Source organism: Canis lupus, chromosome 15 (assembly GCF_048164855.1).
Source record: "Canis lupus baileyi chromosome 15, mCanLup2.hap1, whole genome shotgun sequence".
Taxonomy (NCBI): Eukaryota; Metazoa; Chordata; class Mammalia; order Carnivora; family Canidae; genus Canis; species Canis lupus.
Genome location: NC_132852.1, coordinates 51,556,476 through 51,802,513, shown reverse-complemented (window position 1 = coordinate 51,802,513; position 246,038 = coordinate 51,556,476). Strand labels below are relative to the sequence as shown.

Sequence of the window (246,038 nt, the reverse complement as noted above, 5' to 3'; positions counted from 1 at the left end):
CCCAGATGTCAGCAGCTTAAAACAATTTACTACTCTCGCACTTCTGTGTTCATCAGTGCCATGCCAAGACCTAATTTGAGGGAGGCTGGATTTGGACATGTGCTTTAAAAGTCACCAAGATAGGGTACAAAGTGGAGGTGAGAGTGAAGCATTAGAAATTACACACCTGGATTCCCACAGGTGTGGAGTGAGGCTTCCATGAGCTACTGTGAATGAGAAGACTTCACTGAAAGGCCCTGTGAAAGTAGATGGTATGACTATTAGACCTCCGCCCATTGGACCTAGAGCAGAGGAAAACAGCTCTTGGGGAAACTAGGATTTTGCCATATCTAAGGAACATGGGGGAAGAGAAACCACATGAGATCCTTAGCGCAGTACAGTTCAAATTGCTTTCAGCTTTTATGTCAATAATTTAGTAAAGATAGAGGCAAAGAATCCATGTTGACTCAGAGCACAGAGGAGTGGGTAGGGGTATAAGTAGATGGGGTAAAGCTGTTCCCACCATGAAGGACCCTGTGTCACTCCAGCAGAAAGCCAGAGCTCAGGGGGCACAGTACAGACATAGGTACTTCTCTTTGTGCTCCCAAGTGTCTGTGTCCCATCATGTCCCAGTGACCACTTGCAAGTGACACACCTTTATCACTTGGGGTCATGCCACTGTGACCTCTCGGTTGGGGGACCTCAAGTCTCAAATAAAAAATGTAATGATATATCTCCGTGGAAGGGAGATTGCAAACAAGCCCTCTGGTGTCTCTTCTTGTAAGGGCGCCAATACCATCATGAGGGCCCCCACCCTTATGACCTCATCAAATCCCAGTCATCTCCTAAAGACCTCCTCTCCAAATACCATCACTTTGGTAGGTAGGGCTTCAATATATGAATTTGAGGAGTGGAGAAAATACAAAATTCAGTACATAACATGTATTCTTTTTGTTTTGCTTCTGTGGTGTAACATGTTTCTTGGATTTATTCATATTGTTACTGGTAGCTATAGGTTGCTTACTTTCATTAGTGAGTAACATGCCACCATATGTTTGTCATCATGACAGAAATTCTTCCTTTGTGAGCAAAGCTGCCATAGATGATCTCATACAGGTGCTCTAGGGCACACGTGCTTGAGTTTTCTACCTGAGCATGGAGTTTTGGGATTCTAGGGTGTGCCGACCCACGAATATAGTATGGAGAAAAGCTGCACTTGCCAGATAAACCCTGTGGTTGAGAATGTTTCTTTTGCTCTTACAGAACTGTCTGAGGTGCTCTGGACCATGGTGATGAACATCGGCCTTCGCCTGCGAGGCTGGGGAGGACTCATTGGGGTCTTTGTCATTTTTACCATATTTGCCGTTCTGACAGTAGCCATCCTTCTGATCATGGAGGGCCTCTCTGCGTTCCTTCATGCCCTGCGACTGCACTGGTGAGCATGGCCACACTACTGTAGTAGAGGCTCCATTTGCTCTAGTGAGAGAGGACCAGCCAGCTGGCTGCAGGTCTTGACCAAGTGTAGTCACCTGTTGTTGTAATATTACATGATGATATATGTGCATTTGTGTGTGTGTGCATACACATGTATATGTGTGCACATGTGTGCTCCTACACAGGTATGCACATGTGTTTGCATGCATGTGCACATGTGTGCTCCTGCACAGGCATGCACACGTGTATGCGTGTGTGTGCACATGCATAGGTGCATGTATATGTATATAATGCCTGCCCTATAATCAATGTTATTTCCCCATGTACTCATTCTCTTTTAAATATTCGTTTGTTGTATTACAACTGGCTTCAAGATGAGGGGCACCTCCAAGTGTTGGTAAGATGACAGATCTGAAATAGGCTCACAGAGGCACACTGAAGGAATCTGGGACATTTGGCCCTTGTTGCTGAGTGCAAGAATTACACCAGTAGTATAGACTACTGATCTCTACAAAGTGGAAACAGAAGGAGGGTACCTGGAAACCTGGAAGGAGGATGGTGCTCACAGGAGGCCCTTGACATTCACACGTGTCCAGAGACCATCAGCCATCACTAAGTTTACAAATATAAAGACATTTGCTGAAGCTTCTGTTTTTTTTTTTTAATTTAAAAAAAAAAATTTTTTTTATTTATGATAGTCACACAGAGAGAGAGAGAGAGAGAGAGAGAGGCAGAGACACAGGCAGAGAGAGAAGCAGGCTCCATGCACCGGGAGCCCGATGTGGGATTCGATCCCGGGTCTCCAGGATCGCGCCCTGGGCCAAAGGCAGGCGCCAAATCGCTGCGCCACCCAGGGATCCCTGAAGCTTCTGTTTTTATTCCAAGTCATATCTTAGCCAAGAATCTTGAGTGTGTGTGTGCGTGCCCACAGACCATCTTCAGCTTTCATTGGTGTTTCTACCTTCCTTGTTGCCCACTGTTCATTAAGATAAGTTTTTAGACTCCATGTATTGAATGGAGAGAATCACAGCACCCCACCTCAGGTTATGACATCACCTCTCCCCTTGTCATTAAGGAAATGAACTCTGGAACATGATCAAGCATAAAAGATCATACGTGGTGTCTGATGGAAGTTAGAAGAATGTTAGGTTAAGGTTCTGGGTATCTTGCAGTAGCATGAGCCCCGTGATTAAGATCAGGATGGAAAAAAAAAAAAAAAAGATCAGGATGGAGAAGACATACCACGTATGACCTCGGGAAGCATTTTCCCCTCTCTTGAGACAAGGCTGCAGGTGGGGGTAGCTTTGTGGTGGGAGCTGTGGGGAGGGTTGTTCTTCACAGTCTCGGAGCGGGGTGGCAGAGGCCTGGACGAAGTAGTGTGGGAGAGGAAGGAAAAGGTGTAAGTGAGGGGCAAGGGAAGTGTTTTTTTTTTTTTTTTTTTTTTTTTTGGAAGTGTTTTAAAAAGCTCCAGATGTCAAAAATAAATAAAATAAAATAAATAAAATAAAATAAAATATAAAATAAAATATAAAATAAAATATAAAATAAAATATAAAATAAAATAAAATAAAATAAAATAAATAAAATAAAAAGCTCCAGATGATCCCTGTGGTGGCCACCAGCCTGGGTGCCTTCTGGTGTGGCTTCCTGACCCCAGCCTCTTGCTTATGTGTTTATTTTTGCTTTTTCTTGCCCCCTCCCCTCCAAGGGTGGAGTTCCAGAACAAGTTCTACGTCGGGGCTGGTTACAAGTTTGCTCCTTTCTCCTTTAAATACATCCTGGATGGGACAGCAGAGGAGTAGTTGCAGGTCCGGTGCTGGCCATCTCCTCTCGGCGGCCAAAGAAGTTCAGCCTTGTCTTCAACGTCAGCCTGTGCAAGGCAGTCGATGGGATGACTGTTCTTGGCTACCTGGAGGCGGGAAGCCATGTATATTTTACTTATAAGCCTTGGGATTTGATACAACCTAACCATGTTATAGGGGAACCGACCTCAAGTTGGGTCATAATTGTCAAACATTAAAATGATTGAGAAACGGGGAGGGCCACACTGATGTTTTCTTGCAATATTATAAATATTATATTCTGGGCCATTCCCTTGTTCTTTAAGTTGTCTTTGTTCAAAATTATTCTATAAAATTTAGTATTGATAAATACAGGCCAAAGCTAAACAGTAGGGTTACACAAACTAATTCCAGAGGATTATGTTTATTTTATTCTTTCATTTCCTGGTTCCTCAGACACCTTTTCTTTTTGCCTGGGGCTAAGCTTCATAGGATTAGGAACTTTCTCATGAATTTTTACTGCAGGTGGGAAAGCAAGGGTAATGTTCTCTGTGTGGACGCGAGGGCGGGCCCAGTGTGGCTGTCTGCATTGTTAAATCCTGTGGAATGAAGTGTGACAACATGACATCATCAGCGTCTGTTTGCTGGATACACATTATGCTGCAGGAACTGGAGAAAAAGATTTTAGGTTTGAGAAAGTTCTGGAAAACAGCTTGCCAGAAAGGAGGCCGCCAGACAGTCTTCCCTGACACTCTCTGGATCTGTTGGCCCTGAACCCATTTCTATCACTCCTGGATTGGCAAAGTCCTAAGAGCCAGGTGTAGAGAAATACATGTGTCATCAACTATTTAGCCTGAGTGACCATTATCCAAGTTAATCACAGTCTTCATGGTAACTATACCAGTAGAATTAAGCATTGTTAACATTGGTACAGCGTTTTACAGTTTACAGGGTACTTTAAAATATATATATATATATTAATTAAAAATTTTTTAAGGTAGACTCTACACTCAACATGGGAATCGTACTCCCGACCACATGATCTAGAGACACATGCTCTTATGACTGCACTAGCCAGACGCCCCACAGGGCACTTTCTACAGAATATCTTGTTCTAAAGATTCCAGAATATCTGACCAAATCCAAACTTACCTTTTGGACAGATCTCTATTTTTTTTAGCCTCCTCCTGCCCCTCCACATGGTGGGATTGACTGGTGCTCACAGAACTGTCATTGCTCACATCCAAGAAAGCTTCCATGCCACCTTCTTTGTCAATGTCATGAATTGTCTAGCACAATTTAAGGCACAATGAATGAGATGCTCAACAAATGTTCAGGGATTAAAGCAAGTGGACCTAAGAATGATCGTTGATAGCTCATGTATCCTCAGGTAGGAAGTGGGGTTAGTGATCTCCACCCCTCTGGGTTGTGGAAGGTGAGTGTCAGACACCGGGCATGGACCAGGTGCTCAGCCAGTGACATGGCCTGAAGGGAAGAACGGTCAGAAACAACATGTAAGTGTTTATGTCTGGAGAAGCCAAGTCACTGGGCAGTTAGTTTCTAGATTCTCAGCTCATCACTGCCCTTCTCACTACCTAAAAATATGCTGTGCTTAGACAGGTCACCAGCTTTTTGCCCTTTAATTCTAAGCAGTGATGGCTTTGAGAAAAGATTTGAAAGGGCAAAGCTTCCTTCTACCCCTTGCTTAGACCCCCTCTCTTCCAGGAGTCTCCATGGCCTTCCTAAGAACTGCTAGTTTTCTCTAAGTTTTGGAATCCTCCTTCCATCTCAATGAGAGATGTAATTTCCCCTTTAAAAAGGGATTGGGTAAAGAGCTACAGGAAAGGGGGTGTTACCTGGATGTCACTCACTTGTGCAGGATGCACGATTGCTCTTTAAGAAATTCTGTTCACAGAACTGAGCCAAAAGGGGAGGAGAAGACCTGGGGGCTGGGCTTCTTGATCTGGTTAGTCCAGAAGCCCCTCCAGGGGCCAACAGGGATCTAACTGCTGTGTGAGCAAAAGAACCTGAAACTGGAAAGCTTTCCAAGGAATATACAGAGGTAAGAAACTCTGATAGGCAACATGGATCTAGATTTACTTCTGCTTTGGAGTTGGTGGGAGGTAGGGGTTTGACCAGTTGTACTTGGCTGAAGTCACATGGAGTATGAAAATTTCACTCTTGCTGATGATATTGCAAAACAAATTGCGTCACACACACGCAAGCATGTTTACTTTTAAAAAGCTCTACTGTGGCTCAATTATTTCTGGCTAAAAAATTTAGTATAGGAAAATGCAATAGAATTAAAAGCCCATCAGTGCCTTACAATCTGTTTTAATGAAGCTTGAATGCCATGTGAGCCTTTTGAATTTCAAAGTAGATCCTCAGTTTGTCAGTTCTTACAGATTCTTTGAAGCTTGGTCCCGGGTTACATTCTCATTGTAATTTTTAAGGAACTGATGATGAGAGGTGGGAAACATTCTTCCCCCATGCTATTCCTTCTTTTCTTGAGTTGGTCTTACTGATTATTCATCCACCATCTATCCATCCTCTTCCTAAGAAGAGATTTAGAATGGTTTAGGGAGACAACAGAAGATGCTAACCCAGCTTTTCCAGCATTCCATCTGCAATGTTTCTCATCCCTGTGGAACATTTTGTCCTCTTTTTGTTTCTGTTTTGTTTTTGTTTTTGTTTTTTAAGGTAGTCATTTATTTGAGAGAGATAGTAAATGGGAGAGAGAATCTGAAGCAGACTCCATGCTGAGCACAGAGGCTGACATGGGGCTTAATCCCATGACTGTAAGATCATGACCTGAACCAAAACCAAGAGTTCGATGCTTACCTGATTGAGCCTCCCAGCATGCCTGTCCTCTTTTTAATGAAAACTTTTTCTTTATGAAACTTTTGGCTGAAACTCTAGAAAATACTGAGAATATACTCCCTGCACATTAACTTTGAGTTAATGTTTGAATGTCTTCTTAGTGACTTGGAATGTAAACTCATTCATAATGCACAGATGCGAATGCCCAAATCCTGATATATCTCCTATCAACACCTCTGTGGCCCTCCACCCAACACGTTCCACCAAAAATGTGTCCATTTTGTTGTTGAAGACCCTGTAATGACTTGACAGGGCAGGAATGGGAGCTTTCTCTGCTGCAGGTAATGTATGTATTCGTTTCTTCCATCCCGTGCTGGGCTTAGATCAATGTTACAACTGGGACCACGAACACTGTTTCAGTGGCTGGGTGAGGGCCAGGCTTGCTCCTCTGAGTGGAGTTTGAGTGAGTCACACATCATTGATGCCCCTTTCCTGCACACCCACCCTACCCCAATACCTACTAGGCCATTCCAAACTGGAGTTTGGAAGGTTTTTTCCTTTTCTGTCAGACATACTGATTTTACCATTTAAAGCAATGCAGAACAGGGGCACCTGGGTGGCTCAGTTGGTTAAACGTCTGTCCTGCTCAATCTCAGCTCAAGGGTTGTGAGTTTGAGCCCCATGTTGGACTCCCAAGTGTGGAGCCTACGAAAAAAAAAAAAAAGTAATGTCTTTGGTAAAAGTTATTGATTTTGTTGTGCCTTTCCTAAGTAAGATGAAGTGACTGATTTGGATGGTATCGGTGTAGATACATCCGTTTGGAGAAGTTTTGAGATCTTATGTTTCAACAGTCATGTAACACATGTGATGGCTTCCTAACACCGCTTAAGTCTACCCTTGGAATAAAGTCAATCTACTTCAGAAAATAAGTAGCTTTTTTTTTTTTTTTTTTCCACTTTGGAAGTTTTTCATTTGAGCCCAGTATGTTCTAATGTTAGCAGAATATTAGCAGTAAATGCTTTTGGAGAGATACACATTTGATAATCTGAAAATACTTCAAACCTTAACCCTGTGTGTATTTGATTTGTGATTACAGTGAAATTTTAGACATTTATTTGATACCTTTATTCAAAGATGAGAAACAGAACTCCCATGGCTGCTTATTTTGCAATGGGCACTGTGCCATAGTACACAAACATCATCACATTTAATCCTTGTAACAGACTTAAGAAGGAAGCTTATCAGTTAAGAATTACACACAGTTGGCTGGTCTGAGTGAAGTGGTGTGTGCATTGATCACAGCCAACTGCAGATTTCTTTGTTCCTTCTTTCCCACTGCTACTCTTGACTAGCCTAAAAAAAAAAAAAAAAAAAAAAATTGCTCACAACTTCAAGGACCAGAAATCAGAAAGAAATAACAGCATCTTGAACAGAGAGCTTAATTTTTTCCCAAGTAGATATCTGAAGGTAAGTGGTGTACAGCTGTCGGAGAGGTTCCAGGCTTTTCCTTGCTTATGCCCTGCCAGACTTGGCCCAAAGTTTCCATATTTGCATCATGACCCAAGATGTCTGATGAAGCACCAGCCACTGAACAGTAGAGAGGGGTAGGGGCAAAAGGCCTTCTCAGAAGCCCCCCACCCCAGCCTCCACCTGCCTCTGGGTGGCCACTCTCATCAGTAGGGTACAGAGGAAGATGTTACTGGGAAGGCAGCCAGCTACTTCTCCCACAGACAGTTAGGTATTATTTCTATTTTTATAGAAGGAACTGAAATAGGAGAAATGGATTCCATTCAGTCTCAGTCTCACCATAGCTACTGATTTCCTTCTCCCTCCTTTCATCCCTCCTTGCCATCCCTTTTCCCTTCTTCCCTCAGTCCTTTTTTTTTTTTTTTTTTTAAGATTTTATTTATTTATTTGAGAGAGAGCACAAGTGGGGGGCAGGGAGGGGCAGAAAGAGAGAGAGGAGCAGGCTGTCTGCTGAGCAGGGAGCCTGACAGGGGGCTTGATCCCAGGACCCTGGGATCATGACCTGAGCCAAAGGCAGATGACTGAGCCTAAACCACTGAGCCACCCAGGTGCCCCCCTTTCTTCCTTCTTACGCTTGTTAATTTAGTAGGTATAAAATGATACCTAAGGATTTTTTGTGACTCTAATTTTGTCAGTTATTACAGAAGATAAACAGTTCTCCAGTTTTGCTTACAATTTATATATTTTCTTGTGAATGGCTTGTTCATATAACATGCCCATCAATCTATTTGAATCTAATGTTTTTCTTGTAATTTATGGTTAATATGTATTACCGACATTTGCTGAGTGTCTACACACATACACACATATTTGCGAATGGTTTTCCTTGTTATTTTGATTTTTGAAATTGTGGTACAATATGCATAACATAAAACTTACCATTATACCAATTTTAAAGTGAACAATTAAGTGGCTTTTTTATTTTTTATTTTTATTTTTTTTAATTTTTATTTATTTATGATAGTCACAGAGAGAGAGAGAGAGAGGCAGAGACATAGGCAGAGGGAGAAGCAGGCTCCATGCACCGGGAGCCTGATGTGGGATTCCATCCGGCGTCTCCAGGATCGCGCCCTGGGCCAAAGGCAGGCGCCAAACCGCTGCGCCACCCAGGGATCCCTCAGTGGCTTTTTAAAAAGATTTATATATTTATTTTAGAAAGGGAGAGAGAGCAAGTGCAGGGAGGGGCAGAGGGAGAAGGAGAATCTCTAGCAGACTCCCCGCTGACTGCAGAGCCTGGCTCAAGGATGAATCTTAAGATCCTGGGATCATGACCTGAGCTGAAATAAAGAGTCAGATGCTTGACCAACTGACCCACCCAGGATCTCCTAGTGGCATTTAGTTGTATAAGATACAATGTTGTACAACCATCACTACCATCAGGTGCCAGTCAGTGACTTGATTGTGTCTGGGTTAGGTATTTACCCGATAGGTCATGGCCAGTGATGGAGGGCAGTGGGGGGGCATGCATAGGCCTGTTTAGGATTAGCACCGTGAGCAACATGTCAACTCTATGTCGGTTCATTTCCCAAAAAGAATGTTTATGTTAAAAGAAGTAGCCTTTCTAAAAAGTCAAACAATGAGATAAGCATAAGGAAGAAAGAATGAGAAGAAACCCTATATTCTCCTTGCCCTTTTCTCCTTTGTTCTCGTGGCTAGTGCTCGCTCATTCTTCAGGCTTCCACTTAGAACTGCTTGCAGAGGCCTCCCCAGGTCTCAGGACTCCTTGGAGGAGGCGGCCCTCCCTTGTGTGCCAGAGCATCCACAGCTTAACCCTGGGACCACACTATTCCCTCCTGACTCCCCACCTTTGCTCCCCCATTAGACTGAAGGTCCTTCAGGGTAGGGGCCCTTTCATTATATTCTGTTGTGCTCCACAAATATTCCCTAAAACACAGTTTCAGACATTTCTCCTGAAATCTCCATGAAGGTATGTATTTAAATGAAGTTTTATAAAATGGGATCAGTATATACATATCTATATGTTATGGACACGTCTGCATTATGTATACACCTCTTGGAAAATGCCTTTCAGCACTAAATAACCTTTCGCTAAGAGGTTTTAAGTGGTATTGTTTAGCCACCTCTCTACTGGTAGGCATGGAGGTTGTATCCAATTCTTCTGTTGCTACAACAACTGAGTGGTGGCCTTCCTTGTATGTATCTTTGTCCACCTCTTGACTCTTCCATTCTGATGAATCCTAGGAGTGAAATTGCTTGGTCAATATTCTTTCCTCTCTGCCTAATTGCCTTCTGGAAAAGTTGTAACAACGTACACTCCCAGCGCCAGCTATAATGTGAGTCCCTATTTCCCTTTCACGGAGTGTAATCAACATGATAAAGAAAAATAACAACTATTTTTAATTTTAAGGTAGGTTGAACATAATTTTATTTATCAGCCACTGTATTTTTCTGTGTTCATCATGTTTTGACCCCTGCATTATTCCCTTCCTGACCTGCAGGAGCCTTTGTTAAACATGTATGTTGCAGATAATCTGTTTACATTTATTGAATTTTATAATTTTTATATTGAAGTAATAAGTGCCCATGGCAATAAATCAAAGCGTCTGACCAAGTGAGCCACCCAGGCTCTCCTACTGAGTTTATAACAAACAATCTCCTGACTTGATTTCCCATCTCCAGAGAAATTTCTTTTGTTTTTTTGTTTTTGTTTTTGTTTTTTTTAGATTTTATTTATTTATTTATGAGAGACACACAGAGAGAGAGAGAGAAGAGAGAGGCAGAGACACAGGCAGAGGGAGAAGCAGGCTCCACGCAGGGAGCCTGACATGGGACTCGATCCTGGGTTTCCAGGATCAGGCCCTGGGTCTCCAGGATTAGGCCTCAGGTGGCACTAAACCGCAGAGCTACCCGGGCTGCCCGTCTGGTGATTAAAGTTAAAAAAACATAATTGTATTTTATTTTTTAGTTTATCAATTAAGCAGTATCAATCCATTATTCACTGCTTATACAAAAGATGACCCAGGCCTCTTTGCCATTCTCCTAATATTTTATAAGTATCTTAAAAAAAAACCAACAACAATAGCAAGTGTTTCTCATGTCATTAAAATGTCATTAGATATAATCTTGAATGCTAGATGTATAATCAGTTATATAACCATTTCCTCTTTACACTTAGGCTGTTTCCAATTTGTTGTTAAAATAGACTTGAATAAACTTAAAAAAAATTTTTAAGGCTTCTTTGTATAGAGACCATTTTCCATATTTGAGATAAGTCCTTGGGACAAATTGCTAGAATTGGGGATTACCAGTTCATTTGAAACTAGTTTTTAAATCTTTTGATACCTTGCCAAATTAGCACAAACTATTTGAAATGGTTTTCAGGTGGGGGCTGTAGGGCTCCCCGTATCAGGATCACCCAGAAAGAGTTTTCAAGCCACCCTGTCACTCCGTACTGATGTTGAAATGCTGGGGTCCAGGAGCAAATGGTCAAGAAGGAATTCTTGAGACATTTTTAGTGCAAAAAAAAAAAAGTGGTTTTATTAAAGCTTGGGGTCAGGACCTGTGGGCAGAAAGAGCTGCCCTGGGGTTGTGAGAAGTGACTGGTTATATGCTTTCAAGTTGGGAGGGGGTTAGGGAGAGAGTATGTCTCTAAGGATTTTAGAGGCAAGATTCTCCAGGACCTTGTGGAGCTAGCTGCTGTTTGGATAAGGTCACTTACTGCTGTCTAGTAAAACCTTAGTCATGAGACCCTTCAGATATATTATCAGCAGGCCATATGTTTGGAGGATGATTGCTAACATATTTCCTGGGAGGGTAGAGATAAAGGAAATTTCCAAAGGGATTTTTATATATAAAGAAGACTTATAGGATCCTGGAGGTCAGGCTAATGTCAAGCTAGTTTTTGCCTCTAGCAAAGCATCAACATTGAGGTAGTTGAGTTCCTGGAAGAAGGTCAACCTGCCCATCCTAAGTACTTGTCAATGAGCTGTAAATTATAGGGAAATTTATTTTTTTTATTTTTTACCTTTGTTCTCCACATCACAAACCACCTCCTTCTTGAAGTTGGGAGTCACTGGGAAGGAAGAACTGGGGCTTTGTGGTGTGCTGTGTTTAATAACAGAGTGGAGGGGGATGGTACCTGGATTGTAGCGTTTGCTGATTTCCCTAGTGTTATATTCCCACTACGGCTGGTTTTAAATTACCAACGTGATGTTATTGAATACAGAGGTGGAAAGAGATGTGCACAATCTGCCCTCAAAAGCAGGTGGGAGCTGTCTTCAACATAGCACTGATGCACCGCCACACCTGGCACACATACACCGTCCTGTCTCATATGTGTGTATGTATTTTTTCATTCCCGTTCACCCACATCCCAAGCTCTCATTCCTTTTGCCCTGTAGTTAGTCACTGTAATGGTATTTTTATGTATCTATGTAAATTATAAAACGTACAGTCTTGGTGTATATATTTGCATTTTATGTTAATTCTCAAATTGTTCTTATTCTTTTCCTTGCTTTTATTTTTAGTTGCCCTCTTAGTTGTTTTTGTGATTATAGATAGTATATTGATAACTCTGGTTCTCATGCTGATCCTGCAGGTGGGATGCCTGCCCATCCTGCCATCTTTCCTGACTTCCAGCTCTTATTTATCATGGATTATTTTACTCATTGTTGAGGGTATTAACATTTCCAGTCAGTTCTGAAACCACAATCAGGTCTATGTATTTTATTCAAATGTTGACTCTAAACCTGAAAATGAAGTCTTTTTTAAAATTATTTTTATTTTATTTATTTAAAATATTTTATTTATTTATTCATGAGAGAGAGAGAGAGAGAGAGAGAGATATGCAGAGACATAGGCAGAGGGAGAAGCAAGCTCCATGCAGGGAGCCCAACGTGGGACTTGATCCGGGGTCTCCAGGATCACACCCTGGGCCAAAGGTGGTGCTAAACCGCTGAGCCACCTGGGCTGCCCACCCCCCCCCCTTTTTTTTTAACAACCATATAAATAAATATTGCTCACTTCAGGACCAAGCATTATATGTGAAGATTATATTTGTTTTTTGAAGTCCAACATCATGACCAAAAAGGAATTCTCTTTTCTTTATCCCATTGGTTGCCTAAAACCATGTTACATTTTAGTTTCATTCATGTATAGAAACAAAATAATGTGAATCTCCTCTTCAATCAAGAAAAATATGAAATCATATGAGGCGCCTGCCTGGCGAGCTCAGTTGATAGAGCATGTGACTCTTGATCTCAGGGTTGTAAATTAAAGCCCCACGTTGTAGAGATTATTTAAAACTAAAAACGTAAAAAATATATATGAAATCACAAATGTGAATCTCCCTTTCTGGGATCAGCTTTCATTCAAGAAAGCTGTGAAGTAATTATCTTGGACCTAACACCTTTTGCCAGGCCCTCTGTGATGAATTCTTTTTGCTGATAAGAGAAGGGAGGAATGTAGATTATTTATGACCCGTGGAACTACCTGGTCAGGGTAAAGCATACGAATTAAAACTTGCTCTGCTCAATCGTAAATGGCAGATTTCTTGGGTTTCTTTTCTTGCTGCTTACTATAAAAAGGAGAAGGAGGTTGCTGGAGGTTGTTTTATTATTCTAAAAGTAAGCCTTTGTGGTCATTAAAATTGTAAAAAATGTTTTGATTGCTAGGAGAAGTCATAAAACTTGACTGTAGGAGAGATTAAATGTTGATTGAAGATTGAGCTTATTGTTAAGCATTTTATTTGTAACTGAACTTAAAATGAACTTGGATTTTAAAAATTATTTTCCCACCTAACCAAACAGTTTTATTCTCTAAGACTATAAATGGCCAGAATCACTTTCAGTTGGTAAGTCTGCTGCCATGATTTGTATGACTATTTTTTAGGGGGAAAAAAATTGATGTAATTTGTGTGCAATAGAATTTACCTTTTTAAAGTATATAATTTGGTGAATTTTAGTACAAGGTTGTACAGTCATCACCACTATCTAATTCTCACTGAATAGCCTCATTTTCAAATTTTGATTAAGTTAAATCTGTTACTAGTTCATCTTCATATCTAGAAATATGATGGTTATAGCCAATTTTTAAAAAAAATATTTATTTATTTATTTTAGAGAGAGTGAGAGAGAGTGCAGGGGGAGGGGCAGAGGGAGAGAGAGAGAATCTCCAGCAAGCTCCCCGCTGAGCATGCAGTCCAACATAAGACTCGATCTCACCTACCCTGAGATCATGACCTCAGCCAAAATCAAGTTAGATGCTTAACTTACTGAGCCACTCAGGTGCCCCTGTTATAGCCAATGTGTCTAGAAGTCTTTTTTTATAATCAAAAGAAAGGGATATTTTTTTTTCTGATAATTTCATTAAAAAAGGTTACCAGTTAACACCCTCCAAAGGTGTTTGGACAATGTCTGGAAAGGGAGCAGTAGTTCTAGAACAGTCTGTTATGATTTTCAGGCTCACAGATGGGCTAAGAGGCCAATTATTTTTTACTTTTTCCATTCTGGGAAAATAATAGCTTTTTGTACTTTCATGTTTTCCCATGGGAAAGAGGATTTCATGAACTTCTGAGCATTATTGATCTATCCCTCATCTGGGAATATTTATGTATTTGTGACAGTGTTTTAAGAAAACAAATAATATCAACATTACAGTATAGTTGTTTTGATGTGTATCTTTCGTGTCCCCAACTCAAATAAAAACTCCTTAGGGCAGAGAGCATGTCAGACTTTCCTTCAAAGTCTTCACAGGAGCCCACACAATACAAGATACAGAGCTGACCCTTAGCAAACATTGATGACCTTGACATGCTGCTATAGACTGGTTTGTGGCTATTTCTATATTCTGGTTGAAAAAAAAAAAAAGTACCTTTGAGTTCTGATTCTGTCATTTGCTAGTGGCCTGACATTGGAAATGTAATTTTAAAATCTCAGAACTTCACTTTTTGAACTATTTATTTTGAAAAATATTACACCTTTTCAAAAGCTGATAGTAAAATGAATCCCAAATGCACCCATCATCCTCAATAATTTTCAACATATAGCCATTCTTTACTCTTCTTTATGACCATCTACTTATGCACCATATCCCATGCTACCATTATTTCAAAGATTTGAATCTATAAGATTTGAATCATATTTCATGCTGAATTATTTTAAAGATTTGTTTATTTATTGAAAGAGAGGGATTTGGGGGGAGAGGGAGAGAGAGAATCTCGAGCAGACTCCCCATTTAGAGTGGAGCCTAATGAAGGGCTCAATCCGAAGACCCTGAGATCATTACCTCAGCCAAAATCAAGAGTCTGATGCTCAACCAACTGAACCACCCAGGTGCCCTCCCATTAAATTATTTTAAAATGAATCTCAGACATCATATCATTTCATCTCTATTTTATTTATTTTTTTAAAGATTTATTTATTTATGATAGAGAGGCAGAGACACAGGAAGAGGGAGAAGCAGGCTCCATGCCAGAAGCCCGATGCGGGACTTGATCCTGGGACTCAATCCTGGGACTCCAGGATCGCGCCCTGGGCCAAAGGCAGGCACTAAACCGCTGAGCAACCCAGGGATCCCCTTCATTTCATCTCTCTTTTAGTGTGTATCTCTACTATATAAGAATTCTTTTTTTCTGCTGTAGCCATAATATCATCATCATACCTAATGATGGCGTCAAAGATTCCTTAATATCATCAAACTTCTGCACTCACTTCCCTAATCTTACTCTCATCTCTTTTTCATCTCATTCTCTTAGATGTTGTTTTACAGTTGGTCTATTTGAATGAGGATCCAAATAAGAACAAATCATTTATTTGATTTGTTCTTTTCCTTTGTAAGTTTCCCTTTTGTCCTTTCATCATGCCATTTATTCATTGAAGAAGGTGGGTCATTTATCTTATCCAACTCCCTCATTCTGGATATTTTTTCTGATTGCAGCTACATGGTGTAGTATAATGAGTTTCTTTTTCATCTCCTGTATGAATTGGCAGAGATAGAGGCTTGATCAGATTCTGGTTTAACCTCTTCTTAAGAGAATACATCATAAGTAATGCTGTATACTTCACTCTTATTGTGGCTCATTGGGACCACATGATATCTGATTGTCTTTCTTTCAGTGACATTAAGATCTGACAGTGGCTACAGGGTAACCAGTCTTATCCATCTCTTACCCATCTCTTCATCAGCTTTTCACCTATTAGTTCAGCAGCCATTGGTAATCGTTACCTAGATCCATTATTTCACTGAGTTGTAAAATCATAATAATTTAATTCCATCCATCCTTTTTTTTCCTGCAGGTTTTAGCTGAAATTCAAAAAAAGTTTTCTTTCACTGTTTGGTTATCCTGAAGTTCAAAGAATTTGTACAAGAAAGACATTTACTAGTTTTCAGAGTAATGAGTTGGTTTCTTAGTATTCTCCAAAGGTGATCAGTGAGATTTTCATTTCAGTGTTGCTATGAACGATGGATTCTGATATCTTTGATGTGTTTCGATTCTTTGCAGTCATTATTCTTCTTGATGTTTAAATTGTCCCATCTTTGGCTGATGGGAGCCTTTTCAAGTTGAATCTTGTAATCTTTTGTCACAACCCCAGGAGTGTTTGATATCTTCCATGCTATCTGGTATGACAAGATGTTCCAGGCTCAATTTACACATTTCCTGTCCCAGATCCAGAATTAGCCATTTATCTAAGGCGCCAGGGTTTCTTTTAATGGGAAATAGGAAAGAAAACAATCTGGGCTCTAGCAGTGCTCATTAGTCATTTTTTCCAGGCTCTTCCAGTGGATAATATTAGGATATATGTATGTAATACATAGTGAATTCATATGAATATTTCCAATTCAAAGTTACAATTATAAGATTTTTATATAACTTCTTTGATTTTTGTATCTTTTTTCCTTTAAACCAAAAATCTTGGTTCCTAATCATATTAATATAATTACTACTTGCTTTAACCTACAATATGTACTAGTATCAAAATGAGGATACTAATATTAATACTAACAATCTCATCACAGAACAGGTTATGATTTATCCTGTGAGGAATGTGAAGTTAAATGACCATGCCTTCAAATATTTTTTTAAGTTATTTATGTACGTATGTATGTATGTATGTATGTATTTAAGATTGAGAGAGAGAGAGAGAGACAGGCAGAGGGAGAAGCAGGCTCCATGCTGGAAGCCCAACACGGGACTCGATCCCAGGTCTCCAGGATCACACCCTGCGCTGAAGGTGGTGCTAAACCACCGGAGCTGCTCTCCATGTCTTCAAGTCTTTTGGAAAAAACTTGACTAAGTTGATACTCAGCTTTGTTTTTATTTTTCTTTTGATTTCTAGAGTTAAGAATCCTTCCTTGGGCTAAATACATGAAGGGGGATGGAGCCAATAAAAAGAAGTGCTCCTGGGTTTCTGTCAGAATGAAATGAAATGTTACATAGAAAGCACACAATAAACCACAAGAGCTACGGGAATGTAAAGTACAGGTTACTATGATTTTTTCTCTGTAGCAAAGGCCATCTTCACTCCCAGGTAGAGGATGCTATTGGCCAAATTGTCCATAGCTCACCTGGGCCCTGACTCAGGGTCAATTACTAGCCACTGGGGCCCAATCATCTCAATTGGCCATTTGACTTCTCCATGTCTCAGATTCCTTATATGTAAGATGAGGCTGAATTAGAATACCCACCTCATAGATTTTCTGTGAAGATCAAAGGAAAATGTGCACCCTATTATATATTTTTCTTCTTCCCTCTCCCACTTTGATCAGGGAAGCCAAGCTGTGTGGGGAACTGGGACCATTTAGAAGATGGCAACCAAGCAGACAGAGTCGGTCACCATCATTAGCCTCCGGAAGCTGAGCCTAGAGACCCGAGAGCCACCACCAAAAGGTAAGATGATCATGGAAGTCTCAGACCCCCCAAGGTGCTGCTTAATTCCCCCTTGTAGTTACTAGTTTTTATAATTGGTTTCCCAACATCTTCTTCCTCATTATTAGTGGGCAATCATCAGCTTCCCACAGAGATCATTCCTTTCATTCTGCCCTTCCTTGTTAGAGTCAAAGACATTCACTGTGGAAGATGCTGTGGAGACCATTGGATTTGGACGTTTCCACATTGCCCTGTTTCTGATCATGGGCAGCACTGGGGTGAGTGCTCCTTGGAGATCATTTGGCTCTTCTTTTTTATTTATTTATTTATTTATTATTTATTTATTTATTTATTTATTTATTTATTTTTTCATTTGGCTCTTCAAAGCTAATTCATTATTGGACACAAAGAATCTTCCACTGACCTCTAACTCTGGGATGTCCATTCAGGGAGGAGAGTGAAAGAGAGCAGGAACTCCATGAGATGTCTAATTAAAAAATAATTTTCATCTACTTTGGCATGTTTGGTTATGAGCAAATAAATATTTAACTAGTATCACTCTAAGCAAAATTAGACATATGGTCCTCAAATTTTTGTGCATAAGAATCACAAGGGGAGAGGATCCCTGGATGGCTCAACGGTTTAGCACATGCCTTGGCCCAGGGTGTGGCCCTGGAGTCCCGGGATCGAGTCCCACACTGGGCTCCTGCATGGAGCCTGCTTCTTTCTCTGCCTATGTCTCTCTCTCTCTCTCTCTCTCTCTCATGAATAAATAAATAAATAACATTAAAAAAAAAAGAATCACAAGGGGATACCTGTCATCATTACATATTTCCAGAACCTTTAGGAGGCTCTGATAAAGGTGTGCTATTTGCCATCAGCTATTTTGAGAAAAGAAGAGTGACAGCTCAGCTCCATGGCTTTGACCAGTAGTGGGGATGTCCTAAGAAACTACTATTGCTTCCTCCTTTTGTTATAGGTGCGGTGAGAATATGTTAGGAATATGATAGCGATAAGGAGACAGAATGGAAAATCTGACATGACAATGGTTTAAAGGAGAAGTTAAAGATAGCCAAGAGGAGAGTAAATAATAGAGAGCCCTGACCCTCACCCTCAGCAAAATGGTATGAGAAAAAGAGTGATGTGAGCTGGAGGTAGCACTCAGCAAGTTCTGCTGCAGGACTTCAAAGCCTTGTGTTCTCAGGAGGCAGTCCGGTAAAGGAGAGAAAGGCAAGACATGCCCTGGCCCTACTTTTATAATAACCAACAATACAATTTAGAATATTTCTTCATTTATAAAGTAGTATCTCACCCAGACTCCAAAATGGTCAGATTCCATATTTCAAGGGACAAGTGGGTGTGATTGGGGAGGATTTTATCATAACTCTTTTCTACTTCAACCAGAACATCTCTACTTCTGTTTAACATATTTGGTTCCCAATGTGGTTTCATTACATGGTCTCCTTGGTTTAAACACTGTTAAACTTTCTGCATCTTTTGCCTTCAGATATGTTGTGTACCCTGTCTTTTCTTCACCAATAGCCCCCCGGCAAGTGAAAAGAATACATATAATTTTTTTTTACCTTCCTAAATAAACCAAACCGTCTATACAAAGGGAGTACATCTTTATTAGTTATTATCTGTACTAGAAAGATGGGGTTATTGTACCCCCTTCCCAAAGGATAGGTATCACCTCTATATAGGTAACCCCTGATGTCTATATCCCAATCCACATCCATGGAGATTGTATGTCTATTGCATATTTACACTTGATGTGGTTGCAAAATAGCTTCTGGTGTTCTTTAAGTGTTTTATAAGCTGCTTCATTCCATTCTTCCCAACCCATCAGTAGGAAGGGCTGTTTACCAGGCCTCCTCCTCCGTGTCATGAGCGTGTAAACACACACACACACACACACACACACACACACAACTGTTTAATTGGATGTGGTAACCAAATCTCTCTCCTAGTTTTAGTGTGGGCTACTTTGGATGGATCTTCTCATCAGAATAGGTGTGTTGATAGTGATGGGAATGGTTCCTCCTGGCCGTGGTCTGTTAAGGTTCTTGGTCAGAAGCAGTCAGAACAATAGTTGGATTTCAGGGCCTAGTGTGACCAGGGTGTATGTAATAACATCACAGCAGCAGGGCAGCCTCAGTTTGTGACCAAGCATTCTGAATCCTGGTGTTCTCTTAGGTCTACTAAGATCTTATATGGTGCTGCTCTCTGTATCCCTCTCGCCTAAGGCTATTCTATCAGGGTGGGGCAGAGTCGTATCCCTTATTGGTTTATTTTCTCCTAACACCACTTAGAGGAGTAGAGTCCTGATTAATATTGACCCGACTCTCTATATTACTGAGAGAGATAAGTTTAATAAATCAAACATCCTTCTGAGGTTGTCATGCCATCTCTTATTCATTATACTTTTGGGACTAAAACATACCAGCTATCTGAACTCTAAACATAACTAAAGTACTTTCCAAGAAGAAAGAAGCCTTTATGGTACCTTTCTAATTCCCATATAGTGCTAACACCACTATATTTTTTTCATCCCAGACCTTCAAGTTATATGTACGCAAATAGCACCATAATACATATAATCCACACAAATATCAATTCTTTACTAGCATTTACTTCTTCCTTTCCCTAGGAGATAAACTCACCTTATAAATTACAAGATATAGATGAGGATGGTATTCAAATTTCCTATTGAAAGAAATATTTAGTAGCACAGCTTACGATAGATTTGTCAAACAGACATTCTTTCTCTGTGATGAACTTGTTGTGTACTTGCTGCTTTACTTTCTTTTAGTTTTTGTGAAATACACCTTCCAACTCAGCTTCTTGAGATCAGAGACTATTTTACAAATCCATTTGCCAGGGCTATGCCCTGAGACCTTCACAATGCTGAGTATGAAGCAACAGAGCTAGGTTGATGTGGATGCTGGTGGTTAGCTAGGTCATGCAATACCCAAGTGACCCACCCCCTATTCCCCCCCACACAACACCCTCATAGTGTTGCTGTTCAAAAGCATGGATCAGCAACATCACAAATAAATATATGTCATAAATCTGTGGGAACCCTCTCAAATTGTTTGAAACATAAATATTACATCCATGAAAGCCACAGATCTACTATACTTCTTTATCTTGACACTAGCAGTATCAAGTGGATACACTATACATGCTCCCTAAGGAGGGGAAGGAGGAAGTTAGGATGGGAAGGATGAGGAATAGGCACACGTGGGAAGAATTGATGAGAAGCCAGCACTGAAATGTGGTGTTTTCTCTCCTTTCTTAAGGTTGTTGAGGCCATGGAGATCATGTTAATAGCAGTCGTGTCTCCTGTCATCCGCTGTGAATGGCAGTTGGAGAATTGGCAGGTGGCATTAGTGACCACGGTGAGTGCCTGCTTCTGGTGCTTTGAATGAACCAACTGAGAATCCAGGGCTTCTGCTCCCTTCCCTCATGCCATAGGGCTAAGAGACAAAGGCTACCTCAGTGCTGGTTGTGTTGGCTTCCAAAGCTCATAAGTTTGCAGGCCCAAACTACCACTTGGGGTCTTTCTCTCTTTTTTCTCTTTTCCTATAGGGATCACAATTTTGAGCTGCTTATTTTCTAGCTCCTAGCAAGAGGTTAGAAGAGATCAATGCAAATCAGAGAGTAGCTCTTAAGTCATGGATTAATTATGATTTGAGTTAGACTAAAATTAGTTGGACCATAGTGACTTACACAATCACCAAATCATGCTCACAGGCTTGTGTTATGCATTCAACTTTTCTCAAAGATCGTTATGAATAGCCTTATGAATTGTGCATTAAGTTTTGCTGCAGAGTGGAATTAAGCATATTACACATGATCATTTTTTATTAAGTACTAAACTAATGAATTGCCAGCAGGCTGTGCACACATGTGTGTTGGAGGGAGTACAAGCAGTTCCATGTTGCTTGCATAGAAAGTCGGGAACAGGGAGCAATGGGAGACAAGCTTGCAGAGACAGGTGGGGATCAGAAACATCTTGGAGTCTGTGCATAGACTCCATTCTGGAGACCACTGTAAGCCCCTGCACCCCAACTCTGGTTGACAGGTGCAAGCTGTCCAAGCAAAGTATAGTTGGTAGAGATCTATATGACAGTTTTTCAAATTAGTCTTTTATATAACAAAGACCAGTTTCACCTAAACACATCATTGACTTCATAGTCATTACATGTTTCTCATTAAATGGCTATTAAAGTATACTTCCTATCATGCAGAGCTCTGGTAAATCTTTTTTTTAAATCTTAAAAGAGGCTCTTCATGCCTAAAAATGTTGGAGACTACACTGTGGATGATAGGGAGCCATTAAGGGGTTTTAAGGAGGGGCATGGTCAGCTTTCCAAGAACCCTGAGGAGATAAGGTTGGAACGTAGATAGGTTAGCAGTGGTCAAGTGGCAGAGTATGTGGCGGGGAGGAACTGTGTTCTGGAAGTATCTCAGAGGTCACATCGGCCAAGGAGGCAAAAGAAACATAAGGTGAAGAGTGGAGAATTGATTTACTTGGGTATTGGAGTGGTTTTCATGAAGACAGGACTTAATAGAGAGAAATACGATGAGCCAGGTGCCAACATCCTCACCGAGAGGGGAGTGGCAGGCGACAGGAAGGCAGAGATGGGTAGAGGATGCAGAGTCAGTTGGCGGAGGCTTGGAAGAGAGTAAGGCTTTCTAAGAGAGTGAGAGTCATGTTCTGAAAGTGGCTGTGGAGAATGCCAGAAGTTTTCTCCAGCCCCCTAGCTTTCTGGGGGTTATGGGCAGAGGGGAAGGGGTGTCCCCACCTCTCACTCACTGCCTTAACCAAACAAATTGGGAATTCTCATCTGTGTTGGGAACCAGGAGCCTCCTCACATAAGGAAATGACCTGATCTGATTTCTCCTCTCAGAGAACGTATATTACCCACCCAATTGTGTTTCTCCCTGTGTTGTGGGGGCCAGGAAATGTAAAGTCTGATTTTGTACTCAATCCCAGCAGCGAATGTTACAAATCCGATTACTTTTTTACATCCATTTCTCTCTTTAAAATTCCCTTATTAATTTTGTTATATTTGTTCTTTTTTTTTTTTTTTTTGACACTTTTAGAAGAGGGAAAGGGTATGAATAAAAATAGCTGATGATGTTACCTGGGCTTATAATTAAGTGACTCAGCCATTTTTCATTTCTTCTCCCTATAAAATGTAGTTGCAGTTTGGAAAGCATTCCCTGTCAATCCTGTACCTTGCGAGTGACTGCCACAAGGTCCCGTATAATTATAACTGTGCCACACCCCAGCTGGCTTCATTCCTGAGCACGTGGCAACATCCAGATGTGGTGTTTGCATCTGTCACTCCCACAAAACTATATTACATGGTACACTTTCTATATTTGCAGCTGACCTTTCTGTGGTTGCATTTACGTTGTTCGTGGTGGTAAATAAGGAGGTTCCCTATTGTGAGCTGTGACATGACTTCCTTGTTAGGCAGGTCCCTGCTCAGGAGACTTTGCTCTGGGGAATTCAAGTCACTCCAGAAGTGTCCGTTTCTTGCTCTGAGTCCCTGGCTTGGCTGCTGTCCTTTAGTGTCTGTCATCCTGGTTGAGTCCCATCCAGCTTTGGCAGCTGTGCCTTGGGTTCACTGACCACACACACCCTTGCTAACAGGAGGGGCCCAGACTGGTCAGCCAAGAGGTCTTTTTCTGACCATCTCCCAGATTCCCCATTCCCAACCCCAGCGCCACCTGCCACCTTCCGGATAACCTGGCCTGGGCGGTTAGTTGTTGATGGTGTAACCTTGGGAACTGCAGATGAATTATAATCCCTCATGTTTTGTGACTAAGAGCTGGGGCTAAAGAAACAAAACTTCATGTGCTGCATAAAACAGAAATAGAAGAGTAATTTTTGTGCTAAAAATAAGTACCTGCAGAAAAAACAGACCCTCCAAAGGAAGTGGAGAGAGGGGGGAGAGAAAGAGAGAGAGAGAGAGATTGATTGATTATTTCTTCTTGCCTCAGTGCAATTTCCCAAACAGGATTAGCATTGGCAAGCTTTGGGGTTCACATAGCCATCGAGTCAAGGTTTGTGCTGCAGGACAGGCTTAGTAATAAACAACTCAGCCTTAGAAAAGTCATGTCTAAAAAAAAAAAAAAGAAAGAAAGAAAAGTCATGTCTTTGCACTGAATGGAAAGAGAATAAGAAAGAAAAAAATCTGCCACTGATGGGAGAGAACAGAGTAACCTTTAAATTTGATCTTATTTGACTCTTTGCTTCACCTCTATTAATCATTTAATTTAAACTTAATCCAGGTACAATTAAGTCTATTAACCCAACATAGCATCTCAATAAATGAAAGTATTTTAAATCCAAAGAGCCACTTTACTCTCTGCCCTGTAGTCTGTGATTGCTTCCTTTTATTTAAGTCTACTCAAAGAGAAAAAAAATTAGTTTACTTCTTCCTTCTTGGAGGGAGTTTGATAATTCCATAAGAGAAACTGCTTAATTTCAGGGACACCCAAATTTTGAGACTCACCAACTGATATGATTTTTCCAAATTGAGCGGCTGGCTGACATAGGATTGGCATTAAAAAATATATATATAGGGATCCCTGGGTGGCGCAGCGGTTTGGTGCCTGCCTTTGGCCCAGGGCGCGATCCTGGAGACCCAGGATCGAATCCCACGTCAGGCTCCCGGTGCATGGAGCCTGCTTCTCCCTCTGCCTGTGTCTCTGCCTCTCTCTCTCTCTCTCTCTCTCTGTGACTATCATAAATAAAAAATTAAAAAAAAATATATATACATATGATAATTAAGGCCATTAGAAGACGAGAAAGAGGTAAGAAATCTTGCAACCGACTACTATCATCTTTCAAAAAAAGAAAAGAGTACATTTATATCAACAATCAGAAAGAAAATGATTCCAGAATAAAAAGAGCCCTTAATATTTAATGAATTTAGATTTATTCAATATGTATCACATTGACCTTATTTTTACTGTTTTTCTGAGGACTGATCAGATTTCATGATAGGGCAGCAGCTATCCCAAGACTGGCATTTAGAAAGCACTGGCTTCTCCATCCCCCCATCGCTCCCCCCGCCCCCACCGCCCCCTTCTATCCTGGAAAGCACAGTGCACAGAGGAAAAGCATGGCTTTGTTGTTTGAGAATAGATATGATTTTTTTTTTAATAGTTCCCTATGGAAGAAATGTGTTTGAGTCTTCCTTATGAAGAATAAGGAAGGGAAAAAAAGAGAAAGCAAGCAGGCAGCAGAAACAGTTCTCTTCTTGAAAAAGTCTCAGAAATGCAAGCTAACACCCTTCCTTTGATTACCCTAGAGTCACTCATTCAGAGATCTTACTAGAAAGGAAAAAGCAAGTGAAGCTCCAAACCACTTGAAAGAAGAAAAATAAGTAGCCTAAAGGCATAGACATCAGATCACAGCTTAGACTGAGTTAAAATGCTGGTATCATATCCAGGTTCTTGGATTTTATCACAAGCCATCGTGAGAACAAGTATGGAAAAGAAACAGGTTTATATTAGTTCTGAAGAGGGTTTCTGTATGAATGATTGGTTTTGGTGTTTATTTAAAGCTTATGTTTACCTGTAAAAACATAAAGGAGAATTGCTTCTGGAAGTCTCTACTTGTGCGGGGAATAAGGCAGGTCATGAATGAATAGAGTTTTTTTTTTTTTTCTTTTAATTCTAAAAATGGAAATGCCCAATTAAATGAGTAGAATGAGGCCAGTACCATTATCTTGGATCGGAGGGAAAGCAAGTCCTTATTCCTCCGACCCCGGTTTCTACCGGGGGCAGGGTCTTCAGGTGTGGGGTGAGCCAGTGGGAAGCCTCAGCCTCTGAAGCCCTGAACATGTTAACCAGAGACAGAGGAGCTTTGTGAAAACCCATTTTTCAACCCCTACCCTTGCACATTTCCAGTCGACTTTTCATTATGATGAATGAATGGGAGATGCAGTAAATTAGCAGATTATAGAAAGCCTGCCTACAGGTTGATCTTTTTTTTTTTCTCCACTTCCAGATGGTGTTTTTTGGCTACATGGTATTCAGCATCCTCTTTGGCCTCCTGGCTGACAGATACGGACGCTGGAAGGTAGGTTGGCCTTAAAGAATGATTTGGAATATTCTTTTGTGTTTTCTTTTGTGATGATGTCACCATTGCTTCTCTTTCTCCATCAATAACCAAGAGAGAATGTGCGGAAATGTCCCTCTCTGACACCGCGTGTCCGAATTCCAGACTGCTCTCTTTGCTTTCTCATCTTTTTCTTAAACACCTGTCCTTACACCTGGTCCCCGCCATCCAGGAATGGAACTGATGGATGCGCACAGTTAGAAGGTATTAGAATACAGAGATTGACACATAGAAACATAAGCAGCTTCATGTTAGTTAGGTTGGGCATAGCTTTGAAACTAAGCCACCAGCTCAAGGTCATAACCTACTAAGATTAAGCAGTAAGAGAGGAACCTATGTCCTCTGAAAAGAAGCCTAGGTCTGTCTTTTGCTTCCTTGTCTAGTATCTGGTAGGGAAGGCATCTCTGGTCATAAGCACGAGGGGGGAGAAGCCCCAAAGGAAAATAGAGAACTGGCTGTACGTTTTGAGGTACACAGAGTAAATATCATAGGCATTCATAAGTTGATCTGAAAACACAAGTATCTCAAAAAAATGTAAAAAGCACAAGAAGACATTTTACAAAAAAATAGAAATGGTCAACAAATCTTGAAAGATATTCAATCATGGGAGTTATCCAAAGGAAAAATATTAGAAGATATGATTTTTTTGGTATTAAATCCATAAAGAAAGCTGCAAGTGTACAGACACCTTCACATACCATTAGTATAGTTTTCTGACCATCAGTTGGGCAGTGTGAATTACCCAATCTCCTAGTCTAGAAATCTAGCCTGTTTCAGTCATCTGAGAACCACAGAGATTTATGTACATAGTCACAGCTAACTGGGACAGTGAGAAAATCTGTTTTCAACCATAGAGGAATCCACATTATATTATGTGGATTATCCTACATCTTTCCATTGGAATATTTTGCAGACATTAAAAATATGTTTTCCTATGAGAGACTCCTAACTCTGGGAAACGAACTAGGGGTGGTGGAAGGGGAGGTGGGCGGGGGGTGGGGGTGACTGGGTGACGGGCACTGAGGGGGGCACTTGATGGGGTGAGCACTGGGTATTATTCTATATGTTGGCAAATTGAACACCAATAAAAAATAAATTTATAAAAAAATATGTTTTCCCTTTCAAGCAGGGAAAGTAGGATAAAACCACATTAACAAGTATTTTCTTTGGGTTGGGAAGTCAAGCAAGATTTAAACATTTTTGTTTTTCTCTTTTTCTTCCATTTTTCTCTACTGTAAATTTGTGTTATTCTTATAATTAGAGAAAAAGCAAATACTTAAATTTTCTCCTCGTCCCCATTCCAACACAATGTTTCACTGTGCTCCTAACGAGGGCAGGTTTTGGCATCCTGATTTACAAGTTTCGGCTCCTGTCACCTGATAGGGTGGATGCAATTGGGCAGTTTTGAAGAATGGTTTGAATTTGGAATGTCTGGGCTTTCAGGCAATACAGTGACATGCATCATGTTATTTGACAAGTGTGAGAGATTGGTGAGCTCTCTGTAAAATTAGCACCTCGGAGAAGCAAATATCTGGATGGAAAATAAAAATCACCCTCAGAAGTTAAATTTTCTCAGGGCACCTGGGTGGCTCAGCAGTTGAGTGTCTGCCTTTGGCTCAGGGTGTGATCCTGGGGTCCTGGGATCGAGTCCCACATCCAGCTCCCTACAGGGAGCCTGCTTCTCCCTCTGCCTGTGTCTTTGCCTCTCTCTCTCTGTCTCTCATGAATAAATTAAAATCTTAAAGAAAAAAAAAGAAGTTAAATTTTCTCTCATTAATTTCTCTCATTAGTTTCTTCCGTTGAGGCAGATCCCATTAACAGGTCTCTTTTTGTTGCTTCAGATTTTGCTCATCTCATTCCTGTGGGGAGCCTACTTCTCCTTGCTGACCTCTTTCTCTCCCTCCTACATCTGGTTTGTCTTCCTGAGGACAATGGTGGGCTGTGGTGTGTCTGGCCATGCACAAGGGTAAGGACTCTACCTAGAGGATGCTTGAGAGAGTGAGAGAGAGAGAGATGTGTACACCCCCAGATACACTGTCGTTTATGGGCCAACGGCATCAGTAAGTTGTAAATGTATAAGCCTTCACTTGTGCTAATTATTTTTTAGCTTTTTTATTTTTAAAATTTTTTCTTGAAGTGCTGGCTGCTTATTCCATGGGGGGCTATTTGCTCATCAAAATGATGTTTGACGGTGAGGCTAGCAGAGGACACTGATTGATCATGTGCCAGCGTCTCTGTCCCTAAGGCCAATCTTGATTTTGTTTGACTAAATGGTACGCCAAAGGGCCATATGAGGTAGGTGCCGCAATCTATTCATTTCTTGAGAACTTGTTGGGAGAGTTTAGTTTGATCAGAAGCAATCATTTTAAAGTACCATTGCCCCATGACTGAAGATGGTGTCTAAGTGCATTTGCAAATCAGGGGGAGACCCTGGAAAGAGAGGGTGGCTGCTGGCCCCTCTCTGTCCTGGGGTGAGTGTGCAGCGACTCTCCTGCCTGGGGGTGGGGTGGGGTGGGGGGTGCTGGGGGTGGGAGGATGGGGATGGGGGTGGAGTGGGGGTAGGGGGGTGAGGGTGGAGTGGGGGGTGGGAGTGAGGATGGGGGTAGGGGGGTGGGGTGGGGGTAGGGGTGGGGGTAGGGGGTGGTTCTGTTAAACATTCAGCAACCCGAGAGCCTCCCTGAAGTTCGCAGAGTCCTTCAGGCTACTCTCTCCTGGTTGCCTTGGAGCAAGTTATCCTTAGACTGTATTAGGAGATATCAAAGCATCCGATTATTACCCTAATGTGTCGCAGAAAGATTGTTCCTCCCTGAGGCATAAATTAAGCCCCACTTGGAGCAGAAGTTAGCTTGAAATTTACAACATCCCTCGGGAACCAGCCCAATAAATATGTTAAGAAAACCCAAACCCTGGTTAATAATCGCAACAGGGAAGAGCAGTTAGAAAATCGAAGGGAGTGTGATTCTATTTATTTGTCTTGTCCCAAAATTAATTAGAAACCTAGGCTCTGACTCCTCATTCCTCATGGCCAACTATTTCTCTCTCTCTCTCTCTCTGTCTGTCTCTCATGAATAAATAAATAAAATGTTTTTTAAAAAGAGAGAGAGAAAGTGCATGGGAGCAGGAGGTGATGGGAGGGGGTGTAGAACGAGAATCTTAAGCAGGCTCCACGTGGATCCCGATGCGGGGCTCAATAACTCTGAGATCATGACCTGAGCTGAAATTAAGAGCCAGATGCTTAACCAACTGAGTCACCCAGGTGCCCCAACAAATCTTCACTTCTGACCCTAAATATCTGGGTTCTTTATGCATTGGCCAATTCTCCAATGCCAGCTGGGTGTTCTATAGTTCATTCCGACCCTAGCTGGAGTTTGCTCAGACCCCACAGGTTTGGGACTCAGTCCCATGAGGCTATCACCCACCTCAGACACCAAGTACAAGTTCCCAGGTTATCCACAACGTCTGTCTCAGTCGCTACAAATTGGAAGTTGCCACAAATCCTTCTGCGGGTCCAGTAAATTGCTAGAGCAGCTCGCAGGACCCAGGAAAAGAGTTTACTACTATGGCAGATTTATTACAAAGGACATTTTAAAGGAAACAGATGAACAGCCGGATGAAGAGATACACACAGGGCAAGGTCTAGAAGGGTCCCTGGGAGTTTGTGGTACACCTCCCTCCTTCCACCAGCACATAGATGTGTTCACCAGCCTGGAAGCCCTCCGAACTTTGTATGTCAGGGATTTTTATGGAGGCTTCATCCTGTAGGCATGAGGGATTATCAATGCATTTTCCAATTCCTTTCCTCTCTCCAGGGGGTGGGGGAAAGGCCTGGATGTTCCAAGAGTCTAATCGTGGCTTGGCCTTTTAAGACTGGGCCCCATCCAGGCGCTCACCAAGAGCCACCTCATTAGAAAAAACGATGCTCCTTTGGACCAGAGAATTCCAAGGATCCTAGGTGTTTGGTGTCAGAAACTGGACTCAAAGACCAAGTATTAGTGAAACTGGGAGCTGAGGGCAGTATATATATATTTTTCACCGTGATGAAGCCTGTGGTTTTTCGTTCTTTATCTCTGTAACAAGAAAAGTTGTGATTTTAAAAAATTAATTGCTTTTATAAAAACAACATTATTCTGTTCCTCCTCCTTTCCTGTTTAGGCTAATCATAAAGACTGAATTTTTGCCTACAAAATACCGAGGCTACATGCTCCCCTTGTCTCAGGTGAGATAACATAGGAACTCCACCTGCCTTCTCATCCTAGAGGACATGATGCACAGTTTTGCTCCTGGCTCGTTGATTGTTTGATTAGCACACTGTCTGTTTCTTGGTATTAACTAAAGAGCACTAGGAAGGCTTGAAGCCAGAGGTCCCATTTCAAGGTTTTCCTCCGCCAGGACTTTTGTACTTTGGTCACCCAACAGTAGCATTTAGAACACGGTAGCCCCTTCCAGGAAACATCCCAATGGCTGGTTTCAGTGGAATGAGAGAAGCCCAGGAATGCATCTGGGATAGACTTTGGCTTCCCACTGAGTCTTCAGCAGGGGCACACAGCGACCACCCCTTTTTAGGGCATCCCGTCTCTCCTCCAGGGTTACTAGTATCTGCAAGACTATAGTTGGCCCACGCCGGTGGGGACATGCTGTAAGTGCCTTGTCAAGCTGAGCCATTGATCCAAGTGAGGAGACTGGGGTGCCTGCCTGCCCCCCCCCGGGCCCCACTGGCCACTGAGGCAGGTTTTGCATCAGAAGCTGTGTCAGTCTTGAACCATCTCTGATGCTGTCATTATCTAAAAGCCCTGACTTTCAGGAGGTCCAGGAAAGAAAAGGCTACCCCTGTCTAGCTGAGCCTTCTATTTATAGACAAGCAACGGAGCCTTGGAGAAGTGAAGTGATGTTCTCTGTTCATCCAGGTCCTGGAGGTGGTGCTAGGTGTAGAACTCAGACTTGGGCTCTTTAAAGACTCTCTTCCATCTTATACTGAAATGCTCCCCGAGAGGCAGGGTTGAGCATACTTGATCGGAGGAATTTTAAAGATTTTATTTTCAAGTTATTTCTATACCCAACATGGGGCTTGAACTTAATCCCTAAGATCAAGAGTTATGTGCTCCACCAACTGAGCCATCCCCAGGTGCCCGCGCCCATAGGAGGAGTTTTACCCTCCCGTTCTCTCCCCAGGTTTTCTGGTTGGCTGGCTCCCTGCTTATAATCGGCCTGGCCTCTGTGGTCATCCCCACCATTGGGTGGCGATGGCTCATCCGCATCGCCTCCATTCCCGGCATCATCCTCATCTTGGCCTTCAAGGTAAGGATGCTCACAGGGCTCCCTCTTGTCCGCCCCTCCCACTGGCCCAGTGGTCCTTTTGCCCCGCAAATAGCAGCCTTACATCTGCCTCTTTCCTTTCCTCAAGACTGTCTCAACCCGCTTCATCCCTCCCCTCAGTTAGCCTGCCTTCTGATCATTTCTTGCTGGAAGTCTTGTCTCTCAGCTGTGCTCTATTTGGGCTGACCCCTCTCTGACTTTTAGTGCTTGTAGTTGGATGCCTGGTACACATTCTCAGGCCACTACAGAGCAGCTGGTTTGCCCCTCTGCTCTCCCTCCAATCTGCAGAATCATCATCTTCCTTGGGTTCTAGTAGAATTATGCTCATTGTTCAAAGACAGGGCTAACAGCTCAGGGGACCTGGGATGTGGGGTGTGTGTGTGTGTGTGTGTGTGACCTAACATTTTGGAATCAAAGAACTTCACAGATTCAGAAGGGTCCTTGGAAGGCATTTGGTTCATACTACAACCAAAACCACACATTCTATCGCTGCCAGAACAGTCCCAGCTTCAGGCACTTGTAGACGTTAGAGTTGAGAGACTACCTCAGTATGTTCCACCTCCAGACAACCCTGGTTCTTGGGAAGTTCTTTCTTATGTTGAGAGGACTCTGCCTCCTTATGAATTTACCTGTGGTCTTAGTACTTCTCTCTGAAAAACCAGAGGTCTACCTTCTGCATGATAGCCCTCCAAGTATTTAAGAATCTGGCCCAATCAAAGCTCTTCTTTGCATTTGACAGTACCATCACCTTCAACTCTCTCTTGACACCGGATCCCAGAACCCCATCTGTTTTTGTCTGGCTGAGCCATTTTTTGGTCAATGTCTTCTCTGTAGTGAACTGTGGCTTGACATCCTACATAGAGCTACAGGTGCCTGGGGCCAGTGGCTGAGTGGGCCTGGGGCCTCCCGTGAGCAGCCCGTCTGCCTTGGTGGGTGCAGTTTAAAACCATGTGCTTCCTAGCCCACTGCCTCCCACAGTAGGGTGCTGCTGGGCTCACGATCAACTACAGCCCAAGCTCCGCTCTGTGTGAGTTGTTTCCAAGTCCAGATGCCTGAAAATTGTGATTCAACAGTTGATATTTTTTAAAAATCTAAATGTAGAACTCTGGTTGCCAACATTTAAATTTCACCTTTCCGTGTCCCATTTCACCTGGGTTTGTCTCTAGGGAGGCATTGGGGTCTACTGGCTCTGAAACCAGACTGCTCTGGCTCCACCATCCTTGGCAAGTCATCCTGCCCTTTGAGGCTAATGAATAGGATGTATCTCCTAGGGCTCTTGGGAGGATGAAACAGGATAATGTGTAAGAGTCTCTATGAGCCTGGAACATGAACAGTATTCAATGTGTGTTAGCTCTGCAACTATGTTATTACCTTTATTTTTTTTTAATTTTTAAAAAGATTTTTATTTATTTATTTGAGAAAGAAAGGGAGAGAGAGAGCATGAGTAGAGGGGAGAGGGGGAGGGAGAAGCAGACTTCCCACTGAGCTGAGAGCCCTAGGTGCCAGGACACCGAGATCATGACCTGAGCCGAAGGCAGACGCTTAACCCACTGAGCCACCCAGGCGCCCCTGTTATTACCTTTTTAAAAATTATTATTTTGAATCTTGATCTTGTCTTTGGACTTATCACACTCACACTGGGTATACACCAGGCTCAGCATTAGGTTTCGAGGCTAAAACTAGGCATAAGATAGAGTTCTTGCCACCAAGGAGCACCAGCCAGTCAGCGAGAGACAGATATGAAGGCAAAAGGTGATCGTACCAGCAAGACGCAGCAAGTGCTGTAACAGCTTTCGTTCTGTGGGTGCTCAGGGGAGAGAGTGATCTATCCAGTGGGGCAGTGCTGTTGAATTTGGCCTTGAGGGATAGGACAGCCTGCACCTGGAGGGCCAGAGAGTGGGGCAAGGGCATTTCGGCAGGGCTGATGTGTCAGTCCAGTCCGGAAGGTGTGAAATGCAAGATGTGTTTGCGGGAGAGCAGGTAAGCTGGAATGGGGGCTGCGAGGACAGGCCTGTGTCTGGATTATGAGGGCCTTTGAGGCAAGGGGTGCTGGTGGTGCGGAAGGGGTTGTGTGCTGGGAACCTGGTTCCCAACTGCGTGGAGCCTGGTGGGAGGACATACAGAAAACATCAGGAGGGGTGCCTGGGGGGCTCAGTCTGTAAGGTCTTCGGCTCAGTCATGATCCTGGGATCCCTGCTCAGTAGGGAGACTGCTTCTCCCTCTCCCTCTGCTCCCACTCATGCTCTCCCTCTCTAGCAAATAAATAAAAGCTTAAGAAAAAAGAAAAGAAAATGCCAGGAAAGTAGTCAGAATAATCCCAGTGGGAAATGAGGAGGATCTGCCCTGCCTGCTGGCCATGGGATGGGGAGTAGCGTGCTGCTAGGGGAGGTGCTTTTTCTGAGGAAGAACCAGCCCACCTTGATTGGTTGTGAGGCATGAAGGTCAGGGAATGGGTCAAGGTCATTCTCGGTCCCAGCCTCCATGGAGCCCTGTAGTATGTATATGTGTTTGAGAGTGTAAGGGCATGGGTTGGGGGGAGGGTCAGAGAGTGAGGGACAAGCAGACCCCACTGGGTGGGGAGCCCAACATGGGGCTCAATTCCAGGACCCCAAGATTTCGACCTGAGCTGAAGTCAGTCACTTAACCGAGTGAGCCATCCAGGTGCCCAGCCCATAGTGTTTTCTGGGTATGGTGTTCAACAATCAGTGGGTTGAGGGTCTGGATTGTCAGGAGTGATTCTTCCTCATGGGCGCTGTAGTCCTGCTGTGGGCTGTCATCTGGGGGAGATGGCAGCATCCCTGGGGAGAGGCTGGGGTGACAGAGCAGTAGAGGGGCCCTGGGGCAGCTCTTTACCACGTGGATGTAGAACTTTCCTTGTGTTGACCACAAGGTCGGGCCGACCTACCAAAACCTCAGTATCGGCCCCCTAGCCTCAAGATGGGACTATCAAAAGGAGCACATGACCCTGTTTGTTCCAGATCAACTTGGAACGCAGGGGATGCCTGCTGTGTTGGGGCTTTCTGCTTGCTGCTCCTCATCTTGGGAGACTGGGCCGTGTGACACATATCACAGTAGTAGTGGAATCCCTGGGGTCACAGCCCTTGAACCCTCATGCTCTTTCCTTCTGTGCCCAGTTTATCCCTGAGTCTGCTCGCTTCAACGTCTCCACTGGGAACACTCAGGCTGCCCTGGCCACACTGCAGCGCATTGCCAAGATGAACCGCTCGGTCATGCCGGAGGGGACGCTGGTGGAGCCCATCCTGGTGAGTTCCCAGCTGAGAGGCCTTCTCCCCCGACCAGAAGTCCCCTCATCCTGGCAGGGCAGAGGGGGGACACCTTTGCCCTCTAGCCCCGCCCTGGAGGGACGAGGAAAGAGAGCAGAATAAACTGAGACTAAATCCAGCACTGCAAGAGCCAGGCGGCCCTAGCCAGCAAGCCACCTACCTTCACCTTCCTCATCCATGAAATGGGGATAATAGCATCTACCTTGCAAAGGTAGTCATGTGACTTGGCACCTTTGTTTATAGGTGAGAGGTTGTTTTATCATTTTGTTTTCTTGTACTGACCTTATAAATGATATAAATGATAAGTGATATCAAACTTAACAGACCTCATTAAATGATTTCTTAAAATTTGGCATTTACATTCTAATGGTTCCAGGTCTCTCTTTTTTTTAAAAAAATTTATTTATTTATTCATGAGAGATAGAGAGAGAGAGACAGAGACACAGGCAGAGGGAGAAACAGGCTTCCTGGGGGGGGCCTGATGCACGACTCCATCTCAGGACCCAGGATCACACCCTGGGCCAAAGGCAGACGCTCGATCACTGAGCCACCCAGGTGCCCCTGGTTCCAGGACTCTTAAGGTCAACCTGAAGTCGTTCCTCACACCAGCCCTGACCATCCACCTGTAGGCAGGTTGATCACAGGCACCAGTGGCACCTTCCTCGTCTGTCCTGCCACCTCAGGAATGCTGTATGTAGGATAGGAATTAGCCTTTGGTTCTGGCTGGAATATGATTATGGAATGCTGGGTGAAAACTGCCTCTAGGGTAGTTCATGCCTAATCTTTATTTCGAGAGGAGCGGTGGGGGATAACGATGGGGTGGTACACGGAGGAGTTTCTCAAGCTATGATTCAATTTATATACTGGTTAGAGTCTCCTTTTGTTTAAGCCTTTTGCTTGAGTCAGTTTTGGTAATGTATATATTTTAGAAAATTGTCCCGCCCATCTAGGTTTTCAAATTTATTGGTACAAAATTGTTCCCAGTGTTCTCTTAGGAGTTTCAAAATTTACTGCATAAATTTGCATGACCCCCTCTCTCATTTTAAAGCTGTTTATTTGTGCCTTCTCTTTTTCTTACTCCTCTTACTAGGGGCTGGTGTATTAACTTCAAAGAACAAGGGTTTTTGTTTTTGTTGTCCTCTTTATTGATTTCTTTTGTGTGTGGTCTCATTAGTTTCTACTCTTTGTTTTCTCCTTTAGTTTTTTATGTTTCTCTAGCTTCTTGAGTTCACTACTTAGCTCATTTATGGTCAGTCTTTTTTATTTTTTAATGAAGTATTTAGCTGCATTTAGGAAGTTTTGTTACAGAATAATTTTATTTGTATTTCTATTTTGTAACTCTTCTGAGTTTCTTTTTAAGCAGTGAGTTATCTGTTAACACTCTTTTTTAAAAAAATTCTTTGTTTCTAATTTAATTGAATTTTGGTCAGAGGATGTTATCAATTATTTGGAATTTTGGAAAATTTTCTGTTCTCTACATAGTGAATTTTCATTGATGTTCAATGTGTGTTTTAAAAGAGCGTGTGTTCTCATTGAATATATATGCATATTGTTAATTGTGCCATATCTGACACTTGTCCCAGATTTTGCCTTGCTGAGCTGACAGTTTTTCGATAAGATGATGGCTTTGTTCCTTTTTCCTTATAGTCCTGACAGTTTACTGCATATATTTTAAGGATATCCTGTTGTTTCCTCACATATGTTTAACTCTGTTTTGTGGATTAATCTTATTATGATGTCATTTTATACTGGTTTGGGCCTTAATTTTATCTTCTCTCATATTAATATGTTGAAACTAGTTCAGTTTAGCATTTTTCCTGATGTATCTTTTATCCAGACCTTCAAAATGATTTAAGCTTTTCTATATGTTGCTTTGCTTAGTAGTATATCTTGTAAATATATAGCTGGTCTCTCTTTTTTTTTTCACTCAATCTGGTATTCTGTGTCTTTTAGTCATGAATTTGATCCGTTTATACTATTGTGATTACTCACATATTTGAGCTTAACTTCTGCCATTTTATTTTATATTTCCTCTTAACCATGTCTTTCCTTTTCTCCTTTCCTACATTTTATTAGAGTGATTCAGTTTGCTTTTTTCCCCTCATACTTCCTTCTACTGGCTAGGAATTTATGCACACTATTTTTTTATTATAGAGGTAGCCCTTTAATATTGAAAATGTGCACCTATAATATCTATGTTATTTTATATCTTTATTTTCTGTCTAACCAACAATACAAGGACCTTGAAGATGTTAATTCTGATCTGCCCCCATCTCATCTTCCAAACTATTTTTGTCTTATGTTTTTGTTTCACGTTGTTCATAAGTTTTCCTAAATTGACATTTTCTAAGCATCATTTTTAGTGGTTTTAAACTTACCTTTTACAACTACATTCTTGTATCCTCCTTTCTATTGGGTTAATTTGGTTTCATAATTACTTTTAAAATGTTGGATCTATCTGGATTTAGTTGAATATAAGAAACATAGTACAGGTCTAGCTTTGTCATATCTAAATGGCTAACCCTTTGCACACATTTTTATTGAATAATCCATCCTTTATATATTTGAATCTATTTTTGAATTCTCTATTGTGTTCTAATGATAGATTTGTAGATTCATGTATATATGGGGATTTATTATAAAATAAAGAGGGCACTTCATGTTGGGAAAAGGATGCAGGTTAAAAGTGGTCCGGTATGACACTTTACAGTAGTTTTCATATCTGGTAGGGTAAGTCCCCCTTATTTAATTCTTTTGCAGAATTTTCCAAGTTTTATTTTCTCAGTACTATTTTTCTAGAACAACTTTGAAGTCACTTTATTGAGATCTTCTAATACACCCTCCCCCCAAAATCTAGGAGAGTTTAATTGGGATGGTGTTGAAATATTAGTTAATACATAAAGAGAATCAATACCTTTATAATATGAAACAATCTTACTTGATAAAAGTATATATTCCCACTATTCAAGTCTTTTTATATTCCTGAGCAACATTTCAAAACCACCCAAAAAACTCTTATCAGAAGACTGAATTTCCTGAGGGGAGAGTTCTTCTTCTATGTTTTTTATTTCTATTTTTGTTCTCTTTTTTTAACGTATTTTTTTATTTGATACTTAGAGAAAATCCCTATGAAGTAGGCCAATATTATTACTTTCATTTGTCAAATTAAGAAACTGATCTCAGAAAAGAAAAGTGAGGAATCCAAGATTCTAAAGTGAATACTCTTGAACAGCTCAGGGATTAGGGATGCTGACCCCTCCATACCGTTGAAAATCCATGAGTAATTCTTGACTCCTCAAAAACTTTACTAATAGCCTCCTGTTGACCAGAGGCCTTATTGATAACATAAACAGTTGGTTAACATATTTTCCTTTATGAAAGGCACCTGGGTGGTTCAGTCACTTAAGCAATTGACTCTTGATTTAAGCTCACATCATGATCCTCAGGATCATGAGATAGAGCTCCATGCTGGGTGTGGAACCAGCTTAAGATTCTCTCTTTCTGGGGATCCCTGGGTGGCACGGTGGTTTGGCACCTGCCTTCGGCCCAGGGTGTGATCCTGGAGTCCCTGGATCGAGTCCCACATCAGGGTCCCTGTGTGGAGTCTGCTTCTCCCTCTGTCTGTGTCTCTGCCTCTCTCTCTCTCTCTCTGTGTATGTGTCTCTCATGAATAAATAAATAAAATCTTTTATATATATAAAAAAAAAGATTCTCTTTCCCTCTCCTTACCCCCACCACTATCTCTCTCTTAAACCCAAAACATATATTTTGTATGTAATATGTATTATATGTATTCTTAAAGTAAGCTAGAGAAAAGAAACTATTAAGAAACTCGTAAAGAAAATACAGTACTGTACTATATTTATAAAAAGAAAGACAAATCCACATTTAAGTGGATCTGCACAGTTTAAATCCATGTTAGTCAAAGGTCAACAGTAATTTTTTTTCACGCAAGGATTTTAAAAAATTTTAATTCTAGTATAATTAGTGTATAGTGTTATATTACTTTCAGGTATGCAATATATTGATTCATCAATTACTGAACAACATTATTCATTTCTCATCATGTACTCTTAATTTCCTTCATCTATTTCACCCATCCTTGCCCCCCCCCCGTAACCATCAGTTTGTTCTCTATAGTTAAGAGTCTGTTTTTTTTTTTTGTCTCTTTTTTTTTCTTTGTTTCTTGGTTTTATTTCTTAAATGCCACATTTGAGTGAGGAATGGTATTCGTCTTTCTCTGACTGACATTTCACTTAGCATTATACCCTCTAGGTCTATCCATGTCATTGCAAATGGCAGGGTTTCACTCTTTTATGGCTGAGTAATATTCTACCATATATTTACACCACCTCTTCTTTATCCATTCATCTATGGGTCGGCACTTTGGTTGCTTCCATAATTTGGGTTTCATAAATAATGCTGCAATAAACACAGGGGTGCATATATCTTTTCAAATTAGTGTTTTCATATTCTTGGTAAATACCTAGTAGTACAAGTGCTGGATTATATGGTAATTCCATTTTTAACTTTTTGAGGGCCTTCCATACTGTTTTCCACAGCGGCTGCATCAGTTTACATTCCCACCACCAATACAGGAAGGTTCCTCTTTCTCCACATCCTTGCCAACACTTGTTTTTTGTGTTTTTGATTTCAGTCATTCTGACAGGTGTGATGATGTAGCTCATTGTGGTTTTGATTTGCATTCCCCCATGATGAATGATGTGGAGCATCTTTTCATGTGTCTGTTGGCCATCTGGATATCATCTTTGTAAAAATGTCTGTCCATGTCTTCTGCCCATTTTTAAATTGGATTATTTGGGTTTTTTGGTATTGAGTTGTATAAGTGCTTTCTGTATTTTGGATACTAACTTCTCATTGAATATGTCATTTGCAAATATCTTCTTTAATTCTTTAATTCAGTCGGTTGTCTTTTTTTTAAGATTTTATTTATTTATTCATAGAGACACAGAGAGATAGAGAGAGAGAGAGAGAGAGGGAGAGGCAGAGACACAGGCAGAGGGAGAAGCAGGCTCCATGCAGGGAGCCCGACGTGGGACTCGATCCAGGGTCTCCAGGATCACGCCCTGGGCTGCAGGCGGCGCTAAACCGCTGTGCCACCGGGGCTGCCCGAGTCGGTTGTCTTAATTTTGTCAATTGTTTCCTCCACTGTGTAGAAGGTTTTTATTTTGATGTAATCCGAATAGTTTATTTTTGCTTTTGTTTCCCTTGCCTTAGAAGACATATCTAGAAAAAAATGTTGCTATGACTGATGTCAGAGAAATATTGCCTGTGGTCTTTTCTAGGATTTCTATGGTTTCCTATCTCACATTTAGGTCTTTAATATATTTTGAACTGATTTTTATATGTGGTGTAAGAAAGTGGTCTAGTGCATGTAGCTGTTCATTTGTTCAACACCATTTGTTGAAGAGACTTTTTCCCATTGCATATTCTTGCTTCCTTTGTCAAAGATTAATTGACTATGTAATTGGGAGTTTATTTCTGGGCTCTTAATTCTGTTCTATTGATCTATGTGTTTATTTTTGTGCCAATATCATACTGTATTGACTACTGCTGCTTTGTAGTATATCTTGAAATCTGGGAATTTGATGCCTCTGGCTTTGTTCTTCTTTTTCAAGATCAATTTGACTATTCAAGGTCTTTTGTGGTTCCATACATATTTTAGGATTATTTGTCTAGCTCCATGAAAAATGCTGTTGATATTTGGTAGGGCTTATATTAAATTTGTAGGTTGCTTTGGGTAATTTAGACGTTGTAACAATATTTGTTCTCCTAATCTGTGAGCATGGAATAGCTTTCCATTCGTTTGTGTCATCATTTTGAAGTGTACAATTCAGTGGCATCAAATACATTCAGAATTTTGCCTTCATCCTGAACAGACCCTCTGTGAGGCAGTAACTCCTCATGCCTACCCACCCCCAATCCCTGGTAACTTCTACTTTCTGTTTCTATGAATTTGCTTATTCTCTATTTCATATAAGGGGAATTACACAGTATTGTGCCTGGCTTCCTTCACACTGCAGCCTGAAACAGGTGTTCACTGATACTCATCTCACTGTGTGGCATTCCTTTTGACTCATTGCAAACCTCTGCACCACCAAGCCTGATTGACTGCCAATCCCATTGGTGCTTTTACAACAGTGGCTTTTATATCCAATCCCTCTCTCTCTCTCTCTTTAAGATTTATTTATTTGAGAGAGAGAGTGCAGGAGAGAGAATCTGAAGTGGACTCCATGCCAAGCCTGGAGCCTGACGCAGGGCTCAATCCTATGACGGGAGTATTAAGACCTGAGCTGAAACCAAGAGTCAGACTCTTAATCAACTGAGCCACCCAGGTGCCCCCTCCAACCTCTTTCACACAGCCACCTCACTGCTCCATGCCCTGTGATTCCATCCAGCACAACACTGTCAGACAAGTATTCTTCCAACACCAATATTACCCCTTCTGTTCAGGAACCTTCAGTGCCTCCCCTGCCCTGTCCTTCTCAGTCCCTGACTATAGGGAAACCTCACCTTGGCCTTTATGGTCTTCCATGATCTTTATTGATTGGCCTTTGCATCCTTAGATCCATGGCTAAGTGCAGATTTTGCTTAGCGGAGGATTGACAGCACACAAGGAGGCTGGACATATAACAGAGCAAAAGACATCACCAGAGAGGGAGGTGGGGAATGACTCAAAGCTGAGGCACCAACAGTGCAGAGAGAAGCTGCAGGTTCTTCCCAGGGCTGCCATGCCTGTGGGAGGGCCTGTTGTTTTGTTTTTTCCTCTTCAGCTTTATTGAGATGTGATGGACATACAACATTGTGTAAGTTTAAGGTGTACAGTGAATCGATTTGACACACTCTTATATATTGCAAAATGATAGCTGCCATAGAGTAGTGAACACCTCCATCATACCACATATTTGCCATTTCTTTTTCTCATGGTGAGAACATTTAAGAGCGATTCTCTTAACAACTGTCAAATATATTATAAATTATTGTTACTATACTCAACTGGGGAGGCTCAATTCCCACAACAACCACACTCCCTCCTCCACCCCCATCTAGTTTCCATCTTCTCTCCACACTCCCCATCCTGCACCCTCCCTCTTACAGCCTTCTCCTTTCCCCCCTCCTTCCTCTTCCTCCTGCTTTCCTCCTCTTGCCTTCAGCTTGCAGCTTCCATCCACGTGCCCATCAGATGGTCTTGTCCTTCTCCACGGTTGTCTTTTATGTGAGGCCTGTGGATACAGAGCTACGAGCCATAGATCCTGCCTTCAAGTCTCTTACAATCTGCTTAGTGAGGTGAGGCTCACACAGCAAAGAATCACTAACCAAACAGCCAGATGTTAGAACCAGGTGAGTGGCATGGACAATAGTATGTAGGATCAGAGCAAAGAGGTAAGCATGAGCCAGGGCCGTTTAGCCCCCTTGAGGGGACAATTGGGGCATATATACTGAACACTGAAAGGAGAGGCAGCCTCAAGGGAGGAAGGAGGAGTGGTGTGAGCCAAGACCAGAAACAGGAATGTGCAGTGGATTTGGTCACACTGGCTACCATCTGAATGCCAGGCTGAGGAGGCTGAACAAGATGGTATGTGTAGAGCTTCACTGCTCAGACACAGAGATGAGAAGCTCTGGGGACTGGCTAAAGAAGGGGCCACACCAGAGAGGAGTGATTGAGTCCACTAATTTGGATTGTAGTCAAATAATTTCTTTGAATATAATTTAATGATTCATTGTGATTCACTGCAGACTCAGTGTTCTGAATCTCCAGTTATACTTGGGGCAGTGAGGGGACCATAGTCACATCCAAACTCAAGGAGGGCATGTCAGAGAGATAGATGGGCAAGACTCAGGACTAGCGTTTGGGAGACCTGACACCGGACTAGCTGGCTGTGCCTGCAAACAGCTGTGTGACCCTGGGTAAGTCATTTACCCTCTCTGGGTCACATATTCTGGATTGGAAAATGGGAGGCCAGGACTAGTTCAGAAATGTTTCCAGTGATGACTAGCTAAAGCCCAATATGTAAAGCCGATGAAAGGGATCTGTCAATTGCTATTCTCTGCCCATAATGACCTCTAGGAGCTGAGCCTAAAAGTCAGCAGAGCACCTGGCTGGCTCATTCGGTGGAGCGTGCGACTCTTGATCTAGAGTTGTAATTCCAAACCCCATGTTGGGTATAGAGTACTTAAAAAAAAAGTCCCGGAGAAAGTTCCTTCGAACTGGCACTTTTTGTGACAACAAAATCCAAGACATCTAGGATTATACTCTGGGTCTATTTAGAGGGGGTCTGTAATGTCAGGTCTGTTTGTGAGAAAAGAATAGTTAGTTTTCACCTAAGCACCCCCCTCAAGGCCTTCCTTGCTTTAAATAAAAATCTGCCTCTGCTTAGTCATATATAACCCATCTTTATTTATTTTTACCCCTAATATGTAATAAGCACTGACAATGGATAAAAGCTTTTGCTAATTATTCTAAGGGCACAAAAAGAAATCGAATATCCTGTCCTCTTTCCAAATGTATGCTATTTTTTTTTTCTTACACAATTCTCAGGCTCTTTTTCAATACTAGGTTTTCTATTTTAACATGAAGTTTAAAAGAATCTCCCACGCTTTTCTTGTATCCTCCTCTTTTCTGTGCTCTACCTCACTGCTCACCAGCACTGGTGAGAAGAGGAACAGAGAAAGAATTGGAATCATCAACTCAATGGGCTGGTCTTTGCCAACAATAATAACAAGCATGCAAAGACTGGCTGGCTGAGATGTATGTGTAGAAGGGATGATCTGTGGGCGGAGTGAGGTGCACTCATGGGAGCTGAGTGGCTCTCTCACCCATTACATTTCCACTCTGTTCTTATTTTCTTTTCTCTAAAATACTAGAGAAACCCCTGCCAATCCATAAGTCATTAAATCTAATGTGTCTGTCTCTTTTCACGACCCCAGGAAAAAAGAGGAAGATTTGCAGACCTGTTGGATGCTAAATATTTACGGACCACGTTACAGATCTGGGTCATATGGTAAGAACAAAATTATTTCAAAATGACTTTTCAATAAACACAAAACTGACTTAAGCAAATCCACTCTGTGCCACTGGGGAGAAAAACGCCAAGGCGACTCCAGCCATGTCTTCTCTTTCTGCTACCACTACCAACCAGCCAATAAATAAAACTTTTATTTATTTTATTTTATTTTAAAGAGAAGGAAATTGTCTCTGACTAGTTTTTTATTTTTCATATAAGCTCACTTTCTAACCTTTTGTAATCTGGCCTTTTTCCTCACCACATGACAAAAAGTGATCCTTTGAAGTCACCAATAATCAAATTCAATAGAATAGACTCTGGTGGTTTTCTTTGTGCTTCACTTCTCTGAAGCCATGATCTTGAGTACACAAAGATTTTCTAAACAAGATACAAAAAGTGCTATTACATTAAATTAGGAACTCTGTGCTGTGAGATATCAGAAAGAATCTGAAAGATAAGGCCACCAACTGAGAGAAGAAATGTCAAAAATATATATCTAATAAATTTTTATCTACATAAGACTATAAATATGTATAAAATTATATATGTAATTTTTTCCAACAAGAAAAAGACATACAAACCAGTAGAGAAATAGGCAAGACACTTGAACTGGCATTTGATCAAAAATTGTATCGAATAAATACATGAAAACATGCTCAACCTTAAAGTCACCAGGGAAATGCAAATTAAAACCAGTAAGACGCCATTACAATTCCTCTGGGATGGCTAAAATTAAACAGATTCACTATACCAGCTGTTAGGAAGAATGTAAAGTAACTGGAACTCTCACACACTGATTAGAGTTCAAATTAAAACCATCTGAGAGGGATCCCTGGGTGGCGCAGTGGTTTGGTGCCTGCCTTTGGCCCAGGGCACGATCCTGGAGACCCGGGATCGAATCCCACGTGGGGCTCCCAGTGCATGGAGCCTGCTCCTCCCTCTGCCTGTGTCTCTGCCTCTCTCCCTCTCTCTGTGTGATTATCATAAAAAAACAAAACAAACAAACAAAAAACCACCTGAGAAAAGTCCTTAGGGGTATTTATCACAGTTGAAAATATGCTTAGCCTATGGCTAGTAATTCCATTCATAGGTTCCATTCAACAGAAATGCATACATAGGTTTACCAGAATACATTTGCATGAATGTCCATAGCATTATTTTATTTGTAACAGCCCCAAGCTCGAAACCACCCACATGTCCATTATACTGTTGTATAGTAGATACATGGTGTTACGTTCATAAAATGGAATATTATACAATAATGAGAAGGAGAAAACTAGTTATCTGCATCCAACATGGCTGAGTCTTATAAACCTCATAGTGAACAAAGGAAGCCAGACACACAGATCTGTATTATGAACATCCGTTTACATAAAGATAGAAAGCAGGCAAAACTAATCTAGTGTTTCAGTTCAGGAAAGTGTTTATCTGCCTTTCTCAGAGATACTCATTAATAGCTGGTATGTCACCTCTTAAGACTTTAATTTTTAAAATGCTCTTAATATTTGGAAATTGAACTAAAGCTATTTTAATAACAAGGGGAGTATTGTAATTATTGGTTTTTTTTCTGATATTTGTTATGAAAATTTTCAAATGCACACAAAAGTAGAGGATATCATGATGACCTCTGATTGACCCATCACCCATATCTGACAGTCACTGATAGTCACTCATGTTTGCTATGGCTGTGTTTTCCTGTACTGACAGACTTTCAGGTAAGCCCAGGCTTTGTGACATTTCATCTCCAGATACTTCATTAAGAGTCTCAACTACTTGTGGACACTATTCTTTCTTTGATTTTATTTTATTCATGAGAGACACAAAGAGAGAGAGAGAGAGAGAGAAAGGCAGAAACGTAGGCAGAGGGAGAAGCAGGCTTCCTACAGGGAGCCCGATGCGGGACTTGATCCCAGGACCCCGGAATCGTGACCTGAGCCAAAGGCAGATGCTCAACCACAGAGCCACCCAGGTGCCATGAGGACATTTTCTTAGATGATCCCAATCCTACAATCAAGGGACAAGTTTAATAATCATCTCACTGAATATCAGCTGATACCCAGAACATGGGCAATTTCCCCTGGTTGTCCCTCTATGTCTTTCACAGCTGGCTTTGCGCTCTCTCTCCACCTCAAATAAAATCTTTAAAAATAAAAAAGTAGGGCAGCCCTGGTGGCTCAGTGGTTTAGCACCGCCTTCAGCCCAGGTCGTGATCCTGGAGACCCGGGATCGAGTCCCACATCGGGCTCCCTGCATGGAGCCTGCTTCTCCCTCTGCCTGTCTCTGCCTCTCTCTCTCTCTCTCTTTCATGATTAAATAAATAAAATCTTAAAAAATAATAAAAAATAATAAAAAAGTAAAATAAAAACTAGTTTATTAAAAAAAAAAAAGGTGAGTCCAAGCTTCAAACTCCTTCACTGGCTGTGGGTTCCTCGGGACCTGGCCCCAGGCTGTGCTTGCAAATTCCTTTCCCATCCAGGTTCCCCTGCACGCCACCCTCAGGCTCCCCAGGGTAGGTGAGCCCAGCCTCTGGCACCCTCCCTCCCTCTTGCCCCCCCCCACCCCCGACCTGTCCCTCTGTGGCCACCGCCCCTTCTCCAGGCTGGCTGAGTGAAGTAATGAGCGACTCTGTCCCTTCAGGCTGGGAATCTCCTTCGCCTACTACGGGGTCATACTGGCCAGCGCCGAGCTGCTGGAGCGGGACCTGGTGTGTGGCTCGCGGTCCGAGGCCGAGGTGGTGGTGACCGTGATGGACACGGAGGAGAGCCAGAGCCCCTGCCACTGCCACATGTTTGCTCCCTCCGACTACAGGACCATGATCATCAGCACCATTGGCGAAATTGCTCGTAAATGTCTCCTCAGTGTTTTGGGTCCCTGCCTGTTTGGGGGTGAGAAGTGGGACCTGTCATAGATGTGGCTCCTGCCTGGTGGAGCTGAACAAGTCTGCACATCTTGCTCATGTGTCACCAATGCAGATGGATGTGGGAAGCCTGGAGGAGTAGAGCTTGGAATTACTATGTTGTATCAGTTCTAAGATGCTCCCCCGCCCCTTTCTGGCGTCTCTGCAATTGGGGTGTGTCCTACCATGGCTTGTTAGGTCTCCTTAAAAATCAGCGGCACTTTGAATTTGATGGAAAACAGCATAGACCATTTCAAAGATAGATCTAGCCCGTTTGCAATTCACAGCAGACCTATGTGCTATAATAAGCATCTTGGGTGTAAAATACCCTTTACCTACACACCAGTGCTTGTCCTTCTCGGACCTACAGGAGAAAGCACACTGAAGGAGTCCTGACGTTGATGACCATGTGACTGGCTTTTGGCTGGAACACACATGAGGATGAACTTGCCTCTTTCTGATGTGACAATGAGGAATCCTTGCCAATGTTGGTAAATGCCATTTGCTTTCAAGGTTTCAGAAATTGTCATTGTCATTTGTTTTCTAGTGAATCCTGTCAATATCCTGGGCATTAATTTCCTGGGAAGACGGCTGAGCCTTTCTATCACCATGGGCTGCACAGCTTTGTTCTTCCTTCTCCTCAACATTTGCACATCGAGGTATTTTCTCTCTGGTTGCTGCAAAACAATCTAGTTTTGTGCAGTGGATTTGAGTTGTGGTTTCCTGACCTGTTAGTGTTCAGTGGGCATTGAGGCAAGTCCTTTTCACCAGGAGAGTAGTGATTGGGCTGCTGGTTTAACTGGAATGGTCATTCCTGGTACACATCACTCCTTCTTCCCTCTTCCACCGACTGGGCCCTGCCTCCCCATCCCAGGGTACAGGTGTGAGTATGTTTGCACCCATGTGCTTATCCCACCCACCAGGATATTTAGGATGTTTATGCAAAGCTTCGTGGAACGTCAGGACACCAGTTATCTACCAAACTAGCTGGACCACCATTAGAATAGTTCAGAGAAATAGGTTACACACCTGTGGTGTCAAAATTCATTTCACTCTTACTCTGCAATCCTAGAATGTCCTCCATGATCATGTGGATCATCCTGCAAACCATACCCCTTTGGAGAGTGGTAGTAGAAGTTGTGCTAATCTAGGGGAGGCAAGCTGGAACGGCACACTTTGGGGGAGTGGGAAGGACAGGCAGGGAGCTGGGTTGAAGGTTGGGGTCCAGCATTTACTTTAGGGAGGAAATCCAGAGAGACGAGAAGCAGCATCTCCTCAGGCTCTGGTTATCTGTGGGCGTCTGTAACACAGAGCTAGGTAGTGGGAGTACGTGTCAAGGCTGTAGAAAGACCTCCATGCTGCCTTTCCTAACTCCTCTGGCATCTTGTTCCCTAGCGCTGGCCTGATTGGCTTCCTCTTCATGCTGAGGGCTTTGGTGGCGGCCAACTTCAATACCATCTACATTTATACTGCTGAGGTCAGTTGTGGGTTGGTTTCTCCAAAGCACACAAGGTGAGCTACTTAGGCTGGCTGTCTATTCACAACGCATCCCTCGCTTCTGCTGACGTTGGATAATTTTCTAAAAATAACCCCAAGAAAATGATACCAGGAGATTTATTCGATAGTTTCCTCTGCTCCGTAGAGTCTAGTGAAAGCCACTGCCTGAGAGGAAATTAAAGCTCTGCCTTTCTCATGATGCAACATGTAGGTGAAAAAACAACTTGTTGTCCTGGCATCATGCTATGTTCCCTCCATCTGTTATTTACCATGTGTAGCTTAAATTTGGATATAATAGCCTAAATTTGAACGATAGTCTTTATGAATTGATTGAGTTAATACATCTGCTGTCTGCAAGTTCCTTCTACCTGAAGGAACTGGAGCATTACCTCCTAAACGTTCATCTTAGAGAGCTAGTGTTCCTAGAAATAAACAATATCTGAACAGAAAATGTAACAGTATTTTAATTGTTTTTGTCCTTCATTGAGCTAGAGAAAATGGCACCTCAGAGACTGCTAAAGCTGCACTCCTCTTTTTTTTTCCCCTAAGCTTTTATTTAAAGTCCACTTAGTTAACATACCATCTAATATTAGTTTTATGTACAATATAGTGATTCAACACTTCCTCATAACACTTGGCATTGGGATCCCTGGGTGGCTCAGCGGTTGAGCGTCTGCCTTTGGCCCAGGGCGTGATCCCGGATTCCTGGGTTTGAGTCCCACGTCAGGCTCCCTGCATGGAGCCTGCTTCTCCCTCTGCCTGTGTCTCTGCATCTCTCTCTCTCTCTCTCTCTCTCTCTCTCTGTGTGTGTCTCTCATGAATAAATGAATAAAATCTTTAAAAAAACAAAAACACTTGGCGTTCATTGTAACAAGCCCCCCGCCTTCTAGTAACCATCATTATGTTCTCTGTGGTTAAGAATCTGTTTCTTCATTAGCCTTTCTTTCCCCCACCCCCATGTTCATTTGTTTTGTTTCCTAAATTCCACAGAGGAGTGAAATCATATGCTATTTGTCTTTCTCTGACTGATTTCACTTAGCATAATATTCTCTATCTCCATCCACGTTGTTGCAAACATCAACATTGCATTCTTCTTGACAGCTGAGTAATATTCCATTATGTGTATATACCACATCAATTTATCAGTCAATGGACATTTGGGCTCTTTTCATAATTTGACTATTGTAGACATTGCTATTATAAACATTGGTGTGCACATATCCCTTCAAATCAGTATTTTTGTGTCCTTTGGGTAAATACCTAGTAGTGCAATTGCTGGATCATAAGGTAGGTTCTATCTTTAACTTTTGTCGGAAACTCCATACTGTTTGTTTGAGAGTGGCTGCACCAGTTTGCATTCCCACTAACAGTGTAAGAGGGTTCCCCTTTCTCTGCATCCTCACCAACATCTGTGGTTTCCGGACTTGTTAATTTTAGCCATTCTGACTGGTATGAGCTGGTATGTCATTGTGGTTTTGATTTGCATTTCCCTGATGAGCATTGTTGAGCATTTTTTCATGTGTCTGTTAATCATCTATATGTCTTCTTTGGAAAAATGTCTATTTTTCTGTGCATATTTATTTATTTATTTATTTGTTTATTTTTCTGTGCACTTTTAAACTGGATTGTTTGGTTTGGATGTTGAGTTTGATAAGTTCTTTATATATCTTAGATACTAACTCTTTATCAGGTATGTCATTTGCAAATATCTTCTCCTATTCCACAGGTTGCTTTTTAGTTTGGTTGTTTCCTTCACTGGGCAGAAGCTTGTTATTTTGATGAAGTCCCAGTAGTTTATCTTTGCTTTTATGTCCCTTGCTTCCGGGGACATACCTAGTAAGAAGTTGCTATGGGTGATGTCAAAGAAGTGACTGCCAGTGTTCTCCAGGATTTTAGTGGTTTACTATCTCACATTTAAAATCAAAATCTATTTTGATTTTATTTTTGTGTGTGGTGTAAGAGTGATCCAGTTTCATTCTTTTGCATGTTGCTGTCCAGTTTTCCCAACACTATTTGTTGAAGAGATGATCTTCTTTTCCATTGGCTATTCTTTCCTGCTTTGTCAAAGATTAATAACTGATCATATACTTGTGGGTTTATTTCTGGGCATTCTATTCTGTTCCAGTGATCTTTTTTTTTTTTTTTTTAATGCCAGCACCATGCTGTCTTGATCACTACAGCTTTGTAATATAGCTTGAAGTCCAGAATTGTGATGCCTCCAGCTTTACTTTTTCAAGATTGCTTTAGCTAATCCGTGTCTTTTGTGGTTCCATATAAATTTTAGGATTGTTTGTTCTAGCTCTGTGAAAAACACCAGTGGTATTTTGATAGGGATTTTATTAAATGTGTAGAAATAAAAGCAATTTTATTAAATTGCTTTGCCTTTTATTGTTAAAATACAGGTATTTTAACAATACTTGTTCTTCCAATCCATGAGCATGGAATATTTTTCTGTTTCTTTGTGTCATCTTCAATTTCTTTGTGTTTTGTAGTTTTCAGAGAACAGGTCTTTTACCTTTTTGGTTAGGTGTATTCCTAGGTATCCAATGATTTTTGGTACAATTGCAAATGGGTTGATTCCTTAATATTTCTGCTGCTTCATTATTGGTGTATAGAAAAACAACAGATTTCTGTGTACTGATTTTGTGTCCTGCCACTTTACTAAATTTGTGTATCAGTTCTAGCAATGTTTTGGGGAAGTCTTTTGGGTTTTCTATAAAGAGTATCCTATCATCTGCAAATAGTATAAGTTTGACTTCTTCCTTGCTGATTTGAATGCCTTTTCTTTCTTTTTGATGTCTGATTGCTGAGGCTAGGATTTCCAGTACTATGTTGAGTAACAGCAGTGAGAGTAGACGTTCCTGTCTTGTTCCTGACTCTAGAGGAAAAACTATCAATTTTCCCCATTGAGAATGATATTAGCGCTAGTTTCTTATTTATTTATTTGTTTATTTTATTTTATTTATTTTATTTATTTATTTAGTAAGTAAGTAAGTATATGGCCTTTTTTATGTTGAGGTATGTTCCCTCTAACCCTACTTGGTTGAGAGTTTTTACCATGAGTGGATGTTGTCAAATGCTTTTTCTGCATCTTTTGAAAGGATCATATGGTTCTTATCCTTTTATTGATGTTGTGTATGTATCCTGTTCATTGATTGGCAAATAGTGCACCCTTGAAGCCCAGGAATAAATCCCACTTGATCATGGTGGATGATTCTTTTTTTTTTTCTAATATTTTATTTATTCATTCATGATAGGCAGACAGAAAGAGAGAGGTAAAGACACAGGCAGAGGGAGGAACAGGCTCCATGCAGGGAGCCTGACGTGGGACTCGATCCCGGGTCTCTAGGATCATACCCTGGGCCGAAGGCGGCACTAAACCGCTGAGCCACCCAGGCTGCCCAGGATGATTCTTTTAATATACTATTGGATTTCATTTGCTAGTATTTTATTGAGAATTTTTACATCTATGTTCATGGATATTGGCCTATATTTGTGTTTTTGGTGAAGTCTTTATCTGATTTTGCTATCAGGATAATGTTGGTCTCATGGAATGCATGTGGAAGTTTTCCTTCTGTTTCTTTTTTTTTTTTAATTTTTTTATTTATTTATGATAGTCACACAGAGAGAGAGAGAGAGAGAGAGAGAGAGAGGCAGAGACACAGGCAGAGGGAGAAGCAGGCTCCATGCACCGGGAGCCCGACGTGGGACTCGATCCCAGGTCTCCAGGATCGCGCCCTGGGCCAAAGGCAGGCGCCAAACTGCTGCGCCACCCAGGGATCCCTATTTTTTTTTTTTAATAGTTTGAGAAGAATGGGTATTAACTCTTCTTTAAATGTTGGTAGAATTCACCTGTAAAACCATCTGGCCCTGGATTTTGGTTTGTTGGGAGATTTTTTATTACTGATTCAATTTCTTTGCTGATTATGGGTCTGTTCAAGTTTTCTATTTTTTCCTGTTTTCATTTTGGTAGTTTTTGTTTTGAGGAATTTATCCATTTCTTTCAGGTTGTCCAATTTGTTGGTGTATAGTTTTTCACACTATTCTCTTGGACTTGTTTGTACTTCTGTGTATTCATTGTTATTTCTCATCTCTCATTTGTGATTTTATTTATTTGGGTCCTTTCTCTTTTCTTTCTGATAAGTCTGGCTAGAGGTATATTAATTTTATTTTTGATTGAAACCAGCTGTTGGTTTCATCAATCTGTTCTATTTTTTTAGTTTATCATTTCTCTCTGCTCTAATCCTTATTATTTCCCTCCTTCTGCTTGCTTTTAGGCTTCATTTTTCTTTTTCTAGCTCCTTTAGGTATGAAGTTGTTTGAGATTTTTCTTGCTTCTTGAGGTAGACCCGTATTGCTATAAATTTCCCTCTAATGACTGCTCTTGCCACATCCCAAAGGTTTTGGACCATTGTGTTTTCATTTTCCTTTGTCTCCATGTTTTAAAATTTTTTCAATTTCCTGGTGGACCCATTCATATTTTACTAGCATGTTGTTTAACCTCCATATACTTGTGGTCTTTTTTTTTTTTTAAAGATTTTATTTATTTATTCATGAGAGACACACACAGAGAGAGAGGCAGAAACATAGGCAGAGAGAGAAGCAGGCTCCATGCAGGGAGCCCAATGTGGGACTCGATCCCAGGACTTTAGGATCATTCTCTGGGCCGAAGGGAGGCACTAAACCACTGAGCCACTCAGGCGTCCCTACTTGTGGTCTTTATAGATGTTTTCTGTGGTTGACTTTAAGTTGCTTAGCACTGTGACCAGAAAATATGCATGGTATGATGTCAATCTTGTTGCGACCTGATTTGTGACCTAGTAGGTGATCTATTCTTGGGGAATGTCCCATGTGCACTTGAAAAGAATGTGTATTCTGCTGCTTAAGAATGGAATGTTCTCAATATATCTAAGTCCATCTGGTCCAGTGTGTCATTCAAAGCCATTGTCTCCTTACTGATTGTCTGATTAGATTATCTGTCCATTGATATAAGTGGGGTGTTAAACTCTCCTGCTATGACTGTATTATCATCAATGAGTTCCTTAGTTTGTTATTGTTTTATATATTTGGGTGCTCTGACTTTGGGGGCATCAATATTTATAAATGTTAGATCTTTTCGTTGGATAGACCCTTTATTATGATAGAATGTCCTTCATCTCTTGTTACAGTTTTTGGTTTAAAATCCTAGTTTAGGGATCCCTGGGTGGCGCAGTGGTTTGGCGCCTGCCTTTGGCCCAGGGCACGATCCTGGAGACCCGGGATTGAATCCCACGTCGGGCTCCCGGTGCATGGAGCCTGCTTCTCCCTCTGTCTGTGTCTCTGCCTCTCTCTCTGTGTGACTATCATAAATAAATAAAAATTAAAATAAATAAATAAATAAAATCCTAGTTTGGCTCTTCCCCCAAGCGGCCTGAGGTGACCTCCGAAAATGGTTCGCTACTCACTGGACCCAGAAAACCCTACAAAATTATACAAATCGAGAGGTTCAAATCTTCGTGTTCACTTTAAGAACACACGTGAAACTGCCCAGGCCATCAAGGGTATGCATATCCGAAAAGCCACCAAGTATCTGAAAGATGTCACTTTGCAGAAGCAGTGTGTGCATCACTACAATGGTGGAGTTGGTAGGTGCACAGGCCAAACAGTGGGGCTGGACACAGGGTCGGTGTCCCAAGAAGAGTGCTGAATTTTTACTGCACATGCTTAAAAATGCAGAGAGTAATGCTGAACTTAAGGGTTTAGATGTAGATTCTCTGGTCATTGAGCACATCCAGGTGAGCAAAGCCCCCAAGATGCGACATAGAACTTACAGGGCTCATAGCCGGATTAACCCATACATGAGCCACATCGAGATGATTCTTACTGAAGAAGAGCAGATTGTTCCTAAACCAGAAGAGGAGGTTGCACAGAAGAAAAAGATATCCCAGAAGAAACTGAAGAAACAAAAACTTACGGCCCAGGAGTAAATTCTGCATAGAATAAATGCAAATAAAAAAAAATAAAATAAAATCCTAGTTTGTCCAATATAAGTATTGCTGCTCTAGCCTTCTTTTGACATCCATGTCCATAATAAATGTTTCTCCTTCCCCTCAGTGTCAATCTGCAAGTGTCTTTAGGTTTAAAATGAGTCTCTTGTGAGCAGCATATAGGTGAGTCTTATTTTTTATCCATTCTGACACCTTGTCTTTTAGAACATTTAGTCCATTTATATTTTGAGTAATTTTTGATATGTATTTAGTGCCATTTTGTTACTTGTTTTGTAGTTGTTTCTGGAGTTTTTCTCTGTTCTTTTCTTCATTACTTTTGGTCTCTCCACTCAGAGTCCCCTTTTAATAATTCTTGCAAGGCTGGCTTAGTGGTCACAAACTCCTTTAGTTTTTGTTTGCCTGGGAAATGCTTTATCTTTTCTTCTATTTTGAATGACAGCCTTGCTGGATAGAGTATTCTTGGCTGCAGATTTTTCCCATTCAGCACTTTGAATATATCATGGCAGTCTCTTCCGGCTTGCCAAGTTTCTGTGGAGAGATGGGCAGCTAGCTTTATGGGCCTTCTCTTGTAAGTTAGGGACTTCTTTTGTGTTGCTGTTTTTAGGATTTTTTCTTTACCACTGTAGTTTTGCAAATTTAACTACAATACGTCTTGGTGCTGGCCTTGGTGTTGATTTTGATGGGAGTTCTCTATGCCTCCTGCATCTGGATGCCGGTTTCCTTCACCAAATTAGGGAAGTTTTCAGCTATTTCCTCAAATTTTCACTGCCTTTTCTCTTCTTCTTCTGGCACTCCTGTGATAGGAATGTTACTATGTTTGAGGGAGTCACTAAGTGTGTCTGTTCTCGTGTTCCATAATTCTTTCTCTTTTGGCTTCATAATTTTCTACTTTATCGTCTATATCACTTACTCATTCCTCTGCTTCTCTAGCCTTGTTCAGTGCATTCGGTCTGTTTCTAGTATCAGTTGCTGCATTTCTCATTTCTGACTTTTTAAAACTCTTCTGTCTCTGTGGTAAGGGCATCCCTGAAGTCCTCTATTCTTTTCTCAAGCCCAAGGAGTATCCTTATGATCATTGCCTTAAGTTCTCCATCAGGCATGTTACTTACATTTGTTTCACTGAGATCTGCGGCCATGACCTTATCTTACTGTTTCATTTGGGATGAATTCCTCCGTTTTGGCATTTTGTCTAAGTCTCTGTCTTCTGTGTTAGAAAAGCCTGTTAGAGTTTCCTGCTCCTGAGAGTAATGGCTTTATAAAAAAGTGGTCATACAGTGTCCAGGGCTCGGCACTTCAGGGAGTGTCTCTGGTGTGTGCTGCGTGTGCTCCGCTGCTGTGTTATGGCTGCTCTATCCCTCAGGCCAGTTGTCTGCAGAGGCTCCTTGCCTGGAGTCCTTGGCCAGAATGTGGTGGGTTTTAACCACCAGAATGAGGTGCGCTCTGAGCTGCCTATGAAATGAGACCTGATGCTACTTCCACTAGAACTTAAGCCTTGGAGAACTGATCAGGAAGTGTTGTGGGCAGGAATTTCTACTGGTCTTCTGAGGAAGGGTCCCACTGCAATGGGATTGAGGCATACTTGCCCCAGGAAGGCAGTCCCAGCAGAATGCAGAGGGCAAGCTACATTTGTTTTTATCTCAGGAAACACAGAAGTCTGTTCAGATTACGGATATAGCACATCCAAACCATTAAAGCCCCAGAGAAAAATGTTGTTGTTTTTTTTCTCCCCAGATAGATAAAAGTAGGGAATTGACATATTTGATCTGTGTAATATAGTGTGCTTCTAAAGTTACATTTGAAATATTTAACTTAACATGTTTTGGAATAAATTCATTTAAGAGATAATTTCTAAGTAAATTTTGTGATACTTATTACCTAAAAAAATGATCAAAGGCATGTACCCGAAGATGATGGTCTTCTATTATACCACTCAGAATTGTCAAAACATGAACAAAAGACTGATTTTCTTTACTCTGATATCATCACTATGTATCTGAATCTTACTGTTTTCTGTTATAGCCAGCAGCTTCATTTTCCAGAAAAAAAAAGCTCCTGAAAAAAGGCACTCTACTCCTAGACCTTTTCTTACAAATACAGTAATGTCCACTGAGTCCAGAATGCTTTTTGACTCTGCCTTTGGCCGATGGTGCTTAACAAAATGTGACTGAGTGGAGAGACTCTGTGCTAGTGAGTGGATTGATATTCTATAGCTTTAAGATAATTTTTAACTGCTGTAAAAATCACTCTTTCATAAAGTGTTCTCACTATAAATTGTTAAGTACTATTTGCTTACGTATTAAACTTCTGCTAGTTCCTGGAAGAATTTAGGATTGATTAAGCACAGATTAATGAAGTCTTAGTGTAAGAAAGTTACATCAAGAAAGTAGATTATGAGGGTGCCTGGGTGGCTCAGTCACATCTGCCTTTGGCTCAGGTCATGATCCTGGGGTCCTGGGATGGAGCCCCACATTGGGCTCCCTGCTCAGCGAGGAGTCTGCTTCTCCCTCTCCCTCTGCTACTCAACCCTGCTAGTGTTCTCTCTTTCTTGCAAATAAAATATTTTTTTAAAGTAGGTTATGCTATAAGATTCTATTTTTAAAAATTATGCTCCACACTCAGTGTGGTGCTTGAATTCAGGACTCTGAGATTAGGAGTCACATGCTGTACTGACCAAGCCAGCCAGGTGCTTCTATATCATAAGACTCTGCAACAGGAGTGTCGTGAATGATGTAGTATATACCCAACATGCTGGTCAGTTCTTTTCATGGTGTTAGTTTCCACTGAAATATTATTTGGGGAGGATTTTCTTTTCTTTTTAAAAAAAGTTTAAAAAATGTATTTATTTGAGAGAGAGCATGCAAGAGCAAGCATGAGTGGGAGGGGCAGAGGGAGAGGGAGAGTGAGTCTTAAGCAGACTCTGCACTGAGCAACAGAACTGATGTGGGGCTGATGTCCTGACCCTGAGATCATGATGTGAGCTCAAACCACTTGATACATTTATAGTTCTAATGTGGAAATCTTCTCTTCAATTTAGAGCTTCCCTTTTTGGAATTATACTTAGGATATTCAATTAAACATATTTTGGAATTTGGTCATTTAAAGCATAATTCCTAAATGTTTTTTTCTTTTTCTGATACTTGAGAATTCAAAATTGTGTGTCTGAGAACACAAATGCCCTGTATTTCAGGTCCTGTATACCTGTGTAGGATACCTGGTATTCGATCTGCACCAAAACCTGGCTGGGGGAGAAAGGGCAGGGGACTCAGGAAAGTAGAAACCTGAGCTAACTGATGCTTCCTATGCTCCTCCCTCCAGGTCTACCCCACGATGATGCGTGCTTTGGGGATGGGGACCAGTGGCTCCCTGTGTCGGATTGGCGCGATGGTGGCACCATTCATATCCCAGGTACAGCCCAGGAGCCTCTGTAGAGGAGATGAGTCTAAAGGAGATGGGAAAAGTGGGACACTGGGTTCCTTCAAGTTAAAGGTTTAACTGGGGATGTCTGTGTACTTAATGAGTTTTCTTGAGGGGCTCTTTCCCCATCATGTAGTGAATTTGAGCAGGGAAAGAGGCTAAGTAAATGTTTCCAGGCTTGTAGTTGGTCAATAGCATGCATTTCATTGCACGCAGGGTTTGGATTTGGTGGGCATTGTTGCAGTAGGATGGAAAAGAAATGGAGGACATGAGGAGCTTGAGCAGTTGAATGACACTGGGTTTGAACCCTGACCCTGTACAGGGGTACAATTGAAACATAGTACATGGAAGTGCAGGGAGGGTAAGTCTAGTGCTAGGGCAAACCAGGTATAGGCTGGGATGAAATCCAGGGCCTGGACTCATGGATGGACCCTTGTTTCAGGAGGGAAACAGAGGCATATGTGGGGACCCACATGGTCCTTTTTCCTCAGAGGGGCTAAACACTGGTCAGCATTGGTCCTTCTCTTGTGGCCACAGAATGGAAATCTACCTGAGCTGGCTGCAGCAAAAAGACAGGAGTGAGGCTAGGCCCTGGGAGGATCTGATCTGAGCAGTGGAGGCGATAGGGACCCAGGCCTTTTCTTATGTCTGTCTGGGTCCAGGGCCACTCCTTGGCCTTTCTGAGCATTCAGGCTCTACTGTCCTCTCCCTGAACACCAGTGTGCTATGCTTGCCTGTGTACATGGCCATCCTACCAATCTGAACTGTAGATCCTTGAAGCAGCCATCAGAAGACGTGGCTGTACTCTCTTTACATTCCTGAAAAGGGACTCTCACTAGCCAGGCAGGTCAGATGTTCACACTTGAGCTCAGTCAGTTGTGGCCAGGAGTCAAGGTCCACAAAGGCAGCTGGGGAAATGCAGTTTTCAAAGAAATGGGGTTCTGGGCTGAGCAGATTGTCATGCATATTTCCTATCATTTAGCACATTTTGCTACCACTAGGCTGTTATTCGTTTGTTTTGAACTCTTTTGGGAGTGTTTTCCCCACTGGTTTTAAGGAAAAATGAGGGCAGCTTTTGTCTAGTGATTTCAAAGTTCTTTTATACTGATAGCACCATTTTCAGAAAAGAACATAGTGGTAGAAGACAGAAGTAAAAGATTAATCCTGTTTCTGGATGATCAGGCCACAGTATAGTTTATCTTCTGGGCTTTAATTAGAAATTGCATTTCTGTTTTCAACCACTCGAAACATGTCTTTTGGGGGTATTTGTGGGTATTTACCCTGGAGGGGTATACAGCTTTTGGTGGCTTTGTGGACCAGGAAAGATCACCAACTGGCTCTTCTGGGGCCATAGGTTCTGATCTGCTTAGTATCCTGCAGCCAGGGAGTCACAACCATTTACAGATGAATCACTCCTCTCTCTCTGCCTCCCTCAGCCGTAAAATAAAAATCAATTATAGCACCCATCAGATAGATTTGTTCTGAGTATTAAAGGGGATTAGTACATGGAAAACACAGCCCAACATTTGACACATAGTAAACCCTCAATAAATGTTACCTAAGAGCAATGATCACTAATAGTGAAGGCCAAATGCTAAATATTCAAATAAATATTTCTCAATAACAATACTTTCAAGTCCAGTATTTCAATCACGATGTGATTAGGATGTTTTGCTTTCTTAAAAGATTTGGAATGGAAGGTCAGAATCTGAGATCTGTTTGCTCCTAGGATATTAGCTTGGGTTTGGGGTGGGGTGAGCTGCTTCAAACAGACAGTAAGGCCTTGGCGTCACTCGTGTGAGCTGATAATCCGTCCGCCGTCTCTTGGACGTGGTTCTCAAACTTGAGCGCGTATCATCAGAATTACAAGGCATAACTCGATAACAAGAAGACTGCTGGATTCCACCCAGAGACTGCTGCTGCGTATGGGACCACCAGTGTAGTTCTAATAAGTACTCAGCCAATCTGATGCAATTGGCCTGTGGACTGCTTTCTGAGAGGCTAAGGCCATCCACAGGGAGAGTATCAACCAGGAGATAAGCTTTACTTTCATTTAATTCTTCCTCTTCCTCCTTCCCTGCTCTCTCCTTCCTGTCCATAGGTGGAGACAGGAAATACGGTGTTTGTATTTTTTGAAACTGCAGCAGATGCTTAACCTCTGTCCTCCTCCCCTTCCTATTTTTGCCCTTCATTTAGGAACCTCCTGTCATGACCCATTCAACCCATTGCCTTCAAAGTACTTGTCTGCAAATTGTAAATACAGTTCGGCAGTTAGAACACCAAAGAAAGGACTAACAAACTAGCTGCAATTTATATTTGATGGAATGGAATGGAGAATTATTTCATTCCAGTTCAGTGTTCAGTCAGCGTTTGTTGCACACTTACTCTGTGCCTGGCCTTGTTCCGGCTCCATTTATTTGTAGCTATAAGGAAACTAGATGGGGTTCCAGTGCTGTGTTGGAGCTGCCTGTACTGGCTTCTGAAAATGAATTGTAAAATTTTCGGGAAATTTTGCAAGCTGGTTGATGTCATGTCATACCTTGGAATTCCCGCGGTGGTAGTATTTGTACCGGAGACATGGGCACAGGGTAGCAGGAGGGCTCTTCCGGGGAGAGCCTGTTGTTCAAGTCTTTGGCAGCACGCCACCACAAGATGCTTGCTTTCCAAAGCCTGACTTTCAAGTTGGGGATTTACCAATAGGCAAATGGTGAGGATAATTTCAGATTATATAAGTGCTTTGGAGGTAATACAATAGTGAATCAAAGTGGTGACAGGTCTTTTTAGCCAAACCTCTCTGGGAAGGGGATATTGGAGTTGAGACCTGAAACATGAGGAGCTGACAACAAACAAGGAGAAGTAGCATTTCAAGTAAGATGCCTGCTGGTACAGGGGCCTGAGGTGCCACCGAGGGTGGGGTGTTCCAGGAAGAGACAGTAGCTGTGATGAGTGGAACGGACAGATGTGCAGGGAGAGCCAGTGCCTTACAGGCATTGTGAGGACTCGGGAGTTTTTCCTGAGGAGCAGTGGGAGATAATTTCAGACTTTTAAGCAGGTAAGTAACATAATCCATTTCACATTTTGAAAAGAGCACTCTGGTTGCTATATAGTGAACCGTGGAGGTGGGTGGGACCAGGGTAAAAGAAGTTTATGGTAAGACTTTAATCTCACATTGCCATATCCTACTCCTGTGAGAAGAGATTTTTAGAATTCTGGAAAATCATTTTTAGAAAGATAAACTACACAAAATTTAAATTTCTGCATAGAAAAAAAAAAACAAAACAAAACAAAAAATCAACTGTAAGTAAGGATGAAAGCCAAACGCTTATCTTTCAGGGGTCGCAAATAAGCCCGAATTGCACTGTCCCAGTGACGCAGTGATTTTGTTGTCTTTTCAAATACCTGGCCTGCTACGTGCAAACCCAGTGAATCAATGCATGAGATTGTACGCAGCACTTGTCAAGTTAATGAGAATGAAAACATCCATTTCGTGTTTTCATAAATTATTTCTAATAAGCAATATTTTTTTAAAAGATTTTATTTATTTGAATGAGAGAGAGAGAGAGAGGGAGATAGAGGGGCCAAGGGAGAAGCAGGCTCCCCGCTGACCAGGGAGCCGATGGGGGGACTTGATCCCAGGACCCCAGGATCATGACCTGAGCCAACTAAGGCAGACGCTTAACTGACTGAGCCACCCAGGCGCCCCACTAATAAGCAGCATACTTATTGAGAAATCATACATGTATGTTGTCAAAGATAAAGCCAGTCAGGAGCTAAAAAGTGATGAGGACATATTTTGGTCAGTAATAACTTGCAATAGGGACAAAGAGCCCGGGGCGAACTGAATTCGACGTTGGTTTGCACAGGGGTGACTGGCATTTTACATGGAGAATTTGGGGGTGGGACGGTAGAGTAAGGGAACTGAAAAATTGCAGAATGTGGAAAGGAGGAGTTCGGCTCCTGGGAAACTCAAGACAAAGGTCCTATCTCCAGGTGTTGATGGGAACAAACTATAAATTTGGGGTGGGGGCAGACTTGAGTTGCACATGCTGGCACATGTAGGGGGGCTGAGGGTCATCCTGGGGATCTGGCCTTCAGCTGTTGGTAACTGGGCAAGTGTTTGTTCTGGTCTTTCATAGACCACAGTTGCAGCCTGGGTGAGAAGAGGTTAGAGCAGTCTGGCTGCGATTGGTCAAGGGGAGGGCCTTTGTCAGTGTTTTGTGGGTCATAAATTGGCTTGTGTTTATTGTATCTTCAGTGATTTGACTTCCATGTGATTTTTGTTTTCTTCTACACTAAAAACACAAAAACTACAAATTTGAATTAAAATTCCACTACCTAGGGCAGCCCGGTGGCGCAGTGGTTTAGCGCTTGCCTGCAGCCCAGGGTGTGATCCTGGGGACCTGGGATTGAGTCCCACATCGGGCTCCCTGCGTGGAGCCTGCTTCTCCCTCTGCCTGTGTCTCTGCCTCTCTCTCTCTCTCTCTCTCACTGTGTCTCTCATAAATAAATAAATAATAAATAAAAATCTTTAAAAAAATAAAATTCTACTACCTAATATTTCACCTGACATAACAAATATTTTATTTTTAATTTTTTAAAAGATTTATTTAAGAGAGCACAAGCTGGGAGAGGGGCAGAGAGAGAGAAGTGTACTCCCCACTGAGTGTGGAGCCTGATGCAGGGTTTGATCTCACGACCCTGAGATCATGATCTGAACCAAAATCAAGAGTTAGACGCTTAACCAATTGAGCCACCCGGGCACCCCAAAAATACAAATATTTTAATGAAGCTCTTTCACAATCTACAACTATACGTATGTATGTACATGTATATACAATTTACCCAAATATGACCACAATTCATATACTTTCTAAAATTGAGATATAGGGATCACTGGGTGGCGCAGTGGTTTAGCGCCTGCCTTTGGCCCAGGGCGTGATCCTGGAGATCCGGGATCGAATCCCATGTCAGGCTCCCGGGGCATGGAGCCTGCTTCTCCCTCTGCCTGTGTCTCTGCCTCTCTCTCTCTCACTGTGTGCCTATCATAAATAAATAAAAAATTTAAAAATAAATAAATAAATAAATAAATAAATAAAATTGAGATATAGTTGACACATAGATGCTAGTTTCAGGTGTACAACATAATGACTGGATATATGTGTATATTATGAAATGATCACCAGTCAGTGTAGTTAATATCCATCACAAATTTTTCTTGTGATGAGAATTAAGATTTATTCTCTCAGCTACTTTCTAATATACAATACAGTGTTACTAATTATAGTCACCATGCTGTACATTATATCCCTAGGAATAATTTTTTAAGTGGAAAAAAAAATTTATAACTGGAAGTTTGTACCTTTTGACACCCTTCACCCATTTTGCCACCACACACCTCTTCACTAAACCCCCTGCTTCTGGCAACCACCAATCTGTTCTCCATATCTGTGAGGTTTTTTTTTTTTTTCCAGATTCTACACAGAAGTGACATCATACGGTGTTTGTTTTTTTCTGTCGGCTTATTTAACATAATGCCCTCAGGGTCATCCATGCTGCCACAAGTGCCAGGATTTCTTCTTTTGGTTTTTTTTTTTTTTTTTTTTTTAGATTCTATTTATTTACTCATGAGAGACACACACACACACAGAGGCAGAGACATAGGTAGGAGAAGCAGGCTCCCTCTGGGGAGCCTGATGTGGGATTCAATCCCTTGATCCGGGATCATGTGCTGAGCCAAAGGCAGATGCTCAACTGCTGAGCCACCCAGGTGTCCCAAGGATTACTTCTTTTTTTATGGCTAAATAATAATCTACTATATGTACCATATTCTCTATCCATTGTCTATCAATTGACACATGTTACTTCCAGGTCCTGGCTATTGTAAACAATACTGCAGTGTATGTGGGATTGCACGTTTTTTCTTCACATTTGTGTTTTCAGTTCTTTCAGATAAATTCCCAGAAGTATAATTGCTGGATCACAGCATACTTATATTTTTCATGTTTTGAGGAACTTCCATACTGTTTTTTTTTTTTTTTATAGTGGCTGTCCCAATTTATATTCCCACCAAAGTAAGCAAGTGTTCTGTTTTTTCCACATCTTTACCAACCCCTCATACCTTGTCTTTTTGATAATAGCCATCCCGACAGGGGTGAGGTGATAGATGATAGCTCATTGAAATTTTGATTTGCATTTTCCTGACGATGAGTGATATTTAGCACCATTTTGTGTACCTATTGGCCAACTGTATGTTGTCTTTGGAAAATACCTGTTCAGATCATCTTCCCAGTTTTTAATGAGATTGTTGAGGGTTTTTGTTGTTGTTGTTGTTGTTGTTGTTAGTGAGTTGTGTGAATTCTCCATATATTTTGAATATTAACCCTTTATCAGATATATGATTTGAAAATATTTTCTCCCATTCTGTCGGTTATCTTTTCATTTTGTTGATGGTTTTCCTTTTCTATGTAGAATCTTTTTAGTTTGTATACCCACTTGTTTATCTTTGCTCTTGTTTCCTTTACTCCTGTATCAAATCCAAAGAAATCATTGCTCAGTCTGCTTCTGGTTTCTTCTAGGAATTTTATGATTAGAGGTCTTAATGTTGAAGTCTTTTATCAATTTTGAGTTGATTTTTGTGTATGATTTAAGGTAGCAGTGCAGTTTCATCCTTTTGCATGTAGCTATCCAATTTCCCCAACGCCATTTAATGAAGAGATTCTCCTTTCTCCATCGTATATCCTTGGCTCCTTTGCTGTAAATTAATTGACCACATATACATGGGTTTGTTTTGAGTTCTTGGTTCATTTCTATTGATCTATGTTTTTGTTTTCATGCCAGTACCATACTGCCTTGATTGCTATAGCTTTGTAATATAGTTTGAAATCAGCAATTCTGATAATGCTTCCAGCTTTGCTTTTCTCTCTCGCGATTGGTTTGGCTATTTGGGAGTCTTTTATGGTTCCATACAAGTTTTAGGATTGTTTGTTCTATTTCTGTGAAAAAAGTTCCATTTGAAAAATTTTTTAAAGATTTTATTTATTTGACAGAGGGAGAGCATAAGCAAGTAGGGAGTGGCAGGCAGAGGGAGAGGGAGAAGCAGGCTCCCTGCTCAGCAATGTGGGGCTCGTCCCAGGACCCTGGGATCGTGACCTGAGCCGAATGAAGGCAGACACTTAACCAACTTAGGCACCCCAGCACCCCCATTTGAATTTTTTTTTTTTTTAAATTTATTTTTGTTTATTTATGATAGTCATACAGAGAGAGAGAGAGGCAGAGACACAGGCAGAGGGAGAAGCAGGCTCCATGCACCGGGAGCCCGACGTGGGATTCGATCCCGGGTCTCCAGGATCGCGCCCTGGGCCAAAGGCAGGCGCCAAACCGCTGCGCCACCCAGGGATCCCCCCATTTGAATTTTTATAGGGATTACACTGAATCTGTAGATTACTTTGGGTAGTATGGACATTTAAAAATATTAATTTTTCCATGAGCTTAGAATATCTATCCATTTATTTATAATTTCTATTTCTTTCATCAATGTCTCATAGTTTATATTTTATAGATGTTTCACCTCCTTGGTTAAATTTATTCCTAGTATTTTTTGATGCAATTATTAATGGGATTATTCTCCTAATTTTTCTTAAAGTTTGTTAGTAGTATATAGAAGCATAACATATTTTTTTTCACAACATATTTTGTATATTGATTTTATATCCTGCAACTTCACTGAATTCATTTATTCTAACAATTTTGGGTGGCATCTTTAGCGTTTTCTGTATAACATATTGTGTTTCTTTTTTTAAAAAATATTTTTATTTATTTATTCATGAGAGGCACACACAGAGGGAGAGAGAGAGAGGCAGAGACAGAGGCAGAGGTAGAAGCAGGCTCCATGCAGGGAGCCCAATGTGAGAGTCAATCCCAGGTCTCCAAGATCACACCCTGGGCTGAAAGTGGCGCTAAACCACTGAGCCACTGGGGCTGTCCACATATCATGTTTCTTTCTTTCTTTTTTTTTTTTTTTTTGAAGATCAAATTGGCTTTATTGAACAAGTCATGAATTGGGCAGTATCCCATTTAGCAAATAGAAAGGAGCTCCTTTGAGCTGTAGAAAAGAAAGTGTTTTATTTATTTTATTTTTGTATATTTTTTATTTATTATTTAAAAAAATTTTTTTTTACAACACATGTCGTGTTTCTTAAAATAGTGACAGTTTTGCATCTTCCTTTCGTAGTTTAATGCCTGTTATTTCTTTTTCTTGCTTCATTGGCCTGCCTAGGATTTCTAATACTGTGTTGAATAAAAGTGCAGAGAGTTGGTATCCTTGTTGTATTCCTGATCTAAAAAGCTTTTCCCCATTGAGTATAATGTTAATTGTAGGCTTGTCACAAACGGGCTTTAGTATGTTGAAGTATGTTTCCTCTATACCCACTTTGTTGAGAGTTAATCATAAATGTTGAATTTTGTCAAATGCTTTTTCTATATCTTTTGAGATAATCAGGATTTTTAAGATCTTATTTATGTATTTATTAGAGAGGCAGAGGGGCAGGCAGAGGGAGAGAGAGAAGCAGGTTCTGTGCAGAGAGCCTGTTATGGGGCTTGATCCCAGGCCCCCACTGAGCCAACCAGGCACCCTGATAATCAGGATTTTTATTGTTCATTATTTAAAATGTAGTATATTGCATTATAGTATAGTATATTTGTAGTTTTTGTGGATGTTAAATCATCTCTGCATCCCTAGAATAAATCCCACTTGATTGTAATGTAGGATCTTTTTAACGTATTATTAAATTTGGCTTGTTAATATTTTGTTGAGGATTTTTGCATCTATGTCCAACAGAAGTATTGGCCTATTATTTTCTTTTCTTGTGACATCCTTTCTGGTTTTTGTGTCATGGAAATGCTGGCCTTGTAAAATGAATTTGGAAGTGTTCCCTCTTCTGTGTTTTGGAGAAATTTAAGCAGGATTGATAGTAATTCTTTAAATGTTTGGTGGAATTCACCAGTGAAACTATTTGGTCCTGGGCTTTGGTTTGTTGGGCAGTTTTTGTTTTTGTTTTTGTTTTTGTTTTTAAATATTTTATTTATTTATGACAGATACAGAGAGAGAGAGAGGCAGAGACACAGGCAGAGGGAGAAGCAGGCTCCATGCACCGGGAGCCCGATGTGGGATTCGATCCCGGGTCTCCAGGATCACGCCCTGGGCCAAAGGCAGGCGCCAAACCGCTGTGCCACCCAGGGATCCCTGTTGGGCAGTTTTTGATTACTGATTCAGTCTCCTAACTAGTAATTGGTCTGTTCAGATTTTCTGTTTCTTAATGATTCAGTCTTGGTAGATTGTATGTTTCCAGGAATGTATCCATTTCTTCTAGGTTGTCCAAGTTGTTGGCATGTAATTGGTTCATAGTAGTCTCTTATGATCCTTTGTGTATCAGTTGTAACATTTCCTCTTTCATTTCTGACTTGAGTCCTCTCTCTTCTTTTCTTGGTGAGCTTAGCTAAAGGTTTGTCAGTGTTTGTTTTAAATAGCTCTTAGTTTCATTGATCTTTTCTCTTGTCTTTTTAGCCTCTATTTCATTTATTTCCACTTTGATCTTTGTTATTTCCTTCATTCTACTAACTTGAGCCTTGGTTTGTTTTTTTGTTCCCTGAGGTATAAAGTTAAATTTTTTAGTTGAGACCTTTCTTGTTTCTTGATGTAGGCATTTATCATTATTAACTCTTCTCTTAGAACTGCTCTTACTGTATCCATAAGTTGGTATGTTGTATTTCCATTTTCATTTGTCTCAAGGTATTTTTTGATTTCTCCTTTGATCTCTTCTTTGACCTGTTGGCTGTTCAGTAGTGTGTTGTTTAATCTCAACATGTTTGTGAATTTTCCAGTTTCCTTCTTGTTATTAATTTCTAGTTTCATCTTATTTGGGTTGGAAAAGTTTGCTTGATAGGATTTCAATCGTCTTAAATTTATTAAGACTTTTTTGTGGCCTAACGTATTATCTATCTGGGTGAATATTCCATGTATGCTTGAGAAAAATATGTATTCTGTTGCCTTTGGGTGAAGTCTTCTGTATATATATTAAGTTCATCTGGTCTAACATGTCGTTTAAGGCCAATATTTCCTTATTGATTTTCTGTCTGGACAATCTATCCATCATTGAAAGTGTGGTATTAGAGTCTCCTACTATATTGTATTGCTGTCTGGTTCTTCCTTTGCTCTGTTAATACTTGCTTTGTATATCTAGGTGCTCCTATGTTGAATGGGTAAATATTTATATACATTATATCCTTTTCTTGTTTTGTTCTCTCTATCATTAGGTAATTATGTCTCTTAGTCGCTTATCATGGTCTTTGTCTTAAAGTCTATTTTGCCTGATAAAATATAGGTACCACAGCTTTGTTTCTGTGTTCATGAAATATCTTTTTTCATCCTTTCATTTTGAGTCTATGTGTGTCTTTACATCTGAAGTGAGTTTCTTGGAGACAACATACAGATGGGTCCCCTTTTCTTATCCATGCATTTGAAGTAATTGTTGATGTGGATGCACTTACTACCATTTTGTTCACTGTTTTCTGGTTTTGTTCCTTCTTACTCTTCTCTTGCTTTCTTTTTGTGATTTGATCATTTTCTGTACTGGTAGGCTTGGATTCTTTATCTTTCGTGTATCTACCCTAGGTTATTGCTGTATGGCTTTATAAGGCTTATATAAGACTTCTTACAGATATAGAGTTAGTAGAAGGAAGGAAATAGTAAAGATCCAAGTGGAAATAGATGAAATAGATTAAAAAGACAAGAGAAAAGATCAATGAAACTAAGAGTTCAAGTTGATAACAATTTAAGTTTGAATTCATTCATAGTCTATACGTTTTTTACTCTCCTCCACATTCTGTTTTTGATGTCACAGTGAACATCTTTTTATCTTGAGTGTCCATTAACAAAGTGTAGCTACTTTTACTACTTTTGGAGTGGGGCGGAGGGAAAGAGTGAAGCTGGTGTCTGCTGGTCTCCAGCTCTGGAAAGCACTGTAGTCAGCCCCCAAATGTTTGTTGAAGTAGAAGCCTGCCCCTCAGGCCACAGCTGGAAGAGAAATGAATTAGGTGTCTTTCACAGAAAGACTGGAGTTGTGGTAGTCTGCTGTGTTGCACTGTGCCCTGGGTGGGCACAGAGGGCAGATCGCCAGTTTAGAACTGTTGCTGTTGGTTGCAGTCCTATGGCACCCATAAATATAAGACAACCAGGACCAGGTGATCCAGGGGTGCCCCCTGGCTGGCAGCCACCAAAACTGGGGCAGACATATGTGTTTAAGTTCCTTTCTAGGAGAGAGTGGTGACCTGTAGTGAGCCAGAGGGAGATGAAGATTAACAACCACCCCTGAAGTGTCTGGAGAAGATTATAATTGGTCCCTACCTGTGTATTTAGTTAGAAGCCTGCTTTCAGGCTGCAGCTATGAAAATAAGCTAATAGCCCACTAATAGCCCTCTTTTCCAGAGAGATGGCGTTTGGGGCTGCTGGCTCTTCATTGCCATGTCCTGCGTAGCTGGTTAGGAATTTTGTTTCACGACAAATACCATTTGCTTCAACGTGGATGGAACTGGAGGGTATTATGCTGAGTGAAATAAGTCAATCGGAGAAGGACAAACATTATATGTTCTCATTCATTTGGGGAATATAAAAAATAGTGAAAGGGAATAAGGGGGAAAGGAGAAAAAAATGAGTGGGGAATATCAGAAAGGGAGACAGAACATGGAGACTCCTAACTCTGGGAAACGAAATAAGGGTGGAAAGGGAGGTGGGCAGGGGGTGGGGGTGACTGGGTGACAGGCACTGAGGGGGGGCACTTGATGAGATGAGCACTGGGTGTTATTCTATATGTTGGCAAATTGAACACCAATACAAAATAAATTTTAAAAAAGAAGAATTCTGTTTCATCTGCTCTGCTAGCCATCAGAGCCAGGAGGTAACCTCAGGCAGTAGCCACAAAAACTAGGGCACCAGACATGCACACAGGTTCCTTCCTTGGAGATACCAGATATCTGGAGCAAGGCTGAGGGAGCATGTAAAGTTGACACCTGCTGGCCTCCATCTACGGAGAATATTTCAGTAGATTCCTACTTACGTGTTCAAGTAGGTGCTTGCCTATCAGGGTGATGCTTCAAGATACAGCCTCTTTCACAGAAGGAGTGGATGTGTTTCACTAGGCCTCCTCTGCACGAGGCCTGGGGTGGGGGGAGGGGTGAAGGTATAGGGGGCATGGGGTGGGGGGCAGTGGATGGCCAGGTGAGTTCATGTGAGCCGTTTAAGAACTCAGTTTTCTGTGGCTGTGTGGGTCTCATGGATACAGACCCATTGGCTTTCAAACTAGTTGTGGGGGCTCATCTCTCAGGTGCGTGTCTTAGACGTTGGTGTGTTAGATGTGGGATTTAAACCTGTAGCTCCTCGGGGGGAAGCTTGGCGTTCTAAATTTCCTCCTGATTGTGTTGGCTGCGCCAGGAGTAGGGTTCATGGTAAGATTGTGTCTCAGCCTCTCCTACTGTTGTGACGTTGGTTTTTTTCTTTTTTGCCCTTTGTGTAAGGATTGCTCAGCTAGTTTTTTGGATTTCTTTCAAAGGGAATTGTTTCATACATAGCTGTAGATTCAGTCTATCCATGAAAGTTTAGGATCCTTCTATGTTGCCATCTTGAAAAGGAACTTTCATATACTTTTTATAGCCTGCTTTTTGCATGCAACAGTATGTTGCAGACATTTTTCATATCAATAAAAGTCAGGTTTTCTATTCATGCTAAAAAAAATATCCTCATGTATACTTCCAAAGTAACTTTTCAATTACTTTTTCAGTTCTATATTGTTAAAAATGTCTGGACTATGTGATTTTTTAAAAAATTTTTTATTTATTTATGATAGGCACACGGAGAGAGAGAGAGAGAGAGAGAAGCAGAGACACAGGCAGAGGGAGAAGCAGGCTCCATGCACCGGGAGCCCGACGTGGGATTCGATCCCGGGTCTCCAGGATCGCGCCCTGGGCCAAAGGCAGGCGCTAAACCACTGCGCCACCCAGGGATCCCGATTTTTTTTTAAATCATAAATACCTGTAATGAGCATCCTTGCAGTTATATTTTTATCCAACTATTATCCTTTCAGGGTCCTTCCCATTTTTTCAATGTAGTCTTTACAACATTGATTTGTGAAAAGCCTTCATACGTATAAAGGATTTCAACCATTTTTCTGACATAATGAAAACATTCCCCCTAATTTTCCATTTGTCTTTCATTCTTGTTTCTGTTCTCCTTGTTCAGTACAGAAACAGTTCATAGACACTCATGTTTATCCACGTTTTCTTTACAACTTCTGCAGTCTGGGATCAGGATTATGAAAATACAGGTCTCTCTTCCAGTCCTTTGTGGCCTTCTCTTTTTTTTGGGGGGGAGATGGGGGAAGAGGACATATAAGCATTTTTTGAAGTATAAAATACAAAAGCATACAAATCCTGGGCAGCCTGGGGTGGCTCAGTGGTTTAGCACCGCCTTCAGCCCAGGGCGTGGTCCTGGAGACCCGGGATCGAGTCCCACATCGGGCTCCCTGCAGGGAGCCTGCTTCTCCCTCTGCCTGTGTCTCTGCCTCTCTCTGTGTGTCTCTCATTAATAAATAAATAAATTCTTTAAAAAAAAAAAAAAACCAAAAGCATACAAATCCTAAGTGTACAATTTCATCAGCCTTCATGAAGTGAATGCATCCCAGATTCTGATCCAGAAACCCTTGACCCGTCCTCTTTCAGGCCATTGGGACACTGCAGTAGAAAGCCTAATTTGATGTCCTAATTGGTGGGCCAGTGGTCCCTACACACTTGATTTAATAACCCATTTTTTACTCCTGGGTTAGAAATGTCTGTTTGCTTACATTTCCACAATTACTTGGTCTGTTTCTAGCCTTGCTATTTTAATCCATTGATCTGTCTGGTTTCATCATTGTCCTATTCTTCTCCTTAGTTGAATGATATTTATAGTACATTTTTAACACTGGCTGCCTAAGCCCCACCTCATGATTCTTCTTTCTCAGATAAGCCTCAGAGCCTCCCTTGTCTGTCTGCCCAAATCCCATTAAGGTTTTAATAATTAATTCATTACATATATCTGTTAATTTGGGGAAAAGTGACTTTTTTTTTAATTAGTACTATCTCAAGAGCAGAATTTGTCTCCACTTGTTCAGTGTTCTGAGCTCCTTGCTGACATTGTGCTGTTTTCTTCCAAAAGACCCTGCATATCTTGTTAAGTTTATTTGTAGGCATTTTAAGGCTTTTCACTGTTGTTGTGAATAGATTCTTTTCTTTCATTATAAATTCTAGTCTCACGGTCTGAGCAAGTTGTATTTGGAAAGGCTAGTGGTCGCTTCTCAGCCTTTTGGCTAAGATCAAGTGTGGAAAGGCTAGTGAGTGGCTGTTCATTTGCCGAACCCATTCCTCTTTCTCGATTGTTTTTTCATCTGAGCCTTTGGAGTTTTTCAGGTTATCATCACACCTGTCTTGTGATTTCAATCCATCCCTCCAGGTGGAATGCTTCCAGTCAATATTTTAATGTGCTTAAGATTCCATAGCTTACAAATGGTAAATGTAGCCCCATTGACTTTCCTTCCTCCTCTACTTAAACCGGATGCCTTCCCCTCACTATTCTCCTTTCCTTCCCCCTCCTCACCCTCCCACCTCCTGACCCCCCCAACCCTGGCTGCAGCCATCCCTCCTCCATCAAGATGATTCTTGATAGCATCTCTGATGATCCCCATGCTTCTAAATCTAAACCTTGTTTTAATCTCCCATGTCACTTGACCTCCCCCTTACTGTAAGGACTGATGGTCTCTCAGGTCTGTCCTTCTGTCACCTTCCTGGGGCATTCATCACCTGGCATACTTGTGGGTTTCCTCCTGTATCTCTGGCTGTTCCTTGTCCATATCCTTGGGGTTTATCCCCCTCTCCTTTTTTTTTCTCTTGTTGGGGATTCTTAGTGCTCAATTTTAGACCCTCTTTATATATTAGTTTCCATGTAGGTGCTTTCACCCATTTTTATGATTTTAATTTACCAATCATATGCTCACAATTCCCACCTTTGTAGAAAGGACTAGGGCTTTCTTCTGAGCTCCAGATTCATGTATCTAATTGCCTCCTTGGCATTTCCATTCAAATGTCTCAAAATCATCATAAATTCAGCATGTTTAATATCGTACTCAGGATATCTTTCCCCAAACCCATTCCTCTTCCACAGTCCCCATCAGTGAGTGGCATCCCTATCCACCCTGGGGTTGTCTTTCTCCACTCTCTTCTCCCTCCTCATCCTGTTTAACCCCCAACTATGCATGTTTAACCCCTTGGTAAGTCCTGCATCATTCTCCTCTCCTCCTTTCTCACCACTGGCACCACTCTGGTTCAAATTACCCTCGCTTCTCACTGGGCTGCCGAAAGAACATCCCCACAACTTTCCTTCTGCAAGCTCTTATTCTCCTGTGACTTTTCCTCCCCTAGCCATGTAGATCTATATTGTTCTCATGCTTATAATCCTTATTGTCTTGCCCTTCCCTTTGTAGGTGAAGACTCAAATCCCCAACTTGGTTTACAGGGCTCCACCAATGAGGCTCCCACCTTGTGTTCTTACCCATTTACCCAGCTATCAACAGCCTGGTTCTTGCGGTTGAATAGCCCAGCTACTTCCTTCTGGGATTCTCTCACTTGCTCTCCTCTCGGAAATCCTTTATCCTTCCACCCTATCTCCATCTCCAGTTAGCTATGATTAGTTTTCGGCTCAGGGAAGTCCTGCTAATGCCTTAAACTAAGTCTGGTCTCCTTGCTGTGAGCTCTTGTGTCACCTTGAAATTTTCCTTCATATTGAGTATCAGATTGTAATGGTTGATTTGTTTACTGAGCTATTCAAAATCTATCTTTTCAGTACTTGAAGCCCTGTGAGGGCAAGGATATATGGGCATGTTTTTATAATTTTTGTATTTCTCTTTCTCTGGTGCCTGGCAATGTAATGGGCATCAAAACATTTTGTGAATACTTTTTTTTTTTCTACATAGAAAATGAATTTATTTTTTGTTTAATTAACTCTACCCCCAATTTGAGTTTTGAATTCATGACACCGTTATCAAGAGTTACACACTCCTCTGAGCCAGCTAGGCGTCCCGGAATTTATTTTTTGTATTGGTTTCGCATCCAACTATTTTACCAAAATAGCTTGAGTCAGTTTGAGTCCTTGGAAAAGCAGATGCTAACAATTGTACATGCAACAGATTAGTTGGGAAACACCTGGCAGGATAAATGAGCCAGGGAGTAGGAGTGAGAGGTGAAAACCTTCAAGCTACGGTACAAGTGACAGCACTGAGGGCCCATTTAGCCAGAGTGTTTTACTTTGTTAGTGAACCACTAGGTTTTATCTACCATATTTTATTTATAATTTTTGAATCAACACTCACACGTGAGGGATACCCGGGTGGCTCAGGTCGTGATCCCAGGTCCTGGGATTGAGTCCTATATCTGGCTCCCCACAGGGAGCCTGCTTCTCCCCCTGCCTATGTCTTGGCCTTTCTCTGTGTGTCTCTCATGAATAAATAAATCTTAAAAAAAAAAAAACAAAAAGCCCCCATTCACACCTGAGAGGGCAGTTGGGCTGTGTCTCTGCCTCTTTCTCTCTCTCTGGGGGTTTCATGAATAAATAAATAAAATCTTAAAAAAAAAAAAAAAAGAAATTGAAAGCTTTTCTTTCCCTGGATTCTTCGTTGAAGATTCAAAAGAACTTATCTATGAAAGTGAATCCTGGCACTTTTGAGGATTAGCTTTTTGGCCACCAGATTTTTCTGGTGTTTTGTTTCTCTTGGTTTTTTTATCTTCTCTTGAGTAAATGTCAGGAAACATTTTTTATTGAATATTTATTCAAGTTTATTAGCAAAGAACTCTGGGGAGTATTCTCTACAGTTCATCTCCTTTGTGTTAGTGGTTATTTCCTCTTTTACATTCTTAATTTCATACGTTTGCATATTTCCACTAGAATTCATAATTTATCAAGTCCATTTGTTTCTGACTTGAAATTCATTTAGGCTTGTTTTTATTAATGTTTTACACTCAGGTACTTCTTGAGTTAGAAATATAGTTCATGGTTTTTCATTAACAAGGCGCCTTATCATTTTTAGTTATTTTTTTAAAGATCTTATTTGAGAGAGCAAGTGCTAGTGGGGGGGAGGGGCAGAGGCAGAGGGAGAAGCAGGCTTCCCTGGGTGGGAGCCTGCTGTGGGGCTCCCATCCCAGGACCAAGATTATGACCTGAGCTGAAGGGAGATGCTTAACTGACTGGACTACCCAGGTGCCCCTAGATATTTTTCTAAATATCAAAATATGGTTATGCAATTCTAAATACAGTAATGTATAACTGAGAAAGTAAGAATCACCAGAACTAACTACTATATATGTCTTACTAGTTTGGGGTATATTCTTCTGGATGCTTTCCTATGTATACATTTGTCTCTCTGGGTGTCTATGTACTGGTACTATTTGCATATTATATAGATGCATGTGTATATGTAGGTACGCATACTTTCATGAATATGTGCATTATCTCTCTACATCTATTGGTATCCACATTAGAGTCACCTGTGGAGATAGAGGGGCCTCCCCCCAACCCTGCCACCCACATAGTTGCATCGTTAAGTCAGAATTGATGATTCATGCACACATCACCAGGGTACGAACAGGTTTTTTTTTTTTTTGTTTTTTTTACTTGATTACATAGTTGAGGTCCCTCGGAGAGCAGGCTAGCCCTCTCAGGTAGATCCTAATTGACCTTGAGAGGGCAAGGCAAGGAGACTGGCTGGGGTTTTTATTGTGGCTAGGAGGAGGGTTCCCACACTAGGGCAGGTGCTGGTTGGTTTGGATCTTTTGTTGGCACGCAGGCGTTCTCACCAGTTTGTTCAGAAATTGGGGCAGGAGAGGAGGGAAGGGTGAGGCTTAAGGGCTGGCACAGTCATCAAATGGAGTCTGACTCCTCTTTACACTATAAATGTACATCTGTGTGAGTATATATGTAGCTAGGCCTGTAAATAAACACACTTACAGAAACTATCCGTCTATCCACACCTATCTACATATAGACCTACATACTGCAACTGCCTTCACATTAATAATCTCTTGGTTAGTATCTGTAGATGAACTTCATTCTTTCAAGTAAATGCATGGATTTCCATTGCATGGATGTGCCATTAGATAACCATTATTTTGTTGATGAATGCATCATTTCTGTGTTCTTTTGGCTTTTACAAACAATAGGACACTGAACATCATGCACACCACACCTTTGCGTGTGTGCAACTACATTCACCATTCAATAGCAGAGTTCTTTCATGTTCTAGATGCTGTACAAATCAAGGTCCCACATTCTTTGAAGTTACATTCTAGTGGAGAATGGACAAAGGACAAGTGTTTTGCTAATATGTTAGTATAATGAATGCTATGGAAACATAGAAAACAGGGAAGGGAGATAGTGATGGGGGTAGTTTGCTAGCTAGGGTGGTTAGGGAGGGCTCCCCACTGCAATAGGGCAGAGAGTTGTGGGAATGACTGTGGGATATGTCTGAGTGGAAAGCATTATTTTGTAGAAAAATCTGTTGGATAATTTTTAAGTCAAAATACATATGTATCTTAAATTGTGATGGATCTTGTCAAATTGTCTTCTCTATTAAAAATATGCACTCCTTTATATAACATATTAACACTTTTTCTAAGATTTATTTTTAGAGAGAGAGGGAGTGAGTGAACACGAGGGGAAGGGCAGAGGGAGAGGAGAGGTAGAGGATCCCAAGCAGTCCCCTCATTCTAGGCAGAATGAGGAACCTGAGGCCTCATTCTAGGCAGAATGAGGAACCTGAGGCCGGGAGCGGAGTCCCACGTGGAGCTCGATCATTACCCTGAGATGACCTGAGCAGAAACTCAGGGTTGGGCACTTTAAGTGACAGCACCACCCAGGCTCTCACATTCTTACATAACCAACTGTGTTCTTTCCTTCCTCGTCAAAAAGGATGGTAAACTTTAAAAAAAGTCTTTTTCGATATGGTAGAAAATAAATTTTATCTTAATTTGTACTTTATTAAGAAATTGAATATCGGGATCCCTGGGTGGCGCAGCGGTTTAGCGCCTGCCTTTGGCCCAGGGCGCGATCCTGGAGACCCGGGATCAAATCCCACGTCGGGCTCCCAGTGCATGGAGCCTGCTTCTCCCTCTGCCTGTGTCTCTGCCTCTCTCTGTGACTATCATAAATAAATAAAAAAAAATTAAAAAAAAAGAAACTGAATATCTTTCATGTTTATTATACATTTATATATATTGGCAATTGCTTATTTATATGATTAGCAAATTTCCTACAGGCCATTAGCCATTATTATACTACGTATTTTTCCATTGTTTGTGGTTTGTCTTTTGATTTTACGATCAAATTTTTTGGCATAAAAATTTAAACATTTTTATGTAGTCAACTTACCAAGCATTTTTACTTTAGTGTTTTGTGTCATGCTTACTGGCCTTCATCATTCATGCATCCATTATTTCTAAAAATAAGACAATGCAAGTTCAAAGGCTTTCAGTGTTTCATCTGAAACTTCAAATTCTTTGATCTTTTCACCATTTATACTTAAGGCCTGAGGTAAGAATTCAGCTTTAAAAAGCAACAAAACAATGCCTTGTGGGTTGTTCAAAGGCCATTAATCATCCTTTTGTCTGGCTCCTCTTAATCTATTTACCATACTGCTGTTATAATAAACCCAATTTCTAAACTTGGATCTATTTAGGCACCAGTATCCTAATGCTAATGATTAGTTATTGCCACTCAGGCTAATAACTTCCCTCAGATTCTCTCACCTGTACATATTTTCAGAAATTCCCTGATTTTTTAAAAGATGTTCTTTCAAATTAACCTTAGAATCAATTCTCCCACCCCCAAAATTGACTCAAAAGTCCTACTGGGATTCTGACTGAGAATCCATTAGAATTACAGATTATTTTGAGAAGTATACTTTCACATTTTTTTAAAAATTTTTTTTCACATTTTTCTAAGAACTGAATATACTTACTCAATTTTATGTATTAATTGTCTACATTTTATACATTTGTTTATACCTATTTTATTTTTGTCCCTATCAGTTATGTCCCACACATTTATTTTTCATGGAGATGTTGCTGTTGTTTCTGGTTTGATACCCTTTTAGAACACATTCTAGGATTTTAGGTTTTTTTTTAAGATTTGTTTTTAAGTACCCTCTATACCCAATGTGGGGCTCGAATTTATGACCCTAAGCTCAAAAGTCTCATGATCTATTGAATGAGGCAGTCAGGCACCCATAAGATTTTAAATCTTTTAAGGTTCATTTTATGCACCCAGAAAATGGTCTGTGTAAGTGAATAGTCATTCCATGCGCAGTAGAATGTGTATTCTGCTGCCGGTGGGAAAGTTGTTCTGTAAATGTCAATTAGATCCTGTTAGCTGATGGCATATAAATTCTTCTATATCCCCAATTTTCTGTCTAGTAATCAATTATTGAGAGGAGTACTGAAGTCTTCAACTATATGTAGATTCATCTAGATCTTTCAGTTTTTATTGAATGTGTTTTGAAGCTTTTGGTAAACCTTTATAATTTGGTCTTGGTGGCTAAACCTTTCATCACTGTGTAATGTCCCTCTTTGTCCCTGGTTTGGGCTGATTATTACAAGTAGAGATTAGGGATCCCTGGGTGGCTCAGCAGTGAAGCGTCTGCCTTCGGCTCAGGGCATGATCCTGGAGTCCCAGGATCGGGTCCCACATCGGGCTCCCTGCATGGAGCCTGCTTCTCCCTCTGCCTGTGTCTCTGCCTCTCTCTCTCTCTCTCATGAATAAATAAAATATATAAAAAAAATAAAGTCCAAATTTAAAAAAAAAGATTAATAACAGATGGATCTTTTTGATATAGTGAATCAGAGGGGCCTGGGAATCTGCATTGTAACAAAATTCTCAGATGATTTTTATAACCTGGCAATAGAGTTCTTGACGCAAACAATAGAAACTGACTTTGGTTAACTTAGGCAGAAAGGAACTACTTAGAAGAATATCCAGTAACATCTACTGCATTGCTTGAGTCCTGCTATGAACACACACCCCCGCTCCCTGACAAAAAAAAAAAAATGGGGCAGCAGTCACGCTTTCTGATCCTACATAGTAGAGCAGTCATGTAACTTAAATTGAACCTATCATGTCTCACACTACCTAGGACTACCTAGGACTTTAAATCTGTTGCAAAGGGTATAAGGTAAGGATAGAATTCATGCCTGGTGGTGGTGGGAATTGTAGTTTGAAAGGAGAGAAATGACAGGATTGACATCTAGACACATGCTTAACTATGGTATGCTTTGATCATGGTTCAACTGCCTGGTCTCTTTTTGGTTCTTACCTCTTTTCCCATATCTGAGCCTAGTTTCCCAAATTCTTGTTTGGGGAAAATTGTAACTTACTTGATTTTGGGAAATAAATTAGAAAGTAATACCTCACCCTTGCTAGGCCAACTACACTGTAGTTAGGAAGTTTATATCATGGGTTCTGTTTGCATAGCACTAGAGTGTGTGAGGGATCTACATGCAATTTTGGACAAGCAGTCAGGCCTTATTTTAGGCTCATTTGCAACAAAAGTTAGACTAGACCTGTTTATTTCTAGGTCTGACCAAATTGCAGTATTCTGACTGTAGAGAGCCTGGCTGTTCATGTAACCATTCTTGTGAGATTAGTTGACAACTACCAACTGCTTGGCTTTTTGCTAACTTGAGGCAGCCCTATGTTAACAGATGTAGGAGATGGGAGTGTCTGAACTAGCCAGTAAAAGAGCATGGTCTTGCCTAAAGGCTGTACATAAATTGGCAGAAATCTACTCAATGTGGAAAAATGGACACCAAACCAAATATTGATCATCATACATGAAGCATCATGAACATAGCTGTGTTATCTTTTCAGAGACCATTATATTTTATCTCCGAAAAAACCCATTTCTCTTAATTCATCCTGTCAGAACTAAAGGGAGACACGTCGATGTTCAGCTGAGGGAGTCATGCATAAAATGAGCATTAGAAGTTGAGCAAACTAAACTGGCATGAAAGTGTGGGAAAATCAGATCTATTATTTCTCCAGATACTGGTTTGCTTTGCAGATGAGGAGTGGGTACAGAGGCCTGACCTGGCCAGTACGTGTTAACGTCAGTCCTAACTCACAGGGTCACGCAAAACGCCTACGATAGCTGGGCCCAAACAAATAATAGACCTAAGAGGTCAGGAATGCACAATTTGTGGAATGGCTGCAAAGGACATTCATTCCTGTAGGTGGAGAGATGATTTCCCCTCTGACATAAAACTCCATTTAGAAGTGACTGGGGCATAGTAAATTGAGTCACTCCTTGTGACTTTCAGGTTCTTATGAGTGCATCATTCCTGGGTGCCCTGTGTCTTTTCTCATCGGTCTGTGTCATATGTGCCATTTCTGCATTTACTCTCCCCATTGAGACCAAAGGACGGGCCCTGCAGGTAAGTGATGCAGAAATCTCTTAAGTTTTCTCAACTTCCATCTTGTGACCAAAGGAAATGCACTTGGAGTATGGAAGTTCTTTGAAGCAGACAAGACATCCGGGTGTGTGCTAACACAATGCTACTTGTTCAACACGTTCCAGTAAAAATACCTGGGTATCCAGTTTTTTTGCATGTAACTTTGAGCAGTACTGAAATGATTCACTCCAAATCTTTGCTAAGCCCTTGAAAGAGGGTATTTATAGTGTGATTTTTCTGAATGAGGTCTCTATTACACTAGAATTAACAAAGCTACCGATGGCATTGTCAGGTACACAAGGGTAAATGCTAGGGTCTGAATTCCTTACAAGTTTATTAAGAAGTCTATTACTAGTCTCTAATGCCAGACAGCTGAGGATGAATGGAGAAGGCTATCTTCTGCTTAAATGTACTGATCTACTAAATCACTTCTTATTCCAGCAAATTAAATGAAGACCTTTGACTAATGTCTACCAGAGAAGAAAAATAAATTTTATCTTTACAAAGAGCTGTGGGACATTTTTAAAAACTTGGTTTAATTTTTGTATACTACCTGGTAATTAAAAAGTTGATGGTGTATTTTTGAAAAATAAGGCACAAGAGAATGAGGTGGGTAAACTTTATATTGATTATCTTTCTTGGGAGACTAGTTTTCTTTCTTTCTTTGACATCAAATCTATTAACATTTCTTAAAGAAAACATACATATACTTGATATTTTCCCATGAGGCCTGTAGCAAAAGTTGGCCTAAAATTTGGTAGCTAAGGCATGAACTTGGGGTTGTATCATTAAGCCTTTCAAAACGAATTTAAAATTAAAATTGGCATTTCTTTACATTATGGCCTCTGTGTTGATGAAAATTATTTATAAAATATGCTTAAATTAGCACGAGTCTTGTATATAATCATGAAAAAGCTGGGAATAAATGAGTCTTTCCTCAGACCTTGCTTTTATTATAATTGCATTGCTTTATGGGAGAATCTTTGATTCCCATGATAAAAAATTAAAGAGTACACCAAGCTTTCCAACATCACACAATTACTTATCTGCCCTTTGTTGAGCACCTGTTTGCATGTAGGACATCAAATCTGTGCAAGCCACTCTACTAGGTTAGGTATGATGTGGAAAGAAAACACCCAAGCCTTTTATGATTTGATGTACTCTTACTGCTATTCAGGCTTATTGTAGAAACCTCACCTCTAGAACTAGCAATCCTACAGCTTGTCTCACCTACTCCTCCCATCTGCACTTTGCAGTGGAAAAAGAACTCACTGCAACCAGAATTAAGTGTCCCTGTATTAGCAAACTGTGTGTGAGAGGGTTTATACGCCTGCTTCCATAGAGGTGCAAATCATTCCTATTTGAACCAGAGATAGTTTGCTAACTTTAAGCCATTTATATCTGTATAAGGCCAGACAGGAAATTTGTCACACACCTCTACCACCTTTTCAGCCTTAAAAAATGTAAAGAACATTTCTCTCAGCCAAATTTAACCTCTGTCTCTCTTTTACAGTCTAACAGGCCATAGTTTTGTTGAAACAAATTCCTAGGCCCAAAATGGAATAGCTCTTTCCCATAGGGCCATATGAGCAAACCGAAATCTGTGTATTAGAACACACACAAGAGCTAGCGGCTGGGCAGAGGGATCTCAAGCAGATTGCCTGTGGAGCCCTGATGCAGGGCTGGATCTTACCACCTGAGAGCATGACCTGAACTGAAAGCAAGAGTCAGACGTTGGACAGCCCAGGTGGCTCAGAGGTTTAGCGCTGCCTTCAGCCCAGGGCGTGATCCTGGAGACCTGGGATCGAGTCCTGTGTCAGGCTCCCTGCATGGAGCCTGCGTCTCTGCCTCTTTCTCTCTCTCATGAATAAATAAAATCTTTCAAAAAACAAAACAAAACGTTTAACTGACTGAGCTACCCTGGTGCCCCACCAAACTGACATAACTTTCAGGTCTCTGTAAATGTTCCACTTGGCTAGAAACTGTGTTCAGTGTGCCAATCACCAAGCCAACTCTGGCCTCTTATCCTATGAAAGCTTCCTGCCTTCTGCCCGAGCTTGCAGTTCTCTAGACTCTTGGGAATGGACATTGCCTGCCTCAATAAAATGTCAAGTAAGGGTTGAGTCACCTAAATTGTCATCTTTAGTCATTTTTAACTGGTTTTGGCAACAAGGACAAGAATCAGAAGCAGATTGCTAACAGCTTATGGAGCAGTAAGACACACAGGCAAGGAGCCTGCTGAATCCTCTGAGCTCACTGTTCCTCTCATCAAAACCAACGGCCATGGGTAAGTAACTCTAGGCATTGAGCTTTGCTCTCTTGTGTGCCACTCTCTGATCTAAACAAACTGTTTAAAAAAATGTATATGTGTGTATGTGAAAAAAATATTACCTAGAAAGATACCACAACAATTATATTGGGAGTCTGCAAGGGGTGGCAGCAGTTAGGAACTCCCAAAGCCTTGAAGTATGTCCTTCACATAAACTGCTGGGAGACATGGGAAAATAAATGTGAGCAGTTCTAACCAATGGCACAACAAAATCGAAGTGGGCACAAGTTGGACTATTCAAAGCCATTGCTACTTGGAAACTTGGAAGCCAAAGCTGCACCACTGGTGGGCATGGGTGGAACACTTAAAACATTCCCAAGCCCTCTGGGATATTAATTTAGCTATGAGAGACCCAAGACTTAAATAAGATCAAGTTTCAAAGAACTGAGTCTTCTACCCTCCAGCATACCTACTTAATGTCCAAGAACCGTGATCCTGGAAGCTCTATCTACTGACAAGAAGTGCACTTAACAGGAAGGGTTCCCAAATCAACAGCCAGAAGAGGGCACCTATTTTAATTAGTATGTAGAAGTCTTCAAGAGGTTTCAAAATTCCAAAATAATTTCACTGATTCAGTGCAAAAGGCTAATAAAATTAGGTACAAGAGGTAGTTAAAAGAAGGCTGTAAGATGATGGGCCACCTTCAACTCCCCTCTTCCTTCCTTTACATGAGTAATCAGTCTACTCATCCATTATCTTAATTGCCTTTTACTCTGAAGAGGCCAGTTAGTGGCCTTAAAATTGTAACAGTTCCAAAGCCAGAAACCTAAGACAACAGCTGGGCTTCCCCTATTGCACTCATTCTAGGGGGTCCATCATCAAAACAGTGGCCCACAGATTGGTGCCATCAAATGGGACGCTGGGGAAAATTGTCCTCAATGTCTTTTTTTTTTTTTTTTAAGATTTATTTATTTATTCATGAGAGACACAGAGAGAGGGACAGAGACACAGGCAGAGGCAGATGCAGGCTCCTCGCAAGGAGCCCGATGTGGGACTCGATCCCGGATCCCGGAATCACGCCCTGAGACGAAGGCAGACACTCAACCGCTGAGCCACCCAGGTGTCCCTCAAAGGTTTTTATCAAATTTGAATTCCCCTATATCTACTCTGAAAGGAGGGACTTCGAGATTCCATCCACCAGGTTAGGGTTGATGGGACTCTGAGAGATTCTATAAACTGCTACCAGTGATTCCTCAGTCAAGGGAAAACTAAAATTAATGGAAAACTTTACCTACCTCATTTTTTAAAAATGAGTTTTAATATCAAAAGTAGAGTTTTCTTACAGTAAAGAATCTACCCAGGTATAGGTAGGTTAAAGAATTTATGTCTTACAAAAATAATGACCATGCCTCATGGTGTCTTTAGCAGGTCTTCAAGTATTTAACCCAGTCTTCTCATTATTACAAGAACTAAAGTTTTTTAAAAAATCTATGTAGCTTTCTGTTATTTGCCTTTAAAGTCACTTCAGTTAAATGGGTATCTTTGACAAGATTTCCCCCAAATCAAATTCTAAACAAAGTCTTTTTGACTACTGGGCATTTCAAAAGATTTTTTTTTTTATAAGGAATTAGAATAAAAGTTTAACTAATTAGTCTTGATGTTCTGAACTGTTAAACGTTTCAGAAATCACCTTAAATTCCTAAAAACTTGGATATATACTGGTATGTTATTACTCATAATTCCCATTATCTTAAAATGTTTTATCACAGAAATAATTCCATTATAATGAATCATCATTCGACCTTTAATCAAATTTGTCTTTTGTCATGAAGGTTCCTTCTGGCATCTGGTCTTATGTAAACACCTGAGATTCAAAATCAAATTGACTATCTAAAGGTCTGCTTTTCTTCCTAAAGCATTTCCTCCCAGCACACCACAGCAAGAACTGTTCCTCCATTCCTTCTTCCCTCTCTGACCACCCTTTTTCTAATTGTTGTATCATGAAGATTTTAATGATTCTTTTGTCCACCTTTTTGCTTTGTTCTGGCTGGCAAGGAGGATATTATTACACACACAGCTCAGGCCATTACAAAGGAAGTAATGCAACCTCCAACTATTGGATTTGTCGTCAGGCTAGTGATTCGTAGTTCTCTATACTTGTCACAGACTTCCCCGATTTCCAGTGCCTCACTTTCTCTGAAACAAATTCACTGGATCAACAGTTCTAAGGAAGTAGACAATTAGCTGGAATACTTAAGCAGGTCAACTGGCTTAAAGAGCCCCCTCTATAAGATCACTCCTTGATTTCTAGTTGGTTTGGGATGGTTTCTAGTGATGAGGGATAGAAGCAGAAAAACATTCACCTTTAGCCCAAAAGGATGACCTATAACCTGCATAGTTTTGATAAGGATCAAATATGAACTGATTGCTACATTCTTAAAGGCTTAAAGAGCCCCCTCTATAAGATCACTCCTTGATTTCTAGTTGGTTTGGGATGGTTTCTAGTGATGAGGGATAGAAGCAGAAAAACATTCACCTTTAGCCCAAAAGGATGACCTATAACCTGCATAGTTTTGATAAGGATCAAATATGAACTGATTGCTACATTCTTAAAGGATCTTATGACTGTACATCTCACCAATAGTTAATTCTGAGCTAAATGATAACCACCAGAGGAATCTTGTGAAAGTAGTTTTACAAGTAAAAAATCAAAGACATTTATGATCTAATACTGCCTGCACATGCCCTCCCCCTTGAGCACTAGGCCTATAACCAACCACCAGCTTCCTACAGCAAAAAGCCTTTTCTGTGCAAGGGTCCTTCCTGTTCCTGAGCTATAATAAAAGCACTATTTTGCATCAAAATAATCTCAAGAATTCTTTGGCCATTTTGCTTGCCATCCCACATCAATAGGAACCTTGACCCTGGAGCACTCTGCAAACCATAGGCATTGTTTTGATAAGAATTAGTGCCTCTCTAATATGCTGTGTTCTTTGAGAAGTTTTAAATGCATGTGAGCAGCCACTTACTAGCTAATAGATCATCTATCTGAATAAAACAAGAGAATGCAAGAACATTTCCAGCCTCAAGAATACAAGCCTAGGGACACCGGGGTGGCTCAGGGTGTGATCCTGGGGTCAGGGATCGAGTCCCACATCGGGCTCTTTCCATGGAGCCTGCTTTTCCCTCTGCTTGTTTCTCATGAATAAATAAATAAAATCGTAAAAAAAAAAAAAAAAAAAAAAAAAAAAGCCTGACATCTTTTCTGAATACTACAGTGAGACCTGAAGAGCCAATGGTAATTGACAGTCATGTTATTTTTGATCAAACTTTTTGAATTGTCAGGAGGATGATCAAAAGTAGGGACAAAGAGCTACAGAAATAAATTTTTAGGTCCAAGATGGACTCTGTTCAGGCTATGTGCCTTAACACCTAACCAAAACTTCATGTCCATGTCGCCATAAATGTTCCACTTGGTCAGAAACACAGTATATCCAGCCAGCCAGCCAATCCCCAAATGCCAAGCCAACTCTGGGCTCTGATACTTGTTCTTTATTCTTCATCCCATGAAAGCTTCTTGCCGCTTACTGCATTTTGCAGTTCCCTGGACCCTTGAGAATGGAGACTGCCTACACTTCAAAAAGTGTGTACTTGAATCACCTAAATTTGTTTTCTTCAGTCATTTTTAAAAGTTTACAAACCCACCTTGGTATGGCTATTGAAAGTTTTAGGCCCAAATATTTTTGATGCAAAGATGTCTTGGCTACGGATATAGGGTTAACCAAACAACCCACCCCCCCATTGTAACTAAAATCCTGAAGCTGATGTTAGCAACAATTTATAATTAAACCCCAAAAATAGGGCAGCCCGGGTGGTTCCAGTGGTTTAGCCCAGGGCCTGGATTCTGGAGACCCGGGATCGAGTCCCACGTCCGGCTCTCTGCATGGGGCCTGCTTCTCCCTCTGCCTGCCTGCCTGCCTGTCTCTCTCTTTCTCTCCCTTTCTGTGTCTCTCATGAATAAATAAATACAAATATTAAAAAAAAAAAAAACAACAATAGTGATTGACAATCACGGTCAACAATGACAAGGCTGATGCTCAAGCACCTTCTCAAGAATTTCAGGAACTCTGGCCCTCCAGGCTTGAGGAACTTTACAATGTTGTCCACCAGCCTAGTACCCAGGTGCCCTGGAAGATACTAGGTTAGTCTACGGCACATTTTATTAACGTAATTTTAATTGAATACTAAATTCGAGAAATCCTTTATAAACGCATGTGTATTGTTTATCTTCCTTACTAGTTTTAGTCATTAGTAGAAATGGAAGACAACAAATTTCAAGTCACTTACCTGTAACAACTTTCTTGGCTTCAAAGCCCACTACAAGAGAATACTGGTTGAGGTATTACAATCTAATATAACTGGAATCTCTGTATAAAGTATATTTTGCTTTCTGCAGGGGCTGAATTTGTTTGAAACCAATAGTTTTTAAAAAAACATTTTAAAGTAATCTCTACACCTAACATGGGGCTCGAATTCACGGCCTTAAGTGTTTAATGCTCCACTGGACCCATGTACCCGAACCTAGTAGTTTCACATAAGAAAAGAAATTCTCTTTAAAAGCATAGTCTACAATGGCAAAAACTCATCCTGTGATATGAATGCTGAAACTTTTACTTTAGACTTTCTGTGTTTTGGGCTTTTATACCTTCATCAATAAATTCCTAAAGTCAATTAGAGAACCAGTATTATTGTTAAAGCATGGTGCCTCATTCTTGTCTGTTGCCATTCTTTTTCCCTCTTAACACCATGATTTTCTTTGGAGAAATGCCTCTTCTCAGGTCCATATATTCCCATCCCAAGGGTGAGAAGTGCTTAACCCTCATTGATCTATATATTCTATCCCCTCTGCCAAAACCCAATAATGTGGTTTTAATCATTAGCAATGAAAAGAATCCAGATGAATTTTCTAGCACATTTGTCTTAGGTTTAAAGGCATTAGAAAACACAAAGAATTCACATAAGTATCCTGATACATGGCAGAGGATATTAAAGTATTAAAGTATACTTTCTTCTCCATCTACATTAGAAAATATGGGAAAGAGAATTTTGCTAAAAATTTAACTTGTAATTTGTAGGTAAGGGCTATTTTTAGAATTCAAATTAGTACTTATTCTACTTAAAAACTCAATCAAATAGAAGGCTATCCCCAGCATTCTAAGATAAGTAGATCTTACTTATTAAAGTAAGATCTGTGTAATATCCAATAGTGAGTTTTAAAGCTTTGAGAGAGCAAGAGCACTTGTGAAGGGGGTGGGGGCAGAGAGGGGGAAAGAATCCCAGGCAGACTCCTCACTGAAGGTAGAACCTGATCCCAGGACCCTGAGATCATGACCTGAGCTGAAATCAAGAGGCAGCTGCTCAACCTACTGAGCCACCCAGGTGCCCCATCCAAATGTAAATTTTAAAAACAGTTGTTAATGTCTGAGAATCAAACTTTCTAAAGTTTATAAGTGAAATTAAGAGGTAAATTTTCAAAGTGACCTGTAAAAGTTCCTACTCTGTCTTCCCCTTCTTTTTCCAATGGGTTTTAGACAAGGAGAATTTTTCATGACATCTTTGGTTTTCCTACTTTGGGGGGGTGGGAATCAGCAACTAAAGTTACTTAACACCCCCTTCCTTCCTGTTTGTAAAATTTTTTGTGTATCTTTTAAGGCTGGTAAAATGCATACGTTTGTTAGAATTTTTAAGGATACTTTCCTCTTTTTTATAGACTAATAGCTTATCCCTATATGTATTAGTTTTATGGAGGAACACACAAAGATAGTAATGAAGAGAGATTCATACTAGCCAAGATTCTACTGAACGGCATACACTAATTTTTCCATTAAAATTCCTTCTGGTAAAACATTCACAGTAAAAATCCATCAAAGCTAATTTTTATTAAAAATCAAAGCACCGTTCCCCCCTGACCCCCATCCCCAATTAAAAAACAAAGACCAAACAACAACAAAGACTACTATCTCCCATGTCCTTCACAATAAGCAAATCTTTGTGGGGAAAGAAATCAGTGGTCTGATTGGCTAGCAATATTCTCACTCAGGAACATGAGCTACCACCATGTGAATTATGACTGACTAAATTCACACCCAAGATGAAAGGGCAATATATATGTAAAAAGATATTAATTGTTAATTTACATGAGGCTATAAAATATTTCAAAAAATATGTACACGTTATTTAAAAGGAGAGACTGCATAAGAAATCAGATGGTTGAACTCATGGTTATGTCCATAATGACCAATCAGATCATTCAATTTCTCTTATTCATAACAGAAAATAAGCATATCTTCTATTTACACCTAAAAACCTTTTGTTCACGTGTAGCAACTTTAGGGATTCACATTTAATTTATGGATGAGGCCTCAGCAAGAGGAAGAGTTCCTCCTTTCATTGTCTAACTAGTCTGTTCATGGAACGCAAATTTAAAAGTTTAACCACTGTTACAATATAGGAATTTGTTTTTTTTTTTTTTTTTTTTTTAAATATATATTTTTAAATTTTTTTTTTATTTATTTATGATAGTCACAGAGAGAGAAGGAGAGGCAGAGACACAGGCAGAGGGAGAAGCAGGCTCCATGCACCGGGAGCCCGATGTGGGAATCGATCCTGGGTCTCCAGGATCGCGCCCTAGGCCAAAGACAGGCGCCAAACCGCTGCGCCACCCAGGGATCCCTAGGAATTTGAAATACAATATACAAATTCATAAATGGAGCCATCAGCCTATATACTTACCCTTTTCATTGTGGAGTGAACCTCTGTGAAAGTATTTCTGAACTATATTGCATTTATACTACAGTATAGGAGTAAAATATGGAGCCTATTCTTTAGCTTGGAAAAGCAAGTAAAACGACCAAGGGAAGAGGACATTTTCCTTTTAGCACATCCAACTTCCCACCCCTCCATACAGAAGATAAGCAAGGCCTGTTAATTGAAAGGACAAAATAATTGCATTGCTAGATGTTCATGTACAAATGTATTCTGAATATATTATTATTGCCTTATGCCACAAAGATCAAATGTTTGAAATGTGGTAAACCTTTTGATGAGCTGGAATTAGGTAAATCCTAGCCCCCACATGGTCTGTTGAACTCACAAGCCCTGGCCAAAGGTGTGACAATGCAATCACATTTAGCGTTACAGGATCTTGGATCATGACACTGGGCTCTGGGTTCCAAATCCAGAAAGAAATTTGGAGTTTTTGATCCAAGTAAACATTGCAGTGTTTTAAGCTTAAGTCAAGATTGTCTGAATCACACTGAACTTTTGGGAAGATGCTCTCTAAATGAGCTTGGGGTATAATGAAGCTCACCTTATACCTTACTTCTATTAGATTTTAAGGGCAACTTGGCTGGGATCCACCTGGGCACACAGGTGCTTGTTAAGAAGGGATGTAATTTATATTATTACAATTATAGGAAAGATGGGTCTTAACTGCCTTTCAATCAGCAAAAAAATGGTAAAGGTGAAATATTGTTTTAAAAAAGATTGTTATGACTGAATATAACAGTGAAAGTTCTAGGACACATTAGTAGAAATTCTGGCTCAGATGCATTTAAGAAATTATATATATTTTCTCCCTTATTTGTGCTATTTCCCTTTGTGATCCTCCTCAAAACTTATCTGTGTTGCTGTTTTAACTGTTCTAAGTATGGAAGAACAAATGGTCAGAAGAACAGTATTCTGAGATACCAATAATAAACTTATTAGCAAAATCTCTACAGCTGCAGAGCTAAAAATGCTAGAAAAAAAGACAATTAAATGGTATATATACTGTTATCAAAATTTGTTCAGTCTTTGGAGAATGTCAAATGTCATATTCACAATAATGTAACAACTATTCGGAAACATGTATTTGGAAAAGTGATTAATTTTTTAACCACTAATAAGTAACCAACATAGACCTAAGACAAGACCTAAGTCTACAGCTATTGCTCCTAAATTTTCTCATATTTTATCTTTAGCAATATACGAAAACCCAATGAATATTTTCAAATTGTCAATTTTAAGAAGTAATACCTTGTGGAAAAAAGCAAGTTCTCTAGGTGTAATTCATGGGAGATGATACCATGATGATCCAAAGATGACTGAGGTTCTTTCAGTTCAGCTATATTTTTATTCTATCAGCCTAAAGAGAAAACTTTCCTCAATTAATGTTTTATAAAGGTTACTTTGAAAAACTTCATGTGTAAATATTTTGTCAAATGTTGACTTAGCAAATGGCCCATTTTTTCCCTTTTATCTTAATTTAGTTTCCTTCTTTGACACTGAACAAGCAAAAGGAATGAATGAATGTCAGTTCCACTAGCGAGGTCTGTCTGGCTCATTAACACCATGCTTACTCTCAGAAGAGCGGGCTTTTGTATCTCTATCAAGAGAATGAAAATGAAATTCTGAATGAAGATCAGATAAAATAGTCAATTTGAGGTTCTGACTTGTAAAAACAGGAAATAGAAGCTTCAGAAAAATTAAATTTTCATTACAATTCCCTCCAACTGCCTGCTGCCAAATTCCACAACACATTTTTATTCCAAATTATAAAGAAAGATTAAAACCACAATACTAGCCCCTTTCAGGGGAACTTATATTTAATGCCCAATAGGATATATGTTGAAGAATCCTCACATCAAACATGGCGCACACTGTTGTTACTTCACTTTCTGGGAAGTTACCACTAACAATGAGTCTTGTTAGAAAAGGATCACCTGCACAGTTAAAAAGCAAACAACAAATCACACAGAGACACACAGCAAACCAAACATTGTACACTTACTTCCTCAGTGGAAGAAGTTCTATTTAGAAATGTACGAAAAATGGCTTTGAACACCTGCTATGCCAAACACCTCTACAGACAAGAAAAAAAACAAAACAAAAATCAAACATTTGTTTTCCTGCTTTTTCTTTAATACAGTTACCATCTTACATGATATACTGTTAGGTGCCTTCTTAATAGCATCTAATCTACTTTTTCGTTGCACCAGTCAGCATTCTAGGATAGAACTCTTATTACCACTCATGTTCATGGAGTACTGTTCTTAAGTACAGTACACCTAACTCATAGTTGGGCCATAATTAACAGGTAGTGGTATTTTCTAAAAATGGATTAATGCACACATCCAAACCACATTAAATTTTCAACTTAAGAGTTCATACATACTCTATTTCCTTTCTATAGTTGCTATCACTCCAAATTGTAGTTCTGAAATCCAAGAAGTAGGAAGAATGTCTTTTTGTGGTTGATGCTTTCTTCCTTCCTCCCTTGTTTCACCCTCCCTTTTACTTCTTTCCTACCTTCCCTTTTTTTCTTTCTTAAGAAGATTAAAAGAAATGGTTTATTAAGGAAATAAAAATCTAGTAAACATCAAAAACTTACAGAGTGGTCACAAACTCTTTTTGTAATGATGTTAAAATTACCGACAAAATGTTTTTTAAAAACAAAAACAAAAAATCTAAAAACCAGCACACGCCACTGGTGTTGCTTATTTAAGCAACTGGCGTTCCTCTATGCTCTTGAGGCGTTTCTTCCGGGGCTGTACAAAGTCATCATCTGAGTCATCACTAAATTTATTATCTTCTGATTCATTTCTGAATTCTAGTTTAGGAAACCTTTTTTCTGGATAAAGGTTCTTTAGAAGTTCTTCAAAATAGCTTTCAAGTTTTATACCAGCATTGGCTACTTCTGAATCAGGCTGTTGGATAAAAATAAAAATATGAATTAAAAAATACAGTATTTTCGACAGTCAACAACCAATAAAAAAAAGTAAACTTCTCACATTTTTGTTCCCTTTTAATTCAAGTTTTGGGAAAATGTTTATGTATCATCACTGATATAAAGTAAACAATAGGCTGGGGCTAGACAAAGTCTAGAGAAGGTCAGATAAGAAGTAAATAAAAGACTTGGACTCATCTGGATTATTCTATCAAGTAGCAATAGCTATATGACTGTATTACCAAATTGAAATTATCAGATGCCATAATTAGAGTCATGGAACAAGTGCTTTTTAAAGCAAATTAAATGAAATGCGGAACTCTAGAACAAGGACCATATAGAGAAAAACCATAAACAAAAGGCTGTTAAGTCTGACAGATATTTAGATAAACTGACAGATCAAAAATTGAGAAAATTTAAACATCAGAGTTATTGTGACCACATCTTTAATATTTCAAGATCAACATCAAAAAGACTTTAGTCTGGAAGTGCCATTTCAAGAAATAAAAATGGGAATGACAAGGGATGCTTCTAGGTTAGATAAAAATATTTTCTAAATTGTTTTCAAGTTGTCAGCTGTAATCTGATTTTCCACTTACAATATAATAAACCCTCAAATAGGAATGTGGATAGTCTTCCTAATTACCTTTCATTCCCTGACAAACTAGAACCTCTAGAAATTTATGTTATCATAGATCTTCATCTCTTTTATTGATAAAGTGGTTTAATATTACTTTTCCATTCCTGTTGTTTTTTTGTGTTTTTGCTTTTTCTTCTTACCTCATTAAATTCAGCACAGTTTTGAAAGATCAATCTAAAATCAGCTACAAAATCTTCAGGCTTTGTGTACATGGAACAATCTTCTTGCAGTCTCTTCTTGATGGTTGACAAGTCCATCGGATTTTTAATTATTCTGTAATAATCAGGCACCTTTCAAAATAAATGAGATGCTGTAACAAAAATGATTGCATTCTACCTGTCCTAAATAAATTCTCCAAGCAGGAGAATAAAATTCAGGTTCTTCTCATTACTTTTTCATGTACTGTTTTGTCATTGATAAAGAAACCTGTTCAGCAAACCTTCTAGAGTCAACGACACACACATCCCTTCCTCTACTGTTATAGTTTGCTTAGTATTTGAAGTCTAGACCTATAGAAATCAAAATATGTACAAAGAATTTCGGGAGTCTTTATCTCAAATTAGAAGTTTTCTCCCCAATAATGTAGGATATATGCCTAAGCCTTGAGAGAGAAACAAAATAAATCATTCCAGAGAAGAACAGGTAAAATACCCTAGATGAGAAGACTATATGAGAAATGAATACAAGTTTGGGGCCAATTTGTAAACAACAAAATGTATTCAAGCTCAAAGCATTCCAGTTGTGTTAATAAACCTTTAAGATTCAGATATAGGAAACTGACTACTAAAGAATGGTACAGAACATACATTCTCATAAATTAAGTTTAAAAAAATCATCCTGTGGGGTTCACCTGGGTGGCTCAGGAGGTGAGTTTCTGCCTTTGGCTCAGGTCATGATCCTGGGGTCCTGGGATCGAGTCCCATGTCAGGCTCCCTGTGGAGAGCCTGATTCTTCCTCTGCCTGTGTCTCTGCCTCTCTCATTAATAAATAAATAAAATCTTAAAAAAAAAAAAAAATCATCCAGCTGTCTGAGGTGCCTGGGTGGCTGAGTCAGTTGAGCATCCAATCTTGATTTTGGCTCAGGTCATATCTCAGGGTCATGAGACTGAACCCTGCACTAGGCATGGAGTCTGCTCAAGATTTTTTTCTCTTTCCCTCTATACCCCTACTCCTGGCTCACGCACTTTCTAAAAAACAACAATCATCCCACTCTGTAAAAATACACAAAATGATGTTAATACTTACAGTTAGAGGAACTGGATCTTGAAAAGCCAGGCTCATTTCATGGCAGTAAAGAAATAAAAGTAGGCGTTCACACTTCTAAGCAAAAAAATAAAATTAAATAACATTAAAATATAAGAAAATAATGAAGTCACAGCTTATTTTTAATATCAATGTCATGGGTCTCAAAATACAGTCCAAATTACAACCAGATGAATACCAGAAAAATATCAATACTTAGAGTTTTGATCTCTTCAGTCATTTACTGAAATGTACTCTTGAACAGTTTGGGTTATATGTGATAAATGAAAGTAGTTCTTGAAGGAATGAAAAATCAGAATCATGAAAAACCTATTTGAAGCTCTTTAAAAATAAATTTCCACTTCTCTCTCCAATTTGTATCCTGGATTACTAAGAGTCAATCAAGAAGAGAATATGTACATCAAGAGATCCAGAGACAAAGCCCTGTCTCTGGTGTGTCCAGTCCTAAGGCTGCCTCTCTGAATGCACATGGTGCTATCCATACACTTGCTACTACTCTGCTGAGAGGCATATCCCATTAAATTTTATGTAGCACTGGTAGGGCGTGTTTGGGTCTCTCTTGCACAGTAACTTTCATACTGATTATTTTACTTAATACTTTAGCAAAGAACTTCTTTAATACTATATAAGTGTTGATGTAGTAGCTTTAAATGTCAATTACAGTTAACTATATTGGCTTTCAGGTAAACACAGTACCATCTGGTAAAAAAATGGAATTATCTCCAGAAAGAGTAAATAGAAAAACCCATCTCTTTGGTGCCAGTTCTCAACAAGTTAGGAAGAAAACTTATTTATAGTAGAAATAAAACAAATTTACTAAAGGTAGACTAAAATCCTGGACCATCACAGACCACATAAAATTCTTTACCTTGTTCAGGTATAGTCCTTTAAGCTTCTAGAAAATGTATAGACAGTATTGTGATTTTTTTTAAAAACCAGAAAAAGCTACAAGTTATATTATTCAAGATTCCTATATTCTTGTGGAAAAAACTAAAGAAAAAAGAGGTCAGTATAAAATTTGATTGAATATATACTTCTTTGATGAAAGGCACACCTGCATTACAATAATCCACCTAACCAAAAAAAAAAAAAAAAGAAAGTTTAAAAAAACTTACCCTTTTATCTATTGGTGTTAATTTAACAAGGCCTTCAGTTTTCTTTTTTTCTGAGTTGTGACTGGGAGCATCACAATCATATTCAACTTCTGGTTTAGATAAGTCTCGGCAGAAAGTGCAAATCCACTCTCCACTGTGGGAGATAAAGTATTTCTGAATTCCTAATGCATCATTTCTCTCTTCACCATCTTCCTTTCCCACCTCCTCCATACCATGTATGATACAGATTTGTTTGTTTGGCATGAATTTTAATCACTGAGGATTTATTGCATGCATATTGACTATGTACACAGCACCATGCTGGGAGAGCTTAACAGCAGGAATACAATGTGAGGGCCAAAGTGGTAAATGTTAGTCTAGTCAACGAGGCATGAAACATATACGAAATAAACACTTAAAACTAAACACACACATTAATTTATGGCTGATGTGAGGTAAAACTGGCATTTTCCCAAAAATGATTCATGAGGAAGAAATGCTCTTATTACTGTTTTTGCAACTTTAAATGTGAAATTAAATTTTAAAAAGTATAGTTTTTGAAGAACTAAGGAGCGACCCAATGGCTGCTATTCATCATTATCAGCAGCAGCAGCATTTCATAGAGTTGGTTTGAAAATGTACTTGAGATATTTGTAAATGATACAGCTCAATGCTTGGCAAATACGATGCAATTATTGTGCCAATTATTATGCATAAGGATCACTGTTCTTGAGGGTAATGCTTTGTAATAATTTGAAGGACTGGCTTTCCCCCCCCCCCCCCTTCTTCATAATAGACTAGATTTTTAGAGAAATACAGGGAATGGGAAGCAGAGTACTGAAAACCCTATGTTGAAGGTCTTGGAGTATACATTTGTGCGAAGTGAACTTTTATTTACATTTCTAAGGTTTTATGTTACAATGATCATTAATTATTATAGTGAAAGAATGTGAGAAAGGGAAGCGAGTACCATCTTACCTTGGAAAATTTGCCAAAGTGGGCACATGACAAGAAAGATGAAATACTTTGGGACACTTCTCACAGCACAGGAGTTCCCCTCCATTCTGACAAACTGCACACCAGTCCTCGTTGGGGTCATCCTCTTTCCTGGTCTCTCCAACATGAAGGGGTGACTTCTGGGAGGCATCTAGCCAGTCAGACTTCCCGTTTGAGGAACTTTCCTGGTGAAGTCCAGGTTGATCTCCTGTACTATCAGGGGCATCTGACCTGAGCACAGACTCCTCTGAGGTAGTGCTCTGACTGCTATTTAAGAGTAGGGAAGTGAGTATGCTTCTTGGATAGTTGGTCTGCAAGGAAAGAAGAGTTATGTGTTCTTTCTCAAAACTGACATTCTTTATTAGTACTATTGCAATTTTGGACCATAGACTCCTCTGCTATAGGCACCTGGTTACCTCAAAAGAGTCTGTGAATATGTATGAGAACAGAACAGCCTTATTGCTGTTATTAGGGTCCCCAGTGGTAAAGAAGACATGAACCTCTACTAAAAACTATCATTAAAACAGACAATCAGCAGAAAGAAAGTGCGGATAATATAAGAAATATCTTCTCATTTGCTGAAATGGGAGAATAAGTGGGTAATGGAGAGTCAACCACATGAATAGTAAATACATTGAGCTATTAGTTATACTCAGACACAAAATTTGCCTACTGCTGAAATTTTTATAGTTCATAGAAAAGTGTAGTACTTTAATTCTTGGAATTAATTTCGATTCTGCAGGAGTCATCAATAACTTTAAAATGAATCTGAAGGGGATCCCTGGGTGGCTCAGCGGTTTGGCGCCTGCCTTTGGCCCAGGGCGTGATCCTGGGGTCCCGGGATCGAGTCCCACGTCGGGCTCTCGGCATGGAGCCTACTTCTCCCTCTGCCTGTGTCTCTGCCTCTCTCTCTCTCTCCATGTCTATCATAAATAAATAAATAAATCTTTAAAAAAAATGAATCTGAATATTATGTTAGGGCCTAGGATAGTAAAAATTTTAGATCAATAATAAAACCTGTTATCTCCTTTTTTTTTTAAAGATTTTATTTATTTATTTATGAGAGAGACAGAGAGAGAGAGGCAGAGACATAAGCAGAGGGAGAAGCAGGCTCCATGCAGGGAGCCTGATGTGGGACTAGATCCTGGGACTCCAGGATCAAGCCCTGGGCTGAAGGCAGACGCTGAACTGCTCGCTGAGCCACCCAGGCATCCCGTGTTATCTCCTTTCTAAACATTAAAAAAAATTTCAAAGTAATAAATGTAGATTTAGTTTTAAAAGCATGATATAAAACAAAAGATAAAGCTAAATAATTTGAAAATAATTGACTTCAAAGAATGAAATCTCTTTTGCTATTCATTTTTAACTGATACACTTATGTTGTAATTTCTCAGATATTCAATTTTAAACATATTTTCAGTTTTAAATATATGGTATATATATTCCTTAGTATGGGAGATTAGATTTTTCCTTCTCCCTCCTTACACACTTACATGCCATTCATGCCACCCTCTTACTGCTTCATTAAGCACTGATTTATTTTTAATTTATTTTTTTAAGTTATTAGGTACCAGTATAACTTTATGTCCAATATCTATTCCAAGTCAGTATCACTGCTGCAATGGTTAAGTATCCTGAAAAAAATCAATTTTTGGTTAAATGCATATTCAAGTTTTATCCTGATTATGCCTAGTTTTTAGTTAAATTTGTATAATACAGGTGTTTGTTTATATCATTAGTACTAGAAATATTGTTCATTACATAACCACAGAATGTACTATGACTATACTCTTTATCTTTTTGTTTTTACTATGATTCAATTGTTCCTGCCTGCCTGCCTCTCTCCCCCTCTCCTTCCTTCCTTCCATCTGATTACTTTTCTAGGCACCTATCTCTAAGTCATTATCACAACCTCCAGTAGGGTGATAAGATGCCTCTCAATACTGCCAAACATTTTTTTCCCTTACATATATCCCTGTGGAGTCTTCTGCCCTCTGTTATATGGTGTACTAGAGAAGCTGTGTACTGAGAACTACTCCTTTCTGTGTTAGATTCCATTTCTGGTATTTTATGTCTTTTTTTTTCCTTGATTCACTCCATTTTTGATGAAGCATATTCTCAAATATCTTTCTGAGAATTAATGCATGAGAATTAAAATTTCTGAGACCGTGCATGGATGTCTAAAAATGTTTAGAAATGATTGATAATTTGCCTGGGTACAGAATTCTGGCTATGAAATATATTTCCTCACAATTTTGACATTTCTTGGGCTACCTGGGTGGCTCAGCAGTTGATCTGCCTTTGGCTCAGCACATGATCCTGAGGTCCTGGGATTGAGTCCTGCATCGACTCTTCATAGGGAGCCTACTTCCTCTGCCTATATCTCTGCCTCTCTCTCTCTCTCTCTCTCTCTCTCTCGAATAAATAAAATCTTTAAAAACAACAACAAAAAACAATTTTGATATTTCTCTACTGTCTTTCAGATTCAAGTGTCCATTTTGAAGATATGGATGGTGCCATTATGATGTCTGATCCTTTGTATAAGGTATTTTTTTCTGTCTGGAAGCTTTTAGAATCCTGGCATCCTAAAACTGATGATAATCTAACTTGAGTACTTTTTTCATTTAACGTTCTGGTACTTGATGGGCTCTTTCAACTCAGATGCTCATGCTTTTCAGTTACAGTAAGTTTCTTTGTATTATTATTATTATTTTTTGGCAATTATCTTCCATGTGTTTTACTCAAATGCCCAAACTCATTGAGCATCTAATTTTTCAAACTCTTCTCCCTGTTTCCCATCCACCTTTTTAATTTACTGAGAGGTTTCCTCAAATGATTCAACCTTGAAGTTGACTATTCCCCAGTTTTCAATGATTTCAAGCATTTTTAACCTCCTATCTGCTATTTAAAAGTTTCTTTCCTCCCAAATAGGCATAGTATTCCCCAAATTAATGCAATTACATTTTGGGGCCTAGATTCTTCATCTGATTCTTGCTTCACTATAACAACAGGAAAATCATAATTTTCAGGTGGTCCACTGTTTTCCTGTTTTATTCGGATTGGCTCCAACATGACTACTGGGACTTTATGTGTAGAATCAGCTCCTGCTGGCTTGCTTGAAGAGCCAGAACTATAAGAAAGAAAGGAAAAAAAATATCAAAGAATGCTACCTTAAGTATCTCAAAACAAAGTATAATGGCTTTCAGAAATAATGCTGTATCTTCACAGCAATGGTCACTATGTTCCATTAAATGATACATAACGGAAATACAACTGCTACAGGCAAAACAGCTTCATGTATAATAAATGTTTTACTTATTAACCTATCTAAATAGTTACATTATACTTCTAGAAAGACATTTAAATAAAACCTGAATCAAAAGAAAATTGACTTCAATATTCTGAGGACCTACAACTGGGCAGCCAGATTCAGTATCTTAGAGCTGGCGTCTTCTTTTTAGGCATTCCCATTTCCTTCTCTAGTTATTGACAGAGACTCTGGGCTCACATTAATGATTTACTGTCACAAAGTGTGAAGACAATTAACTAGAAATGTAAGTTATTGGTGTTCTGCTATTTACAAGGGTAGCGGGACAAAACCTTTTACAGATAGCCACTATGTTCTCATAGGATTAAAGGCCACTTTTTTTCTCTTTAGAGAATGCTTCTTCCATAGATTAGGCAAATTAAGAATGGGGTTCTTTATCTAGGGGAAATTTGTAAGCATAATAAGTAGACGAGCAAAGCAAGTAAGTTAAGATAGAATTTCAACAACTATGAGTTTATTTTAAAGCAGATAATGTTTGGCCATTAAAGTCAGAGAACACTGAAGTTAGTGTAAAGTTATTGTTTCTTTCCCCCCTAAGCTTATATTTGTACATATTCTCATATGGTAGAGTATGTTATACTTAGTTCATTTAAATTTTTTCTTTGCTATTAGGCTAAAGTCAAACCTATTTTCTTATTTTCAACATATTACCCCACCCCAAATTTTGTACCTTTAAAGACAAAACTGCACTTTATTTACTTGATCCATTCACTTATTAAATTAATATATAATTATTAAATTTTTAATTTAAAAGTTAAAAATAAAGGAAGTTCAAAACGTATTGAGTACCAAGAGCATGCTGAGCACTGTCAAGAGAAATCTAATCAGAGATTTTATATACAAAAGAATGAGGTTAAGTCAGTTTACCTTCCTCGGCTCCCAACGCTGGAGGCACTAGGTGAACGTATTGGTGGGTGTACACTAGTCATGGTAACAGGTCCTGAAGAGGAGGAAATCATTCACATTTATAAAATGAGTTAGTAATTATGTATTGACTTAAAAGGAGATACTTAGTTAAAACATAAACTTAAAATATAAACTAACTGAAAGAACACTGATGACAAAATATGGCAGAGAAATTTTAATTATGTTTTAACTAAGTATTTCCTTTTAAGTCGTATAACTGCCTTATTACATTTGTGTGACTGGTGAATGACTTAAGTTCTCCTCTTTCCTTATTTTGTTCTAAAGCACCTATTTTGCCAAGGTCTCTAGGTGTAGTATTAGAGTGCTTCTGTCTCAAAGGAAATAAGTATGTTAAAAATTCTTAAACATTAATTAAACACCAAACAAAACCATCAAAAGTGACAGACACTGATAATTTTGACCATAGTCAACTTACATCCAAAAAGAGACATTAAAAAAAAAAAAAAAAGAGAGAGAGAGAGACCACATGACAGGGAAACTTATTAAAAAGAGAAAGTATAATACTAATTCCCTCCTGGGAATGCTCTAGTGCCTATAAGTTTCAATTAAAAAGGTACAGAGGTTTAAACTTTGCTACCCACTTTGAAAGTATACTAATTTTAAATAGTGCCAAAAATTCAGACTCATTTAAACCATCCAACAAAAGGGGGTTTGGGTAATGGTCATTACAAGTAAAGTAAAAAAAAATGGGAAAACACTCACAAAATTAAAAGAATTTTAATTTTTACCTGCAAGGCCTGGAGATGGCACTGATGAATTTGGTGACTGGACGGTTCTGTTTGAGGGTGGTCTTGGCTGGCCATGATCTATACTAGTATCTTTCCTCACAATATTGTCCAGCATAATAGTACTTGAACAGTCAATCTTATAAGAAAAGAAATTATTTCACGGCATCCTGACTTTGCAAGTTAAAAGCTACTTTAAGTTTAATAGAAAACCTTAATAGTTTAATTATTATCAAATAATAAAATATGTAAATATCCTATTTGAGAAGTTATGATGTATATTTTCTCCATAAATAATCTTGAAAAAAAGCTTTCAATCTTCTTAATGTTTCATCTTAGTAAATATACTGAGGACATACTATTTCAAGAAGTTATGAGCAAGGATAAAGTATGTATCATTCACACCCTTAAAAATTGAAATAAAAAAATACTTCCTAACTTATTTAAAAATAACAAAAGGTAGCCAATTTAAAAAGTTGATGAGAGAAATAGCACAGTTTCACATTTTAGCAAACCTCTTTAATGTCTGGCTTACTAACAGCTAACTGGATTCTTATATCTGCTTCTGTGTGCAACCTGTTGTGATGTGTGGTTTTGGTTGAAGATTATGAAGAAAATCTGGCCTTACAGGGAAAGGACTTTGTGGAGCCTCTGAGAGGGTAGTAGGGACCCCCAGGTCTTTGGCTCACACTGAGGACTGGTGCTCTGGTATTACACTACATAGTGAAGTAAGCCCACACCTACACATTTCTAGAACACTAACCTCATTTAAGTACATTATTACTATTTGGTGGGAAGAATGGATCCTTTATAGACTCTTGCTTTAATATAATAGGTATAAAGGAAACACTTCTTTCTTAATTGATCGCTAGCTAAAATACGATAAATTTCCACTAAGAGTTTAATTCTTTAGATGCAAATACTTTTCATGCTTAAATAGACCATTTATTTCCCTGAAATGTCTTTGTGATTAAAATCAAGTTCAATTCTCTAATATGGTTCCAGCCTTCCTCAACCAGGATTCTGTAAGAGACTTAAGTCCTACTATCCTAGGGCACAGATTGTGTAGGATGAATTTACTTTTCACTCTCCATCTGGAACTGTGCTAGTTATGAACCATATTTGGGGGGAATTTAGAAAATGGTTACTCAAATCAGCTTCTTTATTCTATGGTTCAGATGAAGAATTTCAGTTGAGAAAGACTGGGAGACAAAGGGTCACTGGTTATCTGAGGATTGCTGAGAAAAGAGCAGAAGGACCATTCTACTTTCCGTGGGTCCTCTTTAGGGGAGGGGATAAATACACAGGGTTGTTTGTGTTTACTATCCTTTTGGCAATACCTTGGCCAATACTTTTCAGAGTGTAAAACATACTGGAATATGACTGGATCTACTGCCTCTTTAAGTAAGAAAAGTTATTTACATTGCAAGGTAATCCTAAAAGCTAAAATTATAGGAACGAGATAAAAGTTTTCCTATGTATCACCTATGCATGAAAAATACATGCACTTTACCCATTTAAAGTATATGTAATTATTTTAAAAATTAAGTAACTCCAGTAAGGTTAATGATGCAATTATTATGAGTTAATCTCAGTAACCTGAAAAACCAACTAAATGAAAACTTAAAAAGTATTTTACAATCTGACAAGATATTTCTTAAAAGTGTTTAATGTTTGTGTCAAAATGATCTAGTTTTACAGGATAAGAAAAGGTAAAAGTAAGTGCCAACTTATACTTGGAGATTGTCTATAGAATGTTGTACTTTCTGCCTTTGGAAAAAAATTTTTAAAAAGTCATATTGACAAAGATAGCAAGTGCCTATATTTAGCACAAAACAAATTAGAGGTAATTTTGCACCAGCCAGTATGATCTGGAAGAAAATGTTTTCATTTCCACTGTTAAACTTATCTCTACCTCTTCTGCAGGCTTCAATTCTAGCCCCTCCACCACCCTATTCTAATACAGCACATTCCAGCAATTCCACTTTCCAGTACCTCTTCTAAATCCCTATACTTCCCTGCTTTCCTTAGTCCATCACAATAATCATTCATTTACAGACAACTTTAACTTCAGTGCCGGGAGAGATGTTCTATAGGATCTTTAAGCACTCAGGATCTTTTTATTTTTCCTGTTATATTTCTAAAGAATAAAAATAACTTTTAAAACCAAACATACTAGCTGACTAACTCAAGCCTTGTACCAGATCTAAGTTCACTTAAAATTTTCAAAACATTCTTAGTATAAATTTTGTGTATACTTACATCTGGAAGAGAAGGAAGGTTATAAGAACCTCCCACTGGTGAGCTCAAGTCAATCATAGGTGAACCAAAAGCCTTTGCATCATATCCTGCTGCACTAGTAATGGTAGGACTAGAAGGAGTAGAGGATGTGCTGTTGGCAGTTGATGCGGCAGCCTGCCCACTGCTGATCTGCCACTATAATAGCAAGAAAGGAGAAAGGTCGTCTATCAGCAGGCCAAATCATAAAATGTCCAACTAATCCCTGTTCCTTTGTTATAAAACAAAGTAGAAGACACATTCTGCTATTTGAATTCAACTGTAATTTGAATGGAAAGGTGTCAGGTGGGGGAAAGATGGACAGGTATATAGAATTTTCATTAATCTTGTCCAAAAATAAAAAATAAAAAGCACTGATCTTTTTTTTTTAATCAGAAAACAGTGTGCACCAGAAAACCACAATAACCCATCTTAGAAAACTTATACATACTAGAAAAGAAATATAAGCACATAGACAGCAACTCTGAGGTAAAGATGGAGAACTAAACACATACATTTTCTTCTGCCTCTATCTGAGACATCTGAAACTAATGTAAGTTATGTGGGAATTTTTAAGGTTTTTGACTCAAAGAAAACTGGAGAGAAGACAGAAATCCCATTTTGGAAGGTGGAAAGAAAACAGACAAAGAGCAAACCACTTTGTCAATTTGATAAAGCTAGTGGGGAAAACAGAGAACACACATTATACAAACCCTCTAAGGGCTTGGAAATTAAATTAGAAGCATGAGAGGTGAATCTGGGGCTGAACCACAAGACAATCTGGGGAAAGTCTGTTTAAGAAGCACTGAAGCTCATCTTCCTTTCCTACTTTACCTGTTGTTACCCCAAGATAATATGGACTTTCTTCAATCCCAGAGATGAAGGCTAGAAGTTTATTCTCTAAAACAGGTAAAACAATGTCATTTGACTGAAGGGCACCAGGTTTACCAGAAGGCAGAAAAGTACTGCACTGAAAAGGAAGATTAAGAAACTGTACTTACACTGAATGCTGAGCTTCCCTCACACTCTGCCACTGGTCCCACTACGCTCTTCTTACCCATGCTGGCTTCAAGAAGCAGCCAGGTCCTTCACTTCAGGCAGAGGACAGAAAGATCCTTTGGGAACTGGACTAGCCTAAGAAGACTTAAAGATGGCGATGCTAGAAATTCTCCCAATAAATCTGCCATGTAGCCTTAGGTCTAGAGTGAAACCTCACTCATCAGACATTAGCTCCAGACCAAGGCTTTCAGGATTTTTTTTTTCAATTCACTTCTTATATATGAGCAGGTAATTAAACCTCAACAAACAACTGAGGAAACTCTTCGTCATTTATGTTAAAAAAAAGGTGAGATAAACACATTAACAAAGAGGTTAGGAATGACAAGTACAGAGATGAACCATGATGCTCTCTACAATTTACTTCAAATCTATCAAAAAATAAGAACACTCAATTGATGGATGAATAACAGATGAGTATATGGATAAAAAATGAGAAGGCAACTAGAATCATTTGTCCTCTACACAAGTCTTTCAATTTGCTGTGTTTAAAATTTTTCATAATAGGGACCCTGGGTGGCGCAGCGGTTTAGCCCCTGCCTTTGGCCCAGGGCGCGATTCTGGAGACCCGGGATCGAGTCCCACCGTCGGGCTCCCGGTGCATGGAGCCTGCTTCTCCCTCTGCCTGTGTCTCTGCCTCGTCTCTGCCTCTCTCTCTCTCTCTCTCTCTCTCTCTGTGTGACTATCATAAATAAATAAAAAAATTAAAAAAAAAATTTTTTAATTTTTCATAATAAAATACAGGGGGAAAGGAAAGCAACTAAGAGGTATCTTTATACAAGGGAAAATAAAAATCCCCCAACATAGTCATGTATAGACTATGCACTATATAGAGTGATAATGTCAGAAGCATTCCAATTTTGAAAAACCTAATTTATATTCTTTACTGAAAAAATGCATAAAGAAACCTGTGAATGTCCTCTTCATCACCCACCCACCCGTCATATCCATCCTTTTCTTTTTCTCTGGACCCTTATCCTCTTCCCCTCCCATAGAATAATCACAGTTTTAAAGATAAAGTATATCTTTCCTGGTTTATATACATGATAAAACAAATACACAATCAGAAAAATGAGGTAATACCCCACAAAAATTCTAGAACATGGTTTTTCCCCACATAATCATATATAGATTACTGCATTTTTGGAATAGCTAAATGTATTCTCTGTGCAAATATGCTATAGTTTATTAAATTAACCAACTGAAAACCAATTCCTCACTGTATATTCCTTCTTTGTTCATTTATTCATTCTTGTTTACATTTTTGATCAGAAAACCTTTTAAAACACATCCTTGGTGTGTCCACCCATCAAAAATAATAAATGAGGGAGAGTACACATTTGTGTATACAGAATGTGTTAGGTGCTTCTATATATGTTAGCACTCAGTCTCAGCACAACTCTTCAAGGTACTCAATGTATAGTTGGGACAAATGACATTTAAAAGATTAAACTTGTACAAGGTCACAAAATTATTAGGAAAGTAAACAGAATTTAAGGCTAAGCTGTAGCTTGGGCCCTTTGAATCTCCTTCTACCAATGAAATAGAGAGCTATGCCTTTTATTTAAAAGTATTTTTATTAACTATTACTTAAGAAAATTTGGTGATATTATTTATTTTTTTTAAAGATTTTATTTATTTATTCATGAGAGACACAGAGAGAGAGGCAGTGACAGGCCGAGGGAGGAGCAGGCTCCACGCAGGGAGCCTGACGTGGGACTCGATCCTGGGTCTCCAGAATCATGCCGGGGCGGAAGGCAGCGCCAAACCGCTGAGCCACCGGGGCTGCCCAATTTGATGATATTATGGCAAAACCAAACTAATTATAACAGTGTATATATTTTTTATTTTTAAAATTTATTTATTTATTTAAAAGATTTTACTTATTTATTCATGAGAGACACACAGAGAGATGCAGAGACATAGGCAGAGGGAGAAGCAGGCTCCTGCAGGAAGCCCAATGTGGGACTCCATCCCAGGACTCCAGAATCATGTTCTAAGCCACCCAGGTCCCCCAGTGTGTATAATTTTTAGAATAGAATTTTCAAATCATTTGATTAAATGAATGTCAGAGAATTATGGAAATAGCATCATATTCCTTATTTTAGTCTTGGCAAAAAAACTGAAAACTGAAATCAATCTACAAGTGTTAAACTAGAAAGACTGTTGACACAGGTGCTTGGAGAAGACAGAATCTTTAATTGTGAAAAAGTAATGTCATATCTAGAAAATATTTTTACCTGAAAACATTATGAATATAAATAATAAACCTTATCAGACTTAATATGTAACCTTAAATATTTAACTTAATCACATATATATGTGCCCTATATTAAAACTGTCAGTTTGTTTTTAAGAAGTCTCCTTGTAATGACTTAAAGATTCATTTATGTTCTCTCTTATAGAATATAACCTGTATTAGTTAGAACAGTTCTGTCTTAATGAACTCAGCTAAAAGCTACACCTGTCAATACTGCCAAAATCCATACCCATCTATGACTGATTATTCTGGGCCTTCACTCCAATACCAATATAAGTGGCTTGATTTTTCTTGTTAGTTACAAATCAAGACCCTTTCTCTTACCTTTGTTTCTAGAGGCCTGTCTGTAATAAACTTTGTAACTCACATTTATTTAAAAAAAAAAAAAAAGGAGGAGGAGGGCTCTTGGGTGGCTCAAGTGTCCAACCTTTGGTTTTGGCTCAGGTCTTGATCTCAGGGTCCTGGGATTAAGCCCTGAGTTGGGTTCCATGTTCATCAGGGAGTTGGCTTGAGAATTCTCTCTCCCTCTCCCTTTGTCCCTCCCCCTGTTCACATGCTTTCTCTCTCTCAAATAAGTCTTAAAAAAAAAAAAAGTTTGCACTTGCTCTTCATTGCTTTATCTATAAATTCGATGTGATTTGAAAATAGAGAAGCAGAACAAGAAGCTGTAGAAAGTAAATATATATACCTGTTTTATAGCTTGTTGAGCCAAAAAAGCCATCTGTAGTGGGTTGGGCTTTATTGCTTGTCGTGGCATGTTCTGGTTTGATGGATATCTCAGCTGTTGAGGATGTGGAGGAAGAACTGGTCCATTGGGTTTGGGGCTGTGATTTTGAAAATTTATCAAACGTGGAGGGGGTTGCTGGAAAAAAGAAATTAAACCAATTTAGTGACAATCATCTCTTGAAAGATAAATTATAGAGAACTCTCTAACGTTCAGAGAAAGGTAGCAACTCAGTCACAGATGAATAACTTAATTCTACAACAAGGGAATGGGGGAAGGAGGCAGCCTTCCAGAATGTGTATAGGCTATGTGAAAAGTCTGATCAGGAAAGAGCTTTGGGAGAGGGGTTTCCAACTTTAAGTAGGTTACAAAAGGACTGGACCTAGGCCATCTTAGGAGGTAGGAAAAATTTGTGTTCGGTATTCTAAGTCCCTGATGATTACATTTTGCAAAGAACTGCCCTCTTTGGATCTCCTAAAATAATGCGATAGTAGAATAATAATTGCTAGCATTTACTGAGCAGTTGTTACATGCCAGTACTGCTTTAAGGGCTTTACAAGATAGAACTCATTTAATCTTCGTAATAATACCATGAGGCGGGGATCCTCTTCATTTTACAGAAAAGGAAACCAAGGTATAGAGGATTTAAATAACCTGTCCCAGATTAACAAAGATAATAAAAGATGAAGCTGGAACTTAAACTCAAGCACTGTGGATCCAAAGTTTGCACTCAACCAATAAATTATGAATAATGAAAACAGCTGATATTAATAACATTTAAAAATTAATGAGCTTTAGATTTTACTGAGGTCAAACTACATGCCAGGCATTGTGATTAGCATTTTACATATGTTACTTCATTATCACCTTCCCCTTATTTTACAAGTGAGGACACTAAATATTAGAAAGCTTAAAGAACTTGAGAAAGGTCACACAGCTAGTAAAAGGCAGCACTAGAGCTTTAATCCAAATCTACTCTGCGATGTCCTCACCACGTTCTGGTGTTCAGCTGGGGGTTGATTAAGGTACTAATTACACATGAGAGGATGAATTTCCCTAGAAGAAAAGAGATTTCAAATGGAAACCCTCCAAGGACAACATTGGTGGGTTACAGGACAGGGCAAGAGCTGGGAAGGCAAGCCTACTCTGTGCATAAATGCTAGCCCTGGAAATTGAGATCAGTGTTATAGAAAAAAGGTAGCCTTGTATGTCAGTCACAGTTTCATTGTGAACTGATTCTCTGGTTAGCAACTTACTGCAAAGTAAATACTTATTTTTAGGCTCTCTAAACTATATATGATTAGAACTTCTCAGAAAGGGAAGTATTAACTTCCATATACAATAGGGGACAAACAAATGTGAAATTTGTAGGGCTAGGGACGCCTGGGTGGCTCAGCAGTGTAGCACCTGCCTTCAGCCCAGGGTGTGATCCTGGAGACCCGGGATCGAATTCCATGTCGGGCTCCCTGCATGGAGCCTGCTTCTCCCTCTGCCTGTGTCTCTGCTTCTCTCTGTGTCTCTCATGAATAAATAAAATCTTAAAAGAAAGAAAGAAAGAAATTCGTAGGGCTGAAGTAGCAGCACCTAAACTTTTGGCCCTCTGAAGGACGACAGCTATAAAATGTAGCCCTGCTATTTTTGCTTTCCTTTCTCATTTGTGGAATTAACTCTCCTTTCCTGGGTAAATGCTTCTTTTCCCTCTCTCACAAATTAGTTGGCACTGGGTTCACTCTCAGTAACTCTCAAGAGTGGCCAGCAATTATAGACCCAATGAAAAATAGATTTAGATACTATTTTTCAAGACCAAAGGAAATTCTGTGGTTGAAGAAGAGAAAAATATTAGAGAAATTGTCATAACTGTACACAGAAGCATAAGCCTGAATCCATAGCGATTCTCTGATTTTCAAAGTTTTGGAACTTGGAGGGTTTTGTATCAGAGAAACACAAACAGAAGACAGTTGATGAATTACAAGGGAAATAGTGGAAAACTCTAAATTTTTCTAAGAGATAACTTTTTAAAAAGTGGGAAATCATCCGAAACAGTCCTTAAAAGAGAAAAAAGGAATTACATTAGTCCTTTGCTACCCCACTCTCACAGCCCCACCGCGTCTGAGATTTATACATTGATACACTCAAGAAATGACACTTGATGCTAGAATATTGTACTCTGAGAACTCGGTGTGGGAATGAATGTCAACCTTGCCATCAAGGAGCTCACAGTTTAGTAAGACAGGAGATGTTTTATTTCCCCTCTCCTAAACTGTTATAGTTGATTGTTTTAGGGGAGGCAACTTTGAAGAATAAGATTAGGAACTAGTTATGAACATAAGAGGAAAAGCAAAACTAATGCTACTTTAATTACATGGAATCAACTACTATGCAAGGAAGATACAAGAGGAAAATACAGAATAGAGAAATAATTGAGTGCTTAAGCAAACATATACATTATTATCCTCATCCTCACTCTAAGTACCTTCATGATTATAGGCTTTGATTGTATTCCAGGTCAGTACTTCCCAATTGTGCATAGATAACCATGAAGGATACCAGATGTCCTTCTAACATACATCCACTGTGTAGGAAAAATTAATGTATGCAATGAACAAGAGTATCTCCACAGCAGTAAATATGACTCAGGAGTGAGAACTATTGCTATGAATTATGTATAAAACATAGGTGACAATGTTCTCTAACAAACTGTGATCTGTCCACTGGACTATAGACTGTGTGCTGAATAAACAGATGCACAGTTTATCAAGTTTTTACCCCTTAGTTCTATATCCTACTTCTACAAAAAACAACTCATGTAAGCAATTTTTATTTTTTTATTTTTATTTTTTTTAAAGATTTTATTTATTCAGGAGAGACAGACAGAGAGAGAGAGAGAGAGAGAGAGAGGCAGAGACACAGGCAGAGGGAGAAGCAGGCTCCATGCAGGGAGCCCGATGTGAGACTTGATCCTGGGACTCCAGTAACTCCAGTATCACGCCCTGGGCTGAAGGCAGATGCTTAACCACTGAGCCACCCAGGCGTCCCATGTAAGCAATTTTTAGAAGTAGTCTTTAAATTAGCCATGTCCTATGGACAGATGTAGAGTATGATTTAAACATACCCACAAAGCCAGAGGCACACACAACTTCCTTATAGACAGTAAGTATATAGCTAGGTAGAGCAATGTGAAAGCTTAAGGAAGAGGATAATTAGTGAAAAATATATGAGTATTTGGCAGAGAACACATAAAAATGAGAGATTAAATATGAAAAAAGATTCAGGAGTCATTGAGAATAGTAGAAAACACCACTCTGAGGGAATAACCAAAAGATGTGAAAACTACTTTATTTTTAAGTGGGAAAATTAGGTTGAATAGAGACTGTGCATTATATAGATTGTGTAGCAGTAAATCCTAGAGAGGAAAATAAGATCAAAAATAAATTCCTGAGATATATAGGCCAAAGGCTCAGAGGTCATTTTCAATTTGTCACTGCTTATAAAGAACAATGACAGAGTGACCAAGTCACATAATATCTACTTATTACCTCAGTTCCTTCTTAGTGAGAAGGCAATGAACGCAAATAATAGATTTATTCTTTTTCATGTTAATAAACTTTTTTTTTTTAAAGTTTTGTTTGAGAGAGAGAGAGAGAATGAGAAAGTATGAGTGGGAAGAGGGAAAGGGAGAAAGCAGACTCCCCACTGAACAGGGAATCTGACATGGGACTAGATCCCAGGATCCTAGAACCCTGACCTGAACTAAAGGCAGAGGCTTAACCAACTGAACCATCCATGTGCCCCCATGTTAATAAACTATTAAATAAAAATCACCTTTCTATCTCCCAGACACCTAAGATAAATATTAATTATGCGAATACTTAGCTCTAGGCACTCAACTCTCTTTTCTCTTCAAATTTATCTTTAGAAATATTTTGGTATTCTTTGAAGTTTACCTGCAGTGGATCCAGTCTACAGAGGTAATGATAAAATCACTCAATTTTCTTAAAATTTCAACTCTTTCAGTTGTGCTCCTGGTATCTAAAGTGTACAAGTCTTTTCCCAAGGAACACTCACCAAAGCTCTCTTAAATTCTTTGTTAATCACTTCCCATGAAAATGTGAGTTAGAACAAAGTTCTAGAGGAATAATCTACTGGAATATTTATATTCCCCTGGATTCGACATGCATTCTTAGTCTAATTACTAGAAAGCCATAAGCCTTAAATAAATCACTTTCGGCTTTCACACAAGCAACTTAACAAAATCAGGATCTACATATGTCTACAATTTTATATTCAGTATTGAAGTAAGAGCCCGAAGAAGAGCAATTCTATGTTTTGTAAAATTGCTATAAAAAATACTAATATGTCATTACATTGCTTTTTCATAAAGAACCATATTATACATTCCTCTTAGTGCTAGAAAAATACTAGTAAAAAGTTTCTTCCTTAATTAACAGGCAGGTTTTCTTTTTACCAAATAATATAGGTAGTATTTGTTTGTTTTCTTTGGTTGAGAAAAAATCTTGATCTAAGTCTCATTCTCAAGTAAAATGAGAATTCTTAGCCTAGTACTGCACACTTTGATACTTATTAAACCTTATTCCATATCATTCATGTCATTCCATTTGAAGTATACCACTTCAAATCCTTCTTAGAAATAGGAAGGGTATAAACTAATAAATAAATGTAACTGTAAATAACAATTTGTATGAATTAGACTTTACATTCCTGAGTAAACTTTTATTATTAATTATGCCCAGATCTAACTTGAGCGAGACTCTTTAACAAAGAGTATAAACTTATCTGCAAAAATAGGATTAAAAGTAAATGGAATACTTCATATCTAGTAAAAATAAGAATAGTTCATGGAATATCTGTTCAGAAAGAGAGTCTAAGGAAGGGAGATTTCTAATGAACCACTCCTCAACCCTTTTCTATTTCATTTTACCCTAGTTTCTAAGACACACTGTGATTTTCCTAAACACTGCAATCTCACAAAGACCAAATAACTAACTAAAAAAAAAAAAAAGACCAAATAACTGAAGTATGAAGTATAAATCATTCTGAAGCATAATACAGGAAGAATGAGTTACAGATACACAACTTTACCATCAGCCATAGGCATGGGTTGTTTAGGAATGCAATCATTTATCCTCTGTTATAATTTGAAGATAACAAAGAGAAGATGAAAATAGTCATACCAGCCAAATAAACTATTAATTCCTTTTTGAGAAGGACTAAAAACTAGGAGTTAAGTTAGGGACACTTTTGATAAATTTTTATAAATTTATATATTTAAATCATAGATGACAGATGTCTTGGTTATTTTAAGAGATGCTGAATACAATTGTATTATAATTATCTAAGTTAGGACAGGCCTGCTTCCAAATTTACCTGATGAGAGATGGAAGGTTGCTGGATGGGCCCCTGCATTCTAGGGTTTGGTAAACCCACAGGTGCTGGCCTCCGTTGCACCTGTTGCCTCTGAGCCATTACCTGTTGCTGCATATGCTGGAGTCGTAATTGAGCTAGGCTGATCTGTGTTGGAAACTTGGATAACTGGTTTGAAGATAAACCACCTGGTGGCTGTGAATTCTGTTCCACGACAGGATTCTGCTTAGGCATTTGTGGCTGACTCTCTTTATCTTCAATTACTAAAGAACCTAATTAAAGAGAAAAGGTTAAGTTCTTAAGTTTTTCTGATAGTGAAATACTGTATTTTGTAAGGCTATTTTTGCTGAACTTCAAATTGCCAAGAAACTTTTTGGTCTCAGGAACACTTTACACTCTTAAAAATAGAAGGCCCCGAGGTTTATGTAAGTTCTAGCTGTCAAATTTTACCATATTAGAAACTATTAAAAGCATTTTTTACCTCTTAATTCATTTAAAAATAAACCCAGAATAACACATTTTTATGAAAAAACTTTTCAAAAAATTAGTGATGAGTGGTATTATTTTTTTTATATTTAAAAAAATCTCTTTACATGTCTGGACTAAAAGCTGAATTCTCCTATCTGTCGTTGCATTATCTGTCATGATATATTGTTTAGGTTGAAATATATGCAGAAAACTGGCCACATACAGACATGTAGTTGGAAAAGGGAGGCCTCGTGGTCTCCTAAACAAGCCTCATACTATACCTTGAGAACTACTGTTATCAAAACAAAACAAGGAAACCTGACATTGGTTCTAAAATTCCCACAATGTATTTCTGATTCGTTAGTAGGAACAATTAGTAATCTCTAAAGTTCCTTATATCCTCACAGTGCATACTACATCAGTTCTCTGATAAGACAGCAATTTGGCTTATAGTTACACTTAGAATTTAAAGGTGCCGTCAGTAGGTCTGATCAAAGCATAAGGCAAAGGTTGACTTCAACAGTAGAGATTCAATTAAATGTTTCTGATCTTCTAATAAGCATAAATATCCTAAAAAATATTATCACTCATTACATACTCACTGTGTTAGGCAATATGAGAGTACGTCTACGTACATCCTTGCTAAAGTCCTTTTTATAGATAAGGGAATCTAAGGCTCAGGGAAATTGAACAACTTACCCAAACTCACCAAGACATTAACTGAATGTTGATCTAGGTTAGTATTTTCCCCTTGCACTCTTCTAGAAGATGTTTCTCAGAAGCCATGCATAAACAAGTTTGGGAAACTTGTCTCCTTCTTAGAATATTTAAAATGCAAATCTCATTGTAAATGACAATTTTCACAGCTATAAATGATGGCTCTGAGAAGTCTTACAGTATATTATTTGATTTTATTATAGGATTTTCACAAACTTCACAACAGAGATGCTGTTTTTATTTTGCTTTTGCTGATACAGATTTATCTAAAACTATCCATTTATGTGTATATAGTTACACATTCTTAATTTTACTATATCATGTGGTTTATTCTGTGATATGCTTATATGTATTTCTGTATATGACTGCTTATGTTCTCCATATAGCTGAATGTGTGATGGTTCAGTGGGGAAGGGTAAGAGATGCTTATAAATGCACTTTGCATTAAGATGCTTATTTTTAGTAATATAGGTGTGTGTGATTCCAGTTGCCTGCTATCTATCAATAAATACGTTGCTGCATGCATTTTGCAATTGAGCTGCAGAGGTCACTTTATCGCTGTCCTTTTTTGTTCTGTTGTGTGGATGAGATTTGCGTAAGCTTATTGCCTCCATTCTTGGTATGTTCTGACAGCACTGGCTCTCTTTCTAGCCATTTCTTCCTTTCCTACCTAGAATCTAGCCTAGGGAGTGACAGCAACTATCTTTGAGGATTTTGAAACACGGTCAGTGAGACCAAAAGCTGTCATCAAAGGGAATACACTGGTGGTTGATGAAGAATGTATAGGGAATTCTTAGACTTCTATTTCTTTAGTTTTCCTGTGAGAAATTAAGAGGTAGAAAGTGAAGACTTTTTCCACTAGCAAATAAAGAAAGGAAGATAAATAACTTCCTGGTGAGCTGCCTGCAAAGATATTTGAGCTCCTAATCTTACCAAAATGATAGTCTCCCTTTATGATAAGTCAGTGGACTCTAATACTTGAAACTGGGGCACTTTTCTATATGCATGTTATACTCCAATTAGGCAGTTTTAAATATAGTTATTACATAAAAGGGGAGTAAAAAAATAAGAAATCTTCCCTAGCAAGATCAAGCAAATGAATCCTTAGGTGCTTCATGACTAGGTATAAAAAGTAAGCCAATATGAGAAATACTATTTTAATAGAAAATACTCCAAAAATAAAAAATCCTGTATCAATGGCAGTCAGTCATGAGTGAAAAGTTTCATTACCCCATTCTAATAAACCTACAGTTAACATACAAGCAAGATTCTATGGGGAAAAAAAACTTCTAAATCCCAAAGTCTAGACATCTGTGAGTCATAAGGATGTTCCTATCATCCATTTATTTACATGTGTTGTTGTATTATTCATGCATGTGTCACACATATACATAACATTTATAAAATACTGGCAAAAACTCCATGTCTTCAAAACAAGGTGATAAAAGCGCTTCATGGGTAGAAGGAAATACGTTTTCAATAATGTGTCATAATCATTAATAGTTCCAGAAACAAATGACACTTTGAGAAAATTGACATAAAGGCCTACCTAAATTGATAATATTCTGAGCCCAGAAACTAGGATCACAGTGAAACTGGATGGTATTGTTGGTCACTGGGGAAGCATCACACCTTGCTCGAAGGAGGTGCCTTAATCGGTATGTAATCTAGAAAAAAGGAAAGACAACTAAACATTGGTGTCTTTAATCAGGCAAACAATATATTAAGTAAATACACAAAAAATGGTCTCTGGTATGTATGCTAACACAAAATAATTGTATCTAAGTTATAAAATGTGGACATACAACATATTTTACAACAACATATATAACAAAGTTTTCTTTCCAAAACATGTCAAGTTTGTTTTTTTTTAAACATGTTAAAAGTTTTGAAATATAATTCAATTAGCTATACTACTGAATACAAAGCTGAAAAGTGGGGATCCCTGGGTGGCTCAGCGGTTTGGTGCCTGCCTTTGGCCCAGGGCGCAATCCCGGAGTCCCAGGATCGAATCCCACGTCGGGCTCCCTGCAGGGAGCCTGCTTCTCCCTCTGCCTGTGTCTTTGTGCCTCTCTCTCTCTCTCTCTATGTCTATCATAAATAAGTAAATAAATAAATCTTAAAAAAAACTGAAAAGTATCTTAAAGTGATAGGTTATGATTAATTTTTTGAATTATTAAAACTTCAGAGAATCACCAACTAAATATTTGCAAAATAATGTTTAAAAACACGTATCACTCTTTTATTTTACTTACTTTTTTAAAGAAGGATTCAAAACTTAGAGGGCTAATGAGTTATGGAAAGTACAATCTCTGCTCAGGAGATGTAAGTACAGCCCATAAGTAGGCCTGCTAGTGGGATGGTTCTCCTTGCTCCTCTGTTTTGAATCTCATGTCACCACACCATACACCCCCACCGCTGCCAACCTCCTTCCACACTGTGGTCCCGCTGAATACTTGATCATTCTCCCTTAGTTGAAGAATTGAGTTTCTGGCAAACTATCACCATCTCCAATATCACTCTTGTCATAATTCTTGATGATTTTAATATCCAACCAGCTGAACCTTCTTCTCAACTTACTTCCTCTAGGTACCAATAATCCTATAAACCTTAAAGGTCCTACATGTGTTTGCTCTTATAATATCCCCCTATCCTTTGATCTCACCTTACCAGGAACCTTACCCAGCTGAAATCCAGGGTCAATCACCATAATCATTTCCTTGCATATAACCTCAATACCTCTTTCCATCACATACTCCATCACATATACTTCCTTCCCTCTCAATCTTTCCCCCAAACAACCCTGGTTAAACCCAAGTTTTGGCCAGATATAACTGGACTATGTAACACATGACAATTTACTTCATGTGGGCCCCTAAGTTTGGCTGGCTATCATATGACATTTTTCTAGTACTTTACTTCCCTACTCTCCTAAATGACTATTCAGATTTTCTTCTCAAATCTCTACCACCTCCTTCCTCCCTCATGCTCAATCTCAGCTGATTTTGCTTATAATTTTACTGAGAGAGTAGGAATGAATAGTCAGGGACCTTCTACAAATTCTCACCACTTATATTAGTGTTCCCTCCTATTACAATGGATTCAGTGGCCGTGCCTTTTTTTTTTTTTTTTTTTTTAATTTTATTTATTTGAGAGAGACAGAGCACATGTGTGCTCAAGCAAACTCCCCCACGGAGGATGGAATCTGATGTGGGGCTTGATCCCAGGACTCTGGGATCATGATCTATGCTGAAATCAAGAGTCAGATGCTTATCTGACAGCCAGCCAGGTGCCCCTAAATGGCCATGCTTCTAAAGCCAGTCCTTCCACTTACGCAGGAGTACCCAACCTTTCTTGCCTACTCATAGACGTCTTCCCTCACCTAGGCTTCCATTTTACTGGATCACTCTTATCAACATATAAACATGTTTTAACTTTTGCTGGCTAAAAACAAAACTCTTGGCTCCTTTTCTATCATCCACTGCCCCGTTTTTCTGCCTTTTTATTTTTATTTTTTTACAGCAAACTCTTAAAAAAAATTCTTTTTTTTTTTTTTTTTTTTTTTTTACTGGCTATTTTTACTGCTCTCTGTTCCCCTCCTCCCATTCTTTCCTGAAGCCACTTCCTGCACTTGGCTTTCAGTATATTATACTCTTGTGGTGTTGCTCATATTCCACCAACTACTACTTTTGGTGGCCACTGAGAATAGGTTTGGATTCCAATGCACCATCGCAGCCTCCAGTGTTGGTTCTTTCAGTCTTCCAACTGCCTTCTTTTCTCCTATACACACATAGTTTTAGTGATCTCATAGAGTGTCATAGTTTAAATGACTCTTGAATTTGTATCTCAAGTCTGGATCTCTTTTTTGAACTTGCATTTCCAATTTCTTACTCATCATCTGGTGTCTGGTAAGCACCTCAAATTTAGTATGTCTAAAAGGGAACTTTTGATCTTTTTCCTCAAGTCTACTTGTCCTATAACCTTCCCTATCTCCACTACTGGCAGCACTATTTTCCTTACTGCTTAGTCCCTAGTTCCTTTCTTTGTCTCACACCCTACGTTCAACCTGTCAGCAAATCTTACTGGTTCTATCCTTAAAAGATATGGATAATCCTACCAGTTTTCTCATCAACTCTATTAATTCTCCTGCTACCACCTTGGAAAAGCCACCTTATTGCAGTAAGATTCTAACTGGTCTCCCTTATTTCTTCCTTGCCCTCAAATACCTATAGTCTATTCTCAGCCACAGTGATTATTAAAATGTAAATCATACTCTGTTGTCCTCAAGACCCCCCCTCTCCAATGGCTCCCCATAACAGTCAGATTAAAAACCAAAGTCCTCATAATGAACTACCATGCTTGTGGTATTTGACTTTGCATTACTTTTCTGACTTAACTTGTACTAACTTTCTGCTCCTTCACTCTGCTCGGGCCCCCCAGGACTCCTTGTATCCATATCACAAAAACTCCCATCTCCATCTTTGCACTTGATGTATGCTCTGCCAGAATATCCCCTAAATATTTACTTCCTTCAGGTTTTGCTTCCTCACTTTTTTCAGTGTTTGCTCAAATATCACGCTCTTTCAACTTCTTTCCTTAATTTACTTTTCTCTAGAGCACTTAAAATATGTATGCTGTTACATGGTATTACTTATTTTCAGTACTGTCTCTTCCCACTAAAATGCAACTTCTTGAGGCAAAGATTCTGTCTTCTGTTCTCCCAGTGCTTAGAATGCTGTCTGAAATACAGCAGGTATTCAATAAGTAAGCGTTGAATAAATAAATTTACTTCAGTTGCTAAACTATTTCCAATAGCCATAATACATTTTAGGCATAAAACATGAAATTATTTTGGGACTATGTGGAATACATGGCACAGTGTGTAGTGCAGTATATAGCAGTCAATACAATGTTCTTCTCCCTAAGTTTTTCTCCCTTTCTTAAATTTTTGCATCCTCTATCAGTTCTTATGGTAAAAAAATGTTAATATGCAAACCATAACAATCATTCCAAGAACTTTCCTTCCTAAATAGTTTCATCATTCCCCAAATTTAATCATTTTGAAATAATTTTAAAATTGTGAAAAACTAAAAAGCACTCTTCACCCAGATTTCCCACCTGTTAATGTATTATTAGCACATTTGTCTCCGTGCCTGCCCAAATGCTTCTGCACACATACACTCTTATTGTCTTTTTCTGAACCTTTTGACAGCAAGTTGCAAACATGAAGTTCTGTTCCAAACACTCCAGTGAGTGCATCTTAACACAAAGATTCCCTAACATAAGCGGCAAGCTCCAAATTCAGAAAGCATGTTTGTCACAATACTACCATCCAATCCAAAGACCATATTCAAATGGGAATTCTCCCAATAGGGTACTTCCTAGGATGCTCTCAAAGAATACAGGTTGTATTTAGTTCCCATGTCTCTGCAGTTCCTTAATCATTCCCTGTCATTCATGTCCTTTGATGGCTCAGGCCTTATATTATGCAAGATGACCTTCAACCCGGGTCTGAGTAGAATTCCTCCTGAGCAGACTTAGTAGAGCATTCTTGTCAGGAATTCCACACAAATGATAATGTGTATTTCTTAGCACATCAGATCGGGAAGCTCAGGATTTCAATCTTTCCCACAGTTGCTGATACAAATCCTCATCACCTGGCATTTTGCTGCCCCGTTTCTCCACTTTAAATTCACTGGATTTCCCCCTTTGTAACTGATTAGTGTTTTGCAAAGAGGTATTCTAGGATTACACTGAGATCCTGTTCGTCAATTCTCTACTCACTAGATTAGCATACTCTGAGGACTCCTTAATTACCTCTAGGATAGTGACCAAATGTGCTTCTTTACCATCTATTCTTTCTACATTTATCGCTTTACATTATGACATAAGATTTTTCCCTTCATCATTTGCACAGAAAAAATGGTTAAAATCAGAAATGTGAGCACTTTCTTAAAAGAAAATCAGCTCTAATTAAAAGGAACAATGAGGTAATAAAACCCTTGGGACATACTTTTCCCCCTTTCAGGTACTATGCTGTAAATCCCTTTTGCTGATGAGAAGCTAAAAAAGACAATTTATTTACAACTCAGATAACTAGCATCTATTTGCTAATTAAGTTGTGCCAACGTCTAAAAGTAATACCAAATTTGGCCAAACTATTCCTTGAAGTAACAATTTTTTTCCTGATGTATTTTGTTGTCAAGATGTAAGAGCTCTCTTACTGTCAAATTATTTTATTACCCATATAAAATGTAAACTCTGTCAAAAATCCTGATACATATAAAAAAAAAATCCTGATACACAAAAAAATAAAAAATAAAATAAAATAAAATAAAATAAAATAAAATAAAATAAAATTCCTGACATATGTTTTAGATAGTTCTGAAAAATCATAAAGCCTGGCTGGTGTAGAACATAAGGTTCATTAACTAACTATACTTTATTAATCTTTTCAGATGTATCTAAACTTAAATGAACTCAGGTTTCACACTGAAAACTTAGCTAACTGTTCAAAAAGCAAAAGATGAAAAAAATTTTTGAAATATAAAAGATATCAAAACAGCTTTCAAGATAGCAACACTGTCTCCTTTCTATTGAAGTTAAAATAAACTTAAAGAAGAAATTTAGTATTTGAATTTCCAATGCTGTAAAAATTAACATGCAGTTTTGTCTATACTTTGAGCTTCTGACAGATGTTATCTGCCATATTTTCACCATCAATCTTTTGTTTCATTCCTATACATCAAGCACTGAGTAATACAAAATTCCTACCTTTGAGAAGTATAAAATCTAATGAGTCATAGAAACATATGCAAATACAATAGTACATAAAAATCAATAATTGTATGATAGACATATGCACAAAGGATTTGCAAACACATAGAAGAGAAATCCAATCCAGTCTTGGTCATGAAAGGCTGCCAAGAGGAAAGGAAGACAAATCTAAACTGCAGCTGGTAGTCTCTAAAATGATGAACATTAGTTATTCAGGAGAAAGAGGCAGCATTCTAGGAAAAGGTACCAATACCCAGTCAAGACAGCATCATATACTGTGAGTCCAAAGGATTAGAAGCAAAGTGTTAGCAATGAGACATTCGGGAAAACATAAAGGTCTTCTAAGAGTAATTAGATGGGAGGAAGTGAAAAAGGAGAAAAGAGATTGTAGCATTCCTTTTTACTACTTATAACTTAATAGTTTCCTAATTCTAGTAGTATAGAAATATTCACAGCTGGTAACAAGAATGATAGTGCTTTACTCTCCTGGTCTTCTGTCAATATTTCTTGCCTTCCTTCTACATAATATAAGGGTAAATTCAGTGTTAACAGGTTGATAGAAGAATCCTGAGGAAATACTGTGAAAATGTTTCAAAATCTGTTTAAAACTGGACTTCTGAAAAGATTCCACTGTTCCACTGGGTCTTTTACTGACCACAATTCCTATAGCAAAAAGATGAACTGAGAATTGCAAGCAAGCTAGGCTTGAAATTTCAGGCCTGCAAGGCATTTCTTATTTTTTTTAAGCACATAAAAGCCATCATTTGAAAGATAACCTTAGGGGGCACCCGAGTGATTCAGTAGTTGAGCATCTGCCTTTGGCTTGGGTCATGATCCTGGGGTCCTGGGATCAAGCCCCCTATCAGGCTCCCCCCAGGGAGCCTGCTTCTCCCTCTGCCTATGTCTCTGGCTCTCTGTGTCTCTCATGAATAAATAAATAAAATCTTTAAAAAGAAAAATAAAACAAATTTTAAAAAGATAACCTGAGTAAACATGGCTATATGTACCAAGCATAAGAATTATGAAGAGCAGGGTTGTAGAATATAGCAGTTTTCAAAATTTTTGAGGTTGGAAACTCTTGTAAGTGTTTACAAATAATCGTGAACCTCAGCTCTGTATACATTAAAGACAAATCATTTTATTAACTACACTGGCTATTGGTAATGCCTAAAGGCCCACTTGGATTTCACAGGCTTTTAAAAATTAGAAAAAAAATGATTCTGTCAATTAGGTATTGGTCCCTTATAATTGATTCTTTATGATTTGCAAACTCATTTTCTCCTATGTAGAATATAAAGAATAACCTCCCTCTCTCCTATGTCAAGAGATAATTTTGCAGATTAAGTAATCTCATCTCCTATTTTGTTTTCTCATAATTGTAAAAAAAAAACCATTAATAAAATTAGAGAAATTTTTAAACTGGTTACTAAATATTTGTATGAATGTTTTCTTACACATATGTAGTAACAATATTCAATATTCATAATTTTCATTCTTAATTGAAAAAAAGACAATTCTTTCATTTTATACTCTTCTTTTTCTGTTTAACTCTCAGAAAAATATTCAGGAAAACAGAGAAGATACGTACTATACAGAAGCTGTTTTTCATTACACCAATAAAGCAGTTAAAAAAAGACTCAAGAAAGAGTACATCATTAAATATTATGAAAGAAAAAAATTCTGAGTGAATACAATTCATGATTAGGAGTAGTTCTAGAAATAGTTACAAATCAGTTTTTTTAGTAAGTCTTGAACTCAATATTTGAACCTAGTTTATAGAAGTTTATCCAGAAGTATATTTCCTTATTACAAAATGGTCACCGAAAAATTCTGCCACTTGATTCCAAAAATGGAATAGGTGAACAGAAAACTGATTTGGATGTCCTAATTCAATTTCAAAGGATAACTCTCTGTGGAGTTTTTAATAAAATGAAGGTAAGGCAGGAATTTTTTAAAATGTTTATATGGTTTGACTTCCAGTGGTTAAGTATCTTCTAGATCCTTGCTACTAAAGCATAGTTCTAGAACAGTGGCATTAGCATCTCCCAGGAGCTTGTAAGAAATATAGAATTTGGCTCCACTTTACAACTCTAAAACGAGAATCTTCAGGTGATTAATAGTTTGCAGTGACTAAATATTTTCAGTAGCAAGGTTCTGAACTACTATCAAAATTGTTCATCTGATCACACAGACACTCTTCCATAGCAAATGGGGTTGCAATATACAGTACCATACATGGACGCCAGAGTAAACAATGTACTGTCAGCAAGAGAAACACAGCCTCTAAACTCAGGTGTCCAAGACAGAATTTTGGTTATACCTCCTACTGTGTAATAACCTTAGGCATGTTACTTAACTCTGTGCCTTGGTTTCATTATTCATACAATAAAGATGGATAGTTACACCTAGTTTTTTTTTTGTTTTGTTTTGTTTGTTTTTTAATTTGAGAGAGAGTGAGAACAAGTGAGTGAGCTGGAGTCGGGGGGGGGGGGGCGGGGGGGGGGCGGAGAGACAGAGGAAAAGTCTTAAACAGACTCCAGGCTCAATCTCATGACCCTGAGACCACAACCTAAGCCCAAACCAAGAGTTGGAAGCTTAACTGAATGTTCCATCCAGGTGTCCCTAGGTATACCTAGTTATGAAAATGGCCCAGCCATTGCACCACTAGTAGTGCAAAGGATACAAAGATCCTGATTCAAAGGGGGAACACGCACCCCAATGTTTATAGCAGCATTGTCAATAATAGCCAAATTACAGAAAGAGCCCAAATGTCCACTGACTGATGAATGGATAAAGTCTATCTTACCAGTGTATACACACACACACACACACACACACACACACACACAGGAATATTACTCAGCCGTCAGATAGAATGAAATTTTGCCATTTGCAATGAAATGATACGAATGAAGCTAGAGAGCAACATGCTAAGCAAACAAGTCAGTCTGAGAAAGACAAATACCATATGATTTCATTCATATATGGAATTTAAGAAACAAAATAGGTGAGCATAGGGGAAAAGGGAGGAAAAAAGGAGGGGCTGATCCTAATTATGGAGAACAAATTGAGGGGTGATAGGGGAGAAAGTGGGCAGGAGATAGGCTAAATGGGTGATGGGGATTAAGGAGGGCACTTTTTCTGATGAGCACTGAGTGTTTATGTAAGTGACAAATCACTAAATTCTACTCCTGAAACCAGTATTACACTATATGTTAACGAACTAGAATTAAAATAAAAATCGTAAACAAAAACCTCCCCCAAAATCCAATGTAGAAGCTTAAGTGGAATATTACATGGAAAATGCTTAAAATTAGTGTCTGGCACACTATAGGTGATTAGGAAATCTTTACTATCATTATTTTTAGTATTAAGTTCAATAGCCTCTGAGAGAAAACCTGGAAAAGAAGAAAACAAAGATAATGATGGATTAAAATTGAAGTTATACCTCAACAATGGCAGTTAAGTATATTTTTTAAATTTTTGATCAATTAAAGTTAGAAACAGGTAAAAAAAAATAGGTAAAGGGCAATGAAGTACAAACAAACCAATGAACAATTCTGAATTTTAAGTATTCCAATAATTCCACTGTTTCTATGTTTTAGTGGTATGTTTTTTTTTTTTGTTTTTTTTTTTTTTTTTTAAATTTTTATTTATTTATGATAGTCACAGAGAGAGAGAGAGAGAGAGGCAGAGACACAGGCAGAGGGAGAAGCAGGCTCCATGCACCGGGAGCCCGACGTGGGATTCGATCCCGGGTCTCCAGGATCGCGCCCTGGGCCAAAGGCAGGCGCCAAACCGCTGCGCCACCCAGGGATCCCGTTTTAGTGGTATGTTAAATGCCATACTTAGTCTGTCTTACCAGTCGCTTGCTATAAAGTAATGCTGTACTGCTGCCACTGGAAACTGCCCATTTAGAAAAATGCATAACATGTTCCAATTGTTTAGAAAGTCCAGCTACTTCCTGTTGTTGTTGCATAAGTTTCATGCGATGATCCTTTGCAAGACTCTGAAAATAAGAAAATTTCGAAATTTGTCCTGCATATATTTTAATGGTCATTTTCAGATTATCAAATTAGAATAACTGCCACCTCTGAGAATCCAAATGATAGCAATTTAAAATATGCTTAGTGCTTTTCCCCCTTAGTATATAAATGGTCACTCTTACTGCCACAAAAAACTGCCAGAACACTACAGAGCTTCTGCTACTGTCACCACCATCACCACTGCCATCACTGCCTCTACACACCTCCACCCCAGGCCCTTGGTCTAGTTTTACATATTCTGGAACTTAAGTCTCTATTTGTGCATCTTCCAGTATCCAAAAAGGAGCAAAAACCAGGGATTAGCTATGATACAGTAAATGCCTGTTAAATTTAATTCTCACAAATAAAAGATTTACCATCCAGCAATCTAATAAAGTTACCAGATCATACGATTTGTGCAATCATATGATTTCACTTTTCAGGCATTCTAGTCTTGATTGCAACCACTTTGTGCCCAGTCATGCCATATGGTAGACACACTCATGTGGTTAAAAGGGATATGATTTTGGTCTATTGAGAATTACCTTGGGAGCTAAATGATAAAATGATTAGTGGTGCCAATGCATTCTCAGAAAAGCTACATAAAATCAGAATCCAGAATTTCTCTAAGGGAAGTAGACAAACAAGAACAGAGGTTAATCAAAAGCAGAGAACACTGGGGGTGCCCAGGTGGCTCAGTTGGTTAAGTGTCTGACTCGGTTTCACAGCTTAGGTCATGATCTCCGGGTCCTGGGATTGAGTCCTGTGTCAGACTTTGTGTTCAACAGGGAGTTTGCTCAGGATTCTCACTCTCCCACTGCCCTTCCCCCGTTTGTGTGTGCATCCTCTAAAATAAATAAATCTTAAAAAAAAAAAAAAAAAAAAAGGAGAGAGCACTGAACTTGGGTTATCTTAAAGTTCTCTATCCAAAAATTTTTATCTGCAAGGAAAGGGGAAGACAACAGGGTTTTCTACTGGTTCTGAAGTTTAAAAGTAAAATTGTTATATTCCAATATGGTTTTACATTCTCAATAAAAAAAGGAACCTAGATCCTGACCCTAGTTAGTTTCAAATTTGGAAAATACACATGTGCTGAAGTGAATTAAAGGAAAAACTGCAATGACACTCAATGGCTTTGTCACATCTAATTTAAGTTTAGAGATTACTTGTTTTTTACAGAGGTCAGAAATAGCCTCAGTATTTCTTTGGAGACATTATAGACAGAATATAAGTTTTGTTGACTTTTGGAGAGGTTGCATATTGACAATAAGAAGCCCTAGTTACTTGGGTCTTGTATGGTTAACAGTTATTTGGGCCGATTCCTGCATTCTTAGATAAAAGGGGCTCCAATTGTTTTAAGGAGGATTCTGTAAACCAGGAAAATATTAACATTTAAAAGGTGTTGTAGAAATTATAAGTCAATAAAGTCGATTACAAATAGTACTGATGACTAGGTTCATTCCTAGAGATTGGGATCTGGTCATCTTTTGTTATCTTCAAGTGATTCTGATTTACAGAAATGTCTGAAAAGAGCCACAGCAATGCACGCACTGCTAATAATCTCTGAGAAAGCAAATCTAAGTGATGTTTGATTTTAAGCAGAACTTGGAAAACTTTGAAAACGCTGCTTCTATTAAAAAAAAAAAAAGAAAAGGAATCACAGGACTTTGAAAAAAAAGTTCCTGTAAATGAGGCCGCCTAGACAGAACACTTCTTCACTAAATAAGTATTTGTTTCCAAAAGAACAGAGAATTACTTTAGTCTTTGTTTCCTGTATGCCTGATAAACCATGGGAATGACCACGCTTTTTCAAGGAGAGGACTCTCTGACAAAGACCTTATAATTTTGTCAGCTACAAAATAAAGAGTTTGAATTAAATTATTTCTAGGAATGTTTTTCTTTTTCATCTTTAACGTCAGAATTCTTACTCTCTTTTCCTTGTAAATTGCTGCTTTACTGTGAATTCTTTCTGGACCAAAGAACTAAAAGAATACTAAAATACCATGCATTTAATAGTATGTTAATATACCACAGAGAGGTTGTAACCTCATTATTAGTTGGAGTCAAACACTGACTTTGGATCTTGACCTTCAGGAGTATAATAAAGCCTATGAAGACTATAATATCTTTCTTACCATGGTGAGAAACAACTATCCTAAGTGCCTTGCACATCCCTCACTACATACTGCTTTCTCAGCTAAGACTATAAAATGTCAAAAGCAGAAGGCACATCCTTTTCCCAATTTCTCAGAAGGTTAAATAAGTGTATGTTTAAAAATGAAATACAATGGCCAACACGCACATGAGAAAATGCTCTGCATCACTGCATCAGGGAAATACAAATCAAAACCACAATGAGATACCACCTCATACCAGTGAGAATGGGGAAAATTAACAAGGCAGGAAACCACAAATGTTGCAGAGGGTGCGGAGAAAAGGGAACCCTCTTACACTGTTGGTGGGAATGTGAACTGGTGCAGCCACTCTGGAAAACTGCGTGGAGGTTCCTCAAAGAGTTAAAAATAGACCTGCCCTACGACCCAGCAATTGCACTGCTGGGGATTTACCCCAAAGATACAGATGCAATGAAACGCCGGGACACCTGCACTCCGATGTTTCTAGCAGCAATGTCCACAATAGCCAAACTGTGGAAGGAGCCTCGGTGTCCATCTAAAGATGAATGGATAAAGAAGATGTGGTTTATATATACTATGGAATATTACTCAGCCATTAGAAATGACAAATAACCATTTCCTTCAACGTGAATGGAACTGGAGGGTATTATGCTGAGTGAAATGAGTCAATCGGAGAAGGACAAACATTATATGGTCTCATTCATTTAGGAAATATCAGAAAGGGAGACAGAACATAAAGACTCCTAACTCTGGGAAATGAACTAGGGGTGGTGGAAGGGGAGGAGGGCGGGGGCTAGGGGTGAATGGTGATGGGCACTGAGGGGGGCACTTGACGGGATGAGCACTGGGTGTTATTCTGTATGTTGGCAAATTGAACACCAATAAAAAATAAATTTATTATTTAAAAAAAAGGAAATACAGCTTAGTTACCTTTCCGAAAATTTTTGATTTTGGAAAGACTGGAAAAAAAAGTTGTCACTTCAATGAATCTAAAATGATTAATCTCTTCAACATTTACAGAGCTCCTTCTTCAAGCAAGGCATTGTGCTTTGTGCTATCAAATACACACTAAGCCATAAACTGTCAGCTACAATGTAGAACTTGGCAGAAGAAAACTTAGGAATAGAGAGGAAGTATTATTGAGTCATAAATGGAAACAACTGTATGAAAAAGGCAGGGATTTCAAATTCACAAATACTTCAGAAAATACTGAATTAAATTGCTATAACATATTGTCCATTAACAGTAACTTACCTCAAGCTGATGTAGTAGAGCTTTTCCTTTTTTATTTATTTCTACCATCAATGTAAATATAGCAACTTTAATATCCTGTTCCACCTGCTTTTGATTTTGATTTACTTCAATTATCCTGAAAATTAAATGAAAGGGGGAAAAATCTAAAATCTAAGGCAGAAAATGGTCTTATAATATTTAAAATTTATTTTTTAATGTCTAACTTAGGCCAAATGTTTTCAACTATTAAAAGCTCGGCTATTTCTAGGGGTCCTTCAGTGTAAATGGACTTTCTGGAAAATGACACAGCAGAAATATAGTTCTTCTAAAAGACATAGTCATTTAATTCAATCTTAAAATCAAATGTGTAAAATTGTAAGAGAAAGAACACATTTTAAGAAAATATGGTTTGGAAAGATCATAATCAAAATCATCCAAGAAAATCAATACTTGGCCTAAAAAGGTGGACCAAAAAAAAAGAAAAAAAAAAAAAAAAGAGTTATAAACAAGAAAACCAGGACTCTGAAAATGTTTGACTGTATCCACTGTAACTAAGCAGCAGGAAAGTGTAAATGTGTCACTCTCAGTCATCTTAACTGTAACAGCATTCATTATACCTGCACAGAGACAAAGAGAACAATAGTAGTTTGCTATTTTTAATAACACATTTTCTTGAAATAAGCAGCTAACTACTACTTATATTTCATCAAATACCATGTACTGTTTTTCCTTTGATTAGAGAAAATGGAATGCTGTTTTCATGGAGACTGAAATAGACAGAAAGAAAATACATAGCATCACACCAGAGCATCTTATAGAAGCAAAAGAAAATAATGGGCCACCTACTAAAGATTCCAAGATAAATTAAGTTTCATCTCTCCAGTCAGCTTCTCCAATAGTTACCCTCTAAAACTTAAAACCAATAGGGCAGATATTTTATTCTCTGTTGCAAATTAATTGGCACCAATATTGGCTATAAGATCAAGAAACCCAGATAGATCTGAGAAGCAAACAACACCCCCCCGCACCACCCGCCATAATTTAAATCTTCATAATGGCTGAACAGGATGAAGAAAGGACGAGAAATGCCATGTTTGCACATGCATAAAAATAAATATCAAAGTAAGCCAGCCCAATAAATGTAATCCTTTTATAATCAGGTAGTCTACACAGATATGAGCAATTAGCACCTAATCCAGGGATTCTTTAAGTCTCACCACAATTCAAAAACCCAAATCGTTCCATTCAATAATGTATGACTTTGTAAAAACAGTATAAACCACTGACAGAAAGGTAAAAAAAAAAAAAAAGAAAAAAAATGTGGAGCATTCACACTATCTGATTTGAAGACTTACTAAAAAAAACTACAGTCATGAAGAAAGTTGAGTACTGGCAAAAAAGAAAAACACAATGGAACAGAATAGTGTTCAAAAGTAAACTTATACATATATGGTCAACTATTTTCTACAAAGGAGCCAAGGCAATTCAAAAGCAACAATATGGTCTTTTAAACAAAGGGTACTGGAGCAAATGGATGTCCATATGTTACAAAAAAGTGAAATTTGGCCTATAGCTCATATCATATACATAATGACAGAATAAGATAAAAGTCAAGAATACATTTTGTCAAGTGTGGATCTTTTACACAGAATTAGTTATTTTACAATTTTTACCATTTGCCACTTAGATGGTAGAAGCAACTAGAACTATCTGTCTTAATTATTCCATAATATCCTTTACAAATTTTTAACTACTTAAAAAACTTTTAACCCACCACTTACTCTATTTGGCAAAAACAGTATTGTGATTAGAATATGGTAAATGAAACAGTATTTGGTTAATACATTTGTTATATGAAAGAGGTAAAATGAACTGAGAGTTGGTAAGAAAGAATAATAAAAAGACAAATAGAACTGTTATCACGATTAATAAAAATGAGTATAATAATAATACTGAAGCATCAAGAAGAAGGTAAATTATGTTCAAGAATATCTTTAAAAGAGGGATCCCTGGGTGGCGCAGTGGTTTAGCGCCTGCCTTTGACCCAGGGCGCGATCCTGGAGACCCGGGATCAAATCCCACGTCAGGCTCCCGGTGCATGGAGCCTGCTTCTCTCTCTGCCTGTGTCTCTGCCTCTCTCTCTCTGTGTCTATCATGAATAAATAAATAAAATCTTTAAAAAAAAAAAAAAAAAAGAATATCTTTAAAAGAATTCATTTCAATCATGGAATTGCCTGGAAAAATTTCCTAATGTTCCACTTTAGCCATGCTCCAAAATGACAAGTATAACAGATTATGATGGCTTTCTTTTTCTTTAAAGATTTTATTTTATTTACTCATAAGAGATACAGAGCGAGCGAGAGGCAGAGAAGCAGGCTCCACACAGGGAGCCCGACGTGGGACTCGATCCCGAGTCTCCAGGATCAGGCCCTTGGGCTGCAGGCGGCGCTAAACCGCTGCGCCAAACGCTGCGCCACCGGGGCTGCCCCATACGATGACTGGTCTTAAGGAAGAGGAACCACAAAAGACTTTTCCTCTATGCAGAACATTCAAAGCCCATCTGCGGCCTCTTTTATTTAGGCTCCTTCTAAATAGCAGTTCTTGATTTGTTTAGGCAGTGATAGGTCGCTTTTGAATGCAAAAAAAAAAAAAAAAAGTGAGATTGGTATTTCGTAGGTGTTGTAAAGGTTGTAATAGGTCAGTGTGTGTTTCAAAGGGATTTAAAAAAAGGTGGGGAAGGTTAGACAAATTCCTCTTCCATGTGGAGATTAGTGGTTTACTCCCCTAATCACTGACTTGTGAATATGAGCCTTCGGATAGTTGAGGAGGAGGACTGCTTTGGAAAGCAAAAAGTATAACAAGTAATAAGCAGAAACCATGTAAGTATTGTATCTGATAAGGAATAAAAGGTATGTGAAACTATTAAATGATCCCTGTCTCCTGGTGTCCTAAGATCTCCACCATATTGCAGTTAAAAGATGACAGGCCAGAGAAGGCATCTCAAAGTTTACCAATGCTTAAAAAAGCAGTTATTAAAAAAAAAAAAAAAGCAGTTATATATATATAATCAAGTGTTAAAATATTTTACAATACCAGCAAAAATAGTTGATTTTGTTTTTAAATCCCTGTATTCCTTTAAAATTTGAAACACCAGATAGTTATAAATTTTCAATATCTGCTAGGTAAATGAGCCATTACTCAATGTAGTTTATTACAGTAACAGTTTTTGAAAAGAATGCTTTTCAGCCCAGTTTCCAGAACTTAAAAGTTTCTAGAGAAGTCTTATAAATTATGTGTTATTAGAGCCATCTAACAGCTTACCTAGGCTTATTTTCACCACCAGCTAAGTAAAATGTTCTAAAAGTGAATATACTTAATACATTACATAAAGATGATTTTTTTTTAATAATACCACAAATGTAAATGTACCTGTTTTGGATCTGATTTCCTGTGAATTTTATGTATTTTGTTTTTTCCATCAGTTTGGTAATTAGTGTATCTATGATCACTTTCTGATTCTGAAAAGCTTCTTCTATAAATTGGTACCTGGAAAGACAAGTAAACAAGCTAATTATTTCAAGCTAATATATCTAAAATGAGGAAAAGCCCCCAAATAGAATCTATTTAAGATATCATAAAAAACAAATAATCTTAAAAAAAAACCCTCAAATATATCCCTAGAAGGCAGGTTTTTCATGCTTTCCAAATTATCCCTAGGAAAGAGGGAGTCTTTATAAATATATTATTCATGGATACTCTAAATTAATTTGGAAATTTGGGAAAGATAAACATCATGCATGGTTTTAGCATCTTAGGTCACTTGGCCAACCTGGCAAAAAGTAATCACAGATATATCTAAGTAGATTTATTTATTATTTTACAATTTCATAACTAGGAAACGTTGATGCTGTAAACATACATTTTATTTTTTTTAAGATTTTATTTATTCATGAGAGACAGAGAGAGAGGCAGAGGGAGAAGCAGGCTCCATGCAGGGAGCCTGATGTGGGACTTGATCCTGGAACCTGGGGATCATGACCTGAGAAAGGCAGAGGTTCAACCACTGAGCCACCCAGGTGCCCCTGTAAACATACATACATACATACATACATACATATATATATATATATATATATATATATATATATATATATATATATTCTAAACATATATTTTAAAGATCACTTTTAAGTTGTGCCATCATAGAGGTCACAAATATATGCCTTTGGGAAAAATGGGAAGAGTAAAAAAAAAAAAAAAACAAAAACAAAAAAAACAAAACAACCTCTTGATGTTATAATGCCTTAAATGCAGTAAGCTTTAAGCAACATAAAATATAGCACTTTAAAAAATTTAACTTGGAAGTGAACATGATAACCCCTGACAAACCATGTAGATAACTCAAGAGTAGCTCCAGGGAAATAGTAATGTAGAAGATAACTGGTTTTATTAATTTTTCATAAAATGCATAAAATACGGTAATTTACATAATGTGGTTTAAAAGTACAAGGTCACTTAAATCACTAAATAGGGATGTCAGCATTAGAAAAAAAAGGGGGGAACACAGTTAATTATTCTGTTGGATTTCCTTTGTATATAATGCACTCTTCGGGACTGTGGTACAGTGTAACATTAAATGAAATGGTCAGAATTGTCACTCTTATCTTGTTCCTAAACTCCATCTAAAGACTTTGAATATTCTGGGCAGCCCAGGTGGCTCAGCAGTTTACCGCCGCCTTTGACCCAGGGTGTGATCCTGGAGTCCCACGTCCCTGGAGCCTGCTTCTCCCTCTGCCTGTGTCTCTGCCTCTCTCTATCATGAATAAATAAATAAAATCTTAAAAAAAAATAAAGACTTTCAATATTCTGTTATGATGTTTTCTAGTTCTTTTTACAGATAACCTTATCAGGTTTAGGAAATTTATTTAATTCCTAGTTTGCTAAGATAAGATCTTCTACCACACGTACATGTATATATACATAGATATATATTTTTTACAGAATGTTTCTTCTGTCTCTATTGAAATGATCATGTAATTTTTCCTTTATTCTTTTAATGTGATGAATTACACGAATGATTTTCAAATGTTAGATGAACTCAGTATACCTAAAACAAAGCCAACTAGGTTGCAATTAGATTGTCCAAAAATCACAATACTACTGTATTTGGTTTCCTATTTTATTTCTTAGAATTTTCATTCATTTCATGGATGAGACTAGTCATTTTTTTATTCCTCATAAGTTGGAGAGAATACATTCTTTCATCATTCTCTGGACAAGGCTGTATTAATTTAAGGTGTTATTTTACCTCCCCTATGTTGTTGATTCGTCCATTAAGTCATCTGGGTGTGTAATTTTCTTTGTGAGGAATTTACAAATCATGAATTTACATTAAAGGACTATTCTGGCTTTCTAGCTTATTTTATGCTAGTTTCAGTAAGATGTATTTTCTAAGAATTATTTTCTTTCAAGTAAAATTTTTCAAATCAATTGACAGATATTCTTTTCATAATTTTAAATGCTGTTAGAAGATGTACTGATGCTCCTCCTTTTAGCTCCTGGCATTGGTCGGGTGGGTCAGCTCTCAGTCACTCATAAAGGGATTTGTCAATTTACCAATCTTTTGAATGATTTGATTTCTGACATTATCTGCTTCATTAATGTCTGCATATGCTCATGGTGTCCTTTTCCCCACTTTAGGTTTATTCACTGATTTTTCTAATTTGAGATAAATGTTTGATACATTTACTTTTTTTATTCTTGCTGTCTAATATATACATTTCATGATCTATAGATCTTCCTCTCATATGGCCTTTACAATATATTTAGGATATTATTTCTAATATTCAGATAAAAGTATCTTCTAATATCCACTGGGATTTCTTCTTCAATGCTTTATTTACATTTATTTCTAACTGCTTATTTTGAAATAACTTTGAAGTTAAATCTGCCATGGTACAGAGATGTATATCTTTACACAGCTTAGTTTTTTAAATAGACTCATCATAGCTCTTTAACACCGTAATAATCAGTATGCATTTTCTAAACACAGGGCATTGTTATGCAACCATATTATAACGATTAAGAAAATGGACACGGAGATCATTCTCTCACCTACTCTACACACCATATACCAGTTATACCATTTGTTTCAGTCATGTCCTCTAAATAATTTTCCCCTTCTAGTCCAGGCTGCAGTATGGGATCATGCTTTGCTGCATATAGCTTTCATATGAATTTCAGGTCTTCATTTTCAAATATATGGAGAATTTTCTCATCTATTATCTTCTAGATTTAACTGCATTGAGTTTACACCAAGACTTAATATGATTTTAACCCTCTGAAATTTAAGACTGTCCTAACATAAGCTCAATTAAAATTTTTTTTTCATGTTTGAAAAGAATGCACATTATTGGGTGCAGTGTTCCTTAATGTCCACATAGTCTTTAGGTTATTTGAATCTCGGCGGAATATCCTGATTTTTAAATCTGCTTGTTTTGTCAATTATTGAAAATGTCAACATTTCCCACCCTATGGATTGGTCTATTTGTTCTAAGTTCTGTTACTTTTTGTTATATATTTTAAGGCTATGGGCATACATATTTAGAACTGCTCTATCTTTTAAACGAAGAGACCCCTCTATTGGATAAAGTGTCCCTCTTTATCTCAAGGCACTTTGATAGAACAGCTTGCCTCTGATTAGTGTTATGTGGTGTATCTTTTTCCATTATTCTTTCTACATACTTAGGTTTTAGGTGTTCCTCTTATAAAAAGCAAATGGCAGATTTTATATTCTTTTTCTTATCCAGGCCAAAAATCTTTTAATTTGGAACATTTTACCCATTTACAGTTATAATTACAAATATATTTACAGATTTACCAACTTACCAAGTCCTTATTAAATCCCATCTGTTCTTTGTTTTTCTTTTATGGCCTGTTTTTAGACTGCCTAATGATTCCACTTCCCCTCCCTGTTAACTTTGATAATCCTAGACACTTTTACTATTCTTTTAGTAATTACTCTAGGCATTACAAAATACAGATCTAGACTTATCATCTAATACTAATTTGTACTTTTTTATCATCTTCTACAACTATTCATGAGTCTTACGACATGAACTCCACATTCTCCCAAAACATCTATTGTGTAAATATACAAAAAACACTAAGACATTTTTGTTTCCTAAGTCAACATTTATTTAGATTTACTCATACCATTTTAATTGCTCTTCATTCCACCATTCATTAACTACCATTTCTCTTTTGCCTAGGTATACTTTAGTGAGGGTTACTGGGATTATCCCAGTTTATTTTATCGGACATGTCTTTCATTAATCTTCATTTTAAAAAAATGTTCAGAGTATAGAATTTTACTTTTGTAATTATTTTCTTTCTGTATTTTAAATTTTTTTTTTTTTTATCCTGCTGGAGTTTTATGGCTTCCTAAATATGGGCTAGACAGCTTTCATCAGTATTACCACATTCTAAACCATTATATTCTGTCTTTAAATGTTGCTTCCTTCCCATTCCCTCTTTTCTCCTTCTTGGCCCCAGTTACACACTGTATTACTTCTACTTTCTATCTTTTTGTTTACCATGCTTCATTCTGGGTATTTTCTTACTTTCCTTCTAGTTCATTAATTCTCTTTTCCTGCTACATCAAATCTGTTACAGCCAATAATGAGTTAATTTCAGTTATGGTAATTTTCAATTCTGGACTTTCCATCTCATTCTTTATTACAGTTTTCATTTCTCCAACCAAATTTTCCATTTTGTCTCTTCAATATAAAAAGAGGTAGCCCTAAGGGTCTTTTTATATTATTTATTGTATCTGCCAGGTTTTGTTCATGTTGTCTAATCTCCTAGAATACTTGATTACTTCTAATTATGTGTTGGACCATTTTGCAAAGTTCATTACTGAATAAATCTGAGACACAGGATGATGTGTTTTCTCTTCAGGAAGGATTTATATTTAATTCTACCAGGTACATCTTGGGGCACCAGTATTATTTCAATTTACTTCATCTTTGGGTCCTGAAGAATTTGATGTTGAGGCTTCAGTCCCAGTCATGAACTATTGAGTACCAAATTCATCTTTACTTAAACAGTGTAGACTTTCAGAATTCCAAATCAAGGCAAGGAGGAGAAGCCTTCAACCCCTGTAATCTCTATCTTCTCATTCTCAGCCCTGTGGCCTATCAGAAGTCCTGGTAAATGCCTCAAAGAGGGGAAAAAAGCTATTATTTTTTCTCCCCACTCCAATCTGGCCTCGTAATTCTTTACTATTAAGCTCTAGATTTTTTATCAACGACTTCTGTATTTTGTCCAGGTATTCTAGTTATCCTCACTGGTATGGTTTGGTCCAAATTATCTAGTCTGCCATTACTGGGACCTTAGATCATTTTTTCCCTTTTTCTTTTCTTTTTTAGTTTTTACTTAAATTCCAGTTAGTTAACATATGGTGTATTAGTTTTAGTTGTATAATTTAGTGATTCAACACTTATATACAACACCCAGTGCTCATCACACCAAATGCATACCTATCATCTATTTAACCCATCCCCTCACCCACTCCTCTAGTAACCAATCATCAGCTTCTGAGCCTAGATCATTTTAATCAATTTTGTTTATATTAATCAGAATCTTACTATTTAAATAAAATCAGTGGCTGCTGACTCAAATGCCTATGGGAGGTCAGATTTAAAAATAAGCTTCCGCAGGAATTATAATGAATTGGGAAACCCATGCCTCATTCTACAGAACACTGAAGTGAATTCCACTCAATGCTGATAAGAATATGGGGCCATGACCGTAACAAGTTCCATTTTCTCAAAAACCCAAAGATCCAATTTTTTTTTCTTAAGGTAAAATCTCCTCACTTTACAACACTGGCAACAAATTCCATTTATTTTCAAATAGTGTGCAGGCCAGTGGTTCTCAATTCAGGGTGATTTTGTTCTGCAGGGCATTTGGCAACATCTGGAGACATTTTCGGTTGTCACAACTAGGATGATGTCACTGGAATCCAGTGAATATAGGTCAAAAATGAACCTAAGCACCATACAATGAACCTGAAGCAACCCCCAGCCAACAAGTATCAACAGTGCCCAAGTTGAAAAATACTGGAACAAGCCAACATACTGCTGGCCAAAAAAACTTTATTTGTTGACTGCCATTTGGCTGGGGTTCCAGCAGTCCTTTATTTCTCATATAGCTTATTATAAATGTGTGTCTATAATTAAAGATGTCAGTACCTATGCTCTTTATGCTCTAATAACTGGCAGTCCCGGCATGTCAGTTTGTCACATGTTTCACAGTAAAGCTTTAGCTGTTCCTTCTTATGAAAAGGACAAAACACTGGTCGCTGACTGGTCACACCCACTGCCTCTGTAGAAATAATGGGAGGCAAAAAGAAGAAAATTAATATAAGTGAATACTACATAATTATTAGATTGTTTTAAATTTGAAACCATTGATATATAAAAGAGCTATAAATAGTTCCACCAACACCATCACTACTACTAGGCTTTATATATATTAAAGTAGCATTGTACGGTGACAGATGGTAGCTACACCTGTGGTAAGCAGAGCATAATGCATAAACTTGTCAAATCACTATGTTGCACATCTAAAACTTATGTAACATTGTGTGTCAACTATACTTTCAATTAAAAAAAGAAAAAATATATTATGTATTCTCAGCATTTTAGAAGGAAAACATAAATAAGTTTTTCTTTCCAGAAATTCAAATTAACCCAGGAGAAAAAGAAAAGTATGTAGTTAAAAATATGCTTTCTGTAATTAATAAGTCTTTTTTCTTTTTTTTTTTCTTTTTTTTTTTTTTGTAATTAAGAAGTCTTAAGAAAATAGCCCAGGTTAAGTGAGTGTGAACCAACTAGATGTTTTCTACTCAAAATATGGGAGAAGATGGTTTTAAGTGGAATTCAGAAATATCTAATAAAAATGTATAAAGAAAAAAAATGTATAAAGAATGTGATGAAAAACTTATTTTCCCACTTTTGTAAAAATCCTTCCAGAGGATATCCATTAACACAGAAATAATCATAAAGTTTTCACTACATACTATTGTCCTCCATATAACTTTAATTTTCTTTCTTTCTTAAGAAAGAAAGCAGGGTTGGGGGGTAGAAGGAGGGAGAAACACAATCTCAAGCAGACTCCATGACCAGCATGGAGCCCAATGGGGGCTGGATCTCACAACCTGAAGACCACAATCCAAGCCAAAATTGAGAGTCCACACTTAATTGACTAAGCCACCCACGTGCCCCAGCCATGTAACTTTTTAATGAGCAATGCTTATGTTATAATGTTAAATTAAAAAAAGAATACAAGTAAATGTAATGATTAAATATAAATACCAGTTATTTCACTAATAATTATAGGTGAAATCCAAACATTTCAGAAATAATTCCACTTTCAGCAATAACCACCACTATTAGTAGCTTGGTATATGTTCTTCTGGCTGTTTTTCTATTTATATTTAACTATATACATTAGTAGGCACTTTGTTTTATAAAATTAATAAATGACACAAACTATCTTATAAGATTTCTTAACTCTTAGATACCTTTCTTATTTTGAGAGACAGCATGCGTTCACACACACACTTGAGCAGAGGAAGGTCTGAGGGAAAGAGAGAACCTCAAGCAGACACCACCACACTGAGTGTGAGGCCAATATGGGGCTTGACTCATGACCCAGAAATCATGACCTGAACCCAAAATCAAGAGTCAGATGCTTCACTGACTGAGCCACCATAGTGCCCCTCTTAGATACCTGTGTTAGTAAATATGTTGACTTATTTATTAACTGCATAGTATTTCATCAAATGATATAACCCCTGCATTGTTTCTCATTTTTTAATATTGTATAATGCTGAAATAAACATATAAAAGTAGAAGTCATTGATTAATGTTTCCACAGATCAATTCCAAGTAGCACAACTGTTAGGTCAAAGGGTGATTTCTACAAACATACATGATCCTAAAAAAAAAACTTGTACCAATTTGTATTCTTAACAGTGTAGAGTGGCTATTGCCTACATTACTAACAGTGTTTTGTCAGTACTTTTAATCTTTGCCAATCTCACAGAACAAAAAAGATTTCAATATCTTTAGACCTATTTCTTTAATAACTGAAACTGGACAACTTTTCACACTCATCAACCATTTGTATTTCTTCTAAGAATTGTCTGTTCACAACCTCTGCTATTTTTTCCAAGTGTCTTTCTTACCAATTTGCAGACACATTTGATACATTGCTTGCCAAAGATTTTAGAAATATTTTCTCCAGTCTGACTTGATTTATGTCATTTTCCCAAAAAGATCTTTAAAACATTTTACAGAAAAACGAATCTGGTTTTATTTTTTATGACTTTAGTTTTAGAGGACTGCTTCTAGAAAGGCTTTTTCCTAATTATAAAAAGGTTTTTTTTTTTTTCCTTAGAGTGAACTTACATGGTTTCTCCTTTTAATATAAATTTTGTGTTTATCTAAAATTTATTTTCATATAGAGTTTACCCTTGAACAACACAGGTTTTAGGTGCCTGGGTCCATACACATGGATTTTTCTTGATAAAAAACAGTATGGTTACTATAAATGTATTTTCTCTTCCTTTTAGTTTTCTCAACATTTTCTTTTCTCTAGCTTACTTTGTAAGAACACAATATACAATACACAAACATACACTTCTTACAAAATGTGTTCTAGGGTACCTGAATGACTCAGTTCATTAAGCATCTGACTTCAAATCAGATCATGATCTCAAGCCCTGGGATCTAGCCAGCATCAGCTCCCTGCTCAGTGAGAAGTCTGCTTGTCTCTCTACCCCACCACCCACTTGTGTGCACATGCCTGTGCACTTGCACTCACACATACTATCCCTCCCAAATAAAGCTTTTTTTAAAAAAGTGTATTAATTGACTTTTACCAGTAAAGTGGTACTGGTACTAATAGTAGTTAACTGTAAAGTTCTGAAGAATCAAAGGTTTACAAAGTGGATTTTTGACTATGCAGGGATCAGCATCCTTAAGCCTCATGTTATTCAAAGGTCACCTGTACTAACAATATTTACAAAAACCTTATGTTGTATGCCAGCACGTAGAAAGAGTTCACGGACTCACATTTTCTGATCATAATAAAACTATACAGTTGAAACAGGAAACAAATAAAAAATCCAAGCAATGGGAACACTTTTGTTTTCCTTTTCATGAATTCTTAGATTCATAATAACCAGACTGTTAAGGAATTTGCTTTTTGCATTTAATATACATTATGGCCTCCTTTCCATATCATTATTTATAATGCACCAAAGTAATAAATAACACAAAATTCATAAGTCTAGGATTCAGAACCATAAATGCAGAATACTTAGTTTTTTTTTTTTTAACTAAGTAGGTTCTACACCCAATGTGGGGCTTGAACTCACAACCTGGAAATCAAGAGTTGCATGCTCTATCACCCGAACCAGCCAAGTGCCCCCATAAATGCAGAGTATTTAAAATATAATAGAAATCAAAGTGGCAAATTATATCAAGCTTTAAACATTTATAATTCTACAAAAAATAAATATCAAGTATTTATGTCAAGGAAGTTAGTATTAGAACTTTAAAATAAAACTAAGGTAAGCTGGGAGAAATTAAAGAAAAATAATGAGCTAAAGATATATATAAAATATAATTAGATAAATTTCAGAGCAAATGTTTCTATGGATAAAAACAAAAAGATAACCTACATCTAGTCAGATCCAAAAATAGGCAAAAATGCATAAGACTCATATGAGTTGGAAAGAAGGAAAATAACTGGAGAAAATTAGCAATATAGTAAAAGACTATTAAAAGCACAACACATCAAGACCAAATGCAATTAATTCTAGCAATGCAAAAATGGCTCACTATTATAATGTGAATATCCTAACAGCTCCCCTGTACCCTTCTCCTTAATGTGCATGTCATGTAGGCATCACAATAAATAGAGTGACCATATATCTTTAGTTGGCTTAGGTCATTCTAGTTTGTGCCTACTATCCAACAATAACTATAGAGCTTCTGATTTAGGTAATTAGAATATCCTATCACCCATTTATAGACTTCCTTTACTTATTGAAGAATTTGGATCCCGACTCAGTCATCCTTCTAGTCCTCAATGTCATCATCACTCTGGATGATTTAGAAGTCCACATCGATTACCACAAAAAAACAAGGCTCTCAAACTTTCTCATCTCCGGAGACCTAAAACTCCATTAGAGCTCCTTACATCATGGTCTCACCTTAGACTTTTGGTGGCCCATAAGTGCTCCATTTCTATAATCATAAATTCAAACATCTACTCTAATAACTTCAACTTTCTAACCTTCCAACTACTCTCCTGGGGCTCAATGATTTCTAGGTTCTTAATAATTTCTTTCATTATCAACTGACACCATCAATTTCATTTCCTTTATACTGTGGAGGCCGAGAACAATTAAGGCCATCCCACCTAAAGTTTAGCATTAGCACAAGTACAGCCATCTTAGGCCCCTGTGAATAAGAGCTGAACTGTATGGGAAAAACTGCAGAATGTCCTCAATGTCCTCGGCAGGGAATCCCATATCAGAAAGACAACAGAGCCCACACCTGTGGTAGAAAGTCCCATATTAGAATGATAACAGAGGCAATGCCCTTGAAAGCCCCATATCAGAATGTAAACAGAACTTGAGAAATTCCTCCACCCCTTCTGAAAATCCCCTAGACCAGCCTATAAAAAACCCAGCTGTAACCCACTTCGGGGTCCAAGTCCCTGCTCCCCAGTGTCGGGTATACTTGGACCCAAGCTCGTGCTTGCTAATAAACCCTCGTGCGCTTGCATTGGTGTTGGCTCCTTGGTGGTTTCTCAGATTCGCAATCTTGGGCACAACAATACAGTTTAAAAAAAAAATCCTTCATTTAGTAAATGCCATTATTTTTACCTCTCACTCTATTGAACTAATCCAACACCTATCTAGATAAGTTCGATTCTTCTCTATACCTACAAGTACACTGCTGAGGCCTGATGGAGGAAGTTTTATTTATTTATTTATTTATTTTTTTAAGATTTTTGTTTATTTACTCATGAGAGGTGGAGGTGGTGGACAGAGGGAGAAGCAGGCTCCCCTGAGAGAAGGGAGCTCGATGTATGATTCGATTCTAGGACCCCAGAATCGTGACCTGAGCTGAAGGCAGACGCTTAACTGACTGAGCTACCCAGGCACCCCCCGAGGGAGGAAGTTTTAAGGCCTGTTAATGCAATGTAACATTGATGCTACCAAACAGTTTCTGAAGCTGGAGCTCTCTTTTAACTGGAGTCATTTCAAGTATTCCCCACATTCCTTACCTTTTAATCCTATTTCCTCTGCTCTGTTTTTCAATAGATGGCTGAATTCACAAAAAAAGAGACAAGTCTTTCTAGCACTAATCTATTTAATTTATCCGAATCTATACTTGGCCTCTTCTCTTTTTGTCTTTTCCTCATCAGTGTCCTCAGAAATTATAATCCCACTTCCCTTGTCACCAGACTCCTAGCCTCATCTCTTATTCCTCCTCCCCCTGAATCTTACTCTCCAGCTATATTCAACTGTCTCTCTCTCTAGATATTTGTGCATGTACTTCAGTTTTCCCCACTCCTCTCCTTCCTGTGATAAAACTCTATTTCTTCTTCAAGCCCCAGATTTTGCTTCCAACCTAAATCCCCAAATCTTGAGTTTGGGGCTTCTTTCATGTGCTTCTACAGAACTTATGAGGCCAATTTGTTTGTAGCTTTCATCATACTAATAACTCCTGTGGGGCAAAATTATCTGTTTTATTCACTTTCCATCTCTAATGCACAGCAAAGTTTCTCGAATACAGAATAGATCTATGAATACTGGTTGACTTGAATTAAAGGCAATAAAGCAAAAATTAAAACCAAAAAATAATTTTTTAAACAAAACTATATTAATGAGCCATAAAAACAAATGAGGTGTGATAAACACTACAACAGATAAAAACTGAAAATATTGTGATATAAGTCAGACAACAAAGGACAAATACTATTTGATTCCACTTGCAGAAATAAGCAAATTCGAACAGACAGATTAGAAGTCCACGGGGCAGAGGAAAGTGGGGAATAAGCATTAATATTTAGTGGGTATTGTTTCTTCCTGAAATGACGAAGAAACTTTAGAAACAGGCAGTGGTGACAGCTTCATAACATTGTAAATGCCATTAATGCACTGTACACTGATAAAATGAATGTGTATATTAATGAATTATACACTTAAAAACGGTTTAAATGGCAAGTTTTAAGTTACATATATTTTACTATAATAAAACAAATTATTAGTAAACTTTACATTTTAAGTCATACAATAAAAACTGAGAAACTGTAAGTCACATAAAAGGCAGAGCTTCTTTAGTTATCTACATATCAAATATCATGAAACAGGTTTACCATAATGGTATCAGGCTTATAAATTTTAATTAAGCCCACCTCTTGTCATACCTTAGAAATAAGAGAAGTAATGAGAGAAGCTAAAAAAGTTTAAAAAGCAACTTTTTTTCCTTCCATTTCCTATACATTTACACCAAATTATATAGCATTTAAAGGAAAAGGGGGATTGGGAGTATGAATAAATATAAGGCAGAAAGATTTTATATCTACTCATATTTAACAACATTTCTAAGTCTTCAAATTTCAATTACAATACAGACCTCCTTATATTAAAAAACAAGAATGCATTTAACACTTACAATGGTATCAAAACAAAGCCAGGAAAGGAAGATAGAAAAGAGGAGGAAGGTTAGAGACCAAAAGAGATTAAAGCCAGTTTATTACCTGGAGATACTTCCTCCTTCTGTCTTACAGTGTGGTCTTTTGTGAACTTCACTCTTTGATGAGCTCTGATGCATGTCTTGCAGAGCCACTCAACACATTCTACACAAAACCCATTAGCTTCTGCATTGTCCTCACAGCTTGTGCATACCTAATAAGAGAAACATGTCACATCAATTTTTAACAAAAACAAAAAGGTGGTCAAAAAACTAGTCATATATTGGGACGCCTGGGTGGCTCAATGGTTGAGTGTCTGCCTTTGGCTCAGCGCATGATCCCGGAGTCCCAGGATCGAGTCCTGCATGAGGCTCCCTGCATGGAGCTTGTTTCTCCCTCTGCCTCTCTTTCTGTGTCTCTCATGAATAAAGAAAAATCTTAAAAAAAACAAAAAAACAAAAAAAACTACTAGTCATATAAAAATGATATGCCACTCATACTGGACTCTATCAGCTATCCTGACAGTGTTTGTAAATTTAAACTGACATGTTTTAAATTATAAACATATGAAATGGAAATATGGCATTGTTCTTCATTCAATATATCAAATATTCCAGGCACTATGTTAAGGTACAATGATGGAAAAGCAAACATGGGTCCTGCCCTTATGATACCAAGTCTTGTGGATAGGAGTGTGGGTTGATATTCCAGTTGCCCGCTTACTAGCTAAGTAGTCTTGGGCAGGTTACTTAGAATGCTTATCTTTAAAGTGAGGTTAGTAACAGATTTTATTCAGTAATAGTGAAATTAAATGTGAGGCACACAAACACTTACTGGAAAAATCACATTAATAAATAATTACAAACTGAGGAGTACCACAAAGGAAAGGTATGAGAAGCTATAAAAGCACATGATAGGGGAAAGTGATCTCATTTTAGTGGGGTTGGAGTCCTGGAAAAAGCGAGAGATTACCCAGGCAAGGCTTTCTCTAAGGAGATCATATTAACACAAAGATATGAAAGTTGAGTCATCAATTACTGATGAAAAGACTTCTAGGCAGCGAGAACAGCATGTACAAAAGCCTCTGGCAAGGAGAGGACAGCAGGTTCAAAGTACTGACAGAAAGTATGACTTAAGTGCAGAGATCAAGGCGAAGACTGGCAAGAGAAGCAGCTAGGGGCAAGGCAGGCAGAGGGGCCAGATGAAGCATGATCACATGGCAATTTTGGTCCTTGTCTGAGGAAGTCCCCCAAAAGCTTTTAAGTGACATGGCCAGACTTGCAATTTTAAAAATTACTGTCACTGCAATATAGAGAACAGATTAGAAAAGGGGCAAGTGCTTTCTGCAGAGACAAGAGGCTTTTTCAGTGGTTTAGGTGAGAGTGGGTGCACATATGAATGAATGAGGAAGATTGATAATAAAATGGCTTCAGAGGATGCACTCAAAGGGAGGTGAAGAAGGGATAGCTCCTTTGTTTCCAGCTTGTGTAACTGTGTAAAGGGTGGCATTATTCTCTCTGACGAAAGGTATTAGAAGTATATATAAGCAGTCTTCATATGCTAGGGCAAAAAAAATTTCCCTGTCAGTAGTGCTTTACATTAGCCAAATTCCAAATACCCGTATAACATTTTCCTTAATTCAAGCCTGCCTTTTCTCAGCTCTCATCATCTTTAGCTTTTCTAATATCATTGACTCCTACACTTCCCAGAAATCCTTTGGATCTCTTGATACCTCCATATCCTCTTATCTCCCTGATTGCCCTCTGGATCCCATCCCCACACTTCCTCTGATTCTGTACATTTTTATTAGATTTGAGGGCTGTCTCATCCATACTCCCTGCCTTAGCTTCAGCTATCCTGTCTTTAAGGATGTCACCTAAAATTTAATCTCCACACTATAGAAAGAATGAGGAATCCCTAGAATATGAAGTAAAATAAAAAAGCAAAGTGGAAAGTATATCATGCTCTTCTAAGAAAGATGGAGATGGGTGAAATGACATTTGCTAATATTTTTAAAATAACAAAATTACTTAAAATTACATAAAATATTTTAAATGGAAGAATAAAGGAGATTAAATGGCTACCTATAGGATAGAGAAGAAATAAGGTATATGGGTAGGTTAAACAGCAATAGAAGCTTGAGTTCTCTCAATACACTGTTTTATAGATTTTACTTTAGAACTATAGAAATGTTTTATATATAGTCCTAAAAATTTAAATTTAAAAAATTAAATCTCTAAAAACCAAAAGCAAATGAAACAAATGAATCTGCCTATCAAGTGGTGGCTTAAACATTCAGAGAATTATTTATTTCAAGTAACTTTAGAATATTACACTGAATGTTAATTAATACATTTTTTTTTAAAAATTGAAAAAAAAATACGGATTTGATTGACTATTTCCTATGCATACATGTAAGTAATTGCTGTCTTCCTTGCTTTCTATTTTGACAGAAACAGCTCTATAACTTCTACTTTCAGTACCAACTCTATTCTTCCATAGTCTTACTCCACAAACCATATTCATGCTGAGCTGGTTCCATATTAGATTCTTTTCTTTTTTTTTTTTAGATTTTATTTATTTATGCATGAGAGAGAGAGAGAGAGAGGCGGAGACACAGGCAGAGGAGAAGCAGGCTCCATGCAGGGAGCTAAACCCCTGAGCCGCCAGGGCTGCCCCCATATTAGATTCTGACAAAAGATGGTGCTGGAGGAGGACTGCAGTGTCAGAGGAAGAAGGTACTTCATCATCTTAGTTGTCTATTTGCTTGCATTTTCTGTGTATATCACGCCAATCCATGAAACTTCACCCCGGTGATAGCAAGTGTATTCCCACAGTAGCACTTAGCCCTGGTTTGCAATGTTGTTAATCCTAACAGAACCAGCTTTGGAGATACTACCACCACAGGCCTACTCCTGCTCTGCTAAGCTCTGTGGTCCCAGGGCCAAAAGCTCAGACACCAACATGAGCTGAGCCAAGCAGCCTCTTCAGATGTTTGAACTGATGTTCTACAAGACCCTTCTTCTAACTTTGACTCTCTTTGTTCTCTGAGCTGCTTCTTTATAGTTGCTAGCTCTATGATACTTTAAGTATTTTTTATTCTTTCAGTAAACAGGTTTATATCTAGTAAACAATTCTTAATTTTAAGAATTAAGATAGTTCCTGATTGTACCAAAACTGATACAATATATCCTATAACATATATATATTTCAAGAAAACAAATAATGATGTCAATGTAATTAAGAACCAAGTTTTCCAATGTCAGATTAAGTGAGATAAAATAAAAAAAGACCTACAAATCTAAATTGGACTTATAAATATCAATATGGTATAGTGGTATATTTGCTTTTTCTTTCCTAGATAGGCTGCTTGTATATTTTCAGCAATTAGACACCCATTACCTCACATGGAAGCACATTTTATTTATGGAGAGTACACTATTGAGCCAAATGAAATCTATTTCTCTTCTTAAGGTCTTCTAGCTACAAGAATCTTAGAAATAGATGTTATATCCTCTTCTCAGTCACTTCTCATGAGTCAATCAAGCTATCAGTTTGCTTAGGAGTGGAACACATTCACATTTGATAATCACAGACTTTATTCCCTCTGCTGAATTTGAGTTTTCAGCACATCTATGATTCTCCTGATAATTGGGCAGTCTTCTTGGTACTATGCACATGACAGGGCAGGGAAGGGGAACGGTGAGCCTTCTGTGATCCTCAGCAGGGTCAAGGTAGAACCTCAAAGACTGGCTGCACTGGAGATGATTCTGGTCATCCTATGGGAAAGCCCAGAAGGCATAGCTACAACCCTTATTTCTCACATACTCTATAGGACACCAGGTCAAACTATTAGTTCTGTGGAAAAAATAACAGCAACAGAAACATGACTTTGGACATTTGGGATCACATAAAACGAATAATTGTACACTGAATTTTTACACTATCATCTGGTGGTTTTGGCTCTAGGGGGGACATGGTTTTAATTTTTTTGGTATAGCCACTTGCTGTCAGAGCTTCTCGGGTCATTTCTCACATTTTTGCTCCAGAAATCTGTTCACTTGGTTAATACATTAATACAATAAGACTAAACTTGCTTACTTTTCTGTTAAAAATTTGCACCATCACTTTTCTAAAATCCTAGCCTTCTTAAAAACATTAGTTTCCTTACTAAGCTTAACAGTTTTCTATCATCTAGTGCTCGCTTCGGCAGCACATATACTAAAACAGTTTTCTATCATCTAATACTTTGTATTCTGTTTATCCCCTTCCCTGACACTTAAAGATTTCAGAGACTCTCTCTATTGCCGGTCCTTAAAATTTCATGTGTTTGAGGTCGATGAGCTTCTTAATAAAAAGATGCTTTAGAGAGGATCCTTTGCCTGTTCCCCAGGAGACACTATGTGGCCTAAATTCAAGACCAAACCTGATGGACTTGTTTATTCTTTTTTATTCAAATGTAATTAACATAGTGTTATATTAGTTTCAGGTGTACAATTTTATGATCCAACAATTATACATCACTCAGTGCTTGATATAGTTAAGTGCAGTAGCTTCTCTTTTTTCAGTAAAAAGTATTTGCTAAATCATTCTCCTGCAAGGCCTAGAAATATGACCAACTCAGTGGTGATGAGTACCCTTGGCACCCATACAGTGATCTCCAGATAGATAGCATTTCCAGCTAAAAGGAATCAAAGCCCCTAATATCTTGTGAAAAGAGAAAAAGGAAGGGAGACAGCAGTGACTACTGCAATTGTATCAGAATGACTCAGGAATCAATGTGAGGCTCCTTTTGCCAAGATGGCACAATTTGAGCATCAATAAGAACAACTACTACGACACATTTTGGGTTAAAAATCCATTAATTCGGGATCCCTGGGTGGTGCAGCGGTTTAGCACTTGCCTTTGGCCCAGGGCGGGATCCTGGAGACCCGGGATCGAATCCCACATCGGGCTCCCGGTGCATGGAGCCTGCTTCTCCCTCTGCCTATGTCTCTGCCTCTCTCTCTCTATCTCTTTCTGTGACTATCATAAATAAATAAAAATTTTTTAAAAATCCATTAATTCACAATAACACACACACACACACACACACCCACTTGTTAGTCAACCTCTGAAGAATGCTAAGAAACTAGGTTACTACTCTAAAAATCAGCAAATAGGGGATCCCTGGGTGGCGCAGCGGTTTAGCGCCTGCCTTTGGCCCAGGGCGCGATCCTGGAGACCCGGGATCAAGTCCCACATCGGGCTCCTGGTGCATGGAGCCTGCTTCTCCCTCTGCCTATGTCTCTGCCTCTCTCTCTCTTTCTCTCTCTCTCTCTGTGACTATCATAAAAAAAAAATTTTAAAAAATTAAAAAAATCAGCAAATAAAGGAAAAATAAATCAAGTGTTTAATCTACCTTTCCTTTATAACCAAAGAATAAATGAAGGAAGCCTTTGGTTTCTCTTCCAGTTAAGAAAAACAGGGGAAATAACAGAATGAGAATGTCACAATTTTCCAAGACCTAATATAATATGGGATCATGGCAGTGATAATTAATGGCCACTGATATCAGAAAAAAGAAAGAGAACCCAACTCCTATCCTGATTGAAGTACACTCAGACATATGGATGAAAGTATTTTTTTAAAAATATTTTATTTATTTATTCATGAAAGACACAGGTAGAGAGAGAGGCAGAGACACAGGCAGAGGGAGAAGCAGGCTCCATGCAGGGAGCCTGACGTGGGACTCGATCCTGGGTCTCCAGGATCACACCCTGGGCTGAAGGCGGCACTAAACCGCTGAGCCACCAGGGCTGCCCAGATGAAAGTATTCTTACACCACCACCCCCTCACCCAATGGAACCTGAAACTAAATCAGTCTCTACATTTTTATTGCCAGTATACATAAGTGACTTTATGAAGATGGTCAGCAAAATGCAGAATAAGGCTAACTTTACAAGACTAAGACCCAGTTTATCTAACAAATAGGTTAAAAGGGAGGAAAAAGAAAGCCAATAAAGTGAAAAGGTAATTTGAGATTAATTAAAATATAGGGTTGAGATGTCAATTGTGTAGACCTTATTGAATCCTTACAAACCACTGTTTTAAAAAAAGAAACCACAACAATTAGATACATTATCACTGGATGTTTGATATATTAAGATTACTGTAATTTTTTTTACATATGAAATTAATGTTTTTAAAACTTATTTTCCCATAGAAAATGACTTATGGGTTAGAGGATATAATGTCTGGGAATAACTTCAACAAAATATAATGTGTGGTGTGGTCAGGTGGAGGGTGCTGTCAGGTTAAACATAAAACAAGAATTGATTACTACTAAGCTAGGTAACCTGTACATGGGAGTCAAGTGAAACTGTCCCTCTCCTGGTAATGCTTAAAATTATCTGTAACAAAAAGGTTTTAAACTTCTTCAGCTAAAAACTTTCCTCAGAGCTCCAGTTTGACCATGGATGACATTACCTTAGTCTTATAGGCAAACTCAATCATATTCAAAACCAATTCTCTAACCACTTCTCTGCCCCCTTTCTCTCTGTGAAAAGCACCACCATCCTACTAATGGGGTTCCTCTCACTTCCACATCCAATCAGGTATATCAAGCCCTGTGTGGACTTCTTCCCTTCCTTTCCTTATTGCCACCAGACTAGTTCAGATCTCTCTATCTTTGCCTAGTGCTTCCTTCATCCCACATTATCATCTCTCCCATCTTCATGGGATATTCCCATGAATATCCCCATGATATTCCCATGAATAGTCCCAAAATATTCCTCCAAGTACCCTATTCCTGAACCAGGTTTAACACCCTCCCCCTCACTTATCTACAGCAAACATGTCAATTTGGACTTTGTCTCTAGTTTAATGGATCATAACTTCTTCCTATTATGTTTCTGTGACAAAAACAGAGTAACTAAACTTACCAAAACTAATATTATACAGAGGCATAAAGCAGCCTCTTAAATGTGTCCTTCAGATTAGAATCCCTTCTATTCTCTGGGGTATCTGGGTGGCTCAGCAGTTGAGCATCTGCCTTTGGCTCAGGGCATGCGTGATCCCGGGGTCCAGGGATCAAGTCCCACTTCAGGCTCCCTGCATGGAGCCTGAAGTTCCCTGCTTCTCCCTCTGCCTGTATCTCTGCCTCCCTCTCTCTCTCTCTCTCTCTGTCTCTCATGAATTAATGAATAAAATCTTAAAAAAAAAAAAAGAATCTCTTCAATTCTCATCTTATCATCATCAATTCATATTGGATAATAACTACTCTGTTGATTATACTACTTTACTTTTGAATTTCCTGGACTGAGCATTCACATGCATTACTACAGTTCATCTGATAAAGTGATGTAACTAACAAAGTATATCTAGTATAAATATAATCACATATGAAGCAAAGTGACACGACAATCTGGAAGACAAAAAAGAAAAATCACTGGTATTCACAAGGGAACTTTCAGAGGTCTTAAGTACTTCACACTGTAGCTGACATAATTACATTTTCATTCTTTAAAGCTGGTTTCACAACAATTAGAAAGTTTATTCCCTGCACCAAGCCCTGTTTAAAATATTACATAATTATTTATAGACATAATGGTCAATGTCAAACACCTTTTATTTTAGAGTCTGTCAGGAGTTTAGGACGTCTCAATAGAAGGAGGCAAAACATTTAAGACTTAATTAATACGCTTACCTGATTAGACTTTTCTACTGTACTGCTGGGAACCTCAGTAGTGTCCTTCACAAAAAAGTTATCTATGATGTGTCTCTCTGCACATTCTTGGCTGCAAACTGGACATCGAATGACTCCAACTGGGAAAAACAAAATTGCATTCTAAGTTTTTTTGGTTTGCACAGCATAACGGTTTCATTGTTTGTATATAAGTGTAAAATGATCATGGCAGTAAGTTAACATCTGCCACCATGCAGTTCCAAAGTCTTTTTTCCTGTGATAAGAATTTTCAAGATCCACTCTTCTAGCTACTTTTTAAAAAAATTTAATCAATTTGTCAACATATAGTGTAACACCAGTGCTTAGCACATCACATGCCCTCCTTAATGCCTGTGACCCAGTTACCGCATCCCCCCACCCACTTTCCCTTCAGCAAACTTATTTCCCAGAGTGGAGTCTCTCATGGTTTGTCTTCCTCTATTTTTCCCCCATTCAGTTTCCCTTCCTTCCTTTACAGTCCCTTGCACTATTTCTTTTATTTCACACATAAGTCAAAACATGTGATAACTGTCTTTCTCCAGTTGACTTATTTCACTCAGCATAACACCCTCCAGTTCCTTCCACGTAAATGTAAATGGTATTTATCCTTTCTGATGGCTGAGTAATATTCCATTTTACATATACACCACATCTTTATCCATTCATCTGTCAAAGGACATCGTGGCTCCTTCCACAATTTGGCTACTGTGGACACTGCTACTATGAACACTGGGGTGCAGGTGTCCCCTCATTTCACTACATCTGTATCTTTGGGGTAAATACCCAGTAGTGCAATTGCTGGGTCATAGTTCTAGATACTTTCAAATAGGCAATATAATATTATTAACTACAGTCACCATGCTGTACATTACAACCCTATGACTTATTCATTTTATAACTGGAAATTTGTACCTTTGACCCTGCTCATTCTTTACCCGCTCATGACCCTTTACATCTTAGGCAATCACAATTTGTTCTCTGTATCCATGAGCTCTCATTATAAATTTAAATACAAATATACTAAGCACTAAATGAGCACATCTCATTCGAATTGTAACTGGGTTCTTTTATAATGTCCACTCTCTTCCAGATCATACCTGCTATTACTTAACACAAAGCAATTCAGTGTGTGTGTGTGTGTGTATATATATATATATATATATACACACACACACACGTATGTACACATATACATATATCCTACACTTAATTTAATAATGAATAAAACTTCATTATTTTAAATGATATGCCCCTTCAATAACCCCATGCTGCTCTTTTCATTGTTTAGTAATTTCCCCTGGTAGTGGTTTTCAAATATGGATGTGCAGAACCACGTGGGAGATTTTTTTTTAAAAATTGAGACTTCTGGTTTTCTCTGGATCTACAGAACCAGGATATCTCTGAAGGGGGAGTACAAAGATACTTGTTTTGCTTAAAGTCTCCATGGGAGATTAAGAAACACTATTGTATTTCCTTTAACAAGTACAAATATATCCCTCCTTTGTGGGGGGGGGGGGGGAATAATCTTTCATTGTGCTTGGTAAAACAATAAGTAATAATTATGAATTAAAATCTAATTTTTTAAAAAAGATTTTACTTATTTATTAGAGAGAGAGAGAGAGAGAAAGATCGGCAGAGACACAGGCACAGGGAAAAGCAGGCTCCACTCAGGGAGCTTGACGTGGGACTCGATCCTGGGTCTCCAGGATCAGGCCGTGGGCCGAAGGGAGCTACCTGGGCTGCCCAAAAATCTAAGTTTTTGATTAAAATTTTAAAAATCTAATATTCACTTGATGCTATAATTTGGACCAAGGAGACTGCAATAAGGTTCTCAGGTACATTTCCTGTAAAATGAAATGCATGAGAATGAATATAAAGTAATCCAAAGGTCAATTTCATTTATATATATATATATATATATATACAAGCAATAAACTAATTTTTAAATTGAAGAACCCATTTTACAATAGCAACAAAAATATACTAAGTACTGAGAAATAATTTTTACATATAGAAGACCATTGTGGAGAAAAACTGTTAAGCTGTATTTAGAAATATTAAAATATATCTAAGTAAAGAAAACCTGTGTCCATGATGGTAAATAAAGCAATTCTTCCCAAACATATCTATAGATTCAATGCAGTTTTAATAATCTCAACAGGAATTTCAATAGAATTTTGACAAAGTGGTGGGGCATGTCTATCAAGTAACAGGAATTACTCTAAAGATAGTAATTAAAATGGTGTGAAATTTATTCAAGGATAAAAAAAAAAGTAGAACAGGATACATGTACCAGAAATAGGCTCACATTTAAGTACATTTTATACATGATAAATGTGGCACCAGAGATCAATGGGAAAAGTTCTCATGATGCTGTAGTTCTCTAAAACGGGAGAATGAATTAAATTACTACTCAATTAAAAATAGTAATTCTTTTAAAAGATTAAGAACCTTAAAACTTTCACAAAGAAACATAAGAGAACATCTGTATAACCTTGGAGCAAGAATAAATTTTTTTTTAAGATTTTAATTTATTTATTTATGATAGACAGACAGAGAGAGAGAGAGAGAAAGGCTCCATGCCAGGAGCCTGACACAGGACTCAATCCCAGATCCCAGGACCATAGGCAGGTGTTAACCGCTGAGCCACCCAGGGATCCCCAAGAATAAATTTCTAAAGCAAGAAACAAAAAGCAAGAGATTAAGGGAAATATTAATAAATTCTATTTCATTTAGGTTAAGAACTATAGGTAGTCAAAAGATTACCATGAAGAAAGTAAGACAAGGCTCAAACTGGAAAAAGATGTACCTAATACATGTTACTAACAAAGAATAATAAAAATCTGCAAATTATGAGAAAATGCATTTCACAAAAGATTGAGTACACATATTTTTCCCTATTCTTCCAGACAAGTACAGCTAAAAATCAGGCATTCTACATGAAACAATCATAAGACTGAAATGTAGAGGGAAGGCAGCAGATTATCTAGAGTCTTCAGGATCCAAAGAACAACACAGAAAACAAAACAAACAAAACAAAACAAACAAACAAAAAAAACAAAACAAAGAACAACACAGTGGTGAGTTCACTGGATTTTCTTTTAGCCTCATATATTCCAAAGTGGGTGTTCATGAAGTCACCAGCCTATGAATATCATCAACAGGTGTAAACAACAACAACAAAAAATACCCATAGAAACCTGCTCTGTTCAAAGGACCAGGAAATAGGTAATGTATCAAGACAAAATTTTTAGACAGTAACTGCTCTACTTCAGCCAAACACCACAGATAAAACTGTGCTCCTTTTCCCACCAGCAAAGGGCCAGTGGGAAGCACAGACTTCCATCCTGGCCAAGCAGAAACCAAGTAACCCAACCACACACTGCTGTGGTTTGTCAGAGAAACCTGGAACTGGGGCTTTCATCCTTACCAGATGCTAATGAGGCCCCCTGCAGTACTAGTGGAGACCACATGAAGAACCTGAAATTTTGCACCTCCCTGAGAGGAATGAGGTACTCCTCTACCTCTGTGCTGGGTTGGTGTTAGAAAAGGCCTATCGGACACTCAGAACTTTTACTACTGCCTACCAGTAACCTCGAGCTGTACCCATCCCTTAGATATGTCAATGAGGAACAATGGGAAGTAGTAAACAGACACTCATGCCCCTATCAGCCAGGGAATTATCAAGAGGTATCAAGAGACTTTCACACTATCCACCAGTAGTCAGGAGGAGACCCTCCCCTTCCAGATGTCAGGGGATGCAGCATAAGGAACATGGACTTCAATTTCAACCTCTCACGAGGCAGAAAATAAATACTAGGAGCAGAGACCAATGGAATTGAAAACTGAAAAGTCAATCAAACAAAAAGCTGGTTATTTGAAAAGGCCAATAAAATTAACAAAACTTTAATAAGACTGAAGATGACAAAGGAAAAAATATAATTAAATATAATTTATCAAAGAATGAAAAATGGAATAGCTACAAACCATGTGGACATCAAAAGGATATTAGAGGAATACTAACACTAGTCACAGAAATTTAACAATGCAAGTGAAACAAATTCCTCAAAAAGTACAAACTCCTATGACTTATCCAGTATGAAATAATTTGAATAGCCCTATAGCTATTTGAAAATTGGCTCCAAACAAACCAAAATAGGTGTAAACCTAGCAAAACATGTACTTATGCATGGACTTACATGCATTTAAGACGTCAATTCTCATTAATGTAAGCTGTGGGTTTAACACAATTTAACACAATTCCTAATATCCCAGCAGCATTTTTTTGTAGATATAGATAAGATTTTAAAATGTATATAGAAAGGCAAATGTACAATAGTAGCTAAGTCAATATAGAAAACAAGAATAGGGGCAGCGCGGGTGGCTCAGCGGTTTAGCGCCACCTTCAGCACAGGGTGTGATCCTGGAGACCCAGAATCGAGACCCACGTCAGGCTCCCTGCAAGGAATGGAGCCTGCTTCTCCCTCTGCCTGTGTTTATGCCTCTCTCTCTCTCTCTCTGTGTGTGTGTGTCTCTCATGAATAAATAAATAAAATTAAAAAAAAAAAAAACAAGAATAGAGGAACTGTTCTATCCAATTTCAGGACTTATTTTATAGCTACTATAATCAAGAATGTTACTGACCAAGGGATAGACACAGATGGATAAAACAGAATCGAGAAATGAAAAAGAGCCACACGAGTAGGGCCAACTCATTTTTGACAAGACACATAAATGACACAAGACAAGACACGCCCAGGGCGTGATCCTGGAGACCTAGGATCGAGTCCCATGTCAGGCTCCCTGCATGGAGCCTGCTTCTCCTTCTGCCTGTGTCTCTCTCTGCCTCTCTCTTAGCACTGAAAGTACAAAATGCTGATGAGGGATGTAACGTGTTCATGGACTGGAAGATTCATTGCAATAAAGATGTCAATTCTCCCTAAGTTGACCTATAAACCAGTATATTCTATCTAAATCCTAAGCAAGATTTTTTTTTATAAGTATAGACAATATTATTCCAATATTTATGTGGAAAAGAATAGCTAAAGCAATTTTGAAAAAAAAAAAAGGGTGAGAGGAATTACTACCCAATTTTAAGACTTACATAGATATAGTAGCTGAGACAGGGTGGTATTGGCAAAAGGAAGGATAGACACATAGATGAAAGGAACAGAAAAGAGCATCCAGAAATACACCTAACACAAATCAGTCCAACTGATTTTTGACAAAAGTGTGAAAATAATTCACACTTTTGGAATTATTGGAATAATTGGAAGCAAAGTCTTCTCAACAAATTGCAACGGAGTAACTTGGGTATTCATACGCAAGAAATTGAGCCTCAATCTAAATTTCACATTTTATGTAAGATTAACTCAAAGTGGATCAGATTTAAATATAAAACACAAAACTATAAAACTTTTAGAAGAAAACAGGAGAAAACCTTAAGGACCTTGTACTTTATAAAACTTCTTATATCAAAAACATAACCCATTAAAAAAATATGGATGAATTTGATTTCATTGTTAAAAACTTTTGCTCTGCAAAAGGCTTGTGAAGATGGAAAAAAAAAAACCGACTACACACGGGGAGAAAATATTTGCAAAGCACAGATCTGACAAAGGATTCATATCTACAATATATAAAAAACTCTCAAAACTCAATAATGAAACAACAAACATCCCAATTAGAAAATGGGCAAAACACATGAAGAGACATTTCACCAATGAGGATACACAAATGGAAAATAAGCACACATCACTAGCCATCAGGTAAATGCAAATTTAAAATCAAGATGAGATAGGAGTACATAGGTATTGCCACTACTTTTTATTTTGGATCACTCATACATTCCCAAGGGGAATATAAAATAGCTTGGTAGTTTCTTAAAAATTAAACATAATATTTATCATATGAATTAATCACACTCCAGGGCATTCCAAAGGAACAAACTTAAGTCCACAAAAATCTGAACACAAACTTAATTCAGCGTTATTCATAATCACCTCAAACTTGAAAAGACCCAAATCTCCTGAAATAAGTTAATGATTAAGTAAACTGTGCTATATCCATACCATGGAATGTTAGTTAGCAATAAAAGGGAAATAACTCTTAATACATGCAACAAATTGATTGGATTTTAAGGGCAGCATTCTGAGTGGAAAAAAGCTAATTTCAAAGGTCACTTATGAATGATTCTATTTATGTAGCATTCTTAAAATGACAAGATTATAGAGATAGAAAACAGTGCTTTGCCTGAAGTTAGGGATGATGGAGTATGGAGTGAGGAAAGGGTAGATATGATTACAAAGAGAGCGCTGGTGGTGATGGAATAAAACAGGAACAGAAGTGTATTGATTGTGATGATGAATATATGAATCTACACCTGATAAAGTGGCAAAGAACTATAGGCACTGTTGTACCAATGCTAATTTCCTTGTTTTGTTTTGTAATAGTTACATTAGATGTAATCACAGGGGAAAACTGGGTACATGATGAGATCTCTCTGTAAATTCCCATCAACTTATTATTATTTCAAAATATAAAGTCAAAAAAAAAAAAAAACCCCAAACCCTAAAACGAACTGACATTTATTTAGTGTTCTCCTTGTATGCACTGCATTACCCTCATAAAGATGAGGAAACAGATCAGAAACTCTGGTTAATCTGGAATTATGATTTGAACTCTTGGCTGACTGATCCAGGTGCAGGCTCTTCCACTACCCTTTACAAAACTGTTTAGAAAACCACAGGTTAATTGATCACATCATTTTGATATATAAGATATTAGTCCACAAATTAAGAATCCATTTGTGGCTCTCTTTTCTTTCCTGGCTGCTTGAAGCTCAGCTGCCCTCATGAACAACGCAGTAACTATGTGGAGGACCAGGAAGTTCGCAACAAACCAACTACTTCAGCAGAAATAGACAGGGCAGCCTCGGTGGCTCAGCGGTTTAGCGCCACCTTCAGCCCAGGGCGTGATCCTGGAGACCTAGGATCGAGTCCCATGTCAGGCTCCCTGCATGGAGCCTGCTTCTCCTTCTGCCTGTGTCTCTCTCTGCCTCTCTCTCTGTGTGTCTCTCATGAATAAATAAATAAAATCTTTAAAAAAAATAAAAAAAATAGACAGTCATTGATGTTCTTCACCCCAGAAAGGCAACAGTACCTAAGACAGAAATTCGAGAAAAACTAGCCAAAATGTACAAGGCTACATTAGATGTCATCTTTTTATTTGGATTCAGAACTCATTTTGGTGGTGGCAAGACAACTGGCTTTGGCATGATTTGTGATTCCGTAGATTATGCAAGGAAAAACAAACCCAAACGTAGACATGCAAGACATGGCCCATGAGAAGAAAAGGATGTCAAGAAAATCTGAAAAGGAGCACAAGGACAGAATGAAGAAAATCAGGTGGATTGCAAAAGAATGTTGGTGCTGGCAAAAGGGCACAAAAGTTTTGCAGTAACTATCTGTGGTGATTGTGCAAATTTTTCATGAGAGGATTAATAAACTAAGAACTTAAAAACAAAAAGAATCCCATCTGTTTAAGGTGTGGAATTTGTCCTACATGAATTTGAATCCAAATACATGCTAACTTAACAATACCTTTTTAACCATAAAGTTAAGGGGGAAATGTCATTTGCTTTAAAGATTTCAATTTTTAAAAAAAAATTTTTTTTAATTTTTATTTATTGTTGATAGTCACACAGAGAGAAAGAGAGAGAGGCAGAGACACAGGCAGAGGGAGAAGCAGGCTCCATGCACCGGGAGCCCGATGTGGGATTTGATCCCGGGTCTCCAGGATCGCGCCCTGGGCCAAAGGCAGGCGCCAAACCGCTGCGCCACCCAGGGATCCCTTCAATTTTTTTTTAAGTGAATCTTTATACTTAATGTGGGGCTCAAACTCACAACTGTAAGATCAAGAGTCCCATGCTCTACTGACTGAGTCAGCCAAGTGCCCCGGGAAATGTAACTTCTATTCAACCAAGTCTGAGTACACTTATAGTTCCCTGCACAAACTAGTAGAGTTTAGCACTCAGAACATGTCCCTTCAGAATCTGTAAGGATTAAGATCTGATTAACAAAGAAAAAATAATTCTCTAAGAATTGTGGAGATTTTTACTTTAATCATTCATTGCTGTGTGTTTAAAGGTCACAGTTGCTTTTTTGGTTAGCTTGAAAAATTTTTAGGTGGTACATAACTTTAAGTCTGTTTTAAAATGTTACCTTTAATGACGCCTGCACCCCAACCCACCTTCCTGTACAAATGATCCCCTTATCCTGCTCTCTTGTCCCTCGTGGCATTTATATTTATTTATATTTACTATTTATTATCTGGCGATCCCAAATAGAATGTAAATCATTGGTGTCTATTTAATTCAGCAATAAATATTCCAAGGAACCTAAAAATGTACCTGAACTAACACTCAATAAATACTTGGTGAATGACTAATAAACTCCCTTAGTAATACACATACCCTATGATCCAGAATTCCAACATTGAGAAACTCATACTTCAGCATCAGGAGAGATGTTCAAGAACGTTCATCACAGCATTTTTCATAAAAGCCCACAACTGGAAACAATCCAAATGTCCATCAACAGTAGAAACGAAATACTGCGATATATTCAAATAGTAAAATACACCAATGACATCACTACACTTTAACTACAGACACCAACACAACTGAATCCCAAAAAATATTATATTAAGTGAAGAAGTCCTAGAAGAATACAGACACCATTCAAGTTAAAAAAAAATCCAATACAATTCAAATAAATTATTATATAGGAAAGCATACACAGATGATCAACTATAAAGAAAAGCATGGGAATGATTAGCATACAAGTCTGGACAGTGGGTAGGCCCAGGAAAGAGCAAAGCAGCAGCAGTAGCAGCTCCTCTCCAGTACTAACTTCAAAACAGGTCTATTGTTCAACTAAACTGCTTCCAAAGCTGAGAAGACGGGTGCAAATGAGACCTCAGGCCTAGTAAAAAACCTGCTTGCTTTTGTCAGAGCAAGCAGGTTTTTTCTCTTCTAACTCTAGACTCTAGACTTCTAACTCTAGACTAGCTGCTAGGGTACTAGTAGCCCTCAGAGCAACCCAGCTCTTGTAAATTAATAAGTATAACCCCCATCTTACAGATCAGAAAACTAATCACCATCACTTGCCCAGGGTCATACAACTACTAAGTGGCAAATCTGGGATTTGAATCTAGCCTAATGACACATCTGGTATACATTCTACATGGAACATATTTAAATTAAAAAAAAAAAAGGAATATGTTGCTTAAAACCATATAGACCTAGGTGCCTTCTTTGGATTGATTGCTCTATAACCCCTAAAACCTTTTGAGCCTCCATTTCCTCTTCTGTAAAACAACAGTAAATGATAATCATAATAATGGTTACCATATTGTGAGTTTGCTGTGTTCCAGTTGTGCTACATGTTTCACACTCATCAGAATAAATTTGAGGTAGGACTGTTCTAAGGATTCTATGAATAAATGTATAAAAAGGACCTAATGATGTCAAGCTGGTTACTTAGTAAACCTGCGCATTATAATTAAAATCAGGTAACAAGGGACTCCTTCTGAAAAGATCAGCATGACTTCATCTATCTGATTTCCTCAAAGTATGATCTACTAATGCTACAAATGAATTCAGGTTAATAAGTGCACCTCTACCTAAAAGTACCAGTAGGAAAAGAAAGTGCATAACTAAAAGTAACAATGGGACTCAATGCTGCATGTATCTTAAATTTGTGTCTCAAGTTTCATTCCAACCTCACAATTTAAGAGTACAAGAAAAACAAGACACTGCATACTATATTATAGTAAGTAATTGAATGCCTATATGAAAAAAGGGGTTCTTTTGACACGCTATCCTGGGAAGAATGGGAATACTATAAAAACATAATTCAACTCCCATTTTTGAAAGGGAAAACGTGAGATCCAAAAGGCAAGCAGGTAGTCAACTTTAAAGAGAAAAGGAAATGGGTCTCACAAATGCTATAAATTGCTTCTTTTAGCTAATACCAAAGGTAAGAATATAGAGTATGTGCTGGGGAGAAGCTAAACAAGGAAATCACCTATTAAAAAATTAACACTTCAGTATTATATTTTTCTGCATTTTAAAGGAAAAGGACTAAATGATGCTCTGTCCTATCGATGCCACTGATGGCTTCCTACTTAAACACACATACATACACATGTATTTAACAAAAGACCTAATTAAATGTTATCTACAAGAAATCCAATTAAATATGCACACAGTTTAAAAAAATAAAAAAGACAGAAACAGATACACATTCAACAATAAGTCTATAAAACCTGGAAGACTTTACCAGATGTAAAGTGGGACAATATATAATGATAAAGGGGTAAATTCCTTACAAAGACATAAACAACTTGAACAAAAGAATCAAATAACTTGATGCAAATGATGTTTAAAGAATACCCAATGATAGCAGAATACATATTAAGTGTGTCTGGAATATATACCCAGAAATACCATACGCTGAGCAACAAAACAAGTATGAATAAATTAAAAGAACTAAAAACACACAACATTGTTCCATGATCACAATGAGATTAACTTAGAAATTAGAAATGGAACTGGAAAATCCCCAACTATGTGGAAACTGAACTTATTTCCATGTTGATTAAAAAAACAAAAATCAACAATCTAGGAAACTTCTATGTCAAGAATCTAGAAAAAGAACTGCAAATTAATCCCAAAGAAAGCAGAATGAAGGAAATAATGAGTAGAAAAGTACTGAGAAAGAAAAGAAAACGGGAATAAAGGAAAACAAAAAAGGCAATGAAACAGAAGTTAGTTTGGGAGGTGAGGGGGGATGGGTTGTTAAAATTAATACTCTAAAAAAAAAAAAATAAAATTAATACTCTAGCTAGACTTATCAAAAACTAATAATGAAAAAAAATCAAATAAAATAGAGGCCATTGTACAGACTTTGTGGACCTTAAAGTAACAGGAGAATACTGTGATCAACTTGAATAAATGTACTGATTCTTTGAAAGACAGAATTACCCCAAATCTTAAAAAAATAAAAATAAAAAAAAAAGAAAAAAAGAAAACCTGAATAGCCCTGTATCAATTAAAGAAACTGAAGTTGTTTCCAAACGTTCCCTCAAAGAAAAGTCTAGCTCTAGAAGGAACCACTGGTGAATTCTGTCAAACATAAAAAGATAATATCAGCTATAAACAACTCTTAGAAAACAGAGAAGAAACACATTTCTCATCTCATTTTATAAGGCCAATAATGTCCTGATACTAAAATCAGATGCAATTAGGGCAGGACAGAAATGTACAGATCAGTATGTCTCATGAACAAAGATTAACAAAAATCATTAACAAAATATCAGAATATCAATATCAGAATATCAGAATATCAAGGGAATATCACATAAAAAGGATAATACATCATGGTTAAATAAAGTTTATCATAGAAATGCAAGGCTGGTTGAGCATTCAAATCAATTACACTAAATCACTACATTAACAAAGGAGAAAAGTCTTAGTATGATCATCCTTGAAAAATTCAGCACCCATACAAGATAAAGATACATTTAGTATCCTAGGAATAGAATGAAACTTCCTCAACCTGATAAAAGCCATGTTTGAAAATCTTACACATAACATATTTAATGATGAAATACTAAATGCTTTCTGGTGTGACTTGGAAGAAATCAAGGACTTCCACTCACAACTTCTATTCCAAGCTCTTTTAATTAGTACAAAAAAGGCAAGATAAAGATAAAGGGTAAACAGGTTGGAAAAGGATAAGTATAATTGTTTAAAGTCACAAGAAGCAATCACCTATGTAAAAAATTATAAAGCATACTCACACAAAAACAAACCAAACAAAAACACATGACACAAGAACATTTTTATCAAATTACATGTTAGTCCTGTATAATGGAAACTAAGAAACAAAAATTAATGATCACCCTTAAGAGAGACATTAAACATGTTCCTGGAATGGAACATTCAACATGGTTAGGATATTCCTTCTCCCCAAACTGAGCTAAAGATTCAGTGCAATTCCAATTAAAATACCACCAGGCTTTTTGTAGAAACTGACAAACTGATGCTAAAATTTATATGAAAATGCAAAAGGACAAGAATAGCAAAAACAATTTGAAAAATAAATTTGGAGGGCTTATGTGATCTGATTTCAAGACTTACTATAGAGCTACAGTAATCAAGACAGGATGGTATTTATGTAGGGACAGAAATACAAACAATGGAACAGAGTGGACTCCAGAAATAGATATATACATATAGAATATAAAATAAGTATTTAATCATTGTCTCAGAAAGGCTTGAGAGCAAATACAACAACTAAGAATTTTGCAGAAGTGAAGTGATAAATCCTACCAAGAGAAAAATCTTAAAAGCAAAGAAGAGGGCAGCCCCGGTAGCGCAGTGGTTTTAGCGCCGCCTGCAGCCCGGGGTTTGATCCTGGGGACCCTGGATCGAGTCCCATGTCAGGCTCCCTGCATGGAGCCTGCTTCTCCTTCTGCCTGTGCCTCTGCCCCTCTCTCTCTCTGTCTCTATGAATAAATAAATAAAGTCTTTAAAAAAAAAAAAAAGCAAAGAAGAAAAAAACAGATGGCTTATCATCAAACAAGACAAAAGTAAGACCAATTGCCTACTTCTCACCAGCAACAATGTAAATCAGAAAACAGTAGAAAGGCATCTTCCAAGTGTTAAATAGAATAATTGCCTTGCTGGACCTCTAAACCCAGCAGAAATATCTTTAAAGATCAATTAAGATAAACAACTTTATGTGATTTGGCCAGTCAACCTCAATACTATTCTACTAACAAATCTTTACTAGACATTCTTTGCTTCCTGATGCAATATGAAGTATATTCTTCATATGAATATGATGCATCTTCTATGGAGTAATATTACCAAACAAGATTCAGCCTGAATTTAATCACCTAAACTTCTAGTTGAGAGGAATGACTTAAAGAGCGTATGAGGAGGGACGCCTGGGTGGCTCAGCAGTTGAGCATCTGCCTTTGGCTCAGGGAGATCCTGGAGTCCCGGGATCGAGTCCCGCATCGAGCTCCCTGCATGAAGCCTGCTTCTCCCTCTGTGTCTCTGCTTCTCTCTCTCTCTGTCTCTCATGAATAAATAAAATACTTTTAAAAATGTATGAAAAAACACCACAGAAATGCAGAACATAAAGTATTTTATCACTCCAACTGATGAGTTCTTTACAAGTCCAAATAATAGAATAGGGAGAGGAAAGGAAACTATTCTAGTTTAAGAAAGACTTTAAGAAACACAGTAACTAAATGTGCTTAGTTAATCCTTGACTGGTTTCTGGTTTGAACAAAACAGCTGTAAAGGACATTTTGAGGACAAGATAGTTAATGTGAAAACGATGCACTTGTCTTAGAATATTAGAAAACAACAGCTATGCTAACTACCCATGATAATGATATGAGATTATCCAGGCAATTGTTCTTATTTTGGAAGATTCAAGTTAAAGTATTAAGGATGAAATGCCAAATCTGTGATTTACTTTTTTAAAATAGCAGTAAAAATGGCAGCAAAAGATGTCCAAAAAATGGCAGCTTCTAGGGTTGGTCTCTCTACCAAAACAAACATTAAGCTGGAAAAACACTAACAGAATCCACTATTTTAGAACTCTAGAGTCACTCAGACACTTATAGCAACAAGAGAAGTGCTTAATAGAGACAGAGGCTGTTGAATTTTGGTAAAAGAGCTGCTTGGGTAAACCAGCTACCATTCCTCCTTCTTGAATCCTATTGCATTGTGGGTATAGTAGCCTGCATTACTCAAGTGGCTGGCTGGTTCCAGAGGGACAGTAGGATCTTGAACTCTAAACTTAATTTTGGAGTTTTGTGATTTGGGTAGTACAAGGTTCCCCTGAGGGTCAGCTAGGATGGCTGGCTTTATTCAGCACCCCCAGAATACAGCAGCTTCTTTGGTGGCACCTATCAGAACATCTAAAGAGGCATATACACTTAAAAAAATTCCACACATTAACAACAGAACTTCTGAGATGTCACAGGCTGAGTGCCAAGATAACAGGTCAGTAATGGGCACAAGAAAAGCTTTGTGAAAACAGTTTAGGAAAGCCACTATACAAATAGGCAACTGAAGACCTCAACAAGCAACAAAATCAATTCCTGAAGAGAACCTGACTTCCAAAGTTACCACAATATACTACTCAAAATGTCCAGGTTTCAACAACAAAAAATATAAAGTATTTAAAGAAATCAGGAAATAGAATTCATTCGTAGGAAGCAAGAATTTGACAGAGATGGCAGATCTGAACAGGCAGAAGAAATAATCAGCAAGCCTGAAGACAAGTCAGTTCAAGTTATCCAGTATGAAGAATAGAATGAAAATAATGATAAAGAAAATTGAACAGAATCTGAGGGACTTGTGGGATAATACAAAAAAATAATGGTTGAAAATAGCCTAAATTTGATGGAAGTCATGAATCTACATATCTAAGAAGTAGGGGTTGGGAGTGTGTGTGTGGGGGGGGGAACCCCAAGTAAGCTAAACACAAAGAGATCTGGCGATTATGGTAACTCTAGAACTCTAACTGTCCCACTCCTCCTCGATTGCTGATTTTTGCTTATTGATGGAGGGAACAGTTCCTTTGTGAGTTTTATTAACTATCTTGCAAAGTATGTATGTATTCCTTTTGAAGTTTCTGTTCCATGCACTCTGATGGCCAGCCAATCACCTGACAAAGATTTCCTTAAATATCTGACTCCAAAACGTGAAGGAGGTACTGTCACTTAAAATTTCAGCAAACATCAATGTCCAGTCCTCAGGAATCTGTCAGACCAATCAAAACACACAACCTTAAATTTTGGAGCCCTCTACCAAAGAGCAACAGCCTTTCCCTTCAATCAAACACTCTCTTAGTTCTTTTAAGAGTTTGACCAAGGTCCAGAGTCTAAAACAGTTGATTCTAGTCGTTTTCTCCAGTTTATTGGTTGTTTCACTGAAAAGACCAAACCCTATGAAGTTCTACCGTGTCATTAGGCATGATGTCACTTTGACTTAACCAGAATTTAAAACTATTATACACCAACAGCACTATCAAAAGGGTGAAAAGACAACACAGAGAGAGAAAAATATTTGCAAATCAAAATTTAGTAAGGTTTTAATATCTAGAATATATAAAGAAGCCCTACAACTCAACAACAGAAAATGTCAGTACCAAAGGACTCGAATAGACCTATCTCCAAATAAGATACACAAATGATAAATAAGTATATGAAATGATTCTGATCATTAATCAGTAGGGAAATGTAAATCAAAACCACAGTAAGATATCACTTCACATCCACAAGAATGGCTATTCTCCAAAAAAGGAATGGAAGTGTTGCAGAGGATGGAGGTTATGGAGAAATCTGACCCTGATACATTGCTGGTGGGATACAGCAGATAAAGTGGTGCAGCCAATGCAGAAAAGAGTTTGGTAGTTCCTCAAAGAGTTAAAAACATAGAATCACCAAATGATCTAACAATTTCAGTTCTAGGTATATGCCCAGGAGAACTGAAAATGGGACTCAGCATATACTTGTTCACAGCAGTGTTATTCATAAGAGTGGAACAGTGGCTCTGTCCATCACAGATGAATGAATAAAATGCGCTGTGTCTATAAAATAGAGTATTATTTGACCATTAAATCAGAATGAAATTCTGATGCTGTAACAATGATAATCCTTGAAAATACTAAATAAAATAAACCAGACAAAAAGGTCAAATTATACACATATATATTATGTAGGTAATTCTACTTATATGATATGTATATACATATAAAAATTGTACTTACATGAGTTATCTACAATAGACAAATTCAGAAGGATGGAAAGCAAAATAGAAGTTACCGGGGGCAGGAAGGGTGAAATGAATTACTGCTTATGAGTAGAGTTTCTATTTAAGATGATGAAAAATAGGGATCCCTGGGTGGCGCAGAGGTTTGGCGCCTGCCTTTGGCCCAGGGCGCGATCCCGGAGACCTGGGATCGAATCCCACATCAGGCTCCCGGTGCATGGAGCCTGCTTCTCCCTCTGCCTGTGTCTCTGCCTCTCTCTCTCTCTGTAACTATCATAAATAAATAAAAATTTTTAAAAAAAGATGATGAAAAATATTTTGGGAATAGTAGTGATGGTTACACAACATTATAATTGTACCTAAAGTCATGAAATTGTAGGCCTAAAAATGATTAAAATGGGGAGCTCCTGGATGGCTCAGTGGTTTTATGTCCGACTCTTTGATTTCAGTTCAGATCTTGATCTCAGGGTTGTGAAACGGAGCCCCAAGTTGGGCTCCGAGCTGGGCATGGAGCCTGCCTAAGATCTCCCTCTCCCTCTCCACCTCTGTCCCCCTTAACCAGGTACTCTGTTTTTCTTAAAAAAAAAGGGGGGGGGGCGGGTTAAAATGGTAAAATTTACATTGTGTACAATTTTACCATAATAAGAAAAATATTCAGAGTTTGTAAAGCATAGTAGAGTCAACCCCAATGAATTAAAGAAAGTCAATTAACTACCAAAGTTTCTTAAGTGAAACAGAAAACATGAAGAGTCTTACAGATAAAACTTTAGGAAAACTGAATCCGGAGTCAAAATTTTCCCACAAAGAAAAGCACAAGTTCTAATTGCTATTATATATTCAAGAAAAAAAATGATTCCAATCTTACACAAATTCTTTCAGAGAACTGTAAAAGGTAGCACTCTCTAATTCATTATATGAAGCTCACATAACTCTAGAGGAAAACTTATAAGAGTAGTATAAAAGGGATGCCTAGGTGGCTCAGCAGTTGAGCATCTGCCTTTGGCTCAGGGTGTGATCCCAGAGTCCTGGGATCAAGTCCCACATCAGGCTCCTCACAGGGAGCCTGCTTCTCCCTCTGCTCATGTCTCTGCCTCTCTGTCTCTCATGAATAAATAAAATCTTAAAAAAAAAGTAGTCTAAAAAAGGATAATCACAAAGCAGCAGGAAGATGGCACTGGAGTATGAGGACTCGAGGTTCACCTTGTCCCATGAACCCAGCTAATAGTATGAAATCATCCTAAATGGCCCAGAATATGACCTGAAGACTTGACAGAACAAACTCCACAACTAAAGGGAGAGAAGATGCCACACTGAAGAAGGTAGTAAGTGTGGAGATGTGACTTAGGGGAGAAACAGATTATGGCCACTGTGGAGGGGAGAGAGCCATGGTCACAGAGAAGGGTGAGAGGACTAAAGAGGGAAAGGGAGAAGATGAGCAGCCTGGGTAGTTCAGAGGTTTAGCCCTGACTTTGGCCCAGGGCATGATCCTGGAGACCCAGGATGGAGTCCCACTTCGGGCTCCCTGCAGGGAGCCTGCTTCTCCCTCTGCCTGTGTCTCTGCCTCTTTCTCTCTCTCTCTGCATCTCTCATGAATAAATAAAATCTTTTAAAAAGAGAAGGAGGAGGACAGGGAGAGAGAGAGAGGCATACACACAAGGGAATACACAAGAACATTTCCACCAAGCCACTGGCTTAGAAAACAAGAAGAGCTGAATTTCATGAGTTCTTGCAACCAGCGGGGCTTAAAGCCTGGAGTTTTAAAGGACAGTGGGCTTGTCTGTGATAGAGCCCTGAGGGCACTGTGCTGCTCCTGGAGAGAAGGCAGGCAAACCACCCAGAAGCACAGTGTGGAGTGATCTTAAGAGTGCCTGAGGCACACACTGGGGAGGTTTATTTGTTCCTCTCAGAGGGTCCCTGAGAGGCAGAGTCCAGAGACACTTCTCTAGAACAAAAGAACTGTCTGGTGCCATTTCCCTCCCCCCACTCCTCAGCATAAACACAGAGCCACATGTAGAAAAGCAGCACACAGTACCAACACTGGCTGCCTAACTTGCTTACATCAAGCACAACCTCCTGCACTCTGGTAGAACTGCCCTTCTCAGTCACAACTCCCTCAGTCCCAGGATGGCTGGCCCCTCCCTCTCAGAAGAACAGCACAAAGCCCATGCCACCCCTCCTGACCAGAGAGTTTTGCAGGGCCTCTGTTCTGGTAGAGGTGGTAACAGGTCTCATTTCACAAGCAGACCAAAGCACATCCAGTTAAAACTCACCATACTCAGGCCAAGGACCAAATACTGCCCATGGCAGGCAAGGAGACAGGCCTGAAGGACAGAGCAGTCAGAACATAAGAACAGACCACATGCAGTACACACCAGAGATACTTTCTGAAGCACTAGGCCCTGGGAACTGCATGATCTCTCCCTCATAAGGCCATTACTTTCAGTAGAAGCAGGAGACATAACTGAACTTTCCTAACACAGAAAAAAAGCAGAGACCTAGACAAAGTATGAGAACAAAGGAATTTATCCCAAATAAGCAAACAAGATAAGGCCAGGGCCTGAGATCTAAATGAAATAAATATAAGCAACATGCCTGATAGAGAATTTAAAACAAGATAGTAAGGACACTCACAGGCTTAAGAAAAGAACAGAAGGCATCAGTGAGAACCTTACCACAGAGATAAAAAGAGTTAAAAAAGAATCAATCAGAGACAAAGAGTGTAATAAGTTAGAAACATGCTTAATGCAATGAATAGCAGGCTGTATAAGTAGAAGAATAAATGAATGACCTAGAAGACAAAGTAATGGAAATTACTCAAGGTGAACAAAAGAGAAAAAGAATTATGGAACATGAGAACAAATTTAGGGAACTCAGTGACTCCATCAAACATAGTAACACCCATATTACAGGAGTCTCAGAAGAGGAAGAGAGAAAAGGGGGCAGAAAATTTATCTGAGGAAATAATAGTTGAAAACTTCCCTAATTTGGAGAAGGAAATAGACATCCAGATTCAGGAGGCACAAAGAACCCCCAGCAAAATCAACAATAGCAGGCCAATTCCAAGACATACTGCAATTGAATTTTCAAAATATAGTGACAAAAGAATCTCAAAAGCAGCAAAACAAAAGAGGTCCTTAACTTACAAGGGAAGACCCATAAGGCTAGCTGGAGATTTCTAACAGAAACCTGGCAAGCCAGAAGAGAGCGGCATGATATATTCAAAGTGCTGAATGAGAAAAATCACAGCCAAGAATACTCTATTCAGCAAGGTATCATTTAGAATAGGAGAAATAAAGAATTTATCTCCAAACAAAAACTAAAGCAGTTCCTGACCACTAAACCAGCACTACATGAAATATTGAAGGGGATTCTTTGGGAAGGGGACACTAAAGTGACAGAATAAAAGCAGCAAACACAAAAGCAGTAACAATGAATATTTCTGTAAAAATCAGTCCAGGAGGGACCCCTGGGTGACTCAGTGGTTGAGCATCTGCCTTTGGCTCAGGTCATGATCCCAGGGTCCTGGGATTGAGTGCCCCTTTAGGCTCCTCACAGGGAGCCTCCTTCTCCCTCTGCCTATATGTCTCTGTCTCCCTCTCTATAATTAATAAATAAATAAACAAACAAACCAAAAATCAGTCCAGGAAGTCACACACAAAAAGGATATAAAATATAGTAACATATACCTGAAATGTGAGGAAGAGAGGAGAAAAAAATGGGTTCAAACTTGAATTTAATAGACTGCTGCATGGAGAAAAGGTTATATACACAAACCTAATGGCAACTATTTTTTAAAAACCACTAACAAACATGCAAAGACTAAAGAGAAAGAATTCCAAATATATCACTAAAGAAAATCAGCAGAACACAAAAGAGAAGAAAGGATCTGAGAAAAACTCCAGGAACAACCACAAAACAAGTAATAAAATGGCACTAACTGCATATCTATCAATAATTACTTTGAATGTAAGTGGAATAAACACTCCAATCAAAAGATATAGGGTGGGGCACCCTAGTGGCATAGTCAGTTAAGTAACTGAACCTTGGTTTTGGCTCTGGTGGGGGAGATCCAACCGCATGTGGGGCTCCATGCTTAGCCTGCAGAGTCTCCCTTGAGTTTCTCTCTCCCTCTTCCTCTGTTCCTCCTCCACTCTCCATTCACTTACTCTTTCTCTTTCTAAATTAAATACTTTTGGAAAAGACACAAGGTGACAGATGGATTAAAAAAAAATTTAAAAAAACAAAAAAACAAGACCCATTTATGCTGCCTAAAAGAGACTCATTTTAGGCCTAAAGACACCTCCAGATTGAAAGTGAGGAGATAGAGAAACAATTATCATGCAAATACAAGTCAAAAGAAGGCTGGAGCAGCAATACTTATATGGGACAAACTAGACTTTATAACAAAGACTGTAACGAGACAAAGAAGAGCACTATATAATAATAAAGGGGATAGGGATCCCTGGGTGGCACAGCGGTTTGGCGCCTGCCTTTGGCCTAGGGCCCGATCCTGGAGACCCAGGATCGAATCCCACGTCGGGCTCCCGGGGCATGGAGCCTGCTTCTCCCTCTGCCTATGTCTTTGCCTCTCTCTCTCTCTGTGACTATCATAAATAAATAAAAATTAAAAAACAAAAAAACCAGAAATCATCAGAGAATCAATTTCAAAACTCCTGTGTCTTATTTAAAAAAAAAATAATAATAATAATAATAAAGGGGATAAATCAACAAGAAGATATAGAAATAATAAATATTTATGCATCTAACACAGGAGTACCCAAATATATAAAACAATAAACATAAACTCATCGATAACAATAATAGTAGGGGACTTTATCATCCAACTTACATCAATGGACAGGTCATCTAAACAGAAAAACAATGAAACCAGGAGCTGATTCTTTGAAACACTTAATAAAATTGATCAACCTCTATCTAGATTTATGAAAAAGAAAAGAGAAAGAACCCAAATAAATATCACAAATGAGGAGAGGAGAAATAACAACCAACATCACAGAAATACAAACAATTATAAGAGAATATTATGAGGAATTATATGCCAACAAATTGGACAATTTGGAAGAAATGGATCAATTCCTAGAAACAGAAATTACCAAAACTGACATAGGAAGAACAGAAAATGAACAGACTGATAACCAGCAATGAAAATGACTTAGTAATCAAAAAACTCTCAACAAACAAAAGTCCAGGAACAGATGGCTTCACAGTGAATTCTACCAATCATTTAAAGAGTTAACACCTATTCATCTCAAACTGTTCCAAAAAATAGAAGAGGAAGGAAAATTTTCAAATTCATTCTATGAAGCCAGCATTACCCTGGATAGTAAAACCAGATAAAGACACCACACAAAAAAAGAGAACTACAGGCCAATAGCTGTAGATTAGATGCAAAAATCCTCAATAAAATACTAGCAAACTGAATCCAACAATACCTAAAAAAAAATTCACCTCAATCAAGTGGGATTTATTCCTGGGCTGCAAGCATGCCTCAATATTCACAAATCAATCAATGTGATACACCACATCACCAAGAGAAAGGATCACTTCAACAGATTCAGAAAAAGCATTTTACTAAGTATAACAACCGTTCTCAATAAAAACCTTCAATGAACTAGGTCTAGAGGGAACATACCTCAACATAATCAAGGCCTTATATGAAAAACCCATAGGGAACATCATACTCAATAGGGAAAAACAGAGCTTTCCTATAAGGTCAGGAAAAGACAACGATGTCCACTCTCACCACTTTTATTCAACATCATACTGGAAGTGATAGGCACAGTAATCAGACAACAAAAAGAAATAAAAGGCATCCAAACTGGTGAGGAAGCAGCTTTCACTACTTGCAGAAGACATAATACTTACAGAAAACCCTAAGGATTCCACCAAAAACATACTAGAACTGAATTCAGTAAAGTCACAGGATACAAAATCAATGTACAGAAATTTGTTGCATTTCTATATAATAAAGAAACAGCAGAAAAAGTGAAATTAAGAAAACAATCCCATTTACAATTGCACCAAAAATAATACCTAAGAATAAACTTAACCAAAGAGGTGAAACATCTGTATTCTGAAAACTATAAAAAACTGATAAAAGAGGGACACCTGGGTGGCTCAGCAGTTGAGCATTTCCCTTTGGCTCAGGGCATGATCCCAGTCCCAGGATTGAGTCCCACACTGGGCTACCTACATGGAATGGAGCCTGCTTCTCCCTGTGCCCATGCCTCTGCCTCTCTGTGTGTGTCTCTCATGAATAAATAAAATCCTTGAAAAAAAATAAAAGAAACTGAAGATATACAGTTGGCTACACATGGAAGCAATCTATAGATTTAATGCAATCCCTATCAAAATACCAAAGTATTTTTCACAGAGCTAGAACAAAAAAATCCTAAAATCCATAATCCTATGTATGGAACCATAAAAGACCCCAAATAGCAAAAGTAATCTTGAAAATAAGAAACAAAACCAGAGGTATCACAATTCTAGACCTTAAGTTATATTACGAAGCTGTAGCAATCATAAAACTATAAAACTATGGTACTGGCACAAAACAAACAAAACAAAACAAAAAACAACACCTAGATAAATGAAACAGAATAGAAAACCCAGAAATTAACCCACAACTATATGGTTAATTAATCTTCAACAAAGCAGGAAAGAATATCCAGTGAGAAAAAAGACCATCTCTTCAACAAATGGTGTTGGGAAAACTAGACAGCTATGTGCAAAAGAATGAAAACTGGCCTGCTTTTTAGACCATAAACAAAAATAAACTCAAAATGGATTAAAGACCTAATGTGAGACCAGAAACCATAAAAAATCCTAGAAGAGTACAGGCAGTAATTTCTCTGACATCAACCCCAACAATATTTTTCTAAGGTATGTCTCCTGAGGCAAAGAAAACAAAAGCAAAAATAAATTATTGAGATTACATCATAATAAAAAGCTTGTGTACATCAGAGCAAACAATCAACAAACTGAAAGGCAATGTAGGGAATGGGAGAAGATATTTGTAAACAACATACCTGATACAGGGTTAGTATCCAAAATATACGAACTCAATACTAAAAAAAAAAAAATCCAATTAAAAAATGGGCAGAAGAGATGAACAGACATTTCTCCAAAGAAGACATACAGATAGCCAATAGACACATGAAAAGATGCTCCATGTCACCCATCATCAGGGAAACAGACATCAATATCACAATAAGATATTATTTCACACCTGTCAGAATGGCTAAAATCAAAACCACAAGTGTTGATGAGGATGTAGAGGAAAAAGGAACATTTGTGCTCTGTTGGTGGGAACAGCTAACTATGGAACACAGTATGGAGGTTGTTTAAAAATTTTAAAACAGAATTACCCTATGATCCAGTAATTCTACTACTGGATATTTACCCAAACAAGTCAAAAACATTAATTTGAAAGGATACATGGAACCCTACATTTACTGCAGCATTATTTACAATAGCCAAATTATAGAAGCAGCCCAAGTGTCCATCAATCAACAAATGGATAAAGAAGAGGTGGTGTGTACACATGTACAGACACACACACAAACACGAAAAATTACTCAGCCATAAAAATAATGAAGCTTGCCATTTGCAATAACATGGATAGGATCTGGAGGTTATAATGCTAAGTGAAAGAAGTCAGAGGAAGACAAATTATCGTATGATTTCACTCGTGAAATTTAAGAAAACAAATGAAGAAAAAAAAGAGGCAAACCAAAAAACAGACTCAACTATAGAGAACAAACTGATGGCTACCAGAAAGAGATGAGTAGGGGGTGGGTGAAATAGCTGATAAATATTAAAGAGTATACTTATCATGATGAGCACTGAATAATGTATAGAAATGCTGAATCACTATATTGTACACCTGAAACTAATATAACACAGTATGTTAACTATACTGGAATTAAAATTTTTAAATGAAAAAAAAAATTCCCTGCAGAACATCCTGCCTATTGTTTTCCTGCTAAAAGATCTCTTGGCATTAATATCAAGACTCAACAGCACAGTATTGGTGTAATAACAAACTGATCAATGGAACAGAAAGCCCAAAAATAAACCCAGACATACGTGGACAACTGATACTTGACAAAGGAAGTGCAGTAGGAAAAAGGATGGCTTTTTCGACAGCAGTGGTGGAAAAATTAAATATCCACAAGTAAAATGAACTTGGATCCATACCTCATATCACACATGAAAATTAACTCAAAATGGATCATAGATCTAAATGTAAAACTTAAAGCTTGGAAACTTCAAGAGGAAAACATGTTAGGTAAAGATTTCTTAGATACCAAACAAAAGAAAAATTCATAAAAGATAAGTTGGACTTCACTAAAAAAGGAATTGGGGCTCCTTAGAGAAATAACCAAGGCTCGTACAGTAAAAGTAGAAGATAAGCCTGGAAACTATCTGGTTTTCCAGAAAGTTAGAAGTATTCAACAATCAATAGGTGTGTGTCAAAGGACAAGATTTCAACTTGAAGGGGTTTCTACTGCCCAAATTGGAACAATGTGGTTATCAAAATAATGAAAGGAATAGTATATAATATAAAAAAATTTCACATGCCCACAGTAATAAATGGAAAAGGAAAGTCTCATTCATACAGTACAGAATCAGCTAATAAGCTGAGAGTGACAGAAAAATCACCATTTTGCAACATCACAGTAATAAATGATGAAGGGAAGAATCAGCAGTGGATGCTATCTACAGTTTTTGGGAACAGAACACTGACAGAGACCCAAAGTATCTCACAGGAAGTTATTAATTACAAAGGGGGAAAAGTGGAGAAATCTGGCAGTTCAAACTAGTGATGAAAGCCAAACAACAGCAATGGGACAAGAGGACATCATGGTTTCCTAATGTAAAGCACTGAAGGGGACGCATTACTTTTGCCAAAAATGATGAATAAGGAGAGAAATCAAACATTAAGTTTGAAAAAAACATTTGACAGAAATAATTATTAACTACCTCAAGGAACTGGGATAACTAGGAGTGGCCAGTAAGAAGCTGAGACAGTGCTCAAGCATATAACAGCAGCAGATGTGATAAATATGACACAAAATAGCCACTACTGCTAAGGCTAGGACAGAGTACCCAAGGAAGAATTTTCCCTTCAGAGCTCAATAGTCAGACCTTGTTAGAAAAGATAACAGCCATCACTCACACTTTGGTGCTGTACCAGTGGGATTTGCTGGAAATTCACCCTCTGGAACTTGTCCACAAATCTATTCCATAGTACGTGCTGGCAATCTGTGTCCTGGATTTCCCCCACCATCAAAGGGGGTGAAAAAGCTGCTGTGAAGGACATTATTGTGACAACTGACAAAATTTGAATATAGATCATGTAATTAGATAATAGCACTGTACTAATGTCAAATTCCCTTAATTTAATTATACTGCAGTTATAGGGGATTATCCTTGCATATATCAAAACTCATCAAACAGTACATTTAAATATATGCAGCTTACTGTATGTTAATCTTATCTCAGTAAAGCTAAAAAATAAATAACCTTTTAAAAAAGAGAATCTATGTTTGGGGCTAAGGGTCATGTCTACACTGCTCCCAAATAAGTAAAAAAAAAAAAATATATATATATCACCAAGCATACCAAAGTGAGAAATAAAATGCAACAAAATCTAGTATCCTTAGGAAGGGCTCATAGGAACAATACTTTTAAAGTTCTTATATGTGGTCTTTTTTTTTTTTTTATGATAGTCACAGAGAGAGAGAGAGAGAGAGAGAGGCAGAGACATAGGCAGAGGGAGAAGCAGGCTCCATGCACCGGGAGCCCGATATGGGATTGGATCCCGGGTCTCCAGGATCGCGCCCTGGGCCAAAGGCAGGCACCAAACCGCTGCACCACCCAGGGATCCCCTTATATGTGGTCTTTATGCTTAAACATCAGTTGGCTGGATGTGTGCCTCAATTCACTTTTTTTTTTTTCTATGAAAAATCTTAAAAATCTTTACTCCAGTCTTCCAGATTTAAGTACTAATGCTGGAGAGTCTAATGATAATCTGGCATTCTTTCCACCTAAGTGATGTAGTCTTTTTGTGTAGGTGCCCAAAATATTTTTTCTTTAAAAGCCCTAAAACACATTTCAGTGGTGGCTGTTGTTTCAATTTTCCTAAGGACATGATGAACCCTTATAATATAGATGTTCATCTTTTAACAGCATTTTGTTTTTTTCCTGTTTCTTTTTTCAGTCCAGGCACTTTTATTAATGTCCATATACTTATGTGCACATGCATATAAGATCTTCTTGTCACTTTATGAATTTCTTTCAGCTCTTTACTTGATTTGTTTTCACTTGTCTTTTTCCATCATTTTTTTCTTTTGTGGTACTTTCTAGAGTGTCTACTCATTCAAGAACTTTCTGGTTTATCTTCATTTCTGAAATATTTCTCATTCATTCCTCAAGTCTTGTCAGTTTTTCATGATCTCCTATAACATAGGAGCTCATTTACAAACTTTTCTAATTCAGTTTGTATTGTTTTTTCATAACATACTGTTTTATTTTTCCAGCTTATTTTGTAGAAATCATATCTGTGCTTTAAGACAAAGTATACTGCTATCTTCACTTCTTTAAATCTGTTATTCAGAGGACTACTGTCCTTTTTCTTATACTATCTTCCAATGACATAAAATTACAATACCTTCTAGAAACCTTATTTTTTTTTTTTAGAAACCTTATTATATAGTTGGATGGCTTTCCCTATACTTTTAAGTTTCCTATGTAAGATTTGTAAACAGACTGAGATAGCTTTCCTAGATTCAGAGTTCAAAGGTTTCCTCTTATATTGTTACCACAAAGTATTCAAACCTAAGGTACTTAAGTGTGACCACTTCCCTAATACTTTCTGAGATCTGCCTCCTCCAGTGCCCCCTCCCACATGTATCTGTGTCTTTTCTCCTCTTTACCCTTAAGTTCCTACTCTCATCAGCTTTTATTTGCAGCAGTTTCTTTTCAGTGTGGGGCTCTGTTCGCTTCTTGAATATTTCTAAGACTCTCAGGAACCAGGCTGTCCCTGCTCCCTCATACTTTCCTGTAGCAAACGATCTCATTTCAGACCCTATTAGAAGTTTGTGGACGACATTTTGAATAGCACTCCCTAAAATACTTTGCTTTTTTTCAGAGAGTGCTGAGTGGCACTGTAAGAAGGCACACAGGTATCACTATAAATGTACGATTTCCAGTAGCAAGTGGGCCTCAACAAGATCTGCAGTCATACTACATTTTACTGGGAAATGCAATCCACTTTGCACACACGTAGACAAACCCTGTGTGTGTGTGTGTGTGTGTGTGTGTGTGTATACCTACTCTTACCTTCTCTCCTGTTCATAACAAAATGTCTCTCCTTCTATTCAAAGTCACCAATCTCTCCATCTATGCCTTGGATCAATCAATTCTGCTTTCTCAGAACACCTCACAAATCCCTTCTTTGGTATATTTGATAGCTCGTTTGACTGAACTCTTCTTTCATATAACAAACGTGCTTAAGCCTTTCCCATTTACATAACTCCATTTCTCTCTCCAACTACTGCATAATTCCTTTAAATTTCTCTAGAGTTGTTCTAACTTTCTATCCACATCTCTTTACTTCTACCTATTGTATAACCCCAACAGAGTTTCCCCTACTACTTCTCCATCAAAATATGCTTTGCACGACTGTCATGTTTCTAACACTAAAATGTTTTTGGCCTCTCTTATTTGACCTTGCGTGAATGCGACACTGTGAACCACCACTTTGTTAATACTTTCTTTGCTTGGCTTCCATGACACTACATTTTCCTGGTTTTCTTCTACCTCTTCTCAGTGTCCTTCTAGGTTTCCATCCCACACACCCATAACATATCTGGATTCCTAAGGCCTTGTCCTAGGTGATCTCCTCACTCTAATCTCTAGAGTAGAAAAGAAAGAAACAGAGGGAGGACAACAGGACACCAAAAAGGAAAGGTCAGAGAACTGGAATGGAAGCCTTAATACCAAAAGATGGGTGGGGAAATGAGCTGAGGTTAGTAAAAGTTAAGGCACGTGACACACAAGTCATCTAGAAGATGAACAGAAGAAACATAAATCAACATGCACCAGTACAAAAGGCAGATACTAATGTCATGTGCTATAGGCTCTTCTCCTGGTTATCCTTAATGTTGAATACAGTCAAGAGATCCCAGAAAGACTATTCATTCATAAGGAAGATAAAATAAAGATCTTCCAGTAGTTATAACTCCCAATTACTATATATGACATTTTTCTTTTAAATTTATTGGGTTTTTTTTTTTAAGATTTTATTTATTCGTGAGAGACCGACAGAGAGAGAGAGAGAGAGAGGCAGAGACAAAGGCAGATGGAGAAGCAGGCTCCATGCAGGGAGGCCTGACGTCGGACTGGATCCCGGGTCTCCAGTATAGCTCCCTGGGCCGAAGGTGGCGCTAAACCGCTGAGCCACCCAGGAGTCCCACTTTTAAATTTATTGTAGGGCAGCCAGGGTGCTGGCTTTTATTTTTAAAATCTTTTAAAAATAAAAATAAAAATAAATAAATTTATTGTATTGTGACCAGAGTACGTATGGACAACGTGTTTTAGAAGAAATTAGAACAAAGTTCTTTGAAGAATCCTGTATTTTTACAACTTAGAATTTGAAAACCATTTTTGAAAGACGAGGTAAACACAGAAAAACACTGAGGCAATTCAGCTGACAGTTATGTTCACATGTTGTTTTAAACACATGCACCTATGTATATATTATGTGCACATACTACAGTACTAGAGTACCCTGTATATAACAAATCACATATACAAGACATTCTGAAAGAACAAAATCAGGGTAAAATATTTTTAAATGTTTTGCTAGTCATGATAGCTTCATACCACTATCCTCTAATGGTCCAAGATGTAATATACATTTAAGGCATAGTTCATCATTAATTCAGAGGATGTCAATTTCAAAGAGGGTTTTTGGTAATTTTGAAACTTTTAGGCAAGTATTAGATTTGGTTAGAAAATCACTTGTGTTAACCTCACAATAAGACTGATAAAGAGCCTATGAAGTATCAGTTCTACCACTCTAATGCTGTTAGCTTACAAATTAGTATTATCTTTATCATAGCTAAAAAAATGAGACTTCAAAGATTCAAATAATTTAGGGCTGGTTGGAAAATCGTGACTCCATCAACTCCATATACCTGATAAAATAAAATAAAAAAAACAATGGAACAGCAACAATTACAGCTTTCCATAGAAAGAGATCTTGCTGGCTAATCTACCACTGACTGCATATTCAGGTGCCAGGAAATGACAAGTATCTATCCCTCTACATAACACTGAAGAAGTCATCAGATATGAAGTGCCCTGAGGAACTTTCCATATTTTCCTAAACTTGGGAGGAGCATTATTATTAGCATCCAACCTTGATGACAGACTTAAATACAACTCTCTGTGCTATTAATTGGAGTTAGGGATCACTTTTTATAATTATTACACATACCCTACAACCTGTAACTTAGGGACTCTCCAGGCTGCTGAAACTGAGGGGCTTTCATGAGTGGCTTCCATATGGGAAGCCCTAGGAACTGAGATCCCAGGGTTTTATGTCCGGGTCCTGATAATGGCCTACCACGATCTTCAAATTTTCAGTCATTTTAGTTAAAAACAGAGTCTACAACCCATAAGCCAACTTATCCAAGAACATGTAAATTGTATTACAATACGTTATGTATGTGTATGCATGAGCAAGCTAGGGGTGGATTGGAGGGGGGAGTGTCACAATAGGGTCTGCAGTATAGAAATCCTATTACTTCCCTGGCAGCTGTGTACAGTTTGACAGGTTGTGCAGCACAAGGGACTACTTAATTTAAGAGGGCAAATGGGGATTAATATGCATTCCACTTCCTAAGGCATGTAATCCTTGGTACTACAGGTGACAAGTGAACACATATTCCTAACTCAGACAAAGTAACTTTTAGACTTACAGCAGCCTCAATTCCCCCACTCTTAGAATGCTTTGTATACTATATGTGTGAAATGCAGCCATTTGACATGCTTATTAATGACAATCTACTTATCAAAATACTTTAACTTAAATTCTAATGTTTTCCCCTCAACTCAATAAATTATGTTACCTCGTAATGTGGGACACATATATCCCATTTTGGAGACTACTGGTCTACTATGTACTTGAAAATGCAGGAGTAAATTTGAAAAAGGGGTCAAGGTTTTAGGAAGAAATGTAGGGCTCATGCAAGTAGGTTGATAGTTTACTTGGGGAGATCTCTAAGAAAAATCAGACAAAAATCTTGAGATCTGGGACACCTGGGTGGCTCAGCAGTTGAGCGTCTGCCTTTGGCCCAGGGCGTGATCCTGGAGTCCCAGGATCAAGTCCCACATTGGGCTCCCCACCAGGAGCCTGCTTCTCCCTCTGCCTGTGTCTCTGCCTCTCTCTGTGTCTCTTGTGAATGAATAAATAAAATCTTAAAAAAAAAAAAAATAGAGAGCTCTAAGAACCAAATTACCCACATGTGAGCATATTAAAAAGGTTCAAAGCAGTGTAATAATAGTATTTGACATCAACTTTCTACCAGGACAGAGTAACCAGTACCAAGACAAGTTTGCCTGCCATGTACAACTACATGTAAACGGGGATAGATATATGAGGCAACTATCTTTGGGCATTGAACAATAGGCAATGAGGACTGTGATTCCCTGAAGAAAAAAGGGAAATGCAGGAGGTAAACCCTAATAGGTCTTGATTCTCTACCTGGGGACTATCTCTCAGCCACAATTCAGGGAACTAGAGCTTAAGTAGAACACAGCTTAAAAAGCCAGAGAATTTGGGGCTTGAAGCAAATTAAGCACTGAAGAGAAGAGAGCTGCAAAGAGTGAGGGTGCCAGTAGTCTCTCTAGGGCTTCTCCAAGGCCATCGCTGAAGGCTAACATGCAGGTGCACAGCAAGACTTTGGGATGCTTACCAGAGAACAGTTGCTAAGGGATGGAGAAAAGCAAAGATAGTAGAGGACCAGCAGGAAGAAAGAGAAAACAAATTTTTAAGAAGTAGTCTTAAACTCGACCATACTAATAATTACTTAACATGTAAATGAATTAAACCATTAAAAGCAAAAATTTACAGATTGGATAAAAAAGCAAGACACCACTATTCACTATCTACAAGAGACCTACTTTAAATAGAAAGGTTAAAAGTAAAAGAATGGAAAAAATATACCATTCAAGTAGAGGTAAGAAGACTGGTGTAGCTGTATTAATGTAAAAACAATGTAGACTTCATGAAACAGTAGTACAAGAGATAAATAACATTTCATAGTATTAAAAAGGGCAGGCAATTAATCAATAAGATAAAGCTTCAAAATATCAGTAGCAAAAACTAACCAGGAGTAAAGGAATAAAAAGGTAAGTCAACAATCATGATTGAAGATTTTAACATTCTTCTCTCTGTAACTGATAGAACGAGTAGACCGAAAAAAAAAAAAAGAAAAAGAAAACCAAACCAATAAAATAAACATTTTTACAACACTATCAACCAACTTCACCTAACATTTACAGAATATTACAAGGAACAACTGTAGATAGAATTTAATTTCTTTTTAAATACACATAAATGGTCACCAAGATAGACAATATGTTAGGACATAAAATGTCTCAATAACTTTGAAAGATCTACGTCTTGGCTCAGGAAGTGATCCCAGGATCCTGGGATCAGGTCCCACATTGGGCTCCCTGCAGGGAGCTTGCTTCTCTCTCTGCCTTAGTCTCTCTGTCTCTCTCATGAATAAATAAATAAATACTCTAAGGAAAAAAAAAAAGATTTATGTCTTACAGTTTTTTCTTTTTTTTTTTAGTACAATGGAATAAGCTATCCAGAAAATCCCCATGTATCTTTAATACATTTCTAAGCAACCCAAAAGAAATCACAAGAAAAAATTTAAAATATTTTAATAGAATGTTAATTAAAACAATTTATTTGAGGTGGCAACATATGCTTAGCGAGAAAATTATACCTTTAAAAAAGCAGAGACAAACAATAAATAAAATTAACAAAGCCAAAAGTTAGTTGGTAAGCCCTCAAAAATAGCAAGAAAAAGAATACACATTACAAATAGAAACAAAAGAAGTCTGGGACATTGCTCAGGCCCTGAAAACATTAAAAGGGTTTGGGGAATACTGTGAATAAACATATACTAAAAATGTACCAATTAGATGAAACAAAATTTTCTTCAAACAATTTACCAAAATGGATTCATGAAGAAATATAAAATTTGAATCGCCCTGTATCAAGACACTGAATCCCTAATCAAAAATCTTCTCATAAAGAAAACTCTAAGCACAGATGGATTCACCGAATTCTGTCAAATGTTTAAAGAACTAATACTAATTTTACAAAACGTCTTTCAGAAAATTAGATGGAACACTACACATTTGAGGCCAGTTTTACCTTGATACTAAAATCAGATAAAGATATGAGAAAACCATCACCAATATTCCTCATAAACATAAAAAAGTCCTCAAAATATTAGCAAATCAAGTCCAGAAATACACATAAAGGTGACCAAGTACAGCATATCCTCAGAATGCAAGATAAGTTTAACATCTAAAAGTCAACATAATTTACCACATTAAGAGAAAAAAGGAGAAAACCCACATTATCATTTTAATAGGTACAGAAAATGCATTTGACAAAATTCATCATCCAAAACGATTAAAATACCCAGCAGACTAGGAATAGAAAAGATCTTAATTTTGATAATGGGCATCTGTAAAAAGCTCATAGATCTAACATATAAGTGGTGAGCAACTAACATCTTCCTAAGATCAAGAATAAGGCAAGAATGCCATCTCTCATTTAATAGTGAAATTAAACTTCTACTCAATATTGTACTGGAGGTCCTACCTAGCACAGTAAGGGAAAAAAATGACAAGTTAATTAGGAATTAAAAGTTAAAACTACCTACCTGTAAGCAATAGGATAGTCTACATAGAAAATCTTAAGGAATACACAAAAAACTACTAAGATTTAATCACTGAATTTAGCAAGATAATGGGATACAATCGATATACAAGAGTTGATTGTATTTCAACTAGCAACAGTTGGAAATGATATTTTTAAAAACACCAGTATCATTAAGCAGCATTATCATGAAATAGTTTGGAATATAAACTTCACAAATATTGTACAAGACTAATATGATAAAATAGTGCTGAGAGATATTAAAGATCTAAATAAACAGGAAATAAAAGGTTTATAGGTAGGAATAGTCAATATTGTTAAATCATTCTCCCCAAAGTGGTATTTGGATTTAATGCAATTCCTATCAAAATCATAGCAGACTTTCAAGTAGAGATTAAAAAGCTGATTCTAAAATTTATGAAGAATTGCAAATGACTTCAAAGAACAAAACAATTTTGAAGAACAAAACTGTCCAATTCAAAATTTACTTTAAAAGCTACAGCAATACAAAAACACTTTACTACTGAATAGATCAACAGAACAGAAAAGTATAAAAATAAAAATTTATGTTCAACTAATTTTTTTTACAAAAATGCCAAAGTGATATAAGGGAAAGTACTCTCTTCAATAAATAGTACTTTAACATATGGTTGAAAACATGAACCTCAACCCTTATACAAAATTGCTCAAAATAGATTACAGATCTAAATACAATGACTAAAACTATAAAAATACTGAAAAGACAAAATCTTGGTAAACTTGGGGTAGGCAAAGAACTATTAGAACACAAAAATTAGGGGGATCTCTGGGTGGCTCAGCGGTTTAGCGCCTGCCTTCGGCCCAGGGTGTGATCCTGGAGTCCTGGGATCAAGTCCCACATCGGGCTTCCTGCATGGAGCCCGCTTCTCCCTCTGCCTGTGTCTCTGCCTCTCTCTGTGTCTCTCATGAATAAATAAATAAAATATTTAAACACACATACACACACACACACACACACACACACACACACACACACACGAGGATCCCTGGGTAGCTCAGCGGTTCAGCGCCTGCCTTTGGCCCAGGGCATGATCCTGGGGGTTCAGGATCGAGTCCCACATCTGGCTCCCTGCATGGAGCCTGCTTCTTCCTCTGCCTGTGTCTCTGCCTGCCTCTCTCTCTCTCTCTCTCTCTCTCTCTTTCATGAATGAATAAATTTTAAAAATCTTAAAAAACACACACACACACAAAAATTACTAAGTATAAAAGAAAAAAATGGATAAATCAGACAATCAAAAATTAAAACTTCAGCTCTTCAAAAGACACCATTAAGAAAATGAACAGGCAAGCTATAGGAGTTAAATATGTATAAAACTGTATCTAACAAAGGACCAGGATATAGAACGTATATAAAGAATATTTACTTATCAATAATGTAACCAATTACTTAAGTTTAAAAATCTGCAAAAGACAAACTGAAATTATACCAAAAAGCTGTAATAACTAATAAGCACAAGAAAAGACTCTCATCATTATTCATCGGGGAAATGAAAATTAAAACCATGAGACTCCCCTTTGCACATCCTAGAATGACTAAAGTTAAAGACTAACGACACCCAAACTGGCAAAGATATGAAACTGGAACTCTCATACATCGCTGGAGGGAATGCAAAACCGTACAACCAGTATAAATATACATTTATGACTCAAAGAAGAAATTCCAATTTTTAGTATTTACCCAAGGAAATAACATACTATATAAACACTTGTCTACAAATATTTGTAACAGTTTTATTCCTAATAGCCACAAATTGAAAACAGTATGATTTCCATTAACAAGGTGAATATTGTATATAGAACTGTTTGTATATAAAACTGGTAGACAATATCTTAAATACTATTAATTCTTTGACATTGTATCTTGTACTCACAAGGTGATTTACACTTCTCACCAGGAACCCAAAGCAATCAAATCCCAAAATCGACAGTTACATTTTACAGACTGCCAGTTAGTAAAGAAGTCTAAAAAAAATTGATGGGTTCTTATTTTTTACTCTTCCCTGGATAAATAATGTGACCCTTTTCAAGGGTATGCTCAATACTCTTTTAAAAACAGCTTAGAGTTTGCTACTCTTTTGCTGAATACACTACAAAATATTTTACAATGTTGTACCATTTCTCCAAGATCAGTTTGTTTTCTGACTTCAGGTACCTATAATGTACCTAAAGAAAATCTGTTTTCTACGTCCTTCCCTCTTTCCTGGATATAACTGCACACTAAGAAAATGGCAGTCATACCTGAGGTAGCTCATCCAACTTTAGCATGTGGTCACTCATCCTCATTCCTTCCAACTGGCAGGCAGCCTTATCAAAGGACAGTTTTGACCCATGTTCTCAATGGGGTCTTGGTAGTTACTGTAATTGTATCTGAGCATTTATAAATTATAATACATACTTTTTCATTATAAATTAGCTTTATTTCTTTTGCATAAAACATTTCAGAAGATTTATTTTCTATGAATTCCAATTAGGGTAACAGAGAACACCAAAAATGGTTTATTGAAATATCAGGTTTGATAATGCTGAAAACTATTATTCTATACCCTGAATTTTGGTCTTAATTTCCTAAGGAATCCTCCTATGATCAATTTTGTTTTGGAATATAACATGGCTTGAGCTAACAAAACACTAGAATTTAATATTATACTCTAGAATTCTAAAGCTATGCCAAGTTGGGCTCTCTGGAGGGCTAGGCCTAGAAATCTAATTTTTTTTTTTTAAGATTATATTTCTTTATTTGAGAGAGAGAATGAGCAGGGAGGAGAGGCAGAGGGAGAGGGAAAAGTAGGCTCCCTGCTCAGAAGGGAGCCTGCCTTTGGGGCTCCGGATCCTGGGATCCCAGGATTGTGAGATAACGACCTGAGCGGAAGGTAGACAACACTTAACCAAATGAGCCATTCAGATACCCCCCAAAATCTGATAAGTATACCAGTGCCTCTAGTAGAGCTAAAATTTGAAAACCACTATCTAAAAGGGACAAGTATAACTGCAACATGATTGTGACCTCAACAAAACTTGTTTTGTTTGGCCTAAAGAATGGGCCTGTGTGCGTGTGTGTGTGTGTGTGTTTGTGTGTGTGTTTTAATTTATTTGCCATTATCTAATCCTAGAGAAAGCTCACACAAAAATCCGGGCTTCAGACTTCTGGTTAAAAGAAATACAATATATATCTATATCTATATCTATATCCTTCAATACTGGCCCTCTCTGAGGGCACCTGGGTGGCTCAGCGATTGAGCATCTGCCTTTGGCTCAAGTCACGATCCACGTCCTGGGATAGAGTCCCACATCCGGCTCCCTGCAGGGAGCCTGCTTCTCCCTCTGCCTGTGTCTCTGCCTCTCTGTTTCTCTCATGAATAAATAAATAAAATCTTAAAAAAAAAAAAAATACTGGCCCTCTCTTCTCTTACATGACAATCTGCAAGAGCTGAGTTTGCTGCCCGCCTCCCTTTCACTCCTCACTTTCCTTATTATTTTACCCCCAAGCTCATAGTTCTCCAACTCAGATAACTAGCTTAGCTCCTGTAGGTATTATATAGTTTGATCCATGATGACTGTACCCACAAGTTCATTAGGAGAATGAAGAACAGAGATGGTGAAATGAACCCTATTTATTTATGAAATGTGCTGGCTAAAGTTTTATCTCAGCTAGTATTAGAGTAAGTTCACAAGGAGAGGGAGGAAGAACATTCAAGTTAATAAGATTCAGGATAGGTAGTATTTTTAATTTATAGAAAATGACCCTCTTTTTTAACAGTGTATTTAAAGAATCATTTGTTAGAGACCATTACCTTCCAATTTATATGCTTTCTTGAACTCTTGCTGGTAATACAAACACCAAGATAAAATATATTTAGACTAGAATCACATAGAACATTTTGAGAAATCTGGAACTTAAAACCTGTCTCAGAGTTTAGTTTCAGAGCATTTATTCCCCCTGTTCTCATTCATTCCGGTCTAAATATCATGGCCAGGCACACGATAAACCTTAATTCTAGAATTACGCAAAATTCAGATCCTGATTGGCTACTAGCCTATTTAACCAATTAAAATGCAAATAAAAGAGACCTTAGACTGTGTCTAAACATTAAGAACTAGGATTTGTTTCACCTGTACTGAATTTCCAACAGGTGGGCCACATGAGAGAAAACAAGAGTGAAAGATCGGAGACTTCAGCCTATTTGCAAGCTAGCTTACCATGGTAGAAGGCAGACTCATGGGTGAGAGAGCTACTCACAATAATAACGTAGGCCAAAGCTAACATAAACCGAAGCATCGACATTTTTGCTCTCCTTCCCGGAACCCCAGTTCCCACCAGGCAAGGTCAAAGGGCCAGCTGACACCTGCACAGGCAATGGATTGTGTTACACCAGAGGAAACCTAAGCTTAGAGCACCCCAATCTTGTATCGTGGGTACTAAGCATGCCTGTCTTTAACTCCAGTGGACATCACACTGGACCACACGCACGCCTGCTCTTTGCTCTGGTGGAAGACACAATCTCTATCTTCCAAGGCTGATCCTTATACAAACATCTTTCAAAAACAGAAACAAAGGGCAGTCACAGTACCTCCCTGGCACGACCTGCAGAAACTGAGAGACCGCTGGAAAACTGGCTCCCTAGGCCAGATACTGTTCCAAACACAGAATCAAATGCAGAGTCTAACACTACTGTCTATAGCACCGATTTCATATACCCCTTAACATAGGCTCAATTACTTAATTAGCATTTTATCTCAAACTTAATCAACCAGACCCTCTGAAAGTATACATCAAAAACGAATCATTCAAAAAAAAAAAAAAAAGAATCATTCCCTTTCTAATTACTCTCTATTTTTGAAAAGGAGGTAGGTGCTCCCGAATCCGCAAAGTCGCAATTTACAATCCTCATTCTCCTAGGATGCTTACTGCGCTTACTCTGACTCACTTTTTAAAGGTCTCAAACCTGTTAACGCTCGCAATGGGAACGACCTGTCGAAAGTCTCATTACCCAGTAACAAATGCACCACCAAAGAGAACAGCAACGTCCTCATTACCCAGCTGTCGTCTACAAAATACAAGAAAATCCTGCGGGCCGCCCGCCCCCCCCCCCAAAAAAAATCACTCCCTTCTATTTCTCTTTACCCTTTACCGTTGCGAAAGAAAACCTTCCAATGCAAACACACACACACACACAACCACATACCGTCTCTCTGGGTCCCTCCGTCCCGGCAGAAGGGAGAGAAATCGGGGAGACGCGTCAAAGAAGCCGAAACATACGTGCAGGACAGAAAACAGCATCCGGATCTGCCACGCGTCTCCCCGAAGAAAAGTCCCCGTCGCTTCGTCTTCACCCACCGCCCACCACCCCCGGCTCAAATGACGTGGGTCCGAACCGGGTGATGAGGGCCGCACCGACCGGGACAAAGCTCCGGGGGAGGCAGAGGGCAGAGCAGTGAGCCGGACGCAGCGGGCCAAGCAGCCGAGCGACGCGGCGCAGCCCGCTCCAGCCCAGGTTTCCAGAGTGCGGGGCGCGCTCCTCCAGCCCCGGAGGAGAACGCGGAGCCGCCGCCGCCAAGCCCTCGGCGCCCGGGGAAGTGGCTCGCGGGGCGCGCGGCCGCCGCCGCCGCCGCCGACGCGGACCCTCCTCCTCGCCCCTCCCCCGCCGCGCACCCCCGGCGGCGGCGACGTGACAGCGGGTCGCGCCGCACCCGGGCGCCCGCCTCCTGCCCCGGAGGGGGGCCGCTCCTCAGGCTCCTCAGGCTCCTCGGGCTCCCCGGGCGCCCCGGGCTCCCCTCCCCCCCGCGCGCCCACCTCGGCCGCCTCTCACCTTGGGTGGCGAACGGCGAAGAGCCGCTGACCGGCGAGCCGGGGGCGGGGACGGGCGGCGGGGTCTCGGCCGAGCCCAGCATGGGCGCGGGCAGCATGAGGTAGCGCTGGGGCGCGGGCAGGCAGCGCTGGCAGAAGGAGTGCAGGCAGGGCAGCAGCTTGGGCGCCCGGCTCTGGATGTTCTGGTGGCACACGGCGCAAGTGTCCAACAGGTTGAGCCGGGCCGCCTCGCCTCCCCGCTCCGAGTCGGGGCCCTGCCGACTCTCGGCCTCGTTCTCCCCGCTCGGCGCCGCCAGGGGCCCCCCGGCGGCCGCCGCCGAAGCCGCCGAAGCCGCCGCCGCCGTCGCCGCCTTCTCCACAGCCACCTCCATTGTCCTGCCCCCGCCGCCGCCGCCGCCGCCGCCGCCGAAGGGGGAGCACGGTCCCCGCCTGCCGCCGCCCCCGACGACCTCCTCCTCCGCCTCCTCCTCCGCCTCCTCCTCCTCCTCACAGGCCGTTAGGATGACCCGCGGGAGACGGAGGGCCGGAGGGCGGGCCGGGCCGAGGAAGCCTCCTCAGGCCCCGGGGATCCGCCTCCCGGGTGGCGCGGCCGGAAGAAGGGGATCTGTCAGCGGGAACCGTTCCTCGCACCGGGAAGGCTGCGCCCCGTCCGCTTCGCCAACCGCCTCGGCGCTCGTCGAAGGCGCCCAGCCCGCCCTCGCCTCCCCGCCTTTCTCTCCGGGCCCCCCCGCCCTACCCCGCCAGCGCCGGCCCACCTCAGCCTCAGGCCCCGCCCTCCCGCTCCCGGCAACTGAGGCCCCGGCGAGGAGCGCGCCGCCCAATCGCCGCCGCGCCTGGCCAGGGGGCGGGGCCTGCCCAAGCCCGCGAGGCTCCGCCGGCCGCGGCGAGAGGCTGGGAGGTGGGAAGGCGCTTGCCCAGCCCCGCCCCCGCCCCAGCCGCGGCCTCTGATTGGGCCTTGCTGTGCGTGGCGCTCCTCTAGGAAGATCAAGGGATCGTTTGTTAATGACGGACGGACTAATTGGGTCCGCCTGCGTTAGCCCCGCCCACGGGGGGCGGAGCTCCGCCGCCGGGCGCGCAGCGCGGCTAATTAAGTAACTTGCTTGCAGAAGTCTCGGTTTCCTGCTGAGGATCCGGGTCCCCGCAGGTGGGGTGAATACGGCGGGATGGTCAAAGGATGACCAAGTGGATGGAGACTGTGAAGAGCGAGCAAGCGAGGAATTTTATAGGTGGAGAAACGTGTGGATGGGACGTCGTGGGGGCAGCGTGGGCTTGCCGCCTGAGTTCGCGCCTCGCTCCCGTGAGTGATGGGACCTGATGCGGAAGGACGGATGTTCTCTTGCGCCTTGGAAGTGTTTAAAGAATTCCACCACCACCCCCAGTGAAAAAAAAAGGTGAAATCGATTTCTAAGTCGGCGATTTGCTTTTTAAATGAGGAGAGATAGTTCTGTCTCCGAGACACTAATAGGTTAAGATTGTCAGAAAGTGTTCTTTATTGCATAAATAGGACAACAGTTAGAAAAACAAGTGAATTGTCAGGCCTTACGGATGTCCAAGTAATTCCTTCAATGACTTTTTTCATCCCCCACCCCGCCCCCACCTTCATCCCACCCCCTACCCCCCCTCGCAAGGTGCACATGCTTCCAGGTAGAAGGTACACACGTGTTTTTTGGTCAGGTTTGATCTGGTTGGTAGTGAAATGAAACAGAGGCCCAGCAAAGGTAGGTGGAGGCAAGCTTTTAATGGGATGCGCTCTCAGGCAAGGCAGCGCAGCCGGGGAAGTCGCGCCCAAAGGGAGTACCTGCGAGCTTTTTTTTTTTTTTTTTTAAGATTTTATTTATTTATTCATGAGAGAGAGAGGCGCAGAGACACAGGCAGAAGCAGGCTCCACGCACGGAGCGCGACATGGGACTCCATCCCCGGTCTTCAGGATCATGCCCGGGGTCTCCAGGATCACTGACCCACCCCCTGGGTCTCCAGGATCATACCCGGGGTCTCCAGGATCATGCCTGGGGTCTCCAGGATCACGCCCTGCGGAAGGCAGCGCTAAACTACTGAGCCACCGGGGCTGGCACAGGCGAGCTTTTAAAGGGGAGGGGTAAGAGGCTGTGTCCCAATGGGGTGATAGGTATTAGGGCCTGTTACTGGTGGAATGGTATGGGGCGATAACTGCTTATGCCCTATATGGGGGTTTGGATAAGGTGTGGCTCCTGTTTCCTGCATAGGTCCTGTTTTCCAGTAAGGATGTGTCCTCAGATGGTCTGCTGGTGGCAGGAAAATCCCGAGGCGAGGGTGACAAGACTGAGGGTCCACCACCACTTTGTTGGTGCCTCCCAAAGGCCCTTGATCCCGCCAGCCCAACAGTTTTCACTCAAACAAATGGCCAGACTTTGGGGTGCCTGGCTGGCTCAGTCGGTGGAGCATGTGACTCTTGATCTCTGGATTGTGAGTTCAATCCCCATGTTGAGTGTAGAGACTACTTAAAAATGAAAACAAAACCCAAACTTTTAAGGAGCTTGAAGTATAGAAACGGGGTGGGGGAAACAAGACTTTTGTACACACATGTAAAAAAAAATTCTATGAAAGTGGCATTTTTAAGTAACAAATGAAGTAGTGCTGGACCTTTGAGGAAAGTGGAATTGGGGGTGGGGGGTCAGAAAAAGCCTTGTTAAAATGGAAATGATCCTGGAAGAAAAAATGGCAACGAGGAAGGGCAAACTCTAGGCAACCTGGCCCTTCCTTACTTTTTCCAAGTTATTCCTTTCCTACCAGCTTTTCCCAAACAGATCCTAAATCCAATCAGTACAGGCCTCTGAGAGTGAAGCTCTCCTTAATGGCATTTAAGGGCTAGCTATTTATTTGGTATAGTGGTGGTTTCTTAAACCTTAGTTTGCATAAGAATCACCCAGCAAGCTTACTTTAAAAGCTGGTTCTTAGGCTCATCCCCATATTCAATTTTAGAAGCTTCTGGTGATTGTGATCTGGGTGGTCCAAAACCACCCTTAGAGAAACAGAGGCCTGTCTCAAATTTCTTAACCCGCCTACCATCCATCTATGATTTCATCCCTCTCTCATCCTATACCTCTTAAGCTGAAGCTCCCTCTACTCCTTCATGCACCACCATTTTAATGCCTCCCTGCTTTGCATATGCTGTTCCCTTTGTTTTGGAATGCTTTTCCCCCAAAATTCAGACTTATCGATTGTCACCCTAAACCACCTCAGAGGAAGTTCTTTACTCTTTCCCCAGTACTCATTCTGTATCCCATATTTTTATAGCTGCACCTTGCAAATCTTCATATCCTAGGAAAGCAAATTCTGCATTATAAATTAATGTTTTAATATGCTAATAATTTATTACAGAGATGGTATACAGGATTCAAGCAGATGAAAGACAAGTGCCTTTTATTCCCTTTGATGATGATGGTGGAGAGGGAAAAAATAAGGGGTGAATTATGGAAGCTTGTTTTTGGAGATTCCATGCAATTTGATAACAACCCACTAGTTTCTCAAATCATCATAGATAATCAGTTTCAGAGAAAATTATCTTCCATATTCTTAGGCTTCCTTGTCTCATGTAGTGAAAACAATCATGTGTTTTATTTTGTTCAAATGTATATGGCTACTGGTCTCTTTAATTCCAGAAAAGGAATTTATGGGTTTTTTGGTGTTTTTATAATGTGATTTTTCTTATCTAGATATTGTCCTCCCAAGTGTGTTGCAAAATCATTTCAGAGATCTACACTATTTTAGATGATTCTTCCTTAATTACAGCTCTCATCTATATCCCCCTCTTGTTCTATAATGTCTCTGACTCCTGGGAAGCCTGGGTGGCTCAGCGGTTGAACGTCTGCCTCTGGCCCAGTGTGTGATCCTGGAGTCCCGGGATCGAATCCCCCATCAGGCTCCCTGCATGGAGCCTGCTTCTCCCTCTGCCTATGTCTCTGCCTCTCTCTCTCTCTCTCTCTCTCTCTCTCTGTCTCTCATGAATAAATAAGTAAAATCGTAAAAAAAAAAAAAAAAAAGTCTCTGACTCCCTACTTGATCCAAGTGTGTGCTTGATCCAAATCGTGCTGTGCACGATTTCAGCCCTATCTGATCTTCCTGCCTGCTCATGCTGCTTACCCATATCCACTCTAAGCTCCAGCCTAATTGAATGGCTTGTCATTATCTAAACTGCGCTAAGGGCACCTCAACGATCCCTCTGACAGAGGAGGTAATATTTGTCTCTGTTGAAAGAGAAGGGACTCTGCAAGGAGAACTAGAGGATTTGAAGCTAGTGAGGATTTCTCATGCCCACCCCTTACATGGTACTGATGGATGGAAATTCCAGATCTTCCAGGAAAGTTTAACAAAATAATTTTTGAGTGGAACTCTTTGAGATTATGATGCATGTCTAGGCAAGGAAGGTGTGAGATAACCCCTTTACCCAATCTTCTATAGCTATGGAGGAATAAGGAAAAGATTTCTTTTTCTTTTTTCTTTTTTTGGAAAAGATTTCTAAACCTTCAGTAGTAGCTGAGAGGTTTGGATAACTTGTGACCCGATTGTTAACATAAGGAGGATGCCTTGTGCAGGGACCAAAGACTGTCTCGTTATCTCAGTGGCTTCCACAAAGGTGCCAGCAGGCAAGAACCAAGCAAGGCACATTCTGTGTATGCCTTCATGAACTAATGTCCTAGGACCCAGTATCCCTCCCACATATTCCATGGCTCTATTAAACCCTTGGATCTTCAAATTGGCCCTGGATGGAAAAGAGGATGAATATTGTATCGATGGATTTAAAATCCAAAATGATGACCAAAACCAAAATGGAAATAAAACAAACCTAAAGTAAGTAAGAATATGAATAGATTGTTTTCTGCCATCGGGAAGATAAAAAGTTATTTTAAAAAAAATTATAGTCTACATACTACTTGGGGTTATAATAAAGGGTTAACTCAGTGATTGTGGGTTGCTCAAATCCTGCACATTCCAAAGAAAGAACTGGTCCTTGATGGGCTCTTGGGAGATGCTCTTTGAACCTTTATCCTACCTGATAAGAGGGTTGCTGTATGCCAGAGGCTTTGGCCTTACTCTTATCAGTTTGATCATAGTTCATACTAACAATATGACTTATGGCTCACGCTGCTTTTTTATACCCGAGGCTCTGGGCCACGGTATGAGTTTGACCCCTGGGAAGACAGGAGTCTGAGTAGCTACGGTCAGTTACCTGGGTACCCCATGCCGGTGTGACTGACCTCCAGTTAAAATCCTGGATACCAAGGCTTAGGTCAATTTCCCCTGCTGGCCACACTTTACACATGGTGTTACACATTGTTGCTAGAGAATTAAGCCTGTTGGTGAGACTCCACTGGCAGAGGACACTGGAAGCTCACTCCTGGTTTCTCCTGGGGTTTGCCTATGTGACTTTTTCCTTTACTAATTTCAATCTATATCCTTTTGCCCTAATGATTTGTAACTGGGATATAGATACTTTTTCTGATTCTTACCTATCCTTCTAGCTAATTGTTGAAACTGAGGGTGGTCTTGGGGACAGCCAACACAAAGGGCATGCCATTCCTCCAACTGGATTGTAATTCCTTAAGGTTAAGAACCATCTCCTCTCTTTTGTGTTTCTTTAATATCTCACAAATCACATGGAAGCAAAAAAATCTAGAGCTTGGTTCCTCCTGTTTTATTTGTTCCACCCTTTGTTTCAGTCCAACCCTTGGCCTCAATTTTTTCTTTGCTCAATGGTTTTGTTGGCTTGTTTGTTTTTTGCTTCTTGTGAAGCAAGAAGCTTCTGCTGAAGAGGAGGGCCAGGGAGAGATAATTGCAGTGATTTCCCTTTCCCATTACTTCCCCTCTATAGTCATTTTTTTTCTTCTAGGTAAACATTGTTTTTCCAACATGAAGTATGGAGGAAAAGGAGTCTCGAAAGGGCTGGGGTCTGACAGGAGAAGGGGTGTATCTATTCCCTGGTATGAAGGACAAGAGTAATGAGGTGAGATGTAAACTGAGTATTGACTCACTATGCTTTATGAAAAGAAATGTTTACAGACAGCTGGAGCAAGTCAGCTTACATGCTGGGAGCAATACCTGTGCAGACCATTCTGGAAATATCTAAGGGCAGAGAGAAGCCCCACATTTTAATATTTGTCCTGCTCTGTGGAAGCAGTTTTATTCGAGTTTATTATGAGATTAGGAACTGCAGAGGGGAAAAAGAAGAAAGAAGCAATGGAAATCTCATAGATCAAGAGCAATCAGATGACCAAGATAAAAAAAAAAAAAAAGACTGTGAGAACAAGGAAGATAATAACAGAACAAATGAAAGAAAACAAATGGAATAAAGAGAAAAAGGAATAACACTTGCAGATAACAAGAGAACAAAAAGTGGAGTTGCTAGCAGCTGGAAGAATGAGGAGATTCATGACACTCTGCAGAGAAGGGGCAAATAGGTGAGAAATGAGTGCGTGGACCAAAGTGGGGGTTTGAAAGGACTCTGAAAATTATGATGTGATTTATTCTGAGAAATAACTTATAAAAAATTTATCCTAGCACAACTCAACATCAAACAGAGCCAGAGCAGAAGCCATTTCTACTTTCCAAGAAATATTTCACTTGATAGAATTCATTGTATACATTTGGACTTTTGAAAAGTATCATTCTTTTGAGGTTTTTTCCCTAAAATTTATATAAAACAAATCTTCATTTGTTACATAGCTTTTGTTTGCTTTTATGATGGTGATACACATCAAGGATTACTTTTAGCTATGCCTGCTTGTCTGTTCTATAACGTGTTCTTAATTTAGCCGAAAGATGGCTGACATAACCTCCCCAAGCCCCACATGTAGAATTTATTGCTACTGGGGAGCATATTTTCAGAATCCATGTAAACATATTCTACACATACACAATGACACATACATAATTTGACATAACTAGAGTCATAAGAAACATGATTTTAGGATTTTTTTTAAATCAATGCTATGGACTGAATTGTGTCCTTTAAATTCACATGTTGAAACCCTAATCCCATATGTGACTGTTTTTGGAGATAGGGTCCTTAAGAGTCAATTAAGATTAAATGAGGTCAGGGATGCCTGGGTGGCTCAGTGGTTGAGCATCTGCCTTTGGCTCAGGGTGTGATCCTGAAGTCCCCAGATCGCGTGCTACATCAGGCTCCCCACAAGGAGCCTGCTTCTCCCTCTGCCTATTTTTCTGCCTCTCTCTCTCTCCGTCTCTCATGAATAAATAAATAAAACATTTTTTTAAAAAAGATTAAATAAGGTCGTATGAGTAGAGACCTAGTCTGATAAAACTGGTGTCCTTATAAAAGTAGGAAGAGACCAGAGTGCATTCTTTCCCCCTCCTCTTCCCCAAGCACATGCAACATGGAAAAACCATGTGAAGACCTAGCAAGATGACCATCTGCAAGACAGGAAGAGAGCTCTTATCAGAAACTGAATTGGCTAGAACCTTGATCTTAGACTTCCTAGCCTCTTGAACTGTGAGAAATAAGCTTCTGTTATTTAAATCCTCCTGTTGGTAGTATTTTATTACAGTGGGTCAAGAAGCCTAAAAAACCCCAACAATACAGGTAGATACCTGTAGATTTATCAAATCACTTCAAATGATTACTTATGATTCCATTATACAAAATTTATAATTACAAAACTATATTGACTGACATATAAACCTGTATTAATTAGCTTATGGGCTAAGCTGGTATGACAATTCCAGCCCCTCAAACAATATCAAGTTTATTTTTCTTTTATGTAATATGCCCTAGTGTGCGTCTACAGCTCTGCTTCTCAATCATTCAAGGCAACATTTCCTTCTAGCTTATTATTCTGTCATCCCTTAAATTGTTGTCTTTGTCAACATGGCCCAACCGGGCCCACAAACACTATGTTTTCACTGAGAAGAGAGAGGAACTGACGATTTCCATCAAGTAACACAAAAGTTAGGCATTTGCTTCCACTCACATTATGTTGTCACGGAGCCACACCTAGCTTCAAGGTAAGCTGGGAAATGTCTTCTTCAGTGTTGTAGTCATACATCCTAAAACTTGGCAGAAGTAGACATCCTATTAGTAAAGGGATAAGGGAAAATTGAATCGGGTAGAAGGGGGCAGAAATTTGTAATCTGACATATGACTAGTTTTCAGCATTTCACTTATCTCTGTGAACTTACACTGAATTCCTAGAAGTGAAATTCCTAGAACAAAGGTTGCACAATTAATATTTTTATATTTATTGCCATACAACCTTCAGAGATAATTTATATTACAATCCCACCAATGTTGTATGTGAATACCAATTTCCCCACCTCTTTGCCATTATTCTAATTAATCTTTGCTAACCTGAATGTCTAAAAAAAGGTAACTCAATATTGATTTTATTTTCATTTCTTTAATTAATCCTGAGACAGAACATATCTTCAGATATATGGGGGGCATTTGTATCTTTTTCATTTGTGATTACCTAATCATGGCTTTTGCCTATTTTTTCCTTTGAGTGCTCATCTTTTTTCTTATTGATTTGAAAGGGATTGTTGTTTTTCTTATACCATATCTTGCTAAGAGGTTTTTCCTATGTGTCATTGGTCTTTTAATCTTGCACATTTCTTATTCCGTTAGGCAAAATTGTTAACTTTTTAATGTAGTCAAATTAATCATTTTTTGGTTTTCTGGCTTTTGATATTGTGGCATATTCAGAAATGCCTTCCATACAGAGATTATATAAGTATGATCTTCTAAGCTATATATTTTAATGGATAACACATCTGTATGGTGTAAAAATAAAAATAGAAAACTACACAGTGAAAAATCTTGCTGCTATGCATGGCCTCTTCGATCTCATTAACCTCATGACCCTCCTCCTCCTCTAGAAAATCCACTATAAACTCATGAAAGCAGAAAAGGAAAAAATATATTAGTATTACTTTGACCTCATGGACCCCCTGAGATACCATTAGAAAACTTGAGGAGTTCCCAGACCACATTTGGAAAACCACTGAGCCAGCCCCTTACTAGCAGGAAGAAGACTTCATGAAAGCTCGCTGAACAGATTCATTTATTAAATAATTATGTACTTATTTAGTGATTTATAATTTTTACAACCCTTTCCATGTGACTGTTCCATAGTATTATTTCTTTTTGAATTAAGCAATTATGGAGGTTTGGAATGAAGACTAATATACTCCCACATATACTCCCACCTGGCTCTAACACTCCTCCTCGTGGTCACCACGGTAGCAGTTTATTGCATGTATATACTTTTTCTGTTCATGTGTATTCACATATACATGTATATTGGGGGTTTCGTGTGTCTTCATATATACATGAATATTGGGGGGTTCATGCATATTCATATATACATGAATATTGGGGACTGGGTTTCTCACTCCCCTCCCTTACACAAACACATTTGAATAAGATTGTGCTGTCTAGATTGTTTCTATAACTTGCTTTTTTTTTACTTTACAGTCTGAATATCATTTCAAATTTTTACACATAAATGTACTTCATTCTTGATAACAACCACGTAATAGAGTAACAGCTCTGTGATGTGAACATTTGTTTTTTAGGGGGAGGAAGGAAAGGAAAACCAAATTTTTTCTTGTTTCCATATGGATGACCAGTGATACCAACAACTTTCATTAAATGGTTCATCTTAAAAAAAAAAAATGGTTCATCTATTTCTTCCTAATTTGAAATGCTACCTGTAGCTGTTACCAGATTTCCATATATGCATGGATCTGTTTCAGATACTGTTTAATTAATTGATTTGTCTCTTTCTGACATTCTTTTGATTTCTATATCTCTATGTCTTGCTCTCTAAGAGTAAGTCTACTTTCCCTTTTATTTCTCTTTTCAAATTGTTTAGAATATTCTTATATATTTACTAGTCTATATAATTTTTTTCATAAGGAAACAAAATATCTTTATTACCTTCCATAATGTATTTAGAGATTTGCTTCTCAGAAGCAATTTGAATAGGAATACAAGTACTTCTTTTTTTTTTGCATGATCATATATATTCTAGTCAGAATCTATAATGTAAACTTAAAACAAAGAAATACCGCATCACTATCCATGTGTATTTTGTGATCAGTTTGTCAAGTTCTTTAAAAAAATCTAATGGTGACTTTTAAAAATGAAATTAAGTATTTTCTAACAGGAAATACATGGGTCTGATGCAAAATTCAAAGTGTATGTGTGCACGCTGGAAAATAGTCAAAGCAGACAGCACGTAGATGCTAATGGCTAGTAGAAAATGAATTAATGATCCTTATGTTCTTAGTTTAACGATTAATTCTGTCTTTGGTCTGTACCTCTATTTTTCTCTTATTTTTATTATAGTTAATGGTATATATACCATTATGTATCTCTCTCCCCAACTGAAATGTGAACTTCCTGGGGACAGTATTGTGTTCACTTCTCTTTGCAGCTTGGTGTCAAGAATACAGCCCAAAATCTTGGGATACCATTAAGGAGAGAGAAAAAGCTGATTTTGATAAAGAAGAAGGTGACCTATATTGAGACTGGGATCTAGCAGGAGTAGACACTGAAAACTGAAAATAATCATCACTTAAAATATATAAACAAGCATCTGCCTCCTAAAAGGAGAGACTTGATATATTTGGAGGCAAACCATCCCTGAGTTCCAGGTAAACCTAACTTTGCTTTAGTTGTGCAAATGCAAAATAAAGACCTTTTGGAATGGAGCTGTGGTCTAGGAGCTAAAGTACTCTTTGTAGTTCTATGACATTTGTCTTCATGCTAGAAAGAACTGTGTATCTGAATATTATGTTTCCTTTAGATCCTCATTCAGAGAAATGTTTGCTTCCTAGATTCCAACCATCCTGTGTAATTACATCTGCATATTCTTGGGCCATATCTGTAGTTACACCATTTATACTTAGTTGCCTACGGGAAATTAAAAGACCCTGAAGATTGCTGAAATAATATGTAAGCCTGGTCATCTCTTCATGGAACTGTGCTGATCTTGGTGCTGTCTGACACTGATTGGCCTGTTGATAGCACATGGTTTTACTCATGATGGACTATCCTGGACTCTGATGACACTAGTGATATTGGGTGGCTGTATTCTTGTATACCACAATACATAGCATACTGAAAACACATGAAATATTTCTTGAGTAGATTAGATATGGCACACCTGGGTGGCTCAGCAGTTGAGCATCTGTCTTCCGCCAAGGGTGTGATCCTGGAGTCCCGGGATTGAGTCCCACATCAGGCTCCCTGCATGGAGCCTGCTTCTCCCTCTGCCTATGTCTCTCTGCCTCTCTCTCTCTCTCTCTCTGTGTCTCTCATGAATAAATAAATAAGATATTAAAAGAAAATTCTACTACCTTCAGAAGAATCCCAATCCTAATTCCTCCAAACATACTTTATTTAATCTTTTTTTTAAAAAAGATTTTATTTATTTATTCATGAGAGACACAGAGAGAAAGAGGCAGAGACACAGGGAGAGAAGCAGGCTCCATGCAGGGAGCCTGATGTGGGACTCCTCCCTGGAACTCCCGGATTATGTTCTGGGTGTAAAGGCAGGCGCTAAACTGCTGAGCCACCCAGGCATCCCAGTAGTAGAATTTCTAGTCTGCTGGGAAGAATTCTATCCACAGAGAAGAAACAGGAATATAGGATATTGAGGAAGGAAAGCTGAATTCTACTCTGAACTGCAAATAATTAATATCTACACTCCAGGACCGTTGGACTGGAGCTGGTTTGTTGTGTTATGTTGGTTCTTGGCTGGCAAAAACTGATTGCCAAGTTTTCAAGAATCTTGCAAGCTGGTTGTTAGACTATTAGTAGCTTAAAATTGGCCCTGGTGGGAGTATTTTTACTATGGAAATCTATCAGATAGAAGCAAACATCGCAATGGGCTTTTTCTAGCAGGTAGAAGCAAACACTGAAATGGGCCTCTCTCCCCCTAGAGAGCTAGTTGTTAATCATCTACAGGCACATTACTGACTCTAGGTAAAAGAGATGGACTCAAACACATTCCTCATTTGCCTGGGACAGTCTCATTATACTGCAGTTTTCCTGATGTAGGTATTAATAGCTCTGCTTTCACTGCTGAAATATCTACTTTGCACAATATATATTTGGTTATTCTAGCTCAAGGGCACTCTTATGGAGCAGTAAACTGTCCTCTGGTTTGTGGTCAGGCTCAGGGACTCCTTAGTATAAGACCCCAGTTGAGATTTGGACCTACAGAGTTTGAGAAACACCACATTCAACTATCCTCTTGTTTAACATCTTTAATTCATTCTCCTAAATACAGTGCTAATTAAAAATCCATTTTCAAAAAAATAATTTTCACTAATTTTAATGGGAAGAATTATTATGCCTTAAATCCCAGCCCAAGATCTTATATAATTTTTGCAGAAAAATATAACAACTAAATAATACAAATGTGTATAAGTAACAAGTGATAATTTGAAAATAAACAAACATGATTTGCATGTAAAACCTAATGTAATGAAGGTGTTTTTTTTTTCTATAAATTTTTATTTCTTTATGATAGTCACACAGAGAGAGAGAGAGGCAGAGACACAGGCAGAGGGAGAAGCAGGCTCCATGCACCGGGAGCCCGACGTGGGATTCGATCCCGGGTCTCCAGGATCACGCCCTGGGCCAAAGGCAGGCGCCAAACCACTGCGCCACCCAGGGATTCCGATGAAGGTTAATTGTATTTGCCAAAAGATGAATTAAAGACCTGGTGGTGGGTGGAGAAGGAGGAAGGAGGGGAATCTAATGGACTTTCAGCCAGACATTCTGGGTCAGAGTGAGACACACTTGGTAATTTTCTCTTTCTTGAGACTACAACCAGAAGCAGCTTCTTTGGTGGGCATGATCAATTTCCCAAAATATATGACTGATTCAGAATTTTTCTTTATCTTCTCATAATTTGCAAAACCTTTATATACAATATGATGAACTCTCCTTTTAAAACGTTCAAAGTAGGGATCCCTGGGTGGCGCAGCGGTTTGGCGCCTGCCTTTGGCCCAGGGCGCGATCCTGGAGATCCGGGATCGGATCCCACGTCGGGCTCCCGTTGCTTGGAGCCTGCTTCTCCCTCTGCCTGTGTCTCTGCCTCTTTCTCTGTGACTATCATGAATAAATAAAAAAAACATTCAAAGTATCTTATTTTTTCTCCCTTTTCATTCTGTTTATCACACCCGCCTTTGTTGAATAGCTAGGTTTCTCATTCTTCTCTTCTTTCTGTACCATTTCCTTTCCACCAATATTTGAGCTTTTGTAGGCTCATACTATTTTGTACTTGCAATGCTCTTAAAAATAAAGTCATAATACAAAAAAAACCCCCTTAGGACAAAATGAAGGCTAAACAGAAAATCACTTCAAACACACTGAAGAATTCCTCTCAATGCGTGTGAAAAACAGACACAGTACAAGTTAAACATAGCACACAGGATCTGTTCCACATGATACTCTACCTAGAAATTGTGTCAAGTGAATTGGTGAGTGGGTCTTTGTCTAAAATGAAAATATCAAAATGCTGCTTATAGAATATTTGTTTAATGTTTTTGAGTGAAAATATGCTATACTGGAAAAATGACTTATCAGAAAAGTGACATTATGGCTATCGTGGTGGAAAGTTGTATACTGAATTGACACTACGGGTCAAGAATGATAAATACAAAAAATTTAGCCTGATGTGTTAAATTCCATCCTGAAATCATTAAGCATTTAGAAAAGTCTTATCAAATGTTCCAGCCAAGTCTTAGCTGCCATCATTGGGAATGGAAGGAAGTGTGCATGCCCACACTTGAAATGGAGCAAGAGGAGAGAAGAGGGGGCGGCTATGTAGAATACAAGGGAACAAAAAAAAAAAAAAGGGAATACAAGGGAACTAGCCATCCTTAAAGCCTCTAAAGAGAAGATGAACAAATCAGATATAAAAGACTAAGAGTCAGATGGAATCAAACTTTTCAAAGGCCACATGGAAAGCTGGAAGACAGTGGTGAAAAGACTCCAAAACCCAAAGATACAGATGCAATGAAACACCGGGACACCTGCACCCCAATGTTTCTAGCAGCAATGTCCACAATAGCCAAACTGTGGAAGGAGCTTCGGAGTCCATTGAAAGATGAATGGATAAAGAAGATGTGGTTTATGTATACAATGGAATATTACTCAGCCATTAGAAATGACAAATAACCACCATTTGCTTCGACGTGGATGGAACTGGAGGGTATTATGCTGAGTGAAGTAAGTTAATCGGAGAAGGACAAACATTATATGGTCTCATTCATTTTGGGAATATAAATAATAGTGAAAGGGAATAGAGGGGAAGGGAGAAGAAGTGGGTAGGAAATATCAGAAAGGGAGACAGAACACAAAGACTCCTAACTCTGGGAAATGAACTAGGGGTGGTGGAAGGGGAGGAGGGTGGGGGCTGGGGGTGAATGGGTGACAGGCACTGAGGGGGGCACTTGACGGGATGAGCACTGGGTGTTATTCTGTATGTTGGCAAATTGAACACCAATAAAAAATAAATTTATTATTTAAAAAAAGAATTATAAAGAAAAATTATTACCAATCCTGAAATTGTTTCTAGATTCACTTGATTTTTAAAAAGATAACATCAGGGTGCCTGGGTGGCTCAGCAGTTGAGCATCTGCCTTCAGCACAGGGCATGATCCCAGGGTCCCAGATGGAGTCCTACATCGGGCTCCCTGCATGGAGCCTCCTTCTCCCTCTGCCTCTGTCTCTGCCTCTTCTCTCTCTCTGTGTCTCTCATGAATAAATAAATTAAAAAAAGAGAGAGAACATCAGTCCATAGCTCTGTGGTTATATGTATTCCTAACCCCTCACAAGCCTGAAAACTAATCTCATAGGAAAACTGTCTCTGCCCTGTTTTAACATTAGAATCATAGTAAAATATTGCTTGTTACAGACGTTATGACAGGATGCCCTAAAAGGTTGTGAGGTCTTCCTGGAGTAGCCCGGCCCCTCTCATTCCTGCCTCTCAAGGAGAACTCATTCTCCTTTTCAGAACTTCAATGTCACTTATTTTGTATTATGATTAATTGTCTCCTCATTATATTGTAAGGGTCAGAAGCTCAGCTTAATCATCTTACTACACCCACTTGCCTAGCATAGGACCTTGAACACGGTAGGTGCTCAATAGCCATGAGTTGAATGCTCCTATACCTGGAGTTATTTTTTATCTTTGGAAATCTGTTTAAAAACTTTTACATTATTTCAGACTTCCTCCCCAACACTACTCCTATCTCAAGGTAAAAAGAGAAAAATTTCTCTTAAAACCATGATTTCCTACAATTTGTTGCATAGGAAAAAAAAAATAATGTTGAAATCCTGAGGTCCGATCACACTTCATCCTCAATAATATTTTCCTTCTTTCATGTATGTATCAATCATTAAGAGAAATAACTATTCATTACATTCAATTCATTATTCATTGCTCATAAATATTTGAATGGAATCACTCCAAATGAGATTTGGTAATAAAATATGCAATTTGAAGTCTTGCTTTCTATCAGAATAGTTGATTTCAGAACTTTTCAGAGCTTCAAGTGTACTCTTGTTCTAAACTTTACAATGAACAAATCCAGGTTGACCCTCATACTGGTGAGCATTTGTTCCTTAGAATTGGAAAAGTATATTCATTTAGCTTCTCTAGACTGCATGACCAGAAGGTGCTATCTGCCATTTCTTTTTATAAAAGCGTAGTACTATAAAAGTATGAGTGTGCTGGTGAAAGTATAAATCAGTTCAATTTGAAATATGTAGCAAAAATCCTTTTGTTAAGTTATTCATTTATTTATTCACTTAAGTAATGTCTACACCTGATGTGGGGCTCAAACTCATGGCCCTGAGGTTAAGAGTCACATACTTTTCTGACTGAGCTAGCCAGGCACCCCACAGCAAAAATTTTAATTGCATGTAGACATATGACCTCAAAATTCTACTCTTAAACTTTATTTTATGGAAAGGGATGCACAAATTTAAATAATTGCATATGTACAGTTTTTTTTTTAAATCATAGCAATAGTTATGATAGCCAAACAAGTAGAAATAACCCATAAACCAGTACTAAGTTTGCTTAAATAAAATGTGTTGTGATCATGTAATAAAATGCTATGTAGCCTTTAAATATTCTCTTGTCAATAGGTGAAATACTAAGTTTCAAAAGACAAACAAAAAGAGGAAGAAGGAAAGAAGGAAGGAAGGAAAGACCTGAAAGTCTATATACCAGAAGTTTATATTTCACTGTTTTTTTCCTGAGTGAGAGTGCAGGTGATTTTCATTTTCTTCTAGATGTTTTTCTGCTTTTCTAAGACTCTAGACAATACTAGGCAACAGATTTTCTAAGTAAAAATGCAAAGCAACCCAGAGCATACCCTAATGTCAACTATGGACTTTGAATGATAATGCTGTGTCATTACAGGTTCATCAGTTGTAATAAATGTACCACTCTGGTAGGGAGTGGTGATAGTGGGGGAAGCTATATATGTGTGAGAGTAGGGAGTATATGGGAAATCTCTGTACATTCCACTCAATTTTGCTGTGAACCTAAGACTGCTCTAAAAATGAAAGTTTATTAAAATAAATATAAATAAATAAATAGGGAATAAAAGGGGAGGAAGTCAAAGCATTAGTAATGGTGTTGGGTAAAGTAATAGATCCAGTAACTAATCTCCTGATTTTGTTAATCATCTCTATCCTGCTTGTCTCTTCTTACTCTCTAAATTATATCTTCTTTAAAACATTGGAACTATGCATAACTATAAGTTTATCTTCTATATGATTCTTTAAATAATTTATGAAACATTTTACTGTTTAAGGGAAGTAAAGGTGTCTCAAAAAATTTTTTTTAATTTAGGACCTTTATTAACAGGTGCTTGCCGTTTGTTGGAAGAACATTGCAGGAAGGAGAGAGGGGAGATGCAACTAGCAAAATTCAGAAAAAGGGAAATTTTATACAAATACAAATAACTGGGATACCTGGGTGGCTCAGTGGTTGAGCATCTGCCTTGGGCTCAGGTGGTAATTCCGGGATCCCTTAGGGAGCCTGCTTCTCCCTCTGCCTATGTCTCTGCCTCTCTCTGTGTGTCTCTCATGGATAAATAAAATCCTTAAAAAAATACAAATAACCTGGGTTCTTCAACATCTACAACAACATGACAGAGAGAGAGAGAGAGAGAGAGAGAGAGAGAGAGAAAGGGAGACTATAGTTAAAAGAAACCTAAGAAATATGTCAATCATGTGCAATGGGAAAAACTTTTTTGTATCCTGTAGAACAAAACAATTGTAAAAATCAAACATGATGAGATAAATTGTAACCTGGCTGGATATTATATTATTTAATGATATAAAGAAGTATTGTAAATGTTTCTTAGTGATATTGAAGGGGAGAGAGAGAGAGAAGAGATCTTAGAAATACAAACTCAAGTTCTGTAGGGGTGAATAATTTCCCTCTATGCTCTTAGATTCTCCAGCTGGATCTGCAAAATAAACTGACAACAGAAAGATTAACATGACAAAAGGCACACACATTTATTTGATATTAAGAGATTTGCACAGCATGAGGGGACTTCATAGAAGAGAAGCTTGGAGACATTTATACCATTTTGGCACAAGAGGAAAAATTAAAAGAGTGACAAGATACAGGAAAGAGGCTTTGAGCTTCAAGAGGTGGCAAATTGTAGGAAGGCAAGCATATGGAGGGAACTAGTGGTAAATAAAGGCTAGTTAGCAAAGTTTGTGTAAACTCTTTTTTGGTGCCCTCTCCTCTCATGTCACAGGTTGTTATTCTCTTCCTGGTATGGGAAAGGGGCATGCACCTTCCAAAAGGAAGATTTATGATCATTTCAGGAAGGTAGGGCGATAGCAGAAAGCTCATCCTGTGTCTGCTTTTTCCCCATTGCCTTCAGCTCAAAATAATCCTTATGCCAAGAGTGGCATATTTTGGGTGGCATATTCTGATCTTCTATATATCCATAGATGAAATTTGGAATTTACTTTAAAATGATCCAGTTTGAAAGAAATTAGTAAAATAAATAAATAAATAAATAAGCAACCCAGTTTGGAAGGGGGAGTATACAGGAGTATATATGAAAAAGATTGGTGATATGTTGATACCTTTTGAATCAAGGTGATAGGTACTAGGTCATTATATTATTCTCTCTTATTTTGTATATACTTAAACCACAATAAAATGTTTTAAAATAAAGAGCTCTTATAAACATTAGATTTTCCCACACGGTGTTGTAAAGAGTAACTTGGACATGAGAAGTCTAATAACTTGCGTCCAGATATTTTCCTGGTACTTAGTCTAAAAAGGTTATCTACCCACTTATTCTTGTTAGAAAAAAACTGTCTATGAAAGAAATCTATGAACTGACCTTCTTCAAATTCTCTTGAGCAAGGTTTTTTTTAATTATTTTTTTTTTATTGGAGTTCAATTTGCCAACGTATAGCATATCACCCAGTGACTTGAGCAAGACTGAAGGTAACTTTGACTATGCTTGCAATAAGCCGTTGCCTTGCCAATTATTTGAACAACCCTGAGAGGTAAAATATTAGCATGCCTATTTTTCAGATAAGGAAACTGAGATTCCGAAAAGTTGACTTCCTGAAGGAGAAAGAGTTCTCCTTGAAAAATTCAAAGAATGTCTAGTCAAACCCAGGTCATGTAGTACTTAGTCAAGTGCTATTTCTTCTGCACCAACTGCTTCTCCCCTACCCTCACTTCTTTGTTTGATGGAGGAAGATGTCAGTGATTTCAGCCCCACAGAAAGCAAAGTCTCTGCATCATCCTGTGTGTCTTTCTTAGCTTGGTGCTGTTCATTTGACTTGAGATATGCACAGTGAAAGAACAATCTTCCTCTTACTCTGTGTAGGTCATTCTATATGTGATCATTATATTATCACACATTGTAATATTCTATTACTAGAACTTTAGTACGGGCAAGATTACTTCATTCATGAGAGGCTGTTATAAGGTAACTCAATTCTGTTCATTTAGGGGAAAATCAATCTTTCAGATGGGAGGCAAAATGAATATGAAACTGTGGCTTGCAAAATATGACATTTCTTCTTTGCCAGCCAGATCTTTGATATCCCTTGTATTCTATGTTTAATCATTTAAAATTTTTTAATCCTTTTCAACTCTATTTGATGGTAACCAGAAAGGGCTTTTGTCCATTCTTGATCCAGAAAGTTAACATGGAAGCAGAGTAGTCCTGACAGGATTGTGGTAGTTGTAACTAAAGTCATATGTAAAGTTTTAACCCAAAAGGGGCACCTGGGTGGCTCAGTGGTTGAGCATCTGACATTGGCTCATGTGGTAATCCCAGGGTCCTGGGATCAAGTCCTGCATCAGGCTACCCATAGGGAGCCTGCTTTTCTCTCTGCCTATGTCTCTGCCTCTTTTTCTGTGTCTTTCATGAATAAATAAATAAAATAAAATAAAATAAAATAAAAAAACCATTTAATTTGATGGCACCAAATTCATTAAGAAGCTAATAGGAAGATAAAATGATATGTGGGAAAAAAAAAAATGATATGTGGGGACAGCCCCAGTGGCTTAGCGGTTTAGTGCCACCTTCAGCCCAGGGTGTGATCCTGGAGATCTGGGATTGAGTCCCATGTCAGGCTCCCTGCATGGAGCCCGCTTCTCCCTCTGCCTGTGTCTCTGCCTCTCTCTATGTGTCTCCATGAGTAAATAAATAAAATCTTTTAAAAAAATGATATGTGTCTCCTGAGTAGGTTTTCTCTGAATTCAGTTTTAACTTGGTAAAACTAAAATATGTCATTACAGCACATACATTACAAAACAATAATAGAAGAGCCTTCAACCCATCAACAAATATTTCCTTTTTTTTTTTTAAAGGTTTTAATTTATTTATTTATGATAGTCACACAGAGAGAGAGAGAGTTTCAGGGGTGCATCATAGTGATTCCATATTTTTATACATTTTGGTATGATCCCACAATAAGCCTAGGTACTACCCATCACCATACGAAGTTATTACTGTGTTATTGATTATATTCCCTATGTAACAAATATGTATTATTGACAATATCATCTAGGTCGGTACTCTGTAACTAGATCTTTAGAAGCTGAAGGGGAACAGAATAGAAGCCCAGGAATAGCCTAGTTCAGTTTGTGAAAGAAAAGGCCAAAAAAGAGCAAGCTACAGTAAGAAATTAAAAACCACTTCTCCACAGTCAAGACAACCAGATTCTCTTTCAAATTTTAGGGCAGTAATTCTGACAAGAGCCTGTTAGACACTGGTGAGTTTGAAGCCAAACCAAAGGGAAAATTAGATCAACTTGGAAATCTTCAAACTGAGTTAATCAGTGGTTGAAAAGATTAAGCAATTGAGATGATGAGAGAGAAGAGAGGGGTGATATAAGAGCTCTACATCCTCATTTATCACTGCTGAAGTCAATAAGTAATGTCTAAAATTGATAAATGACAAAACAATGGTATAATGAAAATACTAATAGCCAACCTATATTAAGTATTAATGTGCCACGCAGAGTTCTAAGTTCTTGACATGTAATAATTCACTTGCTCCTCTCAATGATGTTACAAGGTAGAAATTAATCTATCTCCTTTAAGAATGTTATCTAAATAAGCAAAGATAAGTAGTAAGAGAAAGACCTAACAGTGAAAAAGTGGTTTCCTCTGGAAATGGAACTAAGAGGTAGAAATGTTTATTTTTTTATTGAAGTATGAATGGTGTCTTTATAAAGAGGGAAATTTGCACAGACATGGGGAGAATGTCATGTGAAGATGGAGGACAGAAGTCATGCTGCCAGGGCAAAACACCTGGAGCTGCCAAAAGTTAGGAAGAGTATTCTCCTAGGAGGAAGTAGGATTCCCTTATAGTTTTCAGAAGGAGCATGACTTTGCTCACATCTTGATTTTGAACTTCTAGTCCCTAGAACTACAAGACGATAAATTTGTGTCATTTTAGGCCACCCAGTTTGTTGTAAAACCAATCCACTATTCTGTGTCTTTAGGTTTCCTGTTTGGTTTTTTTTCTCCCCCCATCCAAAAAATAGGTTGGAGATCTATCCAATGAGGAAATTTTAGGAGATTCAGTATAAACTGGGGCTATCCTGTGTAAACTGGTATGAATGCTGCCTAATATATATATAAAACTACCTCCTTTTTATTTTTATTTTTAAAGATTTTATTTATTTATTTTAGAAAGAGAGCACAAGTGCAGGGAGGAGCGAAGGAGAGGAATAAGCAGACTCCAGGCTGAGGGTGGGACCTGATGTGAGGCCAATCCCATGACCCTGAGATCATGACATGAACCAAAAATCAAGAGTCAGATGCTCAACCTACTGAGCCACTCAGGTGCTCCAAAACTACCTTCTTTTTAAATTCTGCATAATATTGCATAATACAGCTACAGTTTATTTAGTCATTCCTCTTTCAGATGTTACTTGTTTTTCATGTTTTATTGTAAAAATGATACAACAATTGCTTTTTTTTTTTTTTCTTTTATAAAGGAGAGGCAGAGGGAGTGGCAGAGAGAATCTTAAGCAGATTCCACACCCGGTGTGCAGCCGAGTGAGGCTCGATTTCACAACCCTGAGATCATGACCTGAGCCTAAATCAGGAGTCGGATGCTTAATCAACTGAGCCACCCAGGCACCCCACAATGATTGGCTTTTTATGAGTTTTCCCACGTGTGTTAGTGCTTTTCTAGCATACATACATAGAAATGGAACTGCTGGGTCATGTGGTATATGAATTTTCAAATTACACTCAAAGTTGACTGACCAATTTCACCTTCACCATCAGTGCAGGAGAACACCCACTTTGCTATAACCTCACCAAAACTAATATGGTCAACTTCGTAATGTTTACCAATATGTTGATAGAAAATGACATTTCATTCTTGTGTTAAGAATACATTTCATATGTTTCCCTGATTACCAGTGAGGTTTAACATCTTCTCATATGTTTATTGACTATTTGTATCTTATCTCCTATGAATTGTTTGTTCATATCATTTGCTTACTTTCTAATTAAGTTGTTTTTCTTTTCCTATTGACATAGGAATATGAATATGTTTATACTCATATAAACATATTCATACATATATACATATATGAATATATATATTCTGGCTTATAAACCTTTACTGGTTATATACAGTACAACATTTTCTATTTCTTTAGCTTTGTTTCTGGTATTTTTTTTTAATCATACAGATATTAAAATTTTTTAGTGTAGTCAGATTTATCAGTATATCACTTTTTTTGTCCTTTGCTTTTGTATCTTATTTAAGAGGAACATCTTATCTTACTTTAGGCTATCAACAAATTATTCCATTTATTTCCTCCATTAATATTATCATTTTCTGGGCAGCCCGGGTGGCTCAGTGGTTTAGTGCCGCCTTCAGTGTAGGGCCTGATCCTGGAGACCCAGGATTGAGTCCCACGTCAGGCTCCCTGCATGGAGCCTGCTTCTCCCCCTGCCTCTGTCTCTGCCTCTTTCTCTCTCTCTCTGTCTCTCATGAATAAATAAATAAAATCTTCAAAAAAAAGAAAACTTAAAAAAAATATCATTTTCTTTTTTATTTGATTTTTCAACTGTGTGCTTGCATTACATTAATACAGATTTATTTATTTATTTATTTATTTATTTATTTATTTATTTATTGGTTTTATTTAAATTCAAGTTAATTAACATAGCGTATTATTAATTTTGGGGTAGAATTTAGTGATTCATCAGATGCATATAACACCCAATGCTCATTACATCAAGTGCACTCTTTAATGTTTATCTCCCACATTAATACAAAATTTAAACTTATACACATACAAATTAAAAAAAAAACAGGATTTTGAACTAGTCAGAAAGACATGGCCTAGAACCCATTCTGCCACTTTCTAGTCACATAACCTTAGGTAGGTGACCAATTATGATTTCATAGGAATTTTGAAATATGAGTGAAATAAGTACATATGGAAGAAGTTCAACAAACGGTATCACTATTATCTTTTTAAAAGTTAATCAGTGATGGTTGTACAGCATTGTGAATGTACTTGTTTTCTCTGAATTGTATGCTTAAAAATGAATGAAATTGTGGGGCACCTGGGTGGTGCAGTTGGTTAAACATCTGACTTGGTTTTAGCTCAGGTTGTGATCTCAGCCCATGCTGGGCTATGCCCTCAACATGGAGTCTGCTTAAGACTCTGTCTCCCTCTCTCTCTCTCTCTGCCCCTCCCCACCTCTCTAAAATAAATAAGTAAATCTTTTAAAAAAGTGAATAAAATGATAAATCTTATGTCTGTTTTACCATGATTGTTTTGGTTATTAACCAAAATTAATGCAAAGTTTTATCAAAGACTCTCTATATATTTGACTTTTTAAAAAAATGTATGATTGGGATCCCTGGGTGGCGCAGCAGTTTAGCGCCTGCCTTTGGCCCAGGGCGTGATCCTGGAGACCCGGGATCTAATCCCACATCGGGCTCCCGGTGCATGGAGCCTGCTTCTCCCTCTGCCTATGTCTCTGCCTCTCTCTCTCTCTCTCTCTGTGACTATCATAAATAAATAAAAATTTTTTAAAAAATGCATGATTTATAAAATAAAAATAACACCTGATCTTAGCCAATGATAATAAGGAAATATTTGGAAAGAGAAAAGGAGGGTAAATGTATAAATGTTTAATATGAACCAACTGATACAAAAATGTAACTAGCATAAAAAAAATCTGATGAAGAGCAAATGGCTTTGGAGGAAAGATCATCTATAAATAATATCAATATAATATCCCACAGCTTACTTAGGGCCATTATAACAAGAATTTTTAGTTTAAGGACCACAGAGAAAATGCTAATAGAAGACAACTGGACCCTTATCTTACTCTATGCACACAAAAATCAACTCAAATTGGATTAAAGACTTAAACATAAAACCCTAGGAGAAAACACAGAGAAAAGACTTCTTGACAATAGCCATGGCCATGATTTCTGGATATGCCATGAAAACACAGGCAACAAAAGCAAAAATGGATTAAGTGGAATGACATCAAACGAAAACTTTTTTTTTTTTTTTAAGATTTTATTTATTTACTCATGAGGGACACAGAGAGAGAGAGCTCCATGCAGGAGCGCAATGAGGGACTCAGTCCTGGGACCCCAGGATCATGACCTGAGACAATTCCAGATACTCAACCACTGAGCCACCTAGGTGTCACAAACTAAAAAGTTTCTGCATGGCAAAGGAAACAATTAATACAAATAAAATACAAATACAAAATAATTAATACAAACTAAAAATTTTCTGCATGGCAAAGGAAACAATACAAATAAAACAATTAATACAAATAAAAACAATTAATACAAATAAAAATCAATACAAATTAAAACCTACAGAACAGGAGAAAGTACTTCCAAACCATATATGTGGTAAAGGATTAATATTCAAAATATAGCAAAAACAAAATCAAATAAATGATTTTAAAAATGGACAAAGGAATTGACTAGATATTTCTTCAAAGAGAGATACAGATGGCCAACAGGTATATGAAAACGTCCTCACATAATCAACAATCAGGGAAACTCAAATCAAAACCATAATGAAATATTACCTCATACATTGGGATGGCTGTTATCAAAACAAAAGCAAAAAAAAAAAAAAAACCCAAACAACAAATAATAATAGGAGTTTTTGAGAATGTGGGGAAAAGGGAACACTTTACACTATTGGTAGGAATGTAAACTGGTGCAGCCTCTATGGAAAACAGTATGGAGTTTCCTCAAAACTGAAACAAAAAACCGCTAATGGAAGACAGACACAATTGCACTTTATAATAGCAATATGAGCACAGAGTAGTACTTGAAAATATGTATAGCGGAATCCTTAGGGAAAAGCTCACACATTGAAAGTGGCAGCAAAGTCTGGCTTGGCAACAAAGAAAGCTGTCAATACAGAGGAGCTGAGACTTTCCTCCCGTTAGAATTCCTTCTACATAAAGAAGAGATTTTATTTGCAAAAGATTCCACAAAGGGATTTGTGATCCTAAAAACAACAACAGAACCACAATAAGATATCCAGGGCACTTAATTTAATAAGAATAATAAAAAGAGGAAAATAAGATAAAACATAACCAGATGGACATTTCTAAGTATTTCAGGCTCATGAGCATTCCAGAAACACCCTAAGTGAAGACATTATAAAGATAAGTAATAAGATTCATTTGCTATGGAGGGTTTTTTCACCAACGTCCATGAAGACTTTGAAAAACCATCAGAGATCTTTGGCCACATAACATAGTATGGTAAAATTTAAGTTTTAACTTATGTTCAATTTGGTGCTTCAGCTTCCCACATTTTGACTTGAAAAACAGACTTACCCCAAAGAAAAAAAGCCTATTTCTTACTATAAGAATGATTGAAAGTTAAAATATTCATCTGAAATAGTAATACCAAATAAAATCCTAGAATAACTAAATGTAGTACATACATACAATGGGATATTATTTAATCGTAAGAAAAGAAGGAAATCTTCCCATTTGTGACAACATGGATGGACTTTGAGGGCGTTCTCCTAAGTAAGTCAGACAGAGAAAGACAAATACCATATGATCTCACAAGCATGTAGTACCTAAACAAACAGACCAAAAAACAAAACCGAGGTAATAGATACAGACAATAAATCCATGGCTGCCAGAGGTGGGGAGTTGGGGTGTGAGGGATGAGTGAAACAGGCGAAGGGGATCAAACTTCTAGTTATAGAAAAATAAGTCATGGGGCTGTAATGTATGGCATGGTGACTATAGTTGATAATGCATTATATATTTGAAAGATGCTAATAGAGTAGATCTTAGATGTTCTCATTACAAGAAAAAAATTATAACTATGGTGATGGTTGTTAACTAGAATTATTGTGGTGATCATTTTGCAATGTATACTCATACTGAATAAAAAATTGAGTAAAAAAAAAAAGAATTGAGTAAAAAAGAAATGTCCACTGGTCAGATGATGAGAGATATACAAAAATAAGTTCAGGCACTATTTAACTGAATACATTTAAAACCAACTCCTTATGAGAATCACAGAAAAGTCTGCATGTTGTAGAAAGAGCATGTGCCCTCAAGTGCTTGAATAGGTGGTTTTAATGCACTTCTAGCTGAGTGGATCTTTTATATATATATATATATATATATATATATATATATATATATATATATATATTTTTTTTATTTTATTCAGGGACACCTGGATGGCTCAGTGGTTTAGCACCTGCCTTTGGCCCAGGGCATCAACCTGGAATCCCGGGATCGAGTCCCATATCGGGCTCCTTGTATGGAGCCTGCTTCTCCCTCTGCCTGTGTCTCTGCCTCTCTCTCTCTCTCTCTTTCTCTGTGTCTCATGAATAAATAAATAAAATCTTTTTAAAAATTTATTTATTTATTCATGAGAGACATACAGAGAGAGGCAGAGACACGGGCAGAGAGAAGCAGGGTCCCTGTGGGGAGCCTGATACGGGACTCAATCCCAGGGCTCTGGGATCATGCCCTGAGCCAAAGGCAGATGCTCAACCACTGAGCCACCCAGGCATCCCTAGCTGAATGGATCTTTTGGGAATTTAATGCTTGGGCAGTCACAGAGTCTCAGTTTCTTATTTACCCTGAGAAATTTAAATATTGAAATTAAAATTAAATATTTAATATCCAAATATTCCTCAACTTTAAATTTCAATGATTCTAGTTGATATTTAGAGTATGAATGAAAAAAGTGCTCTTTGTTAAGGCAATTAGGTGCATAAACCATTAAAATCAGGGTTAGTTTATGCTCCCAAATACCTCAAGATATTTAGTGGTTATAAAGTTTTTATAGCTGATGAATAATTAGTGAGGGCTTTACTTCAATAGAGAATTTATTTTTTTTAATTAATTAATTTATTTATTTATGATAGTCACACAGAGAGAGGCAGAGACACAGGCAGACGGAGAAGCAGGCTCCATGCACCGGGAGCCCGATGTGGGATTTGAGCCGGAGTCTCCAGGATGGCGCCCTGGGCCAAAGGCAGGCGCTAAACCGCTGCACCACCCAGGGATCCCCTTCAATAGGGAATTTAAAAAGTGGCTAAATCTTTTCATTTGTAGTTCTGATGGAATGTGGAGTACAGAGTATATAATTTATTATACATAATAATCTCATGGACAGCTGGGAAACACAAAATTCATCTAAAAGGGATTGCATTTTTATTCACGTACATGCAATTTACTCAAGAGTGGATTATTTTTTAATTGTATGTGTTTGAAGGAATTTAGTTGTATCAAAAGAGATGAAACAATAACATATGCCTCGCTCTGCAAGCTTTTAAAAAATACAGCAGACAATAAGATACTGTGTTGTTGGTTTACCAATTCTCTTTTTTAGTGCCCTGCAACCATCTGTCCCGTATTTTCTAGGACAGACCTGGTTTTAATATCCTTTCCAATCATCTCCATAAATTTGTACGATTCTCTAGGAATTCAAATATTTTAAATATTTTGGCAAGTGGGAAGTGAATAAATCAAGTTAGTACCCATTAAAATAAAAACATACACCAACAAGAAAAGACAGGAAGTCACAAGTGACAGAGAATTACAGGCTTAAGAAACACCTCGATTGTTTACAGGCATGTCTTCAGTATCTACCCCTAGTATCATCATAGATCCAGGGGCTATGGAAAATGAGCACAAATTCTGCACCCCAAATCTCAGGACACAAAGAAACATGGCTCCACCTCTGTTAGTTGCCCCATTTCCGCCCATCTGTTCTGGTAATTGCTTTTCCTTCCTCATTATAGTTTCCAGTGTCTGGACAGGCTTATCCTGTTTCCTCCGGATGGCGTTTTTGTTTGGAGTCAGTTCCTGATTCTTCTTCCTGTTCCCTTTCATCCGCTCTTGTTTGCACTGTAGACTACTTGCACAGAACATGCTAAGCATGATTCCAACAGCCATCCCGACATTTTGGTATGATGGCTAGAATACTCTGGCACTTGACCTTAATATCATCATTTTTGTGTACCAACACACACATAAACTTTCAGGAAACTGAGAAGAACACGGTGGATTGGGGGAGTGGCTAAGTGCTTTAAACATAGTAAGGTACTTGAGTACAGACAACAATGACTGATAAAAGTCTACTTGAAAAGTTACAAAACAAGAGAGACAATGGAGTTCTGTGTTGGCGTTGGGGCAATAGGATGGGTAAGGTATATTTCTCTGAAATGCCAGCTCTACAGCTGTGAACTAGAAGAGAAGGAATCAAAGCTGGGGGCACTCATAGCAAAGATTCAACTCACTCACAGGAAAAGGGGGACTCATAGCAATGGGGATGGGTGGAAGGAATCACCATAAAAGATCAAGTTCAAAAAAAAAAAAAAGATCAAGTCCAAATAGGGGAGATTGAGAGACAGTTCTCCAAGAGTTTCTGGATTTCTACACAACTTGCAACCAGGACACTGATTGTCTTTCGTTCTGAACTGTACTTTCAGTGATGTTTATATAGCAAATTACCTTTGAAGATACAGATAGTGTCCTTTCAGAGCAAAAAGCAAGTTGGCTTACTGTCTAGTGTAGTAAAAATGTTTGCTACTATAGCAAAGGACACATGTGTTTACGATCCTATAATGCATTGTAAAAAAAAAAAATTCTTATTTCCAATTCTAGGTAACTTTCCTGTAAAAGAATGCACTGTGTATGTAGGTGTCATTAGTCAGGTGAACTTTGTGTCACCCTATGGGAATTGGGATATGGGGAAATGGTGCAAAAATGCTATTATCCTGACTCCTGGGCTAGCCATGAGTACTAGACTGTCCTTCATTTCCTACCCAGGAGTTTCATATCTTCTACCAGTATCCATGACACTATGGCAGGCTAACTAGATATCATGTACAGCAAAATCTCAGATCCTCTAAAGTTCTTGATAGGGACCCAAGCCCAAGTATTAAGATTATGTGGGCACCTAATGCTGGAGAACTGAGAGGTGTGGGGTGGAAATGCCAGATACGGAGCCAAAGGATTTCAGAGTTTTCATTTCAAGCCAAAGAAGAGCAGCAGTTCTTAAGTCCAATCCTTCATGCAAGGGAAGCACAAGACTCTCGGCAAGTGCCAGTTTCCTAACTGGAATTTGGCAGTGGTATGTAGTCTTGGGGTTACTATGTTGAAAAATCCTATGTACCCAAGAAACCTGAGTAGAAGAGAGCAGGTAGTTTTGCAGGCTTCCCTCATGAAAGAAGGGGGTGTTGCTGTCCTACAGTGCCATATAAATTCTTAGCACTTCAGTTTGTAGATCCTTCTGATTTATAGCTGCAGGCTCTACATGGGCCCTACATGGTTTCTTAGGAGAGTGGATCAAACTGTAGATTGCTGAGTGCTCAGCTTGAATAGCAAATACGAAACAGGAGTTTATCACCAGATACTAGAGCAGGAATTGGCAAACTTTTTCTTAAAGAGCCAGATAGTGAATATTTTAGTCTTTGTGGGCCATATAATCTCTGTAGCGAGTATAGAACTATGCTATTCAAATGAATGAATGAATGAATGAATGAATGAATAAATAAATAAATAAATAAACTCTGCTATTATAGAGCAAAAACAACCACAGACAATACCAATGGGCATGGTTACATTCTTTTTTTTTTTTTTTAAGATTTTATTTATTTATTCATGAGAGATAGAAGCAGAGAAACAGGCAGAGGGAGAAGCAGGTCCCATGCAGGGAGCCTGATGCAGGACTCAATCCCAAGACCATAGGATCATGACCTGAGCCAAAGGCAGATGCTCAACTGCTGAGCCACCCAAGGCATCCTGGCATAGTTACATTCTAACACAACTTTACTTACAGAAATTGGGAGCAGCTGGATTTCATTGTTTATGACTCTTGTATCTGAGCATTCTTGTATGCAGGTTGACTTCATTGGTGTGTGACCTCAGCAGTGGCTCAGGACCCTGAGCTCAGAAGGGCCCTGCCCTGGTGTGATGCTCTGCTGTCACTGTCTTGAAATTAATAATTTTTAAACAAGGGTCTCCATATTTTCATTTTGCAGTGAGCCCAATTAGTACATAGCCGGTACTAATTATATACAATCTTTTTGCTATCTATCATATCATATCATATCATATCATATTATATCATATCATATCATATCATATATTTGTAGCCTGAACAAAACCAAATGAATCTGAGATTGGGAATGTAAAATGATGAAATGAGGTCAGATATAAGATATGAGAGGCGAGCCAGAGATGTCTTAGAGATAAAATTTTTCCTAGTGCAGAAGCAAGTAAAGTAAGAATATGTCTCTTATCTTATCAATAATATTGGCATATATAAAGAAAGAATGGGTCTGTTTGAAGTATGGCTACTGAGTGATCCATTAGGCAGTATAAGAATTGCAGTATGAGTCTGTTACTGAATTATTGAGCCTACTGCAACAGGTATCAAAAACATACCACTTCTTGCCCTGATTCTAAGTGTCATAATTTCAATTATAATAGTTTCTCACACATTTCTCTCTAAGAATTCAGGACTGGACTGGTCAGAATAGCCCATCCTCTTGCCTGTACAATTTCTCATTGTAGTTAAATACATTGATAATGTTGCTTACATACTTTCTGTTACTTTAGTGAACCTGGACTTTGGGCAAATGGACAAAATTAATTCATATGAAGATCCATCATGAGAGTGATGACAGTAGCAAGGCAAATAGCACCTTGACAAGCCAGCTGCCAGTCCATATCCTCTTCTTCACTACATACTACATCCTCTTCTTTCATTTTTACAGTGGACTTTGTCCAGCAACTGATAATCCATTAAAAACATTTGTACAGAGAAGTTCTGATTGACTCTTGATCTGGTGATAGTTTGAAAGAAGAGAAGAGGTGAATGGAGACAGACTGGTGGATGGAGCGAGAAAGGAAAGCAAGGAGAAGGAAGTGGGAAAAGGATGATAGAAATATTCCACTATATCTTGATCTGATAGTTCACAAGAAATCTGTGAGAGTTGACCTTTCTGTTAGCCAAGTGATAGAGTGTAGGATTACCTCTCATGGACCCTCATCTCATCAAATAATCAGTGTGAAGACAGAATGAAAGATAATCTTTTTCATATGCGGGGGGCAGGGGTTTGCCCAAGGACAGTTAGGAGCTAGAACAGCACATTTTAATTATTGGGCATGTTTGCTTAAAGATATTTGATTACTATTAAATACATACCTAACAAGTCATTGTTAAGTTAAAATCCTTTTGATTTTAATAGCTGTAAAATTCTGCTAAAAACACTAGAAAAATCTACTCAAATCCAAGCTTGGATAAATGAGATATGGAAAGATAAGATATAAGAAAGATGTACCATAAATGAAAACACATTTGCCCTTTAAGTGTGTCATTTTTTTTGTAGAATATAGGATGACTTTTATAAAAAAACAAAACTTCAAAAGCAATTTTAAAATAAGCTATAAAAACAAAACAATTATTTATTAACAGTGATATACCACAGGAAAAATGAACTATAGAACCAAATAATTGGTAAAGATATTTATGTAAAAAAACTTTCAATGCATGCTTTTTTGCTACTAAAAAATGTTTTATAATAGAAGGGTCTAAAAATTGCTTATTGATTACCTGCACTGTGTAAAGGACTATTTTAGGGGAATTAGAGCATCCATATTATTTTATGACATAATCTTTCCCTCAAGCTTGGAATCTAGTTGATGGAGAAACAGCACACATAAAAATGCAATGAATTGTATGCAATACTAGACAAATAAAGGTCATAAAAACCAGTGTCGATGAAATTTTAGTTCTTAAAATATTTTTATGCAAATAAAACTAAATATATACAAATTTTTAAAAACCCAAGGGAGGGATCCCTGGGTGGCGCAGCGGTTTGGCGCCTGCCTTTGGCCCAGGGCGTGATCCTGGAGACCCGGGATCGAATCCCACATCGGGCTCCCGGTGCATGGAGCCTGCTTCTCCCTCTGCCTGTGTCTCTGCCTCCCTCTCTCTCTCTGTAACTATCATAAATAAATAAAAATTAAAAAAAAAAAAACCCAAGGGACTTCCTGAAAGGAAAAACTTTTCCTCTACCTTTTAAATTTATTTCTGGAACCTTGCAAATTGAACTAACAAAAGACAGATTAATAGGCATAAAGGTGCACAATTTTTATTAATATTTACATGCACAGATGTTCACAGGAAAGATATGAAACTCAGAGAAGTGGTTAGACTCATCAACTCCTATACCCCTTTAACAAAGGAAAAACGTTGTGGGCTTCAAGTGATGATAAATGGTAGGAAAATTACTAGGAAATATATGGTGGAACTAATGGAACATAAGCTCTATTTTAGGGCTGTTTATGCAAACTCATTGTGCTGTTGACTTCCTGTCTTCAATAGTAAGAACCTCCTTGGTGAAGGTTGGAGCCACCTTCCTCAAAAGGAAATTTGTGTACTGCATTCAGGCAGATAAAGGGGGTAGAGAACTCTTCCTATACCTGTTGATTCTCGTTCTCAAAATAATCCTCAGGGCAAAGTAGCTTTTATTTTGAGGTGACTGCTTCAGGTCAAGACAGCCCATGCAGATGGCCAGGTTCAATATTTGTGATAGGAACATTGAAAGATTGCTCTCTTGGCTTCACAGATACAGAAAACTTCCTCAGGAAATGATGACAAATTCTGCTGTCTCCTATTATGAAATTTTGAAATAACTTTATATGTTTTTACTGGTTATGAAAAAAATACGTGCTGCTAAAAATGGATAATCAGGAAAATTTAGAAAGAATGACTCCATTATCCAGAGTTACCATCACTGTGAACATTCTTCTACATTACTTTCTAGCCTTTTTTGTTGTTGTTGTTGATATATTTAACAATATGTAGCTGGGACAGCAAAAAATTATACACCAAGTCAAATTAGTAGGAATGGAGAAGGCTACCAAAGCTCATTCCAGTCTTTGTTCCTTTATGACCATTTACCCCACCAGATCTATGCAGTAATTAATCTATTTTTTTTTTTTGTCTCTATGGGTTTGCTTATTTTGGACCTTTCATATAAATGGAATTATATATAACATGGTCTCTTTGTGACTGACTTCTTTCATTTAGCATATTTTTGAAGTTCATTTACATTGTAGCTATACTTCATTTCTTCTCATTGACAAACAATATTCCATTGTACGGACATACCATATTTTATTTATCCACTCATTGACTGACACATTTAGGTTTCCATTTTTTGGCTGTTAAGAATAATGCTGATATGAATATTTGTGGGTAAGTTTTTGTGTGGACGTATATTTTCGTTTATCTTGATAGACATCTAAGAGTAAAATTGCTGGGTCATGTGGTAACTCTGTGTTTAACAATTTGAAGAACTAACAGATCATCATCCAAAGGAATTCAACCATTTTACATTTACACCAACAATGTATGAGGGATTCAGTTTCTCCACATCCTTGCCAAAACTTCTTACGATCTCTCACTTTGTTATAGCCATCTTAGTGGGGGTGTATGGTTTTGATTTACATTTCCCTAGAAATAATGATGCTGAGAATCTTTTCAGGTGCTTATTGGCCATTTGTATATATCCTTTGGAAAAAATGTCTCTCAGATACTTTGCCCATTTTTAACTGGATTATTTGTCTTTTTATTGTTGAGTTATAGCAGTTTCTTTTTATATATTCTGGATACAAGGCTTTATATGATGTATGATTTACAAATATTTTTTCTCATTCTGTGACTTATCTTTTCCCTTTCTTGAGGTGTCCATTGCATCAGAAATGTTTTCAGTTTTGAAGAATTTACATATTTTTTGTTGTTGTTGCTGGTAATTTTAGTGTCATATCTGAAAAGGATTTGCCTAATCCAAGAGCACAAAAACGTGTCCGTAGGTTTTCTTCTAACAGTTTTATAGTTTTAGTTCTTATATTTAGACTGACAATCAAGACAGTGTGGTACTGCCATAAGGATAGACATGTAGATAAATGTACTAGAACTGAGAGTCCAGAAATAAATTTATACAATGATGATCAATTAATTTTCAAAAAGGGTACCAAATAATCTATTGTAGAAAACAGGTTTTTCAAAATGGTGCTGGGACAATTGGACATTCACATACAATCAAATGAATTTGAACTCCCTTATACCATATAAAAAATTAACACAAAATGAATTATACACCATTAAAAAAATCTATTTTTGTTTAGGGAAGTATCACATAATCCCCTATCATAGGCACATTTTTACACCAATAACTAAAACGCATAAGATTTTACAAGTAAAGATTTTTTAATATAAATATTTGTATTCATTTCTGATTGTTTCTTTGAGATATATTTTCCAAAACAGAATTCTTGGGGGGGCACCTGGCTGGCTTTGTTGGAAGAGCATGTGACTCTTGATTTCAAGGTAGTATGTTGGAGCCCCATGTTGGGTGCAGAGATTACTTAAGTAAATAACATTTCTAAAAAAATAATAGAATTGTTGAGTAAAGCAAAATATTCATTTTTAGTATATATTGATTAGTAAATCAATTTTAATGATTGGATAATAGGCTCAATCATTTACCATAATGCATTTACTTGACAATTTCCACACCTAGCATTTTCCAATACACAATAAATATTAAAAATATTTATTTGTGTATTTATGTATTTATTTATTTTTAAAGATTTTATTTATTTACCCATGAAAGACACAGAGAGAGAGAGGCAGAGACACAGGCAGAGGGAGAAGCAGGCTCCATGCAGGGAGCCCAATGTGGGACTCGATCCTGGGACTCTGGGATCATGCTCTGAGCCAAAGGCAGGTGCTAAACTGCTGAGCCACCCAGGGATCCCCTAAAAATATTTATTGATAAAAAATGAATCACACTCTTGTGGAACATTTTATTTTCTTCCAATTTTTCACTATTTTTTATAAATAATATTGAAATGTATATTCTTGTACATCAATCTTTTTGACACCTCTCATTTTTTTAAAAGGGTATATTCCTAGCACTAGAATTTCATGGAAAAGAGAACATGAGTCTCTTCCTACGTACTCCTTTCTGAGTGAATTCTATTTTAACTAAAGAATTCTGGAGCTATCAGGTTTAGTACTTTTCTCTTTTTCTCCAAATTATAAGCTTTTGGATTTATCAACTTTATTATTACCTTATTTTTTAAAATCTTTAACAAATTAAAATCTGTTTTATCTTTATTTGCTTCTTTTGACCTAATTTAGGTTTGCTTTTATTAATTTTTTCCGGATAATTTAGTATATGTAGCTGCTAAGTTTTTATTTACATTTGTCATAAAAGAAGTAACCTCAGTATACCAAAGATTTACTCTTAGCAGTGAGATTCTACAAGAGAAGAATTAAACAAACCATTCTGAACATCCTTAGATTAGACAAGAGAAAAAAATAATGCTTAGGTAAAGTTCATCAGAATATTAATTGATAGTCAACTGATTAGATGAATACGTTTCTCAGAAGATGTTTTATTTCCACTGGGTTTATTAGACTTACTTAAACCTAATTTTTCCCTAGAAGGAGATTGATGGAGTAGAAAGAAAGTCTGGCCTGGAGCCTGGATAAATATTGGGAAATGGTTTCTTCATCTCTTTACACTTATAACAAGGTGGCAGAAAGAGAAATTAAGAAAACAATCCCATTAGCAGTTGCATCAAAAAGATATCTAGATATAAACTTAACAAGGAGGTCAAAGACCTCTATTCGAAAACTGTAAGACATTGATGAAAGGGACTGAAGATGACACAAACAAATGGAAAGATGTGCCATGTTCATGGGTTGAAAGAATTAATATTGTCAAAATGTCCACACTCCCCAAAGTAATCTACAGACTTAATGCAATCCCTATTAAAATATCAATAGTATTTTTCATGGAACTAGGATAAACAATCCTACAATTTGTATAGAACCACAAAAGACCCTGAATAGCCAAAGAAATCTTGAGAAAAAAGAACAAAGCTGAAGTTATTGTTGTTTTCTTTTTTTTTCATTTTTTAATGAATATTTTATTTATTTATGCATGAGACACAGAGAGAGAGAGAGGCAGACATAGGGAGAAGAAGCAGCAGGCTCCCTGCAAAGGACCTGATGTGGGACTTGATCCCAGGCCCTGCAGGATGGTGTCCTGAGCTGAAGGCAGAGACTCAACCACTGAGCCACCCAGGCATCCCTTTTTTTTTCATTTTTTAAATTTAAATTCAATTAACCAGCATATAGTACATCATTAGTTTCAGATGTAGTGTTCAATAATTTATCAGTTGCGTATATCAACCAGTGCTCATCACATCATGTGCCCTCTTTAATGCCCATCCCCCAATTACCCTACTCCCCCACCCATCTCCCCTCCAGTGACCCTCAGTTTGTTTCCTATAGTTAAGGGTCTCTCATGCTTTTTCTCCCTCTCTGATGACTTCTTATTCATTTTTACCCTCCCTTCTCCTGTGATCCTCTGTGCTCTTTCTAATATTCCACATATGAATGAAACCATATAATTGTTTTTCTCTGACTGACTTCATTCACTCAGCATAGTACTGCCAGTTCCATCCAGGTTGATATAAATGGTAGATATTCATCTTTCTGGTGGCTGAGTAATACTGCATTGTATATATACAACACATCTTTATCCACTCATCTGTCAATGAACATCTTGGCTCTTTCCACACTTTGGCTATTGTGGACATTGCTGTTATGAACATTGGGGTGCAGGTGCCCCTTTGGATCACTACAGTTTTATCTTTGGAGTAAATACCTAGTAGTGTAATTGCTGGGTGGTAGGGTAGTTATATTTTTAATTTTTGAAGAACTTCCAACCTGTTTTCCAGAGTGGCTGTACCAGCTTGCATTCCCACCAGCAGTCTAAAGAGGGTTCCCCCTTTTCCACATCCTCATCAACATTTGCTTCCCAACTTGTTAATTTTAGTCATTCTGACTTGTGTGAGGAGGTTTCTCATTGTGGTTTTAATTTGTATATCCCTCATGCTAATATGTATATCCCTCATGCTAAGGGATATTGAGCATTTTTTCATGCCTGTTGGCCATGTCTGTTCATATCTTCTGCCCATTTCTTGACTGGATTCTTAATTTTTTTTTTTTTTATCTTTGATAGTCACAGAGAGAGAGAGAGAGAGAGGCAGAGACACTGGCAGAGGGAGAAGCAGGCTCCATGCACCGGGAGCCCGACGTGGGATTCGATCCCGGGTCTCCAGGATCGCGCCCTGGGTCAAAGGCAGGCGCCAAACCACTGCGCCACCCAGGGATCCCCAGATTCTTCATTTTTTAGGCGTTGAGTTAGGTAAGTTCTTTTTAGATCTTGGGGACTCGGCCTTATCTAACATGCCATTTTTAAATATCTTCTCCCATTCTGTAGGCTGCCTTTTAGTTTTGTTGACTATTTCCTTTGCTGTGTAGAAGTTTTTTATCTTGAAGTCCCAATATTTCATTTTTGCTTTTGTTTCCCTTGCCTTTGGAGATGTGTCTACCAAGAAGATGCTGTAGCCAAGGTCACAGAAGTTGCTGCCTATACTCTCCTGTGGGATTTTGATGGATTCCTGTCTCACATTTAGGTATTTCATCCATTTAAAAAATATATTTTATTTATTCATTCATGAGAGACACAGAGAGAGAGGCAGAGACACAGGCAGAGGGAGAAGCAGGCTCCCTGTAGGGAACCCGATGTGGGACCCCGGGATCATGATCTGAACCAAAGGCAGATGCTCAACCACCGAGCAACGCAGGCATCCCTCTTTCATCCATTTTGAGTTTATCTTTGTGTATGGTACAAGAGAATGGTCTAGCTTCATTCCTTTGCATGTGGCTGTCCAATTTTTCCAGCACCATTTATTGAAGAGACTGTCCTTTTCCTTTGGATATTCTTTCTTGCTTTGTCAGAGATTAGTTGACCATAGAGTTGAGGGTCCATTTCTGGGTTCTCTATTCTGTTCCATTGATCTATGTGTCTGCTTTTGCACTAGTACCATACTGTCTTGATGATCACAGCTTTGTAAGAGAGCTTCAAGTCAGACATTGTGATGCCTCAAGCTTTTATTTCCTTTTTCAACATTTTTCTGGCTATTTGGGGTCTTTTCTGATTCTATACACATTTTAGGATTATTTGTTCCAGCTTTGTGAAAAATGTCAAAGGTATTTTGATAGGGATTGCATTGAATGTGCAGATTGCTCTGGGTAGCATAGACATTTTCACAATATTTCCAATCCATGAGCATGGAATGTTTTTCCATTTTTGTGTGTCTTCAATTTTGTTCTTAAGTATTCTGTAGTTTTTAGAGTACAGATCCTTTACTAACTCTTTGGTTAGGTTTCTTCCTAGGTATCTTATGGTTTTTGGTGCATTGTAAATGGGATCAATTCCTTAATTTCTCTTTCTTCTGTCTCATTGTTAGTGTATAGAAATGCAACAGAATTCTGTACATTGATTGTGTATCCTGCCACGTTGCTGAATTCCTGTATGAGTTCCAGCAATTTTGAAGTGGAGTCTTTCGGGCTTTTCACATAAAGTATCACGTCATCTGGAAAGAGTGACAGTTTGACTTCTTCTTTGCCTATTTGAATGCCTTTTATTTCTTTTTGTTTTCTGACTGCTGAGCCTAGGATTTCTAGTGAAATCCTAGAACAATAGTGGTGAGAGTGGGCATCCCTGTTCTGTTCCTGACATTAGGGAAAACTCTTACTTTTTCCCCACTGAGAATGGTATTCACTGTGGGCTTTCTGTAGATGGCGTTTATGATGTGAGGTATGTTCCCTCTATCCCTATATGTTGAAGAATTTTAATCAAGGAAAGATGCTGTATTTTGTCAAAGGCTTTTTCTGCATCAATTGAGAAGATCATATGGTTCTTGTCCTTTCATTTATTAATGTGATGTATCACGTTGATTGATTTGTGAATGTTTGACCCACCCTTGCAGCCCAGGAATAAATTCCACTTGGTTGTGAATAAAACTTTTAAAGTGCTAGTGGATCCTATTGGCTAGTATCTTGGTGGGAATTTTGGCATCCATGTTCATCAGGGATATTGGTCTGTGATTCTCCTTTTTGATGGGGTCTTTGTCTGGTTTTGGGATCAAGGTAATACTGACCTCACAGAATGAGTTTTGAAGTTGTCTTTCCCTTTCCATTTTTTGAAATAGCTTCAGAAAAATAGGTATTATTTCTTCTTTGAATGTTTGGTAGAATTCCCCCTGGAAACCATCTGGTCCTGGACTCTTGTTTGTTGGGAGATTTTTGATTGCTGCTTCAGTTTCCTTGCTTGTCATGGGTCTCTTCAGGTTTTCTATTTCTTCCTGTTTCAGTTTTGGAAACTTTTATAAGTTTCCAGGCATGCATCCATTTCTTCCAGATTGCCTAATTTGTTGGCATATGGTTGCTCATAATATATTCTGAAAATTATTTGTCTTTCCTTGGTGTTGGTCATGATCTCTCCTCTTTTATTCATGATTTTATTAATTTGGGTCCTTTCTCTTTTCTTTTTGATAAGTCTGGCTAGGGGTTTACCGGTATTATTAATTCTGTCAAAGAACCAGCTTCTAGTTTCATTGATCTATTCTACTGTTCTTTTGGTTTCTATTTCATTGATTTCTGCCCTAACCTTTATTATTTCTCTTCTTTTGCTTGGTTTAGGCTTTATCCCATTTTCTCCAACTCCTTTAGATATAAAGTTAGCTTGTATATTTGAGACTTTTCTAATTTTTTGAGAAAGGCTTGTTTTTTTTTTTTTAATTTTTTTTTTAATTTTTATTTATTTATGATAGTCACAGAGAGAGAGAATGAGAGACAGAGACACAGGCAGAGGGAGAAGCAGGCTCCATGCACCGGGAGCCTGACGTGGGATTCGATCCCGGGTCTCCAGGATCGCGCCCTAGGCCAAGGGCAGGCGCCAAACCGCTGAGCCACCCAGGGATCCCGAGAAAGGCTTGTATTGCTATGTATGTTCCTCTTAGGACCACCTTTGCTGTATCCTAAAGGTTTTGAAAAGTTGTTTTCGTTTTCATTTGTTTCCATGATTTTTAAAAATTCTTCTTTAATTTCCTGGTTGACCCATTCGTTTTTTAGTAAGATGCTCTTTAACCTCCAAGTGTTTGTGTTCCTTCCAAATTTCCTCTTGTGACCGAGTTCAAGTTTCAAAGCATTGTGGTCTGAAAGTATACAGGGAATAATCCCAGTCTTCTGGTACCTGTTGAGACCTGATTTGTGACCCAGTATATGATCTTATCTGGAGAATGTTCCATGTACACTCAAGAAGAATGTGCATTCTGTTGCTTTAGGATGGAATGCTCTGTATATATATCAGTGATGTCCATCTGTTCCAGTGTGTCATTCAAAGCTCTTGTTTTCTTGTTGATCTTCTGCTTAGATCATCTGTCCATTGCTGTGAATGAGGTGTTGATGCCTCCTACTATTATTGTATTATTATCAATGTGTTTCTTTAATTTGGTTATTAATTGCTTTATATATTTGGGTGCTCCCAAGTTAGGAGCATAAATATTTAGTATCCCTCTTCTACCCTTATGATATAGTCTTTGGTTTAAAATTGAATTTGTAAAAAAAAAAAAAAAAGAAAAGAAAAAAAATAAATAAATAAAATTGAATTTGTCTGATATGAGGATTGCTATCCCAGCTTTCTTTTCATGTCCATTGCATGATAAATGGTTCTCCATCCCCTCTCTTTCAATCTGGATGTGTCTTTAGGTCTAAAATGAGTTTCGTGTAGACAGTATATGGATAGTTCTTGCTTTTTCATCCAATCTGATACCTGTGGGTTTTATTTTTAATATTTTATTTATTTATTTGAGAGAGAGAGAGAGAGAAAACATGAGCAGGGTGAAGAGGCAGAGGGTGAAGCAGTCTCCCTGCTGAGTAAGGAGCTCAATGTAGGACTCAATCCCAGGACCCTGGGATCATGACTTGAGCTGAAGGCAGATGTTTGATTAAGTAACCCAGGTGCCCACCCTATGTCTTTTGATTGGAACATTTAGCCCATTTACATTCAGAGTAACTATGGAAAGATATGAGTTTAGCCCCATTGTATTACTTGTGGAGTTCTTATTTCTGTATATTATTGCTGTTTCTTCTGGTCTGTGTTACTTTTGGGCTCTCTCTTTGCTTACAGGATCCCCTTTAATATTTCTTGCAGGGCTGGTTTAGTGGTCACAAATTCTTTGAGTTTCTGTTTGTTTTGCAGCTCTTTTCATTCTGTCCATTCTGAATGGCAGCCTTGCTGGATAAAGTATTCTTGCCTGCATGTTTTACTCATTTAGTGCCCAGAATATCTCATGCCAGCCTTTTCTGGCCTGCCAGGTCTATGTGGATAGGTCTGTTGCCAACCTAATGTTTCTACTCCCTTAAGGGAGTTCTTGTCCCAAGATGCTTTCAGGATTTTCTCTTTATCTCTGAAATTTGCAAGCTCCACTATTACATGTTGGGATGTTGATCTACTTTCATTGATTTTTAGGGAGATTCTCTCTATATCTTGGACTTGAATGCCTGTTTCCTTCCCCAGATTAAGGAAGTTCTTAGTTATGATTTGCTCAACTATACCTTCTGTCCCTATCTCTTTCTTTTTCTTCTGGGACCCCAATAATCCTAATACTGGTTTGTTTTACAGCATCAATGATTTCTTGGATCCTCTTCTCATGGTCCATTAGTTGTTTTTCTCTCTTTTCCTCAGCTTCCTTCCTTTCCATCAATTTGTCTTCTATGTCACTTACTGCCTCTTCTGTTCAGTTACCCTAGCTGTTACAGCATGCAATTTAGCCTGCATCTCAGTTAGAGCATTTTTAATTTGGCCTGATTAGATTTTATGTCTGCACTAAGAGATTCTCTAGTATTGTTAATGCTTTTTTCAAGTCCAGCTAGTATTTTTATAATCATTATCCTGAATTCCAGCTGTGACATTTTACTCATATCCATATTGATTAGATCTGTGGCAGAGAGTGTTACCTCTGGTCCTTTCTTTTTTTTGAATTCCTCTTTCTGGTCATTTTGCCCAGAGAAGAGTAGATGAACAAGAAAACAAAAGAAAAAAATATCAACTGTCACCCAAGTGAAATACACACTAGACAAATCCAAAGAGGTCAGAAAATAAAAAATAAGGAAAAAAGGAAAATAAAGGGAGTGGGGAGAGAGAATATAATCCCCCTGGTGGAGGTAACAGGGTGGTCCACTTGGTCCTGGGTGTATTTTGGTCTGTTTGTTAGAAGACACTAAATCCCAAAATTGTAAAGAAAGTAAAACTTGTATATAAACATATACAAAATGAAATTGAACATAGTGAAAGGAAGCCAAAAATAAAGAATAAATCTATAAAATATAAATGTAACAAATGAAAGTTTAAAAAAGACATAAAAACAGAGTTGATAAAAATAAGAAACTAGTTGAAAAGGAAAAAAGAAAAAAGGAGAAGGAAAAATTTAAACTGAAAGATAAATGAATCATGAGAAAAACCCCTCAAAATTTGCATACTCTTTTCCCCTAAGGCTGGAGTTTTGCTGTACATGCGCTCTGTAAACTTAGTATTCACCTGTGTTTCCAACTGGTTTTCTGGGGGAGGGACCTGCTATGTTGATTCTCAGGTGTCTTTGCACAGGTAGAGTTGCCCCTCCCCTTGCCAAAGGGGCCGGGCTCAGTGTAAGCTGGTTGCAGAGTATGGCTTTTGTTCCCTGAGGGCCTTCTGCCTCTTTGGAGGATGAAAATAAAAATGGCCAGAAGGATCTCCAGCCCCAGGGCTGAAAGTTGGAGGCCCCATCTCTTCGGTAAACCTTCAGGGATAAACAGTCTTTGCTTTTGTGTGTGTCAAACTCTACAGACTCCTGCCCTGCGCACCCAAACCGATCTTTCCAGGGGAACGTGAAGGGTCACCCCATTTTTGCCCTTTGCGGGGCCCAGTATGGAGAGTGGTTGCCTCATCCAACTGTGGTTCAAGGTTTATGCCCAGTGGAGCTAAAAGCCCCCTCCTGGGCTCACTGACTGCACTCAGTTCCCACACTCCAGTGCTTGGAAACTCTGCAGGGTCAGGCACCCTGTTCTTTCTGTGACCCTGGAGATCCTGATACCACACTGTCCCACCTCAGATTCCACCCTGCTTTACCACCTGAGCACCTTTCAGGCAGGGACCTCTCTCACTGGAGCAGACCCCTAAAAATTCCATTTTGCACTTGCTGGCTCTATCCCCCTTCTAGTAGCCAGCTTAGGGAGGCTCCCTACCCCTGCCATTTATCTTCCAGTATATTCTCTCAGTTTCACTTCTCTGCACCTCCTACTTTACAAAAAAGTGGTCCCTTCTCTATTTGTAGACTCCCAGCAATTCTTTTCCACTTCTCAGGTTGAATTCATAGGTGTTCAGGATGGTTTGATAATTATCTAGCTAAATTCAAGGAACCAGATGAAAGGAGGACCCCTACTCTTCCATTTAGCCTCCATCGACCTATTGTTTTTTCTATCTTGTCAATTAAATTACTCAAAGGAAGAAAAAAAATTCTACCTGCAGCCAAATGGAAGTCATCTCATGTGGAAATCCTTCAGACTGGACTGAGGTTTCTCAAGTAACATCTGAAGACATTAAAAATTCCAAGAAAAAATTTTTTCTGCTCAGTAGTTATTAATCTGTAAAAGCAAAAGGAAGACATTCTCTTATTTATTTATTTTTTTTAGAAAGACATTCTCTTATGTGAAAATCCTCTGGAAAGTTCCCCAGAACCTTTCCTAAGGAAACAATAAAAACTCAAGCATGTTGTAGGGAAATAAAATTAAATAACTTATTTAAATTATTTATGTAGTATAAATTATACATTTATATATTATATATAAATTAATAACATGTATACCTTATATACATATTATTGATACCCAGGAAAACTGAATTACTCCCCAAGATGGCCTCAGGGTACCACCTTAAATACCATTTCAGCTAAAAACAGAAAGAAGTTGGGGAAGGGGAGAGGACAGTTGTAGGAGCTTACAAGGAAAAGTACGGTAAAGAAGGATAAAATTGATATGGAGATTTAATAGGTGCCTTCTCTATTCATCATATTATTTGGAGATTTAGAGTAGACCTTCTCTTCCTAGTAGAGTGGGAAACACTTACAAATGGATATTTCCTATATAAATACATACCTCCTTTACAAATGGGTAACTTCTACTCTCTCTTTAAAACTTCTTCTGTGTCTTTAGTTTCTCAGAATAATCAACTCAAAATAATCCTTATGCCAAAGAGGCACATTTTTGAGTGAATAAATGATGTAACCCAACAACAGGGTGAAAAATCAAAAAGAAAATAACACGAGTGAGGAAACAGTTACAAGAAATGAGGAGATGTATGTAATGAAGGCACTTACCTATGGAATTTGTCTAATTAAGTATAAAACAGGAGCGTCTGGGTGGTTCAGTGGTTGAGCATCTTCCTTCAGCCCAGGGCATGATCCTGGAGTCCCGGGATCGAGTCTCATATCGGGCTCCCTGCATGGAGTCTGCTTCTCTCTCTGCCGATGTCTCTCTCTGTGTGTCTTTCATGAATAAATAAGTAAAATCTTTTTAAAAATGAATAAATACATAAAAACCAGAAAGTGTTATGATTTTGAAAATATATAAGATGGATGAGAGCAGAGATTTTCATAGATCTGGTTTACTGTTGATGCTAAAAGACATAGTAAATGCTCAATAAATATTTGTTGAGTCAATGAAAAAACTACTCTGCATGGTATAATAGTATATTATAATGAACTGGAACAAAAATGTCAGAGTAAACTAGCCAAGAAAGCTGGAGTGATAAGAATAGGTATATTATTTTTATTATAAGGAATTGATAAATATAGTATTTTTCTGTAATGGGTTCATTGAAAGTAACACTGAAATGCTTTTCTGCAGAAATGGGTTTGTTCCTTCAACAGTGGGATAGAGTTGTCTCTCGTGATAAGAGATTAGAATTCTGATACTAAAAAATTTCCAGCCTCCTCTGTATTTGCTAAAATGCCCCAATATCTTGTCTCAGAATCTCCCCCATTCCCCAGCAATGCCATTGATTAGTATAATAGTCCTTGGTGTAACCATCATAGTTAGAACCTGGCCTTGGTTGTTGGCAGTGACTTGTGAAGGAAAAAAAAATCCTCAAAGCTGTCATGAAGGCTTTTTAATTCTCTATATGTGTTCTTTGTTGCCTATGCATAACTTTTCATTTCTCTCTTTTCTGGCATCAAAAGATGCCAAGTAACTCCACCATCTTTATGATCATTATTGTCATCATAACTAGAGTTCCCAATACCTTTCCCTTCACCCGGATTCATATTTTTAAAAGATAAACTGAGGCATATTAAGATTTTTTTTTAATTTCCTTAAGCAAAAATTGGTTGGAAGCAGGCAGTGCCAAAGCAGAGAGGATTAAAAGCTCTCCACCCAAAGGCACCAGTGGAAAGACTCATGTAGAGAAAATGCAGAAGCAAAGAAAGGAAATTATTTGATTTGCCATAGCTTAAAGTCTACTTGGCTGTTTGTGATTGGTTGTCATTAGTGTTTTGATTTCACAACATTGAGGTATTTATGAGATAGATTTTGGTTTGCTTACATAGGCTGGTATGGCATGAGAGCCACCTCTAATAATGGCTTCTTAATTAATCCCAATCTACCACTGGTGGTAATTTGAGTCATTTTGATACCATAGAATGCAATGACTTACATGGGTTCCACACCTGCCATCCCCCATTCTTCTCTACATTAAGGATGGGACTAGGGGTAAGCATGCAAGACATTTAGGGTGCATTCTCAATTAGCCTAACCTTGAGAGTGAATGTCTCCTTAAGTTTTGTGCTCCAGGTGCTTCATTCAAGTTCTGTTCCTGCCTCCCACACCGCAGCAAGGACGTTATCCTTAAATACATGAGTGATTCTAATCTAGAAGTCTATTTTGAGGATATGTTTTCTGGGGTCACTCTTGGCACCAATTAATTCTGTCACTCAGAGTCCCAGGAGGAAACAGATGTCACACTCAAATTAGAAAAATTTGAGAAGGATTTATAAATGGACTTTTTTGCAAATGTGATGACAAAGTAGAGTGAAACCACACACCCTGGGATTAATAAGTGCAGGAACCTACCCTGGCAGAGGGATGAGTGGCTACCAGGATGTCAAGACAGAGAGGGAGAGTAGAGTGGAGAAGACACTTGACAGGATCCTGTGCTCTGATCACATTTTTAGTGACCTTGCAGGGAGGGAGCCAGGGCAATAAATGCTCTGACCACTTGTTCTACATACTGACTTATGGTCAGTTTCCCCACTGACTGATTGGTATTGCTCAGCATCCTGAAGTAGATGTAGAAAGGGGAAGAGTAGAGGACCCCCAATGGCTAACAATGTATCAGGTAAAAAAAAATATCAAAGTAACATGAGGAATAGAGGGGTTGTCATATTCGTATCAAATAAAGTTGAATGCAAGGCAAAAAGGAACAAATAAAATAGGGTCATTTATGTTTATAGCTCACAAAGTACCTCACATAACCTTCATGACCACTTTTTTTTTTACATCTAATAACATAGCTAGAAAAGTATGAAATGTCATCTAAAAATATAGTTGCAAGAAATCTAAGGAGAAATTTACAGGTGGCCTACAATGAGAAGCTTTAATATTTTGCTGAGAAAGATAAGCTTGGGAGAGGTGGATACAGTATTAACAAGAAAAAGATGAGAAACTTTCTGTGATTAACCTGTATAACTAGAAAACATAGCATAGAAAGGGAGCTAAAGATCTCCATAGAAGAGATGCAATAAAAATGTGATAAGAATTGGAAGCTGAAATTGAGGTATTCGTCTGGAAAACTTATAATATTACAGCTTTATTTTTTTTTAAGATTTTATTTAAGGGGATTCCTGGGTGGCTCAGCGGTTTAGCACCTGCCTTTGGCCCAAGGTATGATCCTGGAGTCCCGGGATCTGAATCCTGCATCGGGCTCCCTGCATGGAGCCTACTTCTCCCTCTGCCTGTGTCTCTGCATCCCTGTGTGTGTGTGTGTGTGTGTGTCTCATGAATAAATAAATAAAATCTTTAAAATCTATTTATTCATGAGAGACAGAGAGGCAGAGACATAGGCAGAGGGAAAAGCAGGCTCAGGGAGCCTGATGTGGGACTCCATCCTGGGACTCCAGGATCACGCCCTGGGCCGAAGGCAGACGTTCAATCTCTGAGCCACCCAGGCGTCCCAGTATTACAGCTTTAAATTGAGTTATTTATTAATTAGGATCCATGTCAGCTCCACATAACAGAAAAATCCCAAAACAACATTGACTTAATTCTTTCTTTCTTTCTTTCTTTCTTTCTTTCTTTCTTTCTTTCTTTCTTTCTTTCTTTCTTTTTCTTTCTTTCTTTCTTCTTTTTCTTTCTTTCTTTCTTTCTTTCTTTCTTCTTTTTCTTTCTTTCTTTCTTTCATCTTCCTTTCTTTTCTTTCTCTTTCTTTTTTCTTTTCTTTCTTTCTTTCTTTCTTTCTTTCTTTCTTTCTTTCTTCCTTCCTTCCTTCCTTCCTTCCTTCCTTTCTTTCTTTCTTTCTTTCTTTTCTTTCTTTCTTTCTCTCTCCCTTCCTTCCTTCCTTCCTTCCTTTTTTTTTTTTGGAGTATAGATGACACATAATGTTCCATAAATTTCATGTATACAACATCCTGATTCTACATCCGTACATATTATGCTTTGCTCACCACAGGTGTAACTACTATCTGTCACTATACAATGGTATTACAATATCATTGACTATATTCCCTATTCCCTTTTATTTCCATGACTTAATCATTCCACACCTGGAAGTCTGTATTTTCCACTCCCCTTCACCTATTTTTGCTCATCCCATCACCCACTTCCCTCTGGCAACCATCAATTTGTTCTCTATATTTATAAGCTTCATTTTACTTTTGTTTATTAGTTTGTTTTTTAGATTCCACATGGGGAAGAGTACGGGTCCTCAACTCACCTGGTCCCACCAACTTACCTGGATAACTTTCAAATCATCCTGAACACCTACAAGTTTGACCTGAGATTTAAAGAGAGAACAGCTGGAACGCTAGAGAGAAGGGTTTTTGTTTCTAGCAAGGTAGGAAGACGGGGAAAAAAATAGATTCCACATGAGTGAAATCATATGCCATTTGTATCAGTCTGATTTATTTCACTTAGCATGATACCCTCAAGATCCATCCATGTCATCACAAATGAAAAGTCTCATCCTTTTACAGCTGTGTAATATTCCACTGTATATACACAGTGGAATCTTTATGTGTATGTGTGGTTTTAATTTAAATTCCAGTTAGCTAACATACAAGGTAAAGTTGTTTTCAGGTGTACAATTTAGTGTTTCAACACTTATATACAATACCGAATGTTCATCACAATAATTTCACTCCTTAATCCCCATCACCTTTTAACCCACCCCCCAAACCATCTCTCCTCTGGTAACCAACAGTATGTTTTCTTTTTTCTTTTTCTTAAAGATTTTATTTATTTATTTATTTTTGAGAGAGAGAGAGAGTGCAAGCACAGGAGGTGGATGAGAGGGAGAGGTGCAAGCAGACTCTGCACTGAGCATGGACCCCAGTACAGGGCTCAATCCCATGACTCTGAGATCATGACCTGAGCTGAAAGCAGGAGTTGGATGCTCAACTGAGATACCCAGGCGCCCCTCAGTTTGTTCTGTTTCTTCGTTTGCCTCTCTTTTTTCCCCTACATTCTTAAATTTTGTTTTATTTCTTAAATTCCATATATGAGTGAAATCATGTGGTATCTGCCTTTCTCTGTCTTATTTTACTTAGCATAATCTCTAATTCCATCCACATCATTGCAAATGGCAAGATTTCATTCTCTTTTATGGCTGAGTAATATCCCATTATATACATGTATTGACCACATCTTCTTATCCATTCTTCAGTTGATGACCACAGGGGTTCTTTCTCTAATTTGGCTACTGGGATGCTTGTATCTCTTGAAATCAGTATTTTTGTATCCTTTGGGTAAATACCTAGTAGTGTAATTGCTAGATCATAAGGTAGTTCTATCTTTAACTTTTGGAGGAAACTCTGTACTCTTTTTGAGAGTGGCTGCACCAGTTTGCATTCCCACCAACAGTGTAAGGTTTCCCTTTCTCTGCATTCTTGACATCTGTTATTTCTTGTGTTCTTAATTTTAGCCATTCTGACTGTTGTGAACTGATATCTCATTGTAGATTTGATTTGTATCTCCCTGATGATGAGTGATGTTGAGCATTTTGTCATGTGTCTGTTGGCCATTTGTATGTCTTTTTTTTTTTTTTTTTCATTGTATGTCTTTTTTGGAGAAATATCTGTTCATCTCTTCTGACCATTTCTTAATTGGATTATTTGTTTTTTGGGTGTTTAGTTTGATAGGTTCTTTATAGATTTTGGATACTAACCCTTTATCTGATGTGTCATTTGCAAATATTTTCTTCCATTCCATAGGTTGCCTTTTAGTTTGGTTGACTGTTTCCTTTGCTGTGTAGAAGCTTTTTAGTTTGATGATGTTTATTTTGGTTCTGTTTCCCTTGCCTCAGGAGACATACCTAGTAAGAAGTTGCTAGGGCCAATCACATTTAGGTCTTTCATCCATTTTGCGTCTATTTTTGTATGTGGTGTAAGAAAGTGGTCCAGCTTCGTTCTTTTGCATGTGATGTTCAGTTTTCGCAGCACCATTTGTTGAAAAGACTATACTTTTCCCATTGAATATTCTTTCCTGCTTTATTAAAAATTAATTAACCATATAGCAGAGGGTCCATTTCTGGGTTCTCTATTCCGTTCCATTGATCTTTATGTCTGTTTTTGTGCCAATATCATACTGTCTTGATCACTACAGACTTGTAATATAATTTGAAGTCCTAAATTGTGATGATTCCACCTTTGCTTTTCTTTTTCAAGGTTGCTTTGGTTATTCAGGGTCTTCTGTGATTCTATGCACATTTTAAGATTTTTCTAGCTCTGTGAAAAATGCTGATGATATTTCAATAGAGATTGTGTTAAATGTATACATAACTTTTGGTTGTACAGATATTTTTACAATGTTTGTTCTTCTAATCCATGAACATGCAATGTTTCTCTTTGTGTCACCTTAAAGTTCATTCGTCAGTATTTTATCGTTTTCAGAGTACAGATCTTTTACTCCTTTGGTTAGGTTTATTCCTAGGTATCTCATGCTTTTTGGTGCAATTGTAAATGGGATTGATTCCTTGATTTCTCTTTTTCTTGCTTCACTATTGGTATATAGAAAAACAACAGATTTCCATATAATGATTTTGTTTCCTGCCACTTTACTGAATTTGTATATCAATTCTAGCAATTTTTTGATGGAGTCTTCTGGGTTTTCTATAACAAGTATCACGTCATCTGCAAATAGTGAAAGTTTGACTTCTTTCTTGCAGATTTGGATGCCTTTTATTTCTTTTTGTTGTCTGATTGCTAAGGCTAGGACTTCCAGTATTATGTTAAATAACAGTGATGAGAGTGGACATCCCTGTCTTGTTCCTGACCATACAGGAAAAGCTCTCAATTTTTCCTCATTGAGGATGATATGAACTCTGTGTTTTTCACCTATGATCTTTATTATGTTGAGGCGTGTTCCCTCTAACCCCACTTTGTTGAGGGTTTTAATCATGAATGGGTGTTGTCAAGTGCTTTTTTTGCATCTATTGAAAGGATCAGATGGTTTTTATCCTTTCTTTTATTAATGTGATGTGTGTATCATGTTGATTGATTTGTAAATATTGAACCACACTTGCAACTCAGGAAGAGATCCCACTCAATTGTGGTAGATGATTTTAATGTACTGTTGGATTCCATTTGCTAGTATTTTTTGAGAATTTTTGCATTCATTCTCATCAGGGATATTGGCCTGTAGTTCTCTTTTTTAGTGGAGTTTTAATGTGGTTTTGTTATTAGGGTAATAATGGCCTCATAGAATGAAATTGAAAGTTTTCCTTCCATTTCATTTTTTTTTTTTTTTTTTTTTTTTTGGAATTGTGTGAGAAGAACGAGTATTAATTCTTCTTTAGATGTCTGGTGGAATTCCCCTGGAAGCCATCTGGCCCTGGGCTTTTGTGTGTTGGGAGATTTTTGATTACTGGTTCCATTTCCTTGCCCGTTATTGGTCTGCTCAAGTTTCTATTTCTTCCTGTTTCACTTTTGGTAGTTTATATGGTCCTAGGAATTTATCCATTTCCTCCAGTTTGTCTAATTTGTTGGCATATAGTTTTTCATAATATTTTCTCAAAGTTGTTTGCACTTCTGTGGTGTTAGTTGTTATTTCTTGTCCCTCACTTGTGATTTTACTTATTTGGGTCCTTTCTCTTTTCTTTTGATTGGTCTGGCTAGGAGTTTATCAATTTTATTAATTTTTTCAAAGAACTAGCTGCTGGTTTCATCGATTTGTTCTATTGGTTTTTCTTTTTGTTTGTTTGTTTCTATATAATTTAATTCTGCTCTAATCTTTATTATTTTCACCCTTCTGTGGGCTTAGGTTTCATTTGTTGTTCTTTTTCTAGCTCCTTTAGTTGTAAGGTTAGGTTGTTTGTTTGAGATTTTTCTTGCTTCTTGAAGTAGGCTTGTATTGCCCTAAACTTCCCTCCAATGACCGCTTTTGCTACATTGCAAAGGTTTTGGACCATTATGCGTGTGTGTGTTTTAATGATTTTATTTGTTTATTCATGAGAGACAAAGAGAGAGAGGCAGAGACATAGGCAGAGGGAGAAGCAGGCTCCCTATGGGAAGCCTAATGTGGGACTCAATCCCAGGACCCCGGGATCACAACCTGAGCCAAAGGCAGATGCTCAACCACTGAGCAACCACCCAGGTGCCCCTTGGACCATTGTGTTTTCATTTTCATTTGTTTCCATGTATTTTTAAATTTCTTCTTTGATTTCCTGGCCAACCCATTCATTGTTTACTAGTGTGTTGTTTAACCTCAATGTACTTGTGGTCTTTCTAAATTTTTTCCTGTAGTTGACTTCACGTTGCATAGTGTTGTGGTCAGAAAATATGCATGGTATGATGTCAATCTTTTTGTACTTGTTGAGACCTGATTTGTGACCTAGTATGTGATCTATTCTGGAGAATGTCCCATGTACACTTGAAAAGAATGTGTATTCTGCTAGTTTAGGATGGAATGTTCTCAATATATCTGTTAAGTCCATCTGGCCCAGTGTGTCATTCAAAGCCCTGTTTCCCTGTTGATTGCTTGGACGATCTGTCCAATGACATAAGTGGACTGTTAAAGTTCCCTGCTGCTATGGTATTGCCAATGATTTTCTTAATGTTTGTTATTAATTGCTTTATATATTTGGGTGCTCCCATGTTGGATGTATAAATATTTACAATTGTTATATCTTCTTGTTGGATTGTTCCTTTATTATGATATAGTGCCCTTCTTCATCTCATATTACAGTCTTTGGTTTAAAATCTAATTTGTTCAATAGAAGTATTGCTACTCTGGCTTTCCTTTGACATCCATGTGCATGATAAATGTTTCTTCATCCCCTCACTTTCATCTGCAGGTGTCTTTGGGTCTAAAATGAGTCTTGGAGGTGCTTAAGTGGCTTAGTTGGTTAAACATCTAACTCTTGGTCTCAGCTCAGGTCTTAATTTAGGGTCATGAGTTCAAATCCTGTATTGGACTCCACACTGGGCACAGAGCCTACTTTAAAAATAACTAATCAATTGGGATGCTTGGGTGGCTCAGTGGTTGAGCATCTGCCTTCAGCTCAGCACATGACCCTGGCTGGAGTCCCAAGATCAAGTCCCACATTAGGGTCCCCACAGGGAGCCTGCTTCTCCTCTGCCTATGTCTCTGCCTCTCTCTCTGTATCTCTCATGAATAAATAAATAAAATATTTTTTAAAAAGAAAAGAATTAATCAATTAATTAATTAACTAATTAAATAAAATTAGTATCTTGTAGACAGCATACAGATGGGTCTTATTTTTCTTTATCCATTGTGACACTCTATATGTTATGATTGGACCATTTAGTCCACTTACCTTCTGAACAACACTTAATGGATATGTATTTAGTGGCATTTTATTACTTGATTTTTCATGGTTTCTGGAGATTTTCTCTGTTCCTTTCTTATCTTTGTTACTTTTGTCTTTTCTTTCCACTGAAAGAGACCCCTTCAATATTTCTTGCGTTGCTAGTTTAGTGGTCATGAACTTCTTTAGTTTTTGTTTGTCTGGGAAATTCTCTATTTCTCCTATTCTGAAGGATAGCCTTGCTGGATAGGTAGTATTCTTGGCTACAGATTTTTCCCATTCAACACTTTAAATATATCATGCCACTCCCTTTTGGCTTGCCAAATTTCTTTTGAGAAATCTTCTGCTAGCATTTTGAGTCTTCCCTTATAGATTAAGGACTTCTTTTTTCTTACTGCTTTTAAGATTTTTTTCTTTGTCCTTATGTTTTGCAAATTCAATTACAATTTGTCTTGGTGTTGGACTGCTATTGTTGATTTTGATGGGAATTCTCTGTGACTCGTGTATCTGGAGGTTATTTCCTTCCCCAGATTAGAAATTTTTTTAGCTATTATTTCTTCAAATAAGTTTTCTGTCCTCTTTCCTCTCTCTTCTGGGACTCCTATGATATGAATGTTATTATGTTTGATGGAGTCACCAAGTTCGCTAAATTTATCCTAGTGCCCCATAGTTCTTTCTCCCTTTTAACTTCATTATTTACCATTATTTTGTCCTCTGTATTAATTACTCATTCTTCTGCTTTTTCCTGCCTTGTGTTCAGTATATCAATTCCATTTTCTTTTTTTTTTTTTTTTAATTTTTTTTTTATTTATTTACTTATGATAGTCACAGAGAGAGAGAGGCAGAGACACAGGCAGAGGGAGAAGCAGGCTCCATGCACCGGGAGCCTGATATGGGATTCGATCCCGGGTCTCCAGGATCGCGCCCTGGGCCAAAGGCAGGTGCCAAACCGCTGCGCCACCCAGGGATCCCATCAATTCCATTTTCAATTTCAGTTACTGTATTTTTCATTTCTGACTGATTCTTTTTTTTTTTTTGACTGATTCTTTTTTAACTCTTTAATCTCTTTGATAAGGGCCTCCCTGAGGTCCTCCATTATTTTCTCAAGCACAATAAGTATCCACAGTAAGATTGTCCCTTTAAATTCTCCATCATAGGGCAGCCTGTGTGGCTCAGTGGTTTAGTGCTGCCTTCATCTCAGGGCGTGATCCTGGAGACCTGGGATCGAGTCCCACGTCAGGCTCCCTGCATGGAGCCTGCTTCTCCCTGTGCCTCGGCCTCTCTGTCTCTCATGAATAAATAAATAAAATATTTTTAAAAAATAAATTCTCCATCATACATGTGACTTACATATGTTTCACTTAGATCCCTGCCATGACCTTAACTTGTTCTTTCATTTTGGTGGAATTTCTCCAACTTGGCATTTTATCTAGTCTCTGTCTTCTTCTGTGTATTAGAAAAGTCTGTTATGTTTCCTGTTCCTGAAAGTAATGGCTTTATGAAGAAGAGATCATGTAGTGTCCAGGGCCTGGCACTTCAGGGAGTATCTCTGGTGTGTGCTATGTGCACTCTACTGTTGTGTCTTGGCTGCTCTATCCCTTAGGCCAGTTGTCTACAGAGGTTTTCCTGCCCATGGTGTTTGGTCCTTGGCCAGAAAGAGCATATATACCACAACTTCTTTATCAATTCATCTATCAGTGGACACTTAGGTTGCTTCCAAATCTTGGCTATTCTAAATAACACTGCAATAAATGTAGGGATACACATATCTTTTTGAATTACCATTTTCATTTTATCTGAGTGAATACCAAGTAGTGGCATTATTGGATAATATTGTATTTCTATTTTTAATTTTTTGAGGAACTGCCATATTGTTTTTTATAGTAGCTGTACCAAGTTTATATATATAAATAAATATATATAAATATATTTATATATAAATATATATAAATATATTTATATATAAATATATATAACTGTATAAATATATAGTAGCTGTACCAAGTTTATATATATAAATAAATATATAAATATATAAAAATATATAAATAAATATATAAATATATAAAATATATATATATAAATATCAAACTATATCTATCTATCTATCTATCATCTATCTATCTATCTATCTATCTATCTATCTATCTATCTATATAATATCATTATCCAAAGGAAGGCAGTCTAATGCTGGTATGGTGGCTCTACACAAAACCCTCTGGAACCCAAGCTACTTCCACCTTTCTGCACCACTGAATCTAAATGGTAGCCTTGACCTCATGGTCAAAGATGGATCCATTCATTTTCTAGGCAGCAGGACAGAAGAAGAGAAGAATGGAGAAAGAAGAAGTGCTAACTATCTTTTAAGGGAAGCTCTTGTGAGTTGCCATGCAATACTTTTGCTTATATACCAGTAGCTAGAATTTGCTCACATTGCCAACATCTAGTTGAAAAAAGATATAAAAAGTGCAGAATTCTTTTTCATACTCTGGTTGGCTATTTGGCAGAAGAACATTTGTGACTAAGAAAGATGAGAGCAGATATTGAAAGGCAACCATCAGTCTCAGCCATAGCTGGCACTTTGCATACTTCCTGGGACCCAGTAGAATCTCAGTATTTGTGGAACAAATGTTGATGGTGTTTACTGAGTGCATTGACACAGAAAGTTCAAAATGAGAAGTTTGGGGGTGCCTGGGTGACGCAGACAGTTAAGTGTCTGATTCTTGATTTCAGCTCAGGTCATGATCTCAGGGTCATGAGATTGAGTCCTGTGATGGGCTCTGTGCTGAGCCATGGAGCTTGCTTGGTATTTTCTTTCTGCCTCTCCTTCTGTCCCCCTCCCCTCCAAAAAAAAAAAAAAAAAAAGAGAGAGAGAGAGAGAGAGAGAGAGAGAGAGAAATTTGGAGTTATATCTTCAAGTTTTATATTCAATTTGACCCATCAAGTTGGAAAAACAGATGGCTAAGACTGTCCTTATATTGCCTGGAGACCAAGCTTACATTTTCTTTTTCTCTCATTAACGTACCTGCCCCTTGCATAATAATGTCAGCTAATGTATGTGAGAGTGATTATGCAGTTGCCCAGCTAAAGAGTGCTTTGTTTTTGTTCTTCTTCTTTATTGGGATCATTCCAAAAACCACTTTGGACTCAATGGAGAGAACCTCTCTTAACTATCAGTCATTTGCCTTATCTGCTTAAACAATGAAAATAATTTTATTTAAGATAGGAATAATTCATGG

The 246,038-nt window shown here is 38.4% G+C and overlaps 3 protein-coding genes and 1 long non-coding RNA gene across 6 annotated transcripts in view; 3 read left to right on the top strand and 1 right to left on the bottom strand.

Annotated features, from left to right (window-relative positions):
• Positions 1-3,503, top strand: part of ATP6V0A4 (ATPase H+ transporting V0 subunit a4) — a 42,429-nt gene extending 38,926 nt beyond the window's left edge. The window contains exons 16-17 of the mRNA XM_072775754.1: positions 1,155-1,414; positions 3,122-3,503. Of these exons, the coding sequence (XP_072631855.1) occupies positions 1,155-1,414; positions 3,122-3,215 (354 nt within the window). The 3' untranslated portion in view covers positions 3,216-3,503. The remainder of the gene's footprint in view (positions 1-1,154; positions 1,415-3,121) is intronic.
• A 139-nt stretch (positions 3,504-3,642) lies between these two features.
• Positions 3,643-81,629, top strand: SVOPL (SVOP like). Of its 2 annotated transcripts, XM_072777361.1 has the most exons (15): positions 3,643-5,256; positions 17,268-17,388; positions 17,554-17,645; positions 20,670-20,768; positions 25,403-25,474; positions 27,355-27,479; positions 29,666-29,729; positions 30,683-30,808; positions 33,961-34,089; positions 43,060-43,133; positions 45,774-45,979; positions 46,580-46,691; positions 47,428-47,509; positions 56,832-56,921; positions 79,371-79,935. In XM_072777361.1, exons 2-15 carry the CDS (start codon positions 17,307-17,309, stop codon positions 79,506-79,508), a joined length of 1,491 nt encoding a protein of 496 aa, XP_072633462.1. In that variant the 5' UTR covers positions 3,643-5,256; positions 17,268-17,306; the 3' UTR covers positions 79,509-79,935. The 2 variants fall into 2 exon arrangements, with proteins under 2 accessions (XP_072633462.1, XP_072633461.1); XM_072777360.1 differs by lacking the exons at positions 3,643-5,256; positions 17,268-17,388; positions 17,554-17,645; positions 20,670-20,768 and adding an exon at positions 79,944-81,629 and having other exon boundaries at positions 79,371-79,484.
• An 8,769-nt stretch (positions 81,630-90,398) lies between these two features.
• Positions 90,399-190,144, bottom strand: TRIM24 (tripartite motif containing 24). 2 transcript variants are annotated; one of them, XM_072777358.1, is made up of 19 exons: positions 189,760-190,144; positions 151,035-151,153; positions 143,414-143,561; positions 136,819-136,951; positions 130,994-131,110; positions 127,586-127,700; positions 124,034-124,180; positions 114,944-115,061; positions 112,213-112,481; positions 106,792-106,965; positions 102,773-102,946; positions 100,514-100,649; positions 99,726-99,798; positions 98,492-98,660; positions 95,513-95,841; positions 94,556-94,688; positions 93,423-93,497; positions 92,318-92,467; positions 90,399-91,517 (listed from the first exon to the last, which is right to left on the bottom strand). In XM_072777358.1, exons 1-19 carry the CDS (start codon positions 190,127-190,129, stop codon positions 91,308-91,310), a joined length of 3,159 nt encoding a protein of 1,052 aa, XP_072633459.1. In that variant the 5' UTR covers positions 190,130-190,144; the 3' UTR covers positions 90,399-91,307. The 2 variants fall into 2 exon arrangements, with proteins under 2 accessions (XP_072633459.1, XP_072633460.1); XM_072777359.1 differs by having other exon boundaries at positions 112,315-112,481.
• A 549-nt stretch (positions 190,145-190,693) lies between these two features.
• Positions 190,694-202,318, top strand: LOC140605194 (uncharacterized). The gene is made up of 3 exons (XR_012007913.1): positions 190,694-191,149; positions 195,625-196,192; positions 200,189-202,318. It is a non-coding gene; the product is annotated as an uncharacterized lncRNA (long non-coding RNA).
• The last annotated feature ends 43,720 nt before the right edge of the window (positions 202,319-246,038 follow it).

Coding starts and splice junctions, on each gene's coding strand:
- SVOPL (XM_072777361.1), top strand. CDS start 17,307: ATGGCAACCAAGCAGACAGAGTCGGTCACCATCATTAGCCTCCGGAAG. Junction 30,809..33,960: donor TCCTCATCTTGGCCTTCAAG/GTAAGGATGCTC, acceptor TTCTGTGCCCAG/TTTATCCCTGAGTCTGCTCG. Junction 56,922..79,370: donor TGGCACCATTCATATCCCAG/GTACAGCCCAGG, acceptor TGTGACTTTCAG/GTTCTTATGAGTGCATCATT.
- TRIM24 (XM_072777358.1), bottom strand. CDS start 190,129: ATGGAGGTGGCTGTGGAGAAGGCGGCGACGGCGGCGGCGGCTTCGGCG. Junction 102,947..106,791: donor CTCAACAAGCTATAAAACAG/GTATATATATTT, acceptor TTGCTATTATAG/TGGCAGATCAGCAGTGGGCA. Junction 100,650..102,772: donor ACCTTCCTTCTCTTCCAGAT/GTAAGTATACAC, acceptor TTTTCTTATAAG/ATTGACTGTTCAAGTACTAT.